Raw genomic sequence first — 288,358 nt, 5'->3', positions numbered from 1 at the left:
AGTGGATGGCAATTGTTACAAGTGGCTGGTTAGTTGAGTTGATGTGGCCTCGTCTTGTAAACTGGCTAACTGCCTTCTGTTGGTCTGTTCCAACAGTCTTGACAATCCAATTGGATGGTAGTTGTTACAAGTGGATGGCAGTTATTACAAGTGACTGGTTAGTTGAGCTGATGTAGCCTCCTCTTGTAAAACTGACTAACTGCCTTCTATTGGTTGGTTCCAACAGTCTTGACAATCCCCTCTTCCTAGTGACCTTGCCCTCAAGGTCTAATGTGGGAAAATTTGATTGCAGATCTAAGTAGGAAAATTTGAGTCCATGTGCATGAATACGGGCTGATCTGGGTCTCCTCTTTGCTTTGTCAGTATTGCAAGACTAATGGGCCTTGGGCCTTTGCATGTTTGCCCTGATGGACTGTAGAGTTTCCTGATGTGAAGTCCATGGTGAGACGGGCCCAGTCACAGACCACGGGTCCTAGCTGCCTTAACCATTGAATGCCTAGCACCACATCTGTTCCACTGAGATGGAGAGGATATAGGTCCACCGCAAACTGATGACCCTGAATCTTTAGTGGTAGGCCCATGCAAATGCTATTGCAAGATAGGCTGTTACCGTTGGCCACATGAACCGTAAAGGTCACTGTTGGTTGCACCGGAAGTCTCATTTTATCCACCAAGACTTGAGTTATGAAGTTAAGAGAGCTGCCACTGTCTATGAGGATTGACATTTGGCGTCCTAGAATCAGCCCTGCAACTCTCATTGTTTGAGGGGACGCAACTCCCGTAAGGGCTTGTAAGGATATTTTAGGCATGCCATTTGATTGTATTTCCCACCCTGGGTTAGATTCTCCACAACCGGTGATGTCGTCTTCCTCTTCGGCATCTGTTTGGAGGAGAAACGCTTGTTGTTTCCTGCAGCGATGGCCCGACTCAAATTTCTCTTCGCAGTTCTAACAGAGACCTTTGTCTCTGCGGGCTTGCATCTCTACCCACGTCAGCCGTTTGAAAGGAACCAGTGGGCTTGGGCCCAGTACTCCTTCCTCCTTGTCTGGTGTTGTCATCCTTTCTTGCTCACTTCTTACTTCTGGACCCCATGGTCGATGCACCTTTCGTGCTTGGCTGAACTTGTCCTCATACAATATTGCTAGTGCTGCTGCATTCATGACGGAAGTGGGCTGCATCGCCTTCACTTCCAGTCGCAATTCTTCCTTTAGGCCGCCGACAAAGCTTTCCACCAGCGCCTTCTCAGTCCATCCTTGGATTCTCACGGCCAACCTTTCGAACTTCATCTGGTATTCTTTTACTGATCCCACCTGTCGCAGTTTTGCCAAGTTTTCATCAAGATCTTTGAACCCAGATGATCCAAAATGGACAGTCATGGCGTTGGTGAAGTTTGCCTAGGTTTGGCGAGGGTGCCCCCTTCGATACCATTGAAACCAGATGATGGCTTCCCCTTCAAGATGCGCAGAAGCCAGAGCTACCCTATCTTGCCCCGGTGTTTCATGGTAATCGAAATACCTTTCTGCTCTGAGAATCCATGGAGTTGGGTCACCGCTTGAGAAGACGGGGAAGTCGATTTTGGCTATTCTTGTTGCCGCCCCTGTTTTGCGGCCGTTTTCATTGTTGCGCTCTTCTTGGCTTCCTTTGTCAATGTTTGTTGCCCCCTGCTCCAGTCGAAGGAGGAGAGCAGTGAAACTTTCCTTCATTTCCTTGAGATCTGAAGACATTCGATGGATCTCGACTTCCATCTGATCCACTCGGGTGTCTACTGAGGTGTTTCTTGTGTTGGTCATACTGGCTTTGATACCAAATTGTTAGGAACCTGCCTAACTCAGGACTCTTCGAGGGGCCAACCTTCTGAATTCTTGGAAGGAGATGGGGAGAGAGAGAGAGAGAGAGAGAGAGAGAGAGAGAGAGTTTAATGCTGAAAGAGTGTTCCTCTATTCCTTTTCTGCTCTACTACTTATAATGTTACAATCTTGAATGTTACAACTGTTACAAGTGGATGGCAGTTGTTACAAGTGGCTAGTTAGTTGAGCTGATGTGGCCTCCTCTTGTAAACTGACTAACTGCCTTCTGTTGGTCTGTTCCAACAGTCTTGACAATCCAATTGGATGGCAGTTGTTACAAGTGGATGGCAGTTATTACAAGTGGCTGGTTAGTTGAGCTGATGTGGCCTCCTCTTGTAAAACTGACTAACTGCCTTCTGTTGGTCTGTTCCAACAGTCTTTGATAGAATGGAACAAAAATGTTCATTTTAATAATAGATTTTTATAGCTAAAATGGTCATTGCTTTATTTACAGAAGAAATAAAAGAACATGGATAAAAGCACTTACCCGGGTAAGTGTTTTTAAAAAAAAACTTACCCAAATAACTGCATTTACCTAGATAAATAACTTTTCAAAAAACGAACAGAACCCTAATATAACTTAATACACCAAGATGATACCAAGGAATCCTCAACAGGAAATCAATGGCATTAGCAGCTTTGCCTTCGATCAAAATTTGCGAAAGACAGATCTCCAAACCAAATTTGATTCCTTCAAACATGACATTATCTTCAGTCTCTAATGCTCCAGCTTTCCTTAGAGGAACAGCTTTAGCAAAAAACACATACACCCAAGTAAAACAATTTCTGCACCAGATGCTAATGAGCATTACCTCTTTAGGAGTGCAAATTAGATACCCATTTTGCACTTAAAAATGTACAACCCATACCATGCCCAAGTTGCACCTCTGGTTACCCACATTGTGCATTCTGTAAATATGAACGATGTTATTATATAAATGCTTAATCTATATATGCCCATAATATAAGTAGCAGAAAGATCCGGATTAATCAATCTGGTAGTTCAATTTTATAACCTTTTATAAATTCTTATCAAACTACTAGAATTTATTTATTGAGATAGAAAGAGTGTGTGTGTTAATTGCGAATGTGCACATGGGTGTGTATGAGAGAGAGAGGTATTTTTATTGTGTTGTCTGTAATGTATCATCTATGAAGTGAAGCTTCTAAGAGTTTTCTAATTTAAATAGTACTACAGGCAAAGACATGTGCAGCACTATGACAATCTACAGAGTTTTCACACTTGGTGAAACTTCTCAGAGTTTTCGCCTTACAAATAGTACCGACAAAAGGCACCTACAGCACATTACATATCACAATCTAATCTTAATACAATGTCGTCAATCCTGCATCCAAATGTTACTGTTTCCTCAAAATTATGCCATTATGCATTTATACAACTAAGGGGTGTTTCCAAATATGCATGATTTTGTTTTGCCACGTCAGCAAAAACAATATAATTTTCTGACATGGCAGTTGTTTTGTTTTGAAAACAAAATCATGCATATTAGTGAACACCCCCCCCCCCCCCCCCCCTTGTTTATATATGTTTCTATATCATAGTTTAATCTAATAAAAATTTAAATCAGGCCATCCAATTGATCAATCTGCTTGGGTTTCACAAGTCTTTCGCAAGTAAACTCATATAATGCATGGGATTGAATAGAAATTTGATTAGGTTTGAATTGACAATTTTGAGTTGTGACCAATTTGGGTCCACTACAAATTCATCTGAATCAAAAGGGGTTTAACATGTCTAAGCAGAAAAGAGATTTAAAGGAGTGAGAAGTGATACTACTGGAGAGAGAGAAGAAGAAGAAGAAGAATCATCTTATTAGAAAGACTAATGATTAGATTTTATAACAAAAAAGAATTAAAACCTAAGAGGTTTTTCTTTATTATGACTTCTTATATTTTGGATAATTCAATTTAAAAATAAATAATCACATGTATGAAAAACCAGCCCAGACCATTTAACCAATGACCCTGTAAGTTTTTCAGGTTCTAGTTATTTGACATCTTTTTATGAGCTGAGCAACCTACCCGATGTGAATCCATTACAAATAGACCAGGTCCAATTCAATTTAATGAATTTTTTTGGCCATTTTGGACTGATCCACTTCAATGTGTGGACCATTTAATCTGTTTAAATTTGTTTTAGTTTAGATTAGTTTCAATTCAAACCTAGTCCATTGACACTTATATTCTTATCTTATATCAATGGACTAGATATTGACTTAACCTAACCCAATTCAATATAAATTTATTACAGACGGACCAGGTCCAATCCAATCTAATAAATATTTTGGACTGGATTGGTCCAATTCAATATGTCTTATTGGTCCGTCCAATCTATCCAAATTGATTTTAAACTGAACGGGATCCAATCCAAAACCGGTCCATTGACACCCTTACTTATTATGGCTAATGGGTCTTATGTGCACTCTACCCTTTTCACATTATATGCCAACGGGCCCCATGCGCACTCTGTCACCATGGAAAAAATTATGATGCATGTCTTTCTTATTATCACAATATAACGACCACCTGGACTGTATATAAAATTACATTTGAATGGTATAATGTAAAATTTTCAACTCAGGCCCATAAAAGAAATATTAATGTCCTCATCAATATAAGCTGTCAAATTTAAGGGATTTGTTTAATTGTTCATGCTTCACAGGAATAACACAGTTGAGTAGATGTGACATGAGTGAGAAAAGTGCAGAGATGAACAACAAGGTTCTTTCTATCACGGTGGAGGGGGATGTTGTTAAGTAACAAAGAGGGAAAGTCCATTGTATCTGCTACAAGAACAAAGGGATTTAATAGGACAGATCAGGTTAAAATATCCAGTCCCTATCTCAAAGGTTACATTGAATAAGAAAAACAAAAATTCAATGGCTTGAATTATTTAAAGTCAGATATTTTACATTTTTCTAGCAAGTTGTTCCACAAGAAGTTAAAGGCATTGTACGCAAGAAGTGTTTGTCAAGAGATTCTTACTTTTTTTTCTTTCTCATTGTCATCATCATTGTTGCTAGATGTTTGGATTGATTCTTTTTTTTCTTTTTTTTTCCAAGAAAAAAACAGAATCCTTTTTCAAGGAAAAATCTATGATGCCAGAAAGGCATGATATCAGAAAGGTTTTGACCAATCAAAACCCCGTGGATTTTGATGGAAATTCACCTGGTAACAATTTTCTTTCTGCATTTGATTGGTTATAAGTTTTTCCAGCATCATAACCTGAACTGTTTATCGTAATTGTTTTTATATTTATAATAAACTATTTTTCGTTAATAATTAATTATATGAATACCCCCAAAAATGATGTTATAGTTTAAGATAGTCTACTTCTTTCATTTTTTCTTTTTTGTTTTACATAGGAATTGGGTGTGAGGCAGAGCAGGGTGCACGTGATGTTCATTGTAGAGGTGAGCAAGAAAAACCAAAAAAATGAACTGAACCAACGAGATCGAATCAAAAATTCTGATAATATAATAATTTATATGTATTTTCAATTTTTTATTATATATTTATTTATAATGTCTTACCCATTTATGAAAAAGAAGAAATGGATGAATCGTCCAACACCCTGATTTTACATTTCCAATCCTACCCCTCCATGATTTTATATTTTCAATCCTATCCCCTCTCAAAATGCCTGAAGAGAATAAGACAAATAGAGTTTGGGGGTATTCAATCCTACCCCTCCCTGATTTCATATTTTTAATCCTATCCCCTCTTAAAATGCTTGAAGAGAATGGATTCGTCCAACACCCTAATTTTATATTTCCAATCCTATGCCTCCCTGATTTCATATATCTAGTTTCGGCAAACACCCTAGACTACAAATGTTTGGTTCATTTTTAGAACAGGTCCAGTCCAACCAGATTAATAAATGAGATAATTAATAAATTACTAATGCATTAAATAATAAACAAGTATATTACAATAGTCTATAATTAATATATTAATTAGCGAGGCAATAATTAATAAATTATAACAATTAAAGCATTACTATTATTAATAAAATTATTAATCAATAATATTCATTTAATTTTACAAAAATGGTAATAGTAATTTCTGAAAATAAATACAAATAATTAATTTATTAATAAATTACTATTATATTTATCAATAAATCATTGTCAATAATTTCTAAAAATTTTAGTAATTGATTGTTCGTAAAAGATATTGAAATAATTACATTTCTAAAAATTATAATTATGATTTTAGCTAATTATAAATTATTGATTAATTTCATTCAAAAATGAAAGATAGTTTGCTGTAGTTTTTGGAAATTGTGGATAATTTATTGATTATTCAATAGATTACTGAAATTATTGAAAATTTATTGATTATTCTACCAATAAATAATTATTGAAAATTAATAATTGATTATTCAGAAAATTAGCGTAATTCTCATTATTACATTTTCAGAAAATTATTGATTAATTTTAATTGAAAATAACAGATAAATTAGTGCAATTTTGGAATTTTATGACACTTTTTAATTTTTGGAATATTCTGGAAAATTATTGTAATTATTGAAAATTTATAATTATGTTATCATAGTTTATAATTATTTAAATTTTATTATTATCAATGTAATTATAATTATTACACTAAAATAATTGTTAGTGTAGTTTAACGAATTCCTTTTTTCATAATCTCAAATAGTAATTCCCATTGTCTAATAATTTTTGAAAAACTAATAATAGAAAAAAATGTGAACCTTGATTTAAAATAATGGAAATTAATAGAAATAATTATTTCTGCATGATTAAAAATTTTCCATTTTGTATCATTTCCAATAATGTAATTATTAAATTACACAAATTTCCATTATTTAAAAATAATAATTACTACAGAATTATAAATTACACATTACAATAATTTTGAAATACAGAAATTCCAATAATAATTATTACTGTAATAATTACAGTTTTTTCAAAATAATTTTATTACACTAATAAATATTATTGGAATTTTATTGTAATAATTCAATTGCAATAATTATTGTAATGAAAATTTTATTTCTAATTACAGATTTGTTTTTCATATTAATTATTTTACGGAAATTTATAACAATAATTATTATTGGAATTTTATTGCTGATAATAATTACAGTAATAATTTACATTTTCAGAAGTTTATTAATGTAATTTTATTATTAGTGTAATAATAATTATTAAGATACATTAATTATTATAGTAAAATTTGTTATTTTCAGAATACTGTAATTACAATAATTTTGAAATAACTATAATTTGAATAATAATTATTAGTGTAGTTAAATTAATTATTTTTTTTAAAAATAATTTTTACACTAATAATTATTATTGGAATTTTGGTGTAGTAATTAAATAGAGTAATCATTATAATAATAATTTTACAATGGTTACAATTTCTTAAAATTAATTTTATTACACTAACAATTAAATTGTGCTATTTTCCAGAAAAATACTAGAAATCAATGAATATACAAAAATTTCAGCCAATAGTTTCTTTATAAATGTCATTTAAAATTAATTAAAAATTATAAAATTGAAAAATAAAGTCAACAATTATAGCTTCAGGAAAGAGTTGGTGGAGTTTGCAAATTGGCAAACAAAATATCATAATTTTGGAGAATAAAATAAAAAATGTATTAATGTAATTTTGGAAAATTTCTTCAAAATGTAGTAAATAATTATTGAAAATTATTCGAATATTTTGGAAATTTGAGAAATTTTATTACATTTGATGGATTTTGGAAAATTATTTAAAAAATGTGTGATTTTCATTTTAAATTATTAAAGATAAATTAGTATTGGTAAAGGAAAACGGCAATTTGAGCCAATAATTACACAAATTTTTTCTGTTATTAATATAAATTAGTATAATATTGGAAAATTTTAGAAAAGGAAATTATTGATTAACTTATATTGAAAAATAAAAGATAAATTAGTGTAATTTTGTAAATAATATATTTAAAAAGAAAATAAATTATTTAATATATTTACAAAATCAATAATTTAGTATATATACTTTTGGAAATTTACTAGCAGTCGACATTCAATATATCCTTTTGATCCTTTTTACTAGCAAATTAGACATTGGGTTTTCCCATGCATCGCATGGGTCCCCTACTAGTATTTTATAAAAATTAAAAAAAAAAACCAAAAAATCGATGAACAAAACTAGTAGTTAATCGAACAATCAACCGGTTAACTGATAGGCTTCGATTCATTTTCATTTACTGGTTATCCAAAAACCTATACTATCAATTGGGTAATTTGGAATTTAGGCCCACAGTTTGGTTAACCAAACCATGAACACCCCTAGTTAATTGGCCATACCACAGAGAGCTAACATTTCTACTGGTTTGATGCCATGTCTCCTAATTAGAATATCGGATTAACTAAACACAACGAATGCTTACCAAGTTGTTGAATCAATTATAATGTCACAGGCCATACAAAAATACATGGGTTCCATTTAATTTACCCCTTTAATTTAATGCCACTTGTGGGCCCCATATATTTTATGATTGATGTGGGATATTATCATTCGTTTTACATGCTCTTAAAACAGTCATTGCATTCATCTAATCCAAGTTACCAAATTGGAGAGATGCAAGTGACCATCTCCAACACTAGGTCATCAGCTATATAAGATGGTTTAGTTGGGTGCTTGTAAAAGATCACATCTATTTCGTCCACATGTGACCAATCAGAGCCAATCCATTGAAACATGGAGATCCACCAAATTGCTTCTCATTCCCCCAATTTGAATATCTTGTCTTTTTATTCTATTTAGTAAGTGTGCACATGTCTTGCATGTAGTAATTCTAAATGATGATAACGATAGTATTAATGTATCCAAATTGTTTAATAAGCTTTATGCATTTTTTATTTTTTATTTTTATATTTTTTTTTGTTTTCTATTATTAATTGGATGAGGATTGAAAATCTAAATTTGATTACATAAACACCTCATTCAAATATGTGATAATCGGATCAACTTGTAAAGTTTCTAGTATCATTGATAGGCCTACTTGCTTGGCTAGATTCTTCTTTTTGTAATATTTAATCTTCTTGGTGTTTCTTTTATTTATCAAAAAAAAATGTAAGATTTAAATAGAGGGAATTAAATGGGGTGAAAAGTAGTAGTTCAATTTACAATTTAAACCTAATAATTAAATAGTGACTAAATTCAAAATTGAATATTTTAGTCAAAAGAAAATCCCACAATCTTATTCATATTTTTAATAGTAGTGTAAATATATTATTATAAATGTGCTCAGTTTTTTTTATAACTTTTTTGTATTTTTGTGCGTAAAAATAATTCTAATGTCACATTTACTTTTTGTTTAATATGATATTATACATGTGCCTAATTTTTTTTTCTTGCAAAATTTATGTATTTATTTTCATTTATGTATTTTTTATATTTTATTAACTTTTATTATTTATTTATGACATTAAAGGTTAACAAGTTTGACCAAAATTTTGAACTATAGATATTTTCCAAACAATAAAATAATTTCATTTTTGGTCAGTTTTAAATTATATATTTCATTTTCATTACCAATAAAAATAATTCTTGTTTATCACACTTATTTTTTAATTTGATTAATAAATATATCATAGATGTGTCTAATTTTTTATACACTTTCTGTAAGTTTCTACATTTATTTTTATTTTAAAAATTTTATTACCTAACTATGATTTCGTAGGTTGATCAATTTGATTTGGATGGTTGAATTGTTTAGCCACCACTTGGATTAAAAATGGTTTTGTTTTTGAGTCAGTTTTAAACTATATAGGTTTATATTGTTAAAAATATTGACACAAATGTAATTTAATAAGAAAAATTGAGAGTTAATAATTTAAGTATAAGACTTAATGAGAGGGGATTAAATGAAATGGAAAGTAATAATTTAAGTTACATTTTCAACATTACCATTAGAGATGAATTAAATACACAATTATGGGCATTTTAGTAACCATTAAAGATAGCATTAAAACTGTAATAAAATGGTTTTTATACCCTTTCTCAAACAATTTAGTCCAAAAAGGTTTGACATTGCATCCACACTTTTATATATATAGTATAAATGTTGTTGAACTCAGATCAGACTCAGCGGTTGAACCAGTAAACCAATGGCCCAGTTTGCATTCTAGTTCCGGTTTTTATGGTTTTCACAAATTCAAGCCGTGATTGAATGAGCTTTCTCATTTTTTTATTGTCCAGTCAATTGTTTAATAACAGTTGAGTGCTGAACTGAATGACTTATTGTTTTGTCTTTTAGTAAATAAATTAATTAAGTAAAAATTTTAAAGGTAATAACATATCCAACTTCAACTTCATACATTATGAAACCCCCGACTTCCTCAAAGTCTTCTCACTAGAAGAGAGAGGAATAAGCTTTTCAGTTCAGCCACTTCAATTGTTATCAAACGCCTCTTAAGTCTAACAATATTATTCAATTTCTTCATGCCATCCAATGTTTCCATTTGCTAATTTAGAAAATATGCACAAAGGGGCCGAAACCTTTGTTCCCCTTTGATTCTATGAATAGTTACGAAAAGGAACACATTGAAGTTTGAACCCCTTTGGGCCCCAAAAATTGCTGTGGGTAAGATTCCCTCTTCACCAAATCAGACCGAACAGTCGGAACAGGTTATAGCTTTGGGTCTGGTTTTGAACCTAAAAATCATTTGATTGGGGTTCAGACCGGATGGTCGGATCATTCCTCTCAGGATCTGGTGATCAAAGCAGTTTTATTTCTGGGTCTGTTTTAAAACCATATATTGAAGTTACAAAAAATTTGTGGGTGGGTAAGAACAGTTTTTGCTGAAGTAGTATCTCTTCATATAATCTTTTGCTTTTAAGTTTGTGCTGTAGAAAACCAAATCGAACCAAAAAAATTTACAAGCACTTAGTAAGAATTGTTTTAAAAATAAATAATAATAATAATAATAATAATAATAATAATAATAATAATAATAATAATCAAAGCCTTGTCCCAACTATATAGGGTTGACTACATAATCCTACTTCGTCATCCCTGCCATATTCATTGTTAAATTATAAACAGTTAAATCATTTTTACTACAAATAAAATATTTTGAAACCAAAATACTTTTAACACCCAAAACACAAAGCTTGAAATTTGAGCTTTGTACTTTTGGGCTTTAAAAGCACAAATCCTGAAGATTATCAAAGAGTAAGTTACATACTATCAGTATTTCCCTTAGCCTAATTTTGTTTAATCAAAGCTAGCTATTTTATGTATGGAAAACCAAGCATACTTTTTTACTTTTGTATAGTAGTGAAGTTTTTTATTTGCAATGAACCAAACAACACCTTAAATGTAGTCCAACACAAGAAACATAAATATGACAACTCAATTAAACCCCTGTTTGATATCACTTATTCTAAGTACTTATTCACACAATAAGTGGGCTGCTTATTTTGGTATCCTTTTTCATGTTCGGCAAAAAAGAAGCAAATAAGTGCTTATTTTCTAAATAAGTACTTAAAAAAGAACAACTCAGGGCTACTTATTTTAAGCACTTGCGCCAATTTTTGTGGCAAAACTGTCCCCATCGTTTTTTTAAAATCCCATCAAGCATCTATTTTGGTTGAGCTCCAACATGAATCAGTGGTGGCAACAGGCAACTCCGAGATGAGAAATCGTTCTAGGTACTTTAATCTCATCTCTTTTTTCATTTTTACTCCATTTTGGGCAACTCTTCATGGTTATAATTATCATTTCCGCAAATATAAGTACTTATTGGCTAAGCGGCTCATATATATATAATTGATGTCGTTGGTTTGATTTGATAGGGAAAGGACATGGTTTTCCTACCTCTCCCTTTCTTTCCCTATCTTTTCCATCAAACCAAACACAGCATAAAGGGAAAAGGTATCTCAAGTGTAATTGATGTCATTGGATTGCTTTGATGCACTTGTTAGAGAGTCAAACAGTGTAGTATTTCACTCACTAGATTTCATTACCCATTGTCTGAATTTTTTAGTTGATGTTTAAATTTTTGGGTCATTTACTAAAACACCTCTGTAGTTTCACAAATTTACTAGAGCATACCCTATACTTTGGGTTTTACTAAAACACTTCTATAGTTTGCAACCAATTTACTTAAGCGACCTTCTATTAAGAATCCTTTGTTTTTCTTTTTCTTTTTTTTTCTGAAAATGGTAACTTGACCATATAAACATAGTCGAAAATGTTTACAGGCATGACCCGTGTTTTTTATTCCAAAATTACCCCTAAAACTTTATATCAGGCTTCTAGTAAAAAAATAAGGTTTGATTTTTAGATCTATCAAAAAATGTTTGGCTTTAGTAGAATGAAGAAGAGAGAACAATGGCATCCAAGGTTCTTCCTCAACAATGGTTTGTCTTCCATCTTCAAACAGAGAACATTTCACCAAATAGAATTGTTTCCCATGTTTTACTAGGGACAAGAGTGACATTCTTCACTTCCATTTAATGGAAAATGTTGATTAAGTAAATCCATTGCAAACTAGTGTTTTAGTAAGACAAAACTATAGAGTAGGTTTTAATAAATCTATGAAACTAAAAGGGGTGTTTTTAGTAAATGATCCTTAATTTTTTAATGGATTTATTTTATTCTACAAACAAAAAAGTTTCCTAGATTAGACAAGTTGGAGGGAGGAGGGGAAAATATGGGATTGTGTGGGCCTCAATGGGACCTGTGTCATAATTGGAGAGAGAGAGAGAGAGAGATACAGAGTGGAGGACTTGGTGTGTTTGAGGAGAGAGATTTCCCTTTGTCATGTTATATGATGACAACTTATTCAATTAATACCAATTAATTAATTTATAATTTCATTTTTTATGATTTTTACTTTTTTTTTTTCAAATAGCATTTTATCTGTCTATTTATAGAAATGGGATTTTAGGATAATCTAAAGAGGAAGAAATGATTATTTTTAAGAAAATTATTGAAGCTATTAGTTATATTTTTCTATATTTTAAGAAAATTAACGTTAATTTCTTTTCTATTCGTTCTTTCATTTAATAATCTCCATGGTTTAGACTTCAATGCTACAGGCCCATTTTGATGAATTTGAGTTAGGTAAAAGGTTTGGTCATGTAGGAGCCAGGAGGTTGTGTAACCAATGGTAATGACTCATGCCAGTGATAAAGTACATGGGGCCCATAATAAGGGGTTGAATGGTTGTGATTCTCATGTATTTTATGATTAGAGTGGAGCATTATTATTAATTGTACAATTAACCTGCTAAACAGCTACTGTGTCCAACTAAGCCTATCTTCATTTTGGTTGAACACATAGATCAAAATGGAGACCTGATCTTGGTGTTGGCAAAGAGAGATAGAGGTTGTATGGGTTTTGTTTTTATTTTTTAAACATTGAAAACTTTTTAATCTTGCAACCCCTGAATAAAATTATTTATTTGAAAAGTATATATCGTTTGCCCCTACAACTACAACGCAAAAGCCCTCATCAGCCCTAAAAGCAAAATCAGTCTATGAGTCCCTTTCTAAACTCGTCGTTCATGGATTTAATTATGGCCTAAAAGAAATCTGCCACCTAAGCCCCTGTCAATTTCTAAATTTGAAAATTACAATTTCCAACCGCGAAACTCCACTACAACTCTACAAGGCTAGGTATTGCAATAGATTGGACCCCGCCGGCAACTGAACCGGTAAACCGGTGGTGACCATCTGGATATTTTTTTTTTTTTTTTTTTATTTTATAGTGTTTATGGACCATACAACCTTATTGACGGTTAAACCAGCAAAACCATGACCCAATGAGCTTTTCGGCTTTTTCTCCGGCCCAAGCCTGACAACATTGGGGTACAGGACCGTGAACCGATATTACCTCGAGACAGGATCTGCTCCTCACACTCGAGCAGAAAATTAGTTCACAACACAGCAGGATCTATTACCTCACCTGCTAAGTTTGAATCCCACCCACTATTTAATGCACAATCTGGATTGGCCACATGAGTTCACAACACAGCAGAAAATTAGGTGCAATTGTGTAGGAACCTACGTGCACAAGGGGAGGGGAAGTGGGGGTTTGTTCCCCAGGGCTGTGTTTGGTTTATTAGATTTTGGAAAATAAGAGTGATACAAAAGAGTTTGGATCAGCAGATTAGAATATCCTGGCCATCACAGCCGTACATTGAGAATATCTTCCCATGAATGGCAAAGACAAAGTACAAAATGTTTCTGATATGCAATTATAGGGAGGTCAGTACTCGGTAGATCCAGACTTAAACATTTGTTCGTGGTGTAAAATTCTGAACCGTTGAGATGCCAAAGTACAAAATCGATGTCGTTTACATCGATTTACAATGTAAAGCTCATCTCCATTCAGATGCCAACAAAATCAAACCAGCAGTGATTTTACACTGCATCCAAATGCTGACTAAAACGAACCGATAATAATGTTTTACACCACAACGAAACGCAGCCTAAGAAATTCAGGCCCCGTTTGGTTCGCTGGAATAGGGGTCTGGAATCGGAATCGGAATGAGCTATTCCAATTCCAACTGTTTGGTTGGATGAAATCAAAATCCCATTCCCATTCTTGCTGGAATGGCCTGCCCCTCCCTTGGGAATGAAATCTCATTCCTGCTGATTTTAATTCCCAATCCCATTCCTGTTTGAACCAAACAGACTATGGAAATGGACCATTCCGATTCTGATTCCAGAATATTTTGATTTTGATTCTGATTCTAATTCAAATTACAAATCAAATGGACCATAATTTCCCAAAATTCAAAAGAGTTCCCATTAACTTTCTGTTTTTCTCTTATTTTCTATCAAACCAAATACAGCCTAACAAACCATAAGGGCCCATTTGGTTCATGATCGGAATCGGAATCACAATCAGAATGCTCTATTCCCCCTACTTGTTTGGTTCAAACAGGAATTGGAATCGGATTCAGATTTATGCTGTTTGGTTCATTAAGAGGCAGGAATCGGAATCAGCCATGATTTCCAATTTTGCCCCTAATAAAAAATAAAAATGCAGAAAATGCATGGACATACCAAAAAATTTGCAAAAATTGCAGAAATTTTGCAGGAAAATGCAGAAATTACAACAATTTTGCAGAAAATTCAGAAAAATGCATGGAAATGCTGTAATTTTTACAAAAATTATAGAAAATTACAGAAATTTTGAAGAAAAATACAAAAATTACAAATTTGCAGAATGCTTTCAAGAAAATGTAGAAATTACAACAAATTTTCAGAAAAATCAGAAAAATGCATGAAAATACCTAAAATTTTGTAGAAATGGCAGAAAATTGCAGAATTTTACAAAAAAATAAATAAATAAATAATTTTTGCAGGAAAATGCAGAAATTTCAACAATTTTGTAGAAAAATCAGAAATGCATGAAAATATCAGAAATGTTGTAGAAATTTCAAAAAATTATAGAATTTTGCAAGAAAATGCAAAAATTACAAAAATTTTGTAGAAATTTCAGAAAAATGCATGAAAATACTAGAAATTTTGCAGAAAACTACAGAAATTTTATTAAAAAATAAAAATACAGAAATTTTGTAGGAAAATGAAGAAGTTACAACAATTTTGCAGAAAACCGAGTTATTTCTTCATGGTCTAGACTCTTGGTTTGCAAAGACTAGGATACTAGAATTTATTTTTCTCTGGGGTGGAACATGAACGACATGTGACAATTTACCACTGGAACGAGTAAAAATTTACATAGATACCCCAAGTGTATTCTCTTCAAGAAGCTAATGTCATGCTTGGGCAAGTGTCAACACTGCAAGCCATAATGTCCCTATAATCTCGTGAGATTCTAAAGGAGTCATAGACCTTCCCATCACTGCTCTTCTTGTACTCAAACAACAGATTTGCATGGCCAAATGTTGTAAGCTTTATGAATCCAAAGTCCTGGTCCTTGTAATAACTCCATCTAGTATGTATTGTTGTGAATTCTGCAAGGCTAGCACCTCCTCCCCCAACAACTACATGGATGGTTCCATTCAAGGGATCTTGATAGTATGACTTTCTTTATTGGTACAAATATTCTGTAACAGAAGCATTACACCCATTGTTAGTTTATGAGGTGAAGAATCTGGATGAACTAACAAGCATGTTTGCTACCATTTGAAACATTTCAATTTAATATAGAAGAGGTTGAATGCTCATTTCTACAAGATATGATAATCTACACTAATAACAAATCAATTAATAGACAGTTAACCATTATATGTAAAAGGTATTACAGATTGGATGTTGGTCAGCATCCTTGAGAGGATAATGGTAACAACAATCCATCCCTAAAATACCTTGGAAATTTCAATTCTAGAATAGGGGTTTGACACATGGACTAGAAAGATTTAACAGGGAAATTTTTAAAGCTTACAATGTAAGTCTGAAATTTGTGAAGAACCAAAGAATCAGTGAGCAAAGCGGATTGTCGTTTTACAATTTTTAAAGCTTCAGTGTTCCACTCATCTCCCTCACACCTATTGGGGCTACTCCTAGATCCCCACAAATATGTACCAAACTGTTATATAAAAATTATATAACTTAAATTAATTGTTAGAACATTAACCTAACAAGATTTTGAGACTATTTCTTGAAAGTTTGGCTAGAACACAGGCATAATGATAACACATACAAATGTATATGCAAAAGGAAAAAGCTACTTACACTGAATTGGGCCACAGGTCCTTTAGAAAACTTGTGTATGCCACCCCACTGTCCTTGCTGGTGCACCTGTATTTATCAAAATGTATTATATACAATAAAAAATCAAAGTTCTCTGAATATATTTGCTTTCCAGAAAGAGAGAAACATAAAATAGCCATTGTGAGCAGAAGATCCAGACTGCCTAAACTCAACCATTGTTCTATGATAGATGGTTTGGGTAGGCAAGGTAAGGTTGATGATGCTTACAGATTGTTTGAGAGAATGGTTACCGGCTTCTAGAGGAAATGAAGACAAAGGGTTACCAACCCATAGTGGTTACATATGGATCAGTCATTCATTAGCTTTCCAAGATTGATAGGCTTGATGAAGCATGCATGCTCTTTGAAGAAGCAAAATCAAGAGTAGGCATATATGTATTAAGGTATAGCAGTCTTATTGATGGTTTTGGAAAGGTTGGTAGAATAGATGAGGTATATCTTATCATGGAAGAGTTGATCCACAAGGGGTTGGCACCTAATGTGTACACATGGAACTGCATTCTTGATGCGCTAGTGAAGACAGAGGAAATTAATGAAGCCCTTGTCTACTATCAGTCCATGAAAGACCTTAAATGCACCCAAAATGCAATCACCTAAAACATTATCATAAATGTGTGCACAGAAAGCCAAACCACAATTGCTTTTTAACTGATATGTCATCTGTGTCAAATAAAATTACAGATATTATGAATACTTTTACTTTAGGTGTGTCAAATACACATCCAAGAACAAGCTTTTGCTTTTTAGGTACTTGTGGATGTAAAGAGAAAATTGATAAAATTAGAAAAAGGTAGCTGGTTAGCTACTGCAGTACTTTTTTTTCCAAGTTACAAGTTGTCTTTTAAAAGAACTTTAGGTGTTTAGGAATGAATAGGGAGTTCTATTTTTATCTGTTTTAGTTTATTAAAAGTTCTATAGGTTGTCAAGTGGGTGTTGATTTGTTTCTGTTTTTCTATTTTATCTAAATACCTTAGGTATATTATGAATAATTTTCATTTGTTTGCAGTCAATTATTGGGCTGACTGCTAGATATATCTTAGAATTTGGCTTGTCTTGAATCAATCAGTATACCTAAATACCTTAGAATTAAAAATTGTTTGCAGCTCAATATGTAAGATTATTGAGCTAGCTTGTCTTGAATTTCAAGAAATAAAAGGGTAAGATAATGGCAAATTCTGTTGGTCAGCAAGACAACAAGACATTGGAGTGGAACTCATCCCACGAAACGAAAAAAGAAAAGAGAAATGTGTGGACTAATTTGAGCCGCATCTCAGCTGCTACTGTTAAATATGAATAAACATCACACCAAACCTGTTAACCAATCCAGATAGAAATCGGGATAAAGTGGTCGCTTGCTTGTAACTCTAAAACCCCTTAATTAGTTGCCACTATTCATGTTTAATCAGACTGTTATCTAATTTGAAATTAGATTAGAATGTTATTGTCCTCTGATGAACTTGATAGAGATCTTTCAAAACTTATTAGCTACAAAGATAGAGCTGAATCAGGTAAACAATAAAATAAACATAGAAAAATTCAAACACCATACAGAACTAATGACCAAATAACTCTACTCACATAAGGATGGCAAACTAAAATTGGGAAAAAAAATTAACATGCATTTCAGACCTGCTAAATTAACATGCATTTTGAGGTCAAGTATAAACAACTAAATTTAGCATGCATTTCAGACCTTCTACTAAAGATCTATATAACAAATACTTTGCTAGAAAGGAAAATCGAGGACAACATACCTTGCTGTGGTTTGGTCTGGTCTGCAGCGAAAAAAATGGGGAGGAATGAAAAAATAAAGTGAGAGAGAAGGAGAGGAAGAAGAATATGAAAGAGGAGAGAAAAAAAAAATTGATGGTGATTTACCTCATCGTCACTGTTGCCGGAGTTTCAGCTCAGATCAATACTTCAAACTTCAGCTGCCTATAGAGGGAGTGACAAGAGCAAGGGGAATGAGGATTAGAAAGTTGGAATCGGGTAGGGAGAGATTTGAGGGGTTTTTTTTGTCATTTTGATTTTTTCTTATATTAAATAGCGGGGATGGGATTCTGATTCCGGGGGGGATGGGTCGGGAAATGGAAATCGGATTCCGTTTTCACCTAACCAAACGCTGGGAGATTCCGATTCCGGACCTCTATTCCTGCAAACCAAATATACCCTAAATCTCCAACAAAGCTACGAGGCTCAGTTTGGGAAGAATATAAACATAATCGGGAGAAAAGAGTCCGACGTGTTTGTCATACCGGCCTTTATTCATTCGGAAAATTTCGGCCTGAAGAATTTGCCAATTGTCAATAACAAATCAGCCTTTATTTTTAGGCAAATTTTATAAAAATCATTAGTTTTTGAATTGCTAAATTTCGTTTAAGGAAATTACCAATAAATATAGGATGTACCACATGGGATCAGGCAAGTGTACTGAAAATTTTTCAATATGAGTCTTAAAGCATCGATACTTCATAAAAAAAAAGACGGCCAACACCGACCTCAGCATCTCTTGGTTATACATGAAACATCTTCTGTATTTATATTCATTATTCATGGGAGATGTTACTAATACACGGTGAGATGTGACTGTGACGTTGGTATGAGAAGCATATCCCAATTTAAGAAAACAGCATTGCAATGATATGCCCTTTCTTTTATTGTTTCGTTGCATTACTATCACTTAAGCATTTTTCAATTCCATATCAATAAATCATTGGAGATCACATCTCCGCTCCACAACACATCTTTGCCATGTATTGGGAACATTTCCTGACAGATACTATCATCGATAGATGTTTTCAATACATGGCAGGGATGTGCTGTGGGGCATTGTGGGGCAGCTCCTTCTGGAGCAGAGATGTGAACTCAAATCATTGCTAGCAATTGTAGAAAAATGAAAAAATACCTACATTGCTCTTCCCCATTTTCAAGGCATGGTTTGAAAAAATGTTTTTCAGAAAAATGCCTAAGAAAATAGGAGTCATTTTCTCAAACATCAAATCTCTTACATGTTACATAGCACCATTTTTTGGAAAACAACCTTAATTTCAATCAAACACCACCCACCATAAAATGTATACACTAATATTACTATTTAGACATGAAAATGCCCCTACTTTCTGATATATAGCATATTGCTCACTTCAAAAACTAATATATATGATACAACGACCATGGATTAGACCTGGCAAAAAGTTAACCCAACCTGCGAACCTGACCCAACCCAACTCAAAAAAATAGGGTTAGGGTCTCATATTTAGCTATCCCAATGTGAAAATGACCTGACCCGACCCAACCAGAAAAAAAAACTGGGTTGGATTGGGTTGTGTCATGGGTCAACCCACTGACCTAATTGTCAAGTCTAATTGGGATTATTTATGCATTGTTAGAAGTTTTTACTCTTTAATTTTTTCTATTTAGGTGGTGTTCGGTGGTGTGGATTGGCCACGGTATATTTAGTTTCAATCCACACCACTTCTATGCCATGCATTCGATTGGCTGTAGTGTGGATTGATCCACACTATCTTGTGGATTGGTCCACACCACATTCCATTTTATCATCCATGGGTTTATCTCATGGAATCATTTACACCACACCGTTTTGCATTTGGAATAACGATCCCATACTTTGCATGGATGTTTAACCCTAGTATAAGACCTCTTTCTTTTTACCATTGCAACACTTCTTTGTGAGCTCGCTGTTGTTATTCTTCTCTAGGGGTGAGCAAAAAACTCGAAAAACCGAACTGACCAAAACCGAACTAAAGAATCGGTTAACCGAATCGATCAGTTTAGTTTCAGTTTGGTGTTTTTAAAAAACCAAAGGTACCGGTTTGGTTTTTTTTAACCAATATAGAAAACCGGCGGTTAACCGAACCAACCGGTATACATAAATTTCTATATATTTTATATATATTATAAATTAATAAATATGCATTTTTTATATTATATATTTATATATTTTTATAATATATATTATAAAAATTAAAAAATTGAAAAACTGACGAATCGAACCGGTCAACCGATTAACCGATTGGTTTCGGTTCGATTTTGGTTACCGGTTTTCCAAAAATCAATATTACCAAATCGGTCCAAGAAAAAGCCCCATGGTTCGATTAACCAAATCGTGAGCACCCATATTCTTCTCTACTCGTCATTGCTATTCTTCTTTATTTAAACTATGGTTGTAATCGGATCGGACTCAGATCAGATGCAACAAAACCCACATTCAATCCGATTATGGATAACCTACATCTGAATCCAATTAGCTTGGATTTGAATTCAAATCCTAATGGACTCGGATCGGATCCGGATTTAATTTGACTCCGCTATAAATTTTCTAAAATACCAGAAAAATAAAATTTATTTATTTTTCAACCTTTATATATAATAGATTAATATAAATATAACATACTAAATTATTATATATAAATTCATATATAATATAATATATAGAATATATTTTTATAATTTTAAATACAATTATATAAAATTTATATATTAAAATTAATAAATATTATAATTATTGGTTTCATATTTTAATTGGATCGAATGGGGTCAAATCCGAATCCAATCCGATTATTAATCAGATGTAGATTGTAACATCCAAATCCAATCCGATTACATAAATACATCATTTGAATCTAAGAAAATCGGATCGGTTGTTGGATCAGGCCTTGGATTTTCAGGTATTACTGACAAACCTAGTTTGAACTACTCACGACTCCTCCTCCGACCACTGCTGCATCGGATTGTCAATGGTAACTAGTAAGTATTCATCCTTTGTTTATTCTCATGCTATATTACTCTTCTCTATTTGAACCACTCGCCACTGCTACTCATGTTTGTTAATTAATATTGATATTATTTTATTAATTATTAAGTTTTGAATATTATTTTTATTAATATTAATAATTAATATCAATTGTTATTGATATTATTAATTATTATTAAATATTATTAAAATTTTTGTTAATATTACCAATTATCATTAATATTACTACTCATTTTTAATTAATATTAATATCATTATTTGTTATTTAATATTATTAATTATTACTAATATTATTTTTATTAACTATTAAAATCCTTAGCAATTTACTAATATTTTTCTATTGTGTATATTACAAAAAATGATATATTGTTTTTTAATGATTAACGACATAGATTATCTCAAATGTTGTAGTTGAGATGCATGAAATCAAATGCAATGTGCAAACCGAAATATGCCACACCTTGCAGAACGCCCATGGAGGTGTGGTGTGGATTAGTCCACACATTTTTGTCCAAGGTGTAGAACAACTACATTGTTGGAGTGTGGTTTGTTTTCATCCACACTACACCCGTGGTGTGGATGAAAGCACATTACCCAATTTCTCATCTACACTATAGAACACCCCCTTAGTCTTTACATTTTATTGTTTACTCTTTAAATTGTTAAGTGTTCAAGTTTTTTATTTTATATTTGGAATTTTAAGGTTAATTCTTTTAATTTTGACATTTTCATGTAATTTTTCTTTTTTTTTAATTTCAATTATTTTTTGGGATGACCCGAATTGACTCGTGGGTCAACCCTAACCCGAACATTTAGGGTTTGGGTAGCATTTGACAACCCAACCCGAAATTCAACCCGAAGTACCTTGACCCAAGTTGATCCCAACCCAATTACCAGGGACTTTATGTGATTCACAGACTTTGTTAAACAAAATTCAAGTTAAAAGACCCTTAAAATATTTTCAATTAGGCAAAGACAAATTGATTTCAACCCAAACACTATTTTTGGATTATATATTATTAATAATTTGTATTAATTCTTCTATTTGAGTATAACACATGGTTTTGAAAACCATACTGGATCGGACAGTCAGACCGGTTGACCCGAGAGCTGTCCATTCTACCAACTATATTTCACCCTAAAGCCATTGACTTAGCGATCTATTGACTCAGGCGATCAAACTATCAACCTGTCGACACAAACAACAGTTATTGGCTATTTTATTTTAATTATTACTTTTTTATTTTTAAATTAGAATAGGCCATATTGTTTGAATTGGACGATCGGACCACTTGACCTAGTAACTGGTGGCCAAAACAGTTCTGTGTCCAGACTGGTTTTTAAAACCTTGGTATAACATATTGCGATATTTTGAACTTTGATCTAGATCGATAATATGATCTCTTGATAAATAGGTGGAGACTAGAGTCATGTAGAGAAGCTCCCCCACTTGACCCGATTAAGAAACTTTCTTTCAAGAAAACCCATCAAAGTTGCATTTTCAATTAGACCTCAAATCTTGGTTTTAAGCACTTTGTGAGAGCTGATTGAGTACAAGATCTTTTGTACATGGGCAAAGGTAGGGGTGAGCATGGGTCGGTTTGATTCTGTTCAATTCCATGGCAAAACCTAGAACCTACCTAGTAGGGGTCAGTTCCATGTCTTTGGAACCAGAACCTACCCTGTGAAGGTCGGTTCTAGCCTTGGCAATTCCTAGGTTGGTTCTAGGGTCTACCCATGGAACCTGGTCTTTCTTTACTCTCCCCCTTCAAGAAAAAAAAAACAATGAAACATGTCCTTTAAAAATTTGATTTTCAATAATGGTATTATATAGTTTAAAACTTATATTATCTTTATTTACTAAATTGAGTAATTTAATATATAGATTATCATAATATATTAATATATGGTTGAAAATTTGTTATTATAATTTAAATTTTGTAAATATTACCTTTTTTCATTATTAATTATACACGTATAAATATTAAAATAAAAATAAATGATCAAATCACTTAAGTAACTCAATGGTCAAGTGAGACCATGGCTTTTATAACCATGAGTGTTTGGGCTCAAATCTCCGTATCCTTAAAAATATTTTGGGGTTTATTTCAAAGCCAGTTCGGTTCCAAGGCTAGTTCCACCAAGGCCGGTTCATTGGGTCAGTTTGGGTAGGGTAAACCTCTAGACCCTAGAACTGACCTAAGCAAGGGTTGGTTCCAAGTTCTAGGAAGAAAACCCTACCTTGTAATAGATTGGGTAGGGTCAATTCAAGGCTGGTTCCATATGAAAGGAATCAAACAGTTCAACCAAAAAAACTATACCTAGGAATATAGAACCAGTGATTCCAAGAAATACACAAGCAATCATAGGAGAAAGTGATGACAAAGAATTTGAATACAATTTACTGGTAGAGACCAGAGTGAAGAGAAAGTGATACAAGGACCCAACCAAGATTACAAGAAATTTGATCATCTTGCACCACTCAAAATAAATAAATAAATAAAATAAGAAGATTAAACTGCCATGTTAAAAGAAAGGTGCCTTATGAGTTGTGTGAAACCCAACCCAGACCAGTGGTTGAACCATTCAAAGCTTATTCAGTGTTTTTAAACCACCTTTGATCTAATTGGTTGAACCGTTTGAACAATCACCTGATCAAGATTTCAGGTCCAATTTGCATGAAACCCACCATCTCAAAAAAAATTGTCTAACCCAAGCAATTAAACCATTGACTTCCAATCACTGGGTCATAGGTTCTATGTTCAATGTATGTGGCTATGTAAAAACTTCTAGAGGTCAAAACTTTATACTCAAATGTTTGATTAGGGTGATCTTTTGTTTTGTTTTGTTTTGTTTTGTTTTTTATTTTGGATAATTTTTTGAGACACCTTGCCCCACTATTTTTTCCAAAAAAACCTTTAAAAACAAATGCTTATTCAAATAAGCACTTATTAAATGATATAACATGTGTATAAACTTATTTTATACATTATATGATATAAAATATTACATATAATATAAATTATATATGTCATGTTATAATATTTATTATATAAAATATATAATAAAATGTAAAATAACCTGTATACATGTGTATACATTATACACAAAATGTTTAAGTTTAAATATATGCGAGCCGGGCTTGAAGTATTAAGCCCAATCCCAACCCTAAAATTTGCGGGCTTGATGTAGGCCGGGCCTGAACACAAAACCCAGACCCAAGCTTGAAATTTTTGGGCCGGGCTAAAATGATCACCCTACTAGGAAGTACACCACCTACTCTTTGGGAGTTCTTAGACAAAAACTAGGATTTGTGATGTGCCCTAGGAATGGCAACGGGGCGGGGATTACATTCCCCATCCCCAACTCCGACCCCAAAATCACCTCTCGTCCCCGTCCCCAATCCCTAGTGGGGAACCGACGGGGATGAATTCCCTGTCGGAGACCCGAATCCCTAACGGACTGAGAGGTTGAGACAGAGAGAGAGAGAGAGAAAGAGAGAGAGAGTCTGACAGGCGACGATGTCACGACAACGGTGGTTAGCGATGATAGACGAAGGTTAGAAGGACTGACGACTAAAACTCTTCTTTGAGTATCTCTTTTCTATCACTCGAGAAGGCATGAAGCTAGGGTTCTGAGTCTTCTGACGGCGACAGCGGGCGACAGCGCTGGCGATCAGCGAATCGACGATTCAACAACGAAGAGTCGAAGACAACGGCACGTACAAAGCTAGGGTTCACTGGTTTAGCTGTTCTAGAGACAAAGTTAAGAGTTCTCAACTTCTCTCTTCTCTTTGTCAAGGGTTTTAGTTTAGTGTTTCACACTTTTACTATTTTTTAAGTTTTAATAATTAATATTTTAAAAATGGATAATATTATATATATAAATTTATAATATATATATATATATATTAATTGGGGCCGGGTCAGGGCGGGGATTGCATTCCCCATCCCCGTCCCCGAACCCTATCGGGGATTCAGGGATCGCCCCATCCCCGACCCCGCCAAAGTACCCCCCATACCCAACCCCGTCGGGTCGGGGAGCCCGAGTACCTGTTGGGGACGGGGAAAATTGCCACCCCTAATGTGCCCACCTTTGTTTGTTACTACTTACTAGAAGGTCCAAACTCTCCAATCACTAAAAACCCACCGGTGGGAATTCCTTTGTAGAGTTAGATTATGATTTTTACGAAAATGAGACCTAGGCTCCTGATGCTTTTCTTATTTACACAAGAACTTAAGCTCTCCAAAGTACAATAAAAGAGCTCCAAGAACCTAACTTTCAATGTTAACATCAAATCAGGTATCCCAAGAAACTTTTAAGACCTATGAGATGGTCAAGGTTCAAAGTATTGATACACACGATTCAAGGGACCATACAGTTGGAAAAAAAAAAACTTTGAAAAATTGAGCCAGGACATTTTAGGAGGGGTATTAGTAAGTGGTCATGTGTCCTAAATCCAAGGGTTTAACATATATGTGACCTTGAAATGTGATAAGATACACCCAATACACCCCATATCATATCTATACTTTGAACCATGGAAACAGTTCAGAAAAGATCAAAGTCTCAAACAATGCAAGTTCACTTCTTCAAACCTTGCTCACCCATACAAAATCAAGGCTAGAATGCAAACCTACCTCCCTAGCTAAGCCCTGATTATTAGGTATTCGGGTGTCAAGAACAGAGAATGGCTCTTTATAAATAGATTCTTTGGCTATGACAAGTTTGATCAAAGGAAGCCCTTCAATGATTAAATCAATATCTAGGGGAAGGGAAGACAGTTGAAACAACTTTCCAAATGACTTGACTTGTAGTTGCTATAGTACCACCTACTACTATTGGTGGTATATTACTTCCTTAATTGTGCCTAATTTGTAGGTTTTTTTATAAGTGAAAAATGATTTTATTAATAAGAAAGGGAGTGTACATTCACGAGGAAGCACGAGATGTTACCTCCCCTTAGAGGTGAGAGCATAAAACAAGCTTAACAGAATACAATCATAGAGTGGCAAGAAATAACTCAACCCTTGAGACCCCTTGTTTTGCCAAAGAATCCGCCATGGCATTTTCTGATCTGCTGACCCATTGATAGGTGACTGACATATTCCTTGTGAGCCAATTAACTTTCTTAAGAAGATCCCTGTAGCCCCATAGAACTATTTTTGAACTCGACAACCAACCTACTACCACCTTAGGATCTCCCTTAACTACCAGACTTTTCACTCCTAGTTGGTTTGCAGCATGTATTCATTGCACCACAACCAGTATCTCAGCCCTTGTTGAATTCCCAACTCCCACTGGTCCCAAGAATAGGGATAGGATGTTTCTATCCTTATCTTTTAAGATCCCTCCTATGCCCGAAGACCCTGGATTGTCTAGACTGCTACCATCAAAGTTCAATATTACCACACCCTTTATAGGAGGTTTCCACTCTATATATAGTCTATTCTTTTTGGGGGTTGTGGAGGCCACCTTTGCCCAACATTTCTAGAGATCATTAAAAGAATAACCTCTAAACAGATTTGAATTTTTAGCTAATGAATTATTCTTGTTATAATGCACTTATTTGCTTCATCAATGCTTCTTTACTTTTCTTGGAATATTCTAAAATTATTTTCCCCCCAAATAGTCCACAAAATGGCAATTCTGGTATATTTTCACATTAGTTTCCCTATCTTAGTTGGCTGCCCAAAAGTAGACGGATCAAAAAGTAGGTTTACTTCAGAGGGCAAGGTCCGCCTACACCTAAACAACATAAATACCCAGTTCCAAATATTAGCAGAAAAAGCACAAGATAACAGCAAGTGGTGGTGATCCTCATTATGCATTTTACACAAAATACATTAATTTGGGGATTTACAAAGGAAATGTTTCTTTCTTTTGTAGGTTATCCATAGTATTGGTCTTACCATAAAAAGCTTCCCAACAGAAAACAACTACTTTAGGGGGAATGGGCCTTGACCAAATTTCTTTGATAGGGAACTTCAAAGAGAGATGGCCAAAATAAAGGGACTTGAGATAAGAAGCACAAGTAAAGAAGTCATTAGGAATTACGGTCCAAATTCTTCCATCAGGTTTAGAGACGTCCAAATAGAGTTCAAAAGAAATAAGAGCTCAGAGACGAGCATATTCCTCATCCCTTAAACGTATACAAAACCCAAAATTCCAATTCAAAGACAAGGGGGGAACTTGGGGAGAACTTGGGGAGAAAGAAATCTTGAAACAAGCTCATTTTTAAAGAGGGAGATATATTATAAAGGGAGGGAAAGCGATCTTTTAGAGGTTGAGAGTCCACCCGAATATCTTCCCAAAAAAGAATAGAATTACCAGAGTAGACATCATATCCAAGGGATTGTGAGTAAAGCCTATCGAGATACCCCCACATCCCAACAAGTCTCATAATAGACATAAATGCTATCCACCACCTCATGCCATAACCTCTCTCTTTCTAAGGGCCACCTCCAAAGCCATTTACCTAGAAGAGCTTCATTCTTCCTAGCTATATGTCTTAGCCCTTGCCCCCTTCTTTTTTTTATTCGGCTCACTACTTCCTAGCTAACCAAATGATCTTTTTTCCTTCCCCTGGCTCCCACAGGAAGTCCCTCATTAATTTTTCAATCCTCTTTGTTTCCCTGTTAAGTATCCTGAAGAATGATAGAAGATAAATTGGCAAATTAGCTAGTGTAGTTTTTATTAAGGTCACTTTACCCCTTAAAGAAATGTAATTCCTCCTCTAAGTCACCAATTTTTTTTCCAAACTTTTCCACCATAGGGTTCAAAACCAACTTTCCTTTGGGTTGGCACCTAGGAGAAGTCCTAAATAGCTCAAAGGAAATTCAGAATAGGAGCAATCTAAGTAAGCAACGATAGACTCCAAAACCCCTTTATCCAAGTTTAATCCAACCACGAAACTCCTTTTAAAATTGATTTTCAAATTAGAGGCATTTTCAAAGAGGATAATTAGATACTTCAAGTTTCTCACTTCCACCAAACCATATCCCTCCAAAAGATGATAATGTTGTCTGCAAACTGAAGGTGGGTTACTAGAATTCTATCTCTACCTATTCTCCAACCTCTCAATAACCCAGCCTTATCTGCATTTGATAAAAGTCTACTAAAAGCATCAATAACCAAAGTGAATAAGAAGGGGGATTGTAGATCACCTTGTCTTAGGCCCCTACAGGCTCGGAAAAAATCATTAACTACTCCATTAACTAGAACAAAAAACAAAGAAAGAATGAAACGCATCACTTCATCCACTTACACCATTTATTCCCAAACCCGTACTTCCTGAGCACCTCTGACAAGAAACTCCAACCCACTAGATCATAGGCCATTTCAAGATCCAACTTACAAACAAAGCCTTGATTACCTGATTTTCGCATCTCATCCACACATTAATTTGCTATTAAAATTTGATCAATTATTTATCTCCCCTGAACAAAAGCACCTTGAGCTTGACTAATGATTGAGGGGAGCACCTTTTTGATCCTCAATGAAAAGACCTTAGTTAGAATCTTGTAAATGCTAGTCACCAAACTGATAGGTATAAAATCTTTTGGATGAATGATCTCTTCTTTGAAATCAGGGCTAGAAAAGTAGCATTAACTCCTCGGCTTATTGTTGAGCTTTCCTCAAGCTCTCTAAAGACCTCGAGCAAATCTTCCTTAATGACATTCCAACAATCTTGAAAGAAAGCCATGGTAAAGCCATCCAACCCTAGGGATTTAGATCTATCCATAGAAAAGATAGCAAGTCTAATTTTATCATCCTCAAAGTGCCTTTCCAACCATCCCTTATTTTCCTTAGAAAGTCATGGCCAAATAACACCTTCCAACTTTACCCTATTACCTAGAGGCCTCTTTAGAATATATTTGAAGTGGGCAACAAAACAATTGATTATCTCCTCTTGAGACTCATAAGCCACTCCATCCACTTCAAGCTTAGTAGCCAAGTTTTTCTCCTCCTCCCATTGACCATCTCATGGAAGAATTTAGTATTTCCATCACCTTCCTTAATCCATTTGCATCTAGATTTTTGCCTCTAGGGAATTTCTTCCCTTAGTAGTACCTCTTCTAGATCCCTTTTCAACTTCCATCTCAATTCTTGCTCCAACATGTTAATGGTTCTTTGGGACTCCTTCCCATCTAACTCTTCTATTTAGGTTAGCAAAGATGATTTTGATTCCTCTAATCTCCCAAAATGGTCTTTATTCCAATCCTTTAATTTTGATCTCAAATTTCTCAGTTTTTTGTGGAATCTCACCCCTTTCCACCTCACTCCACTTATATGTTCCATCCACCATTCCTTAATCTTCTTCATGAAGTCAAGGTGTGTTAGCCACATGTTTTCAAATCGGAAGGGTCAAGGGCCAAGCCTAAAAGGTTCATATCCTAACTCAATGGGACAATGGTAAAAAGTAAATCTAGGTAAAGCTCTAGCTACCAAATCCCTTCAATGACTTTCCCAACTTTCATTAAAAAGAAATATGTCTACCTTTGAACAAGTTAACGTTTCCTAGTAATTAGACCATGTAAAGTGAGCTTGTAGCAAAGGAAGTTCCTTTAACTCGCAACACAGTTAATGAACTCATTGAACTTCCTAATGCTAGTTGTTATGGTCTAATGGGGTTGTCTAATTCATTAGTGAAGCGGATTACATTAAAATCCCCCCCCCCCCCAAACACCAAGGGCCATCCCACAAACCCTGAATCCCTGATAATTCTTCCTAGAATTCATTCATTTCTCTATAGTTACATGGTCCATACACATTGGTTAGTACCCAGCTGAAACCATCCTCCACACTTTTAAACTTAAGGGATATTGGGAAACTCCCTATTAATTCCTCAACAATCTCCACAACATCCTCTCTCCAAAAGGTGATAATACCCCCTAAAGCCCCCCAAAAAGGTGCTAAAACCCAAATCATTCTTCTAGATTTCCAAACACTTCTAACCCATTTTCTATCAAATTCAGCTAACTTGGTCTCCTACAGCATTATGATATCTGGCCTTTCCCTTCAAAGGAGATCCTTTATTGCTCTTCTCTTCCTTGCACTGGCTTAAGCCCCTTACATTCCAGTTAATAATTTTCATAAGAAAACAAAGAAATTGGTACCCACCTCAATTTACATGTCCCCTACTTAGGGATTTTCCTTCTCTCCCCTCTTCCACCGAATTCTATATCTCCTTCTATGTTGGATATTAGTCTCTCCGCCTGCGATCTTTCCTCTTTCTGGCGGGTGTTTGCTTGTCCAGATTTGCAAGATGACACCTTTGATGCCTTTAGGGGATCCAATTTTCTAGGGTTTTCCTTCGAAAATTCTTCTATAAGTTTATACTCCTCAAGGAGTACACAAATTTGTCCCCAAATCTTCTCCAATTCCTCTTCCTGTAATTTTTTTTATTCAGGTTTTCCTACCACAGTTACACAGCCCTCGGTCACATTATCAGAAGCTTCCTCTTGAGCTTTAAGGTTTTTTGTATTTTTTCCAACTAGTCCTCTCTTTGCTTATATTCCTCAAAATAAAAACATATAGGATCCCAAATCTTCTCTAACTTCTCATGTTTCCTTTTTCTCCTTAGTTCTTCTTTCTCTTTGCCCTCAAGTTCGACACCCAACAGCTCCCCTTCCTTAGGCATTCCTTGTGGTTGGGATGTAGAGGTACCTGTTTTAGGGACAATACCCATTTCAGTACCCAAAAACAAATTGACAAACGTACCTAGACTTGTGGAGGAAACACACAAAGAATCTAGAGTCCTAGAATGGGGAAGCAGTTCAAGGATGGGTCCTTCCCTAAGGTGCAACTGTGGGATCAAGTTTGATTCAACCGAATCTATGTTACCCATAGCAGCCAAAGTGACCTTTCCAAGTTGTTCCCCAAATGATGAATCTGCACTCAATGGCATAGGAGAGTTCTGTTCCACTACACCTCTAACCGACTTGTGCTTCTTTGTTGAAATGGGGTTATTTTTGATTTAGGTGTACCTTGACTCTCCTCTATAAAACCTTCCAAATTTGTTGCTTCCTTGGGTGAAACCCAATACTAAAAGGGCTTTATCTAGATACTTTCTATCGAGCTCGAGCTTTTATCTTCTAGAAACAATTGTTCAGTGTTGAAACTTTCATCATTAGGAAAGGTCATCAACATCTACTGATCTATGCTTCCAAGACTAACTGTATCATCGGCATCGGAGTTTGACCAATTCTCTTCCTCCGATGAGGACTCCACTCCAATGAATTCAGTTTCACTACAACCTGCTGCTTTTGAAACCTCAGAAGATTTCAATTAAGCATGCAAAGGAGGCTTCCGGCATTTTGGATTGCGTCATTCTAGGGAAACGACTTGTTTTCCTTTGCTTGGGACCCAAAAGCAAGATGGAGTCATCGTCGAACTATCATTTCTTCTTGTAGAGAATCAAAGGGGACGATGATGGACCAAACTTAGCATCCATCATCGCCCCAGTAGTCTCAGTCATGTTCCCTTTTAAAGTGGTGTTTGTCTTGTTAAGAACTAGACCAACCTCTTTTAGAGTATGAGGCCCACTGAATCTATTGACCAAACCATTTGTTTTAATTGGGTCACCTTTTAAATGTTCCTCCCCTACCACATGACTACTTAAGGAGTTATGTGATTGACCCCGATTCAAATGATCCACCCAACTCAAACCTATTGTCTAGTCCAAACCCTAATTTTCTCTCAATCCTTGCTCCATTTCTGTAATCTTTTGAACTTCCTATGCATGCCTTACATTAATTTCTCCTGCCACCACCGGGGCATAGGATCTGCCACATGTCTGTCTTTGCTGCCCAACATTGTTTCCCTAAGTGCTAAAATCATCAACTTGCTTCTTTTCTTTTTTGTTTTCCACTTTTGACTTTGCCAATTTTATGCTAAAGTCTCTGTATTGCAATCCTCTCAAGCATACCTGCTCTGTCTCCTCATCTTCTATCCTACAACCTTCCTTCCACAACTGAGCTACAATGGAGGTCACCAACCAAACCAGGTATAAAAGTCCATCCACCAGTAAATTTGTCATTCTCGGAATGTCACAAGGTTTTACTCCACCAAGCTTTATCACAGTTGAGTGAAGATCATTGACAAAAACTCCATCTAACCTGGCCTCACATCTCTGTCCAACATTTGGAAGCTAGAAACATTGCTCGATTTATAGTATTAAGAAGGTGAAACCATGGCCAATGTAACTAAAGAGCTACTCTAATTAAAGATTACTTTAAACATGCTCACCAATTGAGATTAAATAACTTTAGATTTTATATATAGGAAAAACCACACAGAAACTCAAAACTTCCACCTAAACACCAATACCCCTTGTGTTGGCATCAATTCCCCTTGTCACTGTTCCTCAATTGTATGGTAGAGTTACATACAAACAAAAAATCACATAGACAAACAAAAAATTGATATTTGATAATTTTTAGAATTCATAACAACATTCTTTGCATTCAAAGTTCAGAGGAAAGAAAAGTTCACTAATACCAATGTTTTCAGGCGAGAGATATCAGAGGAGGAGAGGAGGAAGAGAGAAGAGAGAAAGACAAAAACTGGATTCAAACATGTAGCTGGCAGCGCCAACTATTAGCTTATATATTAGGGTGACCCAACTAATAATGAAAAGACAAGAAATTATAAGAGTGCCCCTGCGGCACTAAAAGACAGAAAAACATAAATAAAAAGCCTAAGAGAAGAGGCTAACTGATTCCAGCACTCCCCCTCAAGTTGGGACATAGATATCAATCATTCCCAACTTGTTACATAAATCATTGTGCTAAGAATTATATAATCCCTTGGTAAAGATGTCTACAAGTTGATCTGTGGAACTGACATATGGAGTGCACACTTCCCCATTTATAATTTTCTCCCTAATAAAATGCTTGTCAACCTCAATATGTTTAGTTCTATTACGGAGCACTGGGTTGGCAGCAATGTTGATAGCAGCTTTGTTATCACAATACAAGGATATGGGGCCATCAACAGGAAATCCTAACTCAATCAACAAGTTCTTTATCCACATAACTTCAGCCACTCCATGGAACATTGCTCTATATTCAACTTCAGCATTAGACCTCGCCACAACATTTTGTTTTTTGCTTCTCCACATGACTAGGTTTTCTCCCACAAAGGTGCAATACTCACTAGTAGACTTTCTGTTATCAACTAATTCGGCACAGTCAACATTTGCATACACCTCAACCTTTAAGTGACCATTCTTTTGGAAAAGTAAACCAGCCCCTAGGAACTTGTTTAGGTACCTGAGAATTCTATCGGTAGCCTCTAAGTGAGTAGTCTTAGGAGCATGCATGAATTGGCTAAGAACACCCACAACATAAGCAATGTTTGGTCGTATCATAGACAAACATAAAAGTTTACCCACAAGTCTTTGGAATTGTTTCACATTCTTGATAGTCTCACCTTGACAATCACCTAATCTGTGGTTTGAATCAATGGGGGAATTAGTAGGCTTGACTCCAAGTTTTCCTGTATCCTGTAATAAATCTAGGGTGTATTTTCTTTGATAAATGAAAATTCCCTTTTTTCGAATGGGTCACTTCAATTCCAAGAAAATACTTCAAGGGACCTAGTTCCTTCACCTCAAATTGAGTGACTAAGAACTCCTTTAGTCTCTAAGTTTCCACCTTCCAGTTGCCTATGATCACTATGTCATCAACATACACTATCAATGCTGCAATTTTTCCTTCTCCTTTTTTCACAAATAGTGTATGATCAATCTGACACTGTTTATAACCAATCTATTGTACAGGTAGGTGAAACTTGCTAAACCAAGCTCTTGGGGATTGTTTTAGCGCGTACAAAAACTTCTTTAACATGCACACATTTTTTTTCTTGGTCTTGGGCATAGAAACCAAGAGGTTGCATCATGTACACTTCTTCAAGATCACCATTCAAGAAGGCATTTTTAATATCTAACTAATGGAGATCCCAATCAAGGTTAACAACAAGAGAAAAAAGAACTCTGATAGAATTCATCTTACCAACCGAAGCAAATGTCTCTACATAGTTTACTCCATACACCTGAGTAAACCCTTTCGCCACCAACCAAACTTTGTACCTTTCTACTATACCATCAGCCTTGTGCTTTACTGTAAAAACCCACTTGCACCCTACCCATTCCTTTCCCACAAGGAGATCCACTAATTCCCATGTACCTTTTTTATGTAAGGCACCAATCTCTTCTTTCATTGCATTTGTCCATTTAGGTATTGAAAGAGTTTCTACCACATTTTTTGGGATAAGGATACTGTCAATGGAAGAGAGAAAAGCACGAAAGGAGTATGAGATGTTCTCGTATGAGATAAAGAGGGAGATAGGATGTCTGGTGGTACAGGACCTAACTCCCTTCCTTTGTGCAATAAGGATGTTAAGGTCATTGGCAGAAGAAGAATCAATAGCAATAGGATCATAAATGTCAATGGGAATAATAGTACTTTGTGGAATGTGATATGTCCCTGATGAATCAGATGATGTTAATGGTATAGTTTCAAGTTGTTCCACAGCTTTTGAACCCGATTGGCCCTTGTGGCAACGGAGAAAGACAAGAAACAAAAGAGGGTCAGCTAGGGGAGGTAGTACTTGAAATTGTTTCTCCTCCACCCTATTCTCCCCCTGAGGAAAAATCGGGAAGAAATGATCACCCTAAAAAAAAGACACATTCATAGAAACATAGTATTTCTAAAGACATGATTGAAACAACGGTAACCCTTTTGAGAAGAATGATAGCCCAAGAATACACACGGAAGAACACGATGGTTAAGTTTACCATAGGTAGGAGACAAGTTTTGAACAAAATAATGACAACCAAACACACAAATAGGAATAGAAAAAAGGGGAGCTATGGGGAATAGGGCTGTTGAGGAGCCTTGTAACCTAACATCCGAGATGGCATACAGTTGATGAGATAGGTAGCACATAACACAACATCTGACCAAAAACGTTTTGAAACACTCATATGGATGAGTAACCCACAAGCCACTTCAAGTAGATGGCAGTTTTTTCTTTCTGCAACACCATTTTGTTAAAGAATTTTGGCACAAGAGCTACGATGGATAAACCCACATGAAGCAAAGAACTCTGTGAGATCATTGTGGAAGTATTCTTTGGCATTATCAAACTGGAAAATTTGGATCTCTATCTAAAATTGGGTGAATATCATGTGTTGGAAATCTTTCACAATCTTTGGTACTTCATGAAGGGATGCGAAATCCATCATATGGATGGCCAAACCATGTAGGGTGGCTGGGCAAATTTTCAAAAATTTCTTTCTCCGATCCAAGAATCGTATTCCATAATTTAGAAAAAATTGCATTTTTTTAATGTTCGTTCTTGAAACAAACCAGACCAGATATGAAACTAAAAGAGGGAGAGGGATATACCTAATACGGAATGAAAGTAACTCCCAACGTAGGTGTGTTCACGCCCAAAGAGGTCACCAAAACCCGCCTCCACTGAAGATGACACAGCTTGTGTTGAGGCAGGATCAGTAAGGGGGGTTCTTTAGCAAGAACCCTAATTCTTCAGTAAGAATCACGCAAGGGGTCATGCGCACGACTTCTGATTGTTTCTTATAACAATAAACAATATCAAGATCGAATCTTGATCAATTCCAATAATGAAGATCGAACTAGGTAGGGGCAGCAAGAGCTGAGGGAGAAAACTGCAGAAGAATAATTCACCTACTGAGGAATTCGCCCCCCTTATTTATAACTTTCTCTGGATCAACTTCCTAATCCAATTAGGAAAGAGTTTCTTGATCCAAATCTGTATTTGGATCTGGAATCTTAAGTGGATAAGACTTATCTTATCCTGTAGCTGATCTTAATCAAATTATAAACCTAATTCACCCTATTTAATTAAATCATTTAAGCGTAGTTCGAAATGGGCTTTAGGCCCATTAAGTCATTTAGCTCACTTTCCCTTTTAAATGTTGGCTATTTTGGCTCTCTTTGTATAGTGTGGGACCCCATCATTAATCTCCACAAAAGCTATATGAGTTCAGCCTAGCCTCTGTTACAAGGCCTGGCCAAATTCACTACTGAAGACATGAACCCATGTGCCCATCAGTATGGGCTCTTAGTAGGCCCAATATTTACACTAAATAGTCCCTGAGTCCAACCACTTTATAAAGGCCCAAGGATTATGGACTTATGTGAGATTATCAGGTATAACCTTAAATAGTCTTACACTTAACCTCTCAACCCATAATGATCAAACACTGCCCGACAAGAGAGGACATGTCCCTCGACTATAAGGTACAGTATTGCACTCTCTACTCATATGGATCCCGGGAATTAAAACATTTTGCAAACATTTTGTAAAACCATAATATATATGTATATCTCTATATAAATATATTTGGCAAAAATAAATCTCAACAAATTTGAAATCAATTGCCGGCAGTTTAGGTTTCCATTAGAGAGAGTGCATTCCCCGATCATTCACTTTGTCCGACAAAGGGGTTTATTTTGTCACTATGATCACCCACTCAGGTGAATTCTCAAACTACCCCAACAAACCCAAGTTTTAACTCCCTCTAAAGATCTCACTGATTGGCATATCAAAGACAGCCCAATCCAACACCTAGTGTAGTACCATAATCGAGTCTAGGGGTTAGGTGTAACTTTCCAATTTTGCCCATTTATCTCCAGGATTCAGGGCAAAATTGGAAAATGGTCCAGTTCAGAGTTTCAATCAAACCCACATTACATGTACTTCAAGTCTCACCCTAGCAGCTGAGACAAGCCACCCCAACATTCTCGATAGCACATTAGTGTCAGCCTTGGCAGGATAAACCTCCACAGGTCTATCCAACGGTTATGAAGATTTTAAACTAACACAAGTCTCATTAGTGTCCAGTTTAAGGGTATTACACAGAAACATACCACAATAGCATGAATCAATTATGCACTTCATTCATTTACAGTAAATGTCAATAAGTACATCAATCTGATTGGATCTAAGGGCATAACTGTCTAACACTTCATCCCCGGACTACATGGGGTACACTCATGTATATCTGGAATAGTCATCAATAAAAGTAATGAAATACTTATAGTCATGCTCAAATGGTAAAGTAAAAGGGCTCCAAGCATCAAAATAAATAATATGGTAAGGAAAATCGGATTTATTATTTCTTAAAGAAAAATTATTTCTACAATGTTTGCTCAATTGACAAGTTTGACATTTGAACTCAAACACTGACACTGATTTAAATAAATGCGGAAGTAAGACCTTTAATGATTCAAACGATAAATGACCCAAACGACTATGTAATAAATAAACTTGACTCATACTAGACTGACTCGTAGACTCAATGACCGCAAGACTAGCTTTGTTCTCTAGCATGTAGAGACCATCCACCATACGACCTCTACCAATCATCTTCCCCGAGTCCAAATCCTGTAGAACACAAGAAGAGAAAAAGGTCACTGAACAGATTAAAGAATTTGTAATGCTATTGATAGAAAATAAATTTATAGGTAATTTTGGTTACATGTAATACATTAGAAAGGGTAAGTCCAAAAGGAAGGATTATGGTTCCTTGATTAGTTATGGTGGAAAAAGAACCATTAGCTAATCTCACTTTGTCCCTACTAGATAAAAGTTGATAGGATTGGAAACAATTTGATTTACCTGTCATATGGTTTAAGGCTCTAGAGTCAATTATCCAAGGGGAATCAGATGAATGGGAAGACACATGGAAGGTTGTGGTAGGATTACCATTACCTGAAGTAGATGCAAAAGAAGTCGAGGCAGGATAAACAGAATCCATCTAGTGGATTGCTCTCTCATACAGATCCAAGTGGTCACAAAAAGAATTAATGATATCTTCCTGGGGATCGGCAACAGATGGGCAGTCCTAGTGAATAGCAGTAGATGACCGAGACTCCTAAGAGGCCAAGTTTGTTGTATTGAACTTTTTTTGACTCTGTTGTCTCGGCTTCTTATTCTGATCTGATTTCTTACTCAACTCCTGGGCCCACTTTGGCTTTCCATGGAGGTCCCAACAAGTATCTCGAGTATGCCTGGCCTTCTAGCAATGAGTACACCATAACTTATCTTTATCATCCACTCTCTTTTGGAAGTCATCCTTCTTAAAGGAATTATTGCCTCCTATACCCATACTCCCTTTAGCCACTAAGGCAATCTGCTCCCCCTCAATGCTATTCATCACACTTTGCCTGCTCTCTTCGGATTGAACTAGAGCATACACTTCTTGTACTAAAGGAAGATCTTTACGTCCAAATATATGAACCCTGAGGGACTCATATATAGGGCACAGCCCTAAGAGGAAGGCAAAAGCCTGTTGTTGGGAAACCAGAGACTTGTAAGCCTTAGCATCCGCATCACACTTCCGGTCAATGTTCTGATAGTGATCTAGTTCTTTTCAAATTGAGGTCAAATTTAAATAATAGGCTGAGAGGGTCCCCTCCCCCTGCTTACAAGTAGAGGAGGCAGCTTGCAATTGGTATATCTTGGCATAATGACATTGCTATAAATAGGTAGATTTTGCCTACTCCCAAATCTCAACAGCTGTTTTAGCCCACATGAAGGTCTTCCTAATTGGAGAAAACATAGAAAGTAATAGTCATGACATCACCATATTGTTTTCCTAATCCCACCTATCATGCTCCATCCCCTAAGACTTTGGCTCTTTGGTTTTACCATTAATATAGCCTACCTTCCCCCTGGCTATTATGTATAATTTGATTCCCCCATTCACTCCACTTTGACTGAAAGACCCACTAGAAAGGATAGAATCCTCATATGACATGTTAAAGGATAATTCTGTTAAAAAAAAATCATAGTTCAGCCACAATTTATTAACACTTCAGTTCATCCACAATCACAGTTCAGCCAAGTTCAACCACTGTTCAATTTCAGTTAATCCAATTCAGACCCCAGACCAAGTTCAGCCACTGTTCAGTCACTACTCAATTTCAATTCATCCAGTTTAGACCCTAATTCAGTTCAGACATAGTTCAGTCCCTGGTTCAGCCACAATTCAGTTCAGTTAAGTCTTAGTCAAGTATAATTTTTTTTTGGATCCCACACGTCTATTGGATACACTTCTACTGGAAAATTTTCCAAGAATTATAGTCGACCACTGTTTTATAGTTATAGGTCATTTTGACCTATATCACCTAACTATTTGAGTACAGAAATGGATCCATAAGACTGAGAACAAAAACTCACAGCACTTACAAGCCATTCAAACCTCCATAACCCCCTTACATGGGTACAAAAAAGGACCACACGATCCACAGAAAACAGGTGAAAGAACCTTCACAGCATCAAACTTCCCTCTCTTTAATTTGTTTCTTGGCACATGACCAAAAGAGAAGGGAAGAAAGGGTGTAGAAAACTTCAAATCAGTCCAATGCACTTCCTTGACAGGTTTGATCCACAGCAAGAAGAGAGAGATCTCGCGGCTTCTAATCTCAGAAGACCCGCTCTAATACCATGTTTTCAGGTAAGAGATATCAGAGGAGAGGAGGAGAGGAGGAAGAGAGAAGAGAGAGGAGAGACAAAAACTGGATTCAAACATGTAGTTGGCGGCTCCAGCTATTAGCTTATATATTAGGGCGACCCAATTAATAATAAAAAAACAAAAAATTACAAAAATGCCCCTGTGACACTAAAGAACAAAAAAAAACATAAATAAAAAGCCTAAGAGAAGAGGCTAACTGATTCCAACAACCAATATACCTCTCAATGTAATTTTTGTACTCTCATGGAGTGGAGGGGGGTCAATAAGATGAATGTGGGGAGATTTTTGATCAATTATAAGAAATTTGAAAATAAAATGATAAATATCTAGGAGTTTAGAATTTCATCAAGTTTCTATTATAACATATTGGCTAGCACTACTGGTCTTCACCCCTTGATGAATTTAATGAAAAAAAAAATACATTTCTCTTCTTCCTTCTCTTCTTTTTCTTGATTCCAATGAGCTTTTTTTCTTTTTCTTTTTTTTTAATGCAAGAACTCACATGTTTTTTGCTGATGGAAATCTCAAAAAAAATGTGAATATGTTCTGGAAAAGTGAAACTAACAAATATGTAGATTCACTTAATATCAAGGGACTGAATGAACAGAAAAAAGAAAAAAAATTGCATTCTTCATCTTCCTTTTCCTCGTGATCCCAAGGAGTTCTCTTCCTTTCTAATGCAAGATCTCAGGTGTTCGTACAGATAGAAACTCCCCCACAGGTGTTAAAGATGAGGATGGAAAGCTCAAAAGTGAGAAAATGCGCTGAAAAAGTGAAGCCAGCAAACAGAAATCAATCTGTCAGCACATGGTCCTCGGTCCATATCAACGGATACAGGTTGGGTAAGGTGCAATACAGATGATGATACCAATTGGCATGTCCAGAATGAATGGTTACGAACCCCATTCCACCCTTTCCACATGCCAATCTCTATGGAAATGGATACAATATACCCTGTATCAAGTGGATTGTGTCAACATCCCAAACCTCGAATGTATGTAAAGCCCTCCATTGTTGACACAAGGAAAAGTACAAGTATACTACTAATGTTGGAGTGCTTTTTTCCATGGTGTTGATTCCTTGAAAAAAACTAGGGAAATTTAGAGCTCAGTCCACAGGGATTTTTATTAGGTCTTTTTGGGTTTTATTTACTAACAACTCTACCTATGGTTCACTACCCCCCCCCCCGGTTACTGTTCCAACTGTACTAAAGTTTATGGGTGGACTGAACAATAAAAAACCCAAAAAAACTATCAGAAGCCGGTTTTCAATGGTACCTCTCTTACTCTCTAGGTGCTGATTCCTAGCTTATTTTCTTTCCTCTTATTTTTGGCAAGACCATCCTGCATCAGTTTGAGATAAAACTCCCATCACAAACAGCTCTAGGTTGCCAATAGGACATCACCAAAACTGAGTTTAATGCTTGTCTCAGTAGAAGAGCCCCACCCAGGAGCAATAGCAAACCTGATGGGATGAAATCAGGCTATAGAGAACTTGCCATGAACTATCTTGGCATTGACAAGTAGATTGGTTCAAGCTAAAATATGACTGTAAAATGCCCCAAACAACTATGATCCAAACAACTGTTTCTTCCTGTCTCCTCCCCAGTGGCTTTCAGCACTGTGTTGGTTTGTTTTCTTTAAAGATGACCAAGTTCACAACAAAATTAAAACATATATTGGCCAGTAATGCTAGACTTCAAGGGTTATGCCCCTAGACCTAGCACGTTACCTGTACCTATGCATACTGTTGGGTTTGTATATGATTAATTGTGCTGCACAAACAGTGATAACAGTCTTTACAAAGTTCTGTTTCTTTCTCCACTGTGATGAGTAACAAGGTCAAAATCAATGCATTAAAATGATAAAGATGGTGAATACATTTACCCCCCATAAAGATGGAAGGACCACAAACAAGGCCTTGAAATGAGGCAAAACACACTGCTCTACAGACTACAAAGTTCTTGGAAGAGAAGTTTCTACTGAAGTTCTAAGAGCATGTATATGAAAGGATGTATAGACAACTCCAAAGAGGCTTCAATCAGAACCATTCAAGTTGTCAAGAATTCAAATGGTTATCTTCTCTTAGAACAAATGAAAAAAAAAAGTTAGATTCGAGCCTTAAACAATACAATTCTTATACACTCTCTTCCCAAGCTAAACAAGTTCTTCAGACTTCAGAGTTAAGCCTGCACATCTCAAAAGAGATACGTACATGATAAAAGACTCCAAATCTTGTCCATAACACTAAAGCAGTAACAACAAACTGGTCATACAGGCATGTGTCGAGGAAGATCAAGCATCTGTGGAAAGAGCTGGCTGCCACTTTTACATGGATGCAAAGAACAGCAAATAGCTTGGCTGATTCAATGGCAAAACAAGGGGTGAATAGGACACAATTGTTTTGGAGGAACATACCACAACGATGTACAAATAGAAGATAGACCATTTGGCTAGTCCAAAAAGATATGCATCCTTCTGTACATAGAATTCTTTTCCTTCAACTTCAACTGCTACAATCAAAAAGAAATGCTGGTCATTCTTCAAAATTGTTGCAAGTTATTTAACTTCTATACATAGAAACATGTTAAATCTAGACAAACAATAAAAATTATTAAAAATTAAAAAAGAAAAACTAAAATTGTTTGGCTTTTTTGGAATATTAACTGTTTGTAAAACTTCCCTTAGTCGTGCAACTATGAGCACAAGGAGTCCAAAAACTAGTACTGATAAAACAGAATGACCTAATTATTTCTTTTTTATTTATCTATGTTTTATACTTTTACAAATAATATTAGTTATACCTTTCATCTCTTTTATATTTCTCATTTAGACCATCTTTTTTTATCAGCATTCTTAAACCAAGTATACAAAAAGAAATCCCCAGACAAGCATCTCCAGAATTCATCATATCCAGCCAAAAGTGTGCCCCACAGGACCAAAGGTCCTAACTAATAAAGCACCTTTTCTGGCACCGATCAAGAAAAAATGAACAATTTCTTCAATAACAACATATGTGATTAACTATTACCAAAAACCTCCAAATCAAAGAATATTGCCCAACTGTGACCAATAGCAACCAGACTGCTAGCAGCTTTGGGCAGCTGTGATGCCTAGATTTGGATATGAACATGGGCACAGATACAGGAAATGGGACGTGATCTCCATTTCATTAAATTCCTGATGTAGGCCCATGTAATATGCTTATATCATTCTTTTACATATATTTTTGAACCTAATTGTCATTTCTCAAGAGTCAAGACTCATGTCTTGCCAAATTTAAGTTAATAAATGTACACATTGTGTTATAGCATAATTTGTTAAAACATACTATTTTACATATTGAAAAGTGTTAATGCTATAGAGTACATCTGGAAGTGATCATGCAGTATCCAGTGTTGTATCTGGTAGGTATTGTGTCCAACAACGGTTCATGTGCATGTACAAGTATCAGGGCATCATAGTTGAGCAGTGTTTTCTTGTCAACTGCTTTTTATATTCTATGTATGCATATAAAGTTGTATACACACAAAAATAGATATACCAAGTTCAAAATATTCAGAAACTCAACTTTGATGGTAGCACTTTAGGTAATCTTGGCCCCTTGGAGGAGTGGTTTTCAGAAATCACACTTGTTCCATTCTGTCATGCCCTTCTGGTCTCATTGGTGAAGGTATCTGGCTTAGAGTAAAATTGTTGACCCTTCTGCAAGGCCTAAAGCTAGCATACTCTTCAGGCTGGACTTGGTTGGTAATTGAAAGGGACTACCATGTAGTGATAGATTTGATGGTTCCACAGAGGATCCTCAGTCAGTCAAATTTGCTTTGAGAGAGGCAAAATCATTAGCTTCCTCTTGAACAGCTTGTTCATTTGGGTCCCCAGATCAGATAATACCTTAGAAAATTCACTGGTAAGGGAAGGAATTGGAACACCAAACCTTGTATGATGGGGGAGCAGAGAGGAGGGTATCAGGTCCTGTGGCTACACCGCAAAAGTAATTCTATTTTCTCTGTCCTTTCCTTTATGTTTTTGCTTACTCAGCTCTATGCTGTTCTCTACCAACTATTGTTTCATTTCCCTACTACAGTGTTGCCATGTTCACCTGGAAGGGCTTCATCTCTTTTCCAAATAAAATTAAAACTTTATGAATTTATGATCATTATTCATCAAAACAGTCCAACATACCCCTCACAACCCCAGATAGCTGGGACCAACATTGAGTAATGGCCTTTTTGGCCTTTTATTCATCGAATAAAAATGTTCAGAAGTAGTAGCAAATTAATTTGATAATACCAACCAGAGCTTGGGCACTGATACAGAAGGCCATCTAAGGAACAATTGCAAATTCTAGTATTTCCATTTATCATAAAAAGAAAGCTACATGTAAATCAAATTGCAAATCGAGGAATTACAACTTACAAGTTGTGCCAACAAAGAACACGAGATGATTTTACTTAGAAAAAAGCACACAAGGAACAGTTTTCACCAAAACCAACCTATAATAGGTAATATAGATTCCAATTTCAGCTGCCAGTTTGTCCAACTAACTCAAGAATCAGAAAACAATAATAAAAAAAGAAAACCCAAGCCACAAATTAAGTTAGCAGAGGAGGAATTAAAGCAACTTTGGACTCTGAGTTGCAAAAATGAATGAGTAAAATATACCCCAGTAGAAAGCCCAAGTCGATAGCGATTTAATTAAGCATAAAGGTCTTCCTAGTCTCATTAAATAATTTACTTAATTTATCCAGTAATGATTCAATTAAGACAACCATGATAAATGGCAAACCATATTTATGATATCTTTGTATATGACAGTACAACAAGAAACCCAAATAAAAGATACAAAAAAGAAAACATTGTTGCCATAATTTTCCACACCCTGATCATGTTATCATGTGTTGCCCTCGTATGTCAAGAGTTGGTATCCTTCCCTCTCCTAAGTTTATCCAATGCACATAGGAAGACACATGATGTAAACAAGAAAGTGTAAAATTCAAATTCCAACTAGGCCAGCCGCCAGCAACAGCATACTGAAAATAAAGAACATTGAGCTTCTTTGGATGTGTACAGAATGAATCAGGGCATTCGATTAAAGTCAGCCTCTAACTCCCTATGCTTCAATTCCAATGCCATGCGCTCATTTTCAAGCTTCATCCTCTCATTTTCCATTCTCATTTTATCCAACTCCCTGTCTTTTTTCCTGCTAAATCTCTGCCATTTGAACCGCTCCCTCTCCAACTCCAACATCTGTGCCTCGATCTGTATCTTCTGTTCTTCCAATTGAAGTGAGCGAGATTTCATCCACTGCTTCTGTGACCAAGCTGCTTTGGTGCCTTCAGGGAACACTTGATTCATGTCAACAGGGATAGTTTGTGGATGAGAAAAGGCTAGTTTATTACATTCGTGAGAAGGATTTCCAAAACTTGCATCATCATGGTCCTGCCCATGTTTCATTCTCTTGGTAAAACCACCTTGCCCCCCAAATATTCCCCCATTATCACCATGTAAGGCATGATTATCCTCAGCTTCATCATCATGATCATCAGTTTCTGCATCTTGATCTTCTTCATCAACCTCATCTTGGAGGTGTCTCCTTGTGTCATGAATTGCATGATCGTCCTTACTTCTAAGAGCCAACTGCAAGGACCGTTGAACTGCCGGATCAGCAGGTAGATGCAATCGGTTTCCATTGTGATATGAGCACATTTCTTCATAGAATAGATGCTTTGAGCTCAAAATTTTCCTAACATCATCCTTTGCTTTCTCTGAGATATCCATCATGTCCAGAAGTGCAGGGTTCTCAACAACCCTGCAAGAAGTACCCCTCCCAAGAAGATCTGTCAGCCTTTTGTACCTTTTGTTCAAGTCATTGAACTTGTCCTCACACTGCTGTGGTGAAACGTAACACCCTCTCTCAGCCATGACCTTTGACACCAACTTCCACTTTCCCTTTTTCTGTAAGATAGTAAACTTCCTTCTTCCTCCGTTGCCACATTCAGAAGCAGCATCCTCACCTATGTAAGAAACAATAGTTATAAGAAGCCTTACCATCGAATCAGTCCATTTCATCCGATGCCAAGGCGACCCCTTCTTCCCTTTACCGGGTTCCGCATGGCCATCAACACCATCTTCTGTTAGACTTGGCTCATCTTCCTCGCTTGTGGAACCCTTCCCCTTATCTCCCTTGTTGTAATCAACAAGAGAGATGGACTGATCACATTCATGCATATTTCCTACGGTGTGGGGGAAAACATCATTCATAGGGGGATGAAGCATAGAACCCTGATGAGGGTGCGAGAGTTGTTGCTGTTGCTGCTGCTGCTGTTGATGGAGGGTATGAGGGTTTTGGTGATGAGCATGAATAGATCCCTGCAAGTCTAAAACTCCATACGAAGCACCTGGCATCATACTTCCCGCCGATAAGTTTCCTTCCATTTCTCCTTACCAAAGACAACCTGGAGTCAAACCAATGTAAGCATTTCTTCTTCAATGTCTAATCGAATGTTTCACCTACGGAAACCACGGAGAAGCACCAAGAAAACCCCTCTGAGATTGGTCCTCTAGGAAATGATTCAAACTCTATGAAAACAAAATCCCTTCGCCTTTGTTTCTCAAAACCGACAATCTCCTGTTCGAGGAAATAACAAACATATCGATTCCAATAGAGGGAGAGACAAAACGAAAACTCACAAAAATATCCAGATTGGAGAAAATACCCAACAACGTCACAGAAATCGCTTCAAACAAACAATCCCATATGCATGCAGATTAAAACTAAAACATACCCATTAAAACAAGCTCGAATCTTCCACACGGATCCAACCCAGAAACCTTCCTCCGAGTTCCAACCATCAAACCCACTCCCAGATTTCTCCAAGCACAAGCACAACTAAAACACCAACTTAAAAAATCACCCAATAAATAATACAGGAAAAACAAAGGTCAAGGATGCCACCGCTAACTGATGCTCATAAACAAACAAACTCATACAAACTTACTGGATCAGAATCCTGAGACCAGAAGCTAGACATCTACATTTGAGCCGAGACCCATTTCGTAACCGGAGAGTTTTCAGCATTTGAACCGAGAATCCAGGTCGGACATCACATAGAGCGTCTCCCACTTCTCTGCGATGGAGGAAAAAAAGGAGGAAGATTTTGCGCAAAATTATCAGAAGGGAGAAAGGGCCAAGGGAAGGGATGGCAGATGCAATGAATGGGAGAAATCAGAAATCCTGTGGGGTCAGTCTGGCATAATTTATGTCAGAGCACACTCTCTCAGAGTCTCAATCCAAATAAAAAATGGAAAAAAAAAAAGAAAAAGAAAAGCTCAACAGAGACAGATGGTAACAAAAATAGAGTCGGCACAGGGCCACTGGGTAAAATTTTAATACACCAACAAACACAAAAGAATCACTAGGGCCTAAATTTAGATTTGTAAAACACAAATTGAAGCCTTACCGGGCCGAGTAGGTTTCTTTACTGGACGGCCCAGGTTGCTGAGGAAATCATGTGACCAACTCAAACCGTCCTTGGAAGAACTGATACTCTGAACTGGCCATGTACTTAGTGATGTTTTCAAGGTTGCGTCTGCAGGCCAGCAGGAGGATTTTGAATGGGAGGCAATATTTTTACTTCATTCGTTTTAATTGTTGTGTTTATTTCCACCTTAGATTTTTTATTTTTTTGGTAAGAACAAGATACATATAATTCCACCTTAGATGTTATGAAAATTTGCAATTGGTTTTTAGGCAAAGAATATCGAAGTCATAGATTTTGGGCTGAGAACTTTTTTGACCGGAATTCATGATATGGGAGAGTTTGAGGAACGAACTGGTGTGGTGCACATGGAGTTAGAGTAGGACGGGTAAAATGGAGTTAGAGTAGGGGTATTTTAGTCAAAACAAAAGTTATACTTCTATTCATAGTATAGATATAAATATATGGTGTAGTGTATTAATGTATAAATAATAATGTTTATTAAATTTTAATTTTTAAAAACCATAATTTAAGTCTCTCTTTAATTGTGAAGACAGAAAATACAATTTCAACTACTATTTTTTACCTCATTTAATTCCCTGTCATTAAGTCCTATATTTAAGGCATATCTGATGAGGGCGGATTTGGCCCTCCAATGATATTGTGACACATGGCCCTAGTGCAACCTGGCAGCCTGGCACAGGTGCGACCTGGCGACCTGGCCCTAGCACAACCTAGCGGCCTGGCCTAGGCGTAGCCTGGCCTTGGCACGACCTGGCAGCCTAGCACAGGCATCGAACTAGCGACATGGCACAGGCGCCGACCTGGCATAGGCGCCAACCTAGCGACCTAGCACAGGCGCCGAACTAGCGACCTGGCACAAGTGCAGACCTAGCGACCTAGCATAGGCACCAACCTAGTGACCTAGCATAGGCGCCGAACTAGCGACCTGGCATAGGTGCCGACCTAGCAACCTGGCACAGGTGCCGACCTAGTGACTTGGCACAGGCGCCGATCTAGCGACCTAGCACAAGCGCCGAACTAGCGACCTGGCACAGGTGCCGACCTAGTGACCTAGTACAGGCGCCGACCTAGCGACTTGGCACTGACGCCGACCTGGCGACCAGCCTTTATGCCGAACTAGCGACCTCGACCACAACTCAAGTTGGCTAGAAGCACCTCGTCCAGGGCTGACCTGCAGCACCTCGTCACTGGCTGAAGTGACCTCGACGCAAGGAGCGACCTCCCTCGAGGGCGTGCCGGCCTGACTGAGGTTCAAGTGGCGACCTGCAAGACGTGCTCGCCAACAAATTCAACACGCATATCCCAACACTCCCATGATCCTTGGAAGTTGGCCCACATATCGAACGTTCCGGAGGGTGGTCAATGTGCATAGCGGTTGCCTCCGGGAATCTCAAACCACTTAGATGACCTCGCGGAAATCTTGGATACGGTGCGTAAAGCCCACGCCAAACAAAGTCTATATAAAGGCACCAACCCCAATGACATGGGGGGGCAAGTAAGCATATTCTAGCTATCATACTTTGTGATTTTTAGCTCGCAGTCTGCTATGAGAGTATTGACTTAAGCATCGAAGCGACCTCGTCGGGTTAGCCATCCCGGGTCCTCTGACATTGATTCCTTGTTGATCTCTAAAGAACTACGAAGCTCAACAATCAATCTGGCTCACCACCAGGCAGCTAGGCCCTTTGGTCAGCTCAGCAACTAATAGGCAGCTCGGCCCTCTGGTCAGCTCGTCACCTAACCTACCTAGCTCGGCCTAGTCAGCTCGTCACCTAACCTGCCAAGCTCAGCCCAGTCAGTTCAGCACCTAACTTGCCCAACTCAGCCCAGTTAACTCGGCACCTAATATACCCCCAGCTCGACCTACTCAGCTCGGCATCCAGGTCCTCATCCAGTAGAAGTTAACTTCGGCCTTTGAGTCACTGGCCACTTGGAAGTAGACCAAATGACGAGGTACTTAGCACAAAAAATTGATACATCACCAAAAATTGACTCATCAATTGGCGTCGTCTATGGGAATTGCTACGAAAAGCTAAGTTCTCATCCTCCGAAAGGCTGAGTCCTCTTCTTCCAGAAAGCTAAGTTCTCACCTTTTAGAAACTAAAAGCTCTCACTTTCTAGTTTCCATTTTTTATGAACTCAAAGACTATGCAAGAAGTTGATGGCCAACAGATTAAGCAGCTCTACCAACTTTATTTCAACTCGGATAAAGCCTCACCAGTCCTCTTCGTGAGGTACCCTCTACAAAGATGAGTTCTTCGTTGCTTCTGCAGGAATAGGCGGCCAACAGACTGCATGGACGCCCTTGCCGGTCGAGCCTTCCAAGTCTCCCGTGCGAGCTAGTGACCTAAAGTCAGTAGTGCTGCCCCCGTAGGTTGAGCTCCTAGTAGCTTCTTGTAGGAGTGGGTAACCGACGCCACTAACGAGGCTGATGCAGCACAACCTTAGCTCTAAGGCGCCAACCTGGCAGCCTGGCATGGACGCTGACCTGGCGGCCTAGCCCAGGCACGAACTGGCGAGCTGATAAAAGACTTTGGCTCCACATAAGACTCAGTCGCCTCTTCAGCATGGGCAAAATCAAAGATCAAGGAGAGTGGACTACAAGTCGCTCCCAGAGCTTAAGGGCTAAAGTGTCGAACTGGCAAAGACTTCGACACCACATAAGACCCAGTCGCCTCTTCGGCATGAGCAAAATCAAAGATCAAGGAGAGTGGACTACGAGTCACTCCCAGAGCCTAAGGGCTAAGGTGCCGAGCTGATAAAAGACTCTGGCACCACATAAGACCTAGTCGCCTCTTCGGCATGGGCAAAATCAAGGGTAAGGAGAGTGGACTACAAGTCGCTCCCAGAGCCTAAGGGCTAAGGTGCCGAGCTGATAAAATATTTCGGCACCACATAAGACCCAGTCGCCTCTTCGGCATGGGAAAAATAAAAGATCAAGGAGAGTGGACTACGAATCGCTCCCAGAGCCCAAGGGCTAAGGTGCCAAGTTGATAAAAGACCTCAACACCACATAAGTCCCAATCGCCTCCTCGGCATGGGCATAGAAGTCCCAGTCGCCTCCTCGGCATGGGCACATAAGACCCAGTCACCTCTTAGGCATGGGCAAAATCAAGGCTAAGGAGAGTGAACTGCGAGTCGCACCCAGAGCCTAAGGAATTGAATCGACGCTTACGAGCTCATCGAATTAATCATTTCAGGCCAAAAGGAGCAATCTACTCCCTTCGTTGAGTTACTTTCAGCTTGGGAGTGGGGGGCAAATGATGAGGGCGGATTTGGCCCTCCAATGATATTGTGACACATGGCCCTGGCGCGACCTGGCGGCCTGGCACAGGCGCTGAACTAGCGACCTGGCACAGGCACCGACTTGGCGGCCTGGCACGGGTGCCAACCTGGCGACCAGCCTTTATGCCGAACTAGCTACCTCGACCACAACTCAGGTCGCTAGAAGCACCTCATCCAGGGCTAACCTACAGCACCTCGTCACTGGCCAAAGTGACCTCGATGCAAGGAGTGACCTCCCTCGAGGGCGTGCCGGCCTGACTGAGGTCCAAGTGGCGACCTGTGAGACGTGCTCGCTGACAAATTCGACATGCATATCCCAACACTCCCACGATCCTTGGAAGTTGGCCCACGTATCGAACGTTCCAAAGGGTGGTCAACGTGCATGGCGGTTGCCTCCGGGAATCTCGAACCACTTAGACGACCTTGCGGAAATCTCGGATACGGTGCGTGAAGCCCATGCCAAACAATGCCTATATAAAGGCACCAACCCCAATGACATGGGCGGGGGGGGGCAAGTAAGCATATTCTAGCTCTCATACTTTGTGATTTTTAGCCCGTAGTCTACTATGAGAGTACTGACTTAAGCATCAGAACGACCTCGCCAAGTTAGCCACCCCGGGTCCTCAGACATTGATTCCTTGTAGGTCTCTAAAGAACTACGAAGCTCAACAATCAATCCGGCTCGCCACCATGTCACAGGTGACTCCTTCGCCGCGCCATCAAGCACCTATAGTGAGCCATCAGAGTGCCAACCGCGTGCCTTCATGGTGTCAACATGTGTGTCATGGGTGGGCTTTGCTTGTATTTTGTAAGGGGGACCGCCAATGGCATTATTGTAATTACTTAGTATGCTTTTCCGTCCTTCTGATGTTTCCTTTTGTCACTCCCCCAAAAGCTTAACGTACTCTTTGAGGGGAGGTAGGTAGTCAAGTGAGCTCATGAGCGTGTAAAGGTTAAGCACGAGATCCCCTCGACACTGTACTGTGTGCTTGTGCTTACCACCGATTGATGCAATACAAATAGCCTTTTGCTAATTCGTGTGCCATCTTGTTGCCTTTTTGTGTGTGTTTGCTTTGTTTCGTAAGCTTACTCGCCCATTTCGAGTGCCGCACGGGGCCCCAACGATTACCCCCGTGACAACCAGGCAGCTAGGCCCTCTGGTCAGCTCGACAACTAATAGGCAGCTCGACCCTCTAGTCAGCTCAGCACCTAATAGGCAGCTCGACACCAAATAGGCAGCTCGGCACTCTGGTCAGCTAGCTCATCACCTAACCTGCCTAACTCGACCCAGTCAACTCGTCACCTAACCTGCCTAGCTCAGCCCAGTTAGTTCGGCACCTAACCTGCCCAGTTCGGCCCAGTTAAGTCAGCACCTAATATGCCCCCAGCTCGGCCTGGTCAGCTCGGCATCCAGGTCCTCATCTAGCAGAAGTTAACTTCAGTCTCTGAGTCATCGGCCACTTGGAAACAGACCAAATGACGAGGTATTTAGCACAAAAAATTGATACATCACCAAAAATTGATTCATCAATATCTTATATTTAAGGTATACTTTCTCACCAATAAATTATATTTATTAGATCAATATCCAATGCTTTTGACAATACAAAGACCATGTTTTCTAAAATTGACCCCAAAACAAAATTGTCCTTCCATCAAGGTGGCACCTAACATGTAAGCAATTAAACCATCCAAGTCAAATGGACAAACTCATGATATCATAATTAAATAATATATTTTTTAAAATAGAATTAAATACAAAAAATTACAAAATAAATAATATAGAAATTTTAGTGCATATCTATACTATTTACTATTTAAAATATAAATGTGTTTGTGGAACTTTTCTTTTTAATTAAAATACCCTATTTTTTAATTAGTCCATCTCTAATTGTGATGATAGAAATGTAATCTCATCCACTACTTTTGACCTCAATTAATTTAATACTCTCTCATTGAATCTAGTATTTAAGATATTAATTTCCATTCTCTCTTATTAAATCCCATATTTAAAGTATTATTTCTCACCAATAGATTCTACTAATTAAATCTGTATCTAATATTAGGTTGTAACTTGGGATGCCTTAGCCCAAACTCAACCCTAACTAGTCCAAAAAAGTCATGTTGGGGTTGGATTGAGTTGGGGTCGAATTTTTCCAACCTAATTTCACTTTCGTTGGGTTAGGGTTAACCCCTTGGGCAACACAAAAACAACTTTACTATTTCTATTTACATATATATTACAGTCCCATTATAGACAATCATATCAATTTGTCTAACTCCTAAGCCCTTGTCATTAGTGATTCCTATTCTATAAATTTATATTTTATGTTTATTTATTACTAATTTCACAATTTTAGATTTTCAATATAAGATCTATTATAATTCATAATAGACTCTAATCATTTGAAACATTCCATTTTTACTTTTACACTAAAGGTTTAGTTTGGGAAGAATGTAAATACAAATATGTACAATGCAAAACCTTATATTAGGGATGCAAACAGATCGGATCAGATTTGAATCAGGGTATATTCGAATCTAATCCAATATTATTCATGTCGGATCCAATCCAATCCAAAGATCCAATTGGATTTGATAGGACTCGATTTGAATTCAAATCCTATCGGTAAGTTGGATCTTCATATCTAATCCTATCTGACTTATTTTCTTTAAAAATTAATAAATTATTAAAAGAAAAATAAAATATATTGATCTAAATAAAGTAAAAAACAAAAAATACAAGTAGTTTTTTAATTATTTTCATCATATATACATGTTTCTTATAAAATAAATAAATAAATAATATAATAAATTTATAAAAATATAATATAAAAAACATATTTATAAATAAATAAATAACATATATATGTATTATATATATTTATATTTATAAATATATAATATATATCAAATTGGATCTTCTCGGATCAGATAAGGGTGACCCAAATCCGATCCGATTTCTAACCAGATCCTATTATCCGATCTGAAGATCTAAACATGGGTGATTTGAACTTGACCAAATAGGATCATATCATATCATTATTCGATCCATTTGCACCCCTACCTTATATACAATATTTCTAAACCTTGTATTTGCACTCTTCCCAAACTAAGCCAAAAGAACTAATAAAAACATCAAATAAGCAAATACTAGCAACAAATATGGTCAATATATGGTTAAAAGTTTAGTGTAGATCTCTTAATCAAAGATCAAGAAATTTGAAACATTTTATGAGATTTTAAGAATATTGAAGAAAGGCGGGGTTGGATTAGGGTTAGGGTTGGAGGTTTAGAACCTTGGGTTGGGTTGACCCCAAACTGACTTAACCCAACCTATTTTGCACTCATACCTGATACTTTAACAACCTAAAATCTATGTTTTCTCTCTTGGTGGTAGGTAACCAATTAAAACATTATAGTCAAAATGGGTCAACTAATGATGTCATAGTTAAATAATAAATTTTTAAATTAGAAATAAATAAAAATTACATAAAGTAAAAAGGGTAAAGTGCTGAAATCTCCAATGAAGTTTTTGACTATTGCTGAAACCTCTCCTAAACTTTGGTAATTGCAATCACCTCCCCTAAACTTTTTGACACACTTGCAAGTAAGCCCCCTTTGTTAGAATACTCTTACAAGAGGCATGATCCAGAGATTAAATCCAATGGGGTTTCATTGATTAATTACATGAAAAACACACCTACACACATGTTTTGGAAAATAGGCTTTTCTCTTACTAAAACCAGTTTTCAGAAATTATTACTAAACTATTCAAGTACAAGATGCAAGAAGCAGGTAAGAACAAATATCTTATTGCAGATAACTTTGACTCCACCGTAAATGACCATAAGCCCACATTGGAGTAAATTTACGAACTACAACCGATAGTCAGCAAAATTCGATTCCTTGACATCATCATTTCTGAATCTCTCCAAGTGGGAGCAATAATTGCCAAACTTCCACCCTCTTGGAAGGATTACAGGAATAAGCTTCTACATAAGGCAGAAGAACTTACCTTGGAGAAAATTTAGCAACACTTTCATATTGAAAAATTCTCGAATCAAAAACAGTTGGGATAAGACCCTAGCCAGCATGCTGAACTCTAAGGTTAATTTTGTGGAAAATAGATTGAAAAAGACTAGCCCTACATTACAAGTATAAAAGAATGATGAGAACTTCAAGAAGAGCAACAATAAAAAAGGATCATGTTATGTTTGTGGAAAGAAGGGGCACTATGCCTGAGTCTACCAACATCAGAAAGGTGGAACCAAGTCTGCAAATATGGTGGAAGACAATCTAGTAGCCATGATCACTGAAGTGAATATGGTAGAATCATCTTCTAGATGGTGATTTGATTCAAGCACTATAGTCCATATTTGTAAGGACACATCCTTGTTCAAGACATATGAAGAAGTGACTGATCAGGAGGTACAGATAAGAAACCAAACATATGCCAAAGGTGTTGGAAGATGCAACATGGAATTGAACTTCACCTCTAAAAAGACACTAACTATCCTACATGTTCTCCATGTTCTTAACATTAGAAAGAACTTGGTCTTATTAAATCTTGTTTACAAGAGGGAATTAAAAATTATATGTGAATCCGACAAACTAATCCAATCCAAAAATGGGATATTTGTTGGAAAGGGATATTGTTGTAATGGTATATTCAAATTGAGTATTAATGAAGAAAAATGTTATGCTTATATTGTTGATTCTTTTTCTTTATTGCATTATAGATTACAACATTTGAATTTTAGATCCATAAAGAATATGAGTAAACTTGATTTAATTACTTATAGTAGCGAATTAAAAGAGAAATGTGAGATATGTGTAAAATCTAAAATGGCTAAGAAATATTTCCCAAGTGTTGAGAAAAATTCTCAACTTTTAAAACTAATTCATTTTGACATCTATGAATTCAATGGTGTATTAATTAGAGGAGGTAAGAGATATTTTATGACCTTTATTGATGATTTTTCAAGATACACCTATGTCTACCTTATGAGAACTAAGGATGAAGCCTTTGACATATTTAAATAATACAAAACTGAAGTTAAAAATCAATTATAAAAGAATATTAAAATACTTAGAAGTAGTAAGGGTGTTGAGTACTTTAAGAATGAATTTAATTCCTTTTGTGAAGAATTTGGAATAGTACATCAATGCTCTGCTCCCTATACCCCTCAACAGAATGGTTTGGTTGAAAAAAAAAATAGAATACTTATAGAAAATGATAAACTATATGCTAATGAACACTAATGCACCCTTAAACTTGTGAGGATAAACACTCCAGACAACCTGCCATTTACATAATAGGATTATTTCTAGAATCAATAATAAGTGTCCATATGAATTATGGACAAGAAGAAAGCATAACTTAGCATACCTAAAAGTGTGGAGGTGTTTAGCATATTATAGAGTTCAAAAGCCAAAGAAAACCAAGTTAGGACTTAAAGCAAAACGAAGTATGTTTGTTGGATATGTAGAAGGCCTATAAGTTTCTAGATTTGGAGCCCAACATAATAATTGAAATTAGAGATGTTGAATTCTTTGAAAATAAACTATGTTCTAAATCAATGGAAAATGACAAAGAACTAGGAAGAGAAACTCAAATCTCAATACCTATTGCTAACAATAAGACTGAAATAAGAAATTACACAACTGTAACACTTACAGTAGAACCTTGAAGAAGTTAAAGACAAATAACAGAAAAGCACTTAGGTTCTGATTTTATCTCTACTCAATCAATTATGTTTTTGGTTGAGACTGATAGAGAAAAAGTTTTAAATAAGATATCCATTGTATTAAACAATGAAAATGATCTAAAAACCTACAATGAAACCGTAACCTCTAGAAATGCTACCTTTTGGGAGGAAACTATAAATAATGAAATAGACTCGATAATGTCAAATAATGACACATGGGTACTAATAGACATGCTTCTAGGATCAAAACCAATCAAATGTAAATGGGTGTTTAGAAGAAAATTCAACACCAGTGGAACTATACAAACTTTTAAGGCTAAATTGGTTGTCAAAGGATTCAATCAAAAAGAAGGAATTGACTATTTTGACACCTATGCGCCAATAGCCAAAACAAATTATATTATAACACTTATAGAATTAACATTCATTTATCACTTATATGTTCATCAAATGGATGTTAAAACCGATTTCTTATGTGAACATACAAGTGATGCCACTTCTCATGAGAGTTTGGGCTTGCTCTTAGGATTGTTCATGAAACCAGGAAATAAGCACATTGCTATAATAGTACTAAGCAAAATTTGAAATTTTTACAGAGACAGAACATTTTTATGTGTATGGGTATCTCCAACCTGTCTTGAGAGTAATTTGGTTAAGGTTTTATCACCAATAATTTTGACAAGTCTTTGAGATATCTGTACTAATAGAAGATTTAAGTTATAAAACACCTCTTGTATGCATAAGTATATTATAATAGTTTGGATCGAGAGAGACCTATGTAATTGATCAATCAAAGTGGGGGATTGTTGGATTTTAATCTCTTTAAAGATTAAATCCAATGGGGTTTGATTGATCAATTACATGAAAAATACACATACACACATGTTTTGGAAATTAGTTTTTCTGTTACTAAAACCAGTTTTCAACTCTCACATTAGAAAACTACTAAACGTGTTTTGAATTTTTAAATAGGAGCTTATTTACACTCCTTATAAATATAAGAGGAGAATATGGAGGCTTGCTACTGCGCGTTGTGTGTGTACAGGACAATGAGGTGCTTTAGTGGCATAGTTTGTTCGCACTTCGCGAAGAGCAGCTTTGACTTTTGGATAGTAATATTTCCAAATTTCAAAACTCATATGTCCATTTAGTACAAATAAACAAGCCCTAAGCATGAAATAATTGCGATAGCAAAAAGAATTCACACCTAAAATGAAGTCCCCCTTCCAAATCATATTTAGATTCAATTAATGAAGATCTCTAATTGAATCTGTTACTATTTATATATGCAAAGCCAACCATCCTAGAATGAAGTGGTCTTTATTTGCAATTAGTGAATAAAACTCTGAAGTCTGAGAAAGTGGCTTTTCAACGGTCCCATTTCGTTTTTGCAACCCTTGAGAAAATCACTTCATTTGTAAAATTGCCTCTTATTGGCTTACTGTTGTAAGATTCAAATAAAGTTCAAAATTTTGATACACTCTGTATTAGGTGTATTGTATCGTATCGGCGGTTTAATAATATGCCCTTACAGGAGTTATATCGGGGTTTGACATGATTCAGGAGATAGATTAGCCTTAAACTGACCCCTCTGAACCAGTTTCAAAGAAATAAAAAGGAGAGCAAGCTTTAATAGCAGCGTTTTGACCTGTACAGATATTTTAAACCTTGGACACAAATAAAATGCATGGAACGATTGAACCAATGATCATTAATCAAAGTGTAAACCACTATTTTGAAATAAAGAGAAACATTTAAGATCATTAATCAACCTGACACGGTTCAAGGTTGAGGCCCTGCGCAACCCAATCAAACCTGAAACCTATACGTGTGTATGTGGCAATGATTTTACTGTTGAGAATTTGAGAAGTTGAAAAGTTGAGAATACTAATACAAAAGTCAATCATGGAAGTTGACAATATCTCTTTTTTTAACAATAGTAAATGAAGAAATGAGTTCACTTTTGCTAGGACATGCAAGGCTAAAATAGAAAATCATGGCCTCACATATACTACAATGGCCCTACCAACTGATTCAAGGTGGGACCATGACAACAAATCAAAGGCATTGATTTAATTGTTTCAGCATAGGGCTACGACACTGTTATAGCAAATGTGGGTTGCGAAGAAATTGGCCCAACCTGAACGCAATCCAACCCCATCTAGGGTTAGGATAGATAGCCCTACAAATGGATCAGATTTAATCGGATTCGTTTATGTTACATGTCAGATTTGGATATCTTATGGGTTCAGTAATGTGGTCTGTTTCATAAATAGTATGGATCGTTTACATGGTGTTTGGAAGCGTGGGTGCTTTTTGGAACCGATTTTTAAGAAAAAACGTCCATTCTTCCAAGACATGTTTTTCACAAAAAAATGCTTCTGTCGCATAGGCAGTGAGCAATATTATGCTGTTTGGTAAGGTGATTTTCATCACTGTTTTTCATGTATGTGCTGACAGGTAAGCATCACATAGGATACACATCAGTCAACTATTGGGGGAAATGGTTCACCGATGTATTTGGCATTTCATGCACCGGTGGGGTCCCGATTTTTGAGGCATGCCCGATTTTTTAATAATCGAATGAACCAAACAATGAGATACATAGGCGTTTGTTGAAACGCTTATGTGGATTCGACGTGACACCGTTTTTTTTGAAAAACGGCCACGGTTCCAAACATCCCCTTAGTTATGATCCATACCATGGTGCAAAGAGCATTTGTATGAGGCATAGTTCAATTCAATTCAAACTATATAATATGGATTGAACTGGGAGATATCGCAATTTATCATTCATGCTTAAATCTTATGGACCAGTCTACGCCACAATAGATACAAACATTTTTGTAAAGTTTTGCAATAAATTATTATATTTTATTTAAATTTTAGGTCATTTACTAAAACACTCCTATAGTTTATAACCAATTAACTTAATTGGCCTTAAGAATCCTTTGTATTTGTGTCTAAAAACGGTAATGTGACCATACAAATAGAGTGGGAAATGTCTAAAAGCATAAGCCCATGCTTTTTATTCCAAAAGTCCCTTTAAAACTTTATATATTTTCAGATCTATCAAAACATGTTTGGCTTTAGTAGAATGAAGAAGAGAGAACAATGGCATTTAGGGTTATTTGTTAGTAACAGTGTGTCTTCCTTTTTCAAACAAACAATATATTTTACCGAATAGAGTTGTTGCCTAAGTTTTACTAGTAACAAGAATGGCATTTTTATTTTTATATTTTGTAGATTAAATTTGTTTGAAGGGATGTTAATGTCAAAATTGTCATTTCCCACTTCCATCTAACGGAATGCCAATTAAGTAAATTAGCTGTAAACTATAGGGGTGTTTTAGTAAAACCATGAATTATAAGGAGTATTTTAGCAAATGACCCTTAAATTTTACTTAACAAAGCACCCACAGTATCTACACCATAGTGCAATATGCCTTGATAGTAGGGGTGCAAATGGACTGGATCATGATCTTATTTGAATTTGAATATAATCCTATTTTATGAGATTCAGATATCCCCCTTATTGGATTTTTGAATTGGATCAGATCGAAAAAATAGGATCTTTTTAAAAATTGAATCAAATTAAAATCACCCTATCCGATCTGACACACAAATAGTTGAAAAAAATGCTTGTGTTTTTTTATTTTTCTTTATTATAGACTATTTTGTTTATGTTAATAATTTGTTAAATTTTACAAACCTATGGGTAAGTAGAGTCCAGATCTCCTACCCACACAAACTTTGTCCACTTTTATTGCAGTCACACATAGAGAACATCTTATCCTCTGCATAGTATTATGCAGAGGGAGATGTTCCCAATTCACGAGGGATAGTGTGTTGTAGGTAAAGGTGGACAGAGTTTGTGTGGGCAGGACATCCGGAGTTGGATAAATAAATATAGGATCAAATTAGACTATTCTGACATCCTTAGTGAATTCGAATTTGAATTGAATATGATCCATTTTGCATCCCTACTTGATAGAGTGTGGTGTGGTTCTTGTTATGTAGTTTCAACCATTGCCATAATGGGCCCAATGGATTGAAATCACCCACACTTTATTAATCCACAAAACCAAATAACCCCTTAATCATAATCAGATTGAATTGGATTCGGATACTATTTCCGTTAAGATACGATCCTATCTATGCTAACATGTGGAGAATTGTTCATGCTACCATCTATCAACCCACTTATGACCACACAACCCCTTATAATGACGTGTTCCCGTAGCATATAGAATGAACAATGTTTTAATACCATAGTATAATATTTTTTAGTATAAAAAATATAGAACTAATTTGGATTTGGTATTTATATAAATTCATATTTGATTTATAATCTTTTTATTTTATATTAATTTGTACTAATATTATATAAATTTATTGATATTTTACTCGAATTGAATGTCTAGATATAAAATAAGGTACCATTCGGCAAATCTTTTTAGGAAGATCTTTCAACAACCTAAATGGCTAAAAGATATAATGAGCTTTTGGGGTCTTGTCTTTAAAGATCTAAACTGTTTGTTAAGTATTTTTGTCTACCATGATTTACAGAGTTATTAAATGAAAGATTTTAAGCGTAGAAAGACAATCAGTTTCATTTGAAGCTTCCACATTTTTTGCCATTTTTGGGCTTCCATGAACTTTTTAGGGCATAGGCCTTTTTGGATTCGTTTGTTTCATTGCCAAATAGAAAATTACCAAAATTTGATCTTCTTTCAAGCTTTAAAAAGCCCAAAAGATTTGTCAAATGCCTCCAAAATCAAAATCAAAACTAAATTCTACATATATTGGATTGAATTTGGATACTTTAGGATTGGATTCAGATATACCCCTACCCAAATTCGACCAAATCCTTTTGCATTTTGTAGTAGAAAAAAAAAAACTTAGATTGAAATTAAATAAAATGGATTGTTTTCAATAGATTTTTTTTTTATAAAAAAATGAGTTACATTAAGCAAATGATGTCATTTATTCGTTTTAACATAGACATAAGGCATGAAATTAAATCCTGTTGGCATTAAGATTGGGCGTTAAGGGAATCAACTAACCCCTGTTGTGTTGCCCTATCTAATAACTATATATTAAAATAAGGATGGCCACGCCAGATGGCCTCTCCTTGCTTCATTACCCCAACCTTGCAATTCTAGAGGGGATGTGTTATTCCTTTTCAAAGCCTTTGGAGTTCCCACCTCAACATGGCAATCTCTCTAATTTTTACAAACAATCAATAGTAAATAAAAGAAAGTTGTTTTTATGATGTCTACTATAACAAAATTATGTAATAACTTTAAAATCTTTATTAAAAATATAAAAAATAATTATAATAGATTTAATAATATTTAGACTATTAATAGTTTTACATTTTTATGGAATTTATAACAAAATTATGTAATAACAGTATAAATTATAATTTTGTGAATTATTCAATTTAATAGTAAAATTATTTAAATGTTATTTAAAAAATAAAATAAATTAACAACTTAAAGTATTATTTAAATATTTAAAATATTAAACACAGCTAAATAATTATATAACAAAATATTTAATATTATATAATAACTTTAAAATGAATAAAATATAAATGACAAAAGATTTTAAATATTTTAAATATTATTTCAATATTTAAATAAAAATTACTTAAATTTTATTTAAATAATAAAAATTTAAGATATTTAAAAATTTTAAAATATTATTTGAATATTTCAACAACAAAATGTTTTAAATAACGGAATATTAAAAATAGCTAAATAATATATAACAAAATATTTAATATTATATAATAACTTTAAAATAAATAAAACTTAAATGAAAAACTTTAAATATTTTAAGTATTATTACAATATTTAAATAACTAAATATTTTAAATATTTCAAATATTGCAAATTTGATAACTAAATCATATTTTAAATATTGTTTAAAAAATAAAAAAAATATTAAATAAAGAAATTATGTAATAACTTAAAAAAGTTAGCAAAAACAAAAATAATTATAATAGACTTAATATTACTTGATAATAAGAATATAAAATATAAATAATTTAAAAAGTTTAAGTATTATTGAACTATTGGGAAATATATTAAATAATTTAGAGGCATTGAAGCTTCCAAATAAAAAAGAAAATATGTAATAAGGATAAAATATATTTTTAGCAGATATTAAAAATATAATAATAATTGCAATTACTAATGTACTAATAATAAAATCATTGTTTCACTTATATCAATTAATAATTCTATAAAATGATTTCAGAAAAATTAGTATTTATTAATAATAATTATAAAATCTTATCTATATCCATTATATATTTATATATAATAAAATTCATATTTTTTTATTTTTAGTAATGATTTATTGTATTTTTGTGATAAATATATTTTCAATAATTACATATAAATCTATTTTATTTTTGTTATTTAATAGTAAAATTTCAATAATCATTGGAGATTAAACTATTGTTATTGAAGTTTTTGAAATTTAATTTATTGTCCTTATTGGATTTATTGCATTTTTGTTATAAATTTGTTTTTAGTAATTATGTATTTTCGTTATAATTTATTGGTTAATATTTATTAGAGATTAAACTATTATTGGAGATTACAATATTTATAGATTAATCTAATATAACTTTACCATTTACTGTATTTTAGAATTATTGTATTTTTATTATAATTTTATCTATAATTATGCATTTTTATTATATTTTTTAATAATTATTGGAGATTAAACTACTGTTATTTATGAGAGATTTGACTATTTATTTAACTCAACTTAATTATTATTACTTGCATTGTAAAAAATTATTAAAAATAGTATATAAAACATAAAAATATTAATAATTTAAAATTAAAATATAAAAATTATATACTCTTATGTGTGTGTGTGTATATACATATATATGTATGTACGTATATGTATGTATATGTATTTGTCAATGTATATGTATATATTAAAATGATTATAAATAATTATCAATTATAATTACTAACAATAACTGATTATAATTACTAACTATTACTGACTATAAATACCAAACCCAGTTTTATTTATAAACCCAGTTTAGATAAATATTGTTATCTATTTATTTTAACCCGGTTTTAATAATTACTGATTGTTACAGTAATTTCATAAATATATAATTAGTCATTACAATTAATAATTACTGTTATTATAAATATTTTAATAAATAGATATTTACTTTAATTTTAATTTAAATTAAAATTATAAATACTGTTAATAAATTTAGTAATTATTGTTATATTAAAAATAATTAAAAATGTTATTAACAATATTTTTATTTATTATTTAATAAAATATTATGATTAGTGACTATTACTGATAAATATTGTTAATTTGATTTAATTTTGGTAATTATTAATTTAATGAGTATTGTTAATAAATCCTATTCATAAATTTAATAATTATTGCTATATTAAAAATAACTAAATAATATTATTAAAACTATCATTACTGATTATTTAATAAAATATTATAATTACTTACTATTATTGATAAATATTGTTAATAATTAAATATTTAATAAATAATGTTAACAAAAATCAGCAAAAGTAATGTTTGTCTTTTTGCTTATTGAATTTCTTTGGTTTAAATTTTTGGGTTTTGTGCTTTGAAGATTGTTACATAATGTTAGTTAAAAATGCTATTGGTTTAGAGGGGCCAATATAAGGCCTAGCTACCCTCTGAACCAGTGGTAGACCCAACACAACCCCTGTAGGGGCGTATCAAGAAGCCACTAGCACGATACATTTTGGCTGATATGTGTCAATACTTTGAATTGAATTGCTTTGGTTTACATTTATAGATTTTGTGCTTTGAAGATTGTTACATATTGTAAGTTAAAAATATTGCTATTTGATTTTTTTTTTTGAAACTTGATAATTGTTATACCTAAAATTGTCAAATAATTATAAAAATTATCAAATATAAATAAAAAGAAATTACCATTATTAGACATAAAATTACCAATATTTATAAAAAAATTTACTAAAAATAAATCAAAAAGAAATTATCACAAATTAGTAGACTTTAGGATGATAATTACTTGAAATTATCAAATAATATAATCCTAAATACATTAAAATAATTTGCCAAAAATTATCATAAATTAGTAGAAATGTCCAAATATAGTCACTAAATTCCATAAAATCGATAAATTACTAGAATTTATCAACAAGCTATCATATAATAAATATAGTACATTAGTATATATTTACCAAGAAATTAGTATATAATAGAAATTACCAAAAATTAGTAGAAATTATATAATAGAACTAATTTCCACTAATTGACCAATAAATTATCATATAATAAGTATAAAAGATAAGTATATATTGACCAAGAATTCTCATAAATTAGTATAATAGAAATTACCAGAAATTACTAGAACTTAACCAAAAATAACCACTGATTTCCATAAAAATATTATATTTACCAAGAATTATCATAAATTATTATATAATAGAAGTTGCTAGAAATTAGTAGAAGTTAGGGAAAACAACCATTAATTTCCATAAAATATGATAAAATAGATGAAATTAGTATAATTTTGTAAAAATAACCATTAAATTCTAAAAGTTAGTAAAACTTAAGATGATAATTACTTTAAATTATCAAATAATATGAATCTAAATAAATTACAATAATTATAATAATTTATCAAAAATTACATTTCGTTTTCTCGTACATCGCACGGATCCCCGCTAGTTATGTTAATAGAAAGCACTAGCAGCTTGGAAATGCAGTGCCCTTGAAAATGAAATAAAAGGTGAAAGTGAATAAGTCATAAAAAATAAAACAGAAATAAAAGGGGAAGTCATCGGCATTAAAGTGAGAGAGCGGGGCAACAGGGAAGAAGCAATACAACCAAAGACTACACAAAAGCCAGACACAGCCATCTGGGAGCAGGAGGGGAGCCATGGCCAGCGAAGAAGAGAGCGCGGTGAAGGAGCCTCTCGATCTCATCAGACTCAGCCTCGACGAAAGAATCTATGTTAAACTTCGCTCCGACAGAGAACTCAGGGGAAAACTGCACGTACAGTCCAATCTCTTCTTCTTCTTCTTCTTCTTCTTCTTCTTTAGATTTGTTGTTTATCTGTTTATACACCTCTTCTTGGTGATGGGTTCTGTTTTCATTCGTTTCTTTTCGCTGTCTGCATCGAAAATTTCTGCTTCTTAAGGAAACCCTTCAAATGAGTTTATCTTTCTCTTGCATTTTGTGGGTTTTATTTCCTCTTTTTCTTTTTTGGGGTGGGGGAGGAGTGGTCTTTTCGTTCGGTTATGTGTGTTCTTCCATGAGGGTGACTCTCCTGTTCTCGTTAGTTATCAAGCTTTTAACTTGTTACGTGCTTAGGGTTTATTCTGATGACTGATGAGAGGGGTGGTTGACTGGTTGTTGAGTTTCTCTATAAGCTTTTCTTTGTGGGCTAACGGTTTGTTTGCATTTTGCGGTTGCTTTTGGCTGTTTTAGCCCCAATAGGTTTTTATGCGTCTCTATGTGCTTATCTTGGAAGGGAACTCCTTGATGCCGTATGCCCAATGGGTTTATTGTTTCTGTTTTTTTTTTTTTTTTGGTTATGGTGAAAAAACTTGTAAAACGTACAACACCCTCAATTGAGCAAAGGCAAATCGTTGTCTGCAATCATGGTTTCTAACTGAACAACTGGTAATTGCAAGCTGTTTGTGCAGTGTCCAATCTGTTACCCTTTTTGTGTCTTTTTTAAGAAACAGTGCATTTACATAGAAAGAAAGTAGTTGAATATGGTGCCTCGCTTGTCATAATTAGGTGGGTTGACAAGTGAAGGATTTGGTAATAAGAAAATTGAACAGGTGAGCTGCTTGCAAGTTGCAAGATTAGTTAAGAGGCTGTAGGATCTTTTTTTTTTTTTTTTCTCTTCTTTCTCTTTTTCTTCGTGTTTTTATCAGCGACAATTTTTGGGTCGTAGGACTTGGGATTTTCTCTTTCACAAAAAAAGTCTTATGATTTAAAGGATAATCAACACCTTGCAACTAATGGGTTTCTAGTCTAACCACTAGCACGGCTATGCTAATTTTTACATTGTGCAATAGGAGCTTATCAGTATTATTAGGTGCTAAAAATTAGGGATATCCTCTAGGGTTGGAGAAAGGGTGAATATTGAATTATTCCTAGTGGCTAAACCACCTTCCAATGCATCTTCTGGATTATCTTTTCAAGATTGATGTGGGAAAATGTTATGCATTTTTTGAAGCTTCAATTAAACAATCACTCTTCTTTTTATTGTAGTTGTGCACATTGCAAAAGCTAAAGTGATAGTAGTGTAGATAATTTATGAGCTTGGCACTGACCTGGTGTTTTGGAGTCCCTTTCACCTAGGAAACCAACTAGAATGGGTCCTATAAAAACATTTTAGTGGGGGCAAACAAATAATTATGTATTTTTAAATCAATAACATGATCAATGGATTCTATTAATTCTCAAGAAAGAAAGATGAGTACATTTCTTTGCACTCAAGGAGTGGGAGACATCCTCCACTTAGGGATACCCCTCCATTTAGCCCATCCCTTCCTAATTTTATGGGTGACATCCTCCACTGAAATTTCTTATGGCAAATTTCAGAAAATAATCCGTCCTTGTTTAGAGATCGGCTTCAGTCAGTGCATGGCCCGTTAGAACACCATTCGAGCAGCCTTTACATCCTTGCATCAGGAATATCTCCGTACTTCTGTGTTTTATTTCATGGGGAGATATTTCCAATGCAAGGCTATGATGACTGTTCAAACGGGCTTTGCACTGACTGAATCCGGTTTCCCTTGTTTAGTATCCTGTAAGCTAAGTAATTTTACTTTCAAGGCAAGTGACCCTTATACATACCAAGATAAAACTTAAATTAGAATCTATGAGTACCATTCCACTAAAAAAAATCTATGAGTACCATAGACTGAACCATTGTACTTCTGGATGCAAGCTGCTTTTAATTTTGATAGCATCTATACATATGCTTTCATTCTCTCTATATGCTTGATATGTATGGTTCTTCCTTGACTTTTAATAGCCATTGCCTTTGATGCTTTGATTATCTTGTTTTGCAGGCATATGATCAGCACTTGAATATGATACTAGGGGATGTTGAAGAAATCATTACTACAGTTGAAATTGATGATGAGACTTATGAAGAGATTGTTCGGGTATAACAATATGCACTACTTGTTATTTTTATGTTAATATATTTTAGGCAATTTCTGGCATGCTTGGAGTCAATTATGGTGATTCTCATGTTCTTGATGATATTTGAGCTTGGATATGCCAATATCACCAGAATTACCTCCTTTTTCAACTCAAATTCATCCTCAGGCATTCTCATCTAGAGCTGAAAAATTAGCATCAGATAAGGTTCGTTTATGCCTCAGAGCTCAGAATATTCATTTCTGAAGCAGGATGGATGCCAAATGCCCCACTTTTTTTCTAGCTGATAAATAAAACTGATTATTCAGTCTAACCGAACAAATCATAAATAAAGCAGGATGTGTCAAATTGATCCTCAGGTATTCTCATGTTTAACTGAACAAGTAGATGGCAAATAAATAACACTTGGGAGGAAAAGGAGAAGAAATTATTCACTTTCACATGGGTTTAAAGATAAAATCAACCTTTCTCCTACACATGCTTCTGTAAGAAAAAAGAAAGAAAAACTTCCATTAGAAACTGAGTTCCCCGTGGAACTGTTATTTATTTTTAATTGATCACAAAACCTCTTGAAACCAGCCCCACCGGCCACCTCCATTGAACTATTTGTCAGCACTTGGTATGCTTCCCCACTCTCCCACCAAAAAAAGGTTGAGAGAAAAATCACCCTGACGAGTATTGAGAAAGGAGACATTAAAAAAATAGCAGCTTCTCCCAAAGCCAAAGGGACAAGTTATTATTGCCTGAATGAGAAAAAATAAAGAAATTTACCAGGATTCAGGAAGAAGATAGAAGCTTCCCAAAGGGAGAAATGTTATGAACCCAGAAGGAAATTAAAGTTGGTTTTGAGAGAGGTAGGATGTTAGATGTTAATTAAATAAGCCTCAGAAACAAACCAGATTCATAGGCAAGAATTAGGTGTTGTGTACTGTATTGAAATTTGTATCAGATTTATTTTCTTCCCCTTGCGACCCTTGCAATCTTAATTCCCTTTCTCCAGCTCTGACCTTTTTGATACGACTTGTTTTATTTCAGACTACAAGGCGCACGGTTCCATTTCTCTTTGTGAGAGGAGATGGTGTGATATTAGTTTCTCCACCGCTAAGAACTGCTTGATAAGGAGCGCTTGGTGTGCACTTTGTTTTCAGTTGGGAACTCTCTCAGAAACTATGTTCATGTTAAGCTGATGAATGAGGATAGAAATGAAATTCAGTTGGTTTTCCTGATTGTGCATTATCAATTTATCATTGCCTTGTCCAATCTATATGCTGATATCATTTACTCCTGGAGAAATATATAAAGATGGACTGCATCTATCATCCGTTCATCCTTGCCTTGGATGACTACTGAAGTATCATCAATTTGAATCATTGCATGGGCTTATCCTCTTATTCAATAGAATACGTCTCAGAAACTGTACTTGTATTGTTTACCATGATCATGATCTAACGATCTGTGTAGGATTAGACACCGTCTACAGTTGTCTTGTGTATTTTATTTTTAATAAATAATACAGACTACGCAGTGAAGTAAAAGGGAAACAAGAGAGTTCCATTGACCTGGGAGCAAATCTCACCTTCACCCTCTATTCAATGAGCGAGATGTTTGTTGAAAAATCACTCATCCCAGTCAAATTGAGTGAGAGATCTCCTTTTTTAAATGGTGGCCCGGAGTGAAGTGAAAACTGTTCGTAGGCTTAATCCAAGAATTAGGAAATAATTGTATGGTCTGACGTTTAAGACCATCAGAGAAGAATTCAGGCAATTCAGTGCTAGTCTGCAACCTTGGCTTGGAAGATGATAGCAGCGAATGAGAGATGAATAACTCATTGGTGGATTGGCACATTAGTCTGACCGGCTGGTATGTATTCTCTCATCTTCTCATAGGTTCTTCGACTCTGTTTGCGGTGCAAATTATTTGACTCAGGTTTTACCTTGCAAATGTATCGCAGAAAATAAAACCCAAAACAAAAGTAAAATCAGAATTTGCTCTCAATTCATTTACACTCGTACTCACAATTCATGTTTAAAACAATTTACGTTGGCCCGTTAATAGCCAATCTCATAATATAATTAACGAATATTTTATTTAAAGTCCACTGCGGTGTATTAACGAATATTTGTGATACGTTTAGATTTTGAGTGCAGATTTGGCAATAACATACCTCATATATTAGCCATCACTCCAAATAGTGAATTAGAGAACGATACATCAACAAAATCAGGAAAATATAGTCAGCCCAGTGTATCGTTTCCTCTCCGCAGAAGTGAGCTCATCATCTTCAACTTTTTTTTGACTGAAAACTATTGTGGAAGCTTAAAATCCCTTACCGTTTTCAATTATTTATATGGAAATTTTTATGGGAAGGGCTACCAATTAAGGACAAAAGTCATCATTGTCTATCTCTATCAGATTTAACTTGTGTGTTGTGCTCAAGTGAAACAGAATCTTTTCATCACCTATTCTTCCACCGTCATTTCACCAAAGTAATTTGGTGCTCAGCTCAGGTTGGACTAAATCCAGACAAAATAACCGACCAGCCAGTCCATATAATTCTTTTGGATTAGTATCAGAAGTTCAAGATTTCATATTAAAAAACAGAAGCCTTGGAATTCTTTAGGAGATGGTGTATTTTATTCTATCTCATTTGGAATGCTAGAAACAAAAAATATTTTTGATAATTTCACATACACCCTTCATGAAATACTAAAAAAGTGGAGAACTTATTAAAATTTAAATTGGCAACAATTAACAATACTTGGGAAGTATTGCTGATGTTCAGTGTCCAGACAATCCCCCTTGAGGAGTGGCTACACTACAAATTGATGGTTCATATAATCCTTTAAAGGGAAGTGTAGGACAAGCTTTCATCTTTCAACGGTCGTCAAGAGACAAAGCCATCTTTGAAGGAAAACCGTGCTGGGCCATCAGTCCTTATGATGCTGAATTAAGGGCTTTAATTGCTGGTTTAGAGGTAGTTTCAACACAAGTAGTAGATATAGTAGCAATTTACAGTGACTCAAAGCAGCTTATATCTTTTTTGCAGAATATGTCAAAGCCTAGCCTTTGGATTGAAAATCTCCATCAGCCGCGGATTGCAAAACTTTTGAATGTTTTCACGAAGTTTTTTTTTTTTTTTTTTTTTGATATATCATATATGTAATTAGATCTAACAACCAAGGTGCTCATACTTTAGCGTATGTAGCTTGTAAGGCAGCAATATCAGTAGCATCTAATCCAGACAGTAACTTGTATGTAAATATTAGCCCTATAAATGAATGAGAATCTGCCTCTTTTACGTACGGCTGTAATTGTTATTGGAACTGTATTAGGATCAAGGTTCAAAGTATCGACACATCTCGGCTCATATCAGCTGATACGTATCATGCTGGTGGCTTCTCGATACACCTCTACAGGGGTTGTATTGAGTCAGTCATTGGTTCAGAGGGTAGATGGGCCTTAAACTGGCCCCCTAAAACAATTTCAAAAAAAAAATAAGTAAAACATAAATAAAAAAGCACAAGCACATGCCGATACTGGCCCGTGTTAATATTTAAAACCTTGATTGGGATCAAGTTTGAATAATCTAAAAATGCCACGTGGTTTATTTATTTTTATCGATTCATATTACACAGTGTATAATGGCTTATTTATTTTTTATCGATTCATTTATGTCAAACAAGCTGTTGGGGCCTTGAAGACTTAATTTCATTGATTTACCCCAACATTTCACAAGTTATCGGGTCCGTGTGTTGGGACCAGATCCTGACAATTTTAAATTTGTCATATAATTTACTTATTTTTTATTAATTCATATGTTATAAAATATAATTACTATAAGCAATATTAAAGTATCTTTTTAGGTTCATCTTTTTTCCTTCAAGATGCGTTCATGCACCATAAATTCTACCTTTCTAAGGCGTTTTTAATTTTAGTCATCATAACAAGTTAAAAATAAATAAATAAATAAGCATTGCAAGAAAAATTTCTTATTGGGATTTTTCATCACCCTTTTTGGCTGTGTTTGGTATCGTGGGCATTTATTGAAAAAATGTCATCACATCAATGTCATATAGGTATTGGTGTTTATTGCATATAAAACAATATGAAATAATCGTTTGGTTTCACAGTTTATCAAATAAATGGTAGAAAACTGAAATGCTTTCATTTTTATACATGGGATATTTGGGGAAATGTCAAATTTTTATTTCCCCCAATGCTCCAACGCTTCTTGAAACCAAATGCTGATGTAACACACTTTAATGAATATTAATTTGAGGTGAAAAGTAAAAAACGTTTAAAGTGATGCTTGACCAAACAACAAAAACAGGAAACTTTTAAAGTGAAAAAAATACAAATAAACGTTTAAAGTGAAAAAGTAGAAATAAACGACCAATCCATAAACGCCCATAGAGCCAAACACATACTTTATCATCTTCTTTTTTAATAAATTTTATTTTATTAAAAAACTTCTTAGTCTATTTTATTTTTTAATAGGAATCAAAATTAGAATAAACTGAAATGGGATTCCATTCCCCTCGGAAGGAGAAGGAATAAACATTCCTTTCCCTCAAATGGGAGAAATGCCATTCCAGCAAGAATGGAAATGGGATTCCAATTCAATTAAACCAAACAGTTGGACCCATTCCCATTTTGATTGAGTTGCGATCACTTGCCAACAAAACATGTTTTAACACCTAACCAATTTGATCCAAGGTTCCAACTATCGATGCGTATCATGCCGATGGCTTCTCAATACGCCCCTCTAGGGGTTGTATTGGGTTAGACACTGGTTCAGAGGGTAGTCGGGGCCTTAAACTGACCCCTCTGAACCAGTTTCAAAAAAAAATAAAACCTAAAAAAAATTACTGATACAAGCCTGTATCGATACTTTAAACCTTAACTTGATCTGACACCACACATCTCACTATAAAACTAGGGCCCACCATTAAAATTGGATCCATCATATATGATATGTGCAATGTAACGTATTTTGTTGGTAGGCGATTCGGATTTTATATCCCTATTCCTGTAAATCAAATGGGCTTTTAGGAAATCCAGATCTACTCCTCACATAGTGCTCCTAACACCAACCTCACATCATGTTCGAGACGCAGATTGGGAACATCTCCTGAAAAGTTATTTTTCGTGGGAGATGTTCCCAATATTGTGAGGCCGGTGTGAGGGGTGATCTGTGTAGAGCAGATCCCAAATTCGCCTTTAGGCTGTCTATGCGAGTAAGCAGTAGAGTCGATGTATTGTCAATTTGTCATTTGCCACGGGTCCCATCTTTGCCATCTTTGCTTGCAGCGTTGTAGGGTGGAGAATTTGGAGAGTTGCTTAAAAGCGCACTTTGGTTGCATTATTCGTTATCTACGAATATTCCGGACCTTTTTATTTTTGGTGGTGTTCGAGTTTCAGAAACTAGCCTCGGTCACTCGGTTACTTGTTTCTTCTTTATCGTCAACGGGGAGATGGGAGTTACCAAGGAGCAGGTTGAAGCTTCTCTGACATCAAAGATGAATCCTTCTCATCTTGTAAGCTCAATCTCTTCTATGCTTTTGCATTCTTTCCTCTTTCTGAGGCGTTTGTGTATAGATTGTATTTTTGCTACCAAATGATAGTTTGAGCTTTCTGGTTGTTTCCCTCTGAATCTCAGTTTAGTCGCTAAAAAAAAAAACAAAGATAAAAAGAACAGACCAAATATATGAGATGAAAATTGATATGGGTGTTTTCGAGGTATCAAGTGTTTGATTCAAATAAATTGGTGGAATAGAAGGTGAAAAGGGTTTGAGGAATTATTTTGTGGGTAAGGAAGGAATTTGTCAGTGCCGATAGTTATGTTGAAAAGATAGAAGAAGAAATTCTATGATCAAGTTACACAGGGATGAAATCTTGTTGGTTGGAAATTGAATTAGAGAAAGAATTTAATTGATTCTATACTGGATATTTGCCGAACTGGCGTTAGTAATACCTAAATAGATCATGCTGCTTGTTTGAACTCGTAAGTTCTCCGTAGTTACTCTTTGATAAATAACAGAAATATTTCATTAATGTATAACTCCACACTGCCCACAAATGTGGACAGCAGGCCAAGGGAGTTCAAAGCAAGCTCCAAAAATATATGGAGCGGAAAGATATAGCTATAGATATTTGGCCCTGGCTAATTAGTCTGCCAAAGCATTTGCACTTCTAGTTCTAGGTACCCATTTGAATGAGCTATTCAAGATAGTACCTAGAATTTGTGCTTGTCTGACGAACAGCCTGAACTTCCAAGGGATCTCCTTTTGTGATCTCATCCAGTAGATTATGGTTTTTCAATCTCCCTCCGCCTCCACATTCCTCATTTCCATCATGGTCATCAACTGTAGTCCCTGAATCAAGTGTAGTTCAGTCGTTGAAGAGTTACCATATCCAATTGGGCCCAAAAACTCAGCAGAATAATACCATTATAGTCCCTAATTGCCCCTCCAACTCCTGGATTTTCAAGGCAGCACCTGTCAAAATTAAATTTAAGGTTGCCCATAGCTGGAGCTATCAAGTGTTCCACCCTTTGTTGTCTACTAGCTTGGTATCCAGCAAGGATTTGCCACCCCCATAGAAGGTCGTTTAGTGAAACACATCTGAAATCCTCACATGTCAGAGCCCAATGAGCAACTCTTACCATAATGAGATCTATCAGCTCCTCAACACTCCTTCATTTCTCTTCAAATATTCTTGTGTTTATTTCATTCCACAATCCCCATAACACTGCTGCCTGCAGATACTTTTTCTAAAAGTTCCCTTTCCCTCTTAATTATTTAAACTAGCTTTAATTGCAGAACTTGACTAGGGTTGCCCCAGTATTAGGGGTGAGCATTTGATATATTCAATTAAAAACTGAACTGAATAAACCGAAACCAAATTAAGCAAACCCCTTATAAGGAAAACCGAACCAAAAACTGAAATAGCCTAAAACCGAATTTCATTATAATATATTACATATATTAATATAATATAGATTATGCATATAATGAAATTTGATTAAATTTTTTTTTTCTGATTAACCAAATTTTCAATTCTGAAAACTGAATCCGAAAGAACTGAAGCCAAAATTTTCGGTTTTAACCAAATAATGCTCACCCCCACCCAGTATCTTTTAATGGTATTTTGTCAATTGAGGGAAGGATTTAATTTACTGAGTAGATTTTTAGTTTTTATGGTTTATAATATATTGGTTTTAATGAAAGGGGTTTTAGCTAATGTCTTAATTTTATATGGAGCCAAATCTCAGACATCCTTAGTTTGCCTTATTTATTGCTGTACTATTTATTTTTTTAATTGCTAAGATAAAGATAATTAAAATTATATACTGGAACTTTTGTCCTTACACATGCCTGGTATACTACTTTTAAACACAATACATTCTGGATACAATACCAGATGCTGCATGGACACTTCTAAAGTTCCCTTTATAATATTAAGTTAACACTTTCATAGTATATAATTTAGTACATTTTAACAAGCCATACTGTAAAAGATCTATATATGCTAGGATTAAGTAAATTTGACAAGACATTAATATTTGAGAAATAACACTTAAACATTAAAAACTAGACATGATTTAAGGATAGGGAGATACTAATACTTGTGTCCATGTCTGGGATCTTAGGAGAGTCTCACTTCCATTTCCTGTATTAGTGTCCGTGCTAGTATTTGTATCTGGACATCATAGGTATTTGGAATATCTATATTCCTTTTTGTATCAATGAGTGAGGCTGCACCTCGTGCCTCATATTGGGATGCTTGTAACAAACTATTTATCATTCGCTTCTAATGAAATCAATTAAATTTTATCTATCAAAAAAAATATATCTGTTTTCCTTTTTTTTTTTTAAATAAGGTAAATTTGTATTAATCTAGTCAAAAGGAAGTATACAAGTGTGATAGTTCACTGTACAACAAGATTCTGTACATGTGAACACCATTAAGAGCCTCCAAAAAGTGAATATTCAAAAAACAAGAGAGGCATCATCCTTGAAGTGCGGATTAATGCTCAACCATGCTCTTAGGCTTCCAAAGATCTGAAAAACACCCAAGTTAGCCCAAGCCTAGGTGATTTCTGAACAATGTTGGTTGATAAGAACAAAAACATGTTATATATTGTATTCAATAAAAAATGGCATCCCAGTGACAAGGCTCCCACCAATGTGGGGTCTGGGAAGGGACAGATGTATACAGCATTACCCCTGCATATATACAGAGGAAGGTCTGGGGGGGATATGTATACATATCTTATTTTAAAACAATGCTGGTGTGTATCAATGCGTGTATAACTGTATATACATTTTTATTATTAGAATGCAATTAGTATGGTTGTGGTCTACCTAGGTGGTCATTGTTTAGCCCTGATAGAGTGGGCCTGGTAGGTGCATATGCATTGCAAGCGAAACCTAGATGACAAGTTGACCCACCTTACTAATACAAGCGGTATAGTAGATATGTGATGTTTCAGTGGATTTACCTGGCAATGGATCTGCTCCTGCTATCAGAGGCTAAGGCAAATCATGTTCAAGTAGAAGTTAAAGAAAATTTCCTTTTACAGAAGAATTCTGGGAGAGAGAAGTGATGGACCATTTAGGTGGTATTTGGCAATGTTGTCATATGAAGATATTTTTCTCAAGAATAAATGCTCCATGTAATTAATGAGTTTTCACTATTCTCAGTTCTCTCTATCTGAAAACAGTGAAAACCCAATTTTCTTTCTCGTCTTTTTTATTTTCAGGATTAGGTCCCATATTATGTCAGTAAAACTAAGCAAAATAGATAAAAAGTGACCCCACTGGGATGGCAAATTGATTTCAATTTTTAAAAGTTTCTTTTCACTTTTGAAAGCAAGGTTGTTTTTACTAGTAACCATATGAATTTATATTAATCAAGGTAGAAAAAATATGTCCTATCATTTCAGACCATTTTGAAATGGTGGCTAAAGGTAGAGAAGCACTTAAACAGAAAACATAAATAATGAGCAAGAAGACAAGAGAACAAAACCCAAAAAATAACAGTTACAGCTTAGTTCCTGGTACTATGTCAATCCAATAATAAAGATCCTCTCTGCCAACTCCACATCTTGCTAATGCATCTGCCTTATCATTTGCTGATCTGGAAACCTTTCTGAATGGGAAATTCAGATTAGTTGCAAGAAAACAAGGAGTATTCCTTCCTAAATTTCCATAATTTGAAATCAAAATCTTGATTATAGAATGTGTTCTTGTAATTTGTAGCAGATTGTTGCAGGTAACAACCATAACAAAGAAAACAGGAAGTGATAACAATGGTAAACATGCCCTTAATTCCTAACAAGGGTGAGAAAGTCTTAGGTGATGTCTCCCCCAAGCCTGAAATTGTTAAGGTTATCTAAATAGATTGAACTGTTAAATTAGATAATTAATTACTGATAGAGGTTGTAGTGGATTGCACAATAAAAGTGGTGAGATCACTGTCTATTTTTCTCAAAACATAAAGATTGTGCAAATTCCATTTGCCAAGAGTTAGACTCTAAATGGCATCTCGCTAAGCAGTCCTGGATGTGAATGAATCCACTGGATAGAGACAAGGTTCAAAGTATCAATATGCCCGTGTATCAGCAGAGGCATATCGGTACTAAAAAGCATGCGCTTTTTTATTTTTTTTTAGTTTTATTTTTCAAAAATTGGTTTTTGGGTAGGTTTTTATATATAGTTATTAAAAAAAGAGGGTTCCCGAAATGTTTACAGGTGTTTCAGAACCCAAAAGATACGATACATAATGAAGTTGATTTGGAAAAAGTGCAGTTGTGGAGAATTTGGATTGGAAGCTAATTCCGTGTAGGGTTCTTTGTTTGATGTGATTTTTGGCATGCTTTCTTTGATTGGTACATCTGTGTATTGGCAAATTTATATGGGGCTTCATGTATTAGGTTCTATGTTACCCTAATGTGGCAAGGACACGGCTGGTTACAGTATCAGATAAAAAATTTGCACTATAAATTGAAGTATCCCACACGATATGCCACCCTTGTACAGGTACCCATGTATCATAGATAGGATTTGGGGTTTCTAGGGTGGCTTCTTTTTGTTGCTCCTCTTGCCTTGTCTTTCTTTTTTCTGGGCAGGGCTATTTCGCTCCTTTTGCCTCATATATGGCTTTTCCTGTTTTTAATATACTTCTTGTTTTGCTATTACCTCCCCAAATAAATAAATAAATAAATAAAAGGTCTGGCAGAGAATTTCTTTTTTGTGATAACTTTTTCAGTTCGCAAATACCTACAGAGCCAAGAGTGACTGTTTAATATATTCCTCTCATTTTAATGAGAATTGTGTTTTTTCTTTTATATGTTTTTTGTGTTTTATCCTCTTGCTTGCCTATCTATTGTATGCACCATTATTGTGAGGAGAATAGCATCACTTTATGTCATTGTAAAGCCCGAGGATTTATTTATTTTTTCCATTGTTAAGCAAAGCTCATGTTTTTTTGTGTGGGGGGAGGGATACATTAAAAGAACCAAATAATTTTTAGGGTAAATTACAAAGACCCCCCTATACTTTAATTTGTGACAAAGACCCCCTGAACTTTTACATTGCGACAAATACCCCCTTGGCTGTTAAGTCAGATGATGGAAGGCATTAAATTACCAAAATACCCTACTAAACTTTTTTTATTTTCTTTTTCTTGCCATTTTCTCTTAAAACCTAACTGACCCAAAAATACCTTTGAGCATCGCCGGAAAAGGAAAAAAAATCTTTCTTTGGTGAAAAATCTCCAGTAGTGAGAAATCTGACTTTCTCACCAGTGATCGTTGTTGGAAAAGGAAAAAAATCTCCAGCAAGTTCATTGGTGGCGTCCTCTCTCTCTCTCTCTCTTTCTCCTTAAGTATGAACAGTATAAAGTGTAAAAAAAGTTAAATGATTTCATAAGTTAAAGAAACAAGTAAAATAAATAAAAAAGGGCAGTTTGGGCATTTAAATAATACAGTTAGATGAGAAGTATATGCCTTCTCCATAATTTTTTTTTATTATTTCCTATTTATCTTCTTATCTAATTCCGTCATTTATAGCAGTCATCAAAATGATTATTATTATTAACTTTTGAGATGGGTTTTGCTTACCTTTTCCAAAGTATGAGTTTATAAATATGGAGTAGATTTACAATTAACATGGAGTATTGCTGAAATAAAATTTGACCTGTGGATCAGCTAGGTGCTTGTTTGCTGTTTAGTATTATCACTTCTTCCTCAGTTTCTGCTTAAATTATGGTGCCTGTATTTTCGAAAACTTGTGCTGTCATTAGTTCTTGGTTTCTTATGGCTCTTTAACATTTTTAGCATTACTTGGCACGTTTGGCACATTTATATTCTTTGGCTTATTCTTCTTAAATTAACTTGTTCATTATTTTTTTTTGGTTCAGGAAATAATCGATACATCTGGAGGGTAACATTCTTCTCAGGAACATAAACTTTGATGTACTTTCCTAAGCTTCTTTTCTGTTCATCTTTGAACTGAGTATCTGTTATCAGGTGTGGTGCAAGCTTTGCGATTGAGATAGTATCAGAACAATTTGAAGGGAAGAAGTTGCTGGAGAGGCACCGTATGATAAATTCCGCCCTGGCAGAGGAGATGCAGCACATTCACGCACTCTCCATTAAGAAAGCTCTGACTCCTACGCAATGGAAACAACAACAGGAGTCGATTAGCACTCCACCTTCTTCTCAGTAATTCTCCAGATATTCCTCATACTGTGATACATAAAGACATGTGAATTCTCCAGGAAAATGGAACAAGAATCTAACTTGGTTTCTAATACTTCATATTAATAAGATCATCCCTGAAACCTTGCTATTATAATTGTAGTATGAGCCTGTTATGCTGGTGGTTCTTAATGATGTCCTTTAATTGACTTAAAAATCTTGAGAAGGAGATTATATCCCTCCCATTCGTGAGTAAAATCCATTGGAGAGCAAGCCATGGGGATTTATTGTATAACATATTATAGTCATCCCAACTCCCAAGGTATTAGAATTTAGAAGTTTTAGAATGCACTTGTATCAGAGTATCCATGGGTAAGAGCATGTGGTTAGCAACCGCACATCACAAAGAGTACGATGCAGGATATCGTGCAGAGCTACAAGCATAAGCGATCACAGCTTGCAATCCGAAGTGCACTATGTCATGTATACCCCATGCAAATATGCAATGTCATACACACTTACTTTTAAACAACATGGTTTAAAGTATTGATACGCTTTATACGCACAAACAAACAGGTGTATTGGGGTGTTTCAAACTGGCAATATTTCACAACTTTTTTTTTAGATTTTTTTCAAAATTATTTTAGGTGGTTGGTTTTGGGCATGTTTACCCTCTAAAAGTGGCCAAATTCTCAAAATATCTCTTATTTGGGGTTTCGGAGAGCTACCGACATGATACGATACACCTTGTATTGAGTGTATCGTATTTGTCGAAGTGTTTCACCACTCACCACACCAGGTTCTCAAATCGGAAATCTCAAGACTGGTGTCTAGCCAAATCGTGGGCGGTTAAAACATGTAACGCTGGTGACTTGGGAACAGAAATTGTAACTTGTGTCTTTTTGCACAAATATCAGGAAAGGGTGAGAATCGAAATAGTCCCGACTCCTGATGGCACCAGAACTTTCCAAAGGAAATGGGTCTTCAGGAAAAAATATTATAAATAGGGATCCTGAAGAGGAGAGCTCTGATAGAATCCTCATTCTCCCCTAGTGAGTTCTTGAGGTTATAACTGTTCCTGACGAGGGGTAATTTGGTCGATCAATCACAAGGAGACACGTGGTGAATTTGATTCATCTGACGATACTTCGGCAACATGTGACACAAGACGAATACAGCCTAGACCTGTTCATGGGCCGGGTAGCCTGATGGCCCGGCCCGCACCCCGGTCGGGCTTGGTCATGTAATTAGGCTCGTAGGCCTGACCTCGGGCCTAACATAGTAAGCCCAACTGTGTTTCGGGCCGGGCTCGGGATTTATCAAAAAAGCTCGGCCCGACCCGACTCAACATTATATATTTTATAAAATATATAATATGTAGTTTATATATTATATAAAATATATAAATAATATAATATTTATTAAAATATACATTTATAATTTAATATATACATTTTTTATTTTTTTCTTTATAATCTCTCTCTCTCTCTCTCTCTCTCTATTCAGCCACTAACAGTATGGGCTAAATTTCAGGCTCGGGCCTAGGCCCGGGCTTTGGGCTTTTTATGAGGGTCGGGCTCGGGCCCAAGTTGTAGGCCTGATGGTCGGGCCAGGCCTTAGAAAATTCTGTTAATACAGACTTACAGAATGAAATCCCGGCCCATGAACAAGTCTAATACAACCGAGACAATCCAAACCGATTAGTTTGGCTTGCATCCCAATCTTCGAGAGGCCAATAGGTCTCTCCTCATCTAGGCGACACACCACCTCGGGAAGACAAGCCAAGGACCTCAGAGGTCGGCATGATCTCCCCAACCCAGGCAAATGAAAACCTGAGTAATGAATAGGACTTCTGGGGTACTGACCTATTGACTTACATGGCAGAACGTCCTTATCCGGATTGACATGTCTATTGGTTTCGAGTTAGGCGGCGATACATCACCTACCCTATACACATATCTTCGGTTCTCGCACGATTCAGGGAGTTCAGATATGGATCATCGCCAATGTGGAAGAAACACGCTCCGAAGATAACAAACTGATAAAGCCGACCGTTCCTGGATATCTTGGACATGGAACACAAACCCTAACACCTATAAAAGGTCACTATGCCTTTAAAAGGTACACACAACCTATGCAAACTACTCACCTTTTGCTCTCAAGCTCTCTGCTCTCACTATTCTCATTGTTGACTTAAGCATTAGAGTGTCCAGCCCGGGTTCAACACCCTAGGTACTCTGATTCCTTGTTTCTTGCAGTTTGGTGGACAATCATTAGCCCGTTTGTCCGAGCTGTCCTTCAACAGGGAGATTGGCAGGTTCACTACAACAGTTCTCCACTCTAGAGACTCCCTTTCTTGCCTTCTCTTTCTTTCTCTCTCTCTCTCTCATACATCTAGGTTGTATTTGGTATCATTGCCACTTCTACTTGCAACATTTTAGGTTGGCCAATACAATTTTTTTAGAAATTGCTTTGTTACATCACATAAGATAACCACTTCCACTTTAAAAATATTTGATTGGGTGTTGGCATTTATAATAGAAATACCAATTTTGATAACTCAAAGCATTTGTGGTAGAAAAAAATATTCTCATAAAATTTGTACCGACCAACCCTAATTTTTTAGATGTTTTCCTTGCTACATTTTTTTTGGGTAAAAATGATTTTCATTAAGGTTGTATTTGGTTTGAAGGAAGAAGTAGGGAAAAGAAGAGAAATGTAGGGAAACCTTTACAAGCCTTATATAGGTTTCCCTACCTTTTCCTCCAAACCAAACATAGCCTAAAAGGAACAACAAAACAATACGAAGAAACTAACACCAGACCCGATCACATCAAAGAAAAAGGAGAAAAAAAGGAAACTATACGAAGAAAACTAACAAGCAAACAATAACAAACACTACAGGGGATGACTAAACCTACTATCCCCACAACTAGATTATGTCACATATAAAACCTCGATCAATCAAGGTGGAGATTGTAACCACACTGAATCCTGGGCTCTAATACCCTTAGGAGCAAGCTCATAAGTAGCCTTATTGCCACTTCTGAGAGTGAAACTAAACCTAGTATCCAAACCAGTCGAATTAAAGATATCATTCATCAAGGACCAAACAACAGTAGAAACATCAAAAGATTTGACAAAAAGAGCTTTAATCACAGTTTGGGAATCACATAAGTTTGAGAACCCAAAGTCCATAGCCAAAAAGCAAGCTTCTCTTACAACAAAAGTTCAGAATATTTTGCAGAAAAGGCATGACAAGGACCATTCTTGGCTACCAAAAATTTCCAATGGAATCTCTGAATACAACTCCAAAATCTCCCATAACCTTGCTTCAAAAAGCTACCATCCACATTTGTTTTGATAGTTCCAGGCTTTGGAAGATGCCACAAAATAGCTCCATCTTGCTTACTAATAGTTTGGATAGATTTTTTTGCATTCTTGTGGGGAAACTCTCCCCACTCCCTTCATCAACCAATCAGCATAAGAGATATTTAACCAAGGATTAGGAGCAATATGATTAAAGATGAAATTATTTCTTGTCTTCCAAATATACCATAACATTATAGCCATATATTCAACTACTGGGAGAAACGTCCCAACTGCAATACTGTTTACACAACATTTCCATAGGAAACTTCTTATTTTCGGAGGGATGTTAAGTGTCCAAATTCTTTTCCAATGATTCTTTGACATACCATTGCTTATATTACCTTCTTTAACTAAATTAGAAGAGTTATAAGCAAACAAAGAGGCTGATTTTACTGAAAATTTGCCTCTAGGATTCGGCAACCACATTAATTTATCATACCCTTGCCATCTAAGCAGTTCCAACCCACAAATTAAATCTGCTACCTCATTATCAAAGAAGTCTAAAATTTTCTCCCCATCCCATCCCCCATTGTTTTGGTCAATTAGATCATTAACCCATTTTAATCATTTGGGTTAACTCTTGGGCCATAGGGTTTGAAGTTGGGCAGCCTTTCAAGCCATGGGTCATCCCATATGCTAATTTTCCCCTGTTTGCTACCTTCCAACAAACACTAAATTGGAGAATATCCCTCCTAGCAAGAATACTCCGGAAGCCTTAAGAGCATTTCTTTGGGGCCTGAATAGACCAAAAACTCCTACCATTTAAAATTTTCTCCTCTAAAATTCTGGCCCACAAGCTATTCATGTTTGTGTAGAATCTCCATGCAAGTTTTTCTAGGAGATCTTTGTTGAACACTTGGGGATCTCTAAATCCTAGCCCACCATTGAATTTATTCTTACATAGGTTTTTCCATCCAACTTAATGGACTTTTTTGTTCATCCTTTGCCCAAAGAAATTTCTTCTGAATTCTAGCTAATTGATCAAAAAGACTCTTTGGTAACAAGAAGGATGACATTGTGTAAGCGGGGATGGCTGATAAGACTGCCTTTACCATCACTTCTCTACCAATCGCTGAAAGAGTAGCTCCCTTCCATCCTTTGGTTTTGCTTGCTTACTCTTTGGATACGGGCTACTACTTTTTGAAGTCTACCATGCAAGTCTGGGCTGAAATAGATTTCAGATTTTGAAAGATTTACCTTTTGACATGATCTTGTTCATGGGTTGGGCTTTGCCTCTTTATAAACAGAAAATCACCATGCCCAAGCCCAGCCCTATATAAAGCCCGATCTCGACTTTGACATGTATCATATTATTGTATATTATTAATAATATATTATATATTATTTTATACATTTAATATATATAATACTTTTATTTCTATTAATTTTACTATTATATAATATATATTATATATTATTAAGACATATATCATATTTATATTATATATTTAATATTATCAGGACAACCCGTCAAGCTATTCGACCCATGAACAAATCTAACTAGGACAATTATTATTCATTTTGATACTAAAAATTTCACCATCAACATGCAACTTTTGCAAGGCAATAGATAGAACTTCAAAGCACAAGGGGAAAAGATAGGGTTACAGAGAATCACCCTGTCTAAGACCTCTTGAGGGATAAAAGGCTTCACTAGGACTTCTATTAACCAATATTTGATATGAGATAGTGGACCAACATTGCATAATCCAGCCCACAAATTTGTCCCCAAAACCTATTTTTTACATTTCTTAAAAAGCCCCATTCAACTCTATCATATGTTTTATTCATGTCTAACTTAACTGTCATAAGCCCCTTCTTTTGCTTTGTATTTTTTCATGAAATGAATAATTTCATGGGAAATTAGTACATTATCAAAGACCGTTCAACCTGACAATAAGACACTTTGGTTGGATATGATATGTTCTCTAGAATAGGCTTAAGTCTATTGACTAAAAGTTTTGCAATGTGTTACATAGACTTATTAGCCTAAACTCTAAGGCTAATTCTAGTCTCTTGCATTTGAGAATTAGGGTGACAAAGGTTTTATTCAAATCTCTACTCAAGAGACCAAATTGAAAGAACTCTCTTACAGCATGGATAATATCATCCCCAACTATATTCCAATAGTTTTGGAAAAAATAATTTGAAAAGTCGTCAGGTCCTAGGGCTTGCTGGGGATGCATTTGAAAGAGATATTTCCTGATTTCTTTCTCACACACAGCCTAAGTTTGGTGAAAACTGAAAAATCTAGAGAGCCCATATAAATAATGTTTGGTGAAAACTCAATCCGTCAGGGCCCGTTGATTGAGTCACTTCAAAGAAGTTACCAAAATTAGCTTAAGTTGCTTTCTTAGCTTTTCGAGCTTTTCACCAAACATCACTTCATGATGTTTAATTTTTTTTTTCAGCTCTACTATAATGTCTGCCAAAAGTAATATTTCCATATTACTGAAAAATAATATTTCTTTGATTTTTTTCTTCTTCCTTTTATTATATATTTTGTTTTTTATATGTTTTACATGATTTTATGTCCAAATGGGTGGTAAACCACCAATATTTGGACTGTAGATGTAATCAGCAATGTCCTCTGTGTTCGTTCCTCTAACGAGCGAACAATTTTAATTTCGAGTAAAAAATGTGAAGGTTTTTGGATAATCGGGTCAAGTCATTAATTGCTTATAATTCGACTGCTTTAAAAATGGTTTGGACTGATTCATTAATTGAGTTGCAAACCCAGTTTAAATCATTTAAATTCAAACTGGTTTCTTTAATTAGGGTTGTTATTAATTCGACATAATTAATTACTGTTAATTACTAAACTAATATTAATTAATGCTTTCTAATTAATTACCTGGTTTAATTCATTTAAAATCAAACCAGTTTCTTTAATTAGGGTGTTATTAAATCGACACAATTAATTAATGTTAATTACTAAATTAAGACTAATTAATGCTTTCTAATTAATTACCTGGTTTAATTCATTTAAAATCAAATCAGTTTCTTAAATTAGGGTTATTACTAATTGGACATAATTAATTACTAAACTAATAGTAACTAATGCTTTCTAATTAATTACCTAGTTTAATTCATTTAAAAGCAAGCCGATTTCTTTTTCGTAGCATATCGCCCGGTACTCTATCATATCGGCACAATACACCCACAGTACAGTATAAAAAGGACGTGCTGTCTGATTTCACACCGTATCCCGTATCCATAACATGTATCAGGCGTTTCAAAATTTTGGGACATTGATTTTGCTATCCAAACTTTGTTTTGCGATAAACGCCCCCTGAACTTTTGGATTCCAACACTTTAACATTCTAAAACTCTAAAGTATCTTTATTTTATTTTATGAGACCATTTTATCCCTTCAACTTAGTTTTTCTAGAATTCTAACCCTTACATGTTTTCTCTCAAACTTTCTTTCTATAAAGTTCATGTTAGGAACACTTTCAACTTTCACCATGTTGGTATTTGTTGTTATCAATTCATAGAATCTGGAATGGTCAATTTAGTAATTTTACTTGTCAGGGGTAAAATGCTAGAATCTAAAAAGTATAAGGGGTGTTTGTCACAAAACAAAGTGTTAGGGGCCAGGTGTTCTTTACCAGTCCTTGGGCTACTTAAAATTTACTCTAAAAGTTTTATGTGATTTTTCTGTGTTTCTTCACCTGGGTGGCATTAAGCAGTCAAACCACTTTTGCTACGACATGGCTTAGCTCCACATTAAAACTATAAAATCAAGAAATTCGGATTCGCTGAACGCTTTGGCAGTTCAGTAGGCTATATAAAACCAATGATGAAGTTTCATGCCAGTAATAAATTCATGGGCCCCACTATGAAAGGTGCAGGTCCCATGTATTTTATTAATGACATGGAATCTTATAATTGGTTCTACATCCCGCTGAACAGCCGAAGTGTTCAGCTCAAGGTTCAAAGTATTGATATGTATTGGCCCATATGACCTAATACATATTGTGCTGATGGCTTTCCGATACGCCCCTCCTATGGTTGTATCGGGTCAGACCATGGTTCAAAGGATAGTTGGGCCTTAAACCGACCCTTTTGAACCGGTTTCAAAAAAAACATAAGCAAAACCTAAAAAAAGTACCGATACGTCCTATGTCGATATTTTGAACCTTGGATCAACTAAACCTTGCTTAAAACCAAGGCTTTTTTATATAGTCTATGCATTGGTTCGACCCAACCTTGAATTAGATGTAACATTGTAGTGGGGCCACAATAATACATCTAAGCCAGTGAATAACGATTTTAGCCCCGTGCTAAAACCATGCATCATGAATCTGTTGCTCCTTATGCTGTGTGGAAAACGCTTTGTAACCAATCAAGGGTGAAGTGGTGAACATATAACACTATGTGTATATTATGTAAGTGAGCCTTATGTGCACGGAATACCGTTATGTTCACTCTTGATTGGATAAAGAGGATTTTACATGCATCAAGACAAGCAGCAAGATTCACACTAGCTGTACAATCTTTTTTAAAGAAAATCTGGAGTTCTCATTTGACTTGTTATTAATTGCAGCAAGGTTCAAAATTTTGATATGTACCCCAATATCAGTCGTATGCTCGTATGGTATCAATAACTACCCAAAACCCCAAATAAGGGGTGTTTCAGAATTTGGGCACTTTTAAGGTGTAAGCAAGCCTAAAACCAATTCACTAAAGCATTTTTGAGAAAAAAAACCAAAAAAAATTATAAAGCATCAAAACACCTGATACACCTATTCCTGTGTATTAGGCGTATCAATACTTTAAATCATGAATTGCAGTAATTATTTCTTAAAAAATTCAACATTTCTTTTCTTTTTTGCTAAATACATCTCTACAAAAGAGGGGCTTTATTTGTTGGCTATGCTCAAAGTCTTAAGTCTTTAAGTTCATTTAACAGAAAGTAAAATAAATGATCAAATTCTCAAAAGTAAGCTTTGAGGGACAGTAAGAGCAGAATATTTGAATTTTAAATAAAATTGATTGGCTTTTCAAGGAAAAAATAAAATTGGATAATTGATTGATATTAAGATTGTTCTACTCAAGTAATTTTAAGTCAACTGGCTAAATTTTGAGGAAATTCAACCTATCTCATCTCAGCAATTTTGTCCGAGATATATTATGGGGTCTTGGGCTTGGAAGGGGTGGAATGAATATGAACATTTTTGCACACATTAGCCATTCACAGACGAAGCCGCATCCTCAAACTTATCAGCTTAAGATTTTAATCACTGAACCAAGCAATGGCCCCTAAGCCAGTCATTCTTTCGTATTAAATCTTCCGGAATCCTAACTAAAATCAGATTCCTACTCTATTTGCCTGCAACATCCTCCGTAAATATCTCTCAACTGCTGCATATTCATAATTCATGATAGTTTAATGATAAACTCATAAACGTAGTTTCAAGTTTGAATTAAAGAAAAGGAAAACTTAATTTCAAACCTTATTAATATGGAATTATGGATAGAGAGAGGAAAAGAAGAGGAAGAAGACCGACCTATTATAAGAACAGCCGGTACAATGGCCTTACAGATCAGGACTAGCAAATCCCAAACCTGACCTAAACACAACCCAACCTGCGGATTGGACTCATTTATATCAAGGTAGGTTTACTGTTTAATGCAATCCATTGATATCACTAATTACATTCATATAATTTCGGGGACAAAACCGATGATCTATCAGGGTAAATTAATATGGTCAAAAAATACGCCCATAAGATACATTTATCAGGGTAAAAAAAAAAAAAAACATGGGTAAAGTAGGTTCTTGAAAAACGAAGAGGGCCTAAAACCTAAATAGTGCCAGAAAAAGCTTTTATAATCTATCAGGTACAAAGTAACTATTTATATGCTTTTCTGATTTCTTAACTAAAAGATGATAACACTCACCTAAATGGTCATCGAATCTCTCTCTCTCTATACAACATGCAATATGGCTAGCATGTTTAAAAAAAGATAAGCATAACTTATTTAGATCACTATTCAAACGAAGAGGGCCTAAAACCTAAATAGTGCCTGAAAAAGCTTTTATAATCTATCAGGTACAAAGTAACCATTATATGCTTTTCTGATTTCTTAACTAAGAGATGACAACTCACCTAAATGGTCATCGAATCTCTCTCTCTCTCTCTCTCTCTTTCTCTCTCCAACATGCAACATGACTAGCATGTTTAAACAAAGATCAGCATCATAACTTATTTAGATCACTTTTCAAACGTACGGCTAGATTGTCTTTTTTTTTTTTTCTTTCTTTTTGTCATACACTCAATAAATTTTCACCTAGGTATTGATACAACTAGTCAACTACTTACCCAATGCTCCCAACTCCATCCACCACCACCTCTTCCTCCCAAAAGTCAAACATCAAACAACTAAGCAACGAGTCCTGCTTGAGAAAAATTATGGTTAATTTTTACGGAAAAGTATGGACAGGCCCAATGCAGATTTCTGATTTCCACTGCAGAGCTACAAAAATTCAAAGTGTCAACAATCCACACTCTGCACCAACGCCCGCCTGTGAATTGGCATCAATTCCGAGCTGGCACCTACCCCAACAGTATTTTGAGCCTACAAATTCTGACCCTGGGATGAATCATCATTCTCCCTTTTTACAGAAAAGTACGGTGGATTGAAGGCTATCCCTCACATATGCTTGTTGCTTTGGGGGAAGCAGAGAGGGTTCCGATACTGAGGTTAATTTCAGGGTTGCCTTCCATTCTTTGTGCAAGGCTGTGAACCGAAAACAAAGCAGTCCCAAGCTCCTATTTAATCTGACACGTCTGCAATTTGGTTTGATTTTACTTTGTTGAATGTGTATTGGCCTGTGCCTGTCTATATATGATACAAAACTATGTAAATAGGATAGAAAAAAGGGGATAGATATAACAATAAAATTATCAAAGGCCAATATGAACTTGTATACTCGGAGATGGATACTCAAGTCAAAACTATGCCCTTCTATGCATCAATATTGCAAAAAGGGCAGAAAAAGAATGGGAATGGGGTGAATTGAAAAATTAATGAATAATACAACAAACAAATTACATTACCAAGATGGGGAGAAAGAGGAAAGCAACTATACAATGTCACCATGTCATCTGCATCTTTGGCGTGTGTACCCTGGGGATCCAAATGATTGTGTTCCTCTGTAGTTTCTGCTGGGAGAATCCATTGGCCCCCTGGATGAGGCATAAGCGATTTTTGCTGGTTCCGGAACAGAGTCTAAAGGAATCGACTCTGCAAAGCATGCAGTGTTGATTCGAGTCCTCTCCAGCTCCACCTGAAGCAGCTCAGAGCTACACTGCTGTGCAAGAGCCTGCAGAGAAAAACAAGCCAATTTTATTTAGCACATTGGAAAAGGACAAAGAAAAAGCCCAACTTCTTGGGTAAGACTTTGCAGAACATCAAAAGGGGGTTCTACCAAGTGGCAGGCTACACCAAGGAGATTTCTTTAGGCTAAAGTTAAATGATTAAATGTTCTAGCCATTTATACCTTCTAATATCCAAAATAAAAATATGTAAAACATAATCTGCAAAAGCCATCAGTTCACAATGTTTAAAAAGAAAAAGAAACAAAATGAAAGTTCATCAAACTGGACTCATTTAAGATCTCTAGTGCAACTTCTCTAACTGGTGGGATATACTGACTTCATTGCATTTTGATTAAACCTAAAAACTGATTCCCATTTTCCAATGCAATGTTTTAAAATGCGGAGGCATGACATGAGGCATTCCACTACCTAGAGCCATGAGGCATAGTTCAAAACGAAAGAGGTGTAAGCCATCTGAACACAAGGAGGCGCAAGCTTCCTTGAGAGGAAGGAGAATTTATTTTTTCTTTATTTTTAATAAAAATCTTTTATATTAAAAAGAGTGAAGATGCATAATACTAGTTGAAAGGGATAAGGGGGGGGGGGGGGGGTGGGGGGGGTGTGGTAAGGGGGTCTGGGGGCTCTACCCCTGGCCCAAACTTTCTTTCCCCTTCTCTTTCCTTCCCTCCCATTCCCTTGTCTTTTCTCCTTTTTTCTTCTCTTTCTTTTTCTTTCCCTTCCCTTTTCTTTCCTTTCTTTTTTCTGTCTTTTTGTATGAGGTGTGCATGAGGCGCATGAAGTGTATGCCTCTGGCATGCCTTATGAAAAAGGCGTATGAGGTCTATGCCTCTTTCACCTGAGGCATACGCCAGAGAAGTATCAATGTCTCAGGGCATTTTGGGGGCACCTGTAGGCGTACACCTCCCACACCTTTTAAAACACTGCTCCAATGTTGATACAATCATTCAACATCATTTAGCAAGCCCCAAGTAAAGCAACTCATGAGTAAACTTCTTACAATTAGGTCATCTTCAGATACAGTCATTCCTTGTTGTCGATCATCAGCAATAGCTTCTTCACTGCCACGAGTTGACCTATGCAGATGCCCTGGAACCTCAGAAGACTCGGTCATGCTTTCAGAAGCCTTCTCCAATAAGACTCCTTGTAAAGATTTCAAAGATTCTCGTGCACCCGTTGAGAAATATTGGTTCAATACAGTCTCAAAATATTCAAGCTGCAGATGTATGCATGTTAAAAATAGTGTCAAGGAAAAAAGTAAATAGCCAAGCCAAGCAACTCAATCATAACCTATATTAAGTCATTTTAGATAGAAAATAGGAATCTGAATTTTCTGGGAATATACAGCCTTCATATCATTTTCAAGAATTTTCAGCAAGGAACATCCTGAGGATCTTACAATTCTTTAGTCCCCTTTGGCCTTTTGTAGAAGGTATAAGCACCATACTTTTGTCAATATGATGATGATTCAGAAATTAACAAATTTAATGTTATTTTTCTTCAGCTCTAAATACAGTGATATATCCAAACTCAGAGAGAGAAACACATATCATTTGTTACTTTGTGATATGACACTAGCACATGCTTTTAAATATATCAAGTAGCATACTTTGAGTTTCAGAATCAACAGTTTTGTTTCACTTAGGCGGTGTTTGAACTTCTTTTTTTTTTCCCGGGCGGGGGGATGGGGATGCAGACACAAACAAGGAAAAAAAATCCATGGGGAAAAATCAGTTTCTCCTGATTCCTTATCCAGTGGAAACTACATGGGTGATCAAGATTTGATCAATTTGATTTTTCTAAAAGTCATTTTTTAGTTTATTAGTACCTTCTAAGTAGGGTTATTGTCTTGAAGGGTCAAAATAGTTCAAAGTCTTATCTTAGAATTTGAAAAGTTGAAATTAGAATCACATTACTTCTCTTTTTGTCTATTTTCCAAAGGACTTGTTAATTTTGCACGATTTTGTTGCCAGTAGATGGGTTATAAATTTATCTTTCCTATGAAACCAAGACCTTGTAAATTAAATGAGTTATAGCCATTTTACTTATAAGGTGTCAGTTGGTTACAGGATTTGAGTATTTTTTATATTCTTGTCTTGGAGTTATCTTTGGTTTGTTTATAATAAAGGGTATTTAGGGTTGTTTGAGGAGTCCAAGTCCGTATCTGTATACCTATGACGTTATGAGTTTGCTTTGGTTCTAAAGCAATCAAGAGTTGTATCTGGTCAATTTTTTACTCTAAATTGAAGTGTGTAAAAGAATATCCTAGACCTTTCTGTTAACTCTATTAATAGTTGCTCTTATTTGATATTTAGATAAAAAATTAAAGATTTTTTTTAAGTTACCTACAGGTAAGAGAGTGATCTTCTTTTTCTCACTGTTTTTTTCTTTCTTTATTTCTAAACATACAATCTGTTTCACTTTGTTCTCTTTATCTTCTCTATTTCAGATGTAAACCTCTTTCATAGTTAAGATCCTTAGTTCCCTTCTCACCACATGAAGATGGTAGAACTTTTCTAGGGCTGCAAATGGATTGGTTCAAATTGGATATACCTAGATCAGAATTTGATTCATTAACATTTGGATACAAATTGAATTTGTATTTTAATAAGATACTGAGTAGCATTAACAAAATAAATTACAATGGTCAAAATATAATATATATTATTAATAAAATGAGCTAAAATTGTCCTTGATATTATATATAAAGAACAAAATGAATTGAAAATGTCTAGTACGAAACTTGAACCTATGACTCTTTAGTAAAAATGCAAAAATGCATTTAAGCTAATTTTACTAACAGAATATAAATCTTAAGTGTGTGTATATATAGCTTTTTTACCAAAAAAGTGTGTGTGTGTGTGTGTAACCCTTAATTGGATCTTAGAATTCGAATTTGGACAGATGTATATCCTTCCCATCCTACATTAGGGAGGGGGAGGGTTGTGGCAACACAAGTTGAATTCACAATTTGGCAGGTTCCAGAAAGGTTAGCCCCTCAAAGATTTTTTTCTAAATTCTAAATTAATTAAAAGCATGCAAATTATCTGCTAATCTCCTGATTTGACATGGCTCAATTTTTTAAGCTAATAGCAGATGACAGAAAGTAGCAGACACATGAAGCCCTTTCCATCCATCTTTTCGATTTCCTTGCTAACCCAAACATAACCGTAAAGTGTTTTTTCCCGAGGAAAAAAGAATGTTCCAACAATGGGGATTACTCACCTCAAGCATAAGCTGACAGAAACCATTTGCATCCAATGACTTGAGATCTTTTGATTTGTTCTCATGGAAAAGGCTGAGGAAAGTATCTATTAGGCCTTCTACAAGGACACCCAGTGTCTTGTCCAGCAAGGGCTTAGCCCCAGTAAAAACCTGCAGCAGAAAATTACTTTACACTCATAACCATAATTTTTCAAAGCAACTTAAAGAAACTGTATGTCCCTTTGATTAGATGCCTAGATGGTTACATGACACACCCAAACATTAAATATTTGCACAATCCATTTGATAATTATACACATGAAAACTGTACATATTTGAAAAAGAAGAGATTTTTTTCTTTCAGTTGAAAACAGCCCTCTTGAAGTATAGAACTGCTTGAGATTAGATGCAAAACCAGAAAACAAACAAGAGAAGATTAAGAAGATGAGAGAGAGAGAGAGAGAGAGCTGGCAGCAATGAGAGTTAGAGAGTGAGAGGTTCGAACTGAACCTCCCTCTAACACTCTAAAACATTTTATTAAGTTAATCTTTGAATTATTACAGAGAGGCCCTTGGGTGGGCAAGAAATTACAAAAACATAGTATATAAGAGTATGGGCCTAGAATAAGGCCCATTATAGAGGAAAACATAAACATAACATAGAATGACAGCCTATGGGCCATTCGGCCCATCTCTACACTCCCCCTCAAGCTGAGCATAGATGTTAATCATGCCCAGCTTGCCAGTGTCACGTTGAAGCTTTGCCTTGGAAATACCTTTGGTGAGGAAATCTGCCAATTGTCCTTCAGAAGTAATAAATGGAAGACACACTTCACCGGAAGAGACTCTTTCTCGAATAAAGTGTCTATCAACCTCAATATGTTTGGTTCTATCATGTTGTACTGGGTTGTGAGCAATGTTGATGGCAGCCTGATTATCACAGTACAACATCATGGGTTTGTAATGATCAATCCCAAGCTCTTCCATTAAGGACCTTAGCCACAACAATTCAAAGAATCCATGTGCCATGGCTCTATACTCTGCTTCAGCGGAGGATCGAGCCACAACTGATTGTTTCTTACTCCTCCAAGAGACAACATTACCAGCCACCAGACTGCAATACCCTGAAGTAGATCTTCTATCATCAATATTTCCAACCCAATCAGCATCAGTATAGGCTTCAAGTTTCAGATGACCATGCCTGGTAAATAGAATTCCTTTTCCTAGAGAGCCTTTCAGATAGCACAAAATTTGTTCTGCTGCTACCATATGAGTATCTCTAGGAGCATGAATGAACTGGCTAATACAACTGACAGCATACGCAATATCTGGCCGAGTCAAGCACAGGTACAGGAGCTTCCCAAGAAGTCTCTGAAAGACCCCTTTGTCTTCCAACAATGTTCCATCCGAAGCTGAAAGTTTGTGATTCGTATCAATGGGAGTTGCAGCTGGTCTAGCACCCATTTTTCCAGTTTCAGACAACAAATCAAGGACATATTTCCTCTGGGAAATAAGAATCCCATCCTTAGATCTAGCAACTTCTATGCCAAGGAAGTATCTCAACTCCCCCAGATCCTTAATCTCAAATTCTGTACGGAGGAAAGACTTAAGGGCCCGAATGCCTGAGGCATCATCACCAGTCACTATAATGTCATCAACATACACAATGAGATACACTACTAGAGATCCACTTTTCTTCACAAAGAGAGAATGATCTAACTGTGTCTGAACATAGCCGAATTTAACAAGTGCAGCTCTAAATTTCTCAAACCAGGCTCTAGGAGACTGTTTGAGGCCATAAAGTGATTTCTTCAATTTGCATACCTTTCCTTGCATATCTTTCCCATACATTCCTGGAGGGAGACACATGTAGACCTCCTCATGTAAGTCACCATTCAGAAATGCATTCTTTACATCCAACTGATAAAGAGGCCAATCAAAGTGAGCTGCCAAAGATAAGAGAACCCTCACAGATGTCATCTTGGCAACAGGGGCAAAGGTCTCCAGGTAGTCAATCCCATATGTCTGTGTGTAGCCTTTTGCAACAAGTCTGGCCTTGTACCTCTCAATAATCCCATCAGCCCTGTCTTTAATGGTAAAGACCCACTTGCACCCAACTGGATCCTTCCCTTCAGGCAAATCCACCACCTCCCAAGTATCATTTTTGTGTAGAGCATCCATTTTAGACTTCATGGCATCTCTCCATTCTGGAATCCCAAGAGCTTCTGACACAAACCTAGGAATAGAGTTAGAAGCAACTGAAGAGAGGTAGGCAAAGTATGAAGGAGAAAGTAGATCATAAGAAAGGTGTTTGGAAATGCAGTGCGCAGTGCACTTCCGCTTTCCTTTCCTAATAGCAATGGGGACATCAAGATTTGAGAAAGATGGATCCAAAGAGGCTGAAGCAGTACCTGTTATCTCATCTGTGATTGGGAATGTATGAGTCTCATTTGTTGTAAGGGAAACAACTTGCTCATTCCTTGATCTTTGCCTTTGATACATTTTGGGATTATGGGTAGGACGAGGAGGTAAAGAAATAGAGGCACTAGGGCAAGAGGAATGAAGTGGCTGATCCTCCTTTGATTCATTTGGTGAGGATACAGGCTTGTCAAGTGACTCAACTGGGACAAGAAGAGGAAGAGCAAATACTTGTGACAGACTCTCCCCCTGTTGACAATGTCCTTCTTGAGAGGAACCATAAAAAGGAGAAAGCTCATCAAAGGTAACATCCATAGAGACATGTCGAGTGCCAGTCTTTGGATCAAAACAACAATAACCCTTTTGTGTGGGGGAGTAACCAAGGAAGATGCATTTGTGGGCTTTTGGTTCAAACTTATGTCTCTGGGCACTTGGAATGTGAACATAACAGGTACAGCCAAACACACGAAGAGGAATCGGGAAGAGATCCTTGTCTGGATGAAGAAGATTGAAGGGGGATTTAAACCCTAAAACCCTGGATGGCATACGGTTTATGAGATAGGTAGCAGTAAGAATAGCACCACCCCAAAATCTTGTGGGAACATGTGAGGCAAACAGAAGGCTCCTTGCAATTTCAACAATATGTCTATTTTTCCGTTCAACAGCTCCATTTTGAGTTAAAACAAGCTCATGAAATTGCCTCACAAGTCTTGGGACTTCATCATGGGATTTCATTAGGTATATCCAAGTGAATATAGAAAAGTCATCAATAAACAGGATGAAATATCTGTAGCCCCCCATAGAAGATAAGTGGTAAGGCCCCCACACATCAGAGTGCACAATATGAAAAGGAAAAGAAGATCTTTTATTGCTCACAGGGTCATTGTTTCTACAATGCTTTGACAACTGACATGACTCACAATTGAGACTGGACACACTGACTCCCTTAAACAATTCGGGAAGTAAATGACTTAAAGCAGAAAAAGGTAAATGACCCAATCGACAATGACTCAACATAATTCGACTGACAGACTCTAAAGAAGTAGAACCAAAGGCAACATTCTTGGGATGATCAAAGCATTGGCCAGGAGTGTCGAGCAAGTATATTCCATTCGCTTCATGGCCACTCCCAATCACCTTCCGAGACTCCAGGTCCTGAAACACACAGTGAGAAGGGAAAAAGGTTACACAACAATTCAATGACTTGGTCAAGCTACTTACAGATAATAAATTGGTATTTAATTTAGGTACATGAAGTGTGGAAGATAAGAGTAAGGAGTCTGTAGCCTTGACAGTTCCCTTGCCAGAAATAGAGGCAAGAGAATCATCAGCTAAGGTGATTTTGTCTCGACTAGGAAGCAAATCATACGAAACAAACAGAGTGAAAAGGTTGGTCATGTGATCAGAAGCACCTGAGTCTATGATCCAAGGGGTCTTAGGATTACCTGAGGTGGATGCATGGTTAATAGAAGCTCTTATACCTGAGTGAGCAAATGCGGTGGTGGCTGAATTTCCAGAAGGGTTGGATGATGAAGTTACACCTTCAAGATGGCTGATCATCTTTCCAAACTTCTCATACTCAGCTTTCATGGCTGCCAACTGTGCACAGGCTGACTCAACTTCTGTATCTGTACCCATGGCTGCATTTGCACTCCCTATCTTTCTACTATCATTTTTCTTCTGAAACCGAACAGGGACAAGACTGGGATGCAATTTCTAGCACTTGTCCTTGGTGTGTTTCGGCTTCTTGCAATATTCACAGACCACCTCCTTTCCTGTGCCACTGGGAGCCCCTATAACCCCTTTGGGTTTAACCCCCATATTTGCAAAATGATCATTGATGCCAACTCCTTGAACCTGTACTTGTTTTCTACTCTCTTCACTGCTGACCAAAGCATATGCTTGCGACAATGAAACACTTTCCTTGGACAAAATGTTCCGCTTTGTGATATCATATTCAGGATTCAGCCCAGTTAGGAACTCAAAGACCCTGTTCCTTTCAACTAATTTCTTGTATGTTTCAGCATCATTGGGGGTATCCCATGTTACAGCCTCTATCAGATTAGTCTCTTGCCATAAAGATTTCAGGGTTGAGAAGTATGCCGCAAGGAATTTCTCCCCCTGTCTTAGATTCTTCACATCACTCCTCAGTTTATAGGCTCTAGCAACATTCAATTTCTGGGAGTAGGTTTCTGCAACACTATCCCAGATTTCCTTAGCCGAGTTCATCCAAAGATAGTGTTGACTAATCTGTGGTTGCATTGAATTCACAAGCCACCCAATCACTGTGTAGTTCTCTTGCATCCATCTCTCATAAGATGGATCGTCCTCTGGGGGAGTGTTCTTGCTCCCAGAAACAAACCCCCATTTTCCTCTGCTACAAATATGGATTTTCACTGATTGTGACCATGCCAAGTAGTTGGTCCCATCAAGTTTAACTGTAGTTACAACCAACATAGAATCGGCTGGGGTTCCCAAAGTCTGCCCATATTCAGCAGCACTCTTGCTTTCAAGGTCTGAGAAGTCCATCATGAAAATGTTCCAATTAGGGTTTTAATAAGTTTCTCAAAGTGCAGGGATTCTTGATGAACTTGGTTTGAGCTGAATCGGCAACACCACACAGCTCACAAAATCAGTTCAGTCTTGACAACTGTGACAGCCAAGCTCGGTGACAACTCTTTCTAGAAGAAGAAATACTATTTCAGCCTTCAAGGGGCAACCAGTAGACCTCCAAACATAAAGTATTCCAGGTCCCCAACAACCATTGTCCCAAAGAGAAGAAATAACAGTCCACAGTCCTTAAGAAGCCTTTTAACAAACACTCTGTGTGCAGTAGTTAACACCCTACTGATAACTAGTAGAAACCACTTCAATAGTATTTCGTATAGGTCCAAGAAAAGGCTGGGCTGAAATAGAGACTAATACCACTGAGTCCAAACCAGTATCATCAACTTGACAGTCCAACAACAGCCAAACTGCTCCCCAAAATAACCCAGAAATCTCTGAGTTGAATCAATCCAGCAACAGCCGAATAGTAGGGCAGAATGGAGAGGGGTTTCGAGTACTTTAACAGCCCTCCCAAGCAAAGAAAATAACCCAACAATAACTGCGGTAACTTATAGTATGTGAATCTCTGATTTGAGCTTCAAATCAGGCTGAACACCTTTCTCTCTGATTCTTCCTGGTCACCGAACTATTCTCCAAGTGGGTAGAGACTTGGGCACCCTCCAATGATCTCCAAGAACTAGGCGAATGACTTTAAACTTCCAGCCCTAGAACGTCCTCATGTAGTCGGCTGGACTAGAACCACACGAGGGTCACGCCAAGCTCTGATACCAAGTTGAAAACAACCCTCTTGAAGTATAGAACTGCTTGAGATTAGATGCAAAACCAGAAAACAAACAAGAGAAGATTAAGAAGATGAGAGAGAGAGAGAGAGAGAGAGAGAGAGCTGGCGACAATGAGAGTTAGAGAGTGAGAGGTTCGAACTGAACCTCCCTCTAACACTCTAAAACATTTTATTAAGTTAATCTTTGAATTATTACAGAGAGGCCCTTGGGTGGGCAAGAAATTACAAAAACAGAGTATATAAGAGTATGAGCCTAGAATAAGGCCCATTACAGAGGAAAACATAAACATAACATAGAAAGACAGCCTATGGGCCATTCGGCCCATCTCCTCTACACTTTCACATAGCAATAACATGACATATGAGAGAATAATAGTAAGGAAACAAGGCACACCAAAAAATATAAGAAAGAAAGAAAGAAAAAACATTATGCTCCAATAACATGCTTAGCATACCCACCCATATCAACATCATAAGATGCCAACAGACTTGACATTGCTTAGATACTCTGATGGATGGAGTTAGCCATAAAATTAAGGCTTGAGAACTCTTTTTTCCATGCATTTTCAACTTTAATACAAGTAAAAATGCATCAAAGGCAAAAATCCATTATTGAGTCCCTTGATCGAAAGGTTAGTTTGCATTCTACAACCCTCCCCCCCCCTTCTTCTCTCTCTTACTCTCCCCTTTCTTTTCTCTCTTTTAATCATTATATAAGGTATGTATGCATGTTGCTGATTTAGCTCCTGTTTGCAATACCTTTTTGTTTTTTCTTTTAGTTTTAATAAAAAAATATTTTAGATGGTTTTAACAAAATTTTAGTGATATATCAGCAAGATGGGGGGAAAATTATTCCAGGATGGTTTCATATCACACCTAGATATTTTCCAATATATTGGTGATATTACAAACCGTGGTAATATAATACAAAATATACAACACTTGGCAAAATGGCAAGTAAAAAGAACAAATAACAAACATAAACAAGCTCCAAGTAATCTTTTCCAATTGCTACAATATTATTGAAATCTCAGGGAAAATAGCTCAAGAATTACGAAGTTATGAAAATTTGTGTTGGAAATGAGAATGATCTAATGTCTGTTGCAAAATAAACAACAACATTACATGGTTGGAATTTGGGTTTAGGTAAATGAGGCTAGCCTAAAACTAAAATAGTGGTGCCTGGAACATCTATTTCTAGTCCAATTTTTTTAACAAGTTCATAAAGAATAAAATTTATGGTTACCAATCCAAAAAATATTACAAGCTCATTTTTTTATATAATAAACAAAATAAGGAGACGCGCAAACACATGCACATTGTTACACTCCCCTGCTCCACCTCAGCCCCATATTCCACCTTCTGTATGAGTTTTGCCTGAGAGTCGCCATCCAAACTTTTCAGTTGTTTATTTCAAAAATGCCTGGAAGGGTGTTATATTGACCACATAAAAAATGTTTTTTTTATAGAATACATTCCATTGATAAAAGATGTGGTAGGAACACAACACTCCTTATGAGCCCCAAATTAAGTTATTGTGTGGGGGTTTCCTGGATTGTCTGGGGAAACTCACTTAATGAACCAACTAGAAAACCCATTCCCTACAATGTACACATACAATTATCATATTGCAGTTGCTTGTGATACCTTGTCAGCTAAGAGCCTAGGCAACTATTGCTTACAATACCCAGGCAACACTTGTCTAGCCCTGCTTGGGGTGCATTATTGACATGGTTGTTATAACAGCTGTAAATGCTTATTTGAGAAAACAAGTTGATAGTTGGGCAAGAGTTGAGAGAGCTCCAACACCAGGGAGGGCAATTCCACTTTCCCACAAATTGGCCTTGCAACTTGTAACATAATCAATAAAATGGCCAATCCACAGTTCATGGAAGCAGAGCTTCCCATCATCCCTTAGAGAGGAATGAAAATCCAGAATTGTTTTTAATTTGCATAGGCACTATCAATGAGAATTTCTAGATTCTAACCATCAATTTGAAAACATCATAACTGTTGTGAGAGGTGTTTTTGAAATGTGTCAAAGATGCAGGGGTTTCTTGTAATTTCTTTTACTTCAGGGACTACCCTGTAAATATTTTATTTAATAATATGATAGAGTACAGTGGGCGCTGCCACTTGCCCATGAGATTCCTTTCTCTATGTTTGGCTTCTCTCTTCTCTTCTCTTTTCCTCCATTAAGGCTTTCTTAACAGATTACATGGTATCAGAGCATTGATCTGTTATAGAAAACCCTAATTTTTCTTCTTCTTCCTTCTTTTTCCCTCATCTGAGCACTTCTCTTTATTTTGGAGCAGCCCAAGCCTATAGAGGACTGACCTGATCACTTTCTGCTCCCATTCCCTCCTTATTTCTTGGTTGTAAGACCAATTATTTTGTTGCTCAAGTGATTGCAGCATGTAGGAGACTTCTTCAGATCATTGAAAGGAAGATTTTTTACCGTGATTGATCTGAATTGTGTATGAGAGGCTGATGCAAGTCTGTTATGGTTTGATAAGGTGTTGGAAGTATCCTGTTTTTATCTCAGTTTACAAGGAATCCTGCCAACTGTTTGCTGTTTGTTTTCTGGGCTCTAAACTCAAAGTTGAAGGGATGTTTTGCAAGGTTGGCTAGGTTGTGTTTGTGGAATAGACTGCTGTGAAAATATGGGTATGACGTAGGTGTTGCAGTTTACTGGTAAGTGTGTTGTCTTTCTGTCTTTTCCTCTTGGATCAACTGTTGCAGTGTGGGATGGAAGGGCTTGTTTCTTGTTTCTTGAAGCTGCTGTCCACATAGTAGTATTGTGTTCCAGCAATGTCTTCAGAGGGTACTGCTACTAACTCTTCTAGAGGGTCTGATGTGGAACTGGAATGGACAGCGTAGGGTTTCCAGTGTCTCTTGTTCCTTTTGATGGATTGAACTACTTGGAGTGGTCTAAGGGTGTGAAGATGTTTGTTGGGGCAAGGGGAAAGCTAGGGTACCTAACTGGGAAGACTACGAAGCCTACAAATGAAGGGGTTGAATATGATAAGTGGAAACAAGAGAAATACCTGATTATGTCTTGGTTGACATCTTCAATTTAGCCTGCTCTCAGGAAAAACTTTATGCGGGGTAAAGTGGCCAAGGAGATATGAGACCAAGCAAAGTCAACTTATTAAGAACAACAACAGTATGCTCAAATTTACCAACTTCAAGTTGAGTCATCAGCCTAAAAACAAGGTGAAAAGTCCCTAGCAGCATATTACTCAGCTCTTAGTTCTATGTGGAAGGAGTTGGATCATTACAAGACTATTGTTTGGAAGAGTGATTAGGATGCATCAGCATATAGGAAGTTATTCTCTCAAGAAAGGGTGTTTACTTTCTTGGCAGGTCTGAATCCAGTGTATGAACCAATTGGGGTTCAAATTTTAGGTTGTAAAGAGCTTTCGAACCTTGAAGAATATTTTGCTCTAGTTCAGTATGAAGAAACTAGGAGGGCAGCTATGAATCCCATTGAGGGGGAGCAGATTGCTTTATTGTCTGAGGGTGAAAATAAAAAAGGTGAGGTACAGAAGAAGGGATGAGGTAACAAGGATAAGTTATGGTGCAATCATTGCAAGAGATCCAGTCAACAAAAGAGTTTTGTTGGGACTTACATGACCTAAGAAGATTCAGGGGTAGCAGAATAGGGGATCCAATGCAACTAATATTGCTTCCTCCACACCCCAGCCAGGATGACCAAAAACTATCAACTCAGGGTAACACTTCTCCGGTTCAGCTAGTGGCATCTGTACCTAAGGAAGGTCTTCTGAGTACTGTGTGATCAGATTGAGCAGTTTGGGTGTATCCTTGGGCTAATGGAGGAAACATCTATTACTCCCTCCATTTCTTATGTAGTGAATTCAAGTAACCAAGTCCATGCCCTCCATGTTTCATCCTCCCCTTCTCAGTCCCCTTGGATCATTGATTCAGGGGCCACAAACTATATTTTTTTTTGAAGGATACGAGGAAATTTTATTAAATTTAAAAAAGCAGTACATCTTAACATGATGGCTGTCAAGTTGACAAACCAAATACAGATCAGATCAAACTGAAAAAAAATCAAAACTACAAGGATTCAGCTCCAAAGTGCCCCAGAAATTCTCTAACAGATCAAATTCGTTCACTTGGTCAAACTCTGGAAGGCTGAGAACCCAAGCTGAAAGCAGACTACCCGCTCCTGCTATCAAACACTCGATGCTTTTATTTTTGTCCTCAAATACTCTTCTGTTTCTTTCTTTCCAAATGGACCAGCAGACTGCAAATGGGATGCAACTCCATAGGATTTTAGCTTTCTTGCTCTGATTTTTGGCCATTTGGAGAAAATCTATGCTGGAACTGAAGGGATAAATACATTCTCTCCAAACAGGAAAGAGAAGAACTTCCAGATAAAATCTGCCACACTACATGAGAAGAAGAGATGAAGAACTGTTTCTTCCTCCTGATTACACCACAAGTGCAATCATTGCAAGAGATCCAGTCAACAAAAGAGTTTTCTTGGGACTTACATGGTAAGCCTAAGAAGATTCAGGGGTAGCAGAATAGGAGATCTAATGCAGCTAATATTACTGGTATTCCTTCACTTTTTTCATCTTATTGTGTTTTATCTGGTAAGAATAAGGTTAAATTTGCTGATGGATCCTTGTCTTCTATTGTGGGTCAGGATGTTGTCTCCCTTCCCATTGGCCTTTGTTTATCTGATGCTTACCATGTTCCCAAAATGCCATTAAATCTTCTTTCTATTAGTTGTATAACAGTCTTTGAATTATTCAGCAACCTTTTTCTTGATTATTATGTTTTCCAGGATTTGGTTTCAGGGAGATGATTGGTAGAGGACGTATGATAGATGGTCTCTACATTTTGGATTTTGTCAGTTCAAATTCTTTGAAGGGAACTAGTTTTTTGAGTCAGAGTCAGCACAAGGATCATTATAATAAAGACCAGATTTAACTCTGGCATTGTCGTCTTCATCATTTATCCATTCCTTTTGTGAAGGTCTTGTTTTCGCATTTGTTTAAGTTTCTTTCTCTTCATTAGAGTGTCCTAGATGCCAACTGAGTAAGTATTGTAAAAATTCATATCCCTCTATTAATAAAAGAACTGATTTTCCCTTTCACATTGTGCATTTTGATGTTTGGGGCCCTTACAATGTTGCGGCTGAAGGTGGTTATAGATATTTTATTGATGACCATCTCATGGTGTTTACACAATTTCATGTTGATACCTAGATTGCTCACCTAGATAATGCAAAGGAGTATTTCACTAATGATGACAATGTTTACTTTCAACATAATGGGGTATTACATTAGAGTTCTTGTCCTCGCACACCTCAACAAAATGGCGTTGTAGAGCAAAAGAATAGGCACTTACTATAGGTGGCTCATAGTTTACTTTTGAAAATGAATCTTCCTAAGTGTTTTTGGGCTGATGCTGTTCTTACTGCGACATACCTAATTAACCACATGCCATCACAACTATTACAATTTAAGGCCCCACATCAGTTGCTTTTCCCTTCATCACCTTTGTTCTCCATCCCTATTCGTGTTTTTGGATGTTAGTGTTGGGTGCAAAATCTGTCTCCCACTTCTGGTAAGCTCTACCCTCATGCTATCCCTTGTGTCTTCCTTGGCTACCCTTCCACTCAAAAAGGGTATAAATGTTACAACCCTGTATCTAAAAAGGTTTACATTTCTATGGATGTTTCCCATTTTTAAGTCTCGTCCTTTCTTCTCTATTTCACCTTAGGAGGAGAGTAGTAGTGAGGTGAGACATGTTATTCCTTTTCCATCTCAGCCTTCATCCTAGCAGCCTCCTCCATCTCAACAGCCTCTTTGGGATTATGTGAGTCATAATTGTCACAAAGGTCAGTTGTTAGATCAGCCACTGGATACAAGTGTGGAATCAAATGAAGTACTTCCAATGCCATCAAACTCTCATGAAGCAGATCCTCACCCTACTCATCCTTCAAGTACTTCTGAATCCTCTCCTAATGATATTAACCTTCCTATTGCTCTTCGTATGGATGTAAGGTCATGTACTAAGCACCTAATTATCCACTTTACTTTCACTATTTCATTGTCTCCTAGTTACCATGCCCTCGTTTCTACTGTTTGTAGTGTCTATATTCCTAAAAGTGTTGTAGAGGCTTTGGAATTATTTGAATGGAAGAATGCTATGCCTAAGGAGATTCATGCCCTTCATAAAAATTGTTGAGCAAAAAAAGAAGAAGAAGAAAGGAAGGAAGAAGGAGAAGAGAAGAGGCTGCAGACTTAAGGCCTAAAAAGAACTGCTTCATGCGAGTGAAGCATTTGTATTTATACTATACTGGCCGTACAACACAAGAGGTCTACAAAAATTACAAAAGTACCCCTGCGGGCACTAAACCTGTGTACAGTACATACAATACATCTGTCAACACTCCCCCTCAAGCTGGGGCATAGATATCAATCATGCCCAACTTGTCACAAAGATCTTGGTGTCTGGAATGGTGTAGCCCTTTTGTAAAGATGTCTGCTAGTTGGTCTTCAGAGCTGATGTATGGAGTGCATACTTCGCCTGTGATGATTTTCTCTCTGATAAAGTGCTTGTCAACTTCAATGTGCTTTGTTCTATCATGTAGTACCGGGTTAGCAACGATACTTATAGCTGCCTTGTTGTCACAGAGTAGAGTCATGGGTTTGTCCACTGGAAAACCCAACTCTTCCAATGAATTCTTTATCCACATACCTTCGGCTACTCCGTGTGCCATTGCATGGTACTCAACTTCAACACTGGATCTAGCTACCACGGTTTGCTTCTTACTCCTCCAAGTAACAAGGTTCCCTCCTACAAAGGTGCAGTAACCACTAGTAGACCTTCTATCACTTTGAGATCCAGCCCAATTTGCATCTGTGTAAATTTCAACTCTCAAATGTCCATGTTTTTGGAAAAATAAGCCAGCACCCGGGAACTTCTTAAGATACCGCAGTATTCTCTCCGCTGCTTCAAGATGAGTGGGCCTAGGTCCCAATCCGCATCTGTGTAAATTTCAACTCTCAAATGTCCATGTTTCTGGAAAAATAAGCCAGCACTCGGGAACTTCTTAAGATACCACAGTATTCTCTCCGCTGCTTCAAGATGAGTGGGTCTAGGTGCATGCATGAACTGGCTGAGGACACCAACAACATATGCTATGTCTGGACGAGTCATAGAGAGGTACAACAATCTCCCTACAAGCCTCTGAAATTGCTTCACATCCTTAAGAGGTTCACCTTGGCTGTCACTTAACTTATGGTTCGGGTCAATGGGAGAGTCAGCTGGCTTAACCCCAATCTTTCCAGTGTCCTTGAGCAAGTCTAGGACATATTTCCTTTGGGAGATGAAGATACCCTTTTTTGATCGGGCAACCTCAATTCCAAGGAAGTATTTGGTAGGTCCTAGATCTTTCACTTCGAACTAAGTGGCAAGGAAGCCCTTCAAACTTTGAATTTCATCCTTCTAGTCACCAGTAACAATTATGTCATCCACATATACTATTAGGGTAGCCATTTTACCTTCTCCCCTTTTTACAAACAGTGTGTGATCTGACTGACATTGCTTGTATCCCCTCTGCTGAACTGCAGTATGAAATCTACTGAACCAAGCTCTTGGTGATTGCTTCAGCCCATATAAAGACTTCTTTAACTTGCACACTTTCTGTTCATTTCCTTGAGCCAGAAAACCGGGGGGTTGAACCATATAAACCTCCTCTTCAAGGTCACCATTCAAGAAGGCATTCTTGATGTCGAGCTGATGTAGATCCCAATTCAGATTGGCAGCAAGAGAGAAAAGTACTCTAATAGAGTTCATTTTGGCAACAAGGGAAAAGGTTTCTGTATAATCAACTCCATATACTTGAGTAAAACCCTTTGCCACTAAACGAGCTTTATACCTCTCCACGGTTCCATCAGTCCCATGCTTAACAGTGAACACCCATTTACATCCAATTGGATCCTTTCCCTTAGGGAGATCAACAAGTTCCCACGTGCCATTCTTGTGAAGAGCATCAATTTCTTCCTTCATGGCATTTGTCCATTCTGGTACTGAGAGAGCTTCTGCCACATTCTTGGGAATAAAGATACTGTCAATGGAGGTAAGGAAGGCACGAAATGAAGGTGAGATGTTCTCATAGGAAACAAAGTTGGAAATGGGGTGTTTAGTGGTGCACAACCTAACACCTTTCCTGTGGGCAATAGGAAGGTCAAGATCATTAGCAACAGGGAGGGAGGTCAGGACCATCATTGGGAGTCAAGTTACCTGAGTCAATATGATCTTCCCCCGAGGAATTTGATGGCACTTGAGGTACAGCTTCTGGATTCTCCACAGCTCTTGAACCTGGTTGGCCTTTACGACGACAAGAAAAAACACGGAAAGGTGGAGGATCAGAAGGAGAAGGGGAAGGAGGAGAAGGATTAGGAAGAGGAGGAAGTTGAACCAGTTTCTCCTCATGTCTACATTCCCCCTGAGGAGAAACAGGAAAGAAGGGCTCATCTTCAAAGAAGGTAACATCCATGGAGACACAGAATCTTCGAGAAACAGGATCAAAGCAACGATACCCTTTCTGAGAGAATGATTAGCCAAGAAATATGCACGGGATAGCACGAGAGTCCAATTTCCCTCGGGTGGGAGATAGGTTTTGGACAAAGCACCGACAACCAAAAACAGGAGGAGGGATAGAAAGAAGAGGGGCCTTAGGAAAGAGAAGCTAATGTGGGGCTTTGTACTCTAACCAACGAGAGGGCTGATTCTCCCAAGTAACCATGTTGGCCATGTGGTGTTTCTTGGTACCTTGTTGCCCGGGCCTTCTAATTACATCTGAGCCTTGCTTCTTAGGTAGATCCTAAGCCCACTTTGGTTTTCCATGGAGATCCCAACAAGTATCTTTGGTGTGTCGGGGCTTCTGACAATTAGTGCATCACAATTTTTCCTTATCTTCTGCTTTCTTCTGGAGATCCCCTCTCTTGGAAGAAGGTCCACCACTAGTAGAGGTACGCCCCTTTGCCGCCAACACAATTGCATCCCCTCCGGTGCTGTTCATCAAGTTTCTCCTGCTCTCTTCAGACTGAACAAGAGCATAGACCTCCTGGATTGAAGGAAGATCCTTAGAACTTAGAATTTGTACTCTGATGGATTCATAGATAGGATTGAGACCATGTAAAAAGCCAAACACTCTTTGCTGTGAGACAAGTTTCTTATACAATTTTGCATCTTCATCACACTTCCAATCAATATTCTGGTAATGGTCCAACTCCTTCCAAACAGTGGTCAAGTCAGAGTAATAAACTGATAAACTTCTCTCCCCCTGTTGACAAGTAGATGAGGCTGCTTGCAATTGATAAATCTTGGCTTTGCCTGTTCCCAGATCTCATTTGCAGTTTTGCCCACATGAAGTTCTTCCTTATTTGCGGTTGCATGGAGATCAAAAGCCATGCCATAACCATACTATTCTCCTGATCCCATCTATCATGTTCTGCATTTCTAGAAGGCGGTTCTTTGATTCTTCCATTTATGTAGCCTATTTTTCCCCTTGCAGTTATGTATAACTTGATCCCTCTTGACCACTCTAGGTAATTTAACCCATCAAGAGGAACAACAGCCATAGGGAAGGATAGGTCACTGCTCCCACTCATTCCATTCAGCACTGTGGAGATTCCGGATGTAGTTGAATCTTCACTATTCATGATTCTAGGTTTAGAAGTACAAAAAGCCAAAGGCACACTGCCTTACAGAGCTGCTACAGTCCACAACTAGGCACTTGCTGATTTTCGGTTTCACAGAGAACCAAGCACAAACACTGCAGCTGCAGTACTAGTTTGTATGACCTACACTTTGTAGGAATCCACAGAACAATATACGAACACTGCACTTGCAGTGTAACCAGGTCTGAATGACCTACAGTTTTACAACTTTCATGAAGCTCTCTCAGTAAGAACAGCAATACAAGTGGTGGTTCACCACACCTAATTGGCTGATATCCACTTTCCAGGGCGGCCGAACAGTCACTTAGGGTTTAGGGTTCATCAACAGTCCCTTAGAGAGCTGAATAGAGCAACACACAATCGGAGGAGGGGAAAAAAACAGCCAAGCAGTCCCTACTCAGATTTTAGGACATTAATAGTCCATCGAAATAGTGCAAGAAGAGAACCATAAACAGGGAAACTTCAGTTCAGTACCTAGGTCACCTGAACTGTGAATAGGCAGTACACTCATGGACTCAATCTTCTCTGCAGGCCAGAACCCTTTTTCGTACATTTGGGATGGTTTTCTACAGTCTTCTTAGCCGAGCAACTCCAGTCACCAACACCTGGGCTGGAGGATAAAGAAGAAAAAACTTGTAGTAGAACCCTTTTCTGCGCTAGGAAGTTGAACAATCAGCTTTCTTGTAGCAGAACCCTACTCGGCAGTGGAGACTAACCGCAGCACTAGAGAATGCTTCCTCTTCCTTGTCTTCGAGCATCGGGACTATAGCTTCTACGCAGCAGTGGAGAGAGACCTCAGCTGGTTGTTTTCCAGGCCTGGTCGGTTCCACTCTAATACCATGTTGAGCAAAAAAAGAAGAAGAAGAAAGGAAGGAAGAAGAAGAAGGAGAAGAGAAGAGGCTGCAGACTTAAGGCCTCAAAAGAACTGCTTCATGCGAGTGAAGCATTTGTATTTATACTATAGTGGCCGTACAACACAAGAGGTCTACAAAAATTACAAAAAAAACCCTGCAGGCACTAAACCTGTGTACAGTACATACAATACATCTGTCAACATGCACAAGATCTTGTTAACATTCAAAAGGGAAAGAAGTCAATTGGTTGTAAATGGATGTTCATCGTAAAGCATCAGACAAATGATTATATAGAAAGGTATAAGGCAAGGTTAGTAGCTAAAGGGTTTTCTCAGATGTATAGTGTGGATTATAATGAAACCCTTGCACTAATGGCCAAGCTGAACTTAATTTGAGTTCTTTTATCTTTAGTTGTAAATTTATCATGGCCCCTTCATTAGCAAGATGTGAAGAATGCTTTTCTGAATGTTGATCTTGAAGAGGAGGTATATATGGTTTAACCCCCTAGATTTCAGCTTCAAGTTAGTGAGGAGAAAGTTTGTCACTTTGTTGTTTAAAAAAATCATTATATGGGTTCAAACAATCCCCTAGAGCATGGTTTGAAAGGTTCAACAAGGTAATTCAACAAGTTGGATTTGTGCAAATGTCAAGTTGACCACACATTGTTTGTAAAAAGAAGGGAAGATCTTGTTCCCATTTGGATTGTGTATGCGGATGACATTGTGATTATCGAAAATTGGGAAGAAGAGATTCAAAGGTTGAAAGAATTTCTAGCTTCACAATTTGAGGTGAAGGATCTTGGCCCTCTCAAGTACTTCCTTGGTGTGGAAGTTGTTCGATCTAATAAGGGAATCTTTATTTCTCAAAGGAAGCATATTCTTGTTTTATTGAGAGATTGGAAAATTGGGGAGTAAACCAAAAGTGAACCTTATGGATCTTAATCAAAAACTTGGAAATTGTGAGGGTGAAACTCTTTTAGATCTTCAACAGTATCAACTATCAAGGACTCATTGAGAGGCTACTGTATCTATTCATGACTCGGCCAAACATAGCATTTATAGTGAGTGTATTAAGTTAGTATATGCACTCACCTAAAAAGCCTCACTATAAGGCTGAAGAGAGGGTTTTGCATTCTCTGAAGAGACACCTTGATAGAGGCTTTCTCTTCACCAAACAAGGTCATGCTAGAGTGGAGGATTATAGTAATGCTGACTGGGCTGGTTTTGTTGATGATAGAAGGTCCACCACTAGTTATTGCACATTTGTTGGGGGCAATCTGGTTACTTAGAAGAGTAAGAAGTAGACTGTAGTAGCAAAGTCAAGGCAGAAGCCAAGTATAGGGCCATGTCTCAGGGATTGGCTGAACTTTTGTGGTTAAAGAATTTTCTTACAAAGTTGGGCATGCGGAATTCAGATCCAATGTCTTTATATTGTGACAAGTTAGCCATTATTATTGCTCATAATCCAGTTCCCCATGAGCGGACAAAGCACATTGAAGTTGACAAGCACTGTATTCGTGAGAAGGTTAAAAGGGGTGAAATATGTATACTATTTGTTGAATCAAAAGAGCAAGTGGCTGATGTTTTTACAAAAGGTGTGTCTACCCTCTGTCATGAAAAGCTATGTAACAAGTTGGGTATGCATGATATTTATAACCCAACTCGAGGGAGAGTGTTGTTAGAAGTGTTTCTGAAATGTGTCAATGATGCAGGGGATTTCTTGTAATTTCTTTTACTTCAAGGACTACCCTGTAAATATTTTTATTTAACAATATAATAGGGTACAATGGGCACTACCACTTACACATGAGATTTCTTTCTCTATGTTTAACTTTGTTTTGGAATGGTAGAATACTGATGTATTTCATTTTATTGCCAATCGGCCTATTTATACAGTAAGCTGCTGCAATAAATAGAAAGAAGAAAAAAATAGAAAGAAAAGAAAATAGAAAGTAGAAAAATAGAAAGAAAAGAAAATAGAGAGTACAAGAATAGAAAGAAAGAAATAGAAAGAAAAACTTTCTAAATCAATCCTTCCACAATCCTAGGAATATATACAATTCTATTTTTACACAACTACCAAATATAGATCTGCACCAGTAACCCCACGTTTTCCAACACTCCCCCTCAAACTGGTGAATAGAGATCCTCCATTCCCAGCTTGGCTATTATTCTTCGAAAGTCTGTACTATTGAGCCCTTTAGTAAGTACATCGGCCAATTGTCCTTTTGTAGACACATAGGGAGTGCAAATCAACTTGCTGTCCAGTTTCTCTTTTATAAAGTGTTGGTCAATTTCGATGTGCTTCGTCCTGTCATGTTGAACAGGATTGTGAGCAATATTGATGGCTGACTTGTTATCACAATATAGTTTCATAGGCTCTTCTCGTGGAATCTTCAGGTCTTCTAAAATTATCTTCAACCAGAGTAATTCACACACTCCTTGTGCCATAGCCCTGAATTCTGCCTCTGCACTTGACCGAGCCACTACATTTTGCTTCTTACTCCTCCAAGTGACTACGTTTCCTCCCAAGAAGGTACAGTAACCGGAAGTGGACCGTCTATCTACTGGAGATCCTGCATAATTGACATCTGTATATGCTTCAAGAGCCAGTCCCCCATTTCTTCTAAATAAAATTCCTTTTCCTGGATTGGCTTTCAAATAGTGCAGAATTCGATAAGCAGCCTGCAGATGAACTTCTTTAGGATTATGCATAAACTGAATTATTACACTTACAGCGTATGCAATATCTGGCTGTGTATGTGCAAGATAAATGAGTTTTCCAACCAGTCTTTGGAACATCTCCTTGTCTACACTTGCATTCTCGCTAGCTTCTCCAAGTTTATGATTGGGATCTATAGGCGTGGAAGCTGGTTTACATGCCATATTTCCTGTTTCTCTCAAAAGATCAACAACATACTTTTGTTGAGAGATAAAGATGCCTTGTTTAGAATGTGCAACTTCAATTCCGAGAAAATACTTTAGTCTCCCCAAGTCTTTTGTCTCAAATTCTCTGGAAAAGCAGTTTTTCAATGCTTCCTTCTCCTTTTTATCATTCCCAGTAACGATTATATCGTCGACATAGACTAATAGTGCAGTAACTCCCCCTGAGGCTGTGTTTGATAAACAATGTTTGGTCACCTTGACTTTGCTTGTAACCTGTACTAAGCATCACCTTTGTGAACCTTCCAAACCATGCTCTTGGAGATTGTTTGAGGCTGTATAGTGCTTTCTTCAACCTACAAACTTTGTTCCCCTTAATGACTTCTCCAAAACCCGGTGGAATGTCCATGTATATCTCCTCTTCTAGATCACCATGGAGAAATGCATTCTTTACATCAAACTGTTGCAAATCCCAATTATAGTTAGCAGCCAAAGACAACAACACCCTTACTGTATTCATTTTAGCTATTGGGGCAAAAGTTTCCTGATAATCTACCCCATAAGTCTGTGTATATCCCTTGGCTACCAGTCGTGCTTTGTACCTTTCTAACGACCCATCAGATTTGTACTTAATTGTGAACACCCATTTACAACCTACAATCTTCTTGTTTCTTGGTAGATCCACAACTTCCCATTTGTTGTTCTTTTCTAGTGCCTCCATTTCCACTCTCATGGATTTTCTCCACTCCTTATTAGAAAGTGCCTCGGCTAGAGTATTAGGAATTGGAATGGTGTTAAGGCTGGCTAGAAAACTTTTATGGGATTTAGAGAATCTTTGGAACGACACAGATTTGGCTAAAGGGTACAATGGGCGTTTGGTACATTCTCTGGTTCCTTTTCTCAGTGCAATAGGTAGGTCATACTCAGATTGTGAAGGTGCAGGTTCAGGTTCTGCATATCCCTTAGTTCCAGGATTAGGAGTTGAATCTTGGTCTTGCACAAGTTGAGGATCTGGATTTCTTCTCCTAGAGTAAACCTACATATATCTCACATCATCATGCACATCATTGGTGGGGTTAACAGTGTCTGAATTTGGTTCAATGGTCGGGTTGTTTGACTCTTGTTGAGACTCGGGTATGTGGGGCTCAAAGGATTGTGACTCAGAGGGATGTGATTCTTGACGATTGGATGACTGTGAGGAGGGTAATACATCTAAGGAGAGTAGACCCGAGGCCTTATCTTCCATTAATGAGGGCTCCCCCTAAAGATAAGGTTGAGTGAAAAAGGATTGTCCCTCCTCAAATGTGACATCGATGGAGGTGTAGAATTTTCTGGTGGCTGGATGATAACATTTATAACCTTTCTGGGTTGGGGAATATCCCAAGAAGACACACCCGATTGCTCGTGATTCCAATTTTCCCTTATTATGGACATGAACAAAGGCAGTGCAGCCAAAAATTCTTGGTGTGAGATTATTTGAGGTTCGAATATCAGGGTAGAATTGAGAAAGGACTTGTATTGGGCTTCGGTTGTCAAGAACTTTAGATGGTAGTCTATTTATGGTGTATGCAGCAGTAAGGACAACTTCCCCCCAATGTTGTTTTGGCACCCAGTTTTGAAAGAGAGGCTCGGGTGGTTTGCAAAAGATGGCCATTTTTCCTTTCAACTATCCCATTCTATTGGGGAGTGTTAACATAGGAGGATTCATGCACAATGCCTTCTTTCTAGAAAAATGGGGACAAATTCTGATTAAAATAATCTGTAGCATTATCAGATTGAAACCTTTTAATTCTCACACCAAACTGAGTTTGGACCATGTTATGAAAGTTGGGAAGAATGGTACCCACATCAGATTTAGACTTAAGAAGAAAGATCCATGTGACCCTAGTGCAATCGTCAATAAAGGTGACAAACCATCTAGAACCAGTAATGTTGGGAATTTGAGAAGGGTCCCATATATCCGAATGAATCAAATAAAAAGGAGTTGAAGATCTTTTATTGCTGATTGGGAAAGAAACCCTTTTGTGCTTAGCAAGTTCACAAACATCACAATGAAAGGTTTCAACATCAATTCCTTTAAACAAGGAAGGAAGCATTGTTTTTAAAACAGGAAATGAAGGAAAGAAAACAACATTGTTTTTACTGGAGGTAGATAAGAATGACTCGTGTGTGACATGCATAACAGTGTGAGATGGTTTGCTGGTTGCTTCAAGGTAGTAGAGTCCATCCCTTTCCTTAGCAAGTCCAATCTTCTTCCCCAAAACCTGGTCCTGAAATACACAGTAAGAAGGAAAGAACACAACATTGTAGTTCACATCCTGGGTGAGTTTATGTATAGAGATAAGGCTAGTGGATAACTTAGGAACATGAAGCACATTTTTAAGCAATAGGGATGGAGTAATTTGAATATTCTCAATGCCTGCCACTGTGGTGAAAGAACCATCAGCAACAAAAATTTTTCTATTACTAGGACAAGGCGTATAGGTGAGAAAATGTAGTGAAGAGGGTGTCATGTGGTCAGTAGCTCAAGAATCAAGAATCCATGGAAAAACACTAGCCGAGGCATGTAATCCTAGAGATAAAGACTCGCCTGAGAGAGCAAGAGAGGTAGAACCACTTCCTGGTTTCAAGGATTTCAGGAAGCTCCTTAGCCTTTCAATTTCTTCATCATTAAATGGTCCCTGATTTGAGTGTTCTTGCTGCGGGGTTGTGGAGACATTATGGGCCTGTTGAACTCCTTTTGAAACTCCTCGATTTCCCCATTCCTTGTTGGATGTGGGAGGTTTCCCATGAAGTTTCCAGCATCGATCTTTTGTGTGTCTGGGCTTCTTGCAATAGGTGCACCAGAGGTTATCGTTAGAGTCACGGGTAGTTGTGTCACGAGCCAAGTTGTTATTGTTCTCACCCTTTGGACCACTGTAACTTCCTCCCCTTGCCACCATGGCTGAGCCTTCGGGATCTTTAGGCTCAAGCATGATTCCACGACGGCTTTCCTCAGCTCTGACAAGGGCTATGACTTCATTCAATGGAGGCACTTATTCTTTGCCAAGAATTTGTATTCGGACCTGATCAAATTCAGCATTCAGTTCGACCAAAAAATCATACACCCTATCTCTTTCAATAAAATTCTTCAAGATCACAACTTCATCAGGGCACTTTGTCTCAAGAACCCGATAATGATCAAGCTCATGCCATAAATTTTGCAGCAGATTTGCATACTCTGTAACACTTCTGCTCCCTTGTTTGGCCGCCACTGTCTTCACTTTGACCTCATAGACACGAGCAGCGTCATGGGCTTTGGAATAGGTTTGTCAGACAGCATCCCAAATAGCCTTTGCAGAGGGAAGAAACGTACAAGCATCACTGATCTCGGGTGTCATTGAACTCCACAACCATGACATAATCATAGAGTCATCTTCGTCCCAAGCATAAAAATTTGGCTCGCCCAACTTTGGCCCTGTTCCAAGAAGGTGACTAATTTTTCCTTTTCCCTTCAAATAGGTACGCACTAGTTGTGACCACTTCAAGTAGTTCTGGCCATTCACTCTATATGTTGTTTGAATATTCTGCAAATCACCAGTGTGAGGATGAGAATTTGTTGCTCCTTCATCGGTTTGGACGGGAGCACTTGTTGCAGTCATGTCGGACATTGTTAATGGAGGAAAAAATAAGGTCAGCAGGAAAGGAGGATAAAGGAGGGAAGAACTGGCAGGAATAAAGGAGAATAAAGGAACACTTCTGGTTACAGATCACTGAAGGCCAGAAGAGAAAAACACAAAAAACTGGCAATGAAGGCCGAAAAAAATCTCAAGGTTGACAAACCTAGAGCTCTGATACCATGTTTTGGAATGGTAGAATACTGATGTATTTCATTCTATTGCCAATCGGCCTATTTATACAGTAAGCTGTTGCAATAAATAGAAAGAAGGAAAAAATAGAAAGAAAAGAAAATAGAAAGTAGAAAAATAGAAAGAAAAGAAAATAGCAAGTAGAAAAATAGAAAGAAAAGAAAATAGAAAGTACAAGAATAGAAAGAAAGAAATAGAAAGAAAAACCTTCTAAATCAATCCTTCCACAATCCTAGGAATATATACAAATCTATTTTTACACGACTACCAAATATAGATCTGCACCAGTAACCCCACGTTTTCCAACAAACTTCTATCTTCTCTCTTCTCTTCTCTTCTCTTCTCCTCCCTTGACTAAGACTTTATTAACAGATTGCAATAACAAAAGCTTGTTGCTTAACTGTTCATCTAAAAACCATAAACATTAAGAGCATACATACAAGAGAAACCAAGTTATCAAGTTATTACTGTATGAGGCTATGGGAAAACAAAAGAATGTGCAGTGAGTACCTCTGCATGCACAGTTACAAGAGTGTGCAGTAACTCAACAGCTGCATCTCGCACACCCTGAAATATATCACAATTCCATGAGACTCGTCAACCAAGAGGTGCCCCAAACCAGGGCTTCGGATAGAGAAAGAGATAAAAAAACCAACTATTGAGGCTTCTACTAATTCTTTACTTTGACAGCAGGTGCTCCACTCCATTGAACTCCAGCATCCAATAGATAGTTTACTGCAGCAGTTCTGATCAAATTTTCCTGATGAAAGACACATTGAAAGCAGCACAAAAAATTCATGAAAATTATTTGATCACAAGAGATAATAAAGCATTATCTTTTGGATTCTTGACTGCATGGATAATTTCTAACATACAAATATACAAAAAAAAAGCACCAGAAGTGATGATTATTTTTTTATTGATTCACGTTGAAGGAAAATTTCCCAATATTTTTTTCCTCAAATGGAAAAAAGAGTAGCTATATGTAGATAAATTTGGTCAACTTAACCAAAATTACAAGGCTGTGAATTCAATCCTAGCACTGTCCCCCAACAGCCAGAAACAAAGATTTTTTTTTGATAAATAACAGTAATTTCATTAAAAGATAAACTTTTTCTACAAATTTACATTCTGGTTTTATGGAACCCTTGGCCTTTTCCCCAAGTTTATGTTACAACTTTGCCCAGAACAGATGATTTCTTGGAACCCCTTTCTTAGCTAATGTATGAGCTACATAATTAGCTGATCTCTGAACCTATTACACCTTCACTGTCATAAAAGCTATTATCCATTTAATCCTTTTAATTTCATTTCTGTACACCCAAAGAGATTCTTGTAATTTATCAACCATCCTGTTACCACCTTGAATCCCCTTCTACTTCTGTATATTCAACACCCAAACACAATGTTGATCAAAGCATATTAATAAAATGCTAGTGCATGGACAATTCAAAGTTGCTGAGGCCAAAGTAACTGAATTTATGAGCACCTAGGATGCTTTGCTCACTGAACCAGTTTAAGGACAGTTAAAAATTAGTTCAGTGGAATGTATAGAATGCTATTTTCATCATCCAAAAAACGCTAAATGTCAACCCAAATATATGTTCCAAATCAAACCTGTAATAATATTGCAGTAGGATTTTTAGAGAACAAGATGAAATGAAGAAAGTTGCACGCCCTGGAAACAGCTTGCACAGTGTCACATAATCTAATAAGCAGATATGTTTTTACCCAGTTCAGATTGAACAATGCACCTACCTCCAGCCCATGAGATTTCACATTGTGAGGTATTTTCCCCCTTTGACTTCGTTTTTATAATAGTTGTATCACTGCAAAGTGGATTTCTAGTGGCATACCAAAACGCAAATGAGCAGTAGAATTTATTGCAACTCAGTTGAAATTTTAAATCTTGAAAAGGTCATTAAACCAAGAGCATCCCAAGGTATTGTACACAACCATAGATACAGTAATAACTGTTTCCCTGACCACAAGCTCTAGTTATCATAACCAAATGATTCCACCAATAAAACAATAAATAAAATGGAAAAAAGAGAAAACTCAAACAGGGATTTCTCCAATCAATTGAAAAAAAAAATACCTTTACGGAAGTATACTGTCCCAGGACCTTCTCTTCAAGTGTGGAAAAACACATTGCTAAATCTCGTACATCACTGTCTTCATCTTTTTCTCTGCAGTACCAAAGACTGAAGATGAGAATGCATAAATCTTCCAGCAGATAAGATGCTAAAACTAACTGGATTTTGAAGTGAACTTTACAGATAAATGCACAATGTCAGAGAGGTTAATAGTTTGTGCTAGGAATCTGCACTGACATCCCTCTACATAAGAGTTCATAACAGCGTATTATTGTTTTGTTAGAAATATCTGCGCTGGGGACCCGGTCTTGCCATTGCTGTCTTCGCTAATCCCTGAACTGGTTGCTTATGGACACTTTCCAGAGGTTCCTTTTTGTAGTCAAGGTGACATCTAAGGCCATGGTAGGAAATAGCAGTCATCTAGAGAAAAGGAAAAACTAAGAGTAGAGTGGAAACTGTAAGAGGCTAACAAAGTAAAATTGAACTTTGATGGCATCTCTTCAGGCAACTTGGGATTGGCAAGAATAGGTGGAACAATCAGGAACTTGGAAAGTAAAATTGGTGGCTCTATGTTCAGGGCCAATTTGCATTACAAACTCAGTGAAGGAAAAGTTATTGGGCAAAATGTAAGTGGTAGGGGTTTCAAAAGTAGTTATTTCTTGGGCAAAATGTAACAGACATATTCCATGGACTCTTGAACATATTTTCAGGGAAGTTGAAAGATTAGTAAAAGATATAAATGCTGATTTCAGGTGGATTAGAAGGAAGGCAAACGGGCTAGCAGATACTTTATTAGCAGAAATATTTAGATTAGAGCAGAAAGAAGGAAGGAAGAAGAGGAAGACAGCAAGAAGAAGAAAGAAAAATGGAGAAGAAAGGAGAAAGAAAGGAGGAGTTCGATAATCTCCTCTTTCCCCTACTCTAATCTTTTTATCAAACTTACTTAAGTTACATAGTTTACAAGGAGGCCCTTAAGTAGGCGTCCACATCAGCAATAAACTTAAAAAACAAAAACAGAAGCTAAAGGCCCATAAAGAAAGAAAGCCCAATAAGAAAACATAACAAGAAGGAACTAATAAGAATGACACTAAAGGACTAGGGCCCATTTGCCCAGTCTCTCTACACTCCCCCTCAAGCTGAGCACAGATAACAATCATGCCCAGCTTGCTTATATAGTGAACCAGCTTTCCTTTAGGAACACCTTTTATCAAAACATCAACCAACTATTCTCCAGAAGCAACAAATGGTAGGCAGACTTTTCCTGAGGCAACTCTCTCTCGTATAAAATTCCTGTCAACTTCAATGTGCTTAGTTCTGTCATGTTGAACAAGATTATGTGCAATGTTGATAGCAGCTTGGTTGTCACAATATAACATCATTGGCTTCTCAAAGTCTATACCCAGTTCTTCTAAAAGTGATCTCAACCACAAAAGTTCAAAAACTCCATGTGCCATTGCCCTGTTCTCCACTTCAACTGAGGATCTTGCCACTACAGATTGTTTCTTACTCCTCCATGATACAATGTTCCCTGCTATCATAGCATAATAACCTGAAGTGGACCTGCTATCATCAATACATCCGGCCCAGTCAGCATCAGTGTATGCTTCCAGCTTCATGTGTCCATGCTTAGCAAACAAGATACTTTTCCCTGGAGTCCCTTTTAGGTAGCACAGAACCCACTCAACAATTGCTAAATGTGTATCTCTAGGAGAATGCATAAACTGGCTAATTACACTAACTGCATATGAAATATCTAACCGAGTCATACAAAGGTAATAATAACTTCCCAACCAGTCTCTGGAACACTCCCTTATTAGGCAAAGGTTCACCCTCAGTAACTGATAGCTTATGATTTAAGTCTATAGGAGTAGAAGCAGGTCGGGCACCCAGTTTACTAGTATCTGCAAGAAGATCAAGAACATACTTCCGTTGAGAAATGAAGAGACCATCCTTAGATCTGGCAACTTCAATCCCCAAGAAATATTTGAGTTTCCCCAAGTCTTTAATTTCAAACTCAGTGTTAAGAAAACTTTTGAGATGAACAACTTCCTGGGTGTCGTTACCAGTAACTACAATGTCATCAACATAGACAATCAGAAGGGCCACTAAGGAATCTCTCCTCTTGACAAACAAGGTATGATTCGACTGAGTCTATGTGTACCCAAAAGCAACAAGAGCAGCCTGAAATCTGTCAAACTAGGGTCGAAGAGATTGCTTAAGGTCATAAAGGGACTTCTTCAGTTTACAAACCTTTCCTTGCATCTCCTTCCCATACACCCCTGGCGGTAAAGACATATAAACCTTTTCATGTAGGTCCCCGTTCAAGAAAGCATTCTTTACATCAAACTGATGAAGAGGCCAATCAAAAGATGTAGCTAAAGAGAGAAAAACTAGAACTGAAGTCATCTTGGCTACTGGGGCAAAAGTTTCCAAGTATTCAATACCATACATTTGAGTATGGACAAGGCTTCTGGGACTTAATAGTGAACACCCACTTACAGCCATCTCAACAGTACCATCAGAATGATACTTAATAGTAAACACCCACTTACAGCCAAACGGTTCCTTTCCCTCAGGCAAATCTACAATTTCCCAGGTATTGTTCTTATGCAGAGCATCTAGTTCAGCCATCATAGCATCCCTCCATTCTGGTTTGGACAAGGCTTCTGGGACAGATCTGGGAGTCACATGTGTGGAAATAGAGGCAAGAAAGGAATAGTAGGAAGGGGAAAGAAGGTTGTAGGATAGGTGTTTAGAAATACAATGAGCTGTACATTTCTGTTTGCCTTCGCGAAGGGCAATAGGGAGATTAAGGTCAGGAAGGTATCCGAAGTGGTAGAAGAGGGCTGACCTGTTACCTCAGTAGTGATAGGAAGAGCAAGAGGCACATCTGAAGGCATGGAAACAACTTGCATGTCTCTGAGTCTTTGTCTCTGGTCTGTACATTTCTGTTTGCCTTCGCGAAGGGCAATAGGGAGATTAAGGTCAGGAAGGTATCCGAAGTGGTAGAAGAGGGCTGACCTGTTACCTCAGTAGTGATAGGAAGAGCAAGAGGCACATTTGAAGGCATGGAAACAACTTGCATGTCTCTGAGTCTTTGTCTCTGGTACCACTTTGGATAATAGGATGGGAAGGAAATGTGGGAGGATGAGCAGGAAGAGGGGGAGCAGGAACATGAGAAGAAGAGTCAATCAAGGACTCGATTGGAGGAGATTCCATAGAAGATTCAACGGGAATTGGAAGAGGAACAGATGGTGACAATGCAAACATCTCCTCTGAATGCTCCCCCTCGGGAGAAGTACCAAAGAAAGGAACAAACTCATCAAATGTGACATCTCTGGAGACAAAGCGAGTGCTACGAACCAGATCAAAACAAAGTATCCCTTCTGCGTGGAGGCATATCCCAAAAAGACACACTTGTGTGCTTTAGGCTCAAACTTATGTCTTTGATGACTGTGAACATTAACATAACAAGTGCATAAGCTAAAGGGAGTTTTGAACCCCAAAACGCGGTAAGGCATTCGGTTTATCAAGTATGTAGCTGTAAGGACAACATCCCTCCAAAACTTAACAAGAACATGGGAAGCAAAAAGGAAGATCCTTGCAACCTCAACCACATGCCTATTCTTCCTTTCCGCCACTCCATTTTGTTGAGGAGTGTAGGAATAAAAACTCTGATGAATAACACCAAAGGTATCAAAGTAGGAGGAAAGACTTTTCTCAAAATATTCCTTTGCATTATCAGATCGGAATATTTTGATCCGAGTGTTAAACTGGATAAGTATAAGTTCATGAAATTTCTGTACAATATTTGGTACTTAATCCCGGGATTTCATGAGGTAAATCCAAGTGCAATGAGAGAAATCATGAATGGAAAGAATGAAATATTTGTAACCCCCCATAGCAAGTAAATGATACCCACACGTCAGAGTGCACAATATGGAAAGGAGAAACAGATCTTTTATTACTCACTGAAAAAGATTGTCTACAATGTTTTGCAAGTTCACATGACTCACAATGAAGACTTGATAGGGATATCTCCTTAAACATTTATGGAAACAAATGACTCAAAGCAGAAAAAGACAAATGACCAAATCTGAAATGACATATCATGACTCTGTCAACCGACTCTGATAAAACAGACTCCAAAGCTACAAAACTAGGTAATCCAGAACTTTGATCAGAAACATCCAACAAGTATATCCCATTCGCCTCATGGCTACTCCCAATCGTCCGCTGAGACTTCAGGTACTAAAAAACACAATAAGTAGGAAAGAAGGTTATGCTACAGTTCATTGATTTTGTAAAACTACTAACAAATAAAAGGTTAGTGCTGAGTTCTACGATTACCTGAAGCTGTAGCATGATTTATAGAAGCACGACTACCTGAATGGGCAAAAGCGAATGTAGAGGGGGTGCCTGAGGAGGAAGATGCAACAGTAGACTCCAAGTGATGTATCAACTTCCCATCTCTCTCAAATTTTGCCTTCACTGTTGCCAGCTGTTCCACAACATATTTTTCTTCACTTTCAGATACTGTAGCAACATTTGCATTCTTGGGCTTTCTAGACTGACCACCCTTCTTAAAATTGTTGTTGTTTCGAAACCTTTCTGGAAGAAGATCTGGATGAAGTTTCCAACAAGAGTCCTTCGTATGTTTCAGCTTCTTGCAATATTCACATATCACCTCCTTTTCTTCATTTACCCCCTTTGGTTTTAATCCAACATGTGCAAAATGTTATAGGGGAGGTGGAGTCTGTAGCTGTACCTTTTTCCTGCTCTCTTTACTGCTCACCATAGAGTATGCCTGAGCAAGTGACACTTCATCCTTGGCCAGAATATTTTGCCTTGTAATATCAAATTCAGGATTGAGTCCTGTAAGGAATTCAAACACTCTGTTTCTTCCCACAAATTTTCTGAAAATTTCTGCATCTTTGGTGCTTTCCCATACGAATGCTTCCAATAACATCTATCTCCTGCCATAGTGACTTCAACATCAAATAGTAGACAACCACACTCTTCTCCCCTTGTTTTAAACCTTTCACATCATTCTTCAGTTTGTAGGCCCTTGCAACATTTAATTTCTGAGAGTATGTTTCTGTACCACTATCCCAAATCTCCTTGGCTGAAGTCATCTGTTGACAGTTGTTTATGTATTCAGGTTTAGTACCATAAGGGTACTGTTGTAATTTCTCCTTTGTTTATATTGTTCAACTGTACTAGTATAAATAATAAAATCATTCTTTCGCCCCTATGTTCTGGAGGGCTTTCAGTCACTCGACTCACCTCTCTTCTCTCTTCTCCTCTCCTCTCTTCACTTGCTCTTGCTCAACATGGTATCAGAGCAAGTCGTCCAGGCCTGAAGGGTGATGTCAAGCTAACTACTGTTGCATCCAATGCTGTCTCCAATCGAACTCCTAATCTAGTGAAATCAGTTCGACCCAAAAGTTACAGAGTCGTTTTGTCTTCCAACCCAGAAATTGCTCCTCCTGTCTACTCGACTGTAGAGAGACTATTGTTTGCAGTTTGTAGAGGGTGTTCTGTCTTCAGAAAGGCTATCATCTGAAACAAAAGAAGTATTGCTCATCTTCTGTTCGGCTGCCTATTGTTTGAAGATTCGTAGAAGGAGTTCTGGTTTACAGTCAAGGAGTTCTGGTTTACCATAAGGGGGACTATCATCTGAAACTAAAAGAGGTACTATCATCCTTGTCTGTTCGGCTACCCTACTGTTGTCTGTTCGACTGCCTACTGTTTGATGAACTGTTCGGCTGCCCTACTGTTAAGTGATTGTATTCCTTAACACAGTAACTGTATTCAAACATTTTTTTTGCTGGTATTGTGGACTGTTGATGGTCTGTTTAGCCGATTGATTGTCTGCTCAATATTAATCTTATTGATTGACTGTTCGGCTACCCTATTGATCTCCTTGACTGATTAGCTATCATGCCTACAGCAGTGTGAAACAGCAGTGTGCAGACTTGTTTCAGTGTGCAACAGCACTGTTAGGTCATTCAGACCTGTTCTTGTACTGCAACAGCAGTGTGCAGACTTGGTTCAGTGAAACCATAGGTCAGAAGGACCTGTTTCAGTACTGCAACAATGGTGTTCAGTTTGTTGTTTGTTCTCAGTGAAATTATAGGTCAGAAGGACTTGTTCTTGTACTGCAACAGCAGTGTTCAGTTGTTGCTTGTTCTCAGTGAAACTGTAGGTCAGAAGGACCTGTTCTTGTACTGCAACAGCAGTGCTCTTTTTTGCTCTCAGTGAAACCGGTGGTCAGAAGGACCTATCTCTGAAATAGCTTTGTACGGCTGTACTCTTTTGGTTGTTGTTTCAATTTTTTATTCAGATATCATGGGCAGTGAAGATTCAGCCACATCTGGAGTTTCCTCAATGTTGAATGGAATGGGTGGGGGCGACCTATCATTTCCTATGGCTGTTGTCCCTCTTGATGGTTTAAATTACCTTGAGTGGTCAAGAGGGATCAAATTATACATCACTGCAAGGGGGAAGATAGGCTATATTAATGGGAGGATAAAAGAACCATCCTCCGGGAGTGCTGAATATGATAGATGGAATCAGGAGAACAGTATGTCCTGGCTCTTGGTTTCCATGCAACCTCAAATCAGGAAGAATTTCATGTGGGCTGAAACTGCGAATGAAATCTGGGAACAAGCAAAGTCTACATATTCAGAATTGCGACACTATGCCAAAATTTATCAACTGCAGGCAGCATCTTCTACTTGTAGACAAGGGGAGAGATGTTTATCGGTCTATTACTCTGACTTAACATCTGTCTGGAAGGAGTTGGATCACTACCAGAGTGTGGATTGGAAGTGTGATGAGGATGCTAAGAAGTACAAACAACTTGTCTCCCAGCAAAGGGTGTTTGCATTCTTACATGGTCTGAATCCTATGTATGAATCTATCAGGGTTCAGATTCTCAGCTCTAAGGATCACCCATCTGTTCAGGAAGTCTATGCTCTTGTACAGTCTGAAGAAAACAGGAGAAATTTGATGAACAGCCCTGGTGGGGATGCTGTTGTGTTGGTTGCAAAAGGGGGTGTATCTACTGGTGTGGGATCTTCTTCCCGGAAAGAAGATCTCCAGAAAAAAACAGAAGATAAGGAAAAATGGTGGTGCACTCATTGCCAGAAACCCCGACACACCAAAGATACTTGTTGGGATCTTCATGGGAAACCAAAATGGGCTCAAGATCTGACTAAGAAGCAAGGTTCAGAGGTGAATAAGAAGTACGGGCAGCAAAATACAAAGAAACATCACATGGCCAACATGGCTACTCAGGAGAATCAGCCCTCCATTTCTACTGTGACTCAGACACATCTCACTGGACCTGACCCGAGGGAGGACATTATGAATTCCTTCCGTGACCATTTAGAGCTCTATGGTAGAGCAATTCGTCAGATGGATGCTCCTCCCTCAACCTCATTTGCATCCACGTCAGGTAACCCTGCCACTGCTTTCCATGTTGCTTCTCACACCCCTGACTCTCCATGGATCATTGATTCTGGAGCATCAAAACATATGACTGGTACGTCCTCTTACTTTCAAACCTATCACCCTCTTTCTGGAAGAGACAAGGTGAGACTAGCCGATGGATCATACTCTTCCATAGCTGGTCAAGGAACTCTCTCTCTTCCTCTTGGCCTTACCCTTTCTGATGTTCTTCATGTTCCAAATTTTCCCATTAATTTGTTCTCTGTTAGTAGTGTTACTAATTCCTTGAATTGCTCAGTGACTTTTTTCCCTTTTCATTGTGTGATTCAGGATCTGGCCTCGGGGAGGACGATTGGTAGGGGTCGTATGGCTGATGGACTTTACATGCTGGAGAATAAGGCTGGTCTTCATGTTACAGAGTCTATGAGTCAGTCCTGTAAGAAAAAAGTCTATTTATGGCATTGTCGTCTTGGTCATGTCTTTTGAGTCTTTGAAAGTTGTATTCCCAGAACTGTTTAAGTCAATGTCTGTTTCTGATTTTTCTTGTCAAACGTGTCAGTTGAGTAAGCATTGTAGAACTCATTTTCTTCAAAGAAATAGTAAATCTGAATCTCCGTTTCACATTGTTCATTCTGATGTGTGGGGCCCTGTTACTTTACCATCTGAGAGTGGCTACAAGTATTTCATTACCCTCATTGATGATTATTCTAGATATACTTGGGTATACCCAATGCGAACCAGGGAAGAAGTCCCAAAAATCATTCAAGATTTCCAGCGGATGGTCTTCCCTCAATTTCAAACTGAAATCCAAATTTTTCAATCAGACAATGCAAAAGAATTTTTTCATAGTGACCTCACGGAATTTTTTGCTTCGCATGGTTCCCTTCACCGTAGCTCTTGTGCCCGCACACCACAACAAAATGGTGTGGCCGAACGGAAGAACCGACATCTCCTTGAAGTGGCACGGGGTTTACTACGTCATATGAATGTTCCCAAACGGTTTTGGCTTGAAGCTGTTCTTTGTTCCACTTACCTTATAAACCGTATGCCCTCTCGTCGGTTAGAGTACAAAGCCCCACATCAACTTCTCTTTCCTAAGGCTCCCCTTCTTTCTATTCCTCCTCGTGTCTTTGGTTGCCAGTGTTTTGTCCAAAATCTGTCTCCCACCCGTGGGAAATTGGATTCTCGTGCTATCCCTTGCATATTTCTTGGTTACTCCTTCACTCAAAAGGGATACCGTTGTTTTGATCCTGTTTCTCGTAAATTCTATGTCTCCATGGATGTTTCTTTCTTTGAAGATGAGCCTTTATATCTTGTTTCTCCTCAGGGGGAGTGTAGGCATGAGGAGAAATTGGTTCAGCTTCCCTCTCTCCCTAACCCTCCACCTTTTTGTGTTTTTTCTCGTCGTCGCAAAGGCCAACCAAATTCAAGAGCTGTAGAGAATCCGGAAGCTGTACCTCCAGTGCCACCAGACTCCTCGGGGGAGGATCATACTCACTCAGGTATTTTGGCTCCCAATGATGTTCTTGAATCTATTGAAAATGATTCCTCTACTGCTAATGATCTTGACCGTCCTATTGCTCACAGGAAGGGTGTTAGATTGTGCACCACTAAACATCCCTTTTCCAACTTTTTCTCCTATGATAACATTTCACCCTCATTCCGCGCTTTCCTTACCTCTATTGACAGTGTCCCTATCCCTAAGAATGTGGCAGAAGCTCTTTCAGTTCCTAAATGTTCAAATGCCATGAGGGAAGAAATTAATGCCCTTCACAAAAATGGCACATGGGAACTTGTTGATCTTCCTAAGGGAAAGGTTCCAGTTGGATGTAAATGGGTGTTCACAATCAAGCACAAGGCTGATGGAACAGTGGAAAGGTATAAAGCTCGCTTAGTGGTAAAGGGATTTACTCAAGTGTATGGAGTTGATTATGTAGAAACTTTTGCCCCCGTTGCCAAGATGAATTCCATTAGAGTCCTTTTCTCTCTTGCGGCTAATCTGGATTGGGTTTTACACCAGCTGGACATCAAGAATGCATTCTTGAATGGTGACCTTGAAGAGGAAGTGTACATGATTCAACCTCCTGGTTTTCTAGCCCAAGGCAATGAACAGAAAGTGTGCAAGTTGAAGAAGTCCTTATATGGGCTGAAACAATCACCAAGAGATTGGTTCAGCAGATTCCATGTGGTAGTTCAACAGAAAGGATACAGGCAATGTCAATCAGATCACACACTGTTTGTGAAAAAAGGAGAAGGTAAAATTGCTGCTCTAATTGTATATGTGGACGACATAATTGTTACTAGTGATTGGGAGGATGAAATTCAGAAATTGAAACTTTTTCTTGCCACTCAGTTTGAAGTGAAGGATCTAGGACCTGCCAGATACTTCCTTGGAATTGAAGTCGCCCGATCAAAGAAGGGTATCTTCATTTCTCAAAGGAAATGTCCTAGATTTACTTCAGGACATTGGGAAGATGGGGGTGAAGCCAGTTGACTCTCCCATTGACCCCAACCATAAATTAGGTGACAACTGTGGTGAATCTCTCAAGGATGTGAAACAGTTTCAGAGGCTTGTAGGGAGATTGTTATACCTTTCTATGACTCGCCCAGACATTGCATATGTTGTTGGTGTCCTCAGTCAGTTCATGCATGCTCCTAGGTCTTCTCATCTTGAAGCAGCAGAGAGAATCCTCCGATATCTAAAGAAGTATCTGGGTACTGGTTACTTATTTCAAAAGCACGGACATTTGAAAGTTGAACTGGATCCCAAAGTGACAGAAAGTCTACCAGTGGCTACAACACCTTTATAGGAAGGAACCTTGTTACATGGAGGAGTAAAAAGCAAAATGTGGTGGCTAGATCCAGTGCTGAAGCTGAATATCGTGCTATGGCCCACGGGGTCGCTGAAGGCATGTGGATAAAGAATTTGTTGGGGGAGTTGGGTTTCCCAGTGACCAAACCTATAACTCTATTTTGTGATAACAAAGCAGCTATAAGCATTGTTGCCAATCCGGTACTACATGATAGAACAAAGCACATCGAAGTTGACAAGCATTTTATCAGAGAGAAAGTTATCACAAGCGAAGTGTATACCCCCTATGTCACTTCTGAGAACCAGCTTGCAAACATCTTTACAAAGGGTTTAAACCTTTCCAGACATCATGATCTTTGTGACAAGTTGGGCATGATTGATATCTATGCTCCAACTTGAGGGGGAGTGTTGACAGTTGTTTATGTATTCAGGTTTAGTACCATAAGGGTACTGTTGTAATTTCTCCTCTGTTTATATTGTTCGACTGTACTAGTATAAATAATAAAATCATTTTTTCGCCCCCTATGTTCTAGAGGGCTTTCAGTCACTCGACTCACCTCTCTTCTCTCTTCTCCTCTCCTCTCTTCACTTGCTCTTGCTCAACATCATCCACAGATAGTGTTGACCTATGTGGGGCTGCATAGAATTTACCAACCACCCAATAACTGTGTAGTTATCCTACATCCATTTCTCATATGTAGGATCATTCTCTTCCGGCATCACCTTACTACCCGTGAGAAACCCTAGTTTACCTATACTACAAACATGAATCTTAATAGATTGTGCCCAAGCAAGGTAATTTGTTCCGTCAAGTTTAATTGTAGTCACTCTTGTCAAAATGAAATCTACAGGACCAACCCCTGACACTGGGATCTGCTTGATCTCACTTCCAGATTGCTCCATCAATCAAACGAAAATCAAAAAACAATATTTTCAACCTTAATAGACCTAACTAAGGTCAATCAAACACTCAAAAGTCCCAAAATTAGGGTTTCATCGTACCTAGCCTCCAGGGAGAAAGAGAGAAGAGGTAGCCACTAAACCAGAGAAATCAAAACCACTTCCAACTGCAGCCGCCCACTTTTGGAGATAAAAAGGAACCCTCCAAGCCTTGAGCGCCACACCCAACAGCCTCTTTAACCCGTAACTGGAACTCTCTAGTCAGCTAGGGTTTTGGGAAAAAATTCTGCAGTCCCACTTTCTTGCCAATCTTCGGCCAGCTTCTGACTCTCCGAACCCTCTACCAACTAGGCAAACAAGATCTCTGATTGATCAGCAATTTATCTCTCCATACACTTTTCGATTAGAAAAAAGTGTATGGGAAAAAAAAAGAAAAAAAAGGAGAAAAAGAAGGAAGACCTGCTTTGATACCAAGATGTGATTCAGGCCAATAAAATTAGCAGAAATATTTAGATTAGAGCAGAAAGAAGGAAGGAAGAAGAGGAAGACAGCAAGAAGAAGAAAGAAAAATGGAGAAGAAAGGAGAAAGAAAGGAGGAGTTCAATAATCTCCTCTTTCCCCTACTCTAATCTTTTTATTAAACTTACTTAAGTTACATAATTTACATGGAGGCCCTTAAGTAGGCGTCCACATCAGCAATAAACTTAAAAAACAAAAACAGAAGCTAAAGGCCCATAAAGAAATAAGGCCCAATAAGAAAACATAACAAGAAGGAACTAATAAGAATGATACTAAAGGACTAGGACCCATTCGGCCCAGTCTCTCTACACCTTTTTGTAGTCAAGGTGACATCTAAGGCCATGGTAGGAAATAGCACAGTCATCTCTTTGGGCAGCTTGGGATTGGCAAGAATAGGTGGAACAATCAGGAACTTGGAAAGTAGAATTGGTGGCTCTATGTTCAGGGCCAATTTGCATTACAAACTCAGTGAAGGAAAAGTTATTGAGCAAAATGTAAGTGGTAGGGGTTTCAAAAGTAGTTATTTCTTGGGAAAAATGCAATAGACATATTCCATGGACTCTTGAACATATTTTCAGGGGAGTTGAAAGATTAGTAAAAGATATAAATACTGATTTCAGGTGGATTAGAAGGAAGGCAAACGGGCTAGCAGATACTTTAGCCAAAGAAGGGACTGCAAGGCAGCATCTATATTGGGCCTCTTTGTAATATTAGTTATGTTTTTTGGGGGTGAAAATTTGATCATCAATTTGTACTAATCCCACATATATTTACTTCATGAATAAAAAAAAAAATTGCTGACCAAAAGAAACATAACAAACAAAAAAAATAGAAAAAAAAGTTGCTCCGAGAAGTAAAAGGGCAAGAGGACACACCTTGACTGCATCCAAATATGTCTGTATTTGCTGTACAATTCATAAATAAGCTCATCTTTGCAATATCCAATATTACTCAAGACTATCAAAAGTTTTTGATGTGGATCACCAGTAATATTTCCAGGGTGAAGACCTTGCTCTTTCCCATCAGGTTCATGTGCAAATCCATTTTCTAAACCTGAAGTTTCATGGTCTGACTTATTCTCTGTGAGTTCACTTCCAACCAGCTCTAGAAAACCTGAATAATGTTATATCACAAAATTCCACATTATTAGTACTAAAAGAAAAGACATAGAAGTTCAAATAAAAAATACGAGTAACAGTAGCTGAACCACATTACCTGAAAAATTGAGGAAACAGTTCATTAAAGCAAATCTTACAGATTCTTGAATTTCTTGGAGCTGCTCAAAAATGTCACCTGACTTTGTAGATGCATTCCTTAGATTCTCAATCATCCTTGAATAAATAACAAAAAAGTACAACATAAGGTGAATATTATTCTGAATAAGGAAATATTGTTTTTAATATTATAATAAAAAGATTGATAAATATTTTCTTTAATATTATAATAAAATTTAAACAAAAAATAAAGTACAGCATAAGGTGATAAGGTCTCTGGGTGTTTGTAGTGGTGAGCTATGCCCCTTGTGTGTAGTCCAATGAAGCAAAAAGACAAAAGAAAAAACTGTTGTTGCTTGAGCCTTACAACAAAAACAAATAAGTGACAAGGAATGAAAGGAAAAGAAACACTACCTCAAATCACATGACCGGTAAGTCAACTTTATTTCAGGCATATAACCATCTCTCTAGGAGAGATAAGGTGAGACTGGTTGATGGGTCATTCTCCACCATAGCCGGTCAAGGAACCATCTCTCTTCCTTTTGGTCTTATCCTCTCTAATGTGTTGCATGTTCCAAAATTACCTACCAATTTACTTGCCATTAGTAGTATTACTCAATCTTTGAACAGTTCAGTTTCCTTCTTTCCTTCTTGTGTATTTTAGGATTTGGCCTCAGGGAAGACGATTGGTAGAGGAAGCGTGATGGATGGTCTCTACGTGCTGGAGAACAAGGCCGGTCTTGTGGCTACAAAGTCTTTGAGTTCTTCTAATGAGAGTCATTGTTAGATAGTGTATGCCCTTAGCTCCAATCAGATTGATGTACTTGATAACATTTATTGTAAATGAATAAAAGTTCATAACTAATTCATGTGATTTGGTGTGTTTCTGTGTAATACCCTTAAACTGAACACTTATGAGACTCGTGTTAGTTTAGAATCTTCAAAGCCGTTGGATAGATCTGAGGAGATTTATCCTGCCAAGGCTGACACTGGTGTGCTGCAAAGTGTTGGGGTGGCATGTCTCAGCTGCCAGGGTGAGACCTGAGGTACATGTAGTGTAGGTTTTCTTGAAACCCTGAACCAGACCAAATTCCATCATTTCCCTGGACCTTGGAGATAGATGGGCAAAACTGAAATGTTACACCTGACCCCTACACTCAATTATGGTACTGCACTATGTGTCGGATTGGGCTATCTTTGATATGCCAATCAGTGAGATCCTTAGAGAGGGTCAAAACCTGGATATGTTGGGACAGTCCGAGAATTTACCTGAGTGGGTGATCATAGTGACAGGATCAACCCCTTTGTCGGACAAAGTGAATGATTGGGGAATGCACTATCTCTTATTGAAACCTAAACTGCCGGTAGTGGATTTCAAATGTGTTTGAAATTTGTTTTGCAAAATATATTTATATAGAGATATACATACACACACACACATATATATATATTATGGTTTCAAATTGTTTGCAAAAGGTTTTAATTCCCGGGATCCATGTGAGTAGAGAATGCAACACTGTACCTTGCAGCTGAGGGAGAGGTCCTCTCTTGTCAGGCAGTGTTTGATCATTAAGGGCTAAGAGGTTAAGTGTAAGACCATTGAGGGTAATACCTGATGGGCTAATCTTGCATCTGCCCATAGTCCTTGGGTTTTCATAAGGTGGCTGGACCCAATGACCATTTAGTGTAAATGTTGGGCCCATTAAGATCCCATGGTGATGGACTCAAGGGTTCACTATGTCCTACAGTGAATTCGGCCAAGCCTTGTAACAGAGGCTAGGTTGAACCCATGTGGCTGATGTATAAATCAATGCTAGGATCCCACACCATACAAAGAGAACCACGTTAGCCAGCATATTAAAGGGAACGTGAGATATGTGACTTAATGGGCCTAAAGCCCATTTCGAACTGGGCTTAAGTCAATTAATTAAAAGGGGGCAAATTTTGATTTATAACCTAATCAGGATTAGCTAAAGGATAAGATAAATCTTATCCATTTAAGAGTCCAAATCCAAATATCAAATTTGGATCAAGAAACTCTCTCCTAATTGGATTAAGAGGTTGATCCAAAGAAGGCTATAAATAGGGGGCGAATTCCTCGATTTAAACACACTCAACAACCTGTAGAATTCTCCCCAGTTCTTGCTGCCCTTACCCAGTTCGATTTCCACCTGTGGAGCTGACCAAGAAAGGTTCTTGATATTGTTTCTTGCTGGAAGAAACAATTCAAAATCGTGCTCACCAGCCCTTGTTCGATTCTTGCTGATGAATTTAGGTTCTTGCTGAAGAACCATCCTACTGATCCTGCCTCACCATACGCTATGTCATTTTTAGTGGAGGCGGGTTTTGGTCTTCTCTTTGGGCGTGAACACCTACGTTGGGAGCTACTGTTACTTCGTATCAAGTATATCCCTCTCTTCCCTTTTGGTTTCAGATCTGGTCCGGTTTTGATTCAAGAGCGAACCTTGAAAATGCAGTTTTCTAAATTAGGGAATATGATTCCCGGATGGGAGAGAGAAATTTTTTGAAATTTCGCCCAACCTTCCTGCAGGGTTCGGCCATCCATATGATGAATCTCCCATCCCTTCAGTTACACCTACTTATGGCATAGTCGTCTTGGTCATCTTTCTTTTGAGTCGTTAAAGTTTATATTTCCAGAGTTATTTAAGTCTTTATCATTACATGAGTTACAATGTCAGACATGTCAATGGAGTAAACATTGTAGAAGTTTTTTCCTTCAAGAAATAAAAGATCTGAATTTCCTTTTCACATTGTTTATTCTGATGTTTAGGGGCTTGTTACTCTACCTTCTGAGACTGGAAGCAAGTGTTTCATTACTTTGATTGATGACTACTCTAGATATACTTGGATTTATCCTATGTGATCTAGAGATGAAGTGCCAAACATTGTAAAATATTTTCAACGAATGATTTTTACTCAATTCCAAACTGAGATTCATAAATTCCAATTAAACAGCGCAAAGGAGTATCTTCGTAGTGATCTCACAGAGTTCTTCGCTTCGTGTGGATCTCTTCATCGGAGCTCTTTTTCTAGGACACCCCAGCAAAATGGTGTTGTTGAGAGAAAAAATCATCTTCTCGAAGTTGCTCGGGGATTATTACACCATATGCATGTTCCAAAACGCTTCTAAATGGATGATGCTATGTGTGTTGCATATACCATCTTGTTGCTTTATTCATGACCTGTCTCCTACTCGTGGTAAGCTCGACCCTCGTGCTATCCCTTGTGTTTTTCTTGGTTACTCTAGTGTTTTAAAAGCGCAAGGCGCAAAGAAAGTCACAGGAGTCAATTTGCAACTAAGGCACAAGGCGCAAGGAGAGGCACGCACCTTTTTAAGCAAGGCGCAAAAATAAAAATAAAAAAAAAGATGATGATTATCTAAACTTCAAAAAATTATTAAACATAATATTAATAAAAATATAAACTTTAATTTTAAAATAAATGTTTTAAAACACCTATTATCTAATATTATAATACATAAATATAACATGTAAAGCATATCCAAATGAGAATATAAAAATAAAATCAAATACGTAAAACATTTTCAAGCATATAAAACCCATAATCTTTTTTTTTCTTAATTGCACTACTTCAAGTAGCTAATGTGATGTAAAACATATTACATTCCTGATTCTACGAGCCGCCTTTGTACCATGCTTCTCGAGGCAAGCCCAAACAAGTCCACGTTAGGTCTTAAACTCTTAGTTCTCACACAAAAAATGATGATTTTATACTTTTAATTGCTTTTTAAGAAAACATTTTATTAGGATGAATGAATAAACAACATTAACAAATAGGGGGGTTCTCGAAGCTTCGATGAGGTGCAAGGCGCACCAGGTGCACGCCCAAAAGGGTTGCGCCTAGGACCCAGGCGAGGCACTTATCCTGAAATGCGTCTCACCTATGCGCCTAGGCACGCCTCAGGCGCACCTTTTAAATCACTGGGTTACCCTTTATCTCAAAAAGGCTACCGATGCTACGGTCCTGCTTCACGCAAGTACTGCCTCCATGGATGTATCCTTCTTTGAGAGTCAACCTATTTTCTCGGTTTCTCCTCAAGGGGAGAGTAGGGTTGAGGAGAAACACACCAGGTTCAATTACCTCCTCTTCCTAATCCTCCTCCATTTCGTGTCTTCCTTCGCCGCCACAATAATCAGTAGGGTTCAAGAGTCGTGGAACCTAAAACTATGTAGCCAACATCATCGGACTCTCCAAAGGCAGATTCTCAGTAGCTAGGTACACTTGTTCCCACTAATATGCTTGGCCCTCTTGATATTGATCCTCCTGTTATTGGTGATCTTGATGTTCCTATTGCTAAGAAAAAGGTGTTAGATCTTGTACTACTAATCATCCTATCTCTCACTTTATGTCTTATGATGATATCTCACCTTCATATTGTGTATTTCTTTCCTCTATTAGCAGTGTCTCTGTTCCTAAGAATGTGGTAGAAGCCTTATTTATACCTAAATGGACAAATGCAATGAAGGAAGAAATTAATGCCTTGTACAAAAATGGCACTTGAAAGTTGGTGGATCTTCTTGAAGGAAAAGAACTAGTGGGTTGCAAGTGAGTGTTCACAGTGAAGCATAGAGCTGATGGTACGGTAGAAAGGTACAAAGCCAGATTGGTGGCAAAAGGTTTTACACAGGTGTATGGAGTAGACTATGCAGAGACTTTTGCTCCAGTAGCCAAGATGAACTTTATCCGAGTCCTCCTTTCACTAGCAACTTATCTTGATTGGAAGCCTCACCAATTGGACATTAAAATGCATTCTTGAATGGTGACCTAAAAGAGAAGTACATGACTAAGCCTCCAAGATTTTGTGCCAAAGGTAGTGAGCAGAAGGTGTGCAAGTTAAAAAATTATTATATGGATTGAAACAATCACCTCGGGCCTGGTTTAGTAAGTATCACTTAACTGTACAACAAATGGGGTTCAAACAATGTCAGTCAGATCATACTCTATTTGTGAAGACATAATAATCACAGGAGATAACAAGATTGAAATACAGGGGCTAAAAATATTCTTAGGCACTTAGTTCGAAGTGAAAGATCTAGGCCCCTTACGTAATTTCCTTGGGATTAAAGTTGCCTGCTCTCAAAAGGTCATCTTTATTTTGAAGGGATTAGAAATCCATCATATGGATGGCCGAACCCTGCAGGTAGATTAGGCAAAATTTCAAAAATTTCCTCTCCCCTCATTTGGGAATAACATTCCTTATTTTAGAAAATCTGCATTTCCAATGATCAATCTTGAACCATAAACCAAACCAGATCTGAAACCAGAAGCAGGAGAGGGATATACCTGATACAGAGAAACAGTATCTCCCAAAGGAGGTGTTCACATCCAAGGAAGGAACCAAAAACTACTTCCACTAAAGATGGCATAGTGTAGGATGGAGTAGAATCAACAATGTTCGTCCAACGAACCGAACCCTTCACAAGAATTCACCGGAGGCTATGAGCACAACTTCAAATCAGCCTTTCTCCAAAGGCTGATATCAAGATCCAATCTTGATCGTTCTTGCTTGAAAGAGGATATCAAACTGGCAGTTATGGCGGCGGCAGGAGGAGGCGACAAGGAGAAAATAGCTCAGTCTCACTGGGTGCTATGTTCTCTCTCTGAATTTGAATGTGATGATCTTCTAAAAGCTTCCGCCCCCTTCTCCTTTTATAACCTTAAAGGGATCAGCTCCTAATCCCATTAGGAGTTGCTGATCCAAATCATATTTGGATCTGAATTCCCTTTAAGAGATAAGGATAGACCCTTATCTTATCTCCAGATTCAGATCTGGACTCTCTGAGTGGATAGGGTAAGACCCTATCCTATCTGTTAATCTAACATCAGATTCGCCCATTTATTTAACTGATCAAATCAGCCCAATTCAAAATGGGCTTTAGGTCCAATAAGTATATGTGCTCACTTAGCCTTCCAAACTGCTGCCCAGTTGGGCTTCCTTGTATGGCATGGGACCCAAGCATTGATCTACACATCAGCCACAAGGGTTCGGCCCAACCTTTGTTACAAGGCCTAGCTGAATTCACTAGAAAGTCCAGTGAACCCCCCTGAGCCCATCACATGGACTCTATGGGCCCTACACTTACACTAAGTGGTCCCTGGGCCAAGCCACCTTGTATCATCGAGAGACTATGGGCAGATGCAAGATTAGCCCATCAGGTATTACCCTCAATGGTCTTAAACTTAACCTCTCAGTCCATAATGATCATACACTGCCCGACAAGAGAGGACATCTCCCTCAGCTACAAGGAACAGTGTTGCACTCTCTTCTCACATGGATCCCCGGAATTAAAACCTTTTGCAAACAATTTGAAACCGTAACATATATAGACTTTTATATCCGTATATAAAATATATTTTGCAAAACAAATCTCAACGATTGAAATCGGCTACCGACAGTCTTGGTTTCCATGAGAGAGTGCATCCCCGATCATTACCTTTGTCTGACAAAGGGGTTGATCCTGTCACTATGATCACCCACTCAGATGAATTCTCGGACTGTCCCAACATACCCAGGTTTTGACCCCCTCTAAGGATCTCACTGATTGGCATATCAAAGACAGCCCAATCCGACACCTAGTGCAGTATCATAATCGAGTCTAGGGGTCAGGTGTAACTTTCCAGTTTTTCCCACTAATCACAAGGTCTAGAGCAATACTGGAGATCTGGTCCGGTTCAGGGTTTCAAGTAAATCTACACTGCATGTACCTCGGATCTCACCCTAGCAGCTGAGATAGACCAACCCAACACTTGGCGGCACATCAGTGTTAGCCTTAGCAGGATAAATCTCCCCGGACTTATCTAACGGCTGTGAACATTCTAAACTAACACGATCTCATTAAGTGTCCAGTTTAAGGGTATTACACAGAAACACACCACAAGAACATGAATCAAATATATACTTCATTCATTTACAATAAATGTCATAAGTACATCAAACTGATTTGAGCTAAGGGCATACAATTGTCTAACAGCTCCCACTTGCACTTGGGTCCAATCTGGTATAAGTCGGAGTCCCATACTTTCCACGTGTTTCTCAAACACTTTCTGTGTCAGTGGCTTAGTCAATGGGTCTGCTACATTTTCCGTTGATGCTACCCTCTGAATCAGGACGTCCCCTCTACCAACAATCTCCCGCAGTATGTGGTACTTCCTCTCGATGTACTTGGACTTCGAGTGGGCTCGAGGCTCCTTAGCTTGAGCAATGGCTCCATTGTTGTCACACAACAACAGGATGGGTAATGTGCTGGACGGAACTACTCCCAATTCGTGAATGAACTTTTTCATCCACACATCTTCCTTGGTAGCTTCACTTGCGGCAATGTCTTCGGCTTCAGTTGTGGAGTCTGCTGTGGACCCCTGCTTGCTGCTTTTCCAGCAAACAACACACGATCCTATCATGAAAACATACCCAGATGTAGACTTTCTATCATCTGGATCCGACTGAAAATCAGCATCAGTATACCCCTGGATCTGTAGTGAGCTACCATCGAATACCAGACAAAACTCTTTTGTCCTTCGAAGGTACTTAAGTATATTTTTCACAGCGGTCCAGTGCTCCTGCCCTGGGTTGGCCTGGAATCTGCTTACCACACTCACTGCCTGAGTAATGTCAGGACGAGTGCATAGCATAGCATAAATGATGCTCCCTACGGCTGAGGCATAGGGAACGTCCTTCATGCCCTCAATCTCCTCAGAAGTCTTGGGAGACATCTTCTTGGAGAGAGTGACTCCGTGTCTGAAAGGAACATTTCCCTTCTTGGAGTTCTCCATGTTGTACCTCTTAACAATTTTGTCAATGTAAGCAGATTGGGATAATCCTATTATCCGCTTCGATCTCTATAGAGTCGAAGACCCAATATATAGGAGGCTTCTCTAAGATCTTTCATGGAGAATTGCTGTGAAAGCCACACTTTCACCGTAGTCAACATTCCTACATCATTCCCAATGAGTAGAATGTCGTCTACATACAAAACCAGAAACATAACCTTATCCCCACTGGACTTCCTGTAAACACAGGGCTCATCCGGGTTCTACTCAAAGTCAAACTTTTTGACGGTAGAGTCAAACCAGATGTTCCAACTTCAAGAAGCTTGCTTAAGTCCATATATGGATCTATTCAACTTACATACCATGTGTTCCTGACCTGTAGGTATGAAACCTTGCGGTTGCTGCATGTAGATATCTTCAGTAAGATCTCCATTCAGGAACGTAGTTTTGACATCCATTTGCCAAATCTTGTAGTCATGGTATGCTGCTACAGCTAGCAGGATCCGAATGGATTTAAGCATGGCCACGGGCGAAAAGGTTTCCTCATAATCGATGACCTCTTTCTGAGTATACCCTTTCGCCATCAAACGAGCTTTGTAGGTCTCAACCTTACCATCGGGGCCCTTCTTCCTCTTATAGATCCATTTGCAACCAATTGCTTTTACCACGGAGAGCGGATCTACTAGAGTCCAGACTCCATTGGTCTCCATTGAGTCCATCTCAACTCTCATAACATCTACCAACTTCAGGGAATCTATGTCCAACATAGCTTCCGCATAAGTCACGGGATCCTCCTCACTAGTCAAGGCTTCCACCAGGTAACTATCCTGGTCATAGCCAAAACGGACTGGTGGCCTGGACACCCGGGTAGATCTTCTAGGTTGGTCAATACCTGGAACTTGTGAGACACCTCCCACTGACCCTGAACTCTCCTCATCAAGAACTATTTCTTGACGATGTGAGTCCAGGATATCATCATTCTCCAAGAACTGTGCATTTCGACCGTAGAACACCTTCTGCTCACTTGGGTCATAGAATAGGTAACCCACAGAGCCTTTTGGGTAGCCTATGAATAGGCAACGGCTGGTCTTGGATTCCAACTTGTTCGCACTTGTTCTTTTAACGTGTGCAGGACAACCCCAAATCTTCAAGTGTCTGACACTTGGTTTCTTTCCGATCCAAAGTTCGTATGGTGTATTCGGAACCATTTTGGTTGGAACCCGATTCAACCAGGGTTCCACACGTATCCTCTTCGGGAGGTGTGGGGCCCACCACTGAGGGAGATCATCCAATGATCTTTGGGGACACCATGGCAATGATGTGCATTCAGCCATGGTGTGCGCAAGAGACACTGTCATATCTGCATGGGCCAAGTACTTATGGCCCATGAACGTTGCACATCACACATCCATACATCATATGCAGGGATAAATTGATCCAATCAATTAAATATCTGTAAAGCCCATAATTAAAACCCATTTTAATCCATAACATTAACAATTAATATTATCTAGGTATATGGGCCGAATTAGGGTTAAGCAGTTCGGCCCATAAAGCTTTTCTGCAAATGTGGGCTTTTAGCAGTTTTAACAATTAAAATTGGGCCTTATAGGTTGGGTCGAATTAAACTATTAATTAAATATCAATCCTTAGGCCCATCAGTGGGAAATTAGGGCTGACAATCAGCCTTGATCGAACCATAGATTTGGTCCAACCAGTTTGGACCAATCTGGTTCGAATGAGTCTAGGGTTTGATTTTTAATTAAAGATTTAATCCAAGAAAATGATCTGAAATTAAATACTGATCAAAGAAAATCAAGAATCAGTCAAAAAGGGCTATTCGCACATCACATCCAACAAAACAGAGGTTAGATCATAGAATGCAGTTTCATAAACTGCAAATCGCAGATTGCAATATCCCCATCTGCGAAATCTCCTTCCTGCACCGCCATCTTCGATCCAAGAATAATAAAATAGAAACCCAAAATTTGTATTAATATTACATCAGATCGAATCCTATACATTCAGTCTAAAAATAAAATAAAAAAAATATATATTTTATAGACCAAATGTAATAAATAAATAAATCAAGAATCTGCAAAATCGCAGGTTCACTGTGCCATTCAAGATTTCGATCTCCAGTTGTACGAACAACCCATAAATCAAGAAAATTATAAAGAACAATTCTAAATAAAATTCAGATTTATAAAATTTAATTTCAGACCATTTGCCCTCTATCTGGAAAACAACTAGGCTAAAGAAAAATAATTTTAACTACTCATTCGATTCAGTTCTCCATACACATTGTGTATGGGAAAAAAGAGAAAAAAATGAAAAAGGAGAGTCCGCTCTGATACCAAGAAGAAAAACAGTCGTCTGAAATTAACGAACAAATTAAAAACACTCTAAAAGATGATTGAGAACAGCAGAAACAAGAAACAAGAAGAGAGAAGAAGAAGGTGGCGGCTGATAGGGTATCAAGACTGTTGGAACAGACCAACAGAAGTCAGTTAGTCAGTTTTACAAGAGGAGGCCACATCAGCTCAACTAACCAGCCACTTGTAATAACTGCCATCCACTCGTAACAACTGCCATCCAATTGGATTGTCAAGACAGTTGGAACAGACCACCAAAAGGCAGTTAGTCAGTTTTACAAGAGGAGGCCACATCAGCTCAACTAACCAGCCACTTGTAACAACTGCCATCCACTTATAACAGCTGTAACAGTCAAGATTGTAACACTATAAGTAGTAGAGCAGAAAAGGAAAAGAGGACTCTTTCAGCATTAAAACTTTCTCTCTCTCTCTCTCTCTCTCTCTCTCTCTCTCCTTCCCAAGAATTCAGGAGGTTGGCCCCTCGAAGAGCCCTGAGTTAGGCAGGTTCCTAACAATTTGGTATCAGAGCCAGCATGACCAACACAAGAAACACATCAATAGACACCCGAGTGGATTAGATGGAGGTCGAGATCCACCGAATGTCTTCAGATCTCAAAGAAATGAGGGAAAGCTTCACTGCTCTCCGCCTTCGACTGGAGTAGGGGGCAACAAACATTGACAGAGGAAGCCCCGAAGAGCGCAGCCATGAAAACAGTCGCAGAACAGGGGCGACAACACGAATAGCCAAAATCGACTTCCCCATATTCTCAGGCGGCGACCCAACCCCCTGGATTCTCAGAGCAGAAAGGTATTTCGATTACCATGAAACACTGAGACAGGATAGGGTAGCTCTAGCTTCTACGCATCTTGAAGGGGAAGCTATCCTCTGGTTTCAATGGTACCGAAGGGGGCACCCCCGTCAAACCTGGGCAGACTTCACGGACGCCATGACTGTCCGTTTTGGATCATCTGGGTTCGAAGATCTTGATGAAAACTTGGCAAAACTGTGGCAGGTGGGATCAGTAAAAGAATACCAGATGTAGTTCGAAAGGCTGGCCGTGAGAGTCCAAGGATGGACTAATAAGGCGCTGGTGGGAAGCCCACTTCATCAATGCAGCAGCACTAGCAAGACTGTACGAGGACAAGTTCAGTCGAGCAAGAAAGGTGCAGCAACCATGGGATCCAGGAGCAAGAAAGGAGCAAGAAAGGACGACAGCACCAGACAAGGAGGAAGGAGTTATGGGCCCAGGCCCACTGGTTCCTTTCAAGCGACTGACCTGGGCAGAGATGCAAGCCCGTAGAGACAAAGGTCTCTGCTACAATTGCGAAGAGAAATTTGGGCCAGGCCATCGCTACAAGAAATAGCAAGCGTTTCTCCTCCAAACAGATGCTAAAGAAGAAGACAACAGCACCAGTAGCGGAGAATCTAACCCAGGTTGGGAAATACAATCCAATGGCACGCCTGAAATATCCTTACAAGCCCTTATGGGACTTGCGTCCCCTCAAACAATGAGAGTTGCAGGGCTGATTCTAGGGCGCCAAGTGTCAATCCTCATAGACAGTGGCAGCTCCCTTAACTTCATAACCCAAGTCTTGGTAGATAAAATGGGACTTCCGGTTCAGCCAACAACAGCCTTTACGGTTCATGTGGCCAACGGTAACAGCCTCTCTTGCAATAGCATTTGCATGAGCCTACCACTAAAGATTCAGGGTCATCAGTTTGCGGTGGACCTATATCCTCTCCATCTCAATGGAGCAGACGTGGTGCTAGGCATTCAATGGTTAAGGCAGCTAGGACCCATGGTCTGTGACTAGGCCCGTCTCACCATGGACTTCACATCAGGAAACTCTACAGTCCATCTACAAGGGCAGACATGCAAGGGCCCAAGGCCCATCAGTCTTGCAACACTGACAAAGCAAAGAGGAGACCCAGATCAGCCTATATTCATGCACATGGACTCAAATTTTCCTACTTAAATCTGCAATCAAATTTCCTACATTAGACCTTGAGGGCAAGGTCGCTCTAAAGGAAGGGGGAATTGCCAAGACTGTTGGAACAGACCAACAGAAGGCAGTTAGTCAGTTTTACAAGAGAAGGCCACATCAGCTCAATTAACCAGCCACTTGTAATAACTGCCATCCACTTGTAACAACTGCCATCCAATTGGATTGTCAAGACTATTGGAACAGACCAACAGAAGGCAGTTAGTCAGTTTTACAAGAGGAGGCCACATCAGCTCAACTAACCAGCTACTTATAACAGCTGTAACAGTCAAGATTGTAACATTATAAGTAGTAGAGCAGAAAAGGAATAGAGGAGGACTCTTTCAGCATTAAAACTCTCTCTCTCTCTCTCTCTCTCTCTCTCTCTCTCTCTCTCTCCCCCCTTCCCAAGAATTCAGGAGGTTGGCCCCTCGAAGAGCCCCGAGTTAGGTAGATTCCTAACATAGGGTTCAAAGAGAGATTTTCAAATGTAATCTCCTCTTACACCCTAATTCCCTTTCATTAATCTTAATTTTCAGTAATTACAGAGAGGCCCCTTAACTGGGCGAATAAGCTTTAAGTAAACATAACATAGTTAAGGCCCATTATCAGCATAGAACATAAATAAAAGAATATTAAACAATTGTTATGCAGGAGAGAAGAAGAGAAGAAGAAAGATTCGAGAGCCAAAAGAGATACTGGCAACGCCAGCTTTTTAGTATATATACTAGGGTAACAGAAATAAAAAATAAAGAAAGTTACAATAATACCCCTGCGGTACTATACTTAGAGAATTAACAACTTTTAACACTCCCCCTCAACTTGGGACATAGATGTCAATCATGCCCAATTTGTCACATAGATCATGATGTCGTGAGTGGTGTAACTCTTTTGTAAAGATGTCTGCAAGTTGATCTTCAGATCTAACACAAGGAGTACACACTTCCCCTGTGACGACCTTTTCTCTAATAAAGTGTTTGTTGACTTTGATGTGTTTAATTCTATCATGTAGCACTGGATTAGCAGCAATGTTTATGACTGCTTTGTTATTACAGAATAGGGTCATAGGTCCATCCACTGGAAAGCCCACCAAAAGAGATACTGGCAGCGCCAGCTTTTTAGTATATATACTAGGGCGATAGAAATAAAGAATAAAAAGAGGAGAGTTACAATATTACCCCTGCGGTACTATACTTTTAACAACTTTTAACAACAATCAATGGGCCATTCGGCCCATTCTCTCTACACTTTCTAACATCCAACTTTGGTTTCTAAGAGGCCCCTTCAACATCTCAAGTTTTATGGCTACTACTTCAACAATAAACTTATTTTCATGGAGGTTGCTTTATGGAAGGAAGACGGACCTATGTGAAATTCTGATATAATTTCCCCTTTTGTTTATTTAAGCCATTGGTTTATGGGATTAGGGCTGAGTGAGAGTGGACATTTTGTTGTGAGTCTATAGAGAGGTCATCCATGTATCTCTTGTTCTCATAGTGGATCTTTTTCCCTCTCTTCCCATGGATGTAGGCTACTGAGCCGAACCACGTTAAATCTTGGTGTTTTCTCTATTTCTTCTTATTTTCTTCTTGATTTGTTATTCTATTTTATGTTAGTTGACAAGATAAACTCCTGGGATTAGATATTGGTTTTTCAAATGGGACCTGCATACTATTAGGGGGAGAGTGGAAGTTGGGTTAAGTCTCAGTTTTTGCTATATTGGGGAGGGTTTGATGTACTCACCTTATGTATTCCTCCACTTAAAGTTACATTGATCAAAGCCAAGTAAAAGATAGTATATGGCACATTGCCAAACGTATTTGTCATTTAGACATGATCAATCATTTAATGGTGGCATTTTATTGGCTGAGAACCAAATAAACCCTACTTAACAAAGCCTTATATGGAGCTCCTGTTTCAACATTCTACTCAATCAAGGGCTATTTGAAGGAATCCAAAATGCCAACCCAAATAGTTGGAAGTAGGAAATAATACTGATGAAAGGTGGACATCTGAAATACAGATCTGCACATCCACAAGCGAAAATAAAACACAGAAACTACAGAAATCATACAAAAACTTTAGAAGAAAATAAACTTTGACAGAAAGTTTCGAAGACTTACGAATTGATCTGATCCATTGCTGAGCATATCATTGCACGGAATGCTAGAGGCAAGGAAGATATGGTGTATGGAGATTTATTCCTTTCAAGAACAGAGACTAGTGCCCATGATTCATCTTTTGATATTGCTTCTGTCATTGACCGCATCCATGAACAGAGCCTCAATATGTAGATCTTTGTGATTTGCAGATGGAGTGAATGCAAAGACATAACTGTCACACTCAAACCAAAATAAACTCAGAAATGAAAAAACCTGAGGAGACAATAAACTGTAGTATGAACAAGTACCAGCACTAGGAGGAGCTGAATCTTTCCCTTCAATAGCTTGGCATGTTTTAGATATTTCCTTTACAGCATCACTCATGTATGGGCATAGAATATTTGATTCTTCAAGATCATGAAATGCATTAAGGACCTTCATAGCACAATAAGTTGTTTTGAATCAATTTCTTCAGCCAAAAACAACTAAAACAGCATATTTAGAACAAGAATAAATGGCCAGTCAAGAAAGGGCACTTATCATTCACATGTTAGAGTACAAAAATATAAAGCAGATGAGTACAAACATTTCTAAAACATGTTAAAGAGTTAAAACTGAGCATATTTGTGAAGCTAGCTTATTGGAATGAAAGAACAATCAAGATTTTTAAACAGAAGCCATACAAAGGTAAAAACATTGTGAAATATGCAAAAATATAGAATGCTATTTTTTGTAATGATAAAAGATTTATAGGTAGACCCTTTTAAATTAGTATCTTGTTCCAAATCATCAAACAAGGCTATGTTGTCCTGTAAACTTAGAGAGTAAAAGCTACATGATAAAGTAAAAGGAAAATTTAAACTCATAGAAGTACGAATGGTTCTAATAGATGAACCAATTAATTTCTTATACAATAAAAACAAAGATTTAAACTTCATGTTTGAAAAGAATTTCGAGCTGGCTCAAAGTGGTAATCATGTTCACTAAGCGAGCTATAACACTGCTACTCCACACATCTAAAATATTTTGCCAATTTATGGTATAATACTATTTCTTCTACTCCACATAGCACCAGTAGTTTTCTTCGGCTAATATGTCAGTTTTACTAAATATTTTTCATGTCGGTACCCATAGATATGGAAATATATCAGGAAAACATTAGAAAATATATGGACATTTTAAACCACGTGTGTAAGTAGCTCATTGGGTGAAAACATTAGAAACATTCCAGCCTTTCCCCACTGATGATATCATTTGAAACTCACAATAGGTGGCAGATTTGTCCTCAGCTCAGCAAGAATGATTACTATAATTCCTGGTCCCCTTCATCCATGGATGCAATCAAGTTGTTAGGAGTGGTCTTTTGACTAAGGGTGATATGGTCTGTTCACTTTAATTTATATTTTATATTAATTGTTATTTTACAGGATTGTACAGGATAAGTTACTCCCCCACAAAGGGGCAGCAATGTCTTTGTACACCTTGATAACTAATATATAAGAAATCTGGCTGCCTAGGGAGATTACTTTTATTTTCTCCCATTCTTTCTTCATCTCTTCTCTCTATTTTCATTTCTGTTTCTGTTCATGCACATTCTTTTTCTAACCTAGGCTGAATTGAACCATGATTACATGGTATTAGAGCACTAGGGGAGGCTCTATAAGGTTGCAACCATTCTCCTAGTGTTTGGATTTTCTTTTGGAAAAGTAATCTCCCCAAGTCAATGGCTATATAGGCATGCAATAAGGGAGGTTAAAAGGCTGGCCAAAGAGATGACAGCAACCTTTACATGAACATACAGGCTAACATGCTGGCAAGACAAAGAGTGAATAAAGATCAGTTCTATTTGGAGGTTATTTCCCAGACAGACTTGTTAATATATGTAATGAGTGGTATGTAGAGATGATCATTTTCAGCTTGGCCCCGCCTAGAAATTCTGGATTTGGGCCTAGTTTTGTGTTCAGGTCTGGCCTGGTCTGCACATATTTATATATTTATTATTTAAGTATATGTATATATGCTATTTTATATTATATAGCATATAAAACAAATGTTATAAGCATTATGACATTAATATAAAATTACATATTAATACTTTAAGCATAAAAGTCATAGGCCCAGAATCAGGAATGGCCCAGCCACAGCCCAGCCCATGATCACCCCTAGTGGTATGTGGATATGCACATGCAAGAGAGAGAGTAAGAGGGAGATGAGCAAAGTGGGGAGAGAGGAAAACAAATGTGCTAAAATTTTCACATTATCACCTGGAAGAGAAGCCAAGGAAAGTGTCAGCATTACTTGATAAAGATTTATCATTCTTTTATTAAATAATAAATTGAGCAATTACTGACAAAAAAAAAAAGGAGAGAAGACTGAACAGGAAAAACTACTCTGATTGGAAACAGTCTGGATTGGAAAGATTTAAGCCAGGCTCAGAAGAAAGGTTTGAGTGTATTGAAAAGGCCAGGTGCTTTTGTTCAAGGAAATTCAGATATTGCATCCAAAGCACTGAGATGCAGGAAGATACAACAATTTTAGAAATCCCAACACTTTTTGACAACATACAACACTCCATAACATGGCATGACATGAGTTGGCCTATACCATGGCATTATGTATGGGCAGCTGGCATATTTTCAAAGATGCCCATGTATGCCAAACAAGGAACAAAAAGTGCACATTCAATGTAGATGTGCTCGTGTGCCATCACATAATTTATAAATTCAAACTTCTATGATGCTGTAAATATCCTGGAAGACTATCAAGTTTATTACAGATAACAAACATTACAAAATTATATATAAGAAATTAAGAACCAAAATTTTCTAAATAAATACAAACAGCATTAAAGTTAATCTCTTCTGCAGGGTAGCAACCCAGTAGCTACCATAAGTTGAACATAAATGGTTAATGCATTACACAATGTTTGCATAAATGTACTAGAAAATAATAATATGTCATTTATAGTTATTTTAGAAGAATAGAGACCATATTTACCTTGACCTCATATACAGATATAGTACTGTGTATCATCCCAGCAACTTCATCAAGAGAATGAATTGAGTACTTTGCATCACCAACTTTATCATCGAACTTATTACTGGGAGCTCTAATATTTGGCTCAGTAGAAACTTGGGAAGCCTACGGCAAAAGATGATATAGATATCAAACTGAAGCTCAGAAATTGAGGGAAAGCAAAATATGTTCAAAACAAAAGGAAGATATTAACAAATAATAATGTTCTAAAGCACCTTGAGAACAAGAAATACAGTCTGTTGACCAAGGTTGAAAAAGTATAAATCCACAAGAAAAGAGACTCTAAACAAGTTGCTAACATGGAGTGGATTGTGACTAGGGGTGCAAGTTGGGCGCCCTAGGCCGGCTTTTAGCTCAACCAAAGCCCAACCCTAAAATTTGGGCCTAGATCCCAAGCCCAAACTATCCAACCTGAAACCTGCCCACACTAAAATTTGATGCACTCGGATTAGGCTTGGACCCAGGTCGAGCTCGGCTTGGCCAATCAGCCCACACTAAAAATTGATAATGTATGTATATGCAGGTATGTATGCATACATGTATGGTTTATTACAAAAGTATGCATATATGCATGTATGCATACAGAAATGGTGTCTATACATGTATTCGGGTTCGGACTCAAGTTGGGATAAGATCGGGCCGGACTCAAGTTGGGATAAGAAATGGTGTCTATACAGAAATGGTGTCTATACATGTATTCAGGCTACCTAAGGAGTAGGCCTGAGCTCAGCCCGAAAAATTAAAAATCCTAGACTTTTGGGCCCAAGTCCAGCCCATGTAAATTGTTGGCTAGGCTAGTTTGAGCTTGTGTTGGGCCCACCCAAGGTGCACCCCTAATTGTGATATGTAACTAATAACCAAATCCCTCATGTGAAGGAGTTCCATTTTCCAAGCATTGCTTTGCAAACTATATGTATATATAGCCCAGTGCATAAGGCACCTGGCATGTGGGGTCGGGGGAGGAATAGATGTATGCAGCCTTACCCCTGCACATATAGATAGGTTGTTTCCAAGATTTGAACCCTGGTCACCCAGGTTGCAATGGAGCAACCCCATTGTTGCACCAAGGTATTAGATACAATTCATTCAACAAAACCATATTACCCAAAAAAACTAGACAGAAAGAAAACTTTACAAGGTATACAAGGTATCATATACAATTCATTTGAGCATGTCACAAAACCCTGGAGCCCGTGTCACATAATCAGTTTGTACTAGAGAGAAGTAGTCGAACAAGACTACAATCTATCCTAGGTTTTAATGAGAAAAACAAATAAAGATTGAAGAGAAGAAGAGGAGAGGAGAAGAAGAACTCGAAGAGATAATTCAGAAAAGAGAGAGTGAGTGACTTGCAATAGCCGCCCCACTCTTATAATTTATATTCATATTCAAATAACTGTAAAAGGGTTGAATTACCCTTATTGCTTACATGGCAAAAAATTAAAAGAAAAAACTAATAGCATAAGGCTGAAATAAACTATCAACTAACAAACTGAAATAACTAACATAACTAACAGTCTACTACTGTCATATGAACACAGTGGGGACCACATCAGTGGGGTCCACATTAGTGTTCTCTACACTCCCCCTCAAGTTGGGAATAGATATTTGTCATTCCCAACTTGCATAGGTCTGCCTCTAACTTCTTCCTTGAAACAGCCTTGGTGAGAACATCTACAAGCTGCATGTCGAAGGTGATATACGGAAGACATACTTCTTGAGATGCAACCCTTTCTCTGATAAAATGCCGGTCCACTTCAATATGCTTAGTTCTGTCGTGATACCGAATTGTGATATTAATAGCAGCCTGATTATCACAATACAGCATTAAGGGTGTTGGAATGTTAGTTTTATCTCTTATGTTTGTATTCTGCTGAGTTAGGGTCCATTTGGACTAGTTAAAGCAGTTTTTTCTTTTGTTTTTTATGCTGTAAATTAAGTAGGGGCATAAGGGTCCTTTCCCTTCTAATTATGGTCGCCCTATATATATTAATATAAACTGGCGCCACCAGGATCAGTAGTTGACTCCAAATCTCTCTCCTCTTCTCTCTTCTCTCCTCTCTTCCTCTTCTTTTCTCTCTTCTCTTCTCTTCTCCTTCCTCTCTTCTCCTCTGTTCGGCTGTTAATATGGTACCAAAGCAGTTTTCTAAGCCTATGAGCAGATTGAACAAGTTTCAACCTGCAGTCTTCTTCAACTGAGATCAAAAGTACAGACCTACGACTGGTACAGATTTTTTTTAGTATTTTTTTTTTACCTTGGTCGTGTACCAAGAAGAAATTATATGAATCCAAACTGCTAAATGTCTTCTGAGAAGCTGTGAGCTTCGAACCTCTTTTTTTATGGATCGTGTGATCCCATATTTGAGAATTCAGATCTGTAGGTCGTGGATGACCTATTTTTTACCTCTTGTGGTGTAACCATACTGGTTTATGACCCCTCCTAGCAGTCGATGTGTTTGGGTGGTTTGGAAGTTGGTGGACTGTGACTGATAGGTCAGTTCAGCACTGAGATCATCGTAAAATCTTGCTTTTTTTGGACAATCTAAGCTGGTTTGTGGTCAAATTGTGTCCAGATTGCAGTTTGTGCATGTGAGCTTCATCCTTGGTGTATTTCTAGGACTGTTTGTTGGTGATAGGAGGGATCATAAGGTGTGTGTAAGTTCTGAAAGGTGTTTGAATCATGTCCTCTGAGAATTCTGTAACTTCAGGAATTTCAGGAGGTCAAAATGGAATAAGTGGGGGGATAGATATGAGTTTCCCCATGGCTGTAATCCCCTTTGATGGACTGAACTATCTTGAATGGTCTAGGGGAATTAAACTTTATATTGCTGCTAGAGGAAAACTTGGGTATATTAATGGTAAAGTCAAGGAACAAAAGACTGGTAGTGCTAAACATGACAAATGGGACCAACAAAATAGTATGATGATGTCTTGGCTCTTGGTTTCCATGCTGCCACAAGTAAGGAAGACTTTTATGTGGGCTGAAACAGATTGTAAAATATGGGAACAAGCAAAATCTACCTATTCAGAGCAAAAAACCTATGCAAAGATATATCAATTACAAGCTGAATCCTCCAATTGCAAGCAAGGGGAGAGGAGTCTCTCGGTGTACTATTCAAACCTGACATCAATTTGGAAAGAACTGGATCAATATCAAAATGTGAATTGGAAGTGTGATGAGGATGCAAAGGCCCACAAATCACTTGTTTCCCAGCAATGGGTGTTTGTTTTTCTTTTGGGGTTGAATCCTACATATGAATCCATGAGGGTACAAATCTTAGGAAGTAAGAACCTACCTTCAATTCAAAAAGTTTATGCCCTAATTCAATCTGAAGAGAGCAGAAGAAGTGTGATGGATTGTACAGAAAGAGAACCGATTGCACTAGCTGTCCGAGGGGGTACAAGTTCAAATGTTGGAGGTTCTTTTAAAAAGGGTGATTCACAAAAGAGAGTGGATGACAAAGACAAACTTTGATGCACTCACTGTCAAAAGTCCAGGCACACTAGAGACACATGTTGGGATCTTCATGGGAAGCCTAAATGGGCTCAAGAATTGAGTATGAAGTCTGATCCGAGTAAGAAACCAACCCAACAAAATCAAAAGAAATATAACTCAGCAAATGTGGAATCTCAAGAGACTAGTCCCATGGTACCCTAGGAGCAACACTTTGGTTCTAACCCCAAGGAAGAGATCATCAACTCCTTTCGTAATCACTTGGAATTATATGGTAGGACTGTTAGACAGTGTATGCCTTTAGCTCCAATCAGATTGATGTACATTATTGACATTTATTGTAAATGAATAAAGTACATAGTTGATTTATGTTATTATGGTGTGTTTCTATGTAATACCCTTAAACTGGACACTTAAGAGACTAGTATTAGTTTAGAATCTTCACAGCCGTTGAATAGACCTGGGGAGGTTTATCCTGCCAAGGCTAACAATAATGTGTTGCCAAGTCGGTTGGGGTGGCTTGTCTCAGGTGCCAAAGTGGGACCTGAAGCACATATAGTGTGAGTTTACTTGAAACCTTGAATCGGACCATTTTCCAATTATGCCCTGGACCTTGGAGACAGATGAGCAAAACTGAAAAATTACACCTGACCCCTAGACTCGATTATGGTACTACATTAGGTGTTGGATTGGGCTGTCTTTGATATGCCAATCAATGAGATCCTTAGAGGGGGTCAAAACCTGAGTGGGTAATCATAGTGACAGGATCAGCCCATTTGTCGGACAAAGTGAATGATCGGGGAATGCACTCTCTTTGATGGAAACCTAAACTGCCGGCAGTTGATTTCAAACGTGTCGAGAATTGTTTTGCAAAATATATTTATATAGAAATATACATGTATATTATGGTTTCACAAAATGTTTGCAAAAGGTTTTAATTCCCAGGATCCATGTGAGTAGAGAGTGCAACACTGTACCTTGCAACCGAGGGAGAGGTCCTCTCTTGTCGAGCAGTGTTTGATCATTATGGGCTGAGAGGTTAAGTGTAAGACCATTTAGGGATAATAAACCTGATGGGCTAATCCCACATCTGCCCACAGTCCTTGGGCCTTCATAAGATGGTTGGACCCAAGGACCATTTAGTGTAAATGTTGAGCCCATTAAGAGCCCATACTAATGGACTCACGGGTTCACTATATTCAATAGTGAATTCAGTCAGGCCTTGTAACAGAGGTTAGGCTGAACCCATGTGGCTTATGTGGAGATCAATGATAGGGTCCCACGCCATACAAAGAGAGCCAAGCTAGCCAGCATTAAAGGAAGTGAGCCTGAAAGCTTAATGGGCCTAAAGCCCATTTCAAACTGGGTTAATTGGATTAATTAAATAGGGGGCGAATCTGGGTACGGATCAGCAAATAAGGATAAGAGGATAACTCTTATCCATTTAAAGAGTCCAGATCCAAATAAAGATTTGGATTAGGAAACTTCTAATTGGATTAGGAGAAGTTGATCCTAATCTACAGATAAGATAAGGGATAAGCCTTATCGCTTAAAGAGTCCAGATCCAAATAAAGATTTGGATCAAGAAACTCCTAATCAGATTAGGAGATTAACTCTTTAAGGTCTATATAAAGGAGGAGGGCAAACTAGAATAACACACACAGTTTTACTGACTTTTCTGCATTCAGTTTTCTCTCTCTGTTCTTGCCGCCCTACCCTATTCGATCTCCACCTCTTGGAGTGATCAAGATTGGATCTTGATATTGTTTCTTGGTGGAAGAAACAATCTTGAAGCTGTGCTCACATCCCTACACAATTCTTGTTGAAGAATTGGGGTTCTTGCTGAAGAATCCACTTGTTGATCCTACCTCACCCTAAGTTGTGTCATCTTCAGTGGAGGAACGATTTGGTACCCTCTTTAGGCGTGAACACCTACGTTGGGAGGAGCTTTTTGCGTGGATTCCATATCAGGTATTCCTCTCCCTAATCTTGGTTTCAAATTTGGTCCGGTTTGTTTCAAGAACGAACCTTGAAAAATGCAGTTTTTCTAAATCAGGGTATAGGATTCCCGAATGAGAAAGAGAAATTTTTCAAATTTCACCCAGCCACCCTGCATGGTTCGGCCATCCATATGATGGATCTCCCTTCCCTTCAAGGACACTTCGCCATATGGATTTTTGCCCTACTCCTACATCTTTTGCATCTACATCAGGTAACACTGCCACTACTTTCAATGTGTCATCTCATGCATTTGATTCCCCTTGGATAATTGACTTTGGAGCTTCAAACCACATGACTGGTAAGTCAAATTTATTTTAGGCATATAACCTCCTCTCTAGGAGAGTTAAGGTAAGACTGGCTGATGGGTCTTTTTCCACCATAGCCGGTCAAGGAACCATCTCCCTTCCTCTTGGACTTACCCTCTCTAATGTGTTGTATGTTCCTAAACTACCTATCAATTTACTTTCCATTAGCAGTATTACTCATTCCTTGAATTGTTCAGTGACATTCTTTCCTTCTTCGTCTGTGTTTCAGGATTTGACCTCAGGGGAGACGATTGGTAGAGGAAACATGGTGGATGGCCTCTACATGTTGGAGAATAAAGTCGGTCTTGTAGAGTCCTTAAGTTATTCTAGTAAGAGTCATGCCTACTTGTGGCATAATCGTCTTGGTTACCTTTCATTTGAGTCTTTAAAACTTATGTTTCCTGACTTGTTTAAATCTTTGTCAGTTGGTAAACAGCAGTGTCAAACGTGCCAATTGAGCAAACATTGTAGAAATTCCTTTCCTTTAAGAAATAAAAGATCTGAATTTCCTTTTCATATTGTCTATTCTAATGTTTGTGGCCCTATTTCTCTACCTACTAAGACTGGATATAAATATTTCATTACATCGACCGATGACTACTCTAGATATACGTGGGTGTATCCTCTGTGATCTAGAGATGAAGTGCCAAAAATTGTGAAAGACTTTCAACGAATGGTTTTCACTCAATTTCAAACTGAAATTCACATTTTCCAGTCAAACAATGCAAAAGAGTACTCCCATAGTGATCTCATGGAGTTCTTTGCTTCGAGTGGATCCCTTCATCGAAGCTCTTGTGCTAGGACACCTCAACAAAACGGTGTTGCTGAAAGGAAAAATCGTCATCTACTTGAAGTAGCCCGTGGTCTATTATGTCACATGAATGTTCTGAAACGTTTTTGGATGGATGTTGTTATGTGTGCTGCATATATCAACTATATGCCATTTCGGTTACTAGAGTATAAGGCCCCACATCAACTTTTGTTTCCTATAGCTCCGCTGTCCCCTATTCAATGCATGTCTTTGGGTGTCATTGCTTTGTTCATGATTTGTCTCCTACTCACGGTAAACTCAATCCTTGTGCCACTCCTTGTGTTTTTTCTTGGTTATCTGTTATCTCAAAAGGGTTACCGTTGCTATGATCCTGCTTCAAGCAAGTACTGTGTATCCATGGATGTATCATTCTTTGAGAGTCAACCTTTCTTCTCGGTTTCTCCTCAAGGAGAGAGTAGGGTTGAGGAGAAACACACTCAGGTTCAACTACCACCTCTTCCTGACCCTTCTCTATTTTGTGCCTTTCTTCGCCGCCATAAGAGCTAGTAGAGTTCAAGAGCCAGGGAACCTAAAACTACGCAACCAATATCATCGGACTCTCCAGAAGTAGATCATCCTCATCAGCCAGGTACACTTGTTCCCATTGATATGCCTTAACATTTTAACATTGACCCTCCTATTGTTAATGATCTTGATGTTCCTATTGCTAAGAGAAAGGGCATTAGATCTTGTACTACTAATCATCTTGTCTCTCACTTTGTCTCCTACGATCACATTTCACCTTCGTACCATGCGTTCCTTTCCTCTATTGATAGTGTCTTTGTTCCTAAGAATGTGGCAGAAGCTTTATCCAAACCTGAATGGACAGATGTAATGAAGGAAGAAATCAATGCCATACACAAAAATGGCACCGGGGAGTTGGTGGATCTTCCTGAAGGAAAGGAACCAGTGGGTTGCAAGTAGGTATTCACAGTAAAGCATAGAGTTGATGGTTCAGTAGAAAGATACAAAGCTAGATTGGTGGGCAAAGGGTTTACACAAGTGTATGGAGTAGACTATGCAAAGACCTTTGCTTTAGTAGCCAAAATGAATTCAATCAGAATCCTCCTCTCACTGGTAGCTAACCTTGACTGGGAACTTCATCAGTTAGATATCAAGAATGCATTCTTGAATGGTGACCTAGAGGAGGAGGTTTACATGACTCAACCTCTAGGTTTCTATGCCAAAGGTAGTGAGCAGAAGGTGTGCAAGTTTAAAAAATCTTTATATGGGTTGAAGCAATCACCTCAGGCCTGGTTTAGCAGGTTTCATTTAGCAGTGCAACAGATGGGATTCAAACAATGCCAGTCAGATCATACTTTGTTTGTGAAGAAAGGTGAAGGGAAAATTGCAGCTTTAATTGTGTACGTTGATGACATGGTAATCACCAAAGACTGAAGACTGAAATACAGAAGCTGCAGAAACTCCTAGCCACTCAATTTGAGGTGAAAGATCTAGGCCCCTTACGGTATTTTCTTGGAATTGAAGTTGCCCGTTCAAAAAAGGGCATCTTCATTTCCCAAAGGAAATATGTACTACATCTATTAGAGGATACAGGAAAGTTGGGAGTGAAACCAATTGATTCACCCATTGAACCCAACCATCAGCTAGGAGACAGTCAGGGGGAGTGTTTGAAAGATGTGAAGAAGTTCTAGAGACTTGTAGGGAGACTCTTATATTTGTTTATGACCAAACCTAATATTGCCTATGCAGTGGGTATTCTTAGTCAGTTCATGCATAATCCCAAGATAACTCACTTTGAAGCTGCAGAAAGAATCCTTGGATACCTCAAGAAGTTCCCAGGAGCTGGTTTGCTTTTCCAGAAACATGTGCATTTGAAAGTAGAGGTGTATACAGATGCTGATTGGGCAGGGGCAATCGATGACAGAAAATCTACCAGTGGGTATTGTACCTTGGTGGGAGGAAACCTAGTCACCTGGAGAAGTAAGAAGCAAAGTGTGGTGGCTAGATCCAGTGCTGAGGCAGAATACAGAGCCATGTCACTTTACTATGACAACAAAGCTGCTATGAATATTGCTGCTAACCCAGTCCTCCATGATAGAACAAAACATATTGAAGTGGACAAGCATTTTATTAGAGAAAAACTTGTGCGCAGAGAAGTGTGCACTCCTTGTTAGTTCAGAGGAACAACTTACAAACATCTTCACCAAGGGCCTTCATCATGTGCAACTTAATAATTTGTGTGACAAGTTGGGCATGATTGACATCCATGTCCCAACTTGAGGGGGAGTGTTGGAATGTTAGTTTTATCTCTTATGTTTGTATTCTACTGAGTTAGGGTCCATTTGGACTAGTTAAAGCAATTTTTTCTTTTGTTTTTTATGTTGTAACTTAAGTAGGGGCATAAGGGTCCTTTCCCTTCTAATTATGGTCGCCCTATATATATTAATATAAACTAGCGCCGCTAGGATCAGTAGTTGACTCCAAATCTCTCTTCTCTTCTCTCTTCTCTCTTCTCTCTTCTCTCCTCTCTTCCTCTTCTCTTCTCCTTCCTCTCTTCTCTGTTCGGCTATTAATAAAGGGCTTCTCATAAGTAATACCCAACTTTCAAATTTCTTCCAACAAGTAAAGAACATATTTTCTTTGAGAAACAAAAATCCCATGCTTGGACCTAGCTACCTCAATACCCAAGAAGTATCGTAGCTCTCCCAGATCTTTTACCTCAAACTCTTGATGAAGGAGTTGCTTAAGAGACTCAATTTCATTGTTATCACTCCCTGTCACTACAATATCATCCACATATACAGCAAGCAAGGTTAAAGAAGAATCCACTTTCTTAATAAACAAGGCGTGGTCTGACTGGGCCTGCACATAACCGAACTTTTCAAGGGCTTGTCTGAATATATCAAAGCAAGTTCCGAGGGACTATTTTATTCCATACAAGGCTTTGTTCAGCCGGCAAACCTTCTTTCCTGTTTCTGCACCATAAAATCAAGGAGGCAACTGAATGTAAACCTCTTCTTGCAAGTCTCTATTGAGGAAGGCATTTTTAACATCCATCTGAAACAAGGCCAAGAATAACTAGCTGCAAGAGATAATAAAACTCTAATAGTGGTCATCTTTGCTACTGGTGCAAAAGTCTCCAAGTAGTCGATACCATATGTCTAAGTAAATCCCTTTACAACTAATCAAGCCTTATACCTTTCAATGGAACCATCAGCATTATGTTTCGCAGTAAACACCCATCTACATCCAACTGGTTTCTTCCCTTTGGGCTGATAAACTATCTCCCTGGTATTGTTTCTAATAAGGGCATCCATTTCTACCTTCATTGCATCCTTCCACTCAAGAACTGACAAGGCTTCATGCACTGTTCTGGGAATGGGAATATCAACAATGGATGCAAAAAAAGACTTGTAAGAGGGGGACAGATGATCATAGGACAAGAGCTGGGAAATACAGTGGGCTGTGGATGTGGTGCAACGGCGTTTGCCTTTACAGACTGCAATAGGGAGATCAAGGTCATCCAATCAAGGTAGGGGCTCAACAGTGGAAAGTATCTGGATCTGGATCCGTAGAAGGAACTGGGGCTGGCCTGGACTGCTGATGGTCAAAATCACCTTGCCTCCATCGTCTATGATGACTCTCAAATCCTGGCACCTCCGACAACCTTCCCCATTACATCCCTCTTTACTCAATGGGATAGGTAAAGGAACTTCTGATGAGTTAATCCTAACCTCATTGCTCTCCCCCTGAGGAGAAAGCCTAGGATAATAGAGTACATCCTCAAAGAAAGTGACATCCATAGAGACAAATCTCCTCCCAGAAGTGGGTTCATAACAGGAATATCCCTTTTGAGTTTGTGAATAACCAAGGAAAATACATTTTGAGGCCTTAGATCAAATTTGGAACGATGAGGGCCAAGAATCTGAACAAAGCAAGTACAACCAAAGGTTTTAAGAGGAATGGTAAAAGCTCTTTATCAGGATATAAAAGGGTAAATGGAGGTTTCATGTCAAGCCCATGAAGGAATTCAATTGATGAGATATACTGTTATAAAAATAGCATCCCCCCAAAAACATATAGGCACATTGGAGTTAAACATAATGCTTCTAGCCACCTCCAATATGTGTCTATTCTTTCTCTTAACAACCCCATTCTGCTGTGGTGTATGAAGACAAATACTCTGATGGATAATCCCATGGTCAAGCAAATAAGAGGCTAATGGTTTTGCAAAGTATTCTTTCGCATTATCGAATCTAAAAATTTTGATTTTGACCCCAAACTAGGTTAAAATCATCTGATGAAAGATCTGGGTCAATGCAGGAACCTCACCTCGAGGACGCATAAGGTAAACCCAAGAAAAATGAGTATAATCATCAACAAACAGCAAGAAATATCTGTACCCCCCCCCCATAGCAGTGACAATAAGGTCCCCAAACATCAGTATGCACAACTTCAAAAGGAATATCACTTCTTTTATTACTCAATGAATAGGTTGTTCTAAATGCTTTGCAAGCTCACAACTTTCACATCTCAAACTAGACATCTAGACAGACTCAAACAAACTCTTCAAAGACCAAAAAGATAAATGACCCAACTGGTTATGCCAAAGCATAACCTGACCAACAGACTAAGAAACAAAAGACCTCCTAGCTTCACTATCTTCCCAATGAGAGCTCCCTCCAAGTAGATAGATTTCATTCGTCTCACGGCCAGTCCCAATCACCTTCCTTGTCTCCAAATCCTGAAAAACACATCAATAGGGAAAAAAGTCATTGAACAATTCTGGTTTTTAGTAATGCTACTAACTGAAAGCAAATTATTACTTAGGAATATGCAAAATTGAAGACAAGGAAATGGCATTAGACAACTTGATATCTCGCTTGCCAGAAATGGGAACAAGGGAACCATCAGTAATGGACACTTTGTCTCTGCCAGAAGAAAATTGGTAGGTAGTAAACAGTGAAGGCAAGCCAGTCATATGGTCATATGCACTTAAGTCTATTACCCAACAATGTTCAGTGTTACCTGGAGCTAAAGCATGATAAGCTGAGACTCGAGTACCTGAATGAGCAAAAGCTGAGGTGGGAGGAGCTGATGGTGGCTGAGGTAATGGAGCTAAATTAGCAACTTCACTTTCCAATTGAGTTAGAGCAGCCTAGACAGCAGCTAGGGTGTCTAGTGGTGTGCCTCTTGTGCCCGATGAGGTTGCACAATCAGTATTAACAGCCATATTAGCATTACCCTTTTTGTTCCCGAGTTTTACTGGAACTAGATGAGGATGCAACTTCCAACAGGTATCTTTAGTATGTTTAGATTTCTTGCAATGCTTACATACTAGGTCCCTCTTGTCTTCCTTCTTCATATCCCTCTCCTTATCACCTCGAAAAATAGTTTTAATTGCTGCCAAGGCCGATTCGAAGGGCTGATGCTGCAACATTAAGAGGTTAAGAGTAGGTCTCTTTCATGACATCCCATATTTCCTTTGCTGTTTTTGCCCACAAATAGTTTCGGCTGATATGTGGCTGCATAGAGTTGCACAGCCATGTCATCACAAAATAGTTCTCTTGAACCCATTTGACATAAGTCGGGTCCTCCTTGGTTGGTTCCTTCACTTCCCCCAACAAAGAGTTTAGTTTTCAACTAGCCCCAATGGCCATCATGGCTGATTGGGCCCATTCTAAGTAGTTTGATCCATCAAACCTAACAGTTGTAATCTGAAAGGTGTTCCCAGACATGTTACCAGAACCACCAGCCCCAAAAACACCTTCCCCTTGGTTCTTAAACTCCATTCTTGGTTAAGAGTTAATTAAAAAACACTTTTCTAATCACTGTAACAGGAGAAACTGCACCCAGGAACTGATAACAGCCGACCTAGGAGGAGGATTTAGCTTCGGCAGCTACCTAGAAACAAGGAACAGCTCTACTAGATCTTCCAGAGAGCAAAAAACAAACTCAAATTGAATGAAACAAGTCCAACTACTTCCCCAGAATCAATAACAGACCTGGGCTTTAGGGTTTTCTCTTAAAACCCTAAAAAAACAGGAGAAAAGAGGAGATTTTCCAGCCGCACCTCTCAGAATAAACAAAGCTGATCTTTTTTGTTGAGAATGGCTAGATAGAGGTGTTTTTGGTTTTTTTTCTCCTTTCTTATACTCTCAGTATTTGGGCACCCATATAGGGGCCTTCTTGTAATTATTATTTCCTCTTCTTCTCTTCTCTTCTCTTCTTCCTCTCTCTTGAAACCCTAGTTTCTGCAACTTGTTATCAGAGTGCGTAGAAGGATCTGGGAGTTGTTCTCTACTGATCTCCTACCCAGAGGCGAACTGTTGATGTCAGACCTCCACCGGATGATGTCAGTAATCCGTAAAAGTGCCGACGGCAGTCTATAAAATTAGACCAGTTTGACTTGCCCTGATTTTGGAAAAATTTTGGTATCACTCTTGTCATCATATGAAGGATGCCCTGGCAAAGGGATGTTGTATTCCAAGTTCCAACCATGACCATCTAAAGATCAAGGCTTACACAGATGCTGATTGGACAGGGTCCATCCATGATAGAAGATCTACATCTGGTTATTTTGCCTTAGTTGGAGGCAATGTGGTTTCCTATAGTAAGAAACAATTTGTGGTTGCTCGTTCTAGTGTTGAGGCAGAGTACAGAGTAATGGCTCATGAAGTGTCTGAACTACTCTAGTTGAAGACCTTATTGACTGAGATGGACATCCAAGCAAATGTTCCAATGAGACTATATTGTAACAATCAAGCAGCCATAAATATTGCTCACAATCCTGTCCAACATGATCATACAAAGCATATTGAGGTGGATAGACACTTTATTAGAGAAAGAATTGATAGAGGAGAGATTTGCCTTCCTTTTGTAAGGTTAGAAGACCAACTAGTTGATTGCCTCACTAAAGGTGTTCACCATCCAAAGTTTGCTAAGAACCTTGCCAAGCTGGGCATGATTGACATATATGCTCAGCTTGAGGGGGAGTGTTGAGAATGGCTAAACAGGGGTGTTTTTGGGTTTTATTTCTCCTTTCTTATACTCTCTCAGTATTTGGGCACCCATATAGGGGCCTTCTTGTAATTATTATTTTCTCAAATTATAAAGTAATCTTTTAAGGGTGTGAATAGTGAATAACACACACCTCTCGACACTTGCTCTCTTCTTCCTCTTCTTCTTCTCTTCTCTTCTCTTCTCTTCTTCCTCTCTCTTGAAACCCTAGTTTCTACAACGTTTTTAATATCAATCTCAAGGAAAATAACTTACTTCATGAAAAAATTCTAGCCGCCACCTTCTAACTGATGCAAAACCCTAATCTTGAGGATTCGAACCTTCTACTGATTCTTCCTAATCATTGGAACTCTCCAAGGTTCTACAATCTCCTTAGTAGCAGTTGCGCACTGCCAGTAACCTCCAAGAATCATCCGATTCACTTTTTCTGCTGAAAACTTCCAAACCTAGGAAGTTCTCATGTAGTCAGCCTGATTAGACTAGCATAAGAACTCCTAGGTTGGCTCTGATACCAAGTAGTCGAATAAGACTACAATCTGTCCTAGGTTTTAATGAGAAAAACAAATAAAGATTGAAGAGAAGAAGAAGAGAAGAGAAAAAGAGGAGAGGAGAAGAACTCGAAGAGAGAATTCAGAAAAGAGAGAGAGACTTGCAATAGCCGCCCCACTCTTATAATTTATATTCATATTCGAATAACTATAAAAGGGCTGAATTACCCTTATTGCTTACATGGCAAAAAAAAAAGAAAAAACTAATAACATAAGGCTGAAATAAACTACCAGCTAACAAACTGAAATAACTAACAATCTACTACTATCATACAAACATAGTGGGGACCACATCAATTGGGTCCACATCAGTGTTCTCTACAAGAGAATACACCAGAAATCAAGGGTGTTTCACACTTTCACTAAATGAATCGACCCCACCCCAAAGAGACTATATATGTACCATATATATTACTATTGTGTGTGTGTATGTATGTACAATTATAGAAAAGCCCTTATAGGGCCAAAGAAGAAGAAAACAAAGAAAGAAATAAAGAATAGTAAACAACAAGGAATATAGTAATACAACACAACATCAAGACTCTTCACACTCCCCCTTAAACTGATGTGTATTCATTAGCATTAGTTCACTTACAAGAAAAAAATGTCTAGATCTCGTCATGGCCTTAGTAAAAATGTCTGCAATCTACATATCTGAGACGTCATGAGGGAGAGAAATAAAACCAACAAGAAACAGTCTAATAAAATGGCAATCCACCTCAATATGCTTTATCCTCTCATGAAAGACAAGGTTGGAAGCAATCTTTATAGCACTAGTGTTGTCTGCATAGAAAGGGATAGGTGTAGAGATGACATTGCCCTATACTCTGCTTCTATAGATGACTTAGAAATAGTTTGTTGTTTCCTGCGTTCCCATGAGATGAGGGAATCACCCAAAAAGAAACACCACCCTGCCCAATTTGCATCAGCATAGGCCCTTAATTGGATAGGAGAGCACGAAGAAAAGAATAGTCCTTGTGATAAAGTGCCACGAACATAGCAAATAATCCGATGGACAAGAACAAACTGATTGGACCTGAACTGCATAAGATATGTCAAGATGAGCCATAGTGAGATAGATAAGAGACCCCACAAGTTGTTGATAGAGAGAAGCATCAGTAAGGAACCTTCTAACTTGGACAATTTAACATTCAGCTCCAAGGGAATTTCAACTTGCATATCATCAGTATGGTCGGGCAACTTGACAAGATCAGATGCATACTTGTGTTGGCAAATAAAATATCCCCAATTACTCCTTTGGACTTCAAGTCCTAATAAATAGGTAAGAGGACTAAAATCCTTCATGTGAAAGGAGCTGTGAAGAAGAGACTTGAGGTCTTGAATTCCTTCTACATCATCTCCAATCAACAACATATAATCCACATACAAGAGGAGAATTGTGATACCTTGAGGCCTTTTGTCAACAAAGAGAGAATGATCAAAAGCACTCTGATTGTACCAAACATCAACAATAATATCTTGGAATTTTTCAAACCATGCTCGAGGAGCCTGTTTTAGCCCATCAAATGATTTCTTCAACCAGCAAACAAGAAAAGGATCACTACAGTACCTCAAAAGGGGTTTCACATATATTGTTTCCTTAAGATGTCCATGTAGAAATGCATTTTTCACATTCAACTGAAAGATAAACCAGGAGTGGACTATAAAGAGGGCTAAAAGAGCACGAACTATAGTGATTTTCACCACTAGAGAAAAATACCATACTCCTCAATTATCAAAAAAAAAATCAATACCAGACTCCTATGTATAATCCTGAGCCACAAAACAAGCTTTATACTGATCTAGTGAGCCAACAAACTTGAACTTGATAGAGTAAACCTATTTAATCCCAATAATAGAAACATCTGAAGGGACTAGAGAGAGGATCAAACTACACTCTTCCTTCTTCCCTTTTCCTCTTTCTTCTTCCTCCATTTATTGTAGGTGGGATCTACAACTCTATGCACTCCAAGGAAGAAGTTCCTTAACTTGTTTGTGATTTTAGCACATGGTTTTTATGCAGTTTCAAACTAAGATCCAAATTTTCTAGTCCGATAATGCGAAGAGTATTTCCATGGTGATCTTACTGATTTTTTACTTCTTGTGGTTCTCTCCACCGAAGTTCGCTTTTCAAAACCCCTCAACAAAATGGGGTTGCAAAGAGGAAGAACCGACATCTCCTTGAAGTTTAAAAGGGGATTCTTTTACATATGCATGTACCAAAAAGGTTTTGGATGAATGTTGTTATGGTTGCTCCCTACATTATAAATTGCATGCCTTCTCCAGTTTGGAATATAAGGCTCCACATCAACTTCTCTTCCCTAAAGCTCCATCGTTTCCCATACCCATGTGTGTCTTTGGTTGTCGTTGTTTTGTCCATAACTTGTCTCCTACTCATGGTAAACTCGACCACAAAGCTATTACTTGTGTGTTCTTGGTTATCCCTCATCTTAAAAGAGATATTGATGTTTTGACCCAGTGTCCTGGAAATATTTCACTTCTATGGATGTATCCTTCTTTGAGAATGAACCTTTCTTTCAAGTTTCTCCTCAAGGGGAGACTAGAGAGTAAGGTTGAGGAGAAACAAGTTCTCTTACCTCCTCTTCCTGATCCTCCTTCATTCTGTGTATTTTTTTTATGTCAAAAAGGCCAAAGCCAATGGAGTTCAAAGGTCGTGGAACACCCTAAAGTTGTGTAACCAATGCCATCAGACTCTTAGGAGACAAATCCCTCCCATTGATATTCCTGAACCTATTGACATTGAGACCTCTACCTGTGATTTGTGCCTCCCCATTGCAAAAAGGAAAGGTGTCAAGTCACATGTACTACTCACCATCCCATGGTCAATTTCTTGTCCTATGAGAACATCTCACCCTCATTTCGTGTTTTCCTTTCAACCATTAACAGTGTCTCCCTTCCCAAGAATGTTATAAAGACTTTATCGGTTCTTGAATGGACAAATGCAATGAATGAAGAGATAAATGCCTTACATAAAGGTGGTACACAGGAGTTGGTGGATCTTCCTAAAGGAAAGGAACTAGTTGGATGTAAATGAGTGTTCTCTATAAAAAATAAGGCAAATGATACGATAGAGAGGTACAAAGCCTAATTGGTTGCAAAGGGTTTTACACAAATGTATGGAGTAAACTATACAAAGACCTTTGCTCCAATTGCAAAGATGAATTTTATCAGGGTTCTTTCTTTGGCTGAAATCTAGATTGGAAACTTCATCAATTAGATATCAACAATGCATTTTGAATGGGGATTTGGAGGAAGAGGTATACATGGTCCAACCACCTAGTTTTTGTGCTAGAGGTAGTGAATAGAAGGTGTGCGGACTGAAGAAGTCTTTGTATGGCCTGAAACAATCTCCAAGGACCTACTTCAACAGATTTCATCAAGTTGTTCAGCAAATGAGATTCAAACAATGCCAAGCTGACCATACTCTTTGTGAAGGCGCAAGGGAAAACCGCTGCCCTAATAAATCTATGTAGATGATATAGTTGTTACTCGTGATTGGAGATCAAAGATACGAAAACTAAAAGGTTCCTGGCCACACATTTTGAGGTGAAGGATCTGGGTCCAGTATGTTATGTTCTTGGAATTGAAGTTGCCCCCTCATAACAAGGGATCTTCATTTCCCAAAGGAATAACATCCTAGATCTGTTGAAGGATATAGGCAAATTAGGGGCAAAATCAGCCAACACCGCTATGGATGTGAATCACAAGCTAGGGTCGTCAAGGGGAATATGTAGAAGATAATAAGCATTAACAAAGGCTTGTGGGGAAGCTCTTATACTTGCCTATGATTCAGCCTGACATAGCTTATGCCAGGAGTGTTCTCAGTCAGTTTATGCATGCCCCTTAGGCCGCTCAACAGGAGGCAATAGAGTGCTCAGATATTTAAAGCAGTTCCCTAGAACAAGGCTGCTTTTTAAGAAGCAAAGACAAGAAAGCTGAAGTTTATACTGATGCAAGTTGGGCTAGCCCAGTAGATGACAAGAAACCTACTAGTGCTTATTGTACCTTTATGAGAGGAAATCTTGTTACTTGGCCAAGGCTAGTGCGAAGGTAGAATATAAAGCTATGTCCCATGGTGTTGCCAAAGTCTAAAGTTCTATGGATTAAGAACTTACTGGGGGAACTAGGTTTCATAGTTGATAGTCTTATGTCATTCTATTGTGTAATAAAGCCTCCATCAATATTGCTGCCAATCCTATCCTCCATGACAAAACAAAAGCACATTGAAGTGGACAAACACTTCATTAGGGAAAAGTTAGAGAAAGGGGAGGTATGCCAACCAATGTTAATTCCAAAGACCAACTTGCAGATGTTCTTATAAAGGGCCTTCATCATTTATGACACAATGAACTGTGTGACAAGTTGGGAATGATTGATATATATGTTCCAACTTGAGGGGAGCAATATAATCTTCGTTTTATGTGCCTCAAGGGTACATCTATCTTTTAAACTTTATATAATGGCCACCCTACATATAAATATATAGCTAACGCCACCAACCTATTCTTTTTGGTTCTCTTCCACTTCTTTCTTCTTCTTCCCTTTTACTTTTTTGCACCAAGACAAGACCATAAATGCACAAATTGTTGACTGGGGAGTGAGTTTTGTTCACTCATCAAGTGGAAGATGAGCAAAGCACAACCAAAAATATGAACTACAAAGAAATTAGGTGAACAATGGAATAAGCTCTAGAAGAGAGAAGCATTGTGCAAAACAGAAGAAAGTTGATAAGGTACACAAAAGTGTTGGCCACCTCCACCCAGAAGGAAGTAGGAGCATGTGAGTCATGGAGAAAGTCCAAAAATTACTCACAATGTGTCTCTTCTCGTGCTATGCCACTCCGTTCTGTTGTGAAGTGCCATTACAAGATCCCTATGATTGAATTTTGTCATCTCTCGACAAGGTTTGAAAGTCTCCATTAAAGTACTCACCCCCCCCCCCAAGTCTAAATGGAGAACTCCAATACTAGTATCAAACCGATTTATGATCTTAGCCAAGAAGGATTTCAAGGTGAGAAATTATTTCTCAAAATGTAAATCCACGTAAAGTGAGTGCAATCATCAATAAATGTAACAAATACTTATATCCCAACCATGAATTAGAGCAAATGACCAAACATCACTATGTACCAATTTAAAGGGAATAAATTCATGTTCAATAAAAGCAGGAAAAAATAGAGCATGACCCTTACTCAAGCAACAAGAAATGCAAGCTTTATTAATTTTTTTCTTCCTTCCTTATGCATGCTCTTAATTGACTGAATGTCCTCTCTATTCGTTCCTATACATTTCTAGCTCAGTGTGATGATCAGAGATATCATTATAAATTTATAACCATTCAAAGTCACTAAACCATCCCTTAATCAAGCTGAGAGGAGAATATGGAAATTAGAAGAATCTGAGGTCATTATAGTAAAATCCCTATTCAAATCATAAAAGGGGAATTTTCATTTAAAGATTTTTTCCTTAGAAAAAATCTCTAAATCAAGATCCCCCTTTCTGTTTTCAAAGCTCCAAAATATGGATCTTGCAGATCCCTCCTAAAGTGGCATTATTCATACAGACAGAAATTTTAGGTAAGTGTTTGACAAAAGACAACCTTAACAGGAGAGGGATTATCGTGGATTCAATGCAGTATGTCATGTGCTCTGCAGCAATTGAAACTGCTTATCATTTATTTTATCCATTGCAAAATGGCATATATTTTGTTGATTAAATTACTCAGAAGTTTCTGATAAAGGGCTGCTTTCCAACAATGGAAGCTCTTATCCTCCACTGGTTCTAAAAGATGTGAGCAGGAAAGGGAAGGATATATGGCAAGCTATACCTTCAGTTATTGTTTGGAAATTCTGGAGGGAAAGGAATATCTTTGAAAATGCCTTCAACACAGTGAAGGTGCTTGTGAATGGAGCAGTTATTCTCTGTTCTCATGGTTTTCAATACACATAGCTCTTTAAGAAATACCTTTCAATACTTATTTTTATTATGACAATCTGTTTATAAGCTGATACCACACAGTTGTACATTCTCCCTTTTGTTTTTTAATGAAAGTTACCTTCTCTCTCAAAAAAAAAAAAGATAAAAAAAAAAATTTGTCCACATGGGTGTATCCTCTGTATCCTTTAAAGATCCATTAATAAAAGTACACTTTACCTTTTTCAAAGAAAGTCACTAAACCACCCCTGTTCAAATTCCATCCACTCAACATTGGTGTTTTAAAACCATCACCACTGCAACTGCCAGTATCAACAATCTCCATGATGATGTAAACAACTTGCAAACTTGATGGAAGGTGGAAATATTTTCTATTAGTGGTTTTTGACTAGATATTATGAACTTGACACTTTCAAATCAGATCATCATCATATGGGATCTGCTACATGATCCTGTTTTGCCATTCTGTTCTGTTCAGTGTCATATCCATTGTTAAATTGCAACTTTGTGAGTGCTTTAATCTTGTCTTATTACTTCCATCCCAAGTTCTTTTTGGTCTGCCCCAAGCACTTTAAGCCCCTTCAACTTGTAACAGAATACTTTTTTCTGGCCATCTCAACCCAACTACTTACTCTCATTTTATGACCTACTGGAGCTACCCCTAGGTTCCTTCATATGACTTCATTTCTAACCCTGTTCTTTCTAGTTTTACCACTCATCCATCTAACCATTCAGATTTCTGCCACATTTCATTTTTGGACATGTTTCTTAGCTGCCCAACACTCTGATCACACTTCCAATCCAGATACAGTTTGTAAACCAAAAGGTGTTAAGAAGGTGATAGTAGTTGTAGACTTGTGTCAAGAACAAAAGCCATGAATTTCAGCACTAATCCACATTCCACAATACAAATAGTAGGACATGGTGGTAGCAGTAATAAAAGTGAGATTCTCTCATTTGTTGATAAAGTCAGCAGTTCTGTTTCCAAAGATAGCTTCTTGTTCTGACAAAATGAAACTTAAGGCTGCCCTGGGTTTAATTGGGTCTGGTAATGCCCAATTGCCCTCCAGCACAGAGAAGTACCGCTATGTCCTTGTAACGACAGAAAACACTACATGGCATAGAGGCCATATTACCAATGTCAGTCCCAGAAATCTCAGGTCTTGGGAGGGGTAGACTGGATACGGTCCTAGTCATTTATCATGTTTTGGAGCAAACAGATACAACCATAAGCTTAAAAGAAAAAATAATAAGCCATAAAGCTTTTCTAAGAACTATGGACAAGCTTTAATGAATGCATCCTGATGTACAGTTCCAAGATCTTTTCAAAGGATGAGCAGAAACAGCTGAATGTTATATCCATGTTTAGTACAAGAGTGGATTTGTATGGGAAGAAAGATTAGAAATACCTTTGCAAACTTCCCACTAAATACAGAGAGTGCTACTTTCCAGAAGGCAGGTATGTGATGGATAAGCACAGCAGATAACTTGCGAATATACCTTCCCCTAAGTGCATCCATTTGTTCACCAACCAAATCTACAGACGAATGACCATCCCCAAGAATATCGGAAGAGTTGGCATCTGACTGGTAACAATTGAAAAGAACAAGTATCAAATGCTTTAAAAATTAAATGTGTTCAGATATAGTGATCCCTGCATAAGCCTTTGTGAGTGTGTGCTATTCACTTACAGATTTGTTTGTATCTTGTTGGATTTGCCTCCACTTTGCATCAGAAAGTGCCCTCTCACGGATCTGATTATGCAAAGCTTCAATTCTTGCTTCATGATCTAAGGTGCATCGTTCAAACAAACCCCGAATTCTGTTATTCTGCACAAATAGATAAACCAATACAACTAGAATTTGGTCAAATGGTAAATAAAATTAAGGAATCTAAAGCCTATGCAGCAAATAAATTGTAAAATATCTTCAAAGAATACTTGAATAGTATGACCTAGATATTAGCCTAACCAGCACATAAAAATTCTGCTAACCTGAATATTTAGATAGTGCCACACAGGATCTGACTCAGGTTCCAACTCCAACAATAGTCTCACAGTGTTTTCAAGCTATTAGAAGAATTGATAATAAGTAGCGGATAAAGAAGGATAGATAGCGCTCACTAAAAGCATAAGATCTTCATGGTAATAAGCATGCACTGCTAAACGTCAAGCAATACACTAGTGATCATATGGAAACAAATGATGCAGACAAGTATACATACACAGCTCGTAAATTTTCCATCAAGGTTCTGTATCAGACAAAAGGTTGCAAGTGCAACAGAGAAAAATGAACTTTTGCTAGTTCGTCCAATACCTATTTTATATTATTTACAAATTCCAAGATTTAGCATATATAGCATGTATTTAGCATTAATACTAACTGATGCTTGGTATTACAATACATATGCCCTTATTTTCCAGTGTTCAAATTCCCCAAAGCTGCTACATTACATGTTTAACAGATCAGAACTGTTGGTGGCAGACATAATGCTAAAACTAGAAAATATACATTGCATACAATAAGGAATATGGCTGGCCCAGGTACAATCCAATTGAAAGCATATGGACCAATATCCAACACAAATGAGAAAACCTATAAGAACAGCAGATATCAAACACAATGAGAACCAAGTCAGACTGGATCAGGTCCAAACTAAGAAAATCAAAGAATTTAAAAGTCCAAATTTCAAAGGTATAAGTTCTTATTAATATATGTTGCGATTGGGCTGATAACACTTGTTTTTATTTTTAAAGTTTAGCTAGACAGTAATTGGACCCAAGACCCATTAGTTTATGTTTTGTTTAAGAGTGTTTACTTCTGTTTTAGTAATAGCTGACTTACTGAGGGTATACTTGTAATTGTATCTTTTTTAATTATGAGTATATAAGATAGTGAAAGGGGTGGCCAGATAAGATTTTTGGCTTCTCCCCATTCTCTTCAACCTTTCTCTTCTTCTCTTCTCTGTACAAACTTCTCCTTTTCTTTCTTTTATCATAGATTTCAAGTCAGATCAGATTTATTGCACTTTCAAGTATATAAATAAATAACAAATCCAGTTCTTTGTTGGAAATGATCAACATGGATCCAGAACTAATGGCATAAGGACCAAAAACAAGAAATATCACATACCCATCACTTTTGATGTTCCACCTTTCCTGTGTAAAGATGTATACCAATGCTCTAAAAGTGGTTTTGCTAGAAAGTCTACTCCGAATAATACTGTAAGAATTATGTGGAGATGCATAAGAGCAGATGTAATGTTGAAAACATTGAATGGCAGGAATTCAAGATTTTTTGGCAACAAGAAACAAGATGATTTTTTGGTTTTGACAATGTTATCATGACTATTCATGAGATATTCAACTCCCATTGGAGAACAAATTTCACTAAAAGCTAAGTTCCTATAACTACTACAGCCTTAAAATTGATTTACACCTCAGTTTGAAGTGATTTAATCATACATGATTTTCCAAGTAGTGGTGTGGTTGTTCTGAGCAAATACAAATGGCCTTGGCCGCTTCGGCATCATATCAAGGAAGCAAAGGCTTGCCTCCAGGATGAACAGCTTGTTCAGATATGGCTTGGAATGGTACTTACCTTTCTTTCTTTGCTATCAGTAACAATTATTGGTACTAATTATAAAATAAAAGTATAGAGTAAATGAGTAAATCCAAAGACCTCAGGTCAATCCATGTAATGAGGCCCCCTTGTACAAAATATACATAAAGAAAATAAATATGTCCTACACCAGGAAAGAGGTCACTAGTAAAGATCACTCTTCATCACACCCTTTCAAGAAGTGTCATAGACTTACTTTTGTCCTTTTTGTTTTGACGATAACTGTCAATTGTAATATTATTATCAAAGGAGAGAGTACACAAATCAATCAAACACTCCTATGACCCACTTCAGTCTTTTGATATGCATAATATCATTCTTGTGTAATGGAATGAACAACATATCCGGATTTAAAAGATACTATCTATATAATGACTATTTCCTTATTTATGCTTGGCCCTTAATGCAGCCACCTGAATAAGCCTCATTAAAAAACATTTGAATATTGAATTCAGTCAAACCCCAAAGATTGCAATGCTTTTCGACAGACTGCAAAAGAGTGTTAATATTGAAAACAATTCAAGAATTTGAAAATATTGAATTATACATTTGTATGAAAATCACACAACGAAGATTACAACCTTAAGTTTGTAATCTATATAGGCTTCCTAAGGAAGGTTGCAGAGTTGAGTTTTGGTGACAGTAAATTATATCCCCCCAGTATGTAAACACTGAGAGTATGTTCAGATATAACCGATCAAGTTCATGGTTTAAAATGTCCCTAATTTCCCTAATATTTCCACAACATATTTCCATTTCCATAGTTAGCGACATGAAATTTTACTGAAATCAACATTTCCCCAATGAACACTACTACACTATGTGGAGTACAAGTGATAGTTTCCACAACATGTTTCTATTTCCACTTCTATGGGTAGTGACATGAAATTTTATTGGAATCGACATATTCCCTAACGAACACTACTAGTACTATGTGGAATCAAAGAGTATTATAACATAAGTTGATGACAATATTTCAGATATGTGAAGTAACAATGTTATTTTAAACCTAAGTTACATGATAACCACTTTGAGCTAGCTCAATATTCATTTCAAACATGAAGTTAAATATTAAATTTTTGTTTGTGTAATAGATTATATAGTTGATCTATTACAATCATTTACATTTTCTATGAATTTAAATTTTGCTTTAACTCATTCTATTATGAGACTCTGAATCTTAAGGTTTACAGAGCAACTTCAGAACGTATTCTTTTGTCTATAACCTTAGTTTCTTAGTTTTGTTTAATGATTTAAAACAAGATAGTGATTTAACTAGGTGTGCCTATGCTTCTTTTATCATTTCATAAAATATCATTCTATACTTTTCATATTTTACACTGTTTCCACCATGTCTATGATTTTTACAATATTTCCATACGATATTTCTGACATGCTTCTTATATTTGGATGACCAACATTTCCACTGACATCGACATTTTAAACCATGATTAAGTTAACTGGGTATTCTCAAACAGAAAGTGGGGGTAGATTTTAATTGGGAAGTGGCAGAGATCCCTCTTGAAGGCCTTACTAAAACAGTTTCTGGTCTTCTTAAGATGAAAAACCTATGGATGCCATCTACAGGCAAGAAATGAAGAGAATTGTTCTTTGGGGGTTGGTTCATATGATTGACCATGGTAAAGAATTGGCTACTGCATGAACCAAACATTCTAGGCAGTAAACCATATGATTCACCATATTAAAGAATTATCTCCAGGATGCACCACTACCATTATTTCACATATTCTAAGGCTTCCATGTAGCTGATGCATCCTTGTCTACACATAGTGTACATGAAGATACATTCTGCACCAGCACCACCACTTCCTCAGCTTAGACATTTCCTAAACTTTGAACATAGTGTAACACCATTACCCACCTAATGAGCTTGTCATATGTTTCCTCACTAGACATCTTGATTCACAATGACAACATACTGCAGACAAATATGGAATAAGTAGAGAACTTACCTTTGCTAGTTCTATTTGTGGATCTTCCATGGACTTATAAAGCATGCCTTTAAACTCTTGCATCACTTTTTCCACTTCCTCAAGAACACGTTTAAGTATTCCAACCTGAAAGCAAATGACTAATCACCATGAATGCATTTGGCTGCAATGTAGAGACAACAACTAAAGAACCTTTCAAGCAACTATGTATGAAACATGCAAATCCCTCATAGAATTCCACAATAGAAATATAGAACAACCATTGATTGATAGAAAAAGAAAATCACAGATGGCTTGCTAGACTATTAGAACCCAACACTTGACAATCAATCTCAAGAAGTAGGTTTTAAGGAAATGATTTAGAGGAAGATTCCTCAAATCAAAATGAACAAATATATGACAAAATAACTGGTAAGGACTTCAATATCCAATATCGAATGGGAGCAAGAGGACGCACAATTTTCCACATGCACGAGGCCAGTGGTTGGTCACATGATCCATTATACATTTTAATCCATTTGCTCCTCCTTTCTTCAGGCATCCAACATGATAAGATTGATTGATCATGGCCAACGGACTGTAATACACCTTGGTTTACGGTGGAAAATGTATTTGCATTGCAACCATATATACACCAGAGTTTATTGTGGAAATATTGATCTGATGTAGCAGTAACATCATAGCTTAATCCACACTTAAAATATGAATTCTACCATTTTGGTAAGGAATCCCACTAAAACCATGCCCATCATTTATAGTATCATTCTCAACTGTTGAGAATTCGCTGTATTTTATTTCTTGTTAATTAGTTGATGTTATTGGGCCCATGGCCCATTAGTTTAGTGCCTTTTTAAGTAGTTGTTTTTAAGTCTTTGTTAGAGTATTGACAGTACCCGCCCTATCAAGGCTGTATCTGACTTTGTACACACTTTATTTCTTAAGTATAAAAGTTAATGGGAGAGGCATCCATCTCTCTACTGGTGAAAGTGCTGGGTCTCCAGAATTTTAATGTCTTTATTGATTCAATGACTAGTGCATTTCCTTCAGAAGACCTCCCCCTTACCTCGTTATTTATGGTACTGGCAGCTAGAAGTGGAGAAGATTTGTGCTTCTAATGGATATTACTTTTCACCATACTTTGAGAGAAGGAAATCGCTTAGCTGATGCTCTAGCTAATTTTGGTTGTGACTCTGACGCCTCAGCGATCCTTGATTCTCACAGTGAGTTACCTTTGGCGATTAAAAGAATTATTCATGCTGATAGAATTGGTCTTCCTTATCTTAGGATTTCTTGATATTTTGGTAGGTGTTGGGCCTTTTGTATATCTATGAGCCGAACCCTACATTGTATAGGTTCCCAAAGTGGTAAGGTTTTTATGATCCCCCTGATAGGTTTTCTTTTCTTATTAATAAAATTTACGGTGGCCACCCCTCTACCGGGAGTAAATTTTGGGGTTTAAAAAAAATAAGAAGTATCAGAGCAGATTCTAGATTGTTTTCCAGAATTTCTTCGAGAAGATCTATGCAGTCCTAGATCATCTGATTGCATGGGAAATTAAAGGGCTGATCATTGGATCTAAGAAACCACCAATTCATGGATTTTTTAGGTGGAATTCAAATATCAGAGGTATGATCTTGAATTAGACATCAAAATCAGGAAGAAACTGGAGAGACAAGAAGCATTCTAGTTGCAGTGGAGTCTTGGGTTTTGTTCAGAACTGAGGTGATCAGGTTTTTTATAGTTTCTTGAGCCTTCATACAGGGGGCGGTTAAGTTTCCAGCAATTTCTATGCTAGTGCCACGAGCCTGACTTTTTGCTCTCACATTTTTTCTTCTACTTCTTTTCTCTCTTCCTCTCCTTTCTTCCCTTCTTGTTAATATTCCAACTGAAAATGAGTCTGAACCGATGATTGATGAGACCCATATGGTAGAAAAGTCTGTTAACATCAAGGAAGTGGTGAATAGGGGAGTGAAAGTTAGCAAAATTTTGGGTCTGTTTTTCCTAGGAGGGTAGGAATTCGCAAAAGAAGCCTTTAGATCTGTGGAGAAAACAAGAGCTGTGGAGGAAACATTTGGGAAGAAAGAAGGTCTGATAGATACAGTAGTCCATCCTAACTGCGATAATTCAACAAGGCAAGAGGCGGAAGCAAGTGCAGGAGGTTGCGGGGACTTGATAGAGGAGCCAGAAGAAGAGGTTGAGGGGGTGATGGTCGAAGACAGGGGTCAGATACTAGTGGGGAATTCTGAAACAGCGGTGGGAAAGCTAAATGCAGTCAGAAGATTTAGAACTCAAAAGCACAAAAAATTACAACAGCAGATCCCAATCTCTAAGATCTTCACAAGGTTAAAAGGTGGTCTTTTCAGAATGGGACCTAACAAGCTCGTCCAAAAACCCAAAGGAACGGTCAAGAAACAATAACAAACATGTACTCAAAAAACTGAGAAAAATGTTTAAAGCTGCTTGTTGGGGTTTGGGTGTATGGCTTGGGCTTTTTTGGGCGTCGTGCTGGTTTGATATTCTAGTTTTCTTTTGTCTCTTTTCTTGTATTGTTATGGGTAAAGGGCTTTAGTTTGAAGGGTCTTTTTAGCTTGTTTCTGGTTTTGGTTGATTTGGGTTTGTTTCTGTCTCATTGGGGTTGAGTTTTGGGTTGGATTTTCCTTTTGGGTGATTGCTTATCACCTTCCTTGTATCTCTCATTTTGTTTTAACAAATTCTTTTATTTTATCTTCAAAAAAAAAAAAGAATGGCTACAAGTATTTCATTACATTTATAGATGACTTCTCTCGATACACTTGGGTTTATCCTATGTACTCCCGAGAAGAAGTTCCTACACTTGTAAGACATTTTCAATGCATGATCCTTAAGCAATTCCAGAATAAGATCCAAGTTTTCCAATCAGACAATGCAAAGGAATATTTACATGGTGACCTAACTGAATTTCTTTGCTCCCTATGCCTCCCTTCACCAGAGCTCCTCTGCTAGAACCCCTCAATAGAATGGGGTTGTAGAGAGGAAAAACCATCACTGTTAGAATCAACAATACAAGGGTAGTTTAGTCACTTGCCTATTTAATTAAGGTTGAGTTGCCTATTTTGTCTAGATTTAAGTTGTGTGTCCCATACTTAATGAGGGATAGATTTGTCTTTTGTAATCTAATACAAAGAGTATAAATATAAGGTGGGTCGGTAGAGAGATTGACATTTCCTCTTCTCAGACCGAACCCTTTCTTCTTCTCCTCTCTTCTTTCTCTTCATTCTCCTCGTCTTCTTTCCTTCTTACTTATCTCAGACCTAGGACTGAACTAGTGTTAATCGAATCATTCACAATCACCTCCTAGAAGTAGCTCAAGGAATGCTTTTGTAGATGAATGTACTAAAAAGGTTTTGGATGGAAGCTATTATGATTGCTGCCTATGTTATAAATTGTATGTCATCTCGGTTATTGGAATGTAAGTCTCCACATTAGCTTCTCTTCCCTAAAGCTCCATTGTTTCTTATACACATGTGTGTCTTTGGTTATCAGTGCTTCATTCATGATCTATCCCCTACCCATGGTAAACTTGATCCTAAAGATATTGTTTGTGTTTTCCTTGGCTATCCTCCTTCTCAAAAGGGCTATCATTGTTTAACCCAATTTCAAAGAAATATTTTGTCTCTATGGATGTGTCTTTCTTTGCGAATGTGCCCCATTTCCCTATTTCTCCTCAGGGGAGAGTAAGATTGAGGAGAAACAGATACAGGTTCTATTACCTTCTCTTCTTGATCCTCCTCCATTTCGTGTCTTCCATAGACAACATTATAGAATCCAAAGCCAACAAAGTTCAAAAGTTGTGGAGCAACTAGAAGCTATGAAACCAACACTGTTGGATTCTCAGGGGTTGAATCCCTCTTCCCATCCAAGTACCATTATTCCTGTTGACATCCCTGAACCTATTGACATTGACACTTCAACCTATGATTTGAACCTTCCTATTGTAAAGACAAAATGTACTAGATCATGTATCACACACCATCCTATGGCTCATTTTCTATCTTATGAGAACATTTCACCCTTAATTTGTGCTTTCCTTTCAGCCATTGACAATGTCCCTCTTCCTAAGAGTGTTGTATAAGTTTTATTAGTTCCTAAGTTCTTATGAGAACATTTCACCCTCATTTTGTGCTTTCCTTTCAGCCATTGATAGTGTCCCTCTTAAAAAGAGTGTTGTAGAGGCTTTATTAGTTCTTAAGTGGACAGGTGCAATGAAGGAAGAGATCAATGCCATACATAAGATTGGCATGTGGGAGTTGGTAGATCTTCCTGGAGGAAAAGCTTGGAGATCAAAGAAGGGAGGATGAAGGTGCAATAGGAAGATTAGATGAGAAGGAAATAGAAGAAAGAAGGGGGATGGAAGGAGAAGCAAAGAAGATTTGGAATTTAATTCTTGATTTTCTAAAGGACCTTGAGAGATGAAGAAACAGGAAAAGAAGATTTTTAGGGTTCTAGTAGGGAAGAAAAGAGGGAAGGAAAGATAGAAAAGAAGGAAAAGGAGAAAGATAAGGTCAATTCAGCCATAGGGAATGACACACAAAGTCAAAAGGATCACAAGGAAGGGAACCAAAAGGTAAATACATGAGGAAGAGTGAAGGAAAAAAAGAAAAAAGAGGAAGAAGAAAACATCAGAAGTAGAGAGGCTAATTTCTGATGTGGTGGGTTATATTGAATTTAGTAGGAGGGGGGATAAAAGAAGACAACCCAAGTAGGGTCGTGAGAAAAGAAAGAGGGTTTCAATTCAAAGGTGAAAGGAAAAGAATAATCAATTGGAATGTAAGAGGATTGGGGAGTGCATGGAAAAGGAGGGTAATTAAAGATTTACTAAAAAGAGAAAATCCTGATGTGGTGTTATTGCAAGAGACTAAATTAAGAGAATTGGATAGAAGATGTGTGAGGAGCTTGTGGAGATCGAGGGGCATAAGATGGATTGAGGCTCCATCTTGGGAGGCTTCAAAGGGTATAGTGACACTGCGGAAGGATGAAGTTATGGAGTCTATGGAGAAGCTACTTGGTAGATATTCGGTATTAGTAAAGTTTAAGAATGTGGAGAATGGATTCATCTGGGTGTAGACTAATGTTTATAGACCAAATAATTATAGAAAGAGGAATGAAATGTGGGAGGAACCGAATGCAATTTGGGGTTTGTGGGAGGGTGCATGGTATTTGGGTGGGGACTTCAATGTGATAAGGTTCTCCAATGAAACTTTAACCCCCTTCAATTAACACCACCAGCATGAGGAAATTTAACGAGTTCATATGCATTTTAATTTGAAGGAAATTCCTCTCTTGCAAACTAGATTCACTTGGTCCAACTTTCAAGAAAACCCATTGTCTTCAAAGCTGGATAGATTTTTGTTTGATATAGGATGGCAGAATCATTGGAAAGGTTTGGCATCTAAAGTGTTGCCTAGAGTCACTTCGGATCATCACCCTATTAGATTAGGATCAAAAACATTTTTGCAGGGCCCCATAGCCTTTAGATTTGAAAATATGTGGCTGATACATCCAGATTTTGTTCACAAAGTAGAGTAATGGTGAAAGGAGGATGTTAGGGGTAAGGTGGGAGGGAATCAAACTCCATAAGAAATTGCAAATTTGGGAGTTAAAATAAAGGAGTGGAATAAGGATCATTTTCGAAGGATAGAAGAAAGGAAGCTTACCCTAACCTCCCAGATTGAAGAATTAGGTCAGGTGGAGATTGAAAGAAACCTTAATGCAGAAGAAAGGGAATTGAGATGGAAGTTGCAAAAGGAATCGGAGGAAGTCCTTAATAAGGAGGAAACCTACTAGAGACAAAAATATGACACAAATGAATCAAGGAAGGGAATGGGAATACAAAATGTTTTCATGCGACAGCCAATGGTAAAAGGCGTAAGAAATTTGTGGCCATGTTGGAGATAAATGAGGAAGTGACTTCTAATCAAGACGAGATAACCAAGAAATTTGTAGACCACTTCAAATCCTTTTACCAAAAACCTTTGGGTGAAATGCTGAGTTTAGAAGGGTTAGAGTGGCCCTTATTAGAAGAGGAGGCAGCAAGGTGGCTTGAAAGAGATTTTAAGGAAGAGGAAATAAAAAATGCAATCTTTTCAATGGACAAATCTAAAGCACCTAGTCTGGATGGATTTACAATGGCTTTCCATCAGGATTGTTGGTAAATAGTGAAAGATGAGCTATTGTAAGTCTTTAAGGAATTCAAGAATACACATATTGTCATCTCTGAGTTAATGCAACAATCCGGGCTCTAATTCCAAAAAAAATCTCAATGCTAGCCAACCCAAGGATTTCCAACCCATTAGTTTGGTGACTAGTATCTACAAAATAATTGCTAAACTTCAGTCATTGAGGATTAAGCAATATTTTCATCCCTCGTCAGCTAGTTTCAAGGAGACTTTATTCAAGGGAGACAAATAATTGATCAAACCCTAATAGTCAATGAATGTGTAGAGGAAATGAAGAGATCTAGGAGAGAAGGATTTGTTGCAAATTAGACTAGGAAAAGGCATATGATCAGGTGGACTGAAAATTCTCATTAGGGGTGATGCAACAACATGGTTTTGGAGAGAGATGGTGCAATTGAGTGTTTGGTTGTATTCAGTCTTGTCACTTTTCTATTCTTGTAAATGGAATGGTGAAAGACTTCTACTCAACTTGTAGGGGGTTTGTTAGACAGTTATGCCCTTAGCTCCAATCAAATTGATGTACCTTTTGACATTTATTGTAAATGAATAAAGTACATAATTGATTTATGTCATTGTGGTGTGTTTCTGTGTAATACCCTTAAACTGGACACTTACGAGACTCGTGTTAGTTTAGAATCTTCACAGTCGTTGGATAGATCTGAGGAGATTTGTCTTGCCAAGGCTGACACTGATGTACCGCCAAGTTGGTTGGGGTGGCTTGTCACAGCTGCCAGAGTGAGACCTGAGGTACATGCAGTGTGGGTTTTCTTCAAGCCCTGAACCGGACCGAAATTCCAATATTGCCCTAGACCTTGGAGATAGATGGGCAAAACTGGAATGTTACACTTGACCCCTATACTCGATTATGGTACTACACCAAGTGTCGGATTGGGTTGTCTTTGATATGCCAATCAGTGAGATCCTTAGAGGGGGTCAAAACCTGGGTATGTTGGGATAGTCCGAGAAATCATTTGATAGGATCAGCCCCTTTGTCAGACAAAGTGAATGATCGGGGATGCAATCTCTCTGATGGAAACCTAAAAACTGCCGACAGTTGATTTCAACCGTTGAAATTTTTTTTTGCAAAATATATTTATATAAAGATATACATATATATTATGGTTTCAAAATGTTTGCAAAAGGTTTTTGTGAGAATTTGAGAGAAAAAATGATATGATTGTATTGTCTTGGAAGGAGCATATACACAGCTTTATATAGAATTACAAAGCTAACTTACAGGGTGATAAAATAGGAAACTAACTTTTCCTAGAAAACTAATTTCTATATCAGTGGGATTCTCCAATTGATATCCCATGATTCTAGGATATCCCATGATTCTAGGAAACTAACTTATGTATGTTTCCTAAACTAATGGACCTAAAATTATGGAGAATCAATTAGAGATTCAATCTTCTACTTTCCAACACTCCCCCTCAAGCTGGTGAATATGTATCTTTCATTCCTAGCTTGGAGATAAGTCCTTGGAATGCCACACTGCAAAGCCCTTTTGTCAGCAAATCTGCCAGTTGACCATCCGTTGAGACGTATGGAGTGCAAATTAATCCGCTATCCATGCCTTTCCTTTATGAAATGCCTATCTATCTCAATGTGCTTTGTCCTGTCATGTTGGACGGGATTGTGAGCAATGTTAATAGCTGACTTGTTGTCACAGAATAATCTCATTGGACCTTCCCATCTGATCTTTAGGTCTTCCAAAATTATCTTGAGCCATAGTAATTCACATACTCCCTGAGCCATTGCCTTGAATTCTGCCTCCGCACTTGATCTAGCTACTACATTCTGCTTCTTACTCCTCCATGTCACAAGATTTCCTCCAAGGAATGTACAGCAACCTGTAGTGGACCGCCTATCCACGGGATTAGCCTTTAGGTAATGTAGTATCCTATAGACCACCTGTAGGTGAACCTCTTCCGGGTTGTGCATAAACTAGCTAACCACGCTCACAGCATATGCTATGTCAGGCCTGTGTGGGCAAGATATATAAGTTTTCCTACTAATCTTTGGTACATTTCCCTATTCACGGCTAGATCTTCATTTGCTTCTCCCAATTTGTGATTTGGCTCAATCGGTGTGGAGGATGATTTGCATGCTAACTTTCCTATCTCTCTTAAAAGATATGTTACATATTTCTGTTGTGAGATAAAGATGTCTTCTCTAGAATGAGCTACTTCAATCCCTAGAAAATACTTCAATCTCCCAAGTTCTTTTATTTTGAATTCTCTGACTAGGCATCTTCTCAAGGCTTCCTTCTCCTTTTCATCATTTCCTGTCACAATTATGTCATCGACATATAGCAGAAGAACCGTGACTCCCCCTACATCTGAAAGCTTTATAAAGAGTGTATGATCTCCCTGACTTTGATTGTATCCGATGGCAAGCATAACTTTAGTAAATCTTCCAAACCATGCCCTAGGGGATTGCTTGAGACCATATAGTGCTTTCTTCAACCTGCAAACTTTATTTCCTTTTAGAATTCTTTTGAAGCCCGGAGGAATATCCATGTATATCTCCTCCTCTAAATTACCGTGAAGAAAAGCATTCTTTACATCAAATTGCTCCAAGTACCAGTCGAAGTTAGCTGCTAGTGACAACAAAATTCTTATCGTATTCATCTTAGCCACTAGAGTGAATGTCTCCTAATAGTCAACACCATAGGTTTGTGTATATCCCTTTGCCACGAGTCTTGCCTTGTATCTTTCTAGAGAGCCATCTGACTTGTACTTTACTGTGAAAACCCACTTGCAGCCCACAGGTTTCTTTCCTGGTGGTAGGTCAACAATTTCCCATGTTTGATTCTTATCTAGAGCCTACATCTCTTCTCTCATAGCATCTTTCCATTTCTCATCAGATAATGCCTCAGATAAAGTATTAGGAATATGAATGGTGTTTAGACAAACTAGGAAACTCCTATGTGATGGTGAGAATTTTTTAAAGGACACAAAATTTGCTAAGGGATATAAGGGATGTTTAGTGCATTCTCTTGTGCTTTTCCTAAGGGCAATAGGAATTGGTTAGATGCTAATTCAGAAGAAATTTCTGGAACTGTAGTTACCTCATTCTCAGGATTAGGAGTTGAATCTTGAACCTGCACAAGATTAGGATCCTGGTCTCTTCTTCTTGAATATACCCGCAATCTCATAGAGTCACAAAGTTCATCATTCTCTGTCATGGGTCTGGTATGAATGGGTGAAGAAGTTGGTTTGGTTTGAGGTGGTTTGATAGGTGCAGATACGGATTGAACTGGTATAGATGCTGAGTTTGGGTGTTGAGAAACTGTAGGTAGAACAAGAGGGAACAAATCTTTGTCCTTATCTTTAATGAATGACAAGGACTCCCCCTGAAGATAAGGTTGAGTGAAATATGGTGTTTTTTCTTCAAAAGTGAAATCAATAGAGACAGAATTTTTTGGTAGGTGGGTGGTAACACTTATAACCCTTTTGGGTGGACGAATAACCTACAAAAATACACTTGACGGCTCTTGGATCTAATTTCCCTCTATTATGGCTATGGACATGGACAAAAGCAGTGCATCCAAAGATTCTTGGGGAGAGATTATTTGTTGTACGTAGATTGGAATAAAATTGAGAAAGTGTTTCCATTGGTGTTTTAAATCCCAGCACCCTCGAAGGTAATCGATTTATAATGTATGCGGCTGTAAGCACAGCTTCCCCCCAATAGGTTTTTGGAACATGCTGGTGGAAAAGTAAGGCTCGAGTTGCAGCTAGTAGATGACCTTTCTTCCTCTCTACTACTCCGTTTTGTTGTGGAGTATTAATGCAGGAGGATTCATGGATAATCCCTTCTTTTTGAAAATATGGGGATGAAGTTTGGTTGAAATAATCCCGTGCATTATCCGATCTAAATCTTTTGATTCTGACCCCAAACTGATTTTGAATCATGTTATGGAAATTTGGGAGTACACTACTTACATCTGATTTAGATTTAAGAAAAAAGATCCAAGAGACCCTAGTGCAATCATCAATAAAAGAGACGAACCATCGTGAGCCAGACACATTTGGAACTGTGGAGGGTCCCCATATATTACTATGGATCAAAAAGAATGGGACTGAACTTCTCTTGTTATTGAATGGAAAGGGCAAACGCTTGTGTTTTGCAAATTCACACACATCACAATGAAAATATTCAACACTCAATCCTTTAAACAAGGAGGGAAACATAGTTTTCAGAATTCCAAAAGATGCAAGTCCTAGTCTAAAGTGATGAAGCCAAATGGTGTCTTTGTTGGATGATGAAAGGAATGACAGAGATAACTTATCCTGGACAATATTTGATTTGCATGATTCTTCAAGATAGTAGAGTCCATTCTTCTCCTAAGCAAGTCCAATCCTCTTCCTCGAATCCTAGTCCTGAAATATACAGTAAGAAGGATAGAAAAGCACATTACAGTTCATGTCATGGGTGAGTTTTTGGATGGATACCAGGTTAGTGGACAATTTGGGAACATGAAGGACATTTTTTAGTGTAAGTGATGGATTAATATGGATATCCCCAAGGCCAGCTACGGTAGTAAGGGAACCGTCTGCAATGGCTATTTTTCGATTGCTTGGGCAGGGGGTATAAGTGCTAAAATGTAGTGAGGAGTGAGTCATGTGATATGTGGCTCCTGAGTCAATAACCCATAAATCCCTAATAGGTTCATTTGAGACATTTAGTCCGTGAGGAATAGAAAACTTACCTGAGATTGCAAGAGAGCCTGCACCACTAGGTTTCTCCAACGATCCCAGAAGCCCCCTTAACTTTTCGATCTCCTCCTTATTGAACTTGGTCTTGTCTGGAGGCTTTTCTTGGCTCGGCTGATTCGTGGCGAAGTTAGCTTGATTTCGACTCTTCTGTTGTCCTCCTCGGTAGCCCCATTCCCTGTTCAATGGTTTACCATTCAGCTTCCAACACTTCTCTTTGGTGTGCCTTGGTTTCTTGCAATAGGTACACCAAAGAGACTCCTTGTTGTCCCGTGCAAGGGACAAATCTGTCTTCACTCCTTCCAGTACTTTCGAATGTTCCATCCTTGTAGCCATGGCTGAACCTTCTAGTACTTGGGGTTCAAGCATAACCCCCCTACGGCTTTCTTCAGCACGAATTAGAGAAATAGTCTCATTTAGAGATGGTACCTCTTCTTTGCCGAGAATTTGGACCCTAACTTGATCAAATTCTGCGTTGAGTCCTGCAAGAAAGTCATAAACGCGATCTTTTTCGATAAAACTCTTTAGGATTTCTGCATCCGCTGCAAATTTAGTCTCAATGCACCGATAATGATCGAGTTCTTGCCACAGGTTCTGCAGTAAATTTGTGTGCCCAGTAACTGTCTTGCTGCCTTGTTTAGTCGCTCCAGTCTTGACTTTAATTTCGTACACTTGTGTTGCATCACGTGCCTTTGAATATGTTTGCCAGATGGCATCCCAGATCTCTTTAGCCATGGATAAAAACATACACGTGTCGCTGATTTTAGGGTTCATTGAATTCCATAACCATGACATGATCATGGAGTCAACTTCCTCCCATGCATCAAATCTTGGATCTCCTTCCTTCGGTCCCGTCCCTAAGAGATGGCTAAGCTTTCCTTTTCCCTTTAAATATGTTCGAACAAACTGAGACCACTTCAAATAATTTTTCCCGTTCAACCTATAAGCTGCCTGAATGTTTTGCAAGTCACCAGATGCTTGATGAAGGAAACTTCTTCCGATTGTGCAGTGGTATTTGATACGGTGGCTTCTGACATATTGGGTGGGCTTCAAGAAAGAGAGAAAAACAGACAATGAAGGTCTGAAAATTTTAGTAAGGGTTGGCGATGAAGGCTTAAAGAATCTTTCAGCCAATGTCCAAAAAAGGTAACAGTAATGCTTCGCCAAACTGAAGAGTGGATTGAAACCTCTCAAAATCAAAACTGATCCAAACCAAACCAAAGGGATTTAGTAAATTTGCTCTGGGCAACACCAAATCTTAGATTTCAGACTGATCCGATGTCTCTACAAAGAGATCCAAGAAAAAGGATGAATCCGATGGCGCAGCAGTCCAGAAGAAGAAAAAACTGTAGAGTTCAGATCTGTAGCCGATCTCGAAGAAGAATCAAGGACACTCAAGAACCTCCCAAATACTGTTAGAGAGTTCTTGAACCAGCAGCAACAGAGATGACCGAAGAGATACTATGTGTAGATTAGGCCGTGACCAGCTCTGATACCATGTGAGAATTTGAGAGAAAAAATGAATTGATTGTATTGCCTTGGAAGGAGCATATACACAGCTTTATATAGAATTACATAGCTAACTTATAGGGTGATAAAATAGGAAACCAACTTTTCCTAGAAAACTAATTTCTATATCAGTGGGATTCTCCAATTAATATCCCATGATTCTAGGATATCCCATGATTCTAGGAAACTAACTTATGTATGTTTCCTAAACTGATGGACCTAAAATTATGGAGAATCAATCAGAGAGTCAATCTTCTACTTTCCAACAGTTTTAATTCCCGGGATCCATGTGAGTAGAGAGTGCAGCACTGTTCCTTGCAGCCGAGGGAGAGGTCATCTCTTGCCGGGCAGTGTTTGATCATTATGGGCTGAGAGGTTAAGTGTAAGACCATTGAGGGTAATACCTAATGGGCTAATCTTGCATCTGCCCACAGTTCTTGGGTATTCATAAGGTAGTTGGACCCAAGGACCATTTAGTGTAAATGTTGGGCCCATTAAGAGCCCATGGTGATGGACTCAGGGGTTCACTGTTTCCTACAGTGAATTCGGCCAGGCCTTGTAACAAGGCTGGGCTGAACCCATGTGGCTGATGTGTAGATCAATGTTTGGGTCCCACGCCATACAAGGAGAGCCAACTGGCAGCAAGTTAAGAGGTTAAGTGAGCACATAAACTTAATGGGCCTAAAGCCCAATTCGAATTGGGTTAATTAGATTAATTAAATAGGGGCGGATCTGGGTCCGGATCAGCAGATAAGGATAAGAGGATAAGTCTTATCCACTTAAAGAGTCCAGATCCAAATAAAGATTTGGATCAAGAAACTCCTAATTTGATTAGGATCAAGCTGATCTTAAACTACAAATAAGATAAGGGATTATCCTTATCACTTAAAGAGTCCAGATCCAAATAAAGATTTGGCTCCTAATCAGATTAGGAAACACCTAATCAGATTAGGAGATTGTCTCTTTAAGGCTATAAATAAGAGAGCAGGGCGGACATGCAAAACATACAACAGACATTAAAGCAGTCTGCAGAGTTCTCCCCTGTTCTTGCCGCCCCTACCCAATTCGATCTCCACTTGTGGGAGTGATCAAGAATTGTTCTTGATATTGCTTCTTGGCAAAACAGGCAATTTGAAGTCGTGCTCACCAGCCCTCTACCCCATTCTTGTTGAAGATTTTGGTTCTTGCTGAAGAGCCGTCCTGCTGATCCTGCTTCACCTCACACTGTATCATCTTCAGTGGAAGCAGTTTTTGGATTTCTCCTTCGGCGTGAACACCTTCATTGGGAGTTACTGCTACTCCGTATCAGGTATATCCCTCTCCTCCCTTTTGGATTCAGATCTGGTCCAGTTTGGTTAAAGATTGATCCTTGAAAATGCAGTTTTCTAAAATAGGGAATGCGATTCCCAAATGGGAGAGAGAGAAATTTTAAAATTTAGCCCAACCTTCCTACAGGGTTCGGCCATCCATATGATGGATCTCTCATCCCTTCAGGGTTAAGGCAAGTTGATCATCTCTCACCTTTTCTTTTTACCTTAGTGGTGGATGTTTTTAGTAGACTCCTTCTCTAAGGCTGATAGGGAAGATGAGATTAGGGGTTGGAGAGTGGGTAGAAACAATGTTCCAATTACTCACTTTCAGTTTGGAGATGGTATCAGAATTTTTTTGTCAAGGGGAGCTACCAAGAGGGTGAGGAACTTAGAAGGACTAATCAAGAAGTTTAAAAGGATCTCAAATTTGAAAATCAATTTAGACAAAGAGTTTCGTAGAAGGGATTAATTTGCATGAGAATGCCTTAAGTGTGGTAGCAGGTTGCTTAGAATGTCCTATCACCCCCTTGTCCAATGACCTACTTGGGTCTTCCTTTAGGTGCCAATCTTAAGGAGAGCAGATTCTAGGACCAAGTTATAGAAAGATGTGAAAGGAGGTTGGCTGCTTAGAAGAGAAACTATATTTGTTTAGGAGGTAGACTTACCCTAATAAGATCAACCTTGGCTAACCTACCAATCTACCTCCTCTCTGCCTCTAGAATTCCACCAAGGAAAAAAAGAAATTAGAAAAAATTGTGAGGGATTTCCTTTGGGAGTCGGGTGAGGCTAGAAGAGACAACCTAATCAAATGAGAGATTGTATGTAGAAGTAAGAAAGAAGGTGGTTTAGGTATCGTAAATGTGAAAAAGAAGAATATGGCTCTCTTAGGGAAGTGGTTATGGAGATGACCTTTAGAGAGGGACAACTTGTGGCACGAGGTGGTGGGTGGTATTCAATGGATGGGATGTCGATGTATCATGTCAGACTACTTAGGCAATACCTTGGAAAGCAATCCATAACTTTCACCAACAATTCCTCAGGTTTGTCAGGTATGATGTTTGTCCAAGGACTCTAATTCGGTTTTGGGAAGACTTGTGGGTTGGCAACCGGCCTTTAGGCTCCGTTTGGTTTGTGGGATGGGGATGAGAAAAAGGGAACATTCCAAAAATATTCCTTTTTCTCTCATTTGTTTTGAGGGAAATAAAGGAATGGGATGAGAAAAATGAGGGATGTCAAATTCCAAAATCGTGGATTTGGGGTCGCACCAAAACCGTGCGACCCCGGTGGAAAAATTTGAGAAATCACTGTTATGGGTACCAACAGCGCCAAACAAAGAAGGGAGAGAACCAATGCCTTCTCCGTTACCATCGGCGATCTGTGTAGGGGCAGAGGAGGCAGCAGTGGCAAGAAAACCAGCGCAGGGCAGCAGTGATCTGCTACCTCCCCTTCCACGTTCGAACCCAGAAGCAGAGCTGTGGCAGCGGCACCCCCTCTCAGCCACTCCCTTCCTCTCTCCTTTCTTCTTCTCTTTCTTCTACTTCCGTTCATCGTCCAATACCTCCCCTTCCCCGTTCAAACCCAGAAGCAGAGCAGCGGCAGTGGCACCCCCTCTCAGTCCCTCCCTTCCGTTCTTCTTTCCTATTCGAACCTAGAAGTAGAGTGGCAGCGGCAACACCCCCTCTCAACCACTCCCTTCCTCCCTCTCAGCTACTCCCTTCCGTTGTTTGGTTTTATAAACACATTCAAGAACTTGAGACTGAGAAGCAGAGGAAAATCAGATGGGAAGTTACCGTTTATGGTGTTGTTAACGACGTTCAGGTACTGTAACGGGCGAAGGTTGGTGATAAGCTTGGTGCTCCCTGAAATATTGCAACTTGAGAGGTAGAGGGACACGAACTTCGCGAGCTTCTCCAACCCAGAAGGCAAACCTCTAAGATCGTTATGCGACAGGTTGAGCACTTCCAAGCTCAAGAATCACGAAAGATGCACTGTGGTGAACCTGTTGTGCAAGAGATTGAGCTTCTGAATCGACGACAAAGAGGAACCGGAAGCATTTCTCGACATGGGCTCGAAACCAATATTGCCTCCAAGTCGACTCATCGCGAGATTGACTTCAATAAGGCTCGGCATAGACCAAAATCCAGCTAGAACAGACCCTTTCAATGAATTGTCGGAGAGATCAATATATTGCAACTACGTCAAATTCCAAAGAAAATTCCATAAAACAGATCCATTCAGATTTCTCGTAAGAAGCCTTATTTCCTTAATTGGAGGATTCAAGCAGTCCCCATCTCCAGATTCCAACACCAAGACGTCAAATCCGGTTATGGAGTGAAAGGCTTTCGAGATCAACTCCAATTGCCTCAAAACCAATATTGCCTCCAAATCGACTCATCGTGAGATTGACTTCAATAAGGCTCGGCATAGACCAAAATCCAGCTGGAACAGACCCTTTCAATGAATTGTCGGAGAGATCAATATATTGCAACTACGTCAAATTCTGCTCTTTGGATACCTTCTAGGGATACAAGAGTCACAACCCTAAGAGAGTCTCCTTCTCCAATTGGGCCTGAGAACATGGCAGTGATAACCCCATCCTCATTCCTAAACACTCCCCCAATCCCAAAAGGCCCTGGATTCCTTAAGCAACTACCATCAAAATTCAGTTTTGTGAACCTAGAGGGAGGAGGGGACCAAGAAGGGCTACAAGTCCTCTTACATAGGGCAGAGGTAGCTATCTCTTTTCAATTTCTTACCAAATCAGCCACAAAATAACCTGAGAACAGCTCCATAGCTTTCAGCCAGTGGACTACCCTTAAAAGTATTAGATCTAATAAATTTTCCAGGGTTCTTTCCTTGTCTGAAAAGATTCGTGAGTTTCTTTCTTCCCATAGGGACCAACACACTGCTGCCCTAATGCTTCTCCACATAATCTTCCCTCTCTTCTTCGGCCATCTAAAAAATGAAGAAGAGAACAAGCTTTGGACGCTCCTAGGGGGAATCCAAATACATCCACAGAGGGAAAAATCCCACCCCCATACTGTTTTAGCGACCGAACAAGTAACCATAAGGTGGTAACCAGTTTCTCCATCAGCTTAATAGAGAGTACACCTATTAGGAAGTAAATAAGAATTGGGTCTCTTTTTCTGAAGTAGGTCATTTGTGTTAATTCTTTCCAGGAAAGTTTCCCAACAAAAACTACCAACCCGAGGAGGAATTGGCTTACTAACCGGGAAGGCCAACCCAATAGGATCAGAAGGTTGGGTTAATGTCTCAAAAAACGAAGCACAAGAGAAAACACCCGAGGAGGAAGGGGTCCAAAATCTGGTGTCCTTATTAGGGTCCAAGAAGACATTTTCAAGGATGGCTAACAGGGACATGATGCAACCCAAGTCTATATCCCTAATTGCCCTTCTCAGGCCTAGGTTTCACCCAAAACCAGAAGCTTGCAATTACATTATGCCATCCAAAACCTCCATAGCCATTTACCCAACAGTGCCATGTTCCTAAGTCTGTCTAGAACCTTCTAAACTAGATAGAAGAGTTTGGTGTCCAATTTCTAAAGGTTTATCTTCCTATGCCGTTTTTCTTAATTATCTTTACCAATCCCTTATCCTTCATTCTTTTCTTGTCAAGGAAGTTTGGTGCTAGTCAATTTCCCCTAAAAGTAAGGCTTTTTATTGGAAGTGGTTTATGGGAAAATTAGCACTCTACACTACTTGCAAAAGAAGAGTCCTTTCTCGTGTATTTCCCAGAACTGATGTACTCTTTTCAAATCCGATGGTAAATCTTGTTACCATTTACTAGTTTCATGTTCCCATGCTACAGACATTTGGAATTGGATTTTCTCTTTGTTTGGCTGCAAGTGGAACGTGCAATGGAAATTAAGATGTTGTTTGACCCTTCTACTTTTTCTTGTCCAAATAGAAGGGAAAGAATAATATAGAGGTGAACTGCAACAATGATTTGGACCTCATGGAAAGAAAGAAATGCAAAATCTTCCAAAAGGAGAGAAGCAAACGACAAATTTTGGACTGTTAATGACCAGAGTTATACATTGGCTACTAACTTTGGATATATTTAGACCATTCTCATTTGATGATATTTGGAGGAACTAATTTTCAGTGTCATCTAGTGCAGCACAAAAAATTAAAACAAGGTCGATGTGGGCACCTCCCCTTGAAGGTTTCCTGAAATTAAACATTGATGGCAGCAGTCAAGGCAACCCAGATCCTTCAGGAATTAGAGGAGTCATAAGAAGTAAGACATGTGTGAAGGCTTCTCCACCTACCTATGACTCGCTCGACATTGCATATACCGTGAGAGTCCTCAGTCAGTTCATGCAAACACCCAAGGCAACAAACTTAGAGGCAGTAGAGAGAGTACTCAAATACCTAAGGAAGTTATCAGGGATAGGTCTCTTCTTCAAGAAGCATGGACATATGAAAGTTGAAGTTTATATTGATGCTTATTGAACTAGCTTTGTGGATGATAGAAAATCCACCAGTGGCTACTGTACTTTTATGGGAGGAAACCTTGTTACCTGGAGAAGTAAGAAACAAAGCATGGTGGCCAGGTCTAGCGTAGAGGCAAAGTATAGAGCCATGGCCTATAGAGTTGCTAAACTTCTATGGATATAGAATTTGTTAGGTGAATTGGGTTTTCCTCTTGATGGTCCTATGTCACTCCATTGTGACATTAAAGTTGCCATCAATATTGCAGCTAACCCTATACTCCATGTAGAACAAAGCACATTGAGGTGGATAAACATTTCATAAGGGAGAAATTGGATAATCGATAAATGTACACCCCATATATCTACTCAAAAGAACAACTTGCAAATGTTCTTACAAAAGGTTTATTGTGGCATATTGATCTTTGTAACAAGTTGAGGATGATTGATATCTATTCCCAAACTTGAGGGGGAGTGATGTAATATTCTTACTTATGTGTCGCAAGGGCACTTTTGTCTTCTGTGTTCTTTTATTTTTGTAGTTTCCCTATGTATATATATATACACTATATCAGTGCTAGCACGACCAACCTAACATTTTTTCTTCTTTTCTCTCTCTCCCTTCTCTTTTTCGACAATAGCACTTTCTCCCCTTTCTATCAATTCCCACTTACTAGGTAAGGAGAAATCTCTCTAGGTAAGGTTTTTGGTTTTAAGAAGGGTGTTTAGGAAGGATTGATTTGATCCTGGAAGTGCTTTTTCTCTGTTTCACTAAAAGCTATTTGAAAAAGGAACAAAAGGTAGTGGAGTTGAACAAAAATTGAACATTGACCTTGGATTAGGTATGGGAGGTGTCAATGATCTCATGGATAATGTTCTGAAAATCGTAATTGTATTGTAAATCATAGAGAAAGTTAAATCGAATCATATCATAAATCATAAGATTACTTCTATTTTTTACTATTAAGAGATATATTGTATTTGGTTATATTTGGGTTGATTTGTATAAATTATGGGGACCTATATGTATTTATGGAAGAAAAGGGGCTTCTATGTAATTCTAATATATTTCGGTTTGTTACTTATTTCAGCTAGTGGTTGTGTAAGATTAGGATTTGTGGAAGAGTGAGGAAGAGAGTGTGAATGAGAGTGAGAGAGAGAGAGAGAGAGAGAGAGAGAGAGTTGTATCTCTCGTTCTCATAGTGGATATTTTTCCTCTCCTCCCGTGGATGTAAGCTACCAAGCCGAACCACGTTAAGTCTAGGTGTTCTCTCTATTTCTTCTTATTTTCTCCTTGATTTGCTATTTTATTTTATGTTAGTTGTTACAAACTTGTCAAAAAAATAAATATAGATAATAACAATAAAAGGCTAAATATATATGGAAAAGTGTTCAATATTTTTAAGTAATGTCTATCATATTTGTACCTAAACCAATAGAATTTATCACTTGTACAATATAAGTCTAAACCAATAGAATTCATTACAATTTTTGCAAAGAAGGGTTCAGACATAAGATTCGTATTGAAACCCCAAGGAATCATGATTCGTATTGAAATATCTGAAATGGGTAGACTTAGCTAGGATGGCTATTGGTGCTCATGGAAAACTGGAGTACATCATTGCTAAGGAGAAGCCTGAGACAAATTCCTTACAATGGGTGCAAGAGAACTATATGGTAATGACTTGGTTGTGTAATTCTATGCTACCTCATATTAGCAGAAATTTCCCATAGGCAAACACAACTAAGGAGATTTCGGATGGAACTACAAAGACCTACTTCGTGGGGTTGGTTATTTTTTGGTGTTTGTTTTATTTGTTTTGTTGCTGATTTGTTTTGGTTTTTGTAAGGGGTTTGGGGCTGGTTTTTGGAGGTGAGGTTTGTTTCATTTTTCTCTCGGGCGACTGCTGGTCACTTTGTATTCTTTTTTTTATTTTAATAAAATTTTCTTTTTATTATCAAAAAAATTGAAGATAGATACAACACAAAAGCTTCAGGAGATATATATGGACATAAATAATCACAGTTAACCTAGTTTTAAGAAAGTACGACCTCTAACACACAATTATATTCAGACAATGAAATGGAGAAACCATTATGTGCAGAATGCAACTAGTTGATTCTCCAATAGTTCTAGACACAGATTATGCCATCAATCTTTCCTTCAAGGAACAGCAGTATTAGCTAGAACACCAACATCCTTGCATGATTAATAGAATTTTGTATACAAATTCAGTGTAGCCAAGATTACGGAGAATGCAAATATATAACTAAGATGCTCTTATGTTTTATTGAGCATTTAGAAGAAACTTCTATAGATGGATAATGAACTCCATAACAGACACAATTGTAATAAATTGCCAGAAGTTAAGAATGGATGTTCTTTTGGATGCAAGTAAAGAATGGGTGTTGGGGTCAATCTCAAATATCCCAAGAATCAACTGAAAATTATACAAGAACTAGAAATGATCTGCCACACTCAAAACAATTTCACATACAAACCAAAGTTGATTAAAGTGGATGGAAATTCTTATGTACATGGGAAGGTAGAACAATCGACTTTGCTTTCATGTATTCTCTAGCTGCCAAATCGTATTCACCCTTGCTGATGCTCCCACGAATTGTGCTTGGCAAGTTGAACAGTGTTCGGAATCTTTGCAGTGTTCCTTGAACAGACCTGATCTTCTCTGCTTGAGCCTACCATGATGTCAGTGTACGAAAAGGAAATACATATCAATCTCATCTTACCCAAATAATAAACAAAATCTTCAAGTTAGAAAACCAAATCAATATAGGATGTTTCCCACCTGCCTCTCAAATAATGTTTCAAAAGCACGATTTGCTAGAGAATTGACATCATTTATAGAATTGTACAAATGAGCTGTTCCTGCACCCTCAGGATCTTCCTCTATCCGCCTCAATTTTGATTCAATATCTGCCCAAGAATTAGAACTCTCATTAGTCCTCACAATGATGTAAGTCGAGGAACATTCAATTGACCATAGAAATTGAACACACCAGAATACATAATAAGCATTGTTTAACAAGAAACATGTGAAAAGTTCACTTATCAACAACTAAAAGGCTCTAAATTATACTTCTATTACAAGGAAATACAGGTGAGATACAATAGCAGCATACCATCAATCGTAGTCTTGCAAGAGACAAAACAGTCAAAATTTTCTTTAACTAATTGCTTTCTCTGTTGAGTTCTTCCTTTAAGATCAGTTTTTAAAGCAAGGGCACCAGCCTCCAAGTCTGCAGCACTTGTACCTTGGTGTACCCGGGCTAAGAATAGCTTTGAGTCAAACTTCTCAGAAAAATACATAAGCTTCTCTGCAAAAATTCATTTACATATCATACAAACCAATGGTAGCAAGGATAAAAGAGAAACATATTCAAACAACCCATACAACCTGAGTAAGAATACATTTCTGAAGGATGAAAGCATATAAACACAGAACTTACATTTTATAGTATAATTGATAACATTCAAGGAAAAATTTCTTGAATAGGTAATGGAAAAGGAAAACTAATGTATCATCACAAAGGTACTTCAGACTTTAAGCCATTTCTATCATGCATGCATACATATATGCATGTATATATTGCATGAGAGAGAGAGAGAGAAAGATGGGTTTGGTAAATAGAGATGAAGAGTGGAGAACAAGAGCAGAGAGACACAAAAGGATAAAATAAACTGGAAGGGATAATATATAAGATAGATAAATGGATATACAGAGAGAGAGACGCACACACATACACATACAAGCATGCAGAGAGAAAGAGGGAGTAGGTTTCACTTACCCATTTACAATTTGCAGATGACACAATCCTGTTCTGAGGGAGGGGACTTAAGCTGGATTAGAAATCTGAAAATGGTGATACAGCTTTTTGAACAAATATCCAACCTTAAGGTGAATTTTGAGAAGAGTTGTGTAGTGGGTGTGAACATGGAGGAAAGGGAGGTTAGGGTGTATGCAGATCTGCTGGGGTGTACAGTCTCAAATTGGCCCCTGAATTACTTAGACTTACGCCTAGGAGATAATCCCAAGAAAGGAAGCTTTTGGAATCCAGTGGTGGAAAGATATGAGAAGATACTTGCTTCTTGGAAGAAGAATTATCTTTCTCTTGGGAGGAGGATCACACTAATTAGGGCTACCCTAGCCAATTTACCCATCTATTTGTTGTCAATGTTCAAGATTCCAGCAGAAGTGTCTTACAAGCAGGAAAAACTGATGAAGGACTTTCCATGGGAGCTGAGAGAGGAAAAGAGGGACCATAGAGTGGGTTCGAAGGTGGTGATCAGAAGTAAGAAGTTAGGAGGGCTTGAGATACGGAACATTAGGAAAAGGAATATGGATTTATTGGGAAAGTGGTTATGGAGGTTTCCTTTAGAGAAGAAGAAGCTATGGGCTAGAATAGTGGCTAGCATGGGCTCGAGGACAACAGATGGGATCCTAGAATTCTGGCAAGGACTAAAGTGCTTCACCTTGGAAAGCCATTCATGATCTTTTACCAGCCTTCTCCCCTCTGATCAGGTATAATTTAAATTCGGTTAACCTTATAAAGTTCTGGGAACAAACTTGGGTGGGGAATACCCCTTTAAAGGACTAGTTTCCCTCCTTTGTATGCTCTTTCTGATCTAAAAAATGAGTCCATTTCTTCCTTCCTTGTCCCTTCTACCTCCAGTTCTAGGATTTAGTGGAATTTGAGAAGGATTGTTAGGGATACAGATATGGACAGCACCGTATTTTTCAAGACATGAAGGCGAGGCTAGGCGACCACATGGCGCCTAGGCATTGGAATTTCAAAATGTTAATTTTCTTAAGTTTTTACTTTATCTATGCTTTTCTAAGCTATTTTATTGGTTTTGTGTGCTAACTAGCAAGCATGTACACTAACTACTAACTCTATAAATCATTCAAATGAGTATAAATTTCATATAACTAGAAAACATGTACAATAACTAGCAAGCATGTAGACTAACTATTAACTAAAATAAAAATAAGTGCAGGAACTAGGAAGGGTTGAGAGGAGTATAGGGGCGGAAGAAGAAGAAGTATAGGGGATTAGGGGCAGGGAGGAGTATAGGCCCCTGTTTTTTGAAAAGAGGTAGGATCATGTGGAGATGCTTAAGGGTTGTTGTATGTTGGTCTTTGTGGAAAGAAAGAAACTCAAGAATCTTCTCAGAAGCTTGTAGTTGAAGGTGACTCGGAGGTGGTAGTAAGGTGGCTGAAAGAAGATAAGACTGGGTTGGGACCTACAGCAATGAGAAGAAAATTTTCAAGTGGTTGACTAAGGATAAGAAAGTAAAGTACAGTTGGGTGAAGAGATCTGCTAACTCTTTTGCTGATGAGTTAGCCAAGCAAGGGGTGATTCAGTAATCTATGTTCTGGGCTCTATTGTAATTCTGTTTTATTTTTTTGGGGTCTCTTGCCTCTCTGCTCAGGGAGTTGAGATAGTTTATCTCCCCCTCCTTGTAACTACTATTTATATCTGTTTATTGAAAGCTTTTGTCATTGATCAAAAAAAAGAGAGAGAGGGAGATGCTTAAAAAACAGAGGCTCAGGCTTTCCACTCCTTTGAGTTGAAGATCCCTTTCCATTTTCTAAATTCCCTACTGATCTCAAGTCAAAAGAAACTCTTTCTGAGACATCTCTGAGAAGATCACTTTATCAGAAAATCAAATGGGCATTGGTAATCTTGAGTTCGACAAAAATCAAATAATTTAAGAAAAGGATAAATAGGAAAAGAAAGAATCAAGGTATAAATCACAATGTATACATTAATTACATAACAGAGAAAAAACCAAAAACCAAAATGTAATAAAAAATAACTGAAGACCAATAAATAATGCAATAAGAATTAAATAACCAAAAGGTAGAATACCGCGAGTGGTTGCGTCCAGATAATCTTTATCATACTTAGTTGAAAAGCTTTCCAAAGACTCAGTAATCAACCTTAGTGACTTGTTGTCTATTATCCTGTCAGAATAGTACAGAAAGTGAGGCAAGGAATCTAGTGAAGCTAATACATGATAAGGTAAAATCTACCAAAAACATGGCAAATATAAATTTCAGAGCTGATATACAACCATGTAACCATCTCTATTAACTCGTAATCTAAGTGTCAACATTTTGTTCACAAAAATGTTTAAAATAACATCAAATGGAATGACTTTGACACAAGTTAACTGTTAAGACATTTCAGAGTATCAAGCCGAATGAATTTGACATAGCACAGATGCATTTTTAATAAGCCTATACCTTGGAAAACCATCACTGGCCAACTTCCTATCTGTCTGCAATTTGTAAGGTAGTATGTCTTTTTTTTATCTTCTTTTTTTTTTCTTTTTGAATGAGCATAGTTCCTACCATCTCATCCCTTCCCCAATAGTACAAACAGAAAATGAACATGAGCATACTCTTTTCTATCTCACCCCTCCAAAAGATTACATTTGAGCCCAAATCAATTGTTGTCTACTTGCCCCTTGCTTTTCCAAACCGTCCAACAAACTATTTGCCAACCTTTGCACCCATTGAGATTCAATCAGCATGCCTCTTGAATGCCATTTCTGACTTCATTTCTAAAGCTCCACGCTGCACTCTCGTTCTTCGCTAGACAACTGATCACCACTTTGTAGTCAACTTGATGCAGGAGCTGAAGAGTCAAAATTGAAATCTTATGATATTTTATGTATTTTTGGATAGTAGGGGTATTTTAGTCATTTTTGCAATTTTCTGTGAGGTCCAATGAAATGGTTTAAACCGTCTAGTTATAGTTTGTTTATGTTGGAGTCCAACAATCCTACTAGGATTATTGAGTCTAACAGTTTGACTCCTGAGACTATTATAAGTCTAACAGTTTGACTCCTAGGATTATTATGAGTTTAGAGTCTATAAATATGTATATACGTTTTACACAAAGGCAATGAATCATATTGAGTTTTATTCAGCTTATGTTAGCTATGGTGAGTTATTCCCATGCCCTAGAGTGAATCTAGGCACCCTGTTAGTGATTCCAGGTATTTTCTCTCTTCTTTCTCTCCCTATTTTCTCTCTTATTCCTTTAAGAAGCCATTACAGCCATTAACAGCCATAAAACTCTGATCAAGAAGACCATTCAACATTCTCTAAGGACTAGAACTGAGCTGGTCCTACATCACAACTTCAATAACCAGCCTTTCCACTCCCATTTCTTTAGCCTTCTGCACCCCAAAAGCTGCTGACGTTACTTCTGCACTAACTGAATCTCCCTCACCAACTGGGGCTGAACACAATGCCCTTATGGCTCCATTTTCATCCCTTATTACACCCCCAATTCCAGAAGGCCCAGAATGACCTAAGTTGCTACCATCAAAGTTCAATTTCATGCACTACCTGGTGGTAGCCACTCCTTTCAAGTCTTTTGTTCCTTAGATGATGAATCAGCAATTACCCTCCAGTTTCTGACAAGATCATCCACTGTAACATCTGAAAAAAGATCTAATGTCTTCACCCAATATGCCACCCTAAATGTGAGTCTCAATTACTGCCCCCTACTTTCTTTCTCCTCAAAAATTCTTGCATTCCTTTCCTCCCATAACATCCAGAGCACTGCCACTCTCGTACAAATAAGGTATTATGTCTATTCTGGCAACAAACATAGATTATGACACGGGAGAGGATATCTAGTGGGAGGGGGGATTCCCAAACACTTTATTTATATTCCATCGAAAAGGACAAACTTATTTCCTTTTTCTATCTCTCCCTCAGACAATAGGTTATCTTGGGGTTTTGACTTTAAGAGAGGACTCAAGGAATTTCTCACTAGAGGTTTTGTCCTTGCTACAAAGCTTAGAAAGGACTTTCTTGGATAACTCTATCCCCAACGGATGAATTTGGACTCCTACATCCACTGGATCATTCTCTCGTGCATCCTTTTTCAAAGCTCTTGCATCTTCTCCTACCCCCTTGTAGGCCTTTCTAGATGTAGAGTCAAAGCAAGAAGAAAATCCAGGAAATCAGAGTCTCTCAATACAAGAAGTTCCCAGAGAACAGAAAAGTTCCTGACGGTCGTTGGTTCAATCATACTGATCAACCCTAACAGATCTGAATTCTTGGCTTTCTTCCTGTCTTTTCTCCTTCTCTCAAATTAACATGGTGTCAGAGCGGGCTGTTCTCTGATTCATTTTCTTCTCTTTTGAACTATTTGAGGATTCTTCTCTTTTACGATTGGTTCTGGACTGTTTTGATCAATCCAGGAACCAGCTTTCTTTGTTCTGCGCAATCAGCAAGAGAGATCTCATTGGATCTCTCTCGAAAAGCATATGTTTGTGGTAAAACTTGAAAGGAAGTGTCACCTAGCCCTTTTCTTCATACTCTAAAAATTTCATCGAGATTGGAGAAGGATTGAGAGAGATCTATACATCTCTTCTGGGAGGCAGCAGCCAGTCTTTCCTTTTTTGGATTGTGTTCTCAGATTTCAACCATTGTTGTGCTTTGGGCACTCTCTTTTGACTGTAAAAGGTTTCCTCTCTTATATTTTGATTCTCGTAGATTAGTTTGAAAGAATGGTGGGATCTATCGTATGGACGCCAAAGATTGCGGAATAGGGTAGGGCGAATTTCAAAAATTTCCCACTTTCTTCCAACTGGGAATCATATTCCCTGATTTAGAATCAAAATTTAAGGATCCTACTTGAACCATAACCGAACCAGATCTGAACCAAAAGACAAGGGAGGGATTATACCTGATCCAGAGAAATAATATCTTCCAAAGTTGGTGTTCACGCCCAGAGAAGACACCAAGATCCGCTCCTGCTGAAGATGACACAGCAACTGTGGAACGGAACCAGCTGAGTGCGTCCTACACACCGAATTCTTCAGAAGAATCCTCTAGAAACAATGAGCACCGAACTTGATCAGTTTTTCAGCAAAAACTGATATCAAGAACTGATTTATTGATTCCCTTCTCAGTGAAGATCGAACTATGCAACAAGTGGTGGCGGTTGGAGGAGTTCCCTAATGCTGAATTGGCGTAGAAGCAGTTTTCAGCTTAGAGAGAGTGAGATCCTATCTCTGTTTTTCAGAATAATGCCTCTGAAAACCCTAGGTTCAAATTCTAATCATTCTTGATTGGGTTTCCTCCTTTCTTGTTGATTAAGAATCCCCTAATCCTATTAGGAGTTATCCCAATCCAAATCTATATTTGGATGGGGATAATCTTAATCCTATCTGTAGATTAAGTTAGCATACTCCTGATCTTATCAGAAGGTTACCATATTCAAATCATGGTCTCTAAGAGTGGATAGGGTTAAAACCCCATCCTATCAGCTAACCCTACTCTCAGATTCACCCCATAAGTGGGTGATCATATCAGCCCACTTCGAAATGGGCTTTTGGCCCATTAAGTAATCAGTGCTCAATTAGTTTCCAATCTGCTGCCCAGTTGGGCTTCTTTGTATGGCGTGGGACCCAAGCATTGATCTAAACACCAACCGCATGGGTTCGGCCCAGTCTTTAGTACAAGGCCTAGCCGAATTCACTAGAAAGCCCAATGAACCCCTGAGCCCATCATATGGACCCTATGGGCCCAACACTTACACTAAGTGGTCCTTGGGCCAAGCCATCTTATAAAAACCCAAGGACTGTGGGCAGGTGCAAGATTAGCCCATTAGGTATTACCCCAAATGGCCTTACACTTAACCTCTCAGCCCATAATGATCAAGCACTGCCCAACAAGAGAGGACCTCTCCCTCGGCTGCAAGGAACAGTGCTGCACTCTCTACTCACATGGATCCCAGGAATTAAAACCATTTGCAAACATTTTGAAACCGTACATATCTATATATTATATATAAATTTTGCAAAACAAAAATCCAACGATTGAAATCAACTGTCGGCAGTTTGGTTTTCCATCAGAGATAGTGCATTCCCGATCATTACCTTTGTCCGACAAAGGGGCTGATCCCGTCACTATGATCACCCACTCAGATGAATTCTCAAACTGTCCCAACATACCCAGGTTTTGACCCCCGCTAAGGATCTCATTGATTGGCATATCAAAGACAGCCTAATCCAACACCTAGTGCAGTACCATAATCGGGTCTAGGGGTCGAGTGTAACTTTCCAGTTTTAACCATCTATCTCCATGGTCCAGAGCAACACTGGAAATCCGGTCCGGTTCAAGGGTTCAAGTAATCTCACACTACATGTGCCTTGGGTCTCACCCTGGCGGCTGAGACAAGCCACCACAACAATTGGCAGCACACCAGTGTTAGCCTTGGCAGAATAAATCTCCCCAGACTTATCCAACGGCTGTGAACATTCAAAACCAACACAAGCCTCATTAAGTGTCCAGTTTTAGGGTCTTACACAGAAGCATACCACTCAACATGAATCAAACATGTACTTCATTTATTTACATTAAATATCAAAAGTACATCAAAATTGATTGAAGCTAAGGGCATACAAAAACTGTCCAACATAGTTCTCTGCTTATATTGCTTGCTTCTGTTAGTTTTGCTTTGTGTTTTTAACTCGACATGGGTCTTGAAAAGAGTGAAAGTATCTCTGTCAAATTCAATGGAAGCAACTATGCTCTTTGGAAGTTTCACTTCCAATATTTTGTTTAAGGGAAAGGTATGTGGGGTTACATTGATGGTTCCACACCCATACCCGATGGTGATGATGTCGAAGGACTGAAACAGTGGAAAACTGAGAATGCATAGTTTGTTTCATGGATTCTTGGTGCTGTCACAATGGATGTCAATATTCCAATGAGGGGACTCAAATCTGCCCATGATATGTTTGAATACCTAGAAAAGGTATATCGGCAATCAAACATGTCTAGGCAATATCAGATTGAAGTTGATATTTTTCTTATGTTCAAGGAGAGAAATGGATTCAAGAATATTATGCTGCCCATGACATGTTTGAATATGAACTGGCTCACTTTGGGGATTTCTCTACAGATTGTTGTGTGAAAAATATGAAGAAACACCTAAGTAAGAGAAAGATTATGCACATTTTTTATGCACCTTAGATCTGATTATGAAACATTGCACTCTAGTATACTCAGCAGAGAGCATGTACCTAGTCTTGACATAATACTTGGAGAGTCATTAAGAGAGGAAACTCGTGATGTCTCCTCACTCAGTCTTCACTTGATCAGAAGAAGGAACATGGAATAGATATTGTCTTCTTGGCTACCAAATAGAAGGAGGACTTCTCGAAGATGCAATTCTATGAGTGCAAGGAATTTGGACACATGGCATCCCACTGCAAACAGCAGGTGTTAGACAATGTATGCCCTTAGCTCCAATCAGATTAATGTACATATACATTTATTGCAAATGAATAAAAGTACATAATTGATTCATGTTATATTTGGTGCATTTCTGTGTAGTTACCCTTAAACTAAACACTTACGAGACTCGTGTTAGTTTAGAAATGTTCTCAGCCGTTGAATAGACTTGGGAAAGTTTATCCTACCAAGGCTGACACTAATGTGCTGCCAAGTAGGTTAGAGTACCTTGTCTCAGCTGCCAGGGTTAGACCCGAAGCACATGTCGTATGTGTTTGTTTGAAACACTTAACCCGGACCATTTTCCAATTATGCCCTGGACCTTGGAGATTGGTGGGCAAAACTGGAAAATTACACCTAACCCCTAGACTCGATTATGATACTGCATTGGGTATCGGATTGGGTTGTCTTTGACATGCCAATCAGTGAGATCCTTAAAGGGGGTCAAAACCTGGGTATGTTGGGGCAGTCAGAGAATTCACTCGAGTGGGTGATCATAGTGACAGGATCAGCCCCTTTGTCAGACAAAGTGAATGATCAAGACTGCACTTTCTCTGATGGAAACCAAAATTGCTGGCAGTCGATTACAAACTTGTTTGAGATTTGTTTTGCAATATATATATATATATATATATATATATATATTATGTTTTATGAAAAAGGTTTGCAAAAGGTTTTAATTCCCAGGATCCATCCAAGTAGAGAGTGCAACACTGCACCTTGCAGCCAGGGGAGAGGTCCTCCCTTGTCGGGCAGTGTTTGATCATTAAGGGCTGAGAGGTTAAGTGTAAGACCATTTAGGGCTATGATACCTGATGGGCTAATCTCACTTAAGACCATTGTCCTTGGGCCTTCATAGGATGGCTGAACTCAAAGACCATTTAGTGTAATGGGCCCATTAAGAACCCATACTGATGGACTCAAGGGTTCACTGTGTTTGACAGTGAATTCGGCCGGGCTTTATCACAAAAGCTGGGTTGAACCCATATGGGCTTATGTGAGGTCATTGTTGGGGTCCCACGCCATACAAAGAGAGCCAAATTGGCCAGCAACTAAAAGGGGATGTGAGCCACTTGCTTAATGGGCCTAAGGCCCATAATTAATTGGATTAATTAAGCAGTCATGTGGTGAATTTGGGTTTGGATAAGGGTTTAGATCAGCCTTTAGGATAGGAGGATAAGTCTTATCCACTTAAAGAGTCCAAATCCAAATAAAGATTTGGATTAGGAGAGCTGATCTTTAAGGCTTATAAATAGAGGGTGAGCTGCTCCAGATTACACACTTCTACTCTTATTCTCTCTTTCTGCTCTTTTTTTGATGAATAAAATAAAATATTAATAAAATTGGGGTTCTCTCTTTCTGCTCTTGCCGCCCTAACCCTAGTTCGTTCTCCACTTGGTGGCTGATCTTGACCAGTCTTGGTTTTTGATTTTTGCAAGAAAAATCAGATTAATTTCGTTCTCATCTCCCTTGCTCGATCCAAGCTGTTGGATTGCGTTCTTACTGAAGGACTACGTTGTTCAACCAACTTCACCCTAAGTTGTGCCATCTTCAGTGGAAGCTGGTTTTGGTACCTTCTTTGGGCGTAAACACCAACTTTGGAAACTACTCGTGTGGAATCCATATCAGGTATTCTTCTCCCTTTCTTTGGGTTTCAGATCTGGTCCGATTCGGTGCAAGAACAATCCTTGAAAAATGCAGTTTTTCTAAACTGGGAATGCGGTTCCTGAAAGGGTAAAAGAAAACTTTTGAAATTTTGCCCTACCATCCAGCATGGTTCGGCCATCCATATGATGGATTTCCCCTTCCTTCAGTAGGGACACATTATAGTGGAATGCCCAACCAAACCCCCCAAGAAAGGACAACATAAGGCTTATCAAGCCTCAGCTAAACCAACTCCAACTAATACTACTTCCTCTTCATCAGCTCACCAAAACTGATTCACAGGGAAACTTGACTAAAGATAAGATTCATGAGCTTATGTCCTCGGCCATTTCCTCTGCTTTTTCTGCTATTGGACTGGATGGTAAGTCCGCTTATTTGTGTTCTTCTCCTTCACACATGTGGATTGACTCTAGGGCCTCAAACCACATGACTGGGGCTTCCTTTGGTCAGTCTTCTAAATCCTACACCTTTGTTAACCACATTATTACTGCCGTTATGATTCGGCCTGCCTTGGAGTTCTATTTGTCTAAGATTGATTATGTAGAAAGAGGTAGAAAGGAGGAAGAAAGAGAGAAAGAGAGAAAGAGAAAAGGAGAAAGTCTGGTTTGAATTGGAAGTCTCAAGAACATAACTCCCATTCGGCCAGACAGTGCTTTTTATTATTAAAATAATTGAAAAGACATATGTGCCCTTATTTAAGGAAGGAGCATTGGTTCTAACTCACCAACTTGTTACATATGTAGTCCACTCTTCCCCGACTCAAGCCTTTTGTAAATAAGTCAGCCCACTGGTTTCCTGTACTAACATAGGTAGTGTCTAGCTCTCCATTCAGCACCTTCTCCCTCACAAAGTGACAGTCAACTTCAATGTGCTTGGTTCTTTCATGAAACACCGGATTAGAGGAAATATGAACTGCAGCCTGATTGTCACAATAGAGCTTCATTGGAGTATTGATGTTGTACCCTACTTCCTGTAGAAGGTTCATTAGCCACACTAATTCACAAGCAGTGTGTGCCATAGCCCTATATTCTGCTTGTGCATTACTTGCCACGACCGTCTGCTTCTTACTTTTCCATGTCACCAGGTTACCTCCCAGGAAAGTGCAATAGCCTGTGGTAGACCGCCTATCAGACATAGAACCGGCCCAGCCAGCATCAGAATACCCTTCTATTTCAAATTTTCCGCCACTCTTGTATATCAGACCACGACCCAGAGCCCCTTTTAAATACCTCACAATTCTCAGAACTGCATTCCAATGAGGAATCAGAGGTTTCTACATGAACTGGCTTACCATACTAACCGCAAATGAGATGTTTGGTCTAGTAATGGTTAGGTAGTACAATATACCCACAAGTCGTCAATATCTGCCAGGGTCTTCAAACACTTCACCCACATCACTTCTTAGCCTGGTATTTGTGTCCATAGGTGTTTCAGTTGGTTTAGCACCCAACAAGCCTGTTTCTTCCAGTAAATCAAGCACATATTTCCTCTGGCACAGATTAATACCATACTTGGATCTTGCTACCTCTATCCCCAAGAAATATTTCAGTTTACCAAGATCCTTTGTCTGAAAATGATCCTGCAGATAAGTCTTCAGCCTGTCAATACCCATGTTATCATTCCCGGTAATAACAATATCATCTACATACACCACCAACAGTATTTTTCCTCCCGGAGAGTCATGACTAAATACAGAATGATCAACTTTGCATTGTTTCATACCAAACTTCTTTACTACCTCACTGAACCGACCAAACCATGATCGAGGAGACTGTTTAAGCCCAGATATAGCCTTCCTTAGTCTGCACACCTTACCATCCTCCTCCCCCTGAGCAACAAACCCTGGAAGTTGCTCCATGTAGACCTCCTCGAGTAAGTCACCATGCAAAAAGGCATTCTTGATATCAAGCTGATATAGCGGCCAATCATACATGGCTGCAAGAGAGATCACAACACGAACTGACTCTATCTTAGCAACCAGTGAGAAGGTCTCTGTGTAGTCAATACCATAGGTTTGAGTGTACCCTTTTGCAACCAATCGCGCTTTCAGGCGTTCAACACTACCATCAGGCAGATACTTAACCGTATAAACCCATTTACAACCAACAGCTTGCTTCCCAGGAGGAAGAGCGATGAGGTCCCAAGTATGATTATGATGAAGGGCAGAGATTTCTTCTTCCATAACTCGGCACCACCCTGGAGAGGCAAGGGCTTCCTGGACATCCTTAGGGACAACAACTGATGATAACAAGGTGACAAACTGGCGATGGGAGGCAGAAAGGTGAGTAAGTGAAACATAATTAGAAATAGAATGAAGGGTGCAAGTACGTTTACCTTTCCGCAAGGCAATGGGGAGATCAAGCTCAGATGCTGAGTGCGGGTCTGGTGCTGGATCTGTCGATAGAGATGTAGCCGGAGGAGTAGTAGTTGGTACGCGTGGGCGATGTGTATACACATGATGGATAGGTAGGCGTTCAACAGGTGGTGGCACCGGAGGCAAGGGTTGGGTCACGACTGGAACAAGGGGAAGAGGGTCGACAACGGGAAGTGGAAGAGGAGGAGATGAGGAGGAGGAAGAAGTATCACCGGACCCCAAAAAGAACGGAGTAGACTCAAAGAAGGTGACATCAGCACACACAAAGGACCGTCGAGAACCAGGATGGTAACACCTATACCCTTTCTGGGTCCGAGAATAGCCAAGGAAGATGCACTTGAGAGAACGAGCATCAAACTTGTCATTCCCGGGACCCAGATTATGGGTGAAGCAGACACACCCAAATACCCTAGGCATAAGAGGAAATGGAGACAAAGTGAGAAACAAGACCGTAAACGGAGAATGACCATCAAGGATGAACGTGGGCATCGATTAATCAGAAAGAAAGAGGTAAGCACTGCATCACTCCAAAAGGGTTTAGGTACATTCATGTGATGCATTAGGGATCGTGTTGTTTCCAGAAGATGGCGATTCTTTCTTTCAGCCACCCCGTTTTGTTGTGGGGTGTAGGTACATGAGGTCTGATGTATAATGTCGTGTTGGTACAGGTATTCTTGAAAAGATGATAAATATTCACAACCATTATTAGAACGGAAAACTTTAATGTGGGTACCAAATTGATTACGAATCTCAGCATAAAAATTCTGAAAAATGGTAAACAATTCACTTCTTTCTTTCACTAGATAGAGCCACGTCATCCTTGAAAAATCATCTACAAAAATGACAAAATATCTATATCCATTATATGACATCACTTTATAAGGACCCCAAACATCGGAATGAATTAAAGAAAAAGGACTTGACACACGGTTATCAACCCTAGAATTAAACGGAACACGATGGTGTTTCCCAAACTGACACGACTCACAATCCAAAACAGAAAGTTGACTCAAAGACAGAACCAAAGACTTCAAAACTTTTAGCGACGGATGACCAAATCGGTAGTGCCATTGGAGAGGAGAAAGGGATGACTGGAGAGCTGTTGAAGTTCTGCCACCACCGTCAAGATAATACAGTCCACCAGCTTCATGCCCTCCACCAATCTTCATCTCCGTCTTGAGATCTTGAAAAACACACATAGAAGGACAAAAAGTAATGGAGCAATTAAGTGATTTGGTCAGCATACTAACAGACATAAGATTAAAAGGCAATTTAGGAACATACAAAACTGATGAGAGGGATGCAGGGTCTAGGTCAACATTACCAACACCACAAATTGAGGATGTGGAACCATTAGCAAGGGTGACAGATTGTGATGTTGAGCAATGAGACAAGGAAGAAAACACACCTGGAGTTCCAGTCATGTGATCAGAGGCTCCAAAGTCAATGATCCAGGGATTGGGTGTGGATGCCAGACAAGCCATACCTGAGTGAGCGAAAGTCGCCGTGTTCTATTGTGATTGGATAAACCTCTCATATTCATCACGAGGAACACTCACCACCTCCTTCACGAGACCATCTGTGGATGTAGGAGGTATCTGATCAGATGAATGATTCTCCTATCTAAAGCTGGAACTGGAGTCACTAGTCGCGGCATGATTGGCCCAGGTTGAGAGTGGGCCATGTAGATCATAACAATAGTTAATGGTATGTCCATCCATACCACAATGAGTGCACTTCCTCGGGCCTGAGCCATGTCCTCTACCACGGGCTCCCCCTGAATCTCTGCCCCCAGTACGACCACCACCACGATTATAAGTAGGCCCACCATTGCCACTTCGGCCATACACAGGATCACTACTACCACCATGGCCAGACTAAGCTCCCCGAGCTCCACCTTTAGCACCACTGCCTCTCGATACAGCAAAGGCAGATCTATCGAAGATATTAGAGTTCTCAGTAGATCCGATAGAAATCCTCCGAAGTCAAGCAAATACCTCTTCTAAAGAGGGGAGAGTTGATCCTCCTAATATCTAAGCCCGTGCTGGTTCATATTCAGACTTCAGTCCCACCAAAAATCTAGTCACATCAAGTTGTTCTCTCTGTTGTTGTTGAATCTTGACATCAAAAGTGAGAGGGTGATAGACATTCAACTCATTACGTATGTTTCTCATGCTGGCATAGTATTCCTCAAGACTCTGATTGCCCTGTTGCATATTAAAGTACTCCTGATACAGCTGATACACTCTGGTTGTATTGTCCTGTCCCGAATACAATTTCTTCGCATGGTCCCACACATCTTTGGCAGTGTCAAGAAACATGAAGTTTACACTAATCCTGGGTTCCATACTATTCCACAACCATGTGATGATCTGAGCATCCTCTTGCTCCCAGTCTTCATACTCGTGAGAGTCAGTGGAGGGTTTCTCCTCTCTTATGTGTTTTACCTTCTTCTTTGCCTTCAGGAAGACTTCGACGGATTTAGCCCAAGGCACATAATTCTCTCCATTTAGTTTAATGGAGGTCATCTGAACATTCAGGTAGTCTGTAGGCGCCATCACATTACGTTTACAATCACTGTTATCTCCCATTCTGTTATCACCGATTCTGCACATTTGCTGAATTCTATTACCACTGAATTCTGCACATTTGCTGAATTCTATTACCACTGAATTCTGCACACCGCACACGACTAGATCACACTTGTCACACTGATTTCAGCCCTTGTTGTTGCTGAAAAGTGAGCTCTTTACACCACAAACCCTACTCCTACGGCTACCTGAAATCTCACCACTATATGATCACAACTCTTGCTTCAAAATACACAAAAACAGCATAAACCCTAGCACGCTACTGTCTAAAACCCCAGCATATGATCTGAAACACACTTCCTATTTGATCCATAACAGATATCATGCACAGAAATCTCTTACCTTATCACTAAAGGAACAACCACACGAGCAGGAAATCAGTCCACACAAGGCAGGCACTGCACCACACAGATCGGCCCTCTATTCTTCATCGATTAGGGGAGGGCGATCTTAGAAACCACAGCAACCGACCACACAAGACCCGACTGGAGGCATAGAAACTTCCAAGGGAAAAGGGCGATCACTCCTTTTCAGCCCTTTCCCTTATCTCTAGCTGAATGCAGAAAAATCAAGAGAAACCCTAGATAAGGTGCGCAGAGAATAGAAATCTAGGCAGACAGAAATCTAAGCAGATTCAAGTGGCTCTGATACCATGTTATGATTCGGCCTGCCTTGGAGTTCTATTTGCTTGAGATCGATTATGTAGAAAGAGGTAGAAAGGTGGAAGAAAGAGAGAAAGAGAGAAAGAGAAAAGGAGAAAGTTTGGTTCGAACTGGAAGTCTCAAGAACATAACTCCCATTCGGCCAGACAGTGCTTTTTATTATTAAAATAATTGAAAAGACATATGTGCCCTTATTTAAGGAAGGAGCACTGGTTCTAACACAACATTACAGATCAGCAACCTTAATCTGGGTATAAGGACAGAAATACCCCTACGCTAACAACTGCTAATGGTGATTCTCTTCTTCTATGTGGGTGTGATGATTTATTTCTATCCACGTCTGAGTCTACACCCTTACATCTTCCCAAAACCTTTTTTGCACCTAAGTTGACTACTGTTGGACAACTTGTTGATGATGATAAATTGGTAATAATGTTTTGTTTACTCATGACGGTTGTTTTATACTGGACCAGCACACTGGGGAGCTGAAGGAGAAGTGGCATAGGCTTGGGAGACTGTTTGCCCTAGAATTTGAAAATAAGCGAGCTTCATTAGACTCTTGTTTGTTGTCTACTACTTCTAGTTTTTCTTCTACCTCTTGTAATAATGTTTGGCACCTATGCCATAGACGTATGGGCCACACTCATTTAACACAAAGCAAAGGATTGTAGCATTTGTAGCCCTTTTTTGTTCTAGAGTAACCCAAGAAAACACATTTAACAACCCGGGGTTCAAGAGGAAATAGAGGTGAGTTAGGAAAGAGAACAGAGTAAGAAATCTAATTACGCAACACAGAGAATGGCATCCCATTGATAAGATAACAAGTTGTGAGAATAGCATCTCTCCAATAGATTTTAGGAACATTCATCTGAATTAGTAATGCTCGTGCAATTTCCAACAAATTACGATTTTTATGTTCAGCCACCATTCTGTTGAGGTGTGGAAACACATGATGTTTGATGTGGGCTCCCATGTTCATCAAGAAAATTGGGAAAAAAAAAGAGAAGACAAATATTATTTTGCATTATCAGATTGCAAAACACAAATATTGAAGCCAAACCAAGGTTCAGAGTTTCGATACAGTCCGATACGCCAAATTGGGTGTATCGGACTTTGTATCGACCCACTTTTATATTTTTTAGTTTTTTTTTCAATTCAAGGGGTCAGTTAAAGGCCTGGTTACCCCCTGAAACAGGTCGTACCCCGAAACTCCTTACATTTCACGTATTGGTGACCCACTGATACGATATGTATCGGCCGTAATGAAATTTTGAACCTTGAGCCAAACAGGATTTTTATTTCCATAAAAGATGACTTGAATACAAAAAATAACTCTGATCTGTCCTTCAACAAATACAACCAAGTGACTCTAGAAAAGGCGTTTACAAAAGTGACAAAATATTTGAAACCCAAATATGACACGACTGGACACAGATTCCAAATATCAGAATGAACTAACTGGAATGGTTTGGACACACGAACAATGCTCCAAGGAGGAAATGGAATGTGATGAGGTTTGCTAAGATGACATACATCACAATCAATGGTGGCATCAAATGAAAGAGATGGAAGCAAAACACAAACTCTGCAATGAAGGATGACAAGTCAGCAATAAATCTGAAATAAAGAATCATCAGTATTTTAATTAAAAATATTAACATAAATTTTAAAATAAATGCTTTAAAAAAACTATTATCTCAAATTAAAATACATAAACATAACATGTAAAACATATTTAAAATGAAAATTTAAAAATAAAATCAAGTATAACATATAAAACATATTCAATCATGTAAACTCTGATTTTTTTTATAAGTAACAGAAGAATTTCATTAATGATAAACTGAAAGAATCAAGATACAACAAATCTGGCTGCCAAAGGCAAGCCCCAACAAACACAGCTGCTTCTTACAGAGGGAAGAGAAGAAGCAGCAGAGAAACAAAAACAGTAATGCAAAATATTACAGATTACAGCCTGGTCCGGGGCAACCCCACTCGAGATGATCCTTGCACACACCCAATCTAGCCAGTGAGTCAACCAAAGAATTAGAAATTCTAGGAATCCACATGAACAAGATATTCAGGGAATCCCCCAGAAAGTGTCTGTCATACCAGTGGCCTCATCCTCCAAGGAGAATCTTCTCTCTTCTTCAGCCAAGAGATAACCATTCGGAAATCCCCTTCAATGTCCACTTCTTTCCAACCTTTTAGCTTTCATAGCTCCATCCCTTGAATTACTACCAACAGCTCAGCCCTAAGAGAATTCCCATGTCCAATTGGACCTGAGAAACTGAGGAGAATGCAGCCACTTTCATCTCTTACAACTCCCCCAACTCCTGACTCTCCGGGATTTCCCAGACAGCACCCATCAAAATTCAGTTTTAGCATTCCAACTGATGGAGGACCCCATTCAGTCATTCTTGGAGGTCCTGAGATATAGGAGCTATCCACAGCTTGCCAATTTCTAAGCAAATCATTCACTGAAACATCTCTGAACAAACTGAAGCCCAATGAGCCACCCTAATCAAAAGAAGTTCACAGATCTCCTCTGGGGATTTATATTTTTCTTCAAAAATTTTCGCATTCCTCTCACTCCACAAGCCCCAAAGGACAGCTCCTCTAACACACTACCAAAGAACTTTCTGCCTCCCCGTAGAAGTTCTCATCCAATTTGGGTTTAACAGGTCTGAAACCTCAGCTGGGGCCACCCAAGCTTTGCCTTCCAAGGCTAGGAAACTTTGCCACACAAAGGAAGGAAAAGAATAGTGAAGCAAAAGATGGTCGGTGCTCTCCCAGCTCTCCAAGACCTCCTTATATCCTCCAATGAGAATGGTTACTCTAGTTTAGCTGCTACATCTTGGGGGATTCTATTCCAGTGTAGACCTTCTAGCACTAGTTTTCTTTGTAGCTCAGGGGCAAAGAGTGTTCTAAAGTGTGAAGTTATTGACTCCACCAAAGCATCTCTCCCCCGTAACTCCACCCCATTGACCACCAATCTGGAAACCCTATTCTTGTCATCCTCCCATTGGCCAAAGAATGAAAAAATTTACTATTCCCATCCCCTTCTTTTAGCCATTTACATCTCGACTTTTGTCTCCAGAAAATTTCCTCTCTTCTTAATAAACTTCCAATTCAGCCTCCAATTCCACTCTTCTCTTTATTTCCTCCTCCTCCAAACTCCTACCTGTTTTGCTTCTTTCTTCTCCAAAGCTTCTAGTTGATTCAGTACATTTTTACTTTCCTCAATTACACCAATGGTTAGGTGATTCCACTCCTTCAAATTTCCCTCTTCTATGAAACTCATCAAACACCCTTTTCATTTTCATGTAATGCATGCAATGATAACACAAACATTAATCAGTGTTTTTCTTTTCATGATGATCTGAGAGCTTCTAAGAATTACACAAAAAAAAGAGCAAAGAAACTTCACCTGAAGCCGTTAGTGAGCAAGTAATATATGACAGGTATTAGAAACAGAAGAAAAGTTTACCCAAGTCCAAGAGGATCTATACATTCCATGCCTCGAGGGAAGGACTGTAAACTGTTAAGTGCTTTTCGTCCCATTGCTGATCCCTTTCTCTCTAAGTTCTTAACTATTGGGATTGCTCTTGTCTCTCGCATCTCGCGAACCCTACGGGCAAGCTGTCATAAGGGCATAATGACATCATATTTCATCTTTACATAGTTAAATAAAACAAAGGGAGAGTATAGAAGAATAAAAGAGTATTTACAATATCTCACACAAATAGATACTGCATGAAGGATAAAGGATAATATTAAGTTTAATACATAGGTGTTGGTTTCAAGCCCTATTACTTAATCTTTTTTCCAACAAACTGCTACCTAATGCAGTAATGCAAGAATTAATAAACCTGCAACAAAAGAATAAAAAAGGTAGAGTCAAAATGAAAACACATTATTCCAGACCAACATGAATTATGGAAACATGTTCCTTAACATTCCTACTACTCATTTGCCTCATAATGCACATGACAGGAAAGAGAAGGTAAATACAAGTCCTACATCTTTACTATCATGCCAAAAGCTTAATTCCAGTAATGGTGCTACTTGCTAAAGAATAGTAAGATAACCTCCTTCAACGCCAATCAATATGAAAAAAAAAAAAATATTCAAGAAAGAGACCTCTTGCAAGCAAGACAACATCTTGACTCATCTGAATGCTTGAAACCCTTAAATTTGATATGAAATGGAAACTCATTTTTTAAACACATGCCACCATCTAGATCCTGCTGTTGACTGAACAACAACCAAATTTCATCTAAATCGTCCCTTGAAGAGACATTTATCATTTCCATACTACCCTTACTTCAATACAATCTTCTTTTTTTTTCTTACATGTGTTTGAGAAAGGGGAGATCAAGAAGAAAATAGAATTTATTAATATAGAAGTATGAAACATTAAACAAGAGAAGATAAAGGTAGCCTCCAATAGAAAAAATAAAGAAAACAATACAAGAAATATAAAAATCACAAAGAAACAGCCCCTCAAAGTTCCTTCTAGAGGTGGATGATGCTCTAGAGTCCAACGCAAAAGGAAGAACATAGTATAAGCACAAATATATGGAATTCGCCAGTATCACTTATGAGAAAAAAACAGAAGAGAAGAGGAAAGAGAATGGGGAAGAGAAAGAGAGAGAGAGAGAGAGAGAGAGAGAGAATTGGTCCAGTGGCTTCAGCCAATCTTAGGGCTGTCAATGGGTTGGGTCGGGTTTGGGACAGCCTGTACCAGTACAGTCCTGATTATTATTCGGGACAAAACCATAGACCAAGAACCGTCCTGATTAATAATCAGGATGATAGAGTCTGACCTGATTAGACCTGATTATACTAACAGCTATAAATATTTAAATAAATAACAACCTAAAACTTGGTTTTTGATAATATAATCTTAATAAAAATGACAGTAAAATAATAAATTATTTATATACTTAATAAATCAAATGTTTTTTAATCAAAATTATCTTATATATTACTTGTCAAATTTACAATTTTACTCAAAATATTAGAAAATTTACAAAAAAAAAAACTAGGGCATATTTATATATTATTAACAAATTAATCAATTCAGCTTTGAGTTGGCTTGGAACAAGCAAAACCAAAACCAATCAAATTATTAATCAGGACAAAATCAGAGAACCAGAACTGATATAATCAGTTCAGTCAACTCGGGTCTTCCAGGTAGAACCAACCCATTGACAGCCGCCCTAGCCAACTTGTGGGACAATCTTGTCCACTTTATTTCTATAATGAAGTCATGGACACAAATTTACCCCTCATTATTTATACCACTAGGTTGACCAGTACTGATAAATAAATAATATAAGAACTGACCTCTGCAGTATAATCACTCCTTGACTACTAAAAGTCCCCCTCAAGCTGGAATGTAAAAAGCCATATATGCCCAGCTTGCTACACATAATTGAGAAAATACTCTTACTCAAAGCTTTAGTAAATACAATACCAAGCTGTTCACCAGTCTTCACATATGAAGGGATAATTTTCCTTTTAAGTACCATTTCCCAAGTAAAATGATGCTCATCTTCTATGTGCTCAGTCCCCTTATGAAAAAAACAGGATTTCTTACAACACACATGCATAGAATCAGAAAAGGCCATTACCCAATGTTGGTCCCAGCTATATAGGTCTTGGAAGGGGTGGACTGGATACAGACCTAACATTTGGCTACCCAATGCTGATGCATAGCATCAGCAGAACAAATCCAATCTCTTGTAGTAACTAGTAAGGATTTTGCTCACATCATCTAAATTATAACATGAACCATGGCCCCATAGCTTCAGCACTGAGTTTAAAACCAATAATCTACTTTTTACTTCATCATGTGACTAGATTTCCAGCAATAAACACACAATATCCAAATGTGGACCTCCTAATATGTGTGATCACCTGCTAAATCAGCATCAAAGAAACCAATAAGACATAACTAGTCCGATGTCTAACATCAAAGTCCATTCCTTCAAAGTACCTTTCAAATACCTAAGGATTTTGCAAATTACCTCTAGATATGGTAAACAGGAGAATGCATAATTGACTATAATCCACCTGCAAAAGTAATGTCAGTGTGTCAAAGTGTGACAAGTTAATTTTCCAAGTAGCCATTTGTTCCAGCTTAGATCACCAAATAGCGCACCCTGTTCTACTTCAATTGTAACATAAGGATCCTTTGAAGTCTCACAGGTTTGGATCCTAAGATACCAATCTCTTCCTGAAGGTCCATGACATTTACATCAGGAAAGTGATGGTGGATGGGTAAGAAGTCCTACAACTTTCAGGTTTGGTGGTGGGTTTTCTAGGCTAAAAGGTAATTTAGGTGATTAAGGATGACAACTATAGGTGACAGCTTGTTGTCTACTTAAGACTATGAGAATGATAGGAAGAAAGAGAATTCTTGTTGTAAAAACAAACAGCAAGGGGATGGATAATTTAGAAGAAGAAATGTGTGTGTGTGTGTGTGTGTGTGTGTGTGTGTGTGTGTGTGTGAGAGAGAGAGAGAGAGAGATACCAAAAAAATTTAAAAAAAAAAAACAAATAAATAAGAGAGAGCAAGGGAGGAAAGTACCTAGGTACAATTAGAATTCACTAAATTAAGCCTTAATTGTCGCATCAGGTCTTGTAATTTTCCATTACAATAACTCTAGCTATAGACTCAACACAAGGGATCAGATATATTTTTTTATAGTAAAAAAAAGATATTTCATTAAAATTGAAAAAAGCACCTATTAAATCACAGGTATTACATCTTTCCAAGAAGGCTTCCCAACAAAAAGATCCAATCCTCAAAGGTATCGGTTTACCCCAGACTTCCTTTACTGGGAAATTTTGAAAGCTACTTCTAGTGGAGAACACCAAAGACTTAAAGGAGGCGCAAGAAAAGAAGCCAGAAGGGGTTAAAGTCCAAATCCTATTATCCCTTTTTGATGGATCTAAAACCACCCCATTCAGAATTTGAACTAACTCTAGAGCATCCTCAAGTTCCGAGTCCCCAAGGCCTCTTCTAAAGCCCAAATCCCAGTCAAAACCATAGGTAGAGTCAGAAGGGACCAGAAAGGAAGAGGCAGGTTCCCCTTTAAATTGAGAAAGGGAGAATAAGGATGGAAACTTATCTTTTAATGGAACTTCTCCCACCCAAAGGTTTCCCAAAACTTCACCTGGTTACCTGAGCAAAAATCATACCAGATGCGCTGCAAGAAAGAAGGGAGAATGGCATGTATGGATCTCCAGGGAGAGGCTCTAGTAGTCCTTGCCACCAGTCCAGTGCCCCACCCATCATTAGCAAGCCCATGTATGCTTAGTATCACCTTAGCCCATAACTTATCTCTGTCCTCTAATAACCTCCATAACCACTTTCCTAAAAGAGCTTCATTTCTCTTCCTGATGTTTCCTAGCCCCAAGCCACCATTCTCCTTACTTCTAGAGGCAATCTCCCAATTCACCCTATGGTCTTTCCTGTCCTCCCCCAACTCCCACAAGAAGTCCCTCGTCATCTTCTCTAAACTTTTACTTACACCCTCAGGGATCCTAAACACAGATAGACAATACACTAGCAAGCTAGCCAAAGTGGACTTAATCAAAGTGATTCTACGCCCCCCCCCCCCCAAGGATAAATAATTCTTCTTCCAAGAAGCCAACCTTTTGGTGAATTTGTCAACTACTAGGCTCCAAAAGTTGTTATTCCCCGGATTATCCCCAAGAGGCAACCCAAATACTTTAAGGGCCATTGTGACACCTCACACCCCAAAATTTCAGCCCTTCCTCTCATAGCACTTTCCGATGTTAATCCCCACTACACAACTCTTATCAAAATTCACCTTCAGATTTGACATTTTCTCAAAAATTTGCACTACCATCTTCAAGTTCCAAACCCACCCCACCTCGTCCCCATCACAGAACAAAATTGTATCATTAGCAAATTGTAAGTGACTGATAGGCACTCCATCTCTTTCAACCCTCCATCCTTTCACTAGGTTTTTGGAATCTACTCTCTCTATAAGTCTCCCCAACACATCTGCAATCAAGGTAAAAAGGGAGAGGGAGGGTCGCCTTGTCTAATTCCCCTTAGAGCCAGAAAATGATCCACTACTATTCCATTCACCGATATTGAATAGAAGCAATTCTCAATACACCCCAAGATCCAATTACACCATTTCACTCGGTAGAAGATCAAGACTGTAATCAGTCTTGAATCCTAATAGGTTTTAGGTTTGCAAAACAGAAGAAAAGTGAGAGAAAGGAGAGAGAATAGAAGAGAAACAAGAGAACACAAGTTGTTGAAAGGAGGGACAGATTCTAAACTAATCTGCCGCCGCCACTCTTAATATTTATAGGTTATGTTTAGTACATAATGGAAAGGACACATCTGCCCTTAGTACTTACATAATAAATGAAGTAAATAAAAGCTAAAATAAATAACAATTGAATTAACAAACTGACTCAAACTGACACTGCTATAACTGAAACAAATAACTACACTGCTGTCCTATGAACACAGTGGGGACCACTGCAGTGGGGCCCACATCAGTGTTCTCTACACTCCCCCTCAAGTTGGGAGTAGATATCTATCATTCCCAACTTGGATAGGTCTGTCTCTAACTTCTTCCTAGGTACAGCCTTGGTGAGGATATCCGCGAGCTGCATATTAGATGTGATGTACGGAAGACACACTTCTTGTGATGTGACCCTTTCTCGCACAAAATGTCGATCAACTTCGATATGTTTAGTTATGTCATGCTGCACTGGGTTGTGGGCTATATTAATAGCTACCTGATTATCACAATACAGCATTAAGGGCTTTTCATAGTCAATACCCAACTCTTCAAGTAGTGACCTCAGCCATAAGATTCCAGCCACTCCATTAGCCATTGACCTGTATTCCGCTTCAGCACTGGAGCGGGAAAGAACACTCTGCTTCTTACTCCTCCAAGAGACAAGGTTACCTCCCACCAGGGCACAATATCCAGAGGTAGACCTTCTATCATCAACACTTCCAGCCCAATCGGCATCTGTATAGACTTCCACCCTCATGTGATTATTGTTCTTGAGCAATATACCTCTACCCGGGCATCTCTTCAAATATGTTAGTATTCTCTCTACCGCAAGAAGATGAGAAGTTCTAGGGGAGTGCATGTACTGGCTAACAACACTAACTGCATAGCTGATATCTGGCCGAGTGAGGCAGAGATATAGAAGCTTTCCAACCAACCGTTGGAACATAACTTTGTCTTCAAGAGGCTCCCCACCCTCTGCACTAATCTTGTGATTTTGTTCGATGGGTGTATCAGCCGACTTAACACCCAACTTTCCAATTTCCGCCAACAGATCTAGAACATATTTTCTCTGAGAGATAAAAATCCCCTGCTTGGATCTAGCAACCTCAATACCCAAAAAGTACCGTAGTGCACCAAGGTCTTTCACCTCAAACTCTTGATGAAGGAGCTGTTTGAGGGACTCAATCTCATGACTGTCATTTCCTGTCACCACAATATCATCAACATATACTGCTAGTAGTGTCAGAGAGGACTCCACCCTCTTGATGAATAGTGTATGATCTGACTGGGCCTGTACATAACCAAACTTTCCAAGGGCTAATCTGAACCTATCAAACCAGGCTCTAGGTGACTGCTTCAAACCATACAATGCCTTGTTCAATCGGCAAACCTTCTTACCTGTCTCTGTATCATAGAATCCAGGAGGCAACTGCATGTAAACCTCTTCTTGTAAGTCTCCATTCAGAAAGGCATTTTTAACATCCATCTTAAACAGGGGCCAAGAATGATTTGCTGCAAGGGATAACAGAACTCGGATGGTGGTCATCTTGGCTACTGGGGCAAAGGTCTCCAAGTAGTCTATACCATAAGTCTGAGTGAACTCTTTTGCAACCAGTCGGGCTTTGTACCTTTCAATAGAGCCATCAGCATTATGCTTCACAGTGAACACCCATCTGCATCCCACCGGTTTCTTTCCTTTTGGTGGGTCAACCAATGCCCAAGTATTATTCTTCAACAGGGCATCCATTTCGACTTGCATTGCATCTTTCCATTCTGGAACTGATAAGGCTTCTTGCATTGTTCTTGGAATAGGGACATCGGCAATGGAAGTGAGATAGGACCGGTAAGATGGTGACAGACGATCATAGGATAAGAACTGTGAGATGCTGTGAGCTGTAGAAGTGGTGCAATGTCGTTTCCCTTTGCGAATAGCAATAGGGAGATCAAGGTCATCCACAGGAGGGGAAGTGGCAACAGTGAGAGGTATCTCAGTAGGCTCTGGATCTGGAGCTGCAGAAGGAACTGGAGCTGGCCGGGACTGCTGAAGACTAGGATCAACCTGCCTGCATCGCCTGTGATAGACTCTCAACTCCGGCTCCCTCTGACCACCCTCACCACTACAACCTTCATTACCCAATGGAATAGGTAAAGGAACAGCCCCACTTCTACCAGCCCCACTTCCACTCTCACTGCTCTCCCCCTGAGGAAAGAAACTCAAAGCAACCCCACTCTCACTGCTCTCCCCCTGAGGAGAAACCCTAGGATAATAGGGTGTCTCCTCAAAGAAGGTGACATCCATTGAGAAAACGTTTCCCTGAAACCGGATCATAGCAGCAATAACCCATTTGAGTTTGTGCATAACCAAGGAAAATGCATTTTGAGGCCTTAGGTTCAAACTTGGAATGATGAGGCCCGAGAAGCTGAACGAAACAGGTACAACCAAAGGTTTTAAGGGGAACAATGAACAACTCCTTGTCTGGGTATAGAAGGGAAAAGGGGGTTCTCATATCAAAAACCCGGGAAGGAACTCGATTAATGAGATAAACTGCCGTGAGGATAGCATCACCCCAGAAGCAAATAGGTACATTAGAGGTAAACATAATGCTTCTAGCCACCTCCAAGATATGCCTATTCTTCCTTTCGGCAACGCCGTTCTGCTGTGGTGTATAAGGGCAAGTGCTCTGGTGAATAACTCCATGGCTAAGAAGGTAGGAGGTCAATGGCTGAGCAAAGTATTCCTTTGCATTATCATATCTAAGGACTTTGATTTTGGTCCCAAACTGAGTGAGAACCATCTAATGGAAGTTTTGGGTCAGCGCAGGAACCTCATCCCGAGAACGCATAAGATAGACCCAAGAAAAACGGGTATGGTCATCAACAAACAGTAGAAAATATCTGTACCCACCCATAGAAGAGATATGATATGGCCCCCAAACATCAGTATGCACAATATCAAAAGAGGAATTACCCCTTTTATTACTTAAAGAATAAGAGGTTCTACAATGTTTGGCAAACTCACAACTCTCACACCTCAACTTTGATAATTCAACAGACTCAAATAAAGCAGGAAACAGACTCTTCAAAGACTAAAAAGACAAATGACCTAATCGATTATGCCAAAGCATAACCGAACTCACAGACTGGGAAACAAAAGACTTCTTATCCACTGACTCCTCCCGACGAGAACTCTCTTCAAGCAGATAGATCTCGTTCGTCTCACGGCCAGTCCCACTCACCTTCCTCGTCTCCAAATCCTGAAAAACACATCGGTTAGGGAAAAAGGTTACTGAACAGTTCATGTGTTTAGTAATACTACTAACTGAAAGCAGGTTAGTATCAAGCTTAGGAACATGCAAGACAGAAGATAAAGAGATAGTATCGGATAGCTTGATGTCCCCCTTGCCCAAAATGGGAACAAGAGAGCCATCAGCAATGGATACTCTATCTCGGCCAAAGGACAAGTGATAGGAAGTGAACAAAGATGGCAAGCTAGTCATATGGTCAGATGCACCTGAATCTATTACCCAACAGTGATCAGTATTACCTGGAGCTGAAGCATGGTAAGCTGAGGCTCGAGTACCTGAATGTGCAAATGCAGATGTGGCAGGAGCTAATGGTGACTGAGATGGCTGAGCTGAACTCCCAACTTCCTTTTCCAACTGTATGAGGGCAGCCCGAACAGCAGCTAAAGTCTCTAGGGATGTGCCTGATGAGGATGTTGAATCAGTGTTCACTGCCATATGAGCATTACCCTTCTTATTTCTTAGTTTTGCTGGGACCAAGTGAGGATGTAGCTTCCAACAAGCATCTTTTGTGTGCTTGGGTTTCTTGCAATGTTCACATACCAGATCCCGTTTATCTTCCTTCTTCCGGTCCCTTTCTGAGTCACCCCCTGGCTTAGGTTTAATAGCTGTCAAGGCTGGGAAAGAGGGCTGAGGCTGCATCATGACTTTCCTCCTGGTCTCTTCACTATGCACCAGGGAGTATGCTTGAGAAAGGGTCACACTATCTCTTGTCAATATCTGTTGTCGCACAATGTCATATTCTGAATTCAAACCAGCCAGAAACTCAAATACCCTATTCGTCTCTACTTGCTTTCTGTGAGTCTGTGCATCTTTGGAACTCTCCCACTCAAGGGTCTCTAGATGGTCAATCTCATGCCACAAGGATTTCAAGGTAGAGAAGTAGACAGAAACTGGCTTCTCTCCTTGTTTAAGGTTGTTCACCTCACACTTCAGTTCATAGGCTCTGGCAACATTAAGGGGTTGGGAATAGGTTTCTTTCACAACACCCCATATCTCTTTGGTTGTCTTTGCCTACAAGTAATTCCGGCTGATATGTGGCTGCATAGAATTACACAGCCATGCCATAACCAAATATTTCTCTTGAACCCACTTGGTGTATGTTGGGTCCTCCTTAGAAGGTTCTTTCACATCTCCCAAGAGGTAACCCAGTTTTCCCCTTCCTCCAATAGCCATCATGGCTAATTGAGCCCACTCCAAATAATTTGACCCATCAAATCTCATAGTTGTAATCTGAAACCCGGTTTCAGATACACTACCATAAGTGTGGTTTCCAAAACTACTTTCTCCCTGACCCTTAAACTCCATCTTTGATCAAGATTCAATGGCTACAAACTGTTAGAGCCACTATACCAGAAAACAGAGTCAAACAAGCAAGTCTGGAATCTGATCCGAAACCAACACAAATCTGATCTGATCTGAAATCTGATCTGATCCGATCTGAAACCAACCCAAATCTGATCTGAAATCAATCGCCTATCACAGTATATGCAAGAAATCAACTCAAATCTGATCTGAAATCAATCGGCATGCACAGTACCAGGCAGTCTATCAATCTGAGATGCTATTTTCTGAAATCACTACTGTGGGGCCCACTGCTGCGAGAGCAAAATTAGGGTTTCAACTGTAGGTCTGAAGTAAGTGCTCCGCTGCACTCTCCAAGCAGTCCGCACAAGTGGGACTTGTCGTAGGGCAATATGAAACCCTAAAAAGTAATCACCTTTAAAGAAGGGGGGTTCGGCCCAACAGTCAAACCCTAGAAACAAACTTAAACACAGTTCGGCCCCTCTTTCTAGATAGGTCCAACCTATCTTGACTGATTGCAGTCTCTGAAACTCAGTAAAAAAAAACTTACTTATGTACTTCGGTTTACTGTCTTCTAGGGCTACCTGAACCCTAACCTTCGTTGCCTCTTCCTGATTACCAACTCTCTGCAAGCCGCGGCAAGTCTTCAACTGCTGCGAACCTCTTCTAGTAATCTCCAAGATTCAGCCACCGAAAACTTCTTCAAAACTTTCAGCCCTAGCTAGTCCTCATGTGGTCGGCTGGACTAGACACACATGAGAAGCCCTAGATAGGCTCTGATACCAAGTAGAAGATCAAGACTGTAATCAGTCTTGAATCCTAATAGGTTTTAGGTTTGCAAAACAGAAGAAAAGTGAGAGAAAGAAGAGAGAATAGAAGAGAAACAAGAGAACACAAGTTGTTGAAAGGAGGGACAGATTCTAAACTAATCTGTCGCCGCCACTCTCTTAATATTTATAGGTTATGTTTAGTACATAATGGAAAGGACACATCTGCCCTTAGTACTTACATAATAAATAAAGTAAATAAAAGCTGAAATAAATAACAACTGAATTAACAAACTGACTCAAACTGACACTGCTATAACTGAAACAAATAAATACACTGCTGTCCTACGAACACAGTGGGGCCCACATCAGTGTTCTCTACACACTCCAAATCCAAAACACTCCATCACTTGCATCAAAAAGGACCAATCAACCATATCATAAGCTTTCTCCAAATCCAGCTTACATACAATCCCTTTCTTCCTTTCTCTTCACCTCCTCCACAGACTCATTTGCAATTAAAATTTGATCAACAATCTGCCTCTTCCCTAAAAAGGTCCCTTGGTTTTGTGAAATTATGCTTGGTAGTACCTCTCTAATTCTTCGGGACAAGACTTTAGTCACAATCTTAAATAAACTATTCACCAAATTGATAGGTCTAAAGCCTCTTGGTTGATAAGCTCCACCTTTCTTCGGGACTAACGCAATAAATGTTGAATTCAACCCCGAATTTATCACCCCCTATCAAAAAATTCATCAAGCACTTTCATAATATCCTGCTTCAGAATCTCCCAACAATCTTGATAGAAAACCACAAAGAACCCATCCGACCCTAGTGCTTTGGATCTGTCCATTGCAAATATAGCTCCCCTAATTTCCTCCTCCTCAAACCTCCTTTCTAACCACACCTTGTCTTCCTCAAAAAGTTTAGGTCAATCTAGACCTTCCAACCAAAAACTTTGGTCTAAAGTTCTTCTATAGATTGACTTAAAGTGCTCCACAAAAGCCCTAGCTATCTCAGCTTGCTGAGTGAGAACCACCCCTCCAACCTCTTGTTTAGAGATAAAATTCTTCCTTATTCTACCATTGGCCATTGCATGAAAGAACTTGGTATTCCTATCCCCTCTTTCACCCACTTATGCCTAGATTTTTGCCTCCAACTTACCTCTTCCTGATACAGAATATCCTCTAACGGTTTCATGCCCTCCCAATTTGCATTTGGATTACTACCATTCCACCATGACTTGACCAACCCAAAAAACCCCGGGTGGGAAAGCCACATATTCTCAAACCTGAAAGGTGATGGTCCTCTACTTCCCTCCTCCTCTCTCATTAGAGTGATAGGCCAGTGATCTGAAGTAATTATGAGCAACATCCTAGAGGTAACCACCCCCTAGTGCTCCTCCCAATCTGTAGTGAACAAAAATTTATCCAACTTCGAGCAAATCGAATTTGACTGTAGATTGGACCAAGTGAAACAACCATGCAAGAGAGGAACCTCTTTTAACTCAAAGCCATTAATGAAACTATTGAAATTCCTCATACTAGTTGTCCTTTCTCTCTTCATATTATTAGTCTCCTGCGAGAATCTGATGACATTAAAATCTCCACCTAGGCACCAAGGGTCCTCCCACAGTCCTCTAATATCTCCCAATTCCTCCCAAAGTTCACCTCTTTCCCTATACCCAGTTGAACCATAGACATTTGATAGGACCCACTCGAAACCATCTGCTAACTGCCTAAATTTGATAAATACAATAAACCTCCCAATCAACTCTTCCACTCCCTCCAAGACCTCATCCTTCCACAGAGTAATTAAATCTCCCTGAACTCCCCCAAGAAGGACTCACTGCCCACTTGATACCCCTTGCCTTCCAAATAAATTTGGCCCATCTACCATCAAATTCCATTGGTTTTTATTCTTGAATGAGAACTACATCTGGATTTGGTCTTATTACTTCCTTGATCATAGCCCTTTTCCTTCCTCCCCCCATAGCCCTTAGTTATTCCTCCTTCTTCTCCCCTTACTCTCACTAAATCTCTTATCCTCCTCAACATCTCTCCTTAATCTTTCAGCCTCACTAAGCTTTCTCTTTCTAGCCTTAGATACCTCCTTCCTTTTTCTTAAGAAGACTTCCTTTGGGTCCTTTATTTTATAACCTAGCTGGTCAACAAACTCGGCCATTGAACCTTCCTTATCCTTCCTCTTAACCTCACTACTCTTTCTTGGATCCTCAATTTTGTTTAAGCCTAGTTCCTCTATTTGTTGGCTTCCACTCGCTTCCTCCACTTCCTTACTTTTAAACTCTTCCAAAAAGTTTTCTATTAATTTCCAAATTCTTTCCCCCTCTTCCTCCTCTCTTTCCCTTAAGTTTCTCTTCTCCCTACTCACCCCCCCATTCTCCTTATGGGCTTGCTGCAAGATGGCAATGTGGGATTCCGCAACAGGGGCAACAGACAAGGAAGGATTAGTATCAAACTGGAAATTCACAGCCATACCTTGAGTGGGTTCCACCACTGGTTTGACGCAAAAACAAAGATTTTCTGCTCCATCTTGAAAGTCAGGAACTTGGGGTTCATGACTCTCCTTAGAAGGAACATTTTGAATTGGGAGGCTTCCTACCATCGGTTTACCCTGTGAAATACTCCTTAGGCTCTGTTGCTCACCCCAGCTTTGGTCATCGGAGCTTGGCTGCCTGCGATCACCACATACCAGCCTATCAATTAATTGCACCTTGTTCGAAACTTGGGCAATTTCTTCCTTATTCAAATCCAGATGAACTCCCCCTTCAACCAAGCCATACTCGGTATTGTTCCTGTCTGTCATCTATTACGACACATTGACATACAGAGGCTAACGTGATCTTTTGCTCTAGGACAGCTGGTGGAGTGTAGCAGAATTGCGGAGCCAGACATCCCATCAGGAGAGGAGATGTCGAATCTTGAAGAAAGGTTGAACTTCCTCGACCTCCACCTCCGGTAGGAGGGAATCCAGAATTGAACACCAATCGATCTGTCTCAGAAGGTGCGGGCGACAGAGGCAAGGAAACGGAAGCTTCTAACAGGACGGGGGGGTCGATTGGCACAAGAACATGGAGACCGAAGTTGGAACTCCCTAAGTTCAGTCTACAAGGCATCACCGAAGACCAATGGATTCAGGTTGCTAGCTTGGGCTTTGAAGGAAGAGTAGTGGAGTGGTATTGTTGGTTCATTGAGCACTATCCACAACCCTCTTGGGACCAGTTTGTGGATGCATTGGATCATCGGTACAAAGATGTAGCTAGGGAGCCCATAGGAAAATACTCAATTAAAAATGGGCTGCTTTGGAAGGGAGAGAAGCTAGTAATCAGTCCAAATTCAATATTTAGAAGGAGACTTTTTTAGGAAGCCCACTCAGCCCCAGGGGGAGGACATTCAGGGTACTACAACACCCTACAAGATTAAGGAAGATTTGTTGTTGGAAAGGCTATCGAGCTGAAGTTAAATATTGGGTAAAGGAGTGTGAAATCTGCCAGAGAAACAAAGTAGAAAACCTACCATGCCCCGGACTTCTACAACCTCTACCCATTCCAGAACAAGCATGGTCTGAACTCTCAATGGATTTCATTGAAGGCTTACCCTCTTCCAATAGGAAAACTACCATTTGGGTAGTTGTGGACCGATTAACTAAGTTTGCACACTTCATTGCCTTAACCCACCCTTTCTCTGCTTCTGACCTGGCCAAGGTATTCATCCAAGAAATTTTCAGATTGCATGGAACGCCCAAGACAATTGTAAGTGATCGAGACCCTCTGTTCATCAACAACTTTTGAAGAGAAATTTTCAAACTTCAGGGAACACAGCTACATATGAGCTCTTCATACCACCCTCAGACAGATAGGCAGACAGAGGTCCTTAATAGGACTTTGGAAACCTACCTTAGATGTTACACCAGTGAACAACCACAGAATTGGAGTAGATGGCTGCCTTTAGCAGAATGGTGGTATAACACCACTTTCCATTCTGCCACCAAAAACACCCCTTTTCAGGCACTATACGGATATCCCCCACCAAACTTGATCTCCTACATCCCAGGAACAACTCAAGCACCAGCAGTGGAGGCTGAATTACAGGAAAGGGAAAGGGCTCTGCAAAAACTTAAACAGAATTTACTCTTTGCCCAAGACAGAATGAAGAAAATGGCAGATCGGAAGAGAACAGAAAGGAATTTTAACATCGGAGATTGGGTATACTTGAGGCTGCAACCTTATCGGCAGAGCACAGTGGCAGTTCATAAGTCTCAGAAGCTAGCAGCTCGTTTTTACGGACCATTCAAAACAACAGAGAAAATTGGTCCAGTTGCATATTGCCTGGCATTACCAAAAGGCTGCCGTTTACATCCTGTTTTCCATGTGTCTTGGTTAAAGGCCAAGGTTGGAGACAGCTCTCATGCCCAAGCCACTCTTCCACCACTAACGGCTGACGGCACACTCCAACCCCAGCCAGCTGCAATTATTGACAGAAGATTGAAACGACAAGGCAACAAGGCAGTAACAGAGGTACTGGTTCAATGGCAAGGAACCCCAGCAACAGATTCGACTTGGGAAATACTCACGGAACTGCAACAGAAATTTCCTCAGTCTAGCCTTGAGGACAAGGCTGCTTTCGAAGGGGGAGGGAGTGTTACGACACATTGACATGCAGAGGCTAACATGGTCTTTTGCTCTAGGACAGCTGGTGGAGAGTAGCAGAATTGCAGAGTTTGTTACAGCAGAAATATTCCCTGCGCATCATTAGCAATCATTAGCCTTTTTATTTTGTCTTTTCCATTTCGGTTGTAACGGCCATCAAGCCTGAGCTCTATATATGTATCCAACCACAATCGAATGGGTATGAGAGATTTACCTTCCAACAAAACTATCTTTGTTTATTTTCCTTCTGAGAGCCGTGCCTGGCACTATAGCTCGAGGGGAGAAGCCGACCTCATCCCGGCGACGGGAGGAGATCAATATCAGCATCCTATTGGGCAGCTTCAGAGTGGAGTTGACTTCCTCCAAGCCCGCATCAACATCGAAGAAAAGGCTAGTGTCAAGCAAATCTTCTTCCAGCAAAACCACTTCTGTCACCTCTTCAAGTGATTTAGTCTCTGACCCAGCTGAAGAAGAAGCTTCCTCTTCATCAGACAATCCATAGTCGATCCACCCTTTATCTTTCCCATCTTTCTCCTCTGTACATGTCCTTACATATTTGGGGTTTGGGCGATCCAAACTTGTCCTACCTTCCTCCTAGTTTCTTGGTGTTCTTTGAACCCATTTAAATTTCTCCATGTTCAGCCTGCTCAAGCTGTTCTTCGACTGGGTCTTCTTTGGGGAAGAAGATAGACCCAGAAATCCGTCTATAGACTCTCCCCCCTTACTTGCACTCACTTGACTTTTAAGTGAGTCACATGGTAATTCCGCCCAGTTCAACCCCTTGGCTTGGTTGGCCTGATTCTGGTTCGGTTCAGGTTTCTTACCCTCCATAATTCACCCCTGGTCTGACCCCCTTTTGACCACATCAGCAAAGAATGGCCCCACCTCCTGAAAATTTAAACTTAAATTTTTTGAATTAATTTCCTTAATTAGGCAGCCAGCCTGCCACCCTCTCTTTGCATGCCATGTGGGTTCATAGAGTCCACATCATCGTCGTCTACCTCCTTCAAACAATGGCTCCACAAAGTTGCTTCAGCTTCCGTCAGAATCCAAGTTTTCCTCCATAAACCATCAGAGAAGATAGCCACCAACTGAGGAACCTCTTCCGGCTTCAGCGCACGCAGCTTTACCTCCACAGCTCGCAAATTGCTGAAGCTTCAATCCACCATTAAACCCCCCATTGCAGAAATTATCTTCTCCACAATCGCCTTCCTCCAGAAGTTAAAAGGCAGCCCAACTAACTTTAAGTTAAAGCTTTCCCACAGATACATCCTACTCATTGCAGGACATATGCCACTCTTCAATGGTAACCAACCCTGCCTGTGTTTGAAAAGAAGATAACTCAATCTTCTCACCCCCTGCATCTAGAACCGCTCTACTGTCACCAAAAGGCACTACCAATGAATCCAGAGGAAGCCCAACCTTCTTTGCAATATCTGCTAAAATAGGTTGCCAGTCTGCAACCTTCGTACCAGCAGTAAACCCCTTTCTCCACTTCCAACTCCAGCTTTCGTGTCTTCACTGAGCAGGAGATCATCGATTGTTCTGCCATTACCGATTGTCTTCCCTTTACTTCATTGTTTACCGTTTCATCCCCCACTGCACCCTCGATTTCTTTTTCCTGTAATTCCTTTTGCACCCCATTCTTCGCCTCCTCAGTCAGAATTAAATACTCCTGTAACCTCCCAGCAAAAAGTCTCCACCCCTGTTGCTTATTTCCTTCTGGAATACAAACTATCTTCCCCTTCCCTTCCCCGAAACACTCTGATAAGATTATGTACCAGACCTTCTTGTTAATCCTCAGTGCGACTCCAAACTCTTCCCTTCTGTCTTCAGTTGACCCTTCCAACCATTCTCTTTCTTCGTGTAAATTGCTGCATCCACGATTCCACGAAACCTTTAACCCATACCACAGCATCCCTGAACAAGACAACAGTGGTTTTTTTCTCTTCTCTAATCTTCAGACAAGCTTGACTGTTGTTTCGGCAGTCCTCGAAAACAAACTTCTTAGCTTCAAACACCATTTCTCTTCTCCATCTCACAGCCAGCTTGAAACCTTCACTCCCCATCTCACAACCTAGGATGATGAGGGAGACTCCTTTGAAAACTCCTTTCCTGCAATTGTGTAACTTCTTGATGCAGACACAGCAGGACGAATCCTATGCAATAGCTCTGCTAAAATGAAGCACATAGGTTGGCAGTTGGCACTATAACTTTTGCCAAACCTCATGAATATGCAAGATTCCATCAGGACTATAAGGACACACAGCTTGTACTCAAAACAAAAAAGAGAAAATCTCCATAGAATAGACACCACCTTACATTAAATAATTGCATCATGTCTTCTTCACCGTTTACACATGTAGCAAATACTTATCATTCGAAAGCCTCTCTTTGATCAATCATGAGGATGACATCCAATGCTGCCAACCACACAAAAGCTTCCACCCTCAGATGAATAAGATTACTCCAAATTAGCAGACCTATTTAGAGAAGATTACGAGGGATTTCTTGTGGGAGACTGGTGAAGGAAAGATCATCTGGTTAAATGGGATTTAGTGTGCAAGAGCAAGGAACAAGGGGGTTTGGGTATAGGTAACATAGGGGAGAAGAATATAGTGATGTTGGGTAAATGGCTATGGAGATGGCTTCTAGAAAAGAGACTTTGGCATGAGGTTGTCGATAGCATTCATGAACGAGTAGATAACAGTTGGTATGCTAGGGTAAGCTAATTTGGCATCACCTTGGATGGTCATAGACGGAGTTCTTCCTCACTTTCTAAGTCTTATCAAGTATGATGTGCGTTACGGAGATAAATTATATTTTCGGAGGACCTTTGGATTGGCAACTCCACCCTAAAGGACCTTTTTCCTTCCTTGTACTCCCTCTTTGTGTTTAAAAACGAACCCTTCCAAAGATTTGTCTCTTTTTCCTCACCAACTAGTATTACTTGGAATTTGGGCTTAAGAGGATATTTAAGAGACCATGAGTTTGACCAGGCTGCCTTACTTTTAAAAAGTCGTGGTTCTGTGACTTCTGTCTATATGGATCCTTCTAAGCCAAATGGTCATATTTGGACTCCTCACTCTAAGGGCCTGTTCAATGCTTTTTTTCTACATTATGTTCTACCCCCTACCCCTTAGACTTTCTCATATAAAGAGATTTGATCCATGCCCATCCCTCCTAAGGTTGGAACCCATTGTAGGGAAATCTTTCATGGGAAACTAAACACCCTAGACAATTTGCCAAAATGAAGACTTTACCTTTGTATCTCCCCAAACTAGTGTACTCTGTGAGTTATGGAGAAAGTTGTTACCACCTACTAGTCTCTGGCCCTTTTATTGCAGGCTTTTGGGAAAAGTTTTTTGGTCCTTTTGGTTGCAAGTTGATTGTGCTTTGCAGATTGATAACCTTTTTGACCCTAGAACCTTTAGATGGCCGAATAGAAGAGGTAAAGTTTTGTGGAGATGTGCTAGAGCCACCTTGACATGGACACTGTGATAGGAGAGAAATGATAGAATCCTCAATGATAAGAAAAGGAATGAAGAGGCTGCTTGGGAATGGATAGTTAAAAGGGCAATACATTGGGCTAAATCTGTGGACTTATTCTTAGACTTTTCCTTCGATGATATTTGGCAGAAAAAAGTTCTACTGCGAAGGAAAGGCATGTTGTAGCTTGGATGCCCCCTAAAGGATTCATTAACTGAAATTTTGATGATAGCAGCCTAGGTAACCTAGGGTCTTCTAGTATAGGGGGAGTCTTCAGGAATACTGAAGGTCGTTTTCTTGTTTTTTCTCAGGTCCTGCAGGAGTGGGGGATTCTGTGCATGCTAATTTTAAGCAGCATTGCAGGGAATACAGATTGCTAGAGCATTAAACTATGAAAGATTGTTAATTGAAGGTGATTGGGTGGTTAAAGGAAGGTCCAGATACAGTATTTTGGACCTATAAGGAAGCAATGAAAAGATTTAAATCATTGACCAAAACATGACTGTCAGAATTCAATCGGAAAGGAGATCAGATAATACAATGGCTGATTTTTTAACTAAGAAAGGGGTGCATAAGTTTCAGTTATATTGGGCTCACTTGATTCAGGTGACTCCTTCCCATTTTGGGTTGATCAATACAAATTGATGAGAAGAAGGACTCTAACATTGCTGTTTCTACCTGAAACATATTGGGTTGATCAATACAAATTGGCATACAACTGTTATTTGAGGTATATATAGTGAAAACAGAAATATCTTAAAAATGCCTGTCTAGGAGGATGTTTGTAGAAATGTCAACATGAAGCTTCTTGCTCCAGGAGGGGGGGGGGAATGAAGTCTAATCATCCTAGCTCAAATGACTCTCATAAGTGATATAACAACACATATCTCTCTCCAAGTTGTATTGATCAACCTCAAATGTTTCAGGTAGACACAGGTACCAAACACAACATCAATAAATCACTTTGAGAGACACCTTTGAACTCCTCACTGACCATAGCCCAACAGACCACCCTTATCATAATGAGCTCATTCAGCATTCCCACCTCCGTAGCCTTCTACCATTTCTTTCATTTCACAAACCCCATAATACAGGAGCCCACATACACTTCCATAAAATTTTCTATCTTGAGATCTTGCACACAATAGCACCCATAACAAACAAGTCCTTCAGCTTTGAAGGGGCCACACAATTGCTTCCTCCCAAAGAGAAGAGTGATTCCATACTTAGGTATCAAAACCAAATGCATAAGAAGATGGTTAGTGTTTTCCCCACTTCTCAAGAAGAGAACGCACACATGAGGAGAGAGACACTAGTTTGTCCTTTTTCTTTCGAATCTATCACAGCCATTGATGACGTGATTGGCAGATTCCCAACAAAAGGTCTTTACTTTAGGAGGAATGGGACCACACCACAGATGCTGGAAAAAGGCTAGTTTCTATGGGACCACACCATGGATTCCCGACAAAGATGCACAGAAAAATTAGTATTTGGATCCCATACTCTACCACCCACTCCAACAGAAAATAAATTTAAAAGATCTTGGTCACATTGAATAGATAGCTGAAAAACCTACCCATTGACACCAAAATCATGCAAAATAGACAAGGCTGATCAAAGTGATGTGATTACATCTTTACATTTTCAAAGTTCTAAAAGCACTCTATAATAATATATAACATTCCTTACCTTTCTTTAAAAAACAAAAGAACTCCCTAATCATATCTTTAAACTAACTTGACCCTTTAAGACAGTTAACCATATTCCCAAGACACTAATAATAACTACAAAGATAAATTTGGAAAGCTCAAAAAATACCAAAATCACAATCACCCAAAAACTATGAAATAATCATTAGTGCAGGAACTGGAGGAAAACTTATTTCTTTCTCCAGGAGTTATTTTCTGGTCCCTAAGTCTGTCAAAGAGCCTAATGGACTTTCTATTCCCATCATCCTCTAAGTATTTTTGGTACAGACACACCTACTGTAGGTCCCCAGTATATTTCTGCCCTATCCACCCCCTTTCTAGCTAGAAATTCAGCCAAAGAATTAGCTGTTCTCTTGACACAAGTGAATGAGGCATTCATTGAGAAGCCAAGAGACCTTGCTTCTCTAATTTCGTGACTATAGTTCTACAGTATCTTGCCACTCCCCAATTCATCCAGCTAATAAACACTTCGCAATCACCTTCAACCAACAATCTAGAAGAACCCTAAGTAAGAGAGGACATACCATAACCCATATAGAAGTGATAATAATTCAGCCCTTATTAAGTTATCTTTGCCAATTAGCCCTGAGTGAACGTAACTCCTTCATGATTACAAAATGAAAACAGCTCCACCTATTCTAAGCTAACTAGGTTGTCTAGACAGTACCCATCAAAGTTCAGTTTAATGGCTTCCATGAACAATGTTCCCCGTGACATAGGGGCCACGACTATGTTCATGTTAGTACCAGTGTACGATTACAGTGAATTGCCAGTGTTTCATCCGGCTCGTGTCAGTACCAGCCTAAATATGTGGAAATCTTTAGCACCATTAGATTTGTGAGATTGAGAAAATTAATCAGCGGCATTTTTCACCTACCTCGGCCTCATCAACATGCTTCCAGCATGTCTGTTCACCTCCATCCCAGCCTCGATCGCCAGCATCATCTCTTCCCCCCCTTCCACCACCTCCAGCACCCCGATTCTTGGCAGCATACGATCGATCCTTGGAATTATCCTCGTCTCCGGATGAGATACTCAGCAATTCGACCTCCGAATCGTCGTCGTCATCGACAGTTTGACGAGGTTTCTGAGCAGGCTTCGAGCTAGTCATTTTCGGTGCAGAACCCCTGTGAGAAGGTTGCTGAACGAGATTTGTGACCTGCTTGGCCTTGGAAGCTGGGCCCTTCTGGTAATGTCTCTGCGCTTGCTCTTTTAGCGCGATCTGGAGAAGCTCATCTTCGTCATCAGTGTCGCTTGACATTCTGATTAGTTCTTGCTCTTCTTGTTTATTTTTTCAGATCCGACAACGAACAGTGATGATTTGTAGATCTTGTATCTTTTTATTCCTGAGGGAGAGGGAACGAAATAATGGAAGAGTACGGAAAATTCTGAGTTTCAAAGGAATGGATCGTGATTTTTCGGTTCTTGCTGGCGTCAAATCTGTGGAATGTTACTACATTATATATGCCCTTCGATGAGAATATGTAATTGCTATATCATTGCATCAAATGCCGCCCACTATCATTACTACTTAAATGTAATAGCACGTGTTATTCAGGTGCGCAAATTGGAATGGCAATTTTTCGGCCTCCCCCCGGTCCAGGTAGAGGTGTGAATTGGACTGGATTTGGTTCAACCTAATCAGCTCACTGTGAGTCCACTTATAAATGGATTGACCCAATCCAATCCATTAAAATATAAATGGACTCGATTGGATCATAAAAAAGAATATATACAAAGTTATAAAAATATACAAAAACCATTTTTGTAAAAGTGCTTTGATAAAAGTACTTTCATAAAAGTCCTTTTACAAAAGTATTTTTTATGAAAGTATTTCATAAAAGTGCTTTTATAAAAGTATTTTTGCATAAGTGCTTTTATAAAAATACTTTTATAAAGTGATTTTATTAAAGTGCTTTTATAAAACTGTTATTGTAAAAGTGATTTCATAGAAGTACTTCTGTAAAAGTGCTTTCGTAAAAGTACTTTTCATACAATTACTTATGTAAAAGTGATTTTATGTTGATTTCAGTTTTGATAGGCTTCAAATTGGACAAGGATTTGGCTTCATGATTTTAGAAAGTTGGTTTAGGTCCAATTCAGACCCTAAAACCAGTCGATTGATACCCCTAGGTCCAGGATAGGGATTGCATTACCAGGGCGGGGTCGGGGATGGGGATGATCAAGGGTCCCCGGTTAGGGATGGGGTGGGGATTGATAGTATAGTCCCCACCTTGCCCTAATCCTAATTATATTATATTATATTATATTATATTATATTATATTATATTATATTATATTATATTATATTATATTATATTATATTATATTATATTATATTATATTATATTATATTATTTATAGTATTTTATATAGATATAATATTATCTATAGTTGAAACTATACTATAGGGTCAATGAAAAAGACCCCTATACTTTATTTTGCAACAAAAGACTCCCTGAACTTTAGTTGTGAGATGAAGACCCCCTAACCATTAACTCGGTTGACGGAAGGTGTTATTTTACCAAAACACCCTACCACAAGTGAGGGGGCATGAAATGCTTTTTTTTTCAATATGACCTAAATGGGCATCATGTCCCCTATTCACTATTACCCAAATATTTTTTTAGATTTTAGTCTAAACCTCGAACCAACTCCATTTGAGAACCAAAATATCACACTTGGAAAATCGTTGGATATGCAAGAAAACCACAATATTGTTCACATATAAACTTTGTTGATGAAGAAGACCTGTGTTGTCATCACCAAAGAAGAAAGGATCTGCTCTGCAGTCGCCAGAAAAGAACACGTGCTTTTTGTTGTCACTAGAGAAGAAGGTAACCTATTGCATAATAATACAAGAAAATGTAAGAAACTATGTTATTTGATTCAAAGAAAGGGAATTCATAGTATGTAGGGTTCCGTCTGTCAACAAACCCTAAGATTTTCATTGTTCCTTTTGCCAACTTCTAAATTTTGTTCATGTTCGTTACTTATCTCCCGTTTGCATGGAATATTGTATTCAAATGATTTGTTTATACTAATTAATTTATACGTTAGTGTAATATTGTTTGTAATTAGTATTTTACCTCGATAAAATACTGTTCATATTTGTTTTTAACACTTTTTACTGTGTTTTATCTCGGTATAATATTGTTCTGATCTACCTTTCATTATTGTATTTAATCGTAGTAAAATATTTGTCCAGGTCCATCTTTAACACTTTTTACTGTGTTTGATCTTAGTATAATATTGTTCATCTATCTTTAACTCTTTTTTACTATGTTTTATCCCAGTATAATATTGTCTACAGATAGTGATTCATTGTATATTTTTGTTAGAAAAACTTTTGTTGTGGACATGTTTGTGGTTAGCTTCAGCTATTTAATAGTTCTTTATTGTTAGATTCCTAGTATATTAATGTTAGCTCCATGTCTTTAACATTGCTTTATTGTTGGAAATTGAAAGTCAATGGTACATGTAATTACAACATCTTTATTGCTATGGTGGTAGATCCTAACGTATATAGAAATGGATTTAAACATCCACTTTATTATCCACCATGCCTCCTTGTCATGTTAACATGTGTAGAAAGTATGAGAAGAGGCTAAATAAAAGTGTTAAAAAATGGGGGAGCATAAGAACAAAGGGGGTTATTTTACAAAACAACAAAGACAAAAGGGTTAACTCAAAAAGGCAAACCAAAACATTTGTGTGTGTGTGGGGGGGGGGGGGGGGGGGGGGCAGCCCCTATTCTATTACAAAGTTAAAACTCAACAAAATTGAAATCAAAACTTCTATTTAACAGCTTGCTTGATAAATGAGGAATGATTTTAATACACTTGAATGTTGTTTCTCTTAGTTAATATATCTCTTAGTTTATTGAAGCGTACAACAACATGAAATTTGATATGGTTTTAACATTGAGACTTGTGCTTGTTTTTTGCCCATAAGTCAAGTGAGATGTACAATATTAACATACACCATGGTGGTTACTTTTTGAACATGCCACTAATGATATATAATAGTGGTGATGTATTCATGAACCATAATGTTAATGGTGACCTTCTATCATTCATCGAGATATAGCTAATGGTGAAAGATTTTCATTACAATGCAACTAATAAAGTATATTATAGAAAGCCTAATGTGGACCTAGATGATAGATTGGTATGGTTGAAATGTGATAAGGTTATCCTGCAGATGTTTAGGATCCATGAGAGGTATAGACACATTAATATTTACATTACAAGTAGACTTGTTCATGGGCTGGGCCAAGTCGGGCTCAATTTGGGCTTTTACTCTTCATTAACAGATTTTTTTCAAGCCCGAGCCCGACCCGACCAACAAGCCTACAACTTGGGCCTGAGCCCGACCCTCATAAAAAGCCAGAAGCCCAAGCCTGAGCCCGAAGCCTGACCCAACAAAATGAGAACACAAATGTCCATGTGAGAACTAAGAAGAATGGTGGGTTGTTGTACGAATTGATTGGGAGGTACATATAGATACAGTTGTTCCTTAGGCCTTTAATACTGTTGGAGACAGAGAGACAGAGAGAGGAAGATAATGAGTGAAAGAGAGAGAGGACCTAGTTACTACCGAAGACAGAGAGATAGAGAGAGGAAGATCACAAGAGAGAGAGAGAGGACATGTTGGTTACCGCCGAAGACAGAGAGACAGAGAGAGGAAGATAACGAGAGAGAGAGAAAGGGGACCTAGTTATCGCCAAAGAGAGTGAGTGAAAGAGAGAGAGAGAGAGAGGACATAGAAAGTGGTTACCGCTAGAGACAAAGAGACAGATAGAGGAACATAACGAGAGAGAGAGAGAGGACCTAGAAAGTGGTTACCGCTAGAGACAAAGAGATAGATAGAGGAACATAACGAGAGAGAGAGAGGACCTGGTCAGTGGTCACCGCCGGAGAGAGAGGTTGGTGGCGAGAGTGTCTAAGACTCTAAGAGTGAGAATGAGAAGACAAAATGGCAAAAAAAGGGAAACTCGGAAAGGTTAGTCAAGTTAGGGAGAAGGGATTTAGGGTTTAGAAACTAGTTGAGCCAGGCTTTTATGACAAATCTTGAGCTTGGCCTGAAAAATAATCGAGTCGGGCTTTTAGGCCCGAGGTCAAGCCCGCGGGCTAAAAATCATGTTCAAACCTGATGAAGGGAAATTTGGCATCGTGCATCATCAAAACCCATCCAGGGGCCAGGCTAGGCCATCAGGCCACCCAGCCCATGAACAGGTCTAATTACAAGGTGTAAGAGTGTCAATGTAGGGTTCTTACAGGCCACAATATCACAAGTTGGGTTGTCACAAGCTAGATTGTGATGATCTGGTTCATCTGGTGTTGTGCCACCACCACCCGTTGCAGTTGTTCATGTGGATGAATTGGATTTTGGTGTTGGTTATGAATTGGAATTTAAGAAGGTGATCTTGCTTATGAATTGGAATTTAAGATGGAAGATGATTTTGAAACTGATTATGATGTTAAAGTGTGTAATAATGACTATGTTGAGGGTGGTGCTATCACAGGAAGTTAAGTTCTAGTTGATAATGTTGATGTTGTTATTGGATTAGACATACTATATGAATATGAGCAACTAGAGGAATTAGAAAGTTTACATGGTTTTGTTGAAAAATAAACAACCTCAATTTGAAGCTTTTATTGAGAGGCAAATGGAGAATCCACAAATGGTTGTGGGCATGATATTCTCCAACCCTGTAATTTTTTGAAAGGCTTTGACCTTTGGTTAACTATACAATTATGAATGGGTTTGATTTCAAGTATGGGAAAAATGAAGGTACCACAATGACGATTGCTTGTAGTAAAGATAATTGCAAGTGACGTGAACATGCATCCTGGTTGCAAAGTAGAAAAGCCTTTCAGATAAAGTCATTCAAAAGTAGGGATGCTCACGGTTTGGTTAACCAAACTATGGTTTTATTTTTAAAACTAAACCGAGGTTACTAGTTTCTAGAAAACCGATAACCAGAACCAGAGATGATCGGTTAACTGGTTGACTAGTTCGATTCATCGGTTCGTCGATTTTTTATTATTTGAAATATATATTATAAAAACTATGTATAAATATATAATAAAACACTAGAAGTATATATAAAATATTATATTTTAAATAATAAATAATATATTATATATTATAAATATATATTTATATATAATACATACTTATTAGTTTATAATGTATATAAAATATAAAATATATATATAAATATATAAATATATGTATACGAGTCAGTTCAGTTAACTACTGGTTTTCTATTTTGGTTAACCGAAACCAAACCGACCAATTCAATTAATCAAATTTTTAGTTCGATTTTTTCAAATTTTCTTGCTCACCCCTATTCAGAAGTTGGCATACCTTTAAGCGTGTGTTTGCAAACACAAAGGTAACATTTGTATGATTGGTAAATAAATATGAAAACAAATCCAAAGATGATCCAAAGTAGAAGACTAGTACCTTGCAAAATGAAGCACTATGACAATTTAGAGTTCAAGTTTCTAGGCCCAGAGCTTACTACACCAAAAGGCTGACAATTGTTGATATTGAAAGGGTGCTTGTTGAACAATATAGTAAGCTGCAAGATTATTGTGAAGCCATTTTAAAGACAAATCCTGGAAGTATGGTGAAAATCAAGTTTCATGAAGATTGTATAGGTCAATGATGCATAAGGGAGTTTCAAAAATTGTTTATTTTTTTGGCTGCAATGAATAATGGTTTTAAAGATGGTTGTTGCCCCATCGAAGGACAGGATGGGTGTCATTTGAAAGAACATCATTCTGGACATATTTTACAAGCTGTTGGATTAGATGGGAATAATATAATCTTCCCAATATCATTTGTAACTGTAGATGTTGAGTTAAAGGATGTTTGGATTTGGTTTATGATTTATTAAATAAATGCATTGGAGGTTTAGAGGATTCTGCTTGGACTTACATCTTTGACAAGCATAATGTACATTAACTTATATCTATATAAATTTAAATTTATTTACATTTATTAATTGATTACCATGCTAATAGTTTAATGTCTAGTTTATTGCAGGGGTTGTTGGAATGTTTTCAGACTTTAATGCTAGGAGCTGACATAGGTTTTGTGTTAGGCACATGTATGCTAACTTCAAGGATCAATTCAAGGGAAAGGGCCTTAGAGATTGTCCCTAGGGAGCTAAAATGGCACACTGATTTTTAATGCTATAGAAACAAGTTAAAAGGTTCAAATAGAGATGCTTACAAGCGGTTAAGGGTTGTGCCTTCCAACTTGTGGTTCAAATTTGCAATTGCACCTAGAAGTAGAAGTGATAAAATTTGTAACAATTTCTTCAAGTCATTTAATAAGTGGATATTCACTACAAGAAAAATCGACTAAGCCAGCGGTTGTAAGCTGATAGTCATAAGAAACACCGGCCTTGATGCATCAATAGTGGCGGTTTTATTATAACTGCCACCATTGAGTTAAACCAAGGAAATGGTTAAAATAGGGTGGCGGTTAAGTGAACTAAACCGGCGGTATTTGCATTGAACCAGCCGATTCAGTGAATTAAAACTAGTTCAATGCTTTCCCTCCATTTCTAAAATCATGGAGCCAATTTCTACTCCGTCTTGAGAGAGAGCAATGACTCCTCTTCTCTACTTTCTCTCCCACACAACTCTACTTCTCCACTTTCTCTCCCAAACAACAACATTAATATGGAAAGTTTGCTTCGTAGATCGAGAGTGAATCATTGAGCTCGGATTTATATTAAATCGGCGTATTGAGAGTTGTGAAATTCAACAGAGAATTCGAGAAAGGTAAGTTCATCAACCCATATATTTTTTGTAAGTTTCTCATACTAATAATCTTCATTGGGTTAATTTGAATGAGAATTTCAATCTGCTTGGAAATAGAAACTTTTTAATGGTACTTGTGGTTTTGATTTCTTTCCCCTTAGCAGAGACGAGGCTCTTAAATTTTTTCAAGAGTATCCTACGCTATTTGATGTTGTAAGATCTTGTTCTCCATAAATAATTTATTTACGTTATTTGCTTGTCTTGCTTTGGTTCTAATACAAAGGTGAGTGCATGTATCGTAGATCAAGTATGTGAATGCAAAATCCTGAATTATGGTTTATGACATCCTTTTTTATGCATAAGTTATTCGTTTGGGATCTGCAACCTGTTTTGTTTACTTAATAAATAACTACGGGTCCAGGCCTCAATGTTGACTTTTTCTCTTGAAATAGTTTGAGTTATTGTTTTTTCTATTAACAATTCTGGTGACTCCCATAATATAGATAAAAAGAAAGAAATATCTTCTTGTTGCATGTACAAAAATGTGTACATCAATGAAGAATGGGGGTGTCAACAATCATCTCATTTGTAGGATGGATAGGACACTCCTTGGCAAGTGGCTTCGACACTTTGAGACCAATACTGTAGGATTTAGAGGTGAATAATTAGCAGTAAATTTGATTGTTCTGATATGGACTATGAATCCTCTGCAGTCATTAATAATTATATGTAAGGGGATGATTATATTGAAAGGAGTAATGTAGATTAGGGACAAAATTTTCATAGCATGCATTCCAGGTGAGATTACTGAGATTACCGATGTACACTTCTGGAGTGATAGATGGTATATGGTAGATCACTTGCCTCGGTTTATGGTTTATTCAACCTTGCTCTTCTAAGGGAGAAGCTGCCTGAATGAGATCTATTACTAATACTGGTCATCTATAAGTAGAAGTGAATGAGACCTATCACTAATATTGGTCATTTATTTTCTATCACTATATGGCTGATCTAGAATCATAGGGGAAAAAACAGAACAAGTCTACAATTTTTAGATGATTTAGAACAAATGAATAAAGTTTCTGCATAAGAAAATTTGGATAATGAACTATAATTGTTAAAATTCTTTTATATCCAAATTTAGAATTCTTGAGTTTTGTAGACATATAAGAAATGGTCTTAACATATACCCCAACATACTGATATCAAGAATTCAAATAAAACTAGTCTATATGTTATGCTTCTTGCTTGTTGTTCTCATCCACTAAAAGAAGAAGAATGCCCAATAATTTATAAAAGAATGTTGCATGATCTATCTTTACAAGTAATAGTTTCCATAGATATTTTCAAAATAAAGTTTGGTAACTAAAATAACCCAAACTATAATTACATGAGATCCATACTTGCCTATTGTCCCTCCTCAGTCCTTATTGAGGTTTCACAAACCCATTACAAAATGAAGTTAAAACCCATTCAAACTTGGGAGTTATATTTTAGTATCCCACAAAGCCATATCTATGGAGTCTCTTACTTGTAAAGAAAGGTAATGAAACATTTTTGGACTTCCAATGTCTTTAGTTGGTTCAGAGAAAAAATCAATGCTTTGTTGTTACTTTCTAGAGATGTTATTAGATATTCATTTTCTACAAGATTAGTTTTTTTTTTAAAAAGAAAAGAAAAGTCAAGCTTGCAAAATGTAGTGGCAATAGTTGCATTAATAAATATTTTCACTTTATCTATCCAAAGAAATAAAAGAAAAAAAAAGAATATCTAGTTGCAAGCAAATGACATATGGAGTTTGGAGCCAAGCTTTCTTAAGAGATTGACATAAGGAGTTTTGGCTCTAAATTATAGGTTAGGTGTAAGGTATTCAAATAAGAGAGGAGTAAGCATAAAGGAAATAACACAATTAGAGAATTCTCTACAACATCATTGTGTTATTCGACTATGGAAGAAACCCAAGTGTCTTTCGTTCAGACATGACTATCCCAATTATTAACCATGATGTTTTAAATTTTATATTTTAAGTCAGCTCATATCAATTTTTAAGTTATTATTTAAATAAATAAGTATAGTTTTCAGTATAATTGGATCTATCAGGTCAGACATGATTATCTCAATTTTTAACCATGATGGTTCTTTGGTTGTGAATTTGTCTTGATTAATAATTGGTTCTGGACGAGGACCACCATCTCAGCCTATCCTAACCCAAATCGCACCTATTAACAGACTTACTCCTAGCTGGGTATAGTTAAAATTAAATATATGTATCCAGATTTGATAAAATATTGACCAAGCTCAAAAATCTTGGACATGACATACCATAGCCATTTATCTTGGTTGATCTATGTATTGTAGTGACTCCACTATCCAAAGGTACCTAATCTTGTCCAATATGTTTACAAGCCTTGACAAAAATATTCTTTCCAAGAAACACACTCAAATATCCAAAGGAGTAGGGTTCTACTTCAGAAGTCTAATGTAATAGAGTTTCGTCTAATAGAGTCCACTATAGACAAGAAACACACTCAAATATCCATAGGAGTAGGGTTCTACTTCAGAAGTCTAATATAATAGAGTTTGTCTAAGAGTAGCAATATCAATCAATTGCCTAGTTGATACTTTGTCTAGACAGAGAGTACAATGGAACATTATGTTTTGAGGAGCTGACAGAACTTGGTTGTACTTGAAAGTACAAATTGAGCATCTAATGTAGATAGATCCCTAGGACTGCAAATCCATGGCTCTTACTTTTTAGGGAAGGGCAAATAGAACTGATTGTTATCAGGGTCCTAACTTAGGCATTTGTAATATGAAGGTTTTATTCAGTTTTTTTTTTTAATAATTTGACAAAAAGTACTGTATTAATAGTATGAGAATGAGAAGGGAGGGGCACCCTTTGTTGTACAAAAGAACATGTATCAAGAATTAGTGCACCTTCTATTGTATAAAAGAACTTGTATCAAGAACTACTTAAAAAGTATCACTATATCATTTATAGTGAATCAGTAATATACAAAAAAACTATCACAATATATTTGATCTCCAATCATTTGTGAAATCAGCCACTGTAACTCCAAAAAAAACTGTTGCATCGCTCTAGCCCACTGAATAAGCACCTGTTCAATAGAAGGAGTACAATAAAACATTTTGTATGCCTAGTGACAGGACTTGTCTGTATTTGAGAGAATTAGAACTAAGGCAGCACCTAGTAGAAGAAAGAGGGGGAAATAATTCCCAATATTAGTGTTACAATATCAAGTTGAGGCACAAGGCACTAAATTCAGTCCTCCCTCAACTTACCTTAATAACAAAAGTTTTTAATTCCCTTCTCTGGTTATAGTTTTACTCCATCTTCAAACTTCAACATCTTTGCAATGATAGGAAATGTATCATTTCACCTCTATGGTGCCCACTAATGTTGTACTGTACAATTAATAACCCAGTGACCCTTCTGGGTCCTGCTTAAATGATGGTTTTAATGGTTTGAACAAGCTAACTACTTAGTTAACTGGTAAAACTGTGACCTTGTGAACATTCCAGTCTTCTTTCCAGTTTGAGTTTGACAATATTACTGCCCACTAATGCAGAAAAACAAAGAAGGAAAATTCTTTCTTATAATAATTTATTATTGTTGAAAAAGTACTAACTCATTCCAAGGTATCATAAGTATTAATAGTGGGATTGAAGTCATTGAACAAAAATAGAAAGAAAACTTATGAAAAAAGAGTTGGATAGGTGAAGGAAACAATACGAATAGTGTCTCACTGCCCCAAATATTCAAACCTAGCCCCTAATCTAAGTCTCAGCAATTACCAACCATAGGAAATGGACAATGTGGGGGCTTTGCCACCACCAAGGGAAAAAACCTACTTCTGAAGAGAACAATGTGGGGGCTTTGCCACCCCTTGTTTGGCCAAAGAATTGTCATTCCATTTGTTGTTCTTCTTATTCTTCTTACCCACTTAAAGGCAACATTTAGCCCTCTTGTTAGGCTTACAATCTCCTTGAATTTATACCGGAATACCCACAAAATCTAGGAACTATTCTTGGTCCATAAGATGACTACTAGGGATCTCCTGGTCCAGAGACATGTGAGCTCTCACCAGGAAACTATAATCCATAACTGTTTGAATGAAGATTCTTAGATATCAATTCCATCTTGCTATGTTGGAATGTTTTGTTGGCCTGTCAGCTGCCTGCATACTTAAGTTTCTATTTGGTTCAACATTTTTTTATCAATAACTGGAATTTATTAGATTAAAAAGAATTTAGTTATAACATTATGCGTATAGTATAATGAGAAATTGTAGTCTTGACATAGATAGATAAGGCCTCTTAACTATAGAAAACAAGATTCACAAGCTTACTACAGACAATGAATCTTATAATATATAGATTATAATATACGTTATTAATATAGTATTATGTTATGGGTGGTCATGGGGTCCTCTAGGTTGGCTAGTCTCAAATGAGATCTTCCCCTTGGACATAAGGTCAGCTGGGCAGAGTGTGGTGGTCTGTTCCAATATCTTCTTCACGGATCTGATTGCTTAGTCTTTCTTTGTGGCTCTCTCTTACCTCTGTTATGGTATATTCATGTTGTTTGTGTGCTTAATCATCATCATGAGTTGGTTTTAGAAAAACATTATTAGTACACTAGATGAGAAGCCCCATAAAGCTTCATGAAGGAAAAGTCCTAGTAGCATCCCTTTAGAAGCACCACTTGATTTCTCTGATTTTTTTCTCTAAGAGTAGGTCAAAATTGACAAGTTCAGTTTGATCCTTTTTGTTAGGTTATCATTTTCTTCAACAATTATTCTATCGGTTTAATATTATCTATGATGCTTCATAAATTAGCCATAAAGAGAGATCAAGATGTATCATGTGTCCCATAAAATACAAGAACTGAAGATGAAGTTGTGGTGGGTGATGTGGGTTTCCCATCATACTTGATTTCTTTCTTTTGTCAATGTAGAAGGTACAATAATAACCACCACTACAACTCAATAGTAGGCCTTGCCAAGTGATTCCCTATCTCCCGTGCAATAAACTAACAAAAATAAAAGGAAATAAAACTCCCTGCACTCCCATAACCCATTGCGCCGATGGATACATCCTAGAGGTTGGCTAAATCAGCTTTAAAGATAACACATATTTGCCACCCCTTAACTATTATCCATACATTTCTTTTGTTTTCCATTGCAGATTTTGTTTATTGATTATTATTTTGATTCCTATTACAATTCCGATACACTATTATTATCATACTATTGTTGTTGTCTGCTTACTTTTCCCAACAAAGGAGACATCAATATAATAAGAAAATACATGTTTGATGACATAATAAAGTAGTGTGACCACAGGATTTGAAAATTGACGCCTTTAGCATGTAATAATCGAATTTGAAGGGCTAGCCCTTTAATCTCTAGTAAGTTCAGTAATAATGCCTACAACTGATAACAATATTAAATACATGTCTCAATAAAATGTACAATAAATATCTCCGTGGCTATTGCCACTGTGGATAATTTAATTTTGTGTTTAGTTTAAAAAACTAAATTTCATGAAAAATATGCCAACGCAACTAGATTAGTAAATCTGCCAAGTTATAATTACAAAACCATGTAGAAATAATAAATATTTAAAACAAAAAATAGAGAAAGAAAATAACCTTTAAATGTTATGTAGAATATGATAACTTTAAGCAATAATTCTAGTGCAAAACAAATACAAATATAAGACAAATGTGTTTTTGTGGGGGGTTTGTTGTTTATAATCTAATTTGTTGCCAGCAAGGTTTTTATCCAGCCAGATGTTTGATAGAACCCAAGTGAATCAATTGGTTCCAAATTGATTAAGTGAGTTTTATAACCTGTAAATTATATACTTTGTTGATTTTAGACATCCAAATGGCTAATGTTTCAAGGATCCCTGGATGATTCAATGCAAATATCCTTACCTAGCCAATCAAGACAGAGGATTCTTGTATCATCTTGGATCATGATAAGATCAACCCACGGTGCAACCTCCGCCGACGAGTCACTCGACGGTGGTCAGGATCCTTTAAGTCGTGGTGGAGTCCAACCTGAACTGGGTTCATCCAGTAACAAAAGACTTGGGTTGATAAGCAATTCTTGGCCTATGTTGACCATCTTCTTCTCACCTCCTGATATCCCTCTAAAGAGTGGACCTCCTATCATGCTTTTCCTGCATCGGCCAAGCCCTAGCTTGGCGATCACATGCTTGGCATGCTGGACCTTCTCAACCCGAGTCAGGGTGTCAAGCAACCTTAGTAGTGTGGTAAATACTAATATCTCAGTCATAATCAGATGTGGGTGCTAAATCAAGTGCTGAAACAAAATATCAATCTTGCAGATATGTTTATTAAAGTTTTCAGTTAACTTATAGTAGATTTTATCATAACCATATTATTGGGGCAGGGATAACCTTGTCATTGTAGTGGTGTACATCAGATAACTAGGATGGTGAGAAATTTATTTAATAATTCTTTTCCTGTTTGGATTTTATAATAACCATTATCAGTGAAATTAGGAAGTTTTCATTGCACTAGTCATCTTTGGAGCAATTAGTCATATAAAATGGATAGGAATTGGATTAATCTTCCAAGGTACCCTTTGTAGTACATAGCCTCTCTTCTATGAATAGCTTTCATTATATAGTATTTGGTTTGGTGATATGTTGTTTGGGGTTTAATGCATTCAGTAGGGATGATCCAACATATATTGAGAGAGTGCACAAATTTATTGAATTTGCTGTTGTTAATGGATCTCGTGGTGGTAGGATATTGTATCCATGACAAAAATGTGTCAACTCTACATTAGAAGATAAAGATGAAGTCTTGAGCCATTTATTGTGGAATGAGGCGATGCCAAGTTATACTAATTGGACTGAACATGGGGAGGATAAGAAGAATTCTAATGGAAATAATGCACCAAATGTGGATGTTGATATGCATGGAATGTTGCGGGATGCTTTTAGAATATCAGACCAAGTATATGAACAAGTGAATGAAGAAACTGAAGGACCGGATGCATATGAATTTGATCATGTTGTAAATTGCACTGTTTGATAATGGACTATTTTTTTACAGCTTATCATTGTGCTTGATTTATTTTCACCAAAACCTTTTTCCTATATGCTAGTATACAGATATATGAGTTTGATCATGTTGTAAATTGCATTGTTTGGTCTTGGGCAAACTAGAAGAACTTGTTTGCTCAGAGTAGTATAGAGTTGCTTAGTTTCATGGTTCTTCATCTTTATTTTTTACCTATATTCATTTGTGGATGATATGTTGTATATGAGTTTTGATCCATTTATTGCTAATATAATTTTATTATGTAGGAAATAAAAATAGATAATATATGGTATGATAGCAGACAAGAAAAATGCACAGAAGATAATGACCACTAAAAGAGAGGAGGTATGCACTGTTTGAAGTCTGAACAATGAATGCACATAACATTAAGTCTAGGCTCTATAACCTTCCTACCTATTTCCTTTTAGTGTTTAGAATGCTAAGGTTAGCTCTAGGATTGAAAATCTCTAAAGGGACTTTTTGTGGGATGGAGGAGATAAGAAAAAGATCATCTAGATAGATGGGAGTGGTCTATAAGACAAAGAGAGAAGGTGGTTTGGGTTTGGGTCACATTCTAGAAAAGAATATTGCTCTCCTTGGGACGTGGATTCGGAGATTTTGAAATGATCTTAGACTATAGTTGACTTGGTTAGTTGGTTTATGACAGCTACTTTCATTGGGTCCACCCAGGCTGAAAATTGGGAGGAGAGGTAATATCTTATAGAGTGCGGTTTCTCATCTAGTGGTGTGGAGCATTTGAAAACAGATGTTCTACTTTGGAGAGGCTGAAAAGGCGTGTGTACTTTGGTTATGATCTTTTCTTGGATGTTGGCTAATAATACCTTTTCTAGATTTAGCTTTGGAGATTTGGACAGAAACCTCCTAAAAATTCTTAACTCTTTAGTCTTTCCATTTGATCTTCTTATTGAATCCCTCCCTTCCCCCAAGATTTGAGATTAGTTTCATTCTTTAGTTTGATGGAAGTTTTGGAGGTTCTAATGATCTCCCTGTGGTTGCTAGCATTAGGGGAGTGATTTTGAACTCTGGTAGTAGTCTGTGGTGGTTGGAGATAGTTTGAATTCTTTTCAAGTTTCAGATACTTCTTTAAAGAAAGATGCAAAATCAATTATGATTTTTCTTCTTTAGTGATTGGTTGAATTTTGTGTTCATTTTGGGTTTGTAGCAGCATCACATGATCTAGAGATTGATTGTTAGGTGGTGAATGTTGTCCCTGTTAGTGGGCCCAATACCTTGCTTGTTATATACGACCGTGGACTCATAGGAGTAATGCATGACTGGTATGCATATTCCACTTATAAGCTTTAAAATATGTTTATGTGAGCCTAGTGCTGAATATATGTAACCAAATGAGATGCATGAAGAATCATTGTTGTACACTTATCTTTTAGGTGAATACACTTAGATCAATTTTCTCAACTACAATCAAGTTCTTTAGAATTGTAACATGCATTTTTTTGCAAAGTAAACATCAATTGATGTTGCTAAAGCTGGATTTCCCTCAACTTGGCTACATTCTTGGAATTTTAGATGGATGAGTTTATAATGTTCTGCCCTTTTCGGATTGAACGAGATAGATAGTTGGCTACATTCTTCTATGAGATAGATAGTTGTAGCAAAGATTTTCGGAAAATGCTTGGTTAGCTAAATTTGGCCGGCCAATCATCAATCAACACAGAGTTGATCAAGTTATTTCATGTTCTTGTCGATCTTTCCTCCATAGTTATTGAACAAGTTATTGTTTGGGACACATTATAGTTGAACAGGTATGACCCTCACTTATCAGTTTTAAGGAATGGCTGGACAATCTGACCCTCACTTATCAGTTTTTTCTATAGCTGAGGTCTCTGACATTCTCTCCTTTCTTCTTTCCTTTACTCTCTCCTTTCTTAGCACCCTTCATTTTAGATTTGGATTCTAATGTTTCATCTTTTATATGAAAATCTATTTTTCTCTTACATATTGGAGTGATGCTAGGCTTCGAGGTTGATTATTCAAAAGGAATTTGTATTTTAGGTGGAGTTTATTGCAGAAGATGAAATGGTGGAGATTGTTCCCAGCATGAAAATGAACCCTCTAAATTTTATTTGTGTAATTATCTACATTCTGATCTATTTCTTTTATTCTTTTCGTTTTGGAATATGGAATCATAACAGAAATTACCATTTGGTTTACTTTAGAAGAAGAGAAATAAAGAAGAAAAAAAAGGGTGATGATTTTCCCTCAATTTGTTCAATTGACGATTGAGTTAATCCATTAATAGGGTGACTTTGGTACTTTTCATCCATCAAAAGATGATTTTAATCTCAATAAATTTTTACAAATAAAAATTAATAATAAAATAATTACCTTACTACTTTAAATTTATAAATTTATGCATGATATATATCTTTACAAAGTTTATATATTTTTTATCATTATTAATTAATATTTTAATTTATAACAAATGACAATATATTTATTATTTACAAAAAATAAAAATTAACATTACAAAATATTCAAGAATATAATATTAGGTTGAATCTATCAAATCCACTAATTATGTTTATATGAAAAATTGATTTTTAATTTCAAAACTTTTATAGAAATAAAAAATTAAATAATGAAATAATTATTTTAATAGATAAAAGTTATGAAATTTCATATGATATATATCTTATAAATTTTAATAGATTTGATATATTTTAAGTTAAAATTATATTTTTTATAAATTATTAAATGACAATTTAATATTTGGTTAACTCTTTTTGTTAATGTTAAAAAGTAAAAATAATAAAATAGAAAAATTGATATAATAATAAAGATAAATATAATAAGGTCCATCTTGGACTGTTAATTAATGCATTGTATGATTTTTATGCATTCTAACATATTAGCTATAATATATTTTTATGTACACCATTAAATATATATATATATATATATTTCTGATATATTTAAACATTATTTATGGCTATTTGACCATAAATTTAGTGCTATTAATGTATTTATGAAATTTGAATTTATATGTATTTCCCTAGTGTATCCAAGTGTTTCTACATTTTTCATTTGTATACACGTGTTTCAAAAACATATCTATATTTGTATCCGTATCCAAGTTATCCGATATGATACTCGATACCGATACTTTAATCATTGATCAATAGCATGTAGTTGTAGATGTTGGACACTAACAAGACTGCCTCATTGTCATGTGATTTTATGTATTCAGTCACAATAAGGTAAAGTCATGACTATGTGGATCCATTGTATACTAATGAGAGGTGCCTCAAGGCTTATGTCACTATGTTTTACTAGTGCTTGATGAATCCCAATGGCCAAGGAAAGGAGGAATCCAATTAAACCACCACCATTCAAAAAACAACCTAATAGGCCAAAGAAAGACAGGAGGAAGGGGCCAAATGAAGTCATTTCTAGGGGTTCATGTGTCTAAAAGGTTTAGGAAGATTAAGTATACAATTTATGGAGATGAAGGGCACAACTAAAGAAATGAAAAGGTCAGGGAAAAGGCAATCGAAGACCACAATTTGAGCCAATTCATATCATTTGTAGTTAATTTCATGTTTGGTTAAAGAACCACAAATTGATAACATTGTTGTTTTATGCATAGGAGGGACAATCTAACATAAGAATGCAAGTTAGGGATAGGTATTATACATTGGTGTTAGAATCTCAATTAGTTCAGGCAAATCTCCAGGTGTCTCATCATAGGAGTAGTGCTATGGGAAAGGGTAAAGGAAGGGCACAACATACTCATTCACATGTTTCTTCACAACAGGTTCCAACCCAACATACTAATCTAACATTGGAAAATTGCCCATTTAATAAAAATATTTTAAAATCTCAATTAAAACCATGTTTAAATGGTAAATTATTTCATATTAGATGTGGTTGCACGTCTTAAATTTATGTATTCAAGATGCTTTAAATATTATTTTTCATAATATCTCTAAAATTAAAAAATTGTATTATATGTATTAGAAGTTCTGGAACAAGAAAACACAAATTTAAGTATTTTCGTCAAAAACATGGTTTAAATATACAAATGTTTTATTGGATGTTCAACATAGGTGGAATTTCACCAATTATATGTTAGAAAGTTATATTTCAAACAAAATATTCTTACTGATTTTTATAATGAGAAAATGCTACATGATTTTATAACTAATGGTGACTTGGAAATGACGATTTGAATAAAAGATTTCTTTATATATATTTTATGATAGAACTAATGAATTTTCAGGTGTTTATTACCCAACTTCTTGTATTTTAGTTAATCATGTAGTATGATTAGTGAATATTTTGCAAAATATATAAATAATTTAAAATTTTAAAATACTATTGAAATAATGGAAGTTAAATTTAAAAGATGTTGGAAAAATATTTATCCTCTATATTGCTTAACTACAATATTAAATCATAGGATTAGGAAAGATGGTTTAGATGTTTTACTTTAATCTTAGGGCTTATTCGTTTCTTTGAAGTCTAACATCTGAAAGTGCAATAGTTACATTAAGAGGTATATTGGTATTGGTGAACTTTTCTTTCCTCTGAACTTTGAATGCAGAGAATGTTGTTCTAAACTCTGAATTCTGAATTTTGAAAATTATCAAATATCCATTTTGATCCCATATATAAGAGTTTTTGTTTGTCTTTTTGGGGGTATCATTGGAAGACAAAAAATTGTATGATTGCACTTTAAGAGATAAGAGATAAGAGGAGATGGACAATCAATTTTCTCTTAAAGTTAAAATATTCCTATTAAGAGATAAGAGGAAACAAACATGCCCTTATTGTGAAAATATGAATATTGATATTTGAAATAAAAAAAAGAAATTAGTAGTTTATTATTTGAAATATACAACTTATATAGATCTCAATTATTATGGCATAGAAAAATTTGTATAGGTACAACTTTCACTCTGAAACATCTAGTTGTAATAGTAGAAGAAAAATTTTGCTTTTTAATAAATAAAAGGTAGAAATATATTGTTACTTCATCATCAAGTTCATTTATTGAAATTAATTTTTATTCACAAGCTATTTTTTAATTTAAACGATTCCTTGGAGGAATTAAATAATTTTGGTATTTTAGCCTAGTAAAGTGAACATGGAAAAAATTATATAGTTTTTACCACCATGGCACATGATCTACTAACCTCTCCAATGATGGCAAACAATCTACTAACTCCTCCAAAGTCTACAATTCCGTTGGAGTCTTGTTTTAATGTAGATAATAGGGTGTTGGATGATTGGAAAATTTGCATGAACGATGAAAACCTGGAGATATGCATATGCTTGAAAGATTGGGTGGATGTTGCAGATTAACTAGAAGATAAAGGAGGTTGGATTGTGAAAATTAAGAACTTGTGGCCATTATGGCTTTGGGCTAAATGATGGTTTATGGTTTTTTACGGGTTGAATAAACAAATTACCCAATTAACCAGTAAAACCGCTACACATTCGACATTCCGGTTTTTAGTTCAGTTCAAGTCATAGGGTCCATTTGGTTTGCGGCTGGAATCAGAATCGGAATGGTCTATTCCCATAGTCTGTTTGGTTTAGACAGGAATGGGAAATAGAAATTGGAATCAACTGGAATGAAATTTCATTCCAAAGGGAGGGGCAAGGAATGACCATTCCTTCAAATGGGGGAATGCCATTCCAATTATGCTCAACCAAACAGTTGTAATTGGAATAGCCCATTCCGATTCTGGTTCCATACCCCTATTCCTGTGAACCAAACGGGGCCTTAATTCTTAAAACATTGTATTAGATATGGAGGGGTGAATTTGGCATATGTGCATAAATAAAATGGTTGTTCATTTGAGAAAGTTCATTTAGGGTCTGTTTGGTTCGCAGTCAGAATCAGAATCGAGATTCTCCAGAATCGGAATGGTCCATTCTCATAATCTGTTTGATTTAGGCAGGAATGGAAATGAGAATTGAAATCAGCAGGAATGAAATTTCATTCCCAAGGGAGGGGGAATGAATGGCCATTCTCTCAAATGGGGGAATGCCATTCCAACAGCTGGAATGGGAATGGGATTCTGATTCCATCCCATCAAACAGTTGGAATCGAAATAACCCATTCCGATTCCGATTCCGATTCCAGACCCATATTCCCATGAACCTAAGGGGGCCTTAAATTTCTGATAGAAGTATAGAACAACTAATAAACTTGATTAGGTTGATCTTATTCAGACATACAAGATGTTTTTTCATTTGCATCCGGAGCATCCCGGAGGCTATTTCAGAAGCTGAGTAAAGGGGAAGAGGATGTGCATACTGAAATGGGCTTTCAAAGATTCAGGGATGCAACTCGGATTAGCCCAAATTAGCACTTACAATTTATACACTGTTTTGTTTTGTTTTTGATAATAAATACACTGTTTGTTTTGGGTTCGAGACTTCGTGCCGATGCATTCAAATTTGGGCAAAAGCCCAACCCGAACAAGTTGCATCTCTATGATTAGTACTATAATCGGCCCAGCCCAGCCCAACCCAGCCAAGCTGCACTCCAGTTCACGAACCTTGTATTCTCACATCTATATGTATATAACTTGGATTCTCAGTCATGCAATTCGAACTTCTACGCAAAATCCTGGCCGGAATAAATCATTAAGAAGACGTTAGCCTTCCATGCAAGGCAAGTCTCCGCCGGTAGTTTTTTTAACAGAGATTGAAACTACTGAAACTATCCATCTCTTTTATCATGTTTACTTTATCATTCGTTTAACAAAATAAACTCAGTCTCTTAACTCTCACGGAGAAGGGTTAAAATAGTCATTTCGTACAGAAATCTTCCTGGTAGCGTACACCGATCTTAGGTTATGTCCAGGCCTGGCTAGCGTAACTGACAGTGAAAAGAAATTAAAAATGAAAAGGTTATAGAGAGTAAGCGAGTGGCGACGCCACCCTCTCCATCCCTTTCGCAAAAATAAAAAAATTCCTTTTTTTTTTCCTTTCTTTTTTTTTTGAATTTTAGGGTTTCGAAATTGATCATCCCTCCTCTTAGATCACCGGTACTGATATTCGACCGACGAACAGTGATAATTCTTGCGCAATTCGATCTTTCTCGACGTGTTTTAGATCGAGACGTTTGAGAGTTCAAATCGTAGTTGCTAGGGTTTGTTTTCTGTTCTGAGTGAGAAGTAGCTTTCATGGCGGATCAAGAAGAAGAGGACTTGCGAATGGCTCTGCGTATGAGTCTACAACCGTCACCCCCTGAGGCGAAAAGGAGCAAACCTAGAGAGAATGCCGGTATTCAAAGTGTTTCTTCCAATTCGGAGGAGTCGCCCGAGGCGAAAAATCGGAAATTGCAGCGAGAGCTTATGGCCGCGGCTGCAGAGAAGAGGATGATGCTGGCTAAGAATGCTGCCTCTGCAAAGGCGGGGAGGGTTGCAGTTGCAGTTGCCGTGCCGGAGCCGAGCATTCCCGTCACCAAGGCAGAAAGGAGTGTTGTTGCAGGGCCTGTTGGACAAAAACCCGAGGCGGAGTGTACGAGGGAGGAAGCGAAAAATGTGACCTTTGGGGAAGAACTATCTTCTGCAGAGGCGGATCAGTTGTTTTCAATGGTGTTTGGAAGTGGCGTTTCGAAGGATATTCTTGCTCAATGGAGTCATCAGGGCATAAGGTAAGGTATACATTCTGTTTTTAGCTTTTCGAGGTTTTGCATTTGCTTAAATGCTTAGTAAGAAACTAAGAATTAGGGGCAAACTTAGCTGGACTAGTATTATAGTGTATTTATTTATTATTTCGTTATTGTGCAGTTTCTTGAGACTGTAATGCTACCGCTTTTATTGGGATATACCTCTCATTATGTGCAACAACAATCACACCTTCAACTACAAGTTAATTTTGTGATTTTATGGTGTACTTTTTCCCTAATATTGGAGACATTTTTTTTTTCAATTATAAATAATACATATACACTGACTGTTGTACATGACTTCAATGCAAAAACCTGGTTATGGACATGCTAGACATTTCATATCTGCTAATTACCATGATTAATGATTATTTGGGTACTATTGATGTTATTCCTATGTTTTCACCCATGACGCATCCCTACCTTAAACAATTTATCTTGCCTATCAACTAGGTTGTGATGCACATAGAAGTGCAGAAACATTGGTTAGAATGATTGATCTTACATGGTGTATATGTGGTTTCATCCTTATGAATTACTGGAAAATGGAAAGGAACCTAAGCAACATATATAAAGATAATATATATATATATATGTATAATATATCTATCTATCTATCTAACTATCTATCTATCTATATATATATCACAAAATAAAGCAAAGCACTTTGCAAAGCAAAGAATCTAATACGATAATCACAAACTAAACAATATCATTCGAACTTATACATGAAGAATCTAGCAAATTAGGAGGATACAGTACTTTACTATTTTATTAATTCAAAAGTTCTCATGCTTACGTGTCCTTGATGCTTTATACTACTATCATCTTAGCCTTTTGAGATAACCACTTTCCTGGTTCCTCACCCTTGGTCGCTCACATAAATATTGCTCTTCATTAAATTAATTTCTGGAATCTGGATAAAAGCTGGGAATCTAACTGTGGCCGTGTGGGTCTTCCATACAGTTAAAGCATAAGTCTAGCAATGCTTGGCAGCAAACTTGTTCTTTTGGAAAATTTCATCATTTCATGTCTTTCCTTTGATTCTTTTGCTTGTGTCATGAGATGATGCTTTTGCTTAACATTTTGTTCCTTTTAATGATTGATTTATATAATCGATGGTGATTTAGCTTTGTTTATTTGTTGGCTTTTTATAAAATTTTATTGTAGGTTTAGCTCTGACCAAGAAACATCTATGGGCCTTGTACAACATGAAGGGGGGCCTTGTGGCGTTTTAGCAACCATACAGGTGATGCCGTAATATTTCAATGTTTATCTATGTGAGGTTGCAATTTTATAGACCCCTGTAATGCATTTGAACCTCCTTTAGTGTGCAGCACATGCTTTCAAATTGTGTTGTTTTCTATGTGAAGCACCTGGTGCTTCCAAAGTTGATGCTTCATGAACCTTAATGTTGAGTGATTGTTCATGTTTTGTGATTTGTGAATCCAACACTGTCAATTTATACCTGTGCCATCCATTTCAAATTGCAATTCTTTAAATGACAACTTTTTTGTTTCTTTTTTCTCCAATGTTTTTGGAAAGCACACACACTCTCTCTCTCTCTTTCTCTCCCTCCCCTGCACATACAGACACACACACACACACACCCTATTTACAAATTCAAGGCTTTCTGCATCTGCATAACAAGTCTGACACGCCGATACTTTTATGATACATGAACTTTGGAAAATTTTGAGGTCCAAACATGCCTAGACAGTTCTTTTGTTATGTGAAAGGCTATTTTCTGGAATTCTTTAATTTTGTATTTGCAATTTAGACATAATGTAATAAGAGCAACTGTTCTTTAGCACAATAATAAAAGCAACTGATATATCCATAAAAACCTATGTAAGTGATGGAAAAACACAAAAATTTTATGTACCTGTACTTTTACATGGCAAACTAAGCTGTCACTGTCTAAATGGAAGTGGTTTGCATGTTTAACCTAACTATAACCAAATTTTGGAAGGGTCTTTGCTATGTGTATTTTTAATCTTATCAGATTTTTCTTTGTAGATTGAATGTAGTGCTCAGGAGGATGTTGCCCATAGAATTAGAGCAGGATGGGCAGAATGGAGGGGTGCATCTGGAGTCTTATGTGATGGATGAAGACCACTTAGGCTACAAGGAAAATTCTATAGAACAGTTGTAAGGCTAGCAATGTTGTGTATGTAGAGTGTTGGGCAGTCAAGAAACAGTATGTGCAAAAAATAAATGGCAGAAATGCAAATTTTGAGATGAATGAATGGAAAAACTAGAAAGGACATAGAAATGAAGTCATTTGAAGGACCCCTAGGAGTAGCTCCAATAGGTGATAAAATGAGTGAAGGCAGACTAAGATGGTTTGTTCATATTGCAGACAAGGCCATCTCCAGCACCTGTAAGACAAAGTGATCTGTAGCAAGTTGAAGGGGCTAGAAGAGCTAGGGGCGGACTGAGAAGGATATGGATTGAAGTAGTAAGAGATGATTTAAGCACTCCTGATTTGACAATGGATATGTCACTGAGCAGAACAGAATGGAAAAAACAGGATTCATGTAGTCAATCCCATATAGTTGGGCCAACACTTAGATGATGATGATGAGCATGGATATAGTGCTCACCATTATAAGTAGATAACCATCTTCTTGTCCTTGTTTTGCTCTTGTCTTTGATGGATAGAATCTATGTATTTTTTTTTTTTTTTTGCTTCATCTTTGAATACTTGTTTTCTTGATAATTTCTTTCTGATAGTTGTTTATTGTGAGACCGGATACTGGAACAGTATTCATTATATTGCATTTATCATTCATGGTGAACTTTTTCAGTGATAAGACGGATCATTGAGCTATGTCCATTATGCTATTTAACTTGATCATGTATTTTTCACTTGATATTTATGCTGATCCAAAAAGGACAAGGGCTGAAGTAGTAAGAAATGATTAAAGTGCTTATGATTTAACAGCGGATATGACATTAACATGACAGAATGGTGAAACAGGATTCATGTAGCTGGGACCATATAGTTGGATTAAGGCTTAGGTAATAGATGATGATTGTGGTGGTGATAATGTCTAGGATGATCTTTTTCCTATATAGCCTTTGTGATTCAAATTATATGAACTCTCTTTGTAATATGTCTATAACAGTACAGTGGGTTGGGAGATCAGCTAACGCATTTGCCGATGTCTTGGCAAAACAAGGGATAAATAGGGAAACATGTTCTGGGCACAACTGTAACTCTTGTTTAACATCAACATTCATGTAATCTCTGTTGTAATTTTTGTATTTGCTGTTCGGAGAGGCGACACCTTGTGCCTCTAAGGGGATTTTCATGTAACCAATCATTAAATTAATGGAAGATAATTTTATCTATAAAAAAATTCAAATTATATGAACTATCATCTTTGTGGGCCATGCCATCTTTTTAACAAAGGCTCTTGTCTATGATGGTCTTTTTCCTTCTATAGCCTTTGTCATTCAAATTGTATGAGCTATCATTTTTGTGGGCCATGCCATCTTTTTTAACAAAAGGTCCTTGTCTTACACCATTGTCTTATTTTTATTTTTTGTTTATGCAGGCATTTGTCCTCAAATACCTTTTGTTTGCAACTGATGAAGAAGGTAAAGATGCAACCAGTTTGACATCCCAAAATATGGGGGCAAGGAGATTGTCTCGAAGTGAATGTGTCACATTGGGTAATTTTGCTTCTCTAACTGAAGATGGAAAGGCAAGGTGATTATTCTTTTGCCACAATGACCTGATTTTTGTATGCATTTCTGCTATGTAGTGTTAAAACATAAAGTCCATTACCTATCTCCAGGAAAGGCTTTTCACTAGTCCCTTGATAGGTGATTAGTCATTGATTTGTGTTATTGTAAAATAGTTGGCCATTTGTATGTGCTTACATGTTTCCGTTTTAGTATCTTAGATATTTTTCTTAATTTCTTATGTATTATTCCTTTCTTTCTATTCCTAAATATAAGTCTTAGTTCCCTTGTCATGGTTCTTGTCCTGATGCAGTTGGATTTAACTAATGAAGGATTAGTATGCTTGGAAATGGAAATATTCATTTAATTTATTATTTCTAATATTTAGTTTTTTTTTCTTCTTTTTTGGCTTCATAGAGCTATATAATGGGGGTAGCCCATTCCCCATACCCATACCCCTCCCCTCCAACCCTGTTGAGTATTGACAATAGGATTCAATCTTGAGTCTCAGCTAAAGCCTGTGAGAGAACTTGCCAACTGAGCCACCATTAGTTGGCTCCCACTTTTCAGTTTAGAAGTTTATTACATACTGACATATTGATCCATTAAGTACTGTCCAAGTCTGTTCTTAGTGTGTTGGTATTGAAGGGATGAGAGATCCATCATATGGATGGCCGAACCCTTTAGGAAGGTTGGGCGAAATTTCAAAAATTTCTCTCTCCCATGTGGGAATCGCATTCCCTATTTTAGAAAATTGCATTTTCAAGGATCAATCTTGAAACAAACCAGACCAGATCTGAAACCAAAAAGGTAGGAGAGGGATATACCTGATACGGAGTAACAGTAACTCCCAATGAAGGTGTTCACGCCCAAGGAAAAAACCAAAGACTGCTACCACCGAAGATGACACGGTGTGAGGTGAAGCAGAACCAGCAAGACGATTCTTCAACAAGAACCGAATTCTTCAGCAAGAATATGATGGAGGGTTGATGAGCATGACTTCAGATTGCCTCTTCTGGCAAAAGGCAATATCAAGAACTGTTCTTGATCACTCCCATTGGTGGAGATCGAACTGGGTAGGGCGACAAGAGTAGGAACAAGAGCAGAAGACAAAGCAGTCGAACTGTATATTATCTTCTCTCTTAATTCAACAGACTATCTGATGTATCTGTTGTGTCTCTGTAGGTTCACCCTGCTCTCTTATTTATAACCTTAAAGAGAGGTTCTCCTAATCCTATTAGGAGTTTCCTAATCCAAATCTTTTATTTGGATTTGGACTCTCTTTAAGAGATAAGGATAATCCCTTATCTTATCTGTAGATAAAGATCAACCTTCCTAATCTAATTAGGAGTTTCCTGATCCAAATCTTTATTTGGGTCTGAACTCTTTGAGTGGATAAGGATAATCCCTTATTCTATTTGCTGATCCAAATCCTAGAATTGTCCTCATTTAATTAATCTTATTAAGCCAGTTCGAATTGGGCTTTAGGCCCATTAAGTCTATGTGCTCACTAGCCCTCTTAATTTGCTGCCTAGTTGGCTATCCTTGTATGGCGTGAGACCCGAACATTGATCTACACATCAGCCACATGGGTTCAGCCCAGCCTCTGTTACAAGGCCTGTCCGAATTCACTGTAGGAGACAGTGAATCCTTGAGTCCATCACCATGGGCTCTTAATGGGCCCAACATTTACACTAAATGGTCTTTGGGTCAAGCCACCTTATAAAACCCAAGGACTATGGGCAGATGTAAGATTAGCCCATCAGGTATTACCCTCAATGGTCTTACACTTAACCTCTCAGCCCATAATGATCAAACACCCCGACAAGGGAGGACCTCTCCCTCGGCTGCAAGGTACAATGCTACACTCTCTACTCACATGGATCTAAGCAATTAAAACCTTTTGCAAACATTTTGAAACCGTAATGTATATGTATATCTTTATATAAATATATTTTGCAAAATCAAATTTCAACGATTGAAATCAACTGCTGGCGGTTTTGGTTTCCATCAAAGGGAGTGCATCCCCGATCATTCACTTTGTCTGACAAAGGGGTTGATCCTGTCACCATGATCACCCACTCAGATGAATTCTCGGACCATCCCAACATACCAAGGTTTTGACCCCCTCTAAGGATCTCATTGATTGGTATATCAAAGACAACCCAATCCGACACCTAGTGTAGTATCATAATCGAGTCTAGGGGTCAGGTGTATCATTCCAGTTTTGCCCATCTATCTCTAAGGCCCAGGGCAATATTGGAATTTTGGTCCGATGCAGGGTTTCAAGAAAACCTACACTGCATGTACCTCAGGTCTCACCCTGGCAGCTGAGACAGGCCACCCCAACCAACTTGGCGGCACATCAGTGTCAACCTTGGCAGGATAAATCTCCCCAGATCTATCCAACGGCTGTGAAGATTCTAAACTAACACGAGTCTCATATGTGTCCAGTTTAAAGGTATTACACAGAAACACACCATAATAACATGAATAAAATATGTACTTTATTCATTTACATTAAATGTCATAATGTGCATCGTTCTGATTGGAGCTAAGGGCATACACTGTCTAATAGGTATGTGTATTTTGTAGCATCAAGATTACTTCTTGCATATATTCACAACAGCTACAATCTTCTTTTGCATTTAGCTGCATAACACAGAATGTAGAGTGTTGAAATGTTAGGTGTGCCTGATCAGATTGCCTACCCAGATCAATGGTTGTTGTCTCACTGATAAAAAGGGAGACGTTTGAATTTTCTTCTTAGTGATTTAAATAATAATAAGTGAACAAGTTAAATCAAATTTACTCTTGCAATTCCAGTAATGTTTATAACTAGGACATTTGGGTGTTCTTTTTTATATTTCAGTATTTACCTTCCTAAGTCTTTTGCCAGCATGCTGCATTGGACAGTTTTTGTTGACATCAGTTAACATTTTGCAGAGCTCTGGTTCATAGTATGATGGAAATACTATTTTCATGTGGCTGTAAGAAAAGGGCTACTGTTGCAACATTGAGTGTCATCAACCTCCCTGTTGAGGACAGATCTGAAGGTGGTCAAAAGGATGACGTGAGTGCCTCTAAGTTGATATTATCGTATTTGTTGTAGATTAACCTTGTGCTGCAGTTATTTCGTTACAGATTGTGTCTTAATTTGCTTATAGTGAATTTGTTATGTATATAACCTACAGATAATTGCAAAAGCCTTGGAAGGCCTTCAAATTGAATCAGCTTCAGACTTGCACAAGTTTTTAAGAGTCAAGACATATAGTTCGGCAACCAGTGCTTTTCACGGTCTCAAGTCAATGCTTCCCATTTTTCAAAGTCGAATGGGAGCAATACTGTTCCTCATTTCTGCATTACTTTCTCGAGGACTGGTATGCTTGCCAATTGATAGCATCTCTCTTTTTCTCTTTCGTGCATTTTTAACAGTCAAACTTTCTCTTGGCTGTTGCACCTCTTTTATCATTGCCTTTCATCACAACACTGTGTATGAAAATGTCACTTAGCTTATTTAGTCCTTGTCTTTTATCTGTGGGGTTGGGGTGCTGGGAACTGCGACTAGGGCTGCTAATGGAACTGATATTGCTCCAGTCTGATCCTAATCTGGTTTGATTATTCTGGATTTGATGTTCCTTATTCAGATATGGTGCACATTTAAATTTCAAATCATTTTAATATCAAATTGTGTTGGATATATACCGTGACTTAATCCAATAAATATCCAATCTGAAGCTCCCTCTTGATGACAGAGATCAAAAGGTAAAATGAAAACTAATAAAAAAGAAACATGATCTAAATCAGTCAAGATATATCAAGAAAATATGTCAAAAACACTCCTAGATGGATTTTAGAGTTGTATTAATTTTCGGGGGAAAGAGAATGTAGAAGAGACTGAAGAGGGGGAAAAGTGGAATATCAGAAAACCAATGAGGGAATCTGGGCAATTCATTTCTCCAACATGGCAAAGGAGAGTTACATGTCTACTTCGCTTTTTAATATTATCTTCTTATTTTGTGATTTTATTTAATAATTACCATGCTTTTCCTTCTGTTGCTTATCAGTTTTAGTGCTAGTGTGATGCTGAGGGTACCATCGATGCCAACTACATAAATTGGATTGTTCTGATTTTGATTTTGGATTTAAATTTAGGTGTATTTTTAACAGATTTATTCATTATAGATTCAGATTGGATTGGGTTAGTATCCGATCCATTGATAGCCTAACTGGAATTCAGGGAAAATGCAATGTTAGCCAGAAGGAAGATCTTAGTATGCACTCATAGCTCTGTTTCTACTGAGGTGAGTTCTTATACAAGTGAAGACTTGATCTTTCGGCATGAAGCTAACAACTTTTTTATAGTAAATGAAAAAAATTATAAAAATGGAATTGATAAAAAAATTATTATAATGGAAAAGGATTACAATATGCTAGTTTAGAGTTTTCACCAAAACATTAGATCCAAGTCAAGAAATGAAAAAAGAAAGATAGCCAACTGCTTTGCAACTCACTTCAAATCCATTTTGAGTAGGCTGCTGGAGAGATGGGTGAGAGTGGAAGATTTAGATAGGCCAAGTCTATCGGCCGTTGAGGTGAATTGGTTAGAAAGAAACTTTGAAGAGGAAGAGATAAGACAAGTTGTTTTCTCTATGGACAGGTCAAAGGCTCTTGGACCAGATGGTTTTACCATGGCTTTCTATCAAGAGTGTTGAGACACTATCAAACAAGATTTGTTTGAGGTATTTAGGGAGTTTGAAAACAACCATGTGATTAGTCGGAGAGTTAATGCCACTTTCTTAGCTCTCATCCCGAAGAGATTAGATGCCAAACACCCTAAAGATTTCAGGCCGATTAGTTTGGTGACTGGCATCTATAAGATTGTGGCAAAAATGCTTTCTTTAAGGATTAAAAAGGTCCTCCCGTCTCTCATTACTCAAACCCAAGGAGCCTTTATACAAGATAGGCAGATTATAGACCAGATCCTTATAGCAAATGAATGTGTGGAGGAAATGAGGAGATCAAGCAATTAAGGTTTTATTTGTGAGCTGGACATTGAGAAGGCCTACAACTCAGTGGATTGGGACTTTCTAATTAGAAGTGCTAAGAAAATGGGGATTTGGGGATAGATGTTGTAGGTGGGTGGGTGGATGCATAACATCTTGCTAGTTTTCAGTTCTAGTTAATGGAGGGGTCAAGGATTTCTTCCCAGCATGTAGAGGTCTCAGGCAAGGAGATCCTCTTTCCCCCTTTTTGTTCACACTTGTGGTAGATGTGCTCAGTAGAATGATTTCTAAAGCAGATAGGGAAGGGCTAATAAGTTGTTGGAGGATAGGCAGGAATAATGTCCCGGTGACTCATCTTCAGTTCGTTGATGATATCATCATTTTTTTTTGTGAAGGGGGAGACTTAGGGAGAGTGAGGAACCTAAATGATCTTATTAAATCCTTTGAGTTTGCTTCAAACCTAACAATTAACTGACAAAAGTTGTGTGGTGGGAATCAATTTGGAAGTTTTGGAGGTAGAAGGTATAGTAGGTTGTCTAGAGTGTTCCATTTTTGATTGGCCTTTAACCTACTTGGGTCTTCCGTTAGAAGCTAACCCAAAAGAAAGTCGGTCTGGTATCTAATTGTGGAAAAGTTTGAAAAGAGGTTGGCTTCTTGGAAAAAAAGTTATATTTCGATAGGGGGTAGAGTGACCTTGATTAGGGTGACACTTGCTAGTCTTCCGATTTATTTTCTTCCAGTATTCAAGATACTCTTAAGGGAAGCCAAGAAGCTAGAAAAGGTGATGAGGGATTTCTTGAGGGAGCCAGGGGAAGAGAAGAAGGATAATTTGATTAGGTGGGAGATAGTCAACAAGAGTAAGGAAGAAGGGGGATTAGGATTGGGAAACCTAGTTCTTAAGAATGAAGCTCTACCAGGGAAGTGGGTTTGGATATGGCCATTGGAGAGAGAGAGGTTGTGGCACAAGGTGGTAAATAGTATTCATGGTTATTCATAGCAATGTTTTAAAAGGTGTGGGAGGCGTGGTGCTCCCAAAACGCCCTGAGGTGTATGCCAAAGGCGCTGACACCTCTGAGGCGTACGCCTCATGCGCTTTTTTCATGAGGCATGCTAGAGGCGTATGCCTCATGCACCTCATGCACATCTTATATAAAAAGACAGAAAAAAAAAAAAGAAAAAAGAAGAAAAAGGAAAGGAAAGGAAAGGAAAAGAACGGGGAGGGAAAGAAAAAGAAAGAGAAGAAAAAAAGAGAAAAGGAAAGGGAAGGGAACAAAAGGTAAGGGGAAAGAAAGTGGTTTGCCCCCTACCCCTTCCGCTTCGACAAGACCCCCCCTTTCAACTAATGTTATGCATCTTTATTCTTCTTAACATAAAAGGTTTTATTAAAAATAAAGAAAAAGCGAGATCCCCCCTTCCTCTTCATCCTCCTCCCATTCCTCCTCCTAACCCCCCTCCTCTTAAGGAGGCTTACGCCTCTTGCGTTCTGAACTATGCCTCATGGCTCTAGGTAGTGGAACGCCTCGCATCACGCCTCCGCATTTTAAAACATTGGTTCGCAGAACGGTTGGGATGCCGGGGTGTCTCGACGGGCAACTCTTGCAATACCCTGGAAGGCTATACATGGAACCTTTCCCCATTTTCTCAATCTGGTCAGGTATGATGTTAATTCCGGAAACAATGTTCTTTTTTGGGAAGACATTTGGGTAGGCAACCAACCTCTTAAAGACCTTTTTCTCTCTCTTTACTCTCTTTCCCTTTATAGGGAAGAGTCGGTTTCTAGTTTTATTTCCTCCTCAGCTTCTTCTGTTGCCCTAAATTGGGATTTTGGTTTCCATAGAGGGTTACGTGATGATGAAAGTGCTTGTGTTTCAGAACTGTTGTCTTTACTTGAGTTTATTTGTTTAGATCCCCTCAAACCTGACACAAGAATTTGGACCCCTAACCCAAAAGGCTTTTTCACTTGCTCCTCTTTCTTCAATTCCCTTTGCTCCACTTTTGCACCCTAGAACTTCCCAGTTAAAGATTTCTGGACTAGTCCCATTCTCCCAAAGATGCTGTTTTTTGTTGGGAAGTTATTATGGTAAGATTAATACATTTGGAAACCTGCAAAAGAGGAGACCAAAGTGGTGCTTATCCCCCTAATTGGTGTGTTCTTTGTAAGATCTCAGAATGAGGACTGTCACCACTTACTGGTCTCTTGCTCCTTTGCTACAGATTTATAGAATTGGAGTTTTATGTTGTTTGAGTGTAGGTGGAACCTGCCATTTGATACTAGCTTGCTGTTTAGTCCGTCTATCTTTGAATGGCATACAAAAAGAGGGATAATTATGTGGAAGTGCATAAGAGCAGTCTTGTTGTGGACAGTTTGGGAAGAAAGGAACACCAGAATTTTCTGTGGAAAAGAAAGGAGCTTATCGAAAGTTAAAGAAATGTATTCTGACAAGGGCAATTCAATGGTTGAAAACTCTAAAGCTCTTTGATGTATACTCTTTTGATGACCTATGGAGAAACTAGTTAGTAGTGGCTAATACATCTACCGGGAAGGACAGACATGTGGTTGAATGGATGCCACCAGGGGAGGAATTTATTAAGCTGAGCTTTGATGGAAGTAGCTGAGGAAATCTAGGTCCTTCAGGCGTAGGAGGGGAGTGCTGAGAACCAAAGACAGTAGCATTATATCTTTGTACTCAGGTCCTGCGGGTGTGGGAGACTCTTTAAGGGCCGGATTACTTGCTGTTGTACAAGGAATCCAGCTTGCAAATCAGCTAGGCATAAAGCATCTGATTATTGAAGGGGATTCCCAGGTGATAGTGGGTTGGCTGAAGGATCCGGACACTGTGATCTGGGGTTTTAGAGATATTCTCGAAAAGGTTTAATGGCTAAAAAGGAATATGACAATCAGAGTTCAGTGGGTAGGCAGATCAACAAAGTCAATGGCTGATTCACTTGCAAAACAGGGCGTTCTTCAGGGTACTTTATTTTGGGCTTCTGTGTAATTTCTTTTGTATTTATAATTCTGTAACTAGTTTTAAAGGAAAGGTCATATCTTTGTGCCTTTCCATGGGTTGCATGTAACTCTTATTTGCTGGTTTATAAAATCTTATTCATTTATCAAAAAAAAAAAAATACTGCTCATGGCTTATGGATCTAGATCCCCTTTGGTAATATCTAATGAGGATCAAAGTTTATCTATAAGATCCTCCTATTCAGCTCTTTAGTTTCTGAAAGGGGTAGGGTCCAACCCTCCACCAAAGCTTTCTGCCACTGTTTTTTTGTTCTTTTTCTAAACTTATATTTATCTTCAAATGTGTGACTGTTTCTTTCTCTCCAAATACCCCAACAAATTGCAAATGGGATAACCCTCCCACCATATTAGCCTTGCTGCTCCTTCCCAATTGTGAGCTCAGCCAAGTGGAGAAAACCTCCTTTGTTCAGATGGATTAATTTTCTAATGTTGAAAATAGTGAAGAAACTCCCAAATGAAAATAAGTGGATTTTTAATATGTGAAAGATGTTTTGCGTTCTTTTCTTCCTTGAAAGCAATACTTGTGTTTGTCAGCTGAAACCTTCTTGACTTCAAATGGTTTATGATTAGAAATTAGAATGCTGTCCAGATCAAACAACCAAGCAAATGCCTACCCTTGGAGGAATTGAGTTCCCCCAAACTCTCTCGACAATGGAGTTTATAGTGAGGCTAATTTGTCTGTATTGATTGATCTAATAATTTGTAGCTTTGGTTGGGTATTACAGTGATATCCCATGACCCTAGCTTTTTGACTTTGGAGAAGTGTTAAGTTAACTAAATGGATATTGAATTTACAAGGGTGAAAAGAAACTTGTTGTCTTTGATGAAGCTATGCTACTGTATGCAAGCAACATTTTCTAATAATGCCATCTAAAATTTTCTCTACTTCTGTTAATTAAGATTGATCAATGATAGCAGGTTCAGCTGCTTAGTGGCTTAAGTTGAGGAGCATAAAATTTGTCCTCTGCGCACTTTGTTTATTTGCTTTTGGTAACTTCAAACTTGTATAAGCTTCAACTGAATAGACTAAAGGCATAGAGGTTTAGCTTCTTTTGGAGGATTTTTTTTAGATGATTCGGTCAGCTATATGTTGGCCTCTTAGATGCTTGTGTTGTATCTTCTGTATCTATCTCTTTGTTTGTTCTGATCTATCCCTTCTTATGTAACTCTCACATGGCAGAGTCTCTATACATCAACTATATCTTATTGATCCTTAATTAATGTTAATTGTTAAATATTATTTATTTATTTAATTGAAAATCAGAAAAATGTGAGACTTGGTTACCTTATAGGATCTGGAAGTGTGGCTTAATTTCATTATTTTTTTTGAAGATCATAAAATTTATAAAAAAAGAAATATTACATCAAAAGGTGATAAGGCATCACCAACCATAAGCAAGGCACCAAGCCTCATCCAAAACTCCCAACATGAACCTTTCCAACCCAGAACCAAAATCAGCCCCCAAAAGTCCAAACCCATTTTTAACCCAAGACCCTTCAAACCATAGAAAAAAAAGGAAAAAGATAATCCAATTGAATCAAACCCATTTGCAACCCAAGACCCTTCAAACCATAAGCAAGGCACCAAAGATCACTCCCAACCCTGACCTCTACCTGACAATAGAAACACCCAACTCCAAACTAAACCCCTAAAAGAAACCAAACTCAAACCCCTCCTTAATTGTAACAATGTATTTTCTGCTTCTGGGCTTTCTTAATTTTCTTGATAGGACCACCTCCCATTAAACCCATCTTCAATCTGCTGTAAACTCTGGAAAATTGAACGGTTTGAAGTCCATTTCCTTTTCAACTTCATGAGTTTCTTTGAAAGTAATTTCATCTTCCTCCTCTAAGATTTCAGCCTCCGGTTCCACTTCATTCTCATTATCTTTGTCTAGTGGGAAAGTTCTATACTTCTTTTAAATCAACTTCCTCCATTTCCTCCTTGATTCCATCTTTTTCGCCAATGTCCCCAATAACACTATAATCACGTACTGCCCCTTGTATTCCAACTTCTGATTCCATCTCCTCCTATGGATGCACATCTGCCCCCATTCCTTCCTCTACAATTGGTTCCCCAATCTTAAGACCAACACTGATCATTGAATCCTTCTTCACATTCAAAGAAGAACCCTTTTTTTCTATTACTTTTCTCCATCGCGGCCAGCATGAATGGATGGGCCTGTCAATTTCCTTTTCTAACCTTGTATTGCTGAGAACACATTCTGGACCCACCAATATTCCCTCCCCCAACTTCGATTTTGAGTTGCCCTTCTTTCTCATCTCCTCTTTCTTTTTTGTAGAAATAAGATGTGCACCATGCAAATCCATCCTTGTCCTGAGATGTGAAGGTCTGAACTTCTGTAATTTCTTTTTTGTTGTCGACCTCCTTCTTGCATCTATGCATCTGAACAGGAGAAAATGACGATAGACCACTACCATTGTCTATCGGTGTGTTATCACCATTCATACACACTTCAGGCAGACCCATTACATGTGACTTAAAAATAACACTTGACCATCGTTCTGGACCACCCTCCTCCGGTTGAACCAAAAGATAACTATTAGAGTTTGGCTCCTTGGACTCTTCTAAAACATTAATTTCCTCATTTCCATTTCCCATAAGTGTTCCTCGAGGACTGAGCCACAGGCTGCTCAAAGTTATCCTTTAGCCCACCTTGAGAACCACCTTCTTTTCCAAATGCTTGTTCATCTTCCCAAGCAACCTTAAACTGCTGACCCACTTTATTCACCTTTACTCTTCTGCACATGGAACCCACTCTGCCATCATGTCATCACCTTGAACCTCCCGCCCCTGACTGCACAAGGACACTTCAGCTTATGTAGTAATTCAAATCTTGTACCAGTGACCATTAATCTGAACTTCAATCGCTCGAGGGATCATCTCTGGCTTCACACCTGTTAATCTTGAACAAACTGCTCTGAGATCTTGCAAGTTTGCATCTTCCATCATTGCTCCTCATAAATCTGCAATCTTCACCAACAGCTCTTCACACCATAGGTTGAATGGTGATCCAAAAAAGGCTAACCACTAATCTGTCTGTCTTCACCAATTTCTGATTACAGGAAGGAACCCATCTTTCCACTTGGAGCACCCCCTGGACCAAAAGGGCCCAGAATCCTCAATCTTAAAAAATTCCTTGATAGTTTCCTCAACAAACCTCCAATTCAGAACTTTCTTAGACAATTTCACAACCAGAAAATCTTCCCTTTGTTCGTTCTCTCTGTTCAGCAGAATCTTGGGTATTTCAGCTTTACTGAACATTGCCAGGTTTGATTTTTTTCATCTCTTCATCCTCTCTGTGTGATCCTGCCACTTGCCTCTCCTCAAATGTTCTTTTTGTCATTGATATGGTCTGAACGGGATTAATCTGCTCAGTCAGTTTTTGCTTTCTCTTTTTGTTTTTTCCTCTCTCATTTATTGTTTAAATATAATGACCTGCTCTTATAAGAGGGAAGCAAAATCTATCCATCCCTTCAAAATTCTCCCTTGAGGAATACGAATCATTTATCGTCTGTGCAGCAGATAAATCTTCCTTGTTCTCCAAACGCCTTGCAGCAGATAAATTTTCCATTAGCATTTTCCTTCCTCTCCACTTAATCTTTTTCTTGGAATTTTAATCGTATCCTTCCAGTGTGTTTTCCAATCAACATAGGTTGCACCTACGGCGGATCCCTTAAACCATTCAACCAAGTTCAGATCCAACATCCAAGAGAACTGTTGCCTTCCCTACTTCCCTTATCTTTAACCAAAGCTGATCACATCTTCTGATTTTCTCAAACATGGACATCTTGGACTCAATCACACATGTCTTTGTCCAGGCTTCTACAGTCATCTCAATCATCTGTCATCTGGTAGTCATCTCAAACATGAACATCTTGGACTCAAGAATTTTTGTTTCCCCCTGTTTACTTACAATAATTATATGTTAGTGTTGTTCAGAAAATACATGTACCTGGATCTATTTTTCACTGTTTATTTTGCAGTTACTTGGCCAATCAACCATCTTATATTACGTTTTATCAGAATCTGTTTTTCATTTTTCCTTGGTTCTTGTTTCTATTAAAGCATTTAAAGATTTTGCTGTTGTAGGAGTCTGTTCAAGCAGACAGAGATGATCCTAGCCTACCATTGGTCACTGCACCATTTGGACATGCCTCACAGGTACACCATTCACTGAAATGTTATGTTCTGCAGGTTTCTGTAGTTTGATTGCAGCTGTTGGATGCTTATCACTAATTTGGCTGCACCAGATGATACAGTTTGTTGCTTTTGATGGTCATGGAACAGGAAATTGTAAACCTACTGCTTTGCGGGCTGGCTGTCCCTAATGTGTTTGATGGGAGGATGGATTTAGGAGGTGGCATGTTTCTAAAGGGCATACCTACTAGTGTGGAAGTTGGATTCCTTACTTTGCTGGAGTCTCTCAATTTCTGTAAGGTTGGGCAGCATCTGAAATGCCCAAAGTGGCCAATATGGGTGGTGGGAAGTGAATCACATTACACAGTCCTTTTTGCTCTTGATACCCACGTCCAAGATGAGAATGAACTGGAAGAACGGGAGTCACAGATCAGGAAAGCATTTGATGCCCAAGACCAAAGTGGTGGAGGAGGCTTCATCAGTGTGGAAGGACTTCATCAAGTCCTCAGGGAAACAAACATTAGCCTGCCACCTGAGAAGCTTGATCACCTTTGTAGCACTGGCTTTATAGTTTGGAGTGAGTTCTGGCAAGTTTTGCTCGAGCTGGATAGGAGTTCAGGAGGTCTGAAAGATTCTACTGGATTGATGGGTAAGAAAGTATTTGATCTCTACCATTTTAATGGAATTGCAAAGTCTGTACTAAATGGAAGCCAAGCAACCTCCGGAGGTGGGAGTCCAGTGCAGAGACCAAGACTCACAAAATTAAGAGTTTCAGTCCCACCGAGGTGGACTCCTGAGGAGTTTATGGCAGATGTGGTTGTTCCCTCCGGTCCAGGTGAGAATAATAGTGGTAAAGACACTGTCATTGAAGTTACCCAGCTTGAACCCCCACAGCATGCACCATTGGTGGATTGCATCAGAACTCGCTGGCCTCGAGCTGTCTGCAACTGGAGTGGAGACCCCCCTAGTATAGTCTGACTGATTGGTCAATAATGTTCTTGGTCAAAGCATAAGGAGGTATAAGAGTCTGCTTTCTTTATGAGATATTACAGGAAGCATGCATTTACAAAGCAAGAAGACAAGAGGCATCAGAAAATATGGGCTTCATCAGTTTGCAGTTGCATAATCTCCAGTTAAAGGAGAAAGCATGATTTGGTAAACCCAGGGAGGTGCTTGTGGAATGCCATTTCTATTGTGTAGTATTGTAACTTCACATCATAATTCCCTAGTGTTAGATAATTAGGGGGAAAGGGAAGGAACGAGTCCCGTAAACCATACTGTAATATTTAATTTGTTTTGTCCAATATCATTGTAAGTGGAGAAGTTTTCCAGGCCTCGGGGTGTTAAATGACATGGATTTGTGTGATTGGTATGATGTTTTACCACAATTGTTTTTTTATTCCATCGTAGAGCCTGCAGGGAATTGGTATGATGCTTGTTTTCAAGCTCCATTATATCTTTAAATGTCTCAATCTTCTATTGATGGACTACACTACTTATTTACTGCATATGCATCAAAGGATGGAGCGAGTTGACCCGAAATAAGAAGTGGACAGAACATCTTCTACAAGCAGGTCGGACTATTATGATCTAACCCGTTTGGTATGGCTTTTGTGTTGTGTTAATTGAGCTACAGTGGTTGAGCATCGGTGTTCAGTTGCTTTATATTTTGAGCAGTGGTTTGAGTGTTTTGAAAGCCTATATTGGTCCAGACTCCAGATTTTACCAAACAGAACTTCTGGTGTTACCGTAAATGCCAGAAGCTGTGTCCCAGAAGCTCAGTTTGGAAGGAGTACAAATACAATTATGTACAGTACAGATATAAAATAATACAAAATACAAGGTTTTGCGCTCGGATGCTTAAAAAGCAGTGAGTAGGGATGGGAATCAGCAGCATAAAATAGTTCATGGAATATGGATATGTATCCATGGGATGGTCAAATATAATATTATTTAATAGATAAAAGAAAGGGAGAGTGGATTTTATGGCACCACTATCCCTTTTAATAGAATCCCACTCCAATTATCTTTTATTCTCTCATCCATTCTCCCATAAAAAAACGTTATTGTTTTAAGCAACTGTAACTCTAAAAAACACATCCATTCTCATTTATATTAGGATTAAAAAAATTAAGAATTATTTAAATATTATGATGAATTATGTAATAACTTTCAAATATTTATTAAAAACACAAAAATAATTGTAATATATTTAATAACATTCAGGTTACTACAATTTTATATTTTTACAAAATTCATAATGGAATTATGTAATAACAATATGAATTATAATTTTATGGATTATTCAAATTAATAACTAAATAATATTAAAAAAAGTTAACTAACAAAATTATTTAAACGTTATTAAATAAATACTTTTTTAAAATATTTTAATAACTAAATATTTTAAGTAACAAAATATTAAATGTTAGAGACAAGTTGAAAGTTTAGAAAGAGAGAGAATGAGACAACAAATTTGGTGGGTGTGACACAATGTGACAGTGGGCACCTTAAAAGTTATATTTATATTAAAAAGGTAAAATGATAAATCTGCCCTTAGTGTACAAAAGAAAGAGAGTACAAAGAATAGTTGTACAATAAAGAAGAGTAAAAGTACAAAAATAGCCCTATGACTAGATCTTTTCATTGTCTCTACACTCCCCCTCAAACTAATGCCTTGGAATAAGTATCAGTTCGTTCATGAGAAATAGATGCCGAGCTGGAGTCATTGCTTTAGTCAACAGGTTTGCTAGTTGGAGCCTGGAGGAGATGTGAGGAAGAGATATGGTACCCTCAAGAAGGAGATCGCGGATGAAGTGACAATCAACTTCTATGTGTTTGGTGCATTCATGGAAGGCGGGGTAGGAAGCAATTTTAATTGCGTTGACATTGTCCACATAGAGAGAAACATATGATGATGGTTCATTAAGTATTTCAAATAGAAGTGCTCGAAGCCATATGGTATCACTACACACGGAAGACATAGCCCTATATTAAGCTTCAGTGAAAGATTTGGACATAGTGGATTGTTTCTTACACTTCCACAAGATAAAAGAGTTGCCTAATAATACACACCAACTAGTAGTGGACTGTCGGGTGTTAGGGCATCAAACCTATGAGCATCCGCATAAGCCATAAGGTTAATAGGAGATGAGGAGGAGAAAAATATCCCGTGTGATAGGGTGTCTAACACATATCTAATGATTCGATGAACTATAGATAAATGAAGTTGTCTTGGGGAAGACATGAACTGACTCACTATCTGAACTGCATAAGATATATCTAGCTGAGTCATGGTGACATAGATTAAACTGCCCACTAGTTGACAATAAAGGGTAGGATCTTCAAGAAGAGAACCATCATCTTTGTTGAGTTTTAAATTCAGTTCTAGTGGGGTGCCCACAATCTTAGAGTCACTAAGATTTTCTAGTTTAACGAGATTAGTCGCATACTTTTATTGGTTAAAAAAATAGCCCCGAGAGTTTCTGCTCACTTCAAGTCCCAAGAAATATGTCAAAGGCCCCAAGTCCTTTATCTTAAAGGACTCATTGAGTAACTGTTGTAGCCTAGCAATTCCTTTTGTATCATCCCTTGTAATGAGTACATAATCAACATAGAGGAGTAATATTGTTACTCCTTACTTCCGCCTTAAGATGAATAAAGAATAATCATAAGAACTCTAGATAAATCCAGCATCAGTGATGACAAATCTGAACTTCTCAAACCAGGCCCTAGGAGCTTGCTTTAGGCCATAAAGTGAGTTCTTCAGACGACAAACAAGCTGCGGGTCTGTACAATATCGATGAGGGAACTTCATATAGATTGTCTCTTTCAACTCCCCATGAAGAAAAGCATTCTTGACATCCATTTAATGGATTATCCATTGTTTGGCTACCGATACAACCATCAGAAGTCGTATAGTGGTCATTTTATCTACATGAGCAAATGTCTCATCATAGTCTATCCCATATTCTTGTTTGTAGCCTTGTGTAACCAACCTTGCCTTGTATCTGTCTAGGCTTCTATCGGATTTCGGTTTTATAGAGTAGACCCATCGACTTTCTATGAGAGATGTCTCAGGTGGAGCTTTGACCAAGTCTTAGGTGTCATTCTCAAGAAGGGTTTGAATCTAAGAATCCATGGCATCTTTATAGTGTGGTTCTACTATAGCCTACTGGTTATATTTGGAAATGTCTGTGGTAGATAAAACAACACAAAAAGAGCTATGGTCTGGTGAAAAACCATAACGGTCAGGTGGGCGAGAAATTATAGAGGAATGGCGTAAAGTGGGTGTAGTAGGTTCAGGGGGAAGGTTAGGTACACTTACTGAGGCAGCTAGAGTGATTGGATTAGCAACTGGTGGCAGAGCAGAGGGGGGCATTAAGACTGAAGAAGGCCGTTGCTTTCTAAAGTAGGTTTGAAGTTGTTGCAGAAGTGACAATGTAATATCTGAGGTACCTGTAGAATCAAAACTGTGCAACAAGGAAATGGAAGGAACTGGGAATTTTACAATATATTCAAAAAAGCAGGCATTTTCAAGGAAAACTACATTACGAGATATTCTAATACGACAAATCAAAGGATCATAGCAAATGAACCCTTTATGTTTAGCGTTATACCCCATAAAGGCACACAAAGCTCTTTGTATAGTTAACTTTGTGCGTTCATGAGGTGGAAGGTGGACAAAACAAACACAACAAAAAACCCCGAGTATAGATAGGTCTGGGGGTTTGTGAAAGAGAGACTAAAAAGGAGAAGAATCATTCAAAATAGATGACAAAAAACGATTAATGAGATACACAACAATGTTGGTTGCCTCCACCCAAAACCAAGAGTGTACATGGGAATCTTGTAGAAGTGTTCTGACTACACTCAAGATGTGCCCATTCTTCATTTTTGCTACCCTATTTTGTTATGGGGTGCTTGGATAGGATTTTTGGGGTTGAATTCCATGTTGTTTTAAGCAAGGATTCAAATATAGACACGATATGCCCAATACGAGGTGTATCGTATCGGTATCGGCCTTACCCGGCACACGATCCTACCAGTCATGTGTATCGGAGCGTTCGATACGGGTGCGTATCACCTTGTATCAAATACGTATCAGTATACCATGCAATATAGATCGATACACGCGAGCACACACGAGCTTTTTTATTAAAAATGAAAGACAATCGCATGACTCAAACCTGAGTCCTCCTAGATGACAGGCATGTTTAAGGCAACTCATAAACCATTTAGACAACTTCACATTTGTGTAAATATTTAAAATAAAATAACTTTTATTAGGTATAGCATTTAAATAGTACATGTAATTCAAATAAATAATATATTTATGTTCAACAATTTTAACTAAAAAATGTAAAGAACAATATTCAAAATTGATATTTTATAAACCTATGGAATAAATAATCTATCAAATCTACATTAAAACAAAAAGATGATTTTAATTTCTAGAAATTTATGCAACTAAAATATTAATAATAAAATAAGGGAAATTGTCTAAAACTCACCATGAGTATTCAACATTTCTCTTAAACTCACCACAACTTTTCAAAATGTCTAAAACTTAGCTTGTCAGTAAGTTTTTATTTTTCAAAACTCACCTTCCGTTAGTGCTTTGTTAATGCTTCTTAACAGAGGTGTCCATGTCAGCATAAATAACAATTATCATAACCAGATTACCCTTGAATGGTGAGTTAGTGGAAAAATGATCTTTTTCAGTTTTCAATTTTCTTGTTTTTTTTTGAATTTTTAGTGGTTTGTTATAATTTCCAATGATTTTTTATAATTTCTATTTTTTACATTTTTCTATTTTCTACAATCTATAAATCTTCTTGTATTTTTGTTATTTATTTACAATTTTTGTGTTATGTTTTTTCTACAATTTTTATTTTCTGATTTTGTTTTTCAATTTCTATAGTTTTTGTAATTTAAAAATAATTTTTTATTTTGTTTGCAATTTCTATAATTTTTTATATTTTTTGTAATTTCTATATATTTTTCCTTTTTTCATGTCTAAATATTAAAATGGTAATATATTATTACCCACGGATTTATTTTGTATATATTTTATATTTTTCTATGAAGTTTAAAATGGTAATATATTAACACCCGTTAGTTTGTTTAACGTCAAGTAAGTGACATGGTGAGTTTTAGACATTTTGAAAAGTTGTGGTAAGTTTAAGAGAAATGCTAAAAATGTTTAGAAATATTTGAGAGTATAATATTAAATAACAACATATTAAATATTTACAAAAATAAAAAATGTTAGAAAATATTTGAGAGTATAATATTAAATAGAATCTATCAACTCTACTAATCAACATTTATACCAAAAAATGATTTTTAATTTTATAAAAAACTATAGAAACAAAACTATCAATAATGTAATAATTATATTAGTAATTAAAAATTTAAATATTATATCTTAGAAATTTTAATAGATTTGATATATTTTAAATTGAATTATATTTTTTATAAATTATTAATTGATATTCTAGTTTACATTTGAGAATTTAATATTTAGTTGACTTTTTTGTTAATGTAAAAAATTAAAAATAGTAACATAGAAAATAATTGATATAATAATTAAAAAATAATATGTGCATATGTTATGTGTCTTGGACTCTTGATTGATGCATTATTAATAAAATTATGTGATATTTATGCATCCTTCTATATTAATTGTAATATATTTTATCATATATACCATTAAATTGTACATTTCCTTTGTATTTATACATTATTTGTAACTATTTGTTTTTAAATTTAGTATTATTAATATATTTATGGAATTTGTATATGTTTCTCCAACGTATCTAAGCGTTTCCATTTTTTTCATCCGTATCCATGCGTTTCCAAAGCATATCCGTATCCATATCTATATCCAAGTTGTTCGATATGATACTCGATACCAATACTTTGATCCTTGGTTTTAAGTAAATTTGGAAGTCCCCATCAATATACTCTCCCCCTGAATCCGATTGTAGAACACATATCCAAGCATCAAATTTGGTAGTAACATAAGTGTGAAAGTGTTTAAATATAGTGTACACTTCAGATTTCTTTTGAAGAAAATAAACCTAAGTGAAACAGGTGTAGTCATTAATGAAGGTTACAAAATACTTATATCTCAACCGTGAGACAACTGGAGACGACTAGACATCACCATGTATTAAATAAAAAGGAACTGTTGCATGTTTAGAGTGAGAAGGAAAAGGTAAAATATGACTCTTACATAAACCACAGGTAATGCAATCTTTATTCACATTCTCAAAGGAAACAGTAGAAACAGGTAAACTATTAGAAGCAAATAACTGATCAAGTTTCTTAGAAAACGGATGGCCAAGGTGTTTATGCCACAAATGTCAATCATTATTACAATTAAAAGATTTAAAGCCAGAAGTAATAGAAAGCAAACACGAAGTAGAAGCAAGTGCAGCCTTATTCTTCTCAAATTCCAAAACAAATAGTCTTCCTAGTCTATGTCCCTTCCCCTTCACCTCCCCAGTTTGGTGGTCTTATATCAAACAACCATCAGAAGTGAATGAGACATTGTTGCCTTCCTCTACAAGTTGGCCAATAGAAATCAAACTGGTGGTAAGCTTAGGTACAAATAAAGTTTTGGATAAATGAAATGGGAATGACTTAAAAGTAAATAAATACAAATCATCACAACCAAGTATATTTAGCTTTAACCGTTTGCAGTGATAATATTTTATTGGAAAGATGGGGTTTGGGATACTGACCGAGTGGCCCGTGTCATATGGTTAGAGGCTCCTGAGTCAATATACTAGAGGTGGTTCAGTGAAGGGTAATAGGTTGGTGACTTACCAGACAAACCAATAACAGAGAAGGCAAAGGAGATGACTAAGGACATGAGTTGTCGAATCCAATTCTTTATATATGCCATTGGAGGTGTCATTTTGGCTAGCTACTGAAGTAATAGGGGAGGAGGTATTTGAACCATCTATAGCAGTTTGATAGGTTTTGTAGCTTCCTTTCTTTTGATTTGATCCATTACCTTTCTGAGGCTGGGTAGGACATTCAGTAATAATATGGTTGACCCGCTTGCTATATGTGCATGTGTTCTTCTTACAATGGGAGACAATGTGCCCATACTCCTTACATTCATAACACTATACCTTAGATAAGTCCTTGTTCCCTTTTGGTTTAGTTGCCAAGAAGTTGACATCAATGTTAGAATCTTTTCTTCCATCCAGTGTAGTCTGTGTAGCCAATCTGGTTTCTGCTCTCAAAATTTCCCCAAGGATAGTATTTAAGTCAGGAAGTATTCATCGGCTCAGAATATTAGATGTGACGACTTCAAACTTAGGCTTTAGATGCATTAGGAAATGAATAATCTTCCTCCTATCAAAGTGTTCCTTCATGTACTTTATACAACAATTTGAAGGATCCTTTCCCATGTGAACTAACTCATATTCTATCCAAAGGTTGATGAACCTTTTTGTCTCGTTGATAGTATGAGAAGATGTCAACCTCTACTGATACTTTCTAGAGGTGTTCGATTGCTGATAAACTTTCTCGAGGTACTGGTACATCTCATAGGTTGTCTTGTACTCTCTCATAGGGATATCAATATCAGTTTCGATTGAACCTAGAATCCATGATGCAATTTTTGCATTGTCGATCTTCCACTGATTAAGTTCCTTAATATCAGAGTCATCAGTTTTAGATGCAGAGCCATCCGGATATCCCCAGAGGCCATTAGCTTCTAACCTTAGCAAGGGCACTATTTATCAAGTAGTATAAAAAATATCATTCCCACGGGGATTTAACAAAATAAGTATTAGAACTACAGCCTTCCCTAATTATTTGGACAATCGAATTTCAGATTGAAGAGTAAGAACTACTGAAAATAGAAAATAGAAAAAGAAAATAAAAGCAAGGGCAATCAATAACCGAATATGTAGTGATTGAGTGAAATCGCTAGGACCATTGGTCCACCTAACCATTCCAATGAATATTAATGGATGCGATTAACCAAGATCATTTGTCATTCCCATAAGCTGAAGTTTTTCCCGATTTTATTTAATATTCTTTCCCAAGATATATTACACCTATTTCTTTCAAGTAACCCCTCGATCCCTCGACTAGAGTTCTCTATGATAGGAATGCATTAAGTGCAAGAAAAACTCATATATTCAGATGAATCATGCGTATATATCCCTATATACCATTCAATTCACACCATGAATCATGTGGTCGAATATATAAATTCCTCTCCCGATTCATTCATATAAACCTAATCACTTAAGAGACGACCACTCCTAATCGCATTAAGCAAATAACTCATAGACTATATGGAAATCACGATCTTGGATAAATCATAATGATAGAAATATATTCATTATCATGGTTAGGCTTTCCTCAGCCCTAGATATCAGTTCATGATAAAGGAAATAAAGCAAACAAGAGGAAAGAAAGAACTCATGAATTCGCCCATGGAGCTGAGATCTCCTCTTCTTCTTGCCGCCACCTCCTTCTTGAAGTTTTCTTGATTTGCTGATCTCCTTCTTGAAGTTTCTTGATGATCTTCTTGATTGTCTTCAGAGGGATTTCAGTAATTGATTAATTCAATTATTGATTCACACCTTGAGCTGGTTCGCCTAACCCTTGATATAGTTTAGGGAGGGGGGCTGTTATAACCACTTGGAGTTATCTCTAGAATAGATAATCCAGGTTAAACTGATCATATTCTATCTTATCTTATCTCTTATCTAATGATCTCAATCTTTAACTTTCTAGAATTACATCACAAATTTAAATCTGGTAGGACTCTTCTCATTTTCTTGTTCTTGCATTCGTATGTGAATTGGGTTGCTGCAAGTTTTTTCTGCCAGTTGGGCTTCAGCTGCGAATTGGGCCTTCCTACGAATTTTCCTCGACTTCGGGCCCGGATTTTACTTTGATGCAGGCCGAATCTGCGAAATCCCAAAACATGAAAGTTGTAGCTTTCTCTCTTATCTTTCCAGTGAGTCTTGAATCAGCCCAATCGGATCTCGGATACGAGAGTTAGGCCCTGATTACTGAACGGTGCCGAAACTATAAAAAATCATCCGATTAGCCTTGTTTTCTTTCTTGTGACTTCTTTCCTTGCCCTGAATCAAAATACCAGAACAATGAGTCCAATTAAGTACTAATTTTTTAAAAGTCTGAATATCAGAGATAAGAATATGATAATTTTTATTCACATCAGCTTCGACATGGAATTGAAAGTTAAACTTCCATAATGCGTAGTTTGTACCATTGAATTTAATAGGAAGAACCTCCACCCTTTCTGATGCTACTGGGAGACAAAAGGCAACAACACACACTTCTAGAAAACCAATAAGGTTTGAACCAGAGGAAGAAAAAAGAGAATACCTTTCAACTGCGTCCAAAAAATGGTAACTGTAATGTTTTGCCAAATTGAAGAGTGGATCAAAACCCCTCAAAATCAAGACTGATCCAAACCAAACCAAAGGGATTCAATAGATATGCTCTGGGCGACACCAGATCTAACATTTCAAGCTGATCCGATGTCTCTACAAGGAGATCTAAGAAGAAAGGTGAATCTGATGGCGCAATAGTCCAGGAAAATGATCTATAAATTTCGGGTCTGTAGCCGATCTAGGAAGAGGATTAAAGGAAACTCAAGAACCTCTCGAACACTATTCAAGAGTTCTTGAACCAGGAGTAATAGAGATTATCAATGAGATGTTATTTATAGATTAGGTCATGACCTACTCTGATACCATGTCAGAGTCAAGTCGAAAGTTTAGAAAGAGAGAAAGAAAGAGACACCAAATTTGGTGGGTGTGAAATAATGTGTTAGTCGACACCCTAAAAGTAATATTTATATTAAAAATGTAAAAGGACAAATCTGCCCTTAGTGAACAAAAGAAAGAGAGTATAAAGAATAGTTGTACAACAAAGAAAAGTAAAAGTACAAAAATAGTCCTACGGCTAGATCTTCTCATTATCTCTACATTAAAAATAGATAAATAAGTATATAACAAAATATTTTATATTATGAAATAACTTTAAAATAAATAAATTTTAAATAAAAAAGTTTAAATATTTTAAATAACAAAATTATGTAATAATAGTATAAATTATAATTTTATGGACTATTTAATTTAATAAATAGTTAATATTTTACAAACATGAATAATGAATCTATTTAAGAAACTACATAATATTTTAAATATATAAAAAACTTAATAACTAAATCATATTTGAAATATTATTTTAATAACAAAAATATATTAATAATGAAATTATGTAATAAATTTAAAAATTATTAAGAACACAACAATAATTATAATAAATTTAATAATATTGGATAATAAGGATATAAAATATAAATAATTTAAACTTTTTTAAATATTATTGAAATAATGAAAAAGAGATTAAATGATTTAGAAGGCATTGTAGCTTCCAAATAAAAAAAATATGTAATAAATTAAAAAATATATTTTTTAATAGATATTAGAAATAGAATAATAATTATAGTTGTTATTGTACTAACAATAGAAACATTATTTCACTTATATCAATTAATAATTTTTAGAAAAAATAATATTTATTAATAAAATTCTAAAATATTTATATATAGCTATTATATAATTATATATACTAAAATTAATATTTATTGTGTTTAAGTAATTATTTATTGCATTTTTTCATAAATATATTTTCAATAATTATTTTAAATATATTTTTGTTTTGTTATTTAATTGTAATTTTCAATAATTATTGGTGATTAAACTATTGTCATCTAACTATTTGAAATTTATCTTATTGTACTTTTTGGATTATTCTATTATTTTATAAATTTATTTTTGGTAATTATGTATTTTCATTATAATTTATTAATTAATATTTATTAGAGATAAACTATTATTGGATATTACACTATTTATTGAGTAATTTAATATATTTTCAATATTTACTATATTTTTGTAATTATTATATTTTAGTGATTATTGATTGTATTTTTGTTATAAATTATTTTCAATAATTTTGTATATTTTCTATTAAATTTTCAATAATTAATGGAGATTAAACTATTGTTATTTATTATAGATTAGACGATTAATTTAGCTGAAATCAATTCTTTTTATTTTTCTATGATAAAAATATTAAAAATAGTATATAAAACATTATAACCGTGAATTATTTAAAAAGTGAAAATATAAAAAAATATCTTCTGTTAAGTGTTTCTATTGTTATTTTCACTTAACAAAGCCTGTACATCACATGCCCCCCCAACATACATACATACATACATACATACATACATACATACATACATACATATATATATATATATATATATATATATATATATTCACACATTTGGTATGGGTGTATGACTTTACCTTTCAGTCATATTTAAAGCCGATTAAGTAAAAGTGGATCAATTTATATTTGGATTGGACTTGGATACGTATACAGTTTAAATGGTCAAATCCAACTTGGATTATAAAAGATTGATCGGATATGGATTTTGGTTTTAAATCTCAGTCATTAGAGGTTTTTGATATTCTTGGATCTTTCAACATTTTTTTGATTTTTTATTATTTTCAATTTTTAATGAGATATGATATGCACTTTACCCACCTTAAAACTATTTTCGTGGCAACTGAATAAAGGTTGTTGCTTCACATTTTTCCCATTTTTGGGGCTTCCTCCAACCCTGGTGAGGGTAGGATTTGATATTTTACTAAGGGTTTGTTTGGCCCACAGTTGGAATTGGAATCGCATATTCTCATAGTCTATTTGGTTCAGACAGGAATGGGAATGGATTGGAATCAGCAGGAATGAGATTTCATTCCCAAGGGAGGGGAAGGGGATGGCCATTCCCTCAAATGGGGGAATGGCATTCCAACAGGAATGGGAATGGAATTCCAGTTCTGCCCAACCAAACAACTAGAATTGGAATAGCCGATTCTGATTCCGATTCCAGACCCTTATTCTTGAGAACCAAACAGGGCCTAAGTTGTTGAAGGTGTGGCAATTGAAAGAGTATATATTGGATCCTGTCATGGTTTAATGCTTTTGTCTGGCCACCTCATGAAAATCTTAAATTTTAAACCATAAACCCTAACCTTATACCTTAAAACCTAAAATCTAAACCCCTAAATTTATAAACTCTCACCTTAAACCTTAAATTTTAAGTTAAAAATGTTTTTGGTCAGACACAATTCCTCCGATCAGGTAGGAGCCGATAACTTCTTTGGCAGTCCACATTAGTTATTGATGATGGGGTAATTTGGTCCTCCCAATCGTTACATGGCTTCCGGATGACACATCGGTGCTGAGTCAGCATACTAGCTCAGTAAGTTAGCTTGGAGCACCTCGCTTGGGCCGACCTTCACCTCGGAAAGGCTGAGCTGGAAGACCCCGTAAGATTATGGCAACTTGTTCTAGGAGCCGACCGAGCTGAGAGAACCTAAGGCAACCTACGAAGAAGAGCTCGCTAACCACCCCCAACAGTTTGCTACCAAAGGCGCCAATAGCGCGACTGTTAGAACGACTCACCATGTTGCATGCCTCGACTTAGACAAACCGTAACCTCTGCGAGGATCCAATAACTGACACATTAACGCACCAGGAAAATAGGAGAATGACTCTATAAAGAGCTCAAGACCGTTACCCTGAATCCCATGAGTCCAAGGACCTATAAAAGGCACCCAAACCCACTCAAAAAGATACGCGCACTAAACCTTCTAGAGCTCTCTCATTCTCTTTGAAAACTTCTCAAACACCTACTAACTTAAGAATTGGAGTGCCCTCCCCGGGTAAAAGATACCCGGGTACTCTCATCTTCTACTCCTTGTAGCACACATCCACTTGGACATTCAAACATTAGCTCGACCCAGCCAGATAGACATCTTGTCAGAGTCCGAGTCACAACACACGAGGGATCATCTGAATTGCACGACATCAATTGGTGCTGCCTGTGGGAACACGCTACAAAAGCTAAGTTCTCTATTACTGTTTTTCGAAAGTTAAGAAATGGCTTCCTCAAGCAACAAGCTTGTTAGTAACAACAACAACAATAACAATGATAATGGTCGAATCCCCACCATTACTATTGGGCAGATCGACGTTCCTCTACACCCCGTAATTGTACCAGAAAATGTGAATGTGCCTCCTCCTACAATCAAGCCCATAGTAGCTCCTACAGCAGTAGACACACGCCAGTTCTATGATTTGGTACGTTGCGTGCAGGGAATGAGCGATCAACTCAAATCTTGGGAAAACAAATCCGCCTCTGTAGTAGGACAACAACAACAACAACAACAACAACAATAGCAGCAACAACACCAACGCTAGCAGGTGCCTCTTGAGCAGGTACCTTAGTACAACTAGTAGGTGCCTTGGAACAATAAGTAGGTATCTCTCCAGCAGAATGCCGTACTGAATCAGGTCGGCCGCATCGACCTGGCCCCAGTCCGTAGCTAGATTCAAGGATCCAATGGTGTACCAAGTAACACTAACAACCAGCCTCCCATCAACAACGTGGCCTTCAATAACAACTAGCTATCGATGGAGAGTTGAGTTGCGGCTCCTGTTGGGACCGAGGCCGCCAGCTCATCCACAAGGACAAAGAAAAAGCGCAGAATGTGCTTTCACCGCGCTGGGAAGAAAAGCCAACTCACTCCAACTAGGGAGGCATCAGGAAGCGAAGTGAACAACAAGGAAGTAAGTAAGCTAAGCAACAAGGCAGTAAGCCAGGCCGGTACGCTACCCGAGCAACCTCGATTGACTTAAGCTTCCCCCCTTGGCGCCAGAGATACTTAAGGCGCCAAGACATAAAAACTTCAGGGCATCTTCTCTCAAAACATACAAGGGAACCATAAATTTGAATGAACATGCAAATAGTTTTCAAGCCCTTATGTTGCTCCATGGGCCAACGACGCATGTATGTGCATCGCCTTTCCAACCACATTAAAAGAAGAAGCCTGGCTTTGGTATTCGAGATTGGCCCCAGGTTCCATTAAAAAATGGGATCGATTCGCTAATATGTTCACAATCCAGTTCGCAACCAACAGGAGACAATCAAAGTCTGTGACCTGCCTGCTTAACGTAGTCTAGAAGCCAAACGAGACACTACGAGAATATGTATGGCGATTCAACATGGAACACTTGCAGATTCTAGATCTTGATCCCTCTGTGCAGTTGACAATAGCCAAAAATGGTGTATACCACCCTGAGCTGCATAGGGAAATGAAGCTAAACCCACCGGCAACCATGGAAAAGTTCCTCGCCATTGCAAATCAATTCATGAAGTAGAAGAAGCTGTGGGGTCTGAAAGAATGGTAAGATCCATCATATGGACGCCAAAAGCGT

The 288,358-nt window shown here is 37.8% G+C and overlaps 5 protein-coding genes and 1 long non-coding RNA gene across 8 annotated transcripts; 3 read left to right on the top strand and 3 right to left on the bottom strand.

Moving 5' to 3' along the window:
• Positions 1 to 15,494: 15,494 nt before the first annotated feature.
• On the bottom strand, positions 15,495 to 18,986 carry LOC104586240 (uncharacterized). Its single transcript, XR_733428.3, has 5 exons — positions 18,972 to 18,986; positions 18,461 to 18,866; positions 18,337 to 18,357; positions 16,545 to 16,610; positions 15,495 to 15,916 (listed from the first exon to the last, which is right to left on the bottom strand). It is a non-coding gene; the product is annotated as an uncharacterized LOC104586240 (long non-coding RNA).
• Positions 18,987 to 44,650: 25,664 nt separating this feature from the next.
• Positions 44,651 to 47,127, bottom strand: LOC104586241 (uncharacterized). Of its 3 annotated transcripts, none has more exons than XM_088888593.1 (3): positions 46,886 to 47,127; positions 46,673 to 46,788; positions 44,651 to 46,515 (listed from the first exon to the last, which is right to left on the bottom strand). In XM_088888593.1, the coding sequence occupies exon 3, from the start codon at positions 46,320 to 46,322 to the stop codon at positions 44,964 to 44,966; it is 1,359 nt and encodes a 452-aa protein (XP_088744719.1). In that variant the 5' UTR covers positions 46,323 to 46,515; positions 46,673 to 46,788; positions 46,886 to 47,127; the 3' UTR covers positions 44,651 to 44,963. The 3 variants fall into 3 exon arrangements, with proteins under 3 accessions (XP_088744719.1, XP_088744713.1, XP_010241711.1); XM_088888587.1 differs by having other exon boundaries at positions 46,673 to 46,776; XM_010243409.3 differs by having other exon boundaries at positions 46,673 to 47,127.
• Positions 47,128 to 65,205: 18,078 nt separating this feature from the next.
• On the top strand, positions 65,206 to 68,845 carry LOC104586242 (sm-like protein LSM3B). The gene is made up of 3 exons (XM_010243410.3): positions 65,206 to 65,451; positions 67,488 to 67,583; positions 68,617 to 68,845. Exons 1-3 carry the CDS (start codon positions 65,335 to 65,337, stop codon positions 68,695 to 68,697), a joined length of 294 nt encoding a protein of 97 aa, XP_010241712.1. The 5' UTR covers positions 65,206 to 65,334; the 3' UTR covers positions 68,698 to 68,845.
• Positions 68,846 to 72,951: 4,106 nt separating this feature from the next.
• Positions 72,952 to 79,442, top strand: LOC104586243 (BolA-like family protein). Its single transcript, XM_010243411.3, has 3 exons — positions 72,952 to 73,118; positions 79,006 to 79,028; positions 79,115 to 79,442. Exons 1-3 carry the CDS (start codon positions 73,056 to 73,058, stop codon positions 79,311 to 79,313), a joined length of 285 nt encoding a protein of 94 aa, XP_010241713.1. The 5' UTR covers positions 72,952 to 73,055; the 3' UTR covers positions 79,314 to 79,442.
• Positions 79,443 to 89,460: 10,018 nt separating this feature from the next.
• On the bottom strand, positions 89,461 to 235,961 carry LOC104586244 (exocyst complex component SEC5A-like). The gene is made up of 21 exons (XM_010243412.3): positions 235,429 to 235,961; positions 214,497 to 214,648; positions 198,319 to 198,413; positions 195,568 to 195,762; positions 195,234 to 195,361; positions 194,965 to 195,123; positions 174,240 to 174,344; positions 170,640 to 170,714; positions 170,338 to 170,475; positions 170,056 to 170,232; positions 148,551 to 148,694; positions 145,862 to 145,988; positions 145,575 to 145,785; positions 131,286 to 131,401; positions 130,946 to 131,183; positions 118,387 to 118,477; positions 116,971 to 117,048; positions 116,799 to 116,855; positions 93,229 to 93,378; positions 91,004 to 91,219; positions 89,461 to 89,990 (listed from the first exon to the last, which is right to left on the bottom strand). The coding sequence occupies exons 1-21, from the start codon at positions 235,810 to 235,812 to the stop codon at positions 89,769 to 89,771; spliced, it is 3,258 nt and encodes a 1,085-aa protein (XP_010241714.1). The 5' UTR covers positions 235,813 to 235,961; the 3' UTR covers positions 89,461 to 89,768.
• A 20,348-nt stretch (positions 235,962 to 256,309) lies between these two features.
• Positions 256,310 to 274,394, top strand: LOC104586245 (uncharacterized). The gene is made up of 7 exons (XM_010243413.3): positions 256,310 to 257,091; positions 258,277 to 258,355; positions 260,670 to 260,824; positions 263,746 to 263,872; positions 263,994 to 264,179; positions 272,945 to 273,016; positions 273,143 to 274,394. The coding sequence occupies exons 1-7, from the start codon at positions 256,619 to 256,621 to the stop codon at positions 273,968 to 273,970; spliced, it is 1,920 nt and encodes a 639-aa protein (XP_010241715.1). The 5' UTR covers positions 256,310 to 256,618; the 3' UTR covers positions 273,971 to 274,394.
• Positions 274,395 to 288,358: the final 13,964 nt, after the last annotated feature.

Source organism: Nelumbo nucifera, chromosome 1 (assembly GCF_055504915.1).
Source record: "Nelumbo nucifera cultivar China Antique chromosome 1, China Antique-T2T, whole genome shotgun sequence".
Taxonomy (NCBI): Eukaryota; Viridiplantae; Streptophyta; class Magnoliopsida; order Proteales; family Nelumbonaceae; genus Nelumbo; species Nelumbo nucifera.
This window is presented reverse-complemented; position numbering and strand designations above follow the sequence as displayed.

What these genes read in the sequence shown, in the direction of transcription:
- LOC104586244 (XM_010243412.3), bottom strand. Translation starts at nt 235,812, where the DNA reads ATGTCAAGCGACACTGATGACGAAGATGAGCTTCTCCAGATCGCGCTA. An exon ending in ATAGATCCTCTTGGACTTGG is followed by an intron (nt 198,414 to 214,496) that starts GTAAACTTTTCT and finishes CTATTCTGACAG; the next exon opens with GATAATAGACAACAAGTCAC. An exon ending in GACAGTATACTTCCGTAAAG is followed by an intron (nt 117,049 to 118,386) that starts GTATTTTTTTTT and finishes GTCTTTCATCAG; the next exon opens with GAAAATTTGATCAGAACTGC.
- LOC104586243 (XM_010243411.3), top strand. Translation starts at nt 73,056, where the DNA reads ATGGGAGTTACCAAGGAGCAGGTTGAAGCTTCTCTGACATCAAAGATG. An exon ending in AGATGAATCCTTCTCATCTT is followed by an intron (nt 73,119 to 79,005) that starts GTAAGCTCAATC and finishes TTTTTGGTTCAG; the next exon opens with GAAATAATCGATACATCTGG. An exon ending in ATAATCGATACATCTGGAGG is followed by an intron (nt 79,029 to 79,114) that starts GTAACATTCTTC and finishes ATCTGTTATCAG; the next exon opens with GTGTGGTGCAAGCTTTGCGA.
- LOC104586242 (XM_010243410.3), top strand. Translation starts at nt 65,335, where the DNA reads ATGGCCAGCGAAGAAGAGAGCGCGGTGAAGGAGCCTCTCGATCTCATC. An exon ending in AACTCAGGGGAAAACTGCAC is followed by an intron (nt 65,452 to 67,487) that starts GTACAGTCCAAT and finishes CTTGTTTTGCAG; the next exon opens with GCATATGATCAGCACTTGAA. An exon ending in CTTATGAAGAGATTGTTCGG is followed by an intron (nt 67,584 to 68,616) that starts GTATAACAATAT and finishes GTTTTATTTCAG; the next exon opens with ACTACAAGGCGCACGGTTCC.
- LOC104586241 (XM_010243409.3), bottom strand. Translation starts at nt 46,322, where the DNA reads ATGGAAGGAAACTTATCGGCGGGAAGTATGATGCCAGGTGCTTCGTAT.
- LOC104586245 (XM_010243413.3), top strand. Translation starts at nt 256,619, where the DNA reads ATGGCGGATCAAGAAGAAGAGGACTTGCGAATGGCTCTGCGTATGAGT. An exon ending in TGGAGTCATCAGGGCATAAG is followed by an intron (nt 257,092 to 258,276) that starts GTAAGGTATACA and finishes ATTTTATTGTAG; the next exon opens with GTTTAGCTCTGACCAAGAAA. An exon ending in CATTTGGACATGCCTCACAG is followed by an intron (nt 273,017 to 273,142) that starts GTACACCATTCA and finishes GTCATGGAACAG; the next exon opens with GAAATTGTAAACCTACTGCT.